Raw genomic sequence first — 288,358 nt, forward strand, 5'->3', positions numbered from 1 at the left:
GCGGCCCGGAGGAAAGAAGCGCGGGCAGCGGCATTCGTCGCCTCGTTGCCGGGAAGACCTGTGTGGCCTGGGGTCCACACTATTCTGATGGAGTGAGGGTTGAAGCGCCAGGAGGCGGCCCGAAGGAGACTAGCCACCAGCGGGGCGATGGAACCCTGGATGTATCGAGAACAGGATGAGCGCGAATCTTTCAAGATAGTGCGAGGACATGGTGGGGTGGGAAGCGTCCAAAGCGATGGCAACCTTCTCTGCGTGAGGCACAGTGTCGGTCGGCGCCCAACAAAAACACCACGCGGGAGCCCTCATGGACATTTCTGTAAGTCCTCTCGAAACGAAGGAAGTTTTTTACTGACAAAATAGTAATCTTGCGCACACAGAAAGCACATAATGGTTTACAGACTATCTCTTTACGAATACGTACAGCGAACGCCCACTTCGCGCGGTCGCCGCGAGGAAGTCCCCCGAACGGCCTTCTTGCGTGAAAGGTCGGCATTCACTGAGAGCGAACTATGTGAAATATGTCGTTATAGTAAGCTGTCTGTGTAAACAAATGGAGCATAACGGAATGAAGCGATCGCACGGGTTCGCGGGGACCGGCTGCGCGTCTGCACGCATGGCCGCGCAATGTTTCGCTTTCGCTGCAAGCACGTTTTCGCACTGTGCCGCTAGCTTTAGGCCGCAGCATATGAGCACCTTACAGTACACCAGCAACCATTGCAAAATAACATTATTATAGAATTTTCAAATACAAGAAAGTCTTTAGCTCTCAATACATGAAGCGTGAGAAGAACCTGCTTTTCTTATTAAAAAAGAAGTGCAAATATTTATACATATTTTCTGATGTTCCTGATATTTTTCATTGTTGAGAGCACAGTAAAAGGAGAAAAAGAATGCAAGAACACTGACAGCATATTTTTTCAGCAGCTGTCCCATTTCTCCTCCACAACTTTGAAACGTAAATCTTCACTCATTTTCATGTGCTAGAACACAGAAAAGCAAACACTAATTTTGTTTGGCTGCCTTGTTATGAACACAGAATTAATATTACCATTGTACAGCATATCTGTCTTCTCCTTTCATAATTCAAATTCAATATTCTTTGCTGTATATTTAGAACAACAGAGAGAAATGAAAAAAAGGAGTTTCTTGAGGTAGGTATGAATTTATTCGTAACAAATAAATTATGCGGTAGCCTATAAATAGTAACACACATTCCATAATTTATTTTCAACAAGAAACTGAGGAAACATAACTTGTACAACAGTTGCCTGGTTGCCAGGAAGAGAACTGCTTCACATTTCATGTAATTGTGTCAAACACCTCTTGAGTCACAGGCACATTCTTCAAGGCAATAAAACTCTGTCATCCATCACCTCGAACTGCATTTTATGCTACACTTTCTTTTAGCTTGCAAAGAATGGACAAAAGGCTTCTACTGGCTTGCAACCAAAGAGATGCTTCTAAAAGCTCTAGAAATAATGTGCAATGACTAGGAAAGAGCAACTTAACAAATGTGTACACTCAACAAGCTACAAAGGAACTTTCGTCAGAGATATCATGTACTACATACAGTTTCCACACTTAAATACACTTTACATATATATAACATAGCAAAATATTGCTAGAAATGAATGTGCAATAAATAATTCAAGGAGAACAGCTTAAAGAAGTGTGTGCACTCTAAAAGCTACAAAGGAACTTTTGTTGGATATATCATGTACTACATAAAGCGTCAACGCTTAAGTAAGTTACATACTCGTAAGACTGTAAAATATTGCTAGAAATGAATGTGCAATTAAGAACTAAAGAACGACAGCTTCAGAAGTGCGCACACTCAACAAGCTGCATATATGAACATTTGTCAAAGGAACCATAAATACATATTCAACACTAAATCATGTAATGATAAGCTATACCTGGCTATATTAGTTGTGACCTTTCACTTACCTGCTTACACAACATGTATTCCAACAAATGCTTCAATAAAAAATAAGTTGTCCCATTGGGATAATGACAACAAACTTGCCACAAGGAAACACGTACATGCCATCAAACCCTTTACAAGTCACCACATCGCAGGTTTGCATCTTGCATTTGAGTGTGTTAGAGGCATAAAGAAAGTAGAAAAAAGTCTGTGATCCTCTAAAAAGGATGCTGGTATATAAGGAAGAGTACAGCAAACCCACAATGCATCTGTACAATACGTGAAATCACGTCAGTATAGAATAAATAACACATATCACTCAATAAACACGCTGAATCATGTGTGAATCAGTGGACATTGCATATTTGTGTAGTATGCAACCAGCTTTGCTGCATGAAACATCTATGTCCACAATATCTAAAGATAAGAAAAGTTAAAATATAACAAGTGGTATAACAATTTAAAAATGAAATATTCTTCATAAAAGCTCTGCATCCAAACATTAAAAGATAAGGAAAGTACCATAAGCTGTACAATAATGTAAAGATACAAACACAACCTGCATTAAGTAATGAGCTAGAACTATGCTTTACACTGACCTGCTCCGTTTTTTTTTAATTCTAAAATCCTTAAAAGCCAATTTTACAAGTGTAGACACATTTTTTTCACTCAGATTTTGTGACACAATTGCGTTTGTTGGTCCGCATCATTCAGTAAAGCACTTGGTACTGTTGATTGGTTTTCCTTTAAAAAATACAAAACAACCAGCCTATCTGCACATTGTCATCACAGAAGCAAAGCTGCTGCAAAAATGTAGATCAGTGTCCCTGCCTGTTGAAAATGAAAAGCTGAGACAATTCAGGCAATAAATGATGCCAAGTGTGCTAATGAAAGATGCAGACCAAGAAATAAATGCAATGTCTCCTTACAAAATCTGATTAAGAACGAAGCAGCGGTGTGCTCTAGATCTTCTTTTAAAACTGTTAGAAGAGAAACACAGCTCACTGGTAAACATAGCATGAACAGAAACACTGATATGCAAAAATTATCACAATGACCACGAAGGAAATATTCAAAACAATCAAAATGTCCATTAGTAACTAAGGCAATCAAACAACAAAAGTGAAATCAGGATGCCTCCTAAGGAGCAGGCAGCCAAGCTTCCCTGGGCGTTTGGTCAAATGCATTGACGTTTAGGCTGTCACGGCAATTTTCCTACAGACGTCACGTCGCCAGTGGCCGAGATGACAAAATATTCAGGCGCTTCCTTCAGGGGCGTTGGAATTGCGCTGTTGTAAATGATGTCCACGAAGGTCTTATTTGGCACTGCCGGAACTGCTTGGTCAGGTGACACTGGAGTGCTCTGCTGTGACGATCCCGCAGCCATCCAGTCCTCCTTTGATATGCCCTGAAGGAAAGTCAGCAAATTAAAGTCTGGTTTATCTGCATAGGTAATATGCCAAAGCTACGTCTGCACGCTGTGCAGAATACGACAGGATTGAAGCCCTTTTCACTTTATATACTACACATATCGCAAATTGTCTCAACAAGCTTCCTGTCTGTCTTTCTGTCCACGTGTTACATTTAGACACACGTGCACAACACAAACACAGCAGAACAGGAGGACAAGAACCTAGGCAGGATTTCAGATGCTGGCTAAGATAATGTTATTTATGTCATGTAAACATAGTGTTGCACAAACGAGTTTCTCGCTATCTGTGACAAACTGAGGCCAGGGGGCCAAGGGGGTGACCGAAGGCAAGGTGGGTGAGGCAAACTGTGCACCATCTCCACCCTTTCCATTCTTGCACAATGCGAACTGCACATGACTGAAATGAATTTTACCACCTTCAAGTACTGCAATTCATGCACACCTTCATGTGAACAGTCAAGACAAAACTCTGCTCAAAATGTGCCTCTATTTCCACTTGTGCATTGTTAAATTTCAATAGATTAAAAAGCTATTGTGACATTATTTCGAGCTGTACAAGATGCTTCGACGTCTCTATGCACTGGGATACGAAGTAATGCCGAATGGTGTCACGTAGTCGTTGTGGTGCCACACAAGACCTTAAGTGATCCACACCGAGCACCTTAAGTCTTACTACACACATTAACGAACTGTGGAACTTGTATTCTTATTTCTGACTCGCTTGATTACATTATATTTGTGTTTACACTTTTCCCTTTCTTGTTCTGTTTTCAGCACCAGGACAATGCTTCTTAAAAGGGGGCATTGCGACGCATGATACATTGTTTTACATTTAGCCAGTGACCAATCTCACCGAATTGTCACTGCTATGTATCACAATGTAGCTCAGTGCAAGACATGCCTATTGTACTCTTGAACACTCTTGACAGGTATTAACTTGTTTGCAGAAGTTGAATACATTGCGTTGTAAATTCTCGAATGTCTGCAAGCATCAGCGATTACCCTTGAATGTATGACAAGAAATGTATAAATACCACATGGACTTTTGTGAGGTGAGATTCTATGACAGTGCTTGCCACTATCATTTCGAGTGCATGCTCCGAGTGCATGTCACGACCACATGACATGTCATAAACATACCAAAGTTCCTGCAAACTCATCAGTAAAAGGCATTCCGAGTACGCTGAGCAGATGAAGGCAAAGCAAGGAACAAGACAGGATGGAGAGCTTGTTCATTGCTCTGTCTCCGCATTTGCTCGCACAGTACATACCTGCGATGTCACAATAACTAGCCTGAAGAAACGTGTTATCAATGAAAGGTATTTCACCAGTCAATTTTTAAACTGGCAAGGTGTATTCAGAGATAAGTTCAGAAAGAAGAAAGGTCTTGACCCACATTAAAAAGGCTGATCAGCTGGAGTACATTAGCGGCAACAGTAGCTGCAGTGGTCGCCGAGCTAAAGAATTCACTGTCTTCTTTTGATGTCATGCAACCTTCTCTTGGCTGCACGTCAACTGTTAGGCTGGCTCTCACCCACCATTGCGACACCGGCCATATCATGTAGCTCCAACAGAGTGCAGTGTTATCAAAGAGCAAGATATGCTTCGCTGCAAAGTGATTCGGCCTTCCTACAGTCCATGGCCATCTCCTGTTGCCCTTGTTATGAAAAAAGATGGCTCTGTTCACTTTCATATGAACTATTGTCACCTTAACAGGGATTCCTCGTAAGGATGTTTATCTTATACTGCGAACAGACGACGCCATTGACTGTCTAGCCAAACTTCAGGCTGTCGCGGTATCCCCTAAACTAATGCCCATCAAAGAACTGCGCAGTTGCCTTGGCCTGGGCTATTACTCCGGACACTTCATTCGGAATTTCACTGCCATCATATCGCCCTTGACGAAGTTGCTTGCAAGCAACGGAGCCCTCGTTCCATGATGACATGTTTATGAATCTCCGTTGTCTTTTTGTGTCACCCCCTATTTTGTGCCATAACTTTCTGAACGTACCTAAGTGATTCATTTACTGAGCATTCGCAATGGTTAACGTGGCGGTCAGGAACACTACACTGAGAACGAACATCAACCTCATGCCGGGCGCTGGTGATGATTTCTCGTCAGTGCTCGTCGACTTCCCTACAACTGCTACAGAGCATCAGTAGCACGAGCCTGCCATACTCAGTTCACCAAAGTGTCACATTGCCAAGCATGATGTCATAATGTAACCTTTTGTCCTCTTAAAATGATTGTGGTTCATTTCCATCATCCTTGATATCAGCCTTGATATTGCACCATCATTTGGGAATAGCCTACAACTGAGTTGATCTGGTTGGTTACTTTCTCATGTGATAATGCAAGTTCACAGTAAAACCTCATAATAAAGTCGCATTTGACATGGAAATGCCTTCGTCTATGCAACATTTTTGATAAGGATATTATCACGTTTTGGTGACGGGGACGAACCAGAGAGTACGAAAACTGTGAGTCACAAATATAACTCTTTATTGGGCAAACTTGTGCCTAGGAAAACAAGTGACACTCGAAGCACTACGATAGCAGCAAAAATAGTCGCTGGTTGCCGAAAATGTGATTTATGGGTCAAGTGTGTCGGCTTTTTATACATGACTTATCGTACAATGCTACAAAATTGCTGATGTTTGCATATGTTCCAGAATGTACACCGCTATTCGCATCGCACATGCAACATGATTAGACAAGATTCCTTGGCAATAGAATCAACGACGTTTTGGAAAGTTGCGATCCGTGAAGGTGTGTCTTATGCCAAGCGACAACTTTGTAATGACGGCTAGCCAGTGAAAGGCGGTCATGGAAAAAAGATAAACAATTTATGCACGTCAATATATTCATTACATGCTCATTTGTGGCGATACAGATTTTATATTTACTTCATCACATTTAATGATTTGTTTTATCCATGCTTGTTATATCGTGGTTTGATAAAAACAGAATAAACAAATTTTTTTGCAAAAGCTCGTGCGCAGAGCACGGTGCCGAAGTGCGCACACTAAGAAGGGGAGCACAACAAACTCACGTAAAGTTCCCACTTGTCTGTCTCTTGCTCGAAGCTGACGTCAATGTCTGGCGGGAACTCCAGGTCTGGGACAAGTGCTTCGCCGTGACTGGGCTTAATTTGGGTGCGGGGCCGTTCCTGGGCGAAGCACAAGAAAGGCTTCACACCCTGAACCTGTGACTCTCAAAATGCAAACATTTCAGGAGACTTTGCTGTTGGGCTAGTTGGTACACGGTGTTAATAATGACAACAGTGCGAGAAATAAGACAAAAGAGAGATATAGACACAACACTGCCTTTCATGTCCTGCTTTTTGCACTTTTCTATTCTTAACAGCAAATGCTTCGTCAGCCATAGCAGTACATTCAAATCTGGTTATAGCCAAGTCGCATCCAACATAAAAGTAGGTTCAATATACCATTAAGCCCTCATACATAATGATCTCACCTAGAATAAAGTTTTGGCTGCTACGAAAAATTTCTCAACAACCAAAACATTTAGCAAGGAGTCTATGAGAGAACCGCCTGCTTAGAGTGGCCCAGTGCCTTGCAGAGCAGGGTGTGCAGTGGACTTGGTAACATCGATTGCGGACGAATGCTTAACCTTTTCGTTTTTGTTGAATTAACTGCTGATGGTATCCAGCAACGAATCGTGGCAATAGAAAATGAATTGGGGTGTGTGCAATGAAGCTCACAGAATGCAACCAAGCCTGTAAGGACATAAACTTCTTCATAGTCTAGAAGCAAAAATTGATGATTTAGAATATAGGAGCTGATGAAATAACTTTGTAATATATGGTGTAAGTGAAGACCACAATGAACACAGTCAGCCTCTAGAAAACAAAGTCAAGAAATTTATATTTAAAGAACTGTTCGCTGCGGAAGTGAGTACACTGGGAAGGATTCACAGAATTGGTGCTAAACATGGCTGCAGCGCTTGCCCGGTGATGCTCAGACTATTCGGCTTCACCGAAAAATAAAAAAATTATGTCTTGGTGCTACAACCTGAAAGAAATGTGCAACTCTATATCGGAAAATTTCTTGCAGAGAATCAGAGACCTGCAGTCTAAACTGTGGCACTCTGCAGTAAATGATAAGGTAACCGGTTCTAAAGTGTAGCGTACACAAAGTGTAGTGTACACTAAGGCAAAAAATCGATGGCGAAACAATTACTTGAGACCCATTACAGGATTGTAGAGTAAAATTATATCGGTCTGCAACAAACCTGCACAGTAACAGTGGCACCCGTAACCAAGACAGACGAAAGAATTTTAAATCACGGAGAGTCGTATTCCTGAATGCTCGCAACATCCTGAATAAACTTCAACCTCTTGAAGCAATATTTTTGTCCTATCGCCCACACATTGTAGTTATAACAGAAACCTGGCTACATGAGGGTCTTCAGGTTTCTGAAATAATTCCTCCAGCACATAAACTAATAAATAAATATGGGGATCTGGTGGCAGTGGAGTAGCTATAGCCATAAAATGCAATATACTTTCCAGAGTCCTCGACAATATTTCTGATCCTGAAAGTACATTTCACAAACTAACATTTCATGCTAAACGCATCACCCTAGGTGAAATTTATTGGCTTTCAAACTCTCCACCAGGATATCTCAAGATGATTAGTGACTATCCTCCTAAGCATACTAATTCCTGATCTGTTATAACTTTAAGTGGCAATTTTAATTTACCAGGTATAAATTGGACTGACATGTCTCACGATGGCAGGGAATCCACAAGTTCTGAATCCTTGTGGTCCATTGCTTTCAGCTTTTCATTAAACCAGCTAGTCACTAGTGATACACAATTTAGCAGTTCGTCATTGTCATCGTTTGACCTTATGTTAGTTAGTACTCAACTTGACAACAGCACACTGAGCACTGACAATGGAATTTCCTATCAAAAATTTTAATAGCCATAATATGCCCAGTTTCAAGTATGTACAAAATATGTGAAACCAGCTCAAATTTTTGAAGACTATGCACATGTAAATAATTCAGATCTTGCTATTCATAGTTTGCCAAATATGATAATGTGGAGAACCACTGCGCAAAATTTAAGGAGACATAATAGGTTTCGATAAAAATTTGTCCCTCTGAAAAAAAAAGAAGAAACGCAAACTAGACCAGACCTGTGAAACGAGAACCAAGCTGCAATGAAAGCTTGCAATAAAAACGATTTTTCCAGTTTGACGAATGCCATGCAAGAACTACTTACGGAAGCAAGAACACATTTCTCCTTTATAACACTGGCATCTTTCATGAATAACAATCAACATAAATTCTAGTGCTATCTATCTAGGGTACAACCCCTAGACCCAATAGCATTGCGGATTAAAGTATCAAATCAAACCATCAGTGAGTTTACATCAATAGCGAAAGAATTCAATGTTTCTTTTTTAGGTGGCATTTGCGACAATAGCATTTTTTGCTTCCTTTCCAACGCATGATTTTAAAGACTGAATGCGGAAAATCACTGTAAGCGAAGATGGCAGTTTATGCCCACTGTGCAAACTAAATTTTAAATATTGCATTGGTCCTGACCACTACTACAAGTACTTTTTTTGCACAGCTATGTGTGTTAGGTATCAAAATGCTTGCAAAAATTTTTCACGGTGTCTTTAAGGATGCTGTCTACCCCCTGACGATTGGCGCTGTGCAATCAAACGTGGTGCCAATCCGTAAATCCAGTTCCAAGTCAGACCAAAACAATTACAGGCCAGTGCAGCTTACAAGCACTTGCCATAAGATTTTGGAGCATGTCAATTACAAAGCCATTGTTGATAGTGGAAGGGTCCGGATTAATCTTGACTTCCTGGAGTTCTTTAGTGTGCACACAAATCCAGATACATGAGCGTTATTACATTCTGACCCAATGAGAATGTGGATGCTGTGGTCAGGAATCAAGTCCACGACCTCGTGCTCATCAGCAGGATTACATGGCCACTAGGCCACTGGTGCGGGCTCATTATCAGTAGATTAATGCGTGCATAATGCATGAAATAGCACTGCAGGTTCCTTTTCTGTGTGTGCAGACGACAATTAACCAATGCTGCACAATTGTATGAATTCATAACAATGCACCTATGCCCTAAACAAATGAATGAATGAATGAATGAATGAATGAATGACATGACTCAGTGCTGCTCTCGCTTTAGCCAAGATGATGGTGCACAAATGTAGCTTCATTCTTTCTTCATGTAAAAGGAAATATAGAATCCTAAATACAAGCAAATCTGAAAAAGAAATCCAAGAGCAGAGAAATAGTTCTATTACTTTAGAAGCAAACGCCTTTTGTGCACGGGTTGTGGGATGCTCGCTGCCTTCTACCGACAGGCAACTTCGATTTGCCAAGAACATCTGGTAGTCTCGTGGCAAGGGAATGTCTTGCTCTTTGCAGATGGCTTGGATAGTGTCTTCCAGGTAGTGGAAGTACTCAACCGTCCTCTTGAGTTGGGATGCCTGCAGGGAGATCCATCAGATTTAAGGCCTGAATTTATACAGCAGAAGAAAGATGTGCAGCGCAATGTTTATTGGAGAGCAGCGTGACATTTTTGAGACATGCAATCATGAATTTAAATACTAACATACTAGATACTAACAGATACTAACATTATATGCATTGTCTCCAATATACATGCCATTTATATGTGAATGAACTAAGTGAGGGTCCTTTAGTTGTGCTTTTTAGTTTGATTCATTAAAGAAAACTAATAAGGTAAAACATGAAAAGCTTATCAGTTAACTTTTTGTTTTGCACCTTTCTTTTTGCACGAAAGCTTACACACTACATCCCTGAATGAGACACTGATGCGGCACGCCAGGCCACAAATAACTAAGTGAACCCAATCATTGTGCAATTCAGGTGCTTTTATTTTCAAATTTTTAATGCCTCTAATTAGTTAGAAATATAAGTAGCACGTTAATTTAGCTTGATTTTAACAAGACTTAGTGGGCAATGAAAAATTTGCTGCGCTAGCTTAATTGCGGAGGTTCATAACTGTAGCACTTTATGGGAGAGAGTGATTGTAAAGATTAAAATGTGCTATTTTATGTAGCCCTTCAGAAATACCACAAGCTACTGCTAGCCTACTTAAAAGTGGCGCTACCTGGCAAAGATAGACAAAGTCAGAATCAACATTTCTGCGTTAAGTGCGCTAAATCCTCGATAGGTGGCGGGATGTGCTTTGAAAGCTCGTATAGTTGCGCACTTTCGACTTCGCACAATAACATACATGTGAAAGTACCGAAGCTTGGCCACTTTTATCTATGTAGGCGCCGGTGCAAATGATGAAGAGACTACAGAAGTCAAAGAAAGAAAGAAAGAAAGAAAGAAAGAAAGAAAGAAAGAAAGAAAGAAAGAAAGAAAGAAAGAAAGAAAGAAAGAAAGCGCGTTTACTTATGATGACATGTCAGATATGAAAGTACATGTTACCCTGGTTTTGAAGATCTCTGTGTCAAGTGGAACACGGGAGACAAGCTCATCAAGGCGCCGCATCACAGTTCTGTGACGTAATCTGGAAGGATAACGATGTGCATAAATAAATGTATTTGCGCAATTAAGAAGCAGTGATTGAGCGAGTCGTCGAGAGTTCGAACGTGATATGCTTATACGCTTACACACAGCCAGAAGCTTAAGAGCGTCAAGCGATTAGTAACGGGGCAGCAAGGCCATCAGAGTGCACGTACTATGTCTTGCAGAAAATTTAGAATTAGTCTTTTTTTTTTTTTTTTCACCTTTCTCGCGTGTTCCTGGTTTTTCGGGTGTCTTCTGCGGTCATGGAAGCACTTACGCTGTTCTTCCGCTGTAAGTAGATAAATATGGCAACGGAATAATTAGACAATCGCAAAAGTAAAGCAGACAGCTGGTCCGCGATAAAGCGCGCCTGAAGTGAATTCCAGTTCTGCGAGGTTTCAGCTAGACTGCTCAATATAGACCGCTTTGCATCTGTTACGCGATGACTAGAGCACATTGTGAGTTTATATGAACTCTCTGAGCAATGATAACGATTACCTTGCGCCGAGTATTCATCATGGCTGGCCTTGTCGCACTGCTGTCGTCTGCTTTGCAGAGGTTCCCGCTTCTTTTCCGCGCAAGTGCGATCGAAGCACCGCCATCGGCTGACATTGAATTTACTGGCATAAAATATTTACAGCATAATCTCATTCAGTATCTTTCGCGTTGGACCAGCAACGAATTGACGTCTGAGCTGTCGAAAAACATTCCACGCTTTTTTTCAAAGTGGTATTACGGCTCTGACAATGTCACGTGTAACAACCAACTTCGGCCTGCCTGCAACTACCGCAACGCCAGCGAACCGAAAGCCGAAAGGGCAGCAGCTACCCGTGGCCACTCGTGATGTGTGAAAAATATTTCTGAGAGCGCGTCATGCTAATCAACCGGATTACGAGCCCTGCTCCGCTCACGAAGCAGTGATCTCAGTCTACTTCGGTGTTAGCGGCGGCGCAAGTAGCACACAAGTTGAACGCAAGCAAACCACGGGAACAGACGCGGAGTGCGGAGACTCGACGCTCGCTACGGTCCGGAAAGCCGCATCGGCGGCGAGATCATGGAAAACATGGATCCTCTCGGTGAGTCGATCGTCGAAGACGACGGTGTGTTTCACCTTCTATTTTACAGATCTTACTGAACGGAATTGTCGCATTGTTTTTTCTCTGGCAAGTCTCGGTGCGGGTACGGGCGTTGCTCGTGACATCGACCCGCAGTGGGGCCGAAGCGTGCGACGACCACGCACGGACGTGCGAAAAAGAAAGCCGAAAGCTGCTGCCGCCTGGCTTTGGTTGAAGAGCGCCGAGCGCGTTTACGCTGGTTGTTCCGTTTATTTTATTTCCACGCTCGCGACTACGTGCCGGTCGCTTCTACCGTTGTTATCGCGGCAGTGGCGAGATAACGGTGCTCGTAACTGCCACCGACGCCGCCGGACTGCCTGTGTTTATTGATTATAATTTTTTTCCCGCTTTTAGCGAACGCGGGCAGCCCTTCCGCGTCAGTAGGCGAAGACGCCGCCTCACGATCGAGGGTTTCGATGGTCACGCGGCTGATACCTTGTGCGTCGATCCGGGTTTCCGCATCACTATTTTGTTATGTTTTGCGTACCGAAATCGCCGTTGCGGAGCGAGCTCTAGAAAGTCGGGGCGATCGAGTTGTGAACGAAAGCGTGGAGGGTGGTCGCAGCCGCTCTGTTGCGGCTGTGTTGCAAGAGTGGTTTTTCCGTGGTGCATTCTTTCGAGTGTAAGTCACCCAGTGGCCACAGAGAAGTCGAGAAAGAGAAAAAGACGCGAGACCGGCACGGAGCCGCGTGTCCGGCGGTTCTAAAGCATCGATTCCGGCCGAGGGATACCCGGTGTCGAACATATGTGACCACTGATCAGCCTTGGGCATAACGCCAACTTTCACGCCCCCCTGCTTTTCCATTACGTTACCGAACATGCTAAAATGTCATTCGGTGAAGTGATTTCGGCCTCAGTAAAGGCCGCGTTTGCCCATGTGTTGCGAGTAGCGCTAAAGTTAGAACGTGGTTCTCAATTGCTATTTAACTTCTCCGTTTATTCCCAGATCGAAGTGCGGTTACGCTGGTTTCGCTTTCGGCCGCTTTAAATTTCGTTCAGCGCAACGCGCATGTCTTGCGTGTATGCTGGAAGTGAATTGTGTTGCTGACTTGCTTAACACCTGCGTTGTGTCCGTCCTGTACGGCTTTGTTGTTTTGATTTGCGTCATAAATTTACAGAAGTGACATTTTTACGGGATTTTTTCCTCCACTCTTAGCGTTCACTCTTTCTACAGGAACAGACGCCTTACTTCGTCCAAAGACACGGCACGAAGTAGTGTTTTCATATTTTGTGTGTGTGTGTGTGTGTGTGTGTGTGTGTGTGTGTGTGTGTGTGTGTGTGTGTGTGTGTGTGTGTGTGTGTGTGTGTGTGTGTGTGTGTGTGTGTGTGTGTCGCGGTCGGTGCGAAGGCTGTTGACAGCTCACTTTGTCACACCCGTACTTTCGGTTTCTTACTGCGTCGCACTATTTCGGGTGCGATCGATACCGAAGTCTGGCGTGCTTGAAAATGACGTCCTAGAAGCGTTCGGGCTGTATTGAGTTCGAAAGTGCTCGTGTGACAGGGGTATTACGCCGTCCTTCAAACCAGCGCCCTACTCACACCGGCGCTGTATGCTGCATTTGGTGTTTACGCATCTTTTTCCAAGACGCTTCGCCTCCGAACTCAGAAACGTGTGTCATATACCCTGACGTTTCCATTGTGACAGCTTTGCGGTGGCTCCAAGATGCATTTTTTGTTTGACCTTTCTTTTTCATTTGCGAAACTCTCGTCAGAACATATTCAACGTTTCAGGAACTAACAAAAACAGCATTTTAATTTCTTTTTGACTCGTTTTGTCGCTTCCCCGCCATATACATGTAGGCGTCTTGCCTTTGGTGTATTGGACACGATCGGAAATGTCACGCGCAAGTTGTTAACTGTGTCAACGTGTGATAGAATAATGTCACTCGTAGATACGTCAATGGTGTCTAAATGTTCTTAATTATTCGCGTTCACTAAATTGCATCGTATCGGGTCATCTGCGGAAGTCCGATGACATTGGACTTCTCTGGTGACTGTAAGTGTATGGCGTCGGTTATTTCTCTCGCACGGAGGGCAGTTTCCTGATTATTATTATTATTATTATTATTATTATTATTTGTAACGATAAGGGCATTAAAGTTATTTTAAGAAATGCAAAGAAGTCGGCCTGAGGTATTGCGGCAATGATCAGTCGGGGGCAAAAGTTTAGAGACCACGATATCGGCAATAAATAAATAAATAAATAAATAAATAAATAAATAAATAAATAAATAAATAATTTTTCTAGCACTTCCTTGCATCGTGGAATTGTCGCAGTGCATTACATTTGCTCAAACGGGTGCACGTGTAGTATTGATTTAAGCCTGGAAAAAAAGATATTTTCTTCTGGCCGCATCTGTATTCTTGTATGGCTGTGGGAATAGTAATTTTTGACACCGCATCGAATACAAATAGAATTGCGCCAGAAATAAAGGGAATCGAACAGTCTTCGAATAATAAAAAAACAATTGTCGTGTTTTGCATTATCCGAGTACTACTCAGAATGTTAGAACGTTTCTGTCTTGACATTCTAAATGGGGCATTGGGAACAAAACCACATTTTGTTCGCATACACAGGATCCTTCGGAAAGTGCTAACGATCGGTGTTTGGTTAGTGTTATCTGGCTGCCAGAGCGGTGCATAGCGTGTTCTACTACGTACCTTATCGCTTTTTATCTCTACTATATGGCCGCCGGAACTAAACGTTCTCAATTTTTGCTCTTATTTTATGTTTAATTGCGTGCACTAGACGATTTGGTTGAACTATTCTAAGTACATTCATATTTGCGAATACTGAATGTTCGACTCGGATATCGAGTCTAATAGGGCTTTTTTGATTCGCTACTCCGATTTTTCGAACATTCGCTTCACCTCTAGATTTTAGACTTTGGCTGACAGGACTGTCACTGGGCGACGCGCGTTTTTTTTTACGAGCGGCTGTCATCTAAGCGAACGAACGAGTTCCGGTGACCTAGCTGAGGCACCGTCGTGCGAGCGTCCGTTCACACCGTCGGCGTCTGCCACGGGCTGGCGACCTTGGACCGAACGGATTACCGTCATGACGCCGAGCGCTGGCGTTCGTTACGTCCTCGACGACGTACTGTATACTGAGGAATTTGCAAGTGCTTTTTTTTTTCTTTGCAAGAACGATTTCACGACGGGCGAGTCGATTTCTCCGTCGTTCGGCGCCTTCGTCAGAAACGTTCCTTTCTGTTGCTGCTGCTTTCGTGCGAATCTCGCGTTTCGCGTGCCCGGACGAAAGCGTTGTTTGGAGCGTGACGGTTCCTCTTTAGCGGATATATCTTCTGCGTTCTGCGCTTCTTGAGAGAGAGAGCGAGACAGAAAGAAGGTTTAGGGTTGGGTGCGTATTTTTCAGGGCATGACAGCTAGGAGCGCCAGAAAGGCTGTCGACCGGTGAAAGCTGCAGCACTGTACAACGGGCAGCCGTGTTTGGCTTTTCTTTCTCTTCGCCCCCCCCCTTCCTCCTCCTTCTACTGTTCTTTCTTTTTCCCTCTCATTTATCGTAATGACTCCTTGTTATTCCCGCTTTGACGCGAGAGTTCTTTGTGTCTCTCATTTGCTGTGCGGCGTCACCCGATGTGGAGAAATTAAAGCAGGAGAAATCGGTCTCTCTCTCTCTCTCTCTCTCTCTCTCTGTGTGTCTGTCTGTCTGTCTCTCTGTCTGTCTTATTTAAGGTCACGCTGGCGCATTGTAGCGGTTCGTGTAAACTCATCTCGCGATTCGCCGCATCCCTCTTTGCGAGCCGGCACGGAACTTCGGGTTGTTGTTGTTGTTGTTGTTGTTGCTGTTTCCTTCTTTTGGTTTGTTCGATCTTTCGGGCTGTAGGCTCCTGTGTTGCGCAATTTCCTTTCGTTCCACTTTCGAGACCGTTACTCCTGCGGCGTTCAGTCCATCTGCCAGGCAGTGGATATTCTCTGCCTGTGCGAAACCGCGCTGTTCGTCGCTGGCGCAGGCATGGGCGTTTTAGCGGGACACCTGGTCGGGATGAGGATGGGGTTTTTTTAACGAAGGGAAGCGAAGAAAGGTCTGCCTACAGGGCGTGTCTCGAGCCTGCTACTCCTCGACGGCGTAAGGGAAAACGGGAGACGATGAGGGACGGGACAGTGAACGCTACGCATAGTCCATCAGTACGCGGTATGTGCATTGTACGCGGGCTACGCTTTGCTCATATGCGTCCGCACAGAACGTTCTCGCGCGTAATAATAGCATTCACCCTGCGCAGGTTCCAAACGGAGGCGCCTAAGCCCGTCTCGCATAAGAAAGCCACGCAGTTATGTTTAGACGCTTGTTTGGCGCGCGTTTGACGAAAAAAGAAAGAAAGAAACTATACGCAGGTAGGAAAGGCATTGAACGCCCACTCTGAAACGCCGGCAGCGGATACTATTGACTCCCGTTTTGCTTCTCTGTGAAATCTTTGTTCGAGAATTCAGTTTTCTTTCTTTCTCCCTCTTCCGAGCGAGAACGAGGACGTACTCGCGTTCGTTTGCATTTGGTGCACGGAGGCGGGGTTTCAGGGTCCACAGTGGGCGATGCGGTGCTTTGCCCACTGAAGGCACCGATATTTTCTGTAGCACTGCAGGAACGGTGGTAATGGCGGTGGGCGTCGCGGTATGTGGCACGAAAGACCTCTAACTGTACTACCGCCCAACGCGGGAGGGTCGAGTCGTTTTGCTAAGAAATGAACGAAAGACTTCGTAAAAAAAAAAGAGAAATATCTTGCAGGGGTGCTAAGTGTTACCCGTGTGCCTAAATATTTTTCCTTGTTGAAAACTTCAGTCGGGCTAAAGCGATAATTTTGTTCCGCACGACCTTATTATTTTTTTCTTTTATTAACAAAATGTTTTGAGGTGACGTGTTACTTCGAAGAACGGCACATTGGACGAGTTGGTGGTTTTCCATAATGTTTAAAAACAGCGCTTAAAACGTACACCGGACAACAGAACGTGTCCGGTGTAAGTTTTTAGCGCTGTTTTATTGCGATAGCAATTATATGGACACTCCAGCTGCAGTTATGCCGTCGGCGTCGCCGTGATGCTCCGTATGAGTGAAAGCGTGCGAGCTTGAGCCGCGTTCCTCGCTCGAGCGAGGAACGCGGCCAGGATGAGTGCCCTCTCCTGTGGCGCGCGAGGTAGGGGAGTGAGGCGGAGGAGGAGGAGGAGCGTTCTACTCCGGCGGCTGCTACGGTGCCTCGATGACTTCGCTCGCCGCTCCGCACAGAGCGAAGGCGACCGCGGCGTCTACTACGGGGTTGGCCACGCGAATCGCGGACGCCGTAGTAGACAACGTTCATAGTAGACGCCTTGGGCGGACGCCGTAGGGGCGCGTTGCCGGCGCTCGTGTGTCTTGAAAGCGGTCTGTGACGTGGCCAAAGTGCGCGCCCGCGATGTTTGCAAAGTGCGCGTAGTGCCGGTATAGCTTCGTATGCGCTGTGCCTTTGGCGTTTCGTTCGCGCTGAAGCGACAGATGCACGGAGGTCAATTGGCTCGCGGCTGCTGCCGCGATTCCTAACTGCAACGTTTTCGCAGACAGTTTCCGCTGTCATTGAGCGAGATGTGCTCATGCTTACCTGTGCGTGCGTGACACCGTGCTGATTAATTCAGTTAAAAGACGTTGGTGTGCTGGTTGGTCTGAATCCATGACAGAATGCGTAAGCGCGACTGAACGAGGACGTAGAAAGAAGCAGACACACAGAGGCAGCGCTGTCTCCGTGTGGCGCGAGACTTCGTCGCAATGGCGGAACCGTAGAAGCAGCCTCGGCTGTGACGTCTCTGTGACAACAAGTATCCATTCGAAACCACCGACTGGGCGGCGACTGGCATTCTTCGACACCAGCGGGCGGCACCGTCACGCTTATGGTCAATGGCGCCGCAAAAAAAAGTGAGGCAGAGAGACGAAACAACTTTGTATCGCGCGTATGTCCGGATGTGGCCGTGGGGTGCGCGCGAGCGTAGTTAAAGGAGCGGAAACAGAAGCAGGACGAAGCCCTTGTTCGTGTTGCCGCGGCCTATAGTCGATTCACTGCGACAGGACACGTAGAATTGCGCAAGCTTTACGACAAGACAAGAAAAATTATGCAGGAGAGGCGCATTGCTCTGCTATACCGACTTATTTATTTAATAATAATAATAATATTTGGGGTTTTACGTGCCAAAACCACTTTCTGATTATGAGGCACGCCGTAGTGGAGGACTCCGGAAATTTTGACCACCTGGGGTTCTTTAACGTGCACCTAAATCTAAGCACACGGGTGTTTTCGCATTTCGCCCCTATCGAAATGCGGCCGCCGTGGCCGGGATTCGATCCCGCGACCTCGTGCTCAGCAGACTTATTTATTTGTTTGAGATACATAAACATGCCGAAGCAGCATCTCGGTTAGGAGATGTGCGCCGTCTAGTGCTAGTGGTAGCTCCGCAGTAAATTTTTGGCCAGCAGTGCGGTTCTTCGTAGCGGAAGCGCATACGTAAAGCTGTGAGTGCACTGGTACTTTGGCGCTTCGCTTCGGTTGGCATACGCGGCCGAGGAAGTCGAACCCGCCACCACGTGATCGTCAGCAGAACAACCCAGCCACAGAGCTGCATGCCGCGGCGAGTCACTGCAGATCCTGCCTACATATACCACCTGCAGCGGCGCTCTTCCCCTGCCTTTCCTCTGCTTGGTATACTGGTGTGTAATATGTTTTGGTTTCTTTTCTCTTTCCCCGTAAACTGACTATGGGAGGAGCTGTTTAGGGCAGTTTCGTGCTATTTTCTCCCCTCTCTCCTGTACCGGTTCGTATACAGGGTACTATCACGTGACAATGACGAGCGCAGTTGTATGCTGGTGACGGTGGACTTAATAAGGTGTATATTTGGGTGGTCGAGCGTCCAAAAGTATGCGCAACTCCTGAGAACGAGCTGCACGTCTACTATGTGCACAGCCCTTTCGCTACGTTGGGGCTTCGAAATCCAATCAATCAATCAATCAATCAATCAATCAATCAATCAATCAATCAATCAATCAATCAATCAATCAATCAATCAATCAATCAATGGGAAGTTAGAGCTCGGCGGCAGCGACATGGCAAGCGTAGCTGAGTTAGCGGTCTTCAGATCGAATCACGCTGCTGCCAGTCGGTCCCTTTCTGGGGGCGTCACATATATACAGGCGCCGTATATCAAGCGGCGCTCATCGCGGCAATTCCAGAATGCCCTCTCGCGTACGACCTCTGTTAATGACGGCTCCGTCACGCCAGGGGCCTCGTGTATGGCTATCTGAGGCCGCGTTCTGCGAGGATTGCTTTCCTGCGATTCTTTTTCATCTCTTATCATCCCGACCGCCTATCTCGGCGATAGCGGAAGCGCGGCTTCTTGGCACGCAATGCGTCGGATGGTTGAGCACGACACAGTTCACCCGATTTCTTTATAAAAAACGATTCTTCACTCTGTATATAGATTCACCCACATTCTATGCGAGCACGCGCTCTCTCGGACTCTCGTCCACACAAACACTCGCGCACGTTCGCGGTTGTGGAATGGGTGCGAGCGAGTGCTTCAGCGCAAACTGACATCCTTGAGGCGACACACACCAGCTGCGAGAGAAAAAAAGGGATGGGGTGCGAGAGAAGGATCGACGCAATAAGCTTCAACCTAACCAAACTCTTGAGAGCTGGTCGGTCTGGTTTTCTTTCTAGACTTGTGCGATCGTATATACACGGCCGCGCGCGTGTGTATATTATGTGCCTATAATTGCAACCGCGCCGTCTGTGTATTTACGACTGTTGTAAATGTATGCATTCACGACATGAGACCTGTGTGCAACGCAGCCGGTTGGTTGTCTGTGGGGCCGAAAATCTATGCTCTCTCTCTCTCTCTCTCTCTCTCTCTCTCTCTCTCTCTCTCTCTCTCTCTCTCTCTCTCTCTCTCCTTTTGTTTGCAGGACTTGACATTACGTTGCTTTGGAGATCAGTGTCATTCACTGCATTTATCTCACACGCACGGACGTTAGTTTCCGTGGAGAGAGTGAATATTATGACAAAAAATAAAAGAGGGCGTTGAGTGGGGCGAGGGAGCTAAGTTACCCCTAGTTGTTGAGTGAAAAGAATAAGACTGACAGGCATTATTCGGTGTAGATAGCGCACGAAATGAGAGCAGAGCCAGAGAGAGGAACACCCGTAGTGATTACGCAAATGTTTTTAGTATGTACGTATGCAGGAACTAAGATTTGAGCCAGTAAAAAGCTGTGTAGTTACTATGCGGGAATTATTCTGGGAAACTCTCCGCACGTAGTTGTGTAAAACTTTCTTTTCCTGCGTGTTTCCTGCGCGAGAGTTCTACATTATAACTTTTTTGAGCTTACGTTGCTATTATTACTTAAAGCGCAAACTTCAAACACGCGGCCAAAGAGGAGAGACGATACACAAGCGCTGACTCACGGCTAAAAGTCTATTGCTTACAAACAGTCATACAAGTAGAAAAACTCACACCTGCCCACATCTGCGCACTATATACATTCGCTCAACCAAAAGCGAAACAAAAAGTGTTTCAAGCGTGCGCTGTAAGTAACAATGCAGATGTACCTGCTCGCCCAGCCAGCTACCGTACTGCATCGCCATTGACGATCATGTTTATGAGCACCCTATCCACACCAACGTTGACGTTGGGGTGCTCAAAGAAAAGGGCGTCCGTCCCATTCCACAGCTGCTCTTCAGTCCAGAGCTATATCGAACGCTGTGGCGTACTGAGAGTATCAGTGTTCAAAAAAAAAAAAAGTGCGGTCTGGATTGGCTCCAACGAAGGATGACGTAGCGATAACGAAGGGATGAGCGAGGGAGAAAAGGAGTTCTGGAATGGTGGTTACTTGGGTAAAAAACTGTACCGTGATGAGCCGCTGTCTCTCATGAAGCATATGTATATATGCTCACGGCAGCTCCATGGTAAACCGGGGAACGCGATTTTTGCTCGCGGTAACGGCGTTGCGTCCGGGTACACGCAAGAAGGAAAATTTGAACTCTCGGCGACGGCGGCTCTACGATAAATGACAGAAGCCACGCCGCTACCGTGTAGACCGTTACTCTGTATGCTTTCGAGCGTGCTCTCGTCTGATCTTGACCCGATGCAGAAAAAAGGACCGCACACTCATAAGTGTCGCGGTTATGCCTGTATATGCTTGTCTGCATCGTGGTATCAGTGACCCGAGGACATATATGGTCCAGGGAAAATGTAATGCCTGCTAATGCACGAAACCGATAACAACAAAAAAAAAAAAAAAGAAAATCGCAACGGCGAAGGACGTTGCGCGGAGGAAACGGGAGACTGCATGCGTGTGCGCAGCACAAATCGAATGCTTACCGCTTTACCGCGAAATTGGCTGTCGTTAATTGCAGCCGCTGATATTTGTTCGAAGCCGCGTAATGGCGGCTAATCTCTCCCGTGTAACGATGGCGGCGGCCACTATGGTTGCGCCAATTTAATCATCCCCGTTTGTCGCGCAGGCACAGCGGGTATGTTATGCACTCGAAGATAATTGTGCGTTGAGCTGTGTGATCGAGCGTACCGAATAAACCTGCATTTATTAATGCGCGGTCAATTCTCGATTCCCCGATGTTTCAGGGCGTACGCGCCAACAACGCGGAAGTTGTACGAAACCGAACCCGCCTGGTTTTGCTCGACCAAGTTTTCGTAATGAGCACGCCTGTGTTTCGAGCTCTGTGTGTGTGTATACACTGTTATAGCTGGTGCACACTGTGACCTAATTGTGTGCAGTGGAGGCCGTGTCGAACACGCCTTCGGGCTTCTCGGTTACGCGGCGCACGATTCGGCCGCACGTTTATTATTTTTTTATATATATACGACTATATATCTTTTAAGTCCTTGTTCTTGTAGAATTAAGCGGCACACTTCTATATGCGGACAGACACCGAAACAAACGCGAATGCTCGTCTGTTTGCCTACAGAAGTGCGCTGCTACTTCAAAAAACAATGGCCAACCGACTAACCCACTAAATATATCCTTATGCAGCTTTTAAACTGGGACGCTCTAATATTGAAATTTCCCACTCGAGTCGAATGGGGGGCGAATGTTCGGGAAAAAAAAAGGACCTTCGAATATGGAATATTATTTCTAAACCAAGTAAAGTGCAAAGATTACAGCCGTTTGATGAGGAAAAATTAATGCCTGTCTGGAATATCTTATACGTGCAAATGCTGTTCGCAACTGGACACGCAGTCAACATAGGAGCTGGTAAGTGATAAATAACTGAGAGGGGATCGCATCTGGTGCGCCGTGACAACGACAGTAATGCAAATGAAGGAACAGCGCGTCACCGGATGCACGCTGAGTGTTGAATGATGCAGGGCTGAGTTCGACGCCAGCCGTATAAGATCGTAATTTTTTAAATACCCGACGTTCCAAAACTGAACCGGCTTCTCATACAGGATTCGTGAACCCCGCAATGCCCCACGTATTAAATACGCTACGCTGAGCCCTTGATACTTCAAAATTCTGAGTCAACCACTGAGAACTTGACGCATAGCCCATATAGTAATATTTCATATATGTGCATTCAGAGATAACGTTGATTCACTTGGGAAACCTTGCGATCGAAAACCCATCTGATATTGCGAATGCTTTCAATGACTTATTCGGCATTGATCCACCCCAGTCGACAGCACCCCTCAGCTACACATGCTCGCGATTATCGTGTTCTTTTTTTCTTTATCCGGCTTCACTTGAAGAAGTCTACACCGTTATCATTAGTATTAAGAATACAGGTGCTGGTCTTGATAATTTTTCTGCTTCCAACATAAAAATGATGGCGCATTTAATCTGTGATGTTTTCTGTTACATTGCCAATCTTGTATTTCTAACTGGGTTCTTCCCAACAGCGCTGAAGAAAGCAAAAATTATTCCCGTCTTTAAGGAAGGGGACAAGCGATTAATCTCTAATTACTGCCCCATAGTAATTCTTTCATTTTTCAGTAAATTCGTAGAAAAACTTTTGCAGGACGTTTAAGAACTTCGACAAGTTTGGTATTCTTTCCAATAACCAGTAAGGTTTCAGACCAGAATACTCAACTGAATTGGGTCTAATATGGCTAACAGATAATATGGCTAACAGATAAAATTAAATCTGCCATTGACACCGGTAATGCCGTTGGGGCTGTATTTATTGACCTTTCAAAAGCATTTGATTCGATTATGCACGACATTTCATTGCAGAAACTGGAGTCAATCCAGTTTTGCCCCCATTAGAACTAATTCGTAGTTATTTGCTTGATCGTGAACACAGAGTGCATGTGTCTGGTACTTATTCCAATCCCCGACCCATCAACACAGGCGTATACAGGGGTCACTCCTGGGTGCGCTTTTATTTCTGATTTACATCAATGATCTTCCGCTAAGTTTTGTACATTCTTCCTGTATACTTTAGCGGATGATACCTCTGTAATAACCGCCGATAAGGATGTCGACTGGATGTTGTTTAACTAAATACAGATTTGATAAATGTTGTTGAATGGTTCAAAAAGAATAAGTTAAATGCCAAAAAATCGAACTTCGTCATATTTTCGTCAACTAACCGAATTATTCCTAATAATTCATTTGTCTATGTGGGTGATACTCCAATTCATGCTACCTCTAGCACAATGTTTCTTGGGATCGAACTAGATGAACATTTAAAATTTAACTTGCAGATCTCACTGCTCACGCGAAAAGCAGCATATGCGATTCAAATTTTACTAAAAGTTCGTACTTTCTTTCGTTTCGAAATATTGTTGTCGCTTTATTACGCTTTCTTTCACAGCAACATTGTCTATTGCATCTCATCCTGGGGAAACACGTACGTTACTCATTTATCAACCATTCAGCATCTCCAGAGTCAAGCAATAAGAATAATAACCTTCGGCAGCTTCATGTCCATTGCGTCCTCATTACTCCACTCACATGGTATTTTATCGTTTCAAAAAACTAAACAGATACTTTCTCGGCATTCTTACGTATAAATATGTGAATGGACCGCTTCCAATTTATTTACTACGCACTAATCAGTTTCCTCGTGTATCATCAGCTCTCGTTGCAAAATTAAATAACTTTCTCTTACCTAAACCCAGGACTAACTATGGCAGGTCTACAGCTAACTCCTCATCAGTATCATTTTGGAATTTCTTGCCTGTAGGTATAAAGAAGAAATCCTTTGCAATGTTCAAAAAGGCTTTGCGCTCCATACTTGTTAAAATCATAAACACTTCTTAATGCTCCCAATAAGTGCTCTTATATTTATGTATATATGTTTTTGTGTGCTTAACTGAGCATCTTTACAGCTAAATTTTCTGTGTTTATCACTGTTCACCGAAATGTTATCTGATGTATGGTTTTATAGGAGGTCTCACTCTCAGTCTTGCGACTTTGAGACCTCCTTCTGTATTTATATGCGATATGCAATGTATTACATGTTCTTCGATAATTATATCTTGAATATTGAATATATGTAATTATTTGAATTATAATCGATTATAACCAATTACTAGTTAAGTAGCGTACTAATTAAATTATAATTCAAATAACATTTTATTGTCCTTTTTTGTACGAATGTCCTCTCGGCGACTAGAAATGAATTTAAGTGAATAGTAAGTTGTTCTAATCTTCCTCAATATGGAACCGCGTCTGTGCGCATTATACTTTTAAGTTAAGTGACTCGCGCGAGAACTGTTCGTGTTGCTCACGAGCAAGCGACAGTTTTTTTTTCGTATCGGTACTCCATTGGCCTATGATCGTTACGCAGTGCTGTGTAGCTTTGTATTGTCCAGTTGATTTTTTTATTCTTTACGAGAGCAGCGAAGGAGTCTTGCTAAACCACCAACTGTAAAGATAATCTATAATGCGGTCGACCTAAAAGCCATGTATGGGCGCTGGGCGAACTTCGCTGGTTTTGTACGCTTTTTACCGCTCTGTGCCGCGATATAATCTTTTTTCAGTCGTGCGTTTTACATTAACTAGCTCGGCAAGAAGATTTAATATATGGGTTCTGAAACCATATTCCCTTTTTTGTTTCTCTGCTTGTCCGCAGTATACCGGTTCCGAGAAGCTGCTGCGGTGCTACCCGTGGCGGTTTTCATGTTTTAGAAAGCGCTGCTTGGTTTTGCGTTCGTGCTTTTTGACGTGCGGTTTCTTAATGGCCTGCTTTGCTGACCAAAGCTATTGGGGTTTCCAGTGCGTATTAAATGGTTATTGTTGTTCCATGGTTCACGGCGGTGTTCTTGTTTATGTGCGCGCATTAGATTGTGCTTCATTGTGAAGTTATTATCAATTACTATATATATATATATATATATATATATATATATATATATATATATATATATATATATATATATATATATATATATATATATATACACACACACACTTGTGGTACATCGCAGGCCTCGGGAAAGGCATTGAGAACTGCATGCGTCAGTGCATGAAAGTTTGGTCTGACATTCGCACAAAACAAAACAAAGAAAAAGAAACAAAAATGAAAAACAGACATGTTGTGTTTATACAAATCTGTGCCAAAGTTAGTATACGTAGCAGAATATGACTTATAATAATCGCAGAAAATACGTTCTATCAAGCACGCGTATTAATAAAAACACACGCACGCACACATCAGGATCACATACGTAAACACTGACTTGCGCAGCAGTCAGTATGTGTTTCATGCATGGGATGAAAAAACTACGATCCAGAAAAAGAACACATAACGGTTACCTGAAATACAGGTATGAAGTATAGTGTATCTTCATTTCCTTTCTTAACTATAACGTCTTCTCCCGTTCAGGAGTTGTCGGAGGAGGACTATATCTGTCTCACTTATGCGTGCCGGGACACTGTAGCCCACGAAACGGCGGAGAAGGAGAGAGAGAGAAAGAGCGAAATGGTAGCGACGGTAGCTCTATACAGGCTGGTTTGCACTACGTGATCCGTCTCCGTCACCGTGTAGCTATAACCGCTGGCACTCTGTCACGGAAAATTTCGGAGCGGCGCAAGAGATTAACTTCTTTTTGCTTCGTGGCATACAGTTAGATTGCGTTAGCTCTCGGCCACCAGACCTCTGGTCGATTTTCTTTTTCTTCCTCGTTCAGCAGTCCTCCCCGTTGTTTTGTTCGTTTTTTATCGAGGTGCGCCGAGATTGATCGTCTGGTCGACGGTGTTCAACGTCCCAAAGCAACGACTGGGCTACGCAGCTAGGGCTGAGGGCTCCGGATTTACTTGGAACCGCGCGACGTCCCTTAACGTGCGCCGAAAACTCGGTACGCGCGATCGTTCTTGTGCCGCTAGACGCGCGCGCCATGCCCCTATACCTTCGATGCCGCTCCCACAGCCCATCTGGAAGCAGACGACTTGTGTCCCAGTAAACTCGGAGTCTGGATAGGCGACGAAAATTGCTTTAAAAAAAAGGCACTCGTTGACTTCTGTTCGGTGCTATTTACTGGGCGCGGGTATGTTGGTTGTAAAAGGGGGGCGGAAGATGGTGGTGATAGGCGCGGTCGACACGGTTGTTCTCGATGCGGGACGAGACGCCCAAAGGGGGCGCCGACTTCGCTCTGCTTTTCATCGGTCGGTGCCGATTCGTTTAAATTTGGCGCTCGTTTTCTAGCGGAACTTCTTTACAGCGCAGTAGAGACTCTTCCATCAGGGCCGGCGTATGTGCGTATAGCTTGTTGTAGAAACGCGAGAGTACGTGTATGTGCTCGCGCTTGTCGGTATTGCATCGTTAAAACCGAGAAGGCGAAAACTACGAAGACACGAACATCACGGCGTGGTGTTCTTGACTGTCCCTGTGTCTTGCGTTGCTTCTGCGCTCTTGGTTCTAACTGTTGTAGAGAAAACGAACGGGACGAAGAAGTGCAAACGACATGCCGCGCTGACAACCGCAACCCATATGCCTTGCTTGGAGAGGGTCCTCCTTGTCGCCTCGGAGGAAGAAGCGTCCGCCGCGTAGAACTGAAAACAAAAACCAAAAAAATCGTGTAGTGAAAACATGATGTAGGTCGACCTACACCTCTCAATGCAACTCGTTTATTTGTTCTATATAAGTTTGATCGCGCGAATTCTTTCGCGTGGAGGCGTGTTATCTCTAGTTATCTCTAGTACGCGCAAAAGGTGTTCAAGCCTCAAAGTCTACTACAGCTGTCGGGACGGCGCCTCGCTCGCGTGTAACGTCGTCCGTCTAGATCCTCTCGTTTCGCGCGTCGCCATTTCTCGATCACTCTAACGACGTCGCCACCAGTTTACTTTTTCTTCTTTCTATTTTTTTATCGATATAGTTTGGGAGTCTCGTCCTATACAACTCGCCAGTTCCCTGTGTATAGCGCTTATTTTACGATGTGCCGGGCTGTGTAGTCTTCATTCTTCTTTTTTTCCCTCGTCCGCGCTTTCAACGCAGCTGTTTTTCCTTCGCGTGCGTGCACGAGCAAGTTTGCGCGCGCCCCGTCAACGTTGTCGTGGTCGTCATCGCAAATTGCGCGTGAGACGCTTGCTCGGCCAAAACAGGTGTTAAACGCCGCCAGCCGCTCGTCTGGACTCGCTTTTAACCCGGACCACCAAAAATAACAATAATAATAAGCTGCGGCTGCGTGTGCTCGGGCTCCCTGCACGTCGTCGTGCGGTGGGGGTTGACTGTCGGCTCTCTGCACACACGTGCGCGTAGTTGCTGAAGACAGCGAAGTTCGCGAGGGATTTTTCATGTTGAAGGCTGGTGTAAACGGGCTCTCGGCGTGATATCACGTGAGCGACGATTTCTTGCGTTACATGGACAGGTGATAGATAAATGTGCAGATACAACCAACCCTTATATATAGCTTTCATTGATTACCAGAAAGCCATTGATTCAGTCGAAACCAATGCGGTCATGCAGGCATTACGAAATCAGGGTGTAGACGAGCCGCATGTAAAAACATACTGAATGATATCTGTAGCGGCTCCACAGCCACCGTATTCCTCCATAAAAAAAGCAACAAAATCGCAATCAAGAAGGGCGTCAGGCAGAGAGACGATCTCTCCAATGCTGTTCACAGCGTGTTTACAGGAGGTACTCAGAGACCTGGATTGGGAAGAATTGGGTATAAGAATTAATGGAGAATACCTTAGTAACTTGCCATTCGCTGATGATATTGCCTTGCTTAGTAACTCAGGGGACCAATTGCAATGCATGCTCACTGACCTGGAGAGCCAAAACACAAGGGTGGGTCTAAAAGTTAATCTGCAGAAAACTAAAGTAACGTTTAACAGTCTCGGAAGAGAACAGCAGTTTACGATAGGTAGCGAGGCACTGGAAGTGCCAAAAGGACTTCTTCTTGGGCAAGTTGGTGCTTAGATTTCCTAGGTATACTTTGTGGCGCCACAAAGTATACCTAGGAAAGCACTGGAAGTGGTAAGGCAATGCATCTACTTAGGGCAGGTAGTGACCGCGGATCCGGATCATGACACTGAAATAATCAGAAGAATAAGAATAGGCGGGGGTGCGTTTGGCAGGTTGCCACTATCCCTCAAGAGAAAAGTATATAACCGCTGTGTCTTACCAGTACTCACGTATGGCGCAGAAACCTGGACGGTTACTAAAAGGGTTCTGCTTAAATTGAGGACGACGCAACGAGCTATGGAAAGAAGAATGATGGGTGTAACGTTAAGGGATAAGAAAAGAGCAGATTGGGGTGAGGGAACAAACGCGAGTTAATGACATCTTAGTTGAAATCAAGAAAAAGAAACGGCCATGGGTAGGGCATGTAATGAAGAGTGAAGATAACCGATGGTCATCAAGGATTACGGAGTAGATTTCAAGAGAAAAGAAGCGTAGCACGGGGCGGCAGAAAGTTAGGTGGGCGGATGACATTAAGAAGCTTGCAGGGACAACGCGGCCACAATTAGTACATGACCGGGGTAGTTGGAGAAGTATGGGAGAGGCCTTTGCCCTGCAGTGGGCGTAGCCAGGCTGCTGCTGCTGATGATGATAGACAGGTCACGTGGCTGTGCGTGGCTGCGCAGTTCGAGGCCAAACGCCTCGAACTGCGCGAAAGCATTCGGGAAAGAATAGCGCTTTGCAGTCGAATTTCCATCGCCCTTGTGTGTGTGCGCGCGCGCGCGCTGTATTTCGATTGTTAATCGCGGTGCGTTTTATGTTTCATTTTATTGATATACATAAAATCATGGACCGGGAGCACAGAGCTCGTCAAGCCTTTTGGTGTTGGTTCTTTGCCTCCCTTGGGGGGGGGGGGGGGATATCCTTTGGAGTCGAACTATGGTCGAGTAGCCGGCCTTGATATTCTGCGCAGGTCCATCGCATCGTATCCTTAGAACGTCGCGTTGCAAGGCTCGAGGAGTATGGCGTTCCAAAGCGACGCGTACGTTAAATACACCGAAGCCGAAGGTGAGGGAGGGGAGAGGTCGTTGCGAATTAACTGTGGCGCGGTTCCTTAACGCGCACGGAACTATTATTGCACGAGCGTTTTGGCACGTCGCCCTCGCAGGAACGCGGTCGCGTCGCGATCGGCACTCGGGAACTATACTGAACTCGTACTGGGCGCCAGATGCGCGCCACGTGACCTCCGAATCACCGCGGCGGGTTCGCATCGCAAAGCTGCGTACGACTGCGGCAGGCCGAGTGAGCTTGCGGGCGAATCGAGGCGCGTTTAACTAGCGCCAATAACGAGCCATTATAGTGTCGAGAACGGGAAGCATGCGCGCTTCCGTGCGCGTCTCTTTCTCATCCATGTCCTTTTAGCGCTCGTTAATTAAATGTGCCTCAACTTTTGGAACACGCGCCTCGCTAGCCCAACTCCCTTCTCTGATTGAGCTTATATAGAGTCCCACCGCAGCTGCGTGAGGGGCGAAGTCGCTCGCGGACGAATGGGCGAAGCCGCATGCACTCTGCAGTTCCGCGTCGGCTAAACGTCTGTATCAAAGCTTGCGCGATGGCGGCTTTGAGGTGGCCTCTCGCGTGCTCGCATGGGCGCGTCGGCGGCCGCTTAATGATGCCCCGTTTGCGGTTCCCCCCATCCCAACCTGGGACGTGCCGTACCCGTGCGCCTGTCCCGGAGCGCCGTCGCCCGTGTAGAGGCGTGGAAAGCCGCTCGCGCCAGAGGCTTTACTTTTTTCTCGTCTTTCTGTTGTCGCTTTTTTTTTCTCAGTTTTCTTTGTCATTTCTTTTTAAACGCTTGCCAAGTGCGAGAAGTCGTTCATCCCCTGCACATGGCGCGAGTGGAGCCCGTCGATTGATATCGGGTGGCCTTAATTAGACCCACCGTGCCGCCTATATTCGTCTGTTGTGTGGCGCTGAGCTCAACACTGCTGAGTGTGTGTGTGTGTGTGTGTGTGTGTATATATATATATATATATATATATATATATATATATATATATATATATATATATATATATATACGTGTGTGTGTGTGTGTGTGTGTACGCTGCATGGAAGAATCTGAGGTTTGGGTCTCAACACTTCCTCTTCCAGACGTCTCTCTACGCGTGTGCTTCTCTGGGCGAAGATGGCAAACATATGAAAATGCCCGCAAATAAACGTTATTTTTCTTGCTTTAATTGCGGCGATTAATTAACGTCCCTAACCTACGCAGTGGGCTATGAGGGTCACCGTAGTGGGAAATCCTGGATTAATTTCGACCACCTGCAGTTCCTTAACGTGCACCAAAATATAAGTACGCTTTTCTTCCGTTCTCGTTTGAAGTAATTAACCCCTATAACGATGAAATTAGGCGGGCTATTTATTCCGTTAACGTCGTGTTGGCCGCTTTCCCTTATAGTTTATATTCTATATTATAGACTGCCTGCACACAATGGTCGTTTACAAAGTGTTCTTGTTTTTCTTTTTTTCCTTTTCCTTTTTATCTCTTCCGGTTTAATAACGTCACACTCCGGAGTCACAACAATGCGGCTCTTGGAGTGCAAGCTGCGAAGCGTACTGATGGCACTCGGGCAGACGTTGCAGCCAACGCTGTGATGCGGAGAAACACGTGTAGCAAAAAAAAAAAAATTAAATTATGGGGTTTTACGTGCCAAAACCACTTTCTGATTATGAGGCACGCCGTATAGTGGGGGACTCCGGAAATTTCGACCACCTGGGGCTCTTTAACGTGCACCTAAATCTAAGTACACGGGTGTTTTCGCATTTCGCCCCCATCGCACGTGTAGCAGGGACATCGTTACGAGTAGCTGACGCACAAGGCCCTTTACAAATATATTCACACGTAGGCCAGCGGTGGCCAAGATGGCGACCCTGTATCAATCGGGAATACGTCGTCTTCCTCCTCTTCAGTGCAGCTGCGCTGTGGCGGCTGTTCCGTGTCATCCGTTTGGGACGAGTGCTGAGCTCCCTATCGGATTTCTGTTTTTTTTAATCCAGGAAAGAATTCGACTTTCCACTTGGTAGCTGGTGATAGCTGAACGATGTTCACTTGCGGTGTGCGAATGTTGGAATACCTATCGAATGTATTAGACAGCAACTATTCGTATTCGCCTTCGAAAGTGAACTGTATTCAAATATCGAAACTGCAGTGTAAAGTTGATACGACAGAATTTTTCCAAGCAGTGCAGAAACAAAGTGGGTAATTGTAAGCTTTGTTTTCGGTTTCGCTGCGGAAGTGCGCTGCGGAATCTGTATTTTAGTGTTTCTTTCGGTAGTGACGGAGTCGGAGTGAACGGGGGGGGGGGGGGGGGGGGTAGGAAGTAGCAGTTTTATCTTTCTACAACTAGTGACGTTTTCTTTGGAACGGGCCATTTTACTTGCGTGTACGTACAGAATTCGTGCGGCAGCTTTTTGTTTTCTTTTTTTCCACAACTCCTTCATTTTCTTTTCTATAACGATTTGTTTAACGTTTCTGGAAAGCGAGCCGTGCTGCAGCCTTTCAGTCAACCTGGTTTGTAGCCGAGCACTAAAAATGTTGCGACGCTGTCTCATATGCACGCGATTAGTGATCTTGTGTTTCAAATTGATCCTGTTCGTGATGGTTGGCTCTTTCTTTCGCTGTAGTCTGTACAATGGTGGTACTCATTTATACCGTATAATATGTTCCGGCTATAAATATACGCGTGCGCGTTCGACCATTCGATATTCTACTCGTATTCGAAAGATGATTGATATCTTTCCCACCTCTGTTTTACACTATTTGCGTACACTTTCATTCACGTGATTGGTTTGGTTCGTCTATGTTTTTTTTTTCCTGTGTTTTCTTTGTTCCTGTGTGCACGAATTATATAGGCGTCTGGCATTAAGCAAGACGAGTTAAATGTTAGCGCCTTAACCGTATATTCTAACCTAATGATAATAGAATAAATAATAAAAGCCCTAGTGCCTGTCGTTGTGCGCTTTGTCATCCATCTTATTTTGCGCTACATGAGAAGTGTTATGGATTACCAGCCAGTACACGAAGAAACCCCCATGCGCGCGAACGAACCTCGCGTGTGCTCGTGTTCGGTTATCGCGCCTCGCGTTCGCCTGTGACAATCCCGGCGAAGCGTGGAGTCGTGGTATACGCGTGCGCTCTGCAGGGCTTGGACAAGTTTCCGTGCGAGCCGCGACCGCGCTCTCTTATTAGTGGGGTGTAAAAGCAGCGACCGCGCGCTCCGGGACCCTGCGGGTAGGGCCGCGTCGTCGTCGATGGCGGGAACGCGCATCCGCTGTCGACGTGCGCGTTAATTGGAGCAGGCGTCGGCATTGCGTCGTGCCCGTGATGGCGGTTGTGTACCTCTTCTTGCCGCGCGCGAAAGTTGGCCGTTCAAACAACCGCTGTGACGTGGGATAAATTGACGAATTATCTCGAAGCACGCGTAAAGCGCGCAAGCTCACTCTCCCGTGCGGTTCGCGGTTGTGGAACTGTGCCCGCATGCCATGGCCTGCAGCCTCTTCCGAGAGAAGCGTATGCGTGGCGCACGAGTTTGCTCCGCTGCTGCAGGTTCGCCGTGGTGACGCCGCCGTTGTACGCACGGTACTGCTCGATTTGATTCTTTTTTTTTTTCACGGGTTGGGCACCCTGCAGTGGTCACGTGCCAAGAGGCACCCTGGAGTTACCCTGCAGAGTTTACCGCGCAAGAAGTGGCAAACCGGGCGAGTTGGCAGTATAGTTATCCACGAATAGCTACGCCTGTTTAACACAGGGATTGTACAAGCGCTTGTCCAGTTCTTCCGTTTACTGTGCGCCGACGTCTTTGATTCCCTGTATTCTAATTTTTTTTTTTATTCGGCGGTGGAGGAAAACCAAAAACTGTTGTAGTAAAATTCTTGACCACCTTCAAGGACTCCTAGAATTGCTGCCAAAATTAATGAGCGTGCGCAAGCCCATCCGAAGAGTGAACGAGTGCGCGACAGCCCGCGACAGACTTGCGACTGTTCGTGCATGACAAATATTGCTTTATCTGCTTAAGGAGTTTGTACTCCTAGCCATGCAGCCGGATGTCAAGCCGTTGCTCGGAAACGAACAGAATCGAGTTTTTTCGAGACCAGGGACGCCTTTTATTGAGATTCCGACGCTGGCCACCAGCCCCCTGCAGCGCCCAATTTGGGACGGACGCCGACACCACCGGCTGGCAAGGTGGCCCCAAACCGCGTTCTCTCGCACCACGGTGCGGGCTGCCCTGCCCCACGATGGTGGGCGACGCCACAGCTCGACGATCGATCTCTCTCGGGCGGTGTCTTTGCCGAACAGTTTACCGAGGCCTCGTGCCGATTTAGGTCCAGTAGTGAAGGAGAGTCAGCCTGAGCAAGAGAAGTTGCGAGGACTCAGTGCCGTGACCCGCATATGTAAGGCTGGCAAAAAGTGTACACGTCGCGAGACTTTGCGTTCGCAGCCGACGCGGCTACCCTGTGTATACGTACTGCTTTACTGGGCCGGTGGAGACGCCGCAGGTGTTCTCCTGTTCACCGCCCTGCAAGTGCGTAGATGCGACACCGACCGTTGGTAACACGTCGTCACAGAACCACCGTTTGCGTCGAAGGTTTACGTGCACAGCCGGGTGTGAGAAAAAGATCTTCGCTTATACTAGTATATGCAGGCTGAAGATGCCAGAATGAACTGGAAAGAGCCGAAACAGAAGTCTACATGGCAGCCTTTTGTTCGCAGTCTATAACTTAACGACGGGCTGAGCGTGGGAGGATCGCGGGTAGTAACAGTTGTTCCACAACCAGTGATGTTTTTCTTGGAACTAACTTTTATTTGATCCTGAGGAGCTACTGTCAATATCCCCTAACGGGAGGCAATTGTAGCCGCTAGCCACGCCCACGTAGAGGAGCAGAAAGAACGCATTTTTTTACGCCCGATCACTTGCAAAGTGAGATGCGTCGTCAGGGCGTAGAGCCAGCCGCCAAGTGCTCTCTGGATTCTAAAACAATAAAACTTGAGCTTCCCAATGAATCGCCGCTTTCTCAATACACAGCGGCGAAATGTGGAAAAGGGCAATTAGTTTCCTATAGTTTGCCTTCTCATTTCGTTCCGGCACAACGTGCATGCACGTACATAACTACTACGTGAATGGCGGCGTCTCGCGGAAGAAGGTGCGTAGCAGTAGTGGGCTCCACGTACTCACTGGCCAGAGGGCGCCTTTTGGGTGGTGCAGGTGACCTTCTCGATGTTCTCCTGCTGCTTCTCGGACTTCTCGACGTTCTCCTCGGCGTTGCCCACTTCCTCGACGTTGCGCTTGAGCGTGCAGCCGACGTTGTCCAGCTTGGCAGCCTCGTTCTCGCGCCGCGTGGTGACGCGCTTGGCGGACGCGGTCTCGACCAGCGTGCGCTTCTTGGTGACCTGCGAAGAGGCGCGTCGTCATCACGCGAGCGGCCCCCGAGGAGGAGGCGCCGCCGCCGCTCCTGACCTGTCCCTTGGCCAGGGTCTTCTGCATGAGCAGGTTGTCGAAGGTGTTGGCCTCCTGGAAGGCCTCCTTGAGCGCCTGGTTCTCCTGCAGCTTGCGCACCTCGCTGCCCTCGAGCTTGTGCTGGTAGAGCTTGTCGTTGTCGAGGTTCTCCTCGTCCAGCGTCTTCCGCACGTCCACCTTCACCGAGCCGGACTCGTCGCGGTCGAACACGCGCTCGGTCGGCGGGCCCGGCAGCAGCTGCTGGTTGCGGCACGTCTCCGGCGTCAACTGCGCGGGGCACGTGGTCGTGAACGAGGCGCCGCCACGGCACCGTACGGGGCGAAGGATATGAAAAAGGGGGCATGTGTAGAGCGTGATCCGCGTAGTGAACGAGCCTGCGTGACCGTGCTCCATTGTGAGGCGTGGTCCACAATGAGTCATGCGTCTGACTGATCGTGAATTGGGTTCGATCCAGGCATTCAGAATCAAGAAAGTTTGAACCGGACCCTAATGGAGGCGATAGGACAACGCACTGCATGGGGGTTCGGCGTTAAAGTACTGTATAACTCGAAGAGAGAGAAAAAAAAAGAAAAACGCGGTTGGATTCATATGAAATGCGGAAGGCCCGAGTGAAAACTCGCCCGAGGTATGACGCTATAGATTTGCGAAGAGCGGCAGTGGTTGCGACTGCGAGTTGCCCGCTACGTGATGTGACGTACTATCCGGACGCGAAGAGACGTTCCAGGACTTCGAATGATATTGCAGAATTCTACGTCTACTGCAATAGCTCGGGAAGAAAGGTAATCGAAGGATCGTTGAGGGGCGCGCGCATATTAAGCTCCCAATTCAATAATTATCCTTCCTCCAATGTGCGTGCGACTGCTTAGATTATGCACCTATTGCGTCATAGAGATTGGGCCAGCGCACGACAGGCCGAGCCGAAACGGGCAGCCACTTGGATTTTCTGGGTTTCAGACGCCTTTGAATTTTCTAAGCACGGCTAATAATAATAATGAAGGGAAAAATAATAAACCTGTCGCGCAGTAAAGGGGTATCGGATAGGAAACAGCCACGTTTCGAACTGTATACGGTGACGTGCAAAATCAGTGATGACGACGAGCCACAATAAACGGGAGCATATATTTTTACTGAGCAGAAGGGCCTATATAGCTGTCGGTATCTCCCGGCCCTCGCGCCGGCCGCGCGTGATCCGAGCCACGCGCCCGCTTCGCTTCCTAGGCCTAGCCAGCCACCTTCTTCCTCGACGTCGATGCAGCTACAATGCCAAAACTGTTGAGAAACCGTGCAACCACAGAGGTCCCAGTTCGGGTAGCTAGGCCTACTAGGCCTACTGTAGGCCTAGCCGAAGTCTACCTGGGCCTCCCGCTTCGCGAGCAGAAAAGCAAAAAAAAAAAAAAAGATAGAAAAGCGCGTCCGCCCACCTTGTTGAGCATGGGCTCGTAATTTGAGAGCAGCGGCTGCGGCAGCGGCTGCGGGTCGACGGGCTTGGTGCCGTCGGCGCAGATGTGCTGCACGCATTCCGCTGCCAGGTCCGGGTTCTCGTCCACCAGCTCGGCCTTAGACGTGGCCCGCGTGATGGTCGTGGTGGTCACGTTTACCTCGGTCGTCGAGGCACTCATGGTTGCGGTGGCTCTCGGCGGGGCCTCAAAGGGGGAGGGGGGAGGGGGGACAGTGTCCGCGACCGGCGGCGGCGGCGTTCCACGGACCTGCGCGGCGACAGCTGCAGGGGGACACGTCCGGCTGTCTCGCTGGTCCCTGGTCTTCTGTGCCACCGGCCGTTCCACGGAACGCGCTGGCGCGGGAGCGTGGCGCGAGCGGCGTTCGTCTCCGCCGTCGTCTTCGTCTATGTCCTTCCGACGCGCGCCGAACCCTGTTCGGTCGCTTTCTGCAGCGAGTGGGCTGGAATGACATTTTGCCACTTGTCGTTTCGTTGCGTCGAATGAATTAAGGTGCAAACGCTCAAAACCTTAGGGGAAGGAATGGCGGATCCCGAGCACATGGGAAAAAAATCTACTGTAAGCGAGGCTTTCTTTGATGCTTGGTGGAATGTCGTCACTTCCATATACTGTCTGGCTCGACGCTTCTCGATCAGTGCACGCTGTGGTCGCATTCTTGACAGTTTCACTTTTTTTTTCTCCACACTCGGCCGCCTCTGTTATACCGTCTCCCTCAGTTATTGCCTCTTGTTGTTGTTGTTGTTGTTGTTGTTGTTGACTCAAAACTTATGGCTACAACTTGTACCACGGACTCGGTGGCCCATACTTCTTCGTTCTCAGTTTCATCCGGGCCCTGAGTGCCACCCGTCCATCGGTGTCATTGATTCCGTGGTGAATCTTATGAAGCTATTGTACGAAGGTGATGAAGATTTAATACCGTAACGTTACATCGGCGAGACACAGAGGCTGAACAGTCGCCACGCATGCAGGCGAGCACATCAACGAACGTTCCCATAAACTTGATCAATAATCAACCCGTGCGACCGCTCTGTCGACCGAGGCACGCTGCGATGACAACAGAGAAAACACGCGTCTACACAGGGTGCGTCGACGAGTGCATGGTTAGCGCCAGAGCCCCATATACCACGTATTAATACGCACGTCGCTGTGAGACATAAATTGCCGCTAGATGGACGCACACGCGCTGCAGACGCGAAGCAATCACCACAACACGGGTGGCACCTGCTGGTTATCCCTCGAATGTAGTCCGCTAGGTAATGCGAGTTGCTCGTCTGAAAAGGATCTGTCTTTAGGGTGTGTTGTGCTATAGAGGCCGACTATACTCGCGGACAACTTCCTGCGGCTATGAGGGGAAAAGACACGGAGACAAAGCGCGCACGAGTGATCGAAAGCGCTTCAGAAAAATAGTCCCGCGTTTTCATCCACGTTATTTTAGGCCTGGGAAGACAGAACGTAGACGCCTTATTAGCAACAGTTCAATAAGACAGTACACACCACTGAGCGCGGTTTCCTTATTTTTTTTGGCGGCGTTTCCCGTCCGCCTGTGGGGAAACGCGAAACCGTCGCACGTGGAAGCTGCGTCGATTCGGCGTCTTCTCCGAGCAGCCAAAAGCACGGTCAAACGCTGCCGGATATATACTACTTGGCGCTGTAGCACATGTGCAGCAGCCATGCGCCCGTAGCATTCCCTTCATAGCAACAGAAAGTTGTCCGCGAGTATGGTACTGTTAACGAGATTATTGTTGGCCAAGTAAGCCATCAACAAGATTATGGTGGTGATGATTATGATACTATTAACTATGGCACATACCCACTGTGGTGGATAGGCCACGAACCGACCGGTATTATAAGCTAGAGAGAGAGAGAGAGAGAGAGAGAGAGAGAATAAGAGAATGAAACCTTTATTTGAAGTATAGCGACTTGTCAGTGAGAGAAATAAACTTTTATTTTCTGAAACGGTGGTCCGAGTCGGGACCCGCGGTTCACCCTATGTGGGAGGAGTCCTTATTCCAGGAACCATCTGGCTTCGGCTGCACCTCCTTGGCCCGACGGACGAATCTGCGTTGGTTGTCCAGGTCGTCGGAGGAAGGCTTGGCCTCCCACGTTTCCGTGGTGGTAAAGATGTGCGTTGAGTTGGGGTGCTCTTCTTGTACTTCTGTGGGGCGTCCTTCTACGTACTAGTCTTGCGCAGCTTGTGAGGTGGGGCCTTGCATGTGTCGCGCAGTGGGCAATCCTGGACCGTTTGTTGCAGGGTGCCTGGGTCGGCGCATGGGTGCACGCATATGTGTACACGAGTAGTGCGCAGTACAGGCTCTGTGCATGATTACTCCGTGTACATATATGTGTTTGCCTGTAGGCGGCGGAGGATGACTCCTTCCTCTTTGCTAAGGTTCTTGTGTGGTGAAGGGTACCCTCCTCCACTTAGTCGGTGGTGTTGCAGAAGCTCCGAGCCACGAACCGACCGGCATTATAATAAGAAAATAAAATTTAAAGAAATGAATGTGTTAACAAGTTCTTCTGTAGAGTACATCGTTTCCTATTGTAGCACACATCGTTTTCGTATACCCTTTCATCATCCGACGTTCTCGCGGTGTTTCGACCCCTGCCTTTCAGTCTTGAAAATTTGCGACTCCCGTACACGAGAAGCAAAAAAAAAAAAAAAAATGCGCAGCAGTCGTGAGTTTAACCAAGCCATCCGAAGTGAAGTTTCGTGGCGACACGGCTTGGACTTTGGCTCACTTCACCAGTTAACGTTTCTCTCGGAATCCCGGCTCCTGCAGCTTCAGCCACAGGGGTGTTTTGCCTTGCCGTGCTTTATTTCCTTTGCAAAGCAAAAAGATTGGCTCCACTGGGGGCGGGGGGAGGGGGAGAGGGGGATAAAGCTCGCCGTGGGTGGAGCCCGCCGATCGGCGGCTGTGCTGTGGTCGCAACTCGAGCCTTTGCTTGCACCGCGGCTCGTTTACCGCATTGCCTCAGGAGCAATGAAGAGAATGGACGGGCTGAGTTCATCGGGCTGATGAACGGGCTGAAGCTTGGTCATTTATGAAAAGTAACTGTTTCTGGATGTAAGGAATGGTAACTATATCTTGCTATAGGCATTGTTTGTATCATGCAAGGCATTGTTTATGTCATGTTAGTGTGCCAGATTTTAGCTGCAAACTGCGGACCCACAATTTGCCGTGTCTAGCGGCACAATTTCTAAAACGCTCACAAAATGTGACGGTCAGACTGCCACCAAATTGTCCTTTCTTTTTCTTTTTTTTTCTTCTCAGAAATGAACGCCATATTACCGGCTGAATGGGAGCGTTGCGCTGTTAAATTATTTCGCATTCAGTGTAATAAATGTGCGTTAAGAAATAGGCGGGAGTGGCGCCAGAAACAAGAGGGAGAGGGTGATACACCGACGAGCAGCCGCACCGGGTGCCGCGAAGCAAAGTGACGCCACTACACATTTGCGAACTCGCGCATTTTCCATCGCAAGTGTACGTGAACTCTTCCGTGGGCTCCACATCTGCATCTATCCGTGAGGGAACTTGCAATCCAATGCGTGCCTCCCCGTATATACCTTGCCCTCCTCCCTCCTCCTCTTCCCTCTTACGCACAATAATGACACACGTAACACACACACGCGCGCGCGCGCGGCACGTACCCCCCCCCCCCCCCCCTTTTCCGCTAATTTCTACTGTCCGCCCTCCGGTGTCGGCGCCATACAGACTCTATACTGTACACCACTCACTCACTATGTGATCGTGATGATAATAATGGTGATAGACGAGACGGACACGCACGTATACACGGGCCTGTTGTTTCCACTTCTCGGGCACGACTGCGGATCCGCACGCCGCGCATCGATGGCGAGAAACGCGCGTATTACGGGACTCGTGACGTTCGCGGCACTTACGTGTACAGCGCGTATATATACGCAACACGGAGCGCGAAAAAAAAAAAAAGAAAAAAAGGAATAACCCAATCCGTTCAAATCACGTCGTTAATACGTGCGCGCACGTGGTCGTTTGGCGAGTATTTACTTCGCTTATATGTATATATACACTTCTCAGCGAACGTTCGGCGGAAAGGCGGTGTGCGGCGTTACGTACGTGACGGGAAGATCGACGCGCGGCCTGCAGCTACCGGTCGGTGTAACTGGTGCCCGCGCTAGGGACACGTCGAGAGCACGCAGCGAACAGGCAAACGCCCGTTTACGAGTCAGGGAGAAAAAAAAATGTTCTTCATTCAGGTCAACAAGGTATTCCTTTAAATTGTCCAGCCTCCGCGTTGGATCTGGTGTGCGCGAACATTCGAACTGTGCACCTAAAGATGACAAGCCGCAAGTGTTACCTCTGGGCCACTCCTGTTCTTCTTTCTTTTCTTTGTTGCCTGTAAGGGCACAACAGTGTTTTATCATGCAAGCGCCTGCACTTTACCTGCATGCAAAGGGCGACGTGCACGTCAAAATTGCTCGAAGTTTACCAAGTCATCCGGCAACTCCACACTGTCGGCTGGTTAAGCCTGTTCCTCGAACACTTCTCTCGTCCGCCAAAACCCCGAGGAACACTGAATACGGAATCTTAAAGAGTGTAGTAGCGACTCTAGCTGCTCTGGTAGGCATAACGCCACGCTCTTGACCCCTTCTGATTATCTGTAAATCAGCAACCAAGGCGACACAACTTAATTGAATCAAGCGGTAAGAAGGTAAAGGCAGGAAGGAGGAAAGAGGGCAAAGTAGTTGTGTCTTTCCACTTTACGTCCGGGCCGTGCCAATTCCACGATAAATGCTTCTGTCCTTATCGGTAGTGAATTTCTCGGTCCATGTATACCTGCGAATGTTTATCCCAACCGATACTGCAGGAAACAGCCCCATACTTAACTGCCGCATTATATAGTACCTGCCCAGATGCTACACTAAAGAGTACACGCGCCTGTGAAGAACTATGATTGGCTGACGCACTACGTATGATTCGCTGACGATTGGCAGCTCATCTCTCAGACGACAGCGAGCTGAAACAACTTAAACGAAGGCAATGGTAAAAAGCGAAAGGCAGGGTATATAGGAAACAAATGAAAGAAAAAGAAACTGTGCGTTTCCACTTCCCCACCAGGGACGCCATGTACGTGAAGCAGCAGAGTGACACTCATAGCCTACTGTGAGCATATGACGTGCTCGGACAATAACTTGGCGTAAACCGCTTGGAAATAGACACTTAATTGTGTCTTATTTGCTTGCTTGAAATGTTTAAGTGCCTGAGCACCCTTAAATTCTACAATGTTTGTGTTTCGCACAAAGCACTCTTTTAGCACCCTGAAAATAACGAAAGGAGGGTGCACTAAGGGTGCTCGGCTAAGAAATGCACCTATTTTCGAAATCCAGAGAAACCTACGAGGTTGCAAAACAAATTTGTTTCGAAATCCAATCCACCCTCGAGGGTCTAATTTTCCAGAGTGTACACTGCATAGTTTCGGGACGTTAATAATTAAACCTCACGATTTAATTTAATGTTAAATTATCCAGTTATTCCTTTCTTTCGAGGCCTCTGCTTCGTCGCGGCATTATCCGTCAGACAAGATGATTAACGTGTTAACTTGCTCGAGCTATAGTTGGGTCCAGATTATAATTGGGACAAGACCATGAAGCAAGGCGGCACTGCGTTTGTTTTCGTGCTTTCTCGTACCGTTTTTAGTGCTTGCTTTTCTCGTTAAAGAATGGCGCACTGGCTGGTGCCTCGCCGAGGTCCACAAAAAAAAAAAAAAAGAAAGAAAGAGAGAGAGAGAGAGAGAGAATGCGAGCGTTGTCTCTTTGCAGCTTCAGTCCCAGTTCCACAGTGTCGCCCACCCTGCAGCGGTTGCTGTACGAGGCCACTTGTGGCCCGTACGCACCATGGGGGACTTATACTGGCCAGAACCTGGTGAATGCATACTAGTGAAAAAAATGCATGAAAATCGTCCATTGCCTTAAAAAGAAAATGAAAGAAAAAAAAGCTAAGTATGGCTAATGGAAAATGCGCGTGCCGCTTTTTGTCTTTGTTCGTGTTATGCGCGCGTTAATAAACGCAGCCGACTAATCGATTCTGGGTCGGCGCTTTAATCGGGTTACACGTCTTAATCGACGATAAGGCCAACTATTAAACCGAGCGCAAGCGCAGCGCGCCATTTTCGAGACTGCGTCGATTAATTTGGATGCCGCACAAACGGGAGCATCGAAGGACAGCTCGGTCAAAGCTCGGAGTGCACCCGCTGAACGTATAGTAGCCCCCTGTACCCGCACCCCCCTGTATGGGACTTGGTGGAGCCTTTCGCGGCAGATGGGGCAGGAACGTTCTCGTTACCCTTTACTGGTATAGCCCAGAGTATGCGCGCATATATGAAGCACAGAACGCCTCGTCGCCTTTGCAGTGTATGCTCACTCTGTGGGTCACGGCCAATGTTTCTTATCGGACCTGTGTGTGTGTGTGTGTGTGTGTGTGTGTGTGTGTGTGTGTGTGTGTGTGTGTGTGTGTGTGTGTGTGTGTGTGTGTGTGTGTGTGTGTGTGTGTGTGTGTGTGTGTGTGTGTGTGTGTGTGTGTGTGTGTGTGTGTGTGTGTGTGTGTGTGTGTGTGTGTGTGTGTGCGTGTAAGCGGGAATGTTTCTCGCTGATTTTGCTTCTATTGCCATCTTTCAGCACCAATCACACATAGCTTCAAATATAAAAATAGAAGCTCTTTCATTTCTAAAGCGTCTGTCCGTCTGTCCTTCTGTCTGTCTGTCTGTCTGTCTGTCTGTCTGTCTGTCTGTCTGTCTGTCTGTCTGTCTGTCTGTCTGTCTGTCTCTTTCTTTCTTTCTTTCTTTCTTTCTTTCTATGGCGGCATAAGGCGCCTTGATTGCGTTCTCTAACGTCAGTAGTCGGAGAGAGAATGCTGCGCGAATGTTTGTTCGTTCAATTCGTTGACTGACCAACGCACAGATCGCGCGCACGCTGCTGCGCGGCCAATTCTGACGACAATCCTGCGCTTAAGACACGCTGTATCCACGTGGAGACCCAGCTTACTTCTGAATGTTCCGAGAACTGGCGACAAGATAAAAATACTGAATGTAGCTCTGCGTGTAAACTTAACCCTCCACTGACCATTATTAACGGTACATGTCACTCTAGTACGCGTAATCATGCAAGGCACTAGCATTTTAAGAGGCACGCAGTCTGGTTTTAGAATACCTTTGACGTGATGCTCTGTATCCCGGCTGTTAATTAGTGATCTTTTTCGTGAATCAAACGGCCCTGAAATAAGTTAACCAACGTATCTACTTGTGAGAGTTATTTCAGTTCGTTTCGTTATAAAACGTATCAGTTATAAGAGGTCAACGTGGCTTGTTGCTGTGGTATTGTTGCATGGTTCAATTGTATCAAGTGAAAGCAAAAGAGCTTAAAAGATCGTTGTGGTGTTCGGTCTTGTCCCTTCCATTTTTCGCCCTCTTCTAATTTTGCTGAAGAGGTCAGTATGCGTGATAATTTTTTTCTTAATTATGATGACTGGCGTAATATTCGTGCTACCGGCGAAATATCTTTTTATTTTTCATGCGATGTTTTCGCCTTGTCTGCAGAAAATTACATAAATTTGTACGTATATACATATTGAGAACACTCGCTCATAATTCGTGACTTAATAAACTGAGAACTAAAAAAGAATGGAAGCAGAAGAAACGTGCGCCTCTGTTGGACGAAGCGTGGAAAACCTTGCTTTTGCAGCCTGCGGTCTGGTTTTCCTTTCTTCGTGTTTCCAAATACGGTTTGCTGGCACAAAAGGTTCCGGAACAAATCTGAGAGGTTTTCCCGTTCCGCAGGCGCGAGGTTCCGCGCAGCGCGTGAGCTTGTCGTTATCATCCCGGGTTGAAGGATGACGTCGAAGGAAGTTTGTAGCTTTCTCCAGATCCGTCTCTATGTGTGCGGGCCGATATCTATATATATACAGTGCGTCGACTCTTTGTTGGCAACATAACATTCGTCGAAACTGAGAGGCCAAGTCTGTTTGTCTTTTTTTTTTTTTCAAATCTCAGAATAGGGGAAGTGGCGTCAGGTGTGTGTCGAAATATCTGGATTCCGGAGTGTTTTATTTATCTTCTCCTGCATTGGGAGCGGTGATGGGCGAGCACACGCGCTGTTTATAGGTGCGAAGGCAAAAATGACAGCGCGTATTTGTTGTGCTGGAAACCTTCGAGGCGTCGCGTTTGATGGTCGCGTATTTGAACACACGCCGTGGTTGCTGCAGTGCGTAAGGAAGAAAGGTGCCGGCCGGACATATCCGGCGGCCAGAAGGGTAGCTCGCTGACAGAGAGGAAGTTTAACGACGAGAGGTTTTTGTCCTATGCATATGTGATAACCGAGCGACGTGACTGAGTTGGCTATCTTGTGCGCATGGTCTTCCGTGTTTAAACCCATCGCACGTGTGCCGATAAGCGATGCACCGTGCCTATACATAAACCCTTGTTTTTCGTGCAATAAAGGAATCTTGCAAAAGCTGCTGCTGCGTCCGCATCGGTTATTACAACATAGGAACGGGCTGGTGCGTTACTCCTTGTGCAAGCTTCGATGGACAAGTGAAAAAAGGGTCTGAGAAGACAAAGCGAAAAAATAAACGCGCAAGTTCAACGTAATGTCTAGGTGGCGCGAAGCTTGTTTGAGGTGGTGAGTTATGGCTGCAGCGTTGGGAATGACAGGAAGCACAGCCTCGCCGCCTGCGGCTGTTAGCTGTCCGAGTCACGAGGTCGAATTCGATGTATGTCGCGCGTCGACGGTAGGATGTTGAGTAGAGGTGCGTGTGCATCACAGAAGAGTGACGACACAGGTCTTAATGCATTTAAGGATTCATACCCCTTGTGTTACAGTGGCACGTCCTTTCTGGGTGACAGGCTGAGCGAGAGCGGGCACACACTCAGTGCACAATTATACTCTGTTCCGGCATGTATACCCAGCGGCAAATATACACAGCGACGCAAGTTGTGCACAGTAGGCCCGGGCAGGAGCCAGCAGCAAGTTGTCTATATATATCCACAAGTATAGCCGGCGAGGAGAGGTTGACGAATGCCGAACCTAGCGGGGTAGACGCCGAAAAATAAAGAAAGCTTTGCTTTAAAAGCTCGAAGATAAGTGACAGTGCCCTATGAGTAGCGCATGACTTGCTTCTCCGTTTTCGTCGTACTAAAAAGATTTGGAGCTGTGGTTCCGTTGGCATTACCGGTGATGTAGACTGCATGACTGCGTGCTATGTAATGGTACAAGCGACCGGTGGCCGTTAGACCTGTTTGAATTTTGCCTAGCACTCGCGCTCACTGAAGTTATTGTTATATCGCGCGAATTGTGTCTGGTGCAGCGTCGTATGTGTGCGAATAGTAAAAACATACCTTAAGCCATATAGGCCAGCGAACACATTAATAGTTTCTACCTTCAGGCGTCGCTTTACTGGCGCAAATATTCGACACAGGATGAGGCATATGGGCTTGCTGCAGCAAACATCTGGATGCGACTGATCGTAATGGAAATACCATTAAGAACCATAGGGAACGACCACTTTCCAGATGCGCTGGAGTTCAAAGAGGATGGAAGTATTAACTGGTCAGCAGTCGAGATAAGCAATACGTTTAGACTATTGGTGGAAACAAAAACTCTCAGTTTCGCCCGCAAGCGTTCGAGTGTGCAAGTGTTCGACAACTACACTAAAGGAGGATCGCACTATTGCCGGCCGTGTAAACCGCAGTAAACATTCCATTGGTAATTAACACACATGACGTCACGCGTCTGCACTGGCAGACGTGAACATACCGCGCTCGGTGACCACGAACACTCGCCGTCACAACGCTGGCGTGACGAAGAACGTCGGAAGCGGCGAGCAAACGCTTCGTGTTGCCTCTGTTTGCTTCACCGCGCCTCTCGGAAACGAGATTACGTCGCCTCCAACACTATAGGTGCGCGAGCACACTGCGCGCATGAAGCCACCAGCCATCTCGGCTCGCCCTTAGCGTTTGCGCTTGCCGCAGGTTACCTGCAAGATACGGCACGCGGGCCCGTGTGTGATCACAGCGGACAGCTCACGCGCAGCCCCGGCCGGGCTATACAGGAGGAGACGCGAGTTCAACTGTTCTGGAGGACTGTTGCCGATAACACAAATACAAATGGGCTCCACAAATATAGCAATGCACAGGGCGTTGATACGAGGGTTGTTCAATAAATACTGAGGCTGATGCTTTCAAATCCTGATTTGTGAAAATTATTCGTGGGCACTTTTATGCCTTTCTATATGCTCCCCAGTAAGTGAAATGCGCGCGTCCAACCCTTTCTGCCAAGCTTATGGATAACATGAGTGGAGCCACGTTTTCGGCCCAAATTCAAAATCGTCTCCAATGTCTTAACTACACCTTGTTCCATGTCAAGGCGATGTCCCTTTTTACCGCAAGGTACATAAAGAAGTCGGAGGGTGCCGCATCTGGACTGTGTGATGAGTAAGGGCATTGCCGCGATGCTCCGGGCAATTGTGAATAAAAAAAGGACATAGCTTTGACATGGAACAAAGTGCGGTTAAGACATTTGAGGCGATATTGAAGTAGGCGTCAAGAAATGGCTTGACTCGTGTGATCTATAAGCGTGGTAGAAAAGGTGGGACGCGTGCATCACTTACTGAGAGCAAAAATAAATGGATATAAAAGTGCCAAATAAGAATTGTCAGAAATAAAGATGTTGGAGCACCAGTCTGTCTTTATTCAGCATCCCATATATATATAACATTGATAGATGGACGTAACGAACGGTCGGGCCGATGGAGAAGTCGAGAGAGCGGCCTGATCGGTGCATTGTGAGAAGATGCGCTTTGAAATAAGCCGATAAGAAACCCCCGAAAGTTGAGATAATGGTGGCGATCGTGACATTTGTGATGGAGGAGTTTGAGCTTGACTAACGGAAGCAATTTCCTAGAGTCGCGGGTGGCGTTTCGCTCTTTCACTTAAGGAAGAACAAAGAAACTGTTTTTTTGCGAACGCTCTCTCTATGGACCGACAAGCACAGCGTTAGGGTGACGCGAGCCCAGAATGACTGAGAAAATCGCCGTTTGTCGATGCGCTTCGAAGTCTTATTGATCGTCGCCCTCTAGAGGGGAGGGGGGGGGGGCGCCCACGAAGTGCACCTCAATCGTTACCGACACGGTGTACAGCTGACAGTTTTCCTGCACGACATGTGGCACCGCCGTCCTGCTTTGTAGGTTTGCGTAAATAGAGAGTTCCAGTTGAGGGCACGCAAGCGGCTTGCGTACGCAAGAACTAGGGGCGATGGTACTGCGCATGCGCAGACGCTGACGTAGGGGTCCGCGCACACGCAGCACCGTCGCCCCTAGTTTTTGCGTACGCAAGCCGCTTGCGTCCCCTAAACTAAAGCTCTCTAATATCCGCATACCCGCCGCGGTGGCTCAGCGGCTATATGGTGTTGCACTGCTATAAGCACGAGGTTGCGGGATCGAATCCCGGCCGCGGCGGCCGCGTTTCGACGGAGGGACGAAATGCACAAGCGCCCATGTCCCTTGCATTGAGGGCACGTTGAAGATCCCCCCCTGGTGGTCAAAATTAATCCGGAGTCTCCGACTACGGTGCGCCTCGTAATCAAATCGTGGTTTTGGCACGTGAAACCCACAGAGTTCATTCATTCAAATGTCCGTACATTGTCTTTTTCCAGAGAGAGGATCAGAATCGCAAGGAGCTTTGTTCACGCAACATAATTGTTTACAATGGAGAAATCAACAGGCTAGTGGACGGTCTGATACGAAAAAATGAAGGAAAAGAAAATTATATTGCTTGATTCAGGCTATAAGCATAAAAAGCACACAATAAAATGAATTTGAATTTGAACATTGCAAATTTTATCAGTGAAACATGTGTTTTCACTAACATGCAAACAGTTCGCCGAATTCTGAACAGTAGGTCAACTAAAAGAATGCGTCAACACTTATCTAGATAAAATTGAACACACACGGCAAGTGGGCGGATAACTTTGAGAAATTGTGGGTTTATTCAGCATAAATACTTGTGTACGTTTATCGCAAAATTAGTTGCCTTCTATTTTTTATTTCTCTCTCTCTCTCTATTCGTAGGTAGTTCCACAATTCAGAACAGTACTCTTCTCCACCATGATCAGTCGCCATTCGCTCCAAACTCTACCGCGGTTCGAAGGCACTGTGAAACGAAGAATATATAATGAACGTGGTTGAACACCCCGGACCTGAGCTGGGCATTTTCTTCCCGCTCTCGCAACACGTGACTCAGGTGTGCGCGATGAATTACGACGTTCAGCGGGCTCCCGTGGGGGGCTCGCGGGGTGCCGTCTCGTTATTTCCTTCTCTGCGCACTTCGCTGCCGGCGGCAGCAGTCAAGCGCGCTTGCAGCCGGAGTTCTTGACGCAGCCGGCGCAGTCGCGCCCAAAAGCAGTAACATATTTTTTTTAACGATACTAGAAAAATTCAGGTCTCCCCTATCGGGAAAACCCGTTTCCCCACATTCGACAATTCCATATGTGTCCCATAAAAAAACCCGCATGTTTGCATACATACTATGGGGCGTCTCCCATATGGATTATATAGTCGTATGGGGATCCCATATAAAAAAAGAAAACTCGTGCGTTACCAAATATCATACGCAGTCCTTTTTTTTTTTTACAATACCCTATTATTTACAGAAAAGCTATTACCGCGGGACACCTGAAATCCTCGCGTACGAGGTTTACGGCGAGGCGGAAATACTTTACCGCTGCTTAAGTTACTCTGAAAATACTAATTAACAAATATTTTGTAATTACCTTTTTATTATTAACTTGAGCGCAGTTGTATTATATGGAAAGCTCGTAGGGCGTCACAATTTATGGCATACCTATATTTTTAGAAATCCGGGGAAAGGTCACGCTGCCACTCCAGTGGAGTTGTCTAAGTATGCGTAAGCATTGTGCCACGTGCCCAACTACATGCAGCCCGCTGTCATTGTCAATCTTATCAAAATTCATCCGAGAAGTTATCAACCTTATCGCAATCGATCCGATCCTTATCAACTTTATAGACGGTGCAACCCTTACCAACTCTAATCGCTACGACCATTATGAGCCCTTATCGCTCTTCCGCACCTGATCCATTCACGTCGAACCGTTATCAACCGCGAGGAGACCTGTATAACTTCTCATCGCTCCTTATCGTCAATATCAACCTATTAGCAACGACACGAAGCGCAGGAGCCCACAGTAATCGGTAACATTTCGGTCAGTGAAGGAACGCCCCCCCGGCTGAAGGCACATCACGCGACCACCGAAACTCATCGGCGATGTGGCATGCTAGGCATTAAACTTTCGCGAAATCGCAATTTTCCTGATGTCTACAATGCTCCAAGTCGGGTCTATAAAGGATCCCAGAAATTGATTACCAACACCAAATCTTTCGAGAAAGCCTTCATAAAAAACTGTTCTCCTTTGACATTTGTTTTGTACATTTGTATGGTTCAGATCTATTCACTTTCTACAAGCGTGGGTGTTCAGCCCAGTCGGTAAGACACTCGGCTTCTTAGCGTGGGGTCCTGGGTTAGAAACTCACCACCGCTAAAGTGTTTCCTTTTGAACTTATTCTCTTGTTTTATACGTTATTTACTTTATATAGCTATTCGTATCACGTGAGAGACAGGTTTCCTCGTTGGGTGGGCGTATCAATGCTTACGCATATGAAATCGCACGTAATTTGAGGTATTCACAATCGAAATTGAAAGCCAAATCCGGGCAATATCTAGACTGAGCGTGTACTGCTGCGCGTCAGGCGGCAACGCCTTAATAAAAAAATTAATAAATTGTTAGTTTGTCTTTTCAGAGTAACTGAAGCATTCGAAAAATGTTTCCGCCTCGCCTAGCTTAGAGCTCGTATGCGAAACGACAGGTGTCGCGCGGTCATAGCTGTTTAAATAAGATATCTGCATTGCCTAAAAAAAAAAATCCCCGACGATTACAATACTCCCTAATGCGAAATTTGAGCGCAACTCTATACGTGTTTTCACTTCGTTGTATATTGGCTGGCGCGGACAATCTGTCTCGTGCCGCACGTTGCAAACGGAGCAAAGTGTGGCGCGAGTGCCTCGCTAATCGAGAGACCGCGAGAGGCGCCGCGTGGGCGCGATTCACAGCTGCCGCCGTAGACAGAGCTCCCAGACGACCCGCGCTGCTCTGGCGCCATCTCGTAGCCATCGTCGCCGCAGAGCATGTGTCTTGCGCGGCAGTACGCTTTCCTTGTCACGCTTTAGCCGTACCCTCCTCCTCCGCCTCCCGCCTCGTATATTTCCACTGCACCCTTCTCCTCCGCTTTCCTCCACGCGCTCTCTTCGCTGTCGCCGTCTTTCATGCGTTGCTGAGCTCCGCGTTCGCTCTTCCATCCTCCGTTGGGCTCGTTCGCCCGGTTACGCCGACGCAAGAACGGGCGCCTAAGAGGTAAACTTTAAAATAAAATTATTGTACGTGGTGCATGCCCCTGTATGATATATGGGAGCTTACGGGTTTTTATATCGGACATCCTTATGGTCATATCCGGTTATTGGAGAACTTATGTGTATTTCTTTTTGGTGTAGTTTGTGTAGATTCTACAGATTTTACTGTGGTTACGTCACGTGCGTGACCCTGTTGGCGGCACGACGTGTGAAGACAGGAAAAGTTTGAGAAGGATCATGCGAGTGTTTTTCCCGAGTCATCAAAGGTACTTTAGGGGGCTTCTGAAATTAAGAGGGCTCATGGAATGTATCTGCTAAGTGTGTATTCTTTCGAATTAATGATTCATCCTTACTTGGTGGCTCAATCGTCGATGCGTTATTTACGCGGGCTGCCGGATCGCAGTTTAGCTTAAAACCACATAGTTACGATATCGCGGACCACAGCAGTCTAGCGTCGTTCTGCCGTGACGGTGTACAATCCTCTACGACGACCGCCCTTGAGGCCACGTCTTGGTACGATGGTAGGCATTTAATGTATATATATATATATATATATATATATATATAGAGAGAGAGAGAGAGAGAGAGAGAGACAGAGCCCTTAATTGAAGAACAGAGAGCTTTGCCGTCGTGAAAGTGTTCGCCTGTATGGCTCTGAAACGAAGGGAGAGAGAGCTCATAAAAGAAGGAGGGAAGAGAGAGAGAGAGAGAAAATAATGCAGAGAAAGGCAGGGAGGTTAACCAGAGGTAGTTCCGGTTGGCTACCCTGCGCCGGGGGAAGGGTTAAGAGGGATAAAAAGAGAAACAGAGTAGAAGGGGGAGATAGAAAGAAAGGGAGACAAGCACGAACAAAGCGCGTACACTACAGAGCGGTAGGGGGCGGCATTCTTAGAGTCTGTCGTGAAGCCCCGTAGACCGCAAGAACCTTACTAGCGCGAGTAAGGCCTTCAACGCGGATGTTCTTTCGGAGCATTGGCCTAAAGCTTTAAGTTCTGAAAGTCGACGATTGTCCAACTGGTCCAGTACTCTGCACATCACTTGTCTCTCAGCACTGTATCGCGGGCAGACACAGATAATGTGTGCGAGCGTCTCGTCGGAGTTACATGTGTCGCACGTGGGGCTGTTGGCCAATCAACAATTCACTGTCGATTGCTTTGAGTCCGACCTGTCGTTCTGGAGTCGCTGTGCCTACTGTCGTGGACAATTGAGACGCGAATAAGTTGGCTCAGAGTATGTGTAGAAAACACTTTTTCGTTTCCTCCCTCGCCAGTCACCGTAACGTCTCCACGATTTCGGCTTTTACGCGTGTTCTGTGCCCTACGCTATTTTCGGCGTCAAAGTAAGTGGCGGTGCGAGATCGCCCGCTATCGAATTCTACAATGTAATTTCTTATTCGCGCTTCGTTCTTTCCACGTTACACGGTCCGAATGGCAGCTGCAGTTTTGACAGGCAGCCATTATGTCCAGTGTGAACGAACAGGAAATCGAGGGCTTGAACGTTGTCAGGCCGGGACCGCGGAATATATATATATATCTATAGAGCCAGGAAAACAAGAAGGCAACAATCAGCGATTATAAGTATATACGAAAAGTGCGAGTTCGGAGCAGTTGTCGCCGGAGAAACGCGTGGAACCACGGAGCGGAGCCGACCGTGTAATACGACTTACTTCGTTGGTCCGCGTCGTTGCTTTCAGGCGTGAAGCCCTGCCATCTATTTGCTCGCGAAGCTCTTGTCGCACGAGGGCCGCGAAATCGCCGTTCCCAGTGTATACGTGTCGACAGGCGCAATAACGGTTTTTGTCGATCGGGCGCCTTCCGACGCGCACAACAGCTCGCCGTCACGTGGACGGCTTGCGCGATCGCTGCACGTGACCGCTCGGGCGTGCAGTGACGCGTGCGTAGTGCGCGCGACACTACGGCGAGCCGTCCCCTCTCGCTTCACTGCAGTTCGCATCGGCTCGCCCCGTGATTGCTTTGTGCAGCGGAGTATGTATGTCGGGCAGCGGACGCGAAACGCGAAAGAACGGTGGCATCGCGGGCCGGAGTTCTGGGGTTTTACGTGCCAAAACCGCGATTTGGTTCTGAGCCACGCCGTAGTGGTGGGGTCTCCGGATTAATTTTTACCACCGGGGGATCTTTAAAGGGACACTAAAGGTTACCAGAAACTCAAGTTAAAGTGGTAGAGCAATGTTCTAGAACGTCTAAGGCGTCAATATAATCGCGAACAGAGCTTTAGTAACCGAGAAATTGAGGTAAATGCATGACACGATTTGAGACCCCCCAGCGACATTCCGGTACTAGCCCGATGACGAAAGGTCTCCTCATAATTTGTGTTACTAATACTCAACTACTCGTATTAAAAATATCATTTCATTCGATTATAAGCCGGAAAAAATGCTATTTGTCTACGTCTATTCGATTCTAAGAAAAAATAACATTTTGACGTTGCCGTTCAGTAATATGGGTGTTCGAAAGGTTTCGTTTTCGCACGAGTCTGCGCGCTCGACTCTGCGCCGCGCACGCTTTGGAGTTTCAGTAGTTTCGTTATCGCGTCGTGCTGTGAGGGTTCTGCTGGCTCGCGAAACTTTCATTTGGAACAAGCAGCGAGAATGCCACGTCCATGAGATGTCGTGGGAAGCCCTCGTTGCTTTCCCGCTCCGGAGAGCCGGTGTCGAGGCCGCCGTCGTAGTACGCAACGACGCCGGCAGTGCGAGCCCTCAGCAGCAGGTCGCGCTCGTCGGTGCTCAAATCGCTGAAGTTGATCCCACCATCGCGAGCCAATCTGTCGGTGTCAGGGTCCATTGCGACGAGCGTCGTAGTTAGCGTCATAGAATGAAGTACCAGCTTATGGGCGTTTTGCGCTGGAGTTTGAGGTATAGTAGCGGCGCCTGGTGGCGGTGCGGGAAACGACATCTGGGTCGTGCCAGCTTGGGTCGTATTGAGCCCTGGCTGTGGCGAAGCGCGTTTCTAGGCCGAGTTTTGCGTCGATTCGCACATTTTTATACCCTGTTGCGAGTGCGAAAAGGCTCGTCGCTTCTCATAGACCACGCCGACCACGCTGCGAGCTCGCCGCAGCCTATAGTTTAACGAAAACGGACTCTCCGTGTGCCGTGGGACGTAATGTGGGACGTAATTCGTTTCTCCTTCCGCTAGCCACCATACTCCCGCTTTCGCTCTACTGTCGGCTCTGTCTTGGCTCTGTTTCCGGCCGCGCGTTCGCGTTTTGCGCAGAAAAGCCGTAGCGCCGTCTGCGGACGCCGTTCTACTCACCGATGGCGCAACGTCACTATGAGACCATGATGTCAGTACTCCTCGATCGGAGGGCGGGCGACTTGAACTGCGCTAGAGGTACGCGGACGCTTCAGAACGCATTTTCTCTTAAAATAAGTCTCTCCTTGGCACGAAACAAGCGTTTCGACGTTTCTGTGATGGTATTTCAACAGGCCACGTTGACTTAATAGTAACCTTTAGTGTCCCTTTAACGTGCCCCATCGGTGCACGGAACACGTGCGTTCTTTGCGTTTCGTCGAAATGGGGCCGCCGTGGCCGCGGGATTTGATCCCGCGAACTCATGCTTACACACACACACACACACACACACACACACACACACACACACACACACACACACATATATATATATATATATCAGCGCAACACCACATAGGCGCTAAGCCACCGCGGCGGGTTGGCATCGTGGGGCTGGTTTATAGCCCTGTTAACTTGTTCAATGTGTCAGCTTGTTTAACGCCATTCGTTCAGTTAGAACTGGGAGTTGTTGATTGGGGGAGCCGCATTTCTTATACGTTGTGATAAGCAGCGCCACAGATGACACACGTAAAGGACATGGCGCATGCAGGTCATTCCGTGCGGCCTTCTGCCCTCCCCTACAACAACTGTTATAGAAAATCGCAGTCTTTTTGTTGGCTTCAGTAGACGTTAGAGAACATAGTGCATGATGTCTGCAAGGACTACTCCTATCGCACAATTCTTGATCTTTTGCTTTTTTTTTGTCATTTTTGGGGATTAGCCGCAAGGGATGTGTAGTACAAATGAACAAAGGGGACTTCAGATAAACGCATGGCAGCCCTGCCTGATGCGGATACCGCAGCAATGAGTTAGCGCATTTGTTGTCCGTCACCCAGCAGGTATAGTCTTCTGAAACGTCGAGGCCTTATAGTTTTCTCGTCGAGCATGTACGAGACAGGTCCCGGTATATTCGGCACCTGTCCCACGTGCACTCGGCCTTTGCCCTTGCCAACGACCTTCGGTGTGGGAACGGTGTACAGCAGCGGATTCAGTCATGCGGACAGCGGTGGCTGACTCCATTGCGCTCACCGCGCGCGTCCTGCTTGGGCGTATACAATGGGCCACGGCGACGTGGAGTGAAAAAGCGAGCGAAAGCGGCAAAACGACGAAGGAGAGGGTGAGGGCAGAGCTTCACGCCTTTCCCCCAAGTGGGTCGAGACTGTAGCGCGGGGCTCATTACGGCACCGTTTATGGGCGCCAACACGCGATGATGCGCTCACAGCTGTTATGTGGCCTTTGCGCGCGCTGCAGCTTCGCGGTACACACATTGTAAAACACTGTATATAACCTGGCCTACCCTGCGCGCGCCCGTGCGTATCTTGGGTTAGTAGTTTCTGTCGGTCGTTGTCCCGCGCAAGGCAGGCACGAGGCACGCCCCGTTGTTCTACTGAGCCCCCTTTTGGGAAAGGCGGCAAGACTGGGTGATCTTGGCCCTCTAGATCCTGCATATCATATTGACCGCAAATAAAAACGGGCATAGGCGGAAGAGAACACATAAACAAAGGCGGTCGCCCGTGTTGTTTATGTGTTCTCTTGCGCCTGTCCCTGTCTTTATTTGCGGTCAATATGATATGCAGTAGATACCAACTAGGCCAAACTGAAGTTCTTCTGAAGCATATACCTCTAGATCCGTTTATAACGAGCAGAGGGCGGTTGCGTCGAGTTGTTGTGCGGACCTCGTCGGGCGATCACATACCTTGTGTGACTGGCGAATGAATAAGCATTTCGGAGTGGCTCTATCGCTCAAACGTGATCAACTCTTTGCGATATGGGTATTATTCCGGTCGCATTTTGCTGAATGCTTACGCTATACAAGAGCAGATTCCTGGCATGAATGACTTTCGTATACACGCCATTGATTTGCCGTGCTTTCACATGATGGGGCATTGTGCTACCTCCACCGGAATGCATGTCACAGAACGCTCACAAGGACAACGCTTACCGTAAATAAAACAAAAGAACGAAAGTATATATATATATATATATATAGTATGGTCTTCCAAGTGCACTTTTCGTCATCTTCGGCGTCCTCATACGGAAGGATTAATCCCTCCGTTTTATTTTTGATTTCTTCGTAAACGTCCGTGTTTACCTACAAACGTACAATCGCGGCATCAGTGTCATCCGCTGCTAAGCATGAGGTCGCGGGATCATGATCCCGGCCTGGGAGCGAAATGCAAAAAAAGAAAAACAGGCAAAAAGGAACCGTGTACTTAGATTTAGGTGCACTTTCAGGAAAATAGGCGGTCAGACTTAATGGGGAGTAGTGTCTGTCATAGCCCGACGTGTGGCTGCGGGACGTTGAACCCCACGTTCTTATACACGTGCATGCTGGCCTGTATAGTCTTGACGGGCAGTAGACGCGGGCCGCATCATCGCGCAGGCGCAAGTCGGCGTATTGGTCCGAGGAAGTCGGCGCCACGCGACGTCGAGTTCAGCGAAAGGTGTGGGTGATACGTGCCTCGTTACCTCGTTCCGTAATCTGCCGCTGACTGAGGTAGTAACCCGCCGGCAGCCCGCGACTCGGTGCGCTTGAGCTGTCGTAGCGTGATAAGCTCTATCTCTATATCTCTAAACAATGGCCTACTTATCGATGACTCAAGTACCCGCGGATGACTTTCTTTCCCCCCTGATATTGCTTGACACATCGTACGCTTCTATCGCGGGAAATGTCGACCCAGCGAGTATGAAGGTTGTGAAACGGTTAAGAGATATTTTAATTTAATACTAATTAATTAGCTCTCGAAACGCCGGACCTGAGGTCGTGGACGTTGCCGTGAAGTCATGGCAGAGTAAAATTTGCTGACGTGTAGCACTAAGCCTAGCTATGGCGACGTTGTATATAATAATAATAATAATAATAATAATAATAATAATAATAATAATAATAATAATAATATAACTATGATAATGATGATAACTGCAGCCGCAATGTTTGCAGGACCGAAGCAAAATGTTGTCGCGTGACGTCATGACGCGTCGAACTCCTGAGCACTGAAGCCGAAATTGGTTCGTATAGGAACGGTACAACAGCTATACAGTAAATTATTTACGAAGAGTGGGAGTAGTAAATTATTTAGAGAGCAGGGAACAGTACCTCGCGACCCATTACGATTTCCATATTCGAATACTGTGAAATGTCGAAATGCTTTTACGAGACAACCGGTGGACCGATTTCAACGAAATTTGTTGTAGTTGAGAGAGAAAGGTAAATCTTAGCTGCTCTGGGGAGCAAAATTTTGATTTAGAGCCGGACATTTTTGCAAGAATTCTCAAAAACAGGTAAGCGTTAAAAAAAATTGTAGCAGCAAGGTTACAAATCCGTAACGCTACGCTGAAAAGACAGATACGGCAGTTCTTTAAGTTGCATTATGTTGAGCATCTCAAGCGGACAATTTTGCTATATAAATTCCGAGCTTCCAGTAAACTGTTACAATGGTTACGGAAGTTTTACAAAAGTCCCACTAACGAATTAGTGGTATATTTCAGAGTGATGTATAATAAATCGAGCGATGTATGATATCGAGTTCGTCCATTTTAGATGCTTTATTAAATGTAGTCTACAGAATTGTGAAATCAAGTTTTATTGCTGAGCTACAGAGTTGTAAACTTGATACACGAGCCTTTCTTTCTTTCAATTTATAACATTTATTGTTTTAAACTATGACGGCCATAACAAAATATACAGTCACTAGATTGTAGCTTCTTTTCATCTTCATTTCAACTTCATCAAATTCGTTGCAGTGGTTGAGAGAAAAAATCCCATATACTTAGGAGCCACCGAGCTAATTAACTTCCTCGATCCTTACGAAAAAAAAAAAAAAAACACGAGGCTGTCATGTTACCGCTCCTCCAAACATGTTGAGTGCACTCTTGTCGTGAGAGAAGGCTTAACATACCAGAAAAGACATTAGCAGGAAACATCGGTGGCGACACCGCCTTGAAATTCCCCGCCGTAACGTCAAAGATTTTGGAAGCGTCTACTGAGGCCCATATCTAATTGCTTACTGCTTACCGATGAAGGAGGACTACATTGTATTCTAAAAAAACCTAAGATTCACATTAGCAACCTTCGACAACTGTTCCTGCTCCGAAGCGACCCAAATAGAAGAGAATGCATTGTAATGCGTGATGTCACACCGACATACTTACGCTGAGGCAAAAACGCGAAATGTCAGAAAAGGATATCTGGCCTTCATAAATAAAGAGTTTCAGACAAGAGGTTTCGCCGGCCTAAACTGATTTGCTGTTCTTTACTGTCCATTCAAGTGCAGCTTTTGTTGTACGATGTACGATACATAAGTAAGACAGCGACTCGGGGAGTTTCCACGCCACCTCGCGTTTTCGTGAGCTGGAATTTTACTTCTGCACCCACTGTTTCATTTCCTGTCGTACATGGTTCTGCCACAGGTGTCTGGCCACACCATATATACGACGCGGCTAATGTATTTCCTCAGACAAAGACGGTGATGTATCATTGTTACCACGTGTAATATCCGATCGGCCGTTTTGTTGGCCTTCGATTCGGTGAAGGCGATCACTTTACTGAGTGAGCCACATAAATGTTCCAGAGCCCTTGACACTGGATACAATGGACTTCGTGCAGCCAGTTTTCGTGGGGAGCATTGTGCCGCCGGGTACTTGCGCGCGTCCTGCAATGCTCTTATGTACTACTACACCCGGTGTATTGAGAACGACGTCTGCGACGCGCTTTGCTTGCAGACGACACAGACACAACACAGATGACGTTTTCGCAGACGACGCGCGCTCGTCTTGCGTTTCGTCTGCTACGGCTCTCGCGCGGGCTGCATGACCAACCACAGATCGTGACAGCCGCGGTACTGAGCCGAAAGCTTGTTGCCACGCGCGCCCATTTTGTGTCGAGTAAAACAAGAACAAGAGAGCGAAAATATGGGCGAGGTATAATGAATCCGTTGTCTCTTGACGTGCTCGCAGCCGGGGCGCATGCGCTGGCCTCGTTATGAAACGTATGCGTGTGTCGTCCGTCAATGTCGCGGAGCCGACTGGCTTCCTTCGTGGCGCTTGTGTGTTCCGGTGTGTTTCCTTCGGTTTTTCTCTGGTGTTGTCGTTTCTTTTTTTTTTTTCTTTGCGTGCGTGTTTTAATTTTTTTTTTTTCGTTTTCTACGGGTCGACGATGGGGGTGAGGGTGTCTTGTCACTGTGGGTGGCGTTCGCTCGGCGAGTCTCCCGAAACGGAAGAGCCCGTTCGTTAACCCTTTCGCCCGAGCGCGGTGTGGCGGTTTATAAATTACCTCGCCCCCTCCCCCTTTTTCTCCTAGGGAGTGGTTGGTATACACACTGGTGCCACCCGGCTTTATGTGTCAAGAGCCTTGCCTTGTGCGCCTGCGTTCGGATGGCCGTCTTTCTTCTCTTGCTCTGTACAGCGGCCACTCTGCTGCGACTTCTATAATATGTAAACACGGCGAATTCGGTCACTGGCTGAGAGCTTGCAGGCCGGCGCTAACTGTCGCTGTATACACGAGATGTCTCGGCGATTTGACGGGGCTGCCGCCCTTGGGGAGGTTGTGCACGCAGTTCTCTGATTGCCGCGCGCTATCGTTTTGGAATGATGATCGAGTGTTGTGCATATAGCTCGCGCAGCTGCATCCCGTGATGGAATTCTCAAGGGAGACGCGCTGAGGCCGAATAAGAACGCGCCATGTGGGGTTTGTCTTCGCTCAGCTTGAGCGCGGCTGTACCGCTATAGCCTCTGCATGGCCGGTTGTCTTGCGTCCTGGCAGTTCTGTTTTGTGTAATTGCTTTTGTTTTTCTGTTGCTATGGCTTGCATGTCGGAAGTGTGCAGTCGTCTGTGTGGCGCCAGTTCAAGTACGTTGAACTGTTCGGCCGCTCCGGTTGGCTAGCTGCGTCGACTCGACGATACTTCGTCGCGTTGTGTGCGTTTCGGTCCAGCGGTATTACCAACCAACTCTCGGCACGATCATCTTTATAAAAGGTCACAGTGATAAGGTTTTGTCAGGCGCAAAAGCAGCAGTTACTTCGCCTCCTTCATGATATACTTTGCGAGAAGTCGCCGTGATGTGGGAGACGTATAATTGCGCCGCTAAAAGGACGCACACGAAATGTCTTCTTTCGTGTATGTGTTTTTGGGTTCGACCTTTAAGCGGCAATTACGTGTCGCAGAAAGTATCAGCTGTAGCCGAGAACGAATCGTCGTGATGCATTCCACTTTAATTGGCAATCTTGGGGGTGATTCCCGTGCGCGTTGTCTATTCGAAACGTCGCACACGCCCGTACATGCGTGTGTATGCATGAAACGGGGGCAGAATTCACAAAGTCTGCGTTTGTTAAATGCTCGTCACCATTGACCAACTGACTTCGCTAATGATATGTCCGGCATCAGGACTGGCTGAAAGTTTTCTACTTTATGAAGGATTGTATAGTGTAAGACGGTTTAGGGAATATGGGCCCTGGACAAGGTATCTTACCGGCGGAAATATGGCAGGATGTACGAACGTGGGAATGCACGCTGTGTGTTGCATTGACAGGAGTTCCTAGAATTTCTACGTGTTACCAACTTTCAGGATTTGATGCGTGTAAAAATGTGTTTGCGTGTCACATTGACGCATTCTCTTATCTATGCGAATGCGGTCAGTATTGACATGCTCCGTATAACTATGCAGCGTCAATACGGCATTCCATACTCAGCCATTAGAAGCTTGAAGTCCTTTCTACGAATGCTAACATCGCGAAGCAGATTGAGCACGTCTGGAAGGGTCGTCTGTTCCTTTTCTTTTTACTTAAATGCTAGGCTTCTGCTCTTTCTTCCTTTCTTTCTTTCTTTCTTTCTTTCTTTCTTCTTTCTTTCTTTCTTTCCATTTCCTCTGTAGACGGTTATTTTCAGAAAACAGGAGACGGTGCCGTTTAAGAACTATGTAGGTTATTAATAGCAGCATTTCGTCACATTGCCCCCGTGGGGTGGAGCTATAAGTTAACGCAGTTGTGAAACTTCAACGCCGTCTGCGTTTCCTGTTTCTTTTTTTTTTTTTTCGCTGTCTCGTTCCCTCTTAAGCGTATTGAAATCACGCTGTTTCCATATGAACAGCTCAAGATCATGGCTACGATTGATTGTTGGAATGATTCTATTACATCACACAAGGCTGCAGCTATGTGGTGGAGACCGCGTAGGTCGCCGCAACTCTGGCTTGGTTTTTACCACCTGGAGTCGTGCACCGAATTCTCCTTGCATTTGGCATTCAGCCTCTATCGCAATGCGGCCGCCACGGCGAGATTGTATAAGCCGCTACTTCGTGTTCAAACAGCAGAAACGTCATGGCTGCTCGGCCACCCAAATGCATGGTTGGCATTGCGACTTTCTGTGAGTCTATTCTTGCACATTAGTCTGCAGCGCATGCCCAATGCGTGCTTATGTGACCGCTTGTCTCCGTCGTGCCTTTCCGTCCTTTGTCTGCTGTCGCACTGTGCAGCTCATGGATTACCAACTAAAGCCCGCGGTCCCACACCGTGATTACGATGCCTGGTTAGCTATATTAACCACTGCGTATAAGCACGCCACTCATAAGTGAATAACGTAAGCTATGGCGAATTGTATTCGAAGACATCTTTAAAGGTGCTGTCGCGATGGGGGGCGCTCTCGAGACCAGGCCGCGTGACTGTTCGCGCTAGTTTGAGCAGACGATATATAGGAGCACCGAGTCGCCGACACTGTGGGCCGTGCTGATATATGTATATGCAGCAGACGATCGACACCCCGCAGCCCTGGTTGCATGTGGGTTAGGAAACAGCACGAGCACACTATACACCCTGCGTAGATGAATGACATTTCTTTCTTTCTTATCCTTTTATCCCCCTTCGCGGAACTTGGGTATCGTATACAGCGCTCGCAGCGCAGTCACGTACATACGCGTGCTCACTAGAGGCTCGCCGAGTGATCTTTCCGCAAGAACCTTATGGATATTTTTGTTTTCTTCTTTTCCTTTTTACCTACTTTCGAGACGTAAGTGAGCAAGCTGTAAGTAGCCCATAGGCCAAAGCGCGGGAATGAATATATCACGTCCTCACGTAACCGCCTTTGCAGACGATTAGTACTGTCGGCTGCCGTGACTGCGGCATTAAGCACACGATGAACGCGCGCTCTGTGCAGACGAAACCTGGCGAAGCAGACGATCTTGACGATCTTTTATATGCGGCCTTTTCTTCTGTGTGTTTTCTTCTTTTAGCGCGCACAGAATGCGGCTTCGTAAGGAAACGCGAGGTCTTACGGGAACGTTGCTCAGCCGAAGCGAGCACAACTGGCCCGTCTTCGTTCTAATTCAGCGTTGTTTTCGGCTTCGTTTTCCTCCTTTCTTCGTAACTGCGAGGGGCAGTTTGGGAGGATCGTTTTCTCCTTCAGATGTTTTGATTTGTTTTCTCTGGTGCGTTGTCTGTTTAAAGGAGCGTTTCCTCGCCGTTTCTCGCGATGCTTGACCTGGTTTTTTGTCGGGCTCGCTTTCTTCTGCTACGCTGGGTAGACTCAGTCTTTCTTCTTTCTTTTCATGACTTCTTTCTCTCAATTTTCGCGCCTTTGAAGCGCAGCCGCCCTGGCTCTAGCGCGCTTTCGTTTTTGTATCTTTTCACCCGAGGCGGCTATAGCGCGACTCGGTCGCTCTAATTTCTAGCGCTCAGCGCGTTCGAAATCGGCTCCCGAAACAATACGTTCTGCGTCTATAGTAAATCATATCGTCATTGCTGCTGTTACGCGTGCTTCTGACAACATTCACACGACCACACGAGCTTCGCTTACGTAAAACCGTTCCGGTTAAAATTAAGCGCGCGTATAGATAAGAATAGCAACTCTGATTCGAACCATTTGGCATTGGGAGCGACGTTGCGATCATTTCCTGTCCGGCGAGTATTTGGTTGGGCTTTTTGAATTGTTCGTATAGGAAGCAGTCAGCTCTGTATAGCTTTGGGCACTTCGCAGAAAGATGAAAGAGCGCTGACTTTGCGCCACCAAAGAGTAACGTTATTTTCTTGGTTACGTTAGCTTTATTGTGCTTTTTCCGATACCGGCAGAGCCCTTTTGCTCAAAGAGACGATATGGCTCGGTCTAGTTAGTTAATACGAAACCACGGTGAAGCCAGTGCGATTATGGGAGCAACGCTGCGCTTTGTATATAGCGATGTCGTCTGCTTCTATATAGCTTTCGTCTGCTATATGGTCGGAGGGTAATGAGGCACTTTGTGGTGCAGTAATGGGTCTCGATGAGTGGATATGAGGTTTGGGATAGCGCGGTATACTGAATCTAGCATTGCAAGAAACTGATCCCTCGTGAGGACGCCAAGATTGGTTGGGCTGTCCGCTAAAGTGCACTCTGGGAGTGCCTCGCGGGCGACTATTATAGCCGACTGGAGAACTTCATACCTGACTACAGATTTCAGTTGTAACGTAAAGCGTAGTATGTGGAGAACCTCGGCGCACGAGTGTGCGTGATTAAGGATGGTTAGGAGCGATTGCTTCCCGCTGGAGGAGGAATAATTTTGTTCGTTTTGCGGTGGAACACAGGGAGTGCTCGTATTCATGGCGCCGCGTTAGCTGAAAATTGTTGCTCGTATTCATAGTTGAGAAAAGAATGACTTCATTGTTCGTGCAACTGCTATAGGTTATTACTCAAGTGCATGCAGCCTTCGTTTTCCTTCTTTTTTTTTTCTTTCAGCATTTCTCAAAAAGGTTACTCGCATTGCTTCGCGCCGAGAATGGTTTTGTAATAACACTTGTAGCCGCAGTCGATTGATTTATTCTGTTTGCTTCCAGGTATGCGAAGTCCTGCTTTGTTTGAGTTAGTAGTTTGGCGAGGTTTTCCAACGAGTCTTGCTTGCTGGTGCCTCCGTCAGGCTGTGTTGTAATTTGTTATGCTTTCAGGCCATGCGAATAACGTGAATAAAATTAAGACTTGCTCAGCGCCCCTGAAAAAAAAGAAAGAAAGAAAGAAATAAAAACAATGTGCGTTCGGACCCCGTCTTCTATTGTATCATTATGGCACTCTGGTTCGGCTGTCGGTCATGTTATGCTGAATGAATGCCAGTTGTCAGATCATTCTAAGCAGCATGAGTCTTGTTGCGGTATAGGCTTGGAAGAAATACCACGGGTTAACGCTGAGTGCCGGGTAACGCACTCAGCGTTACCCGGCAACGCTGAGTAACCACGGGTACCACGGGTAACGGGTAACGCTGAGTTAACGCTGAGTGCCAATTAATGGTTTTTCGATCTGCCTCGGAAATGTACAGTTACCACCCTGTGCCGTTTATCGTGCTCATGTTCTATGTGGTGCCCATGGCAGCTCATTATTGTCTAGCTCTGTGTCCTGTTGAAGTTGGTGTCGAAAGCGCATACGGACCACGGGATAATGACAAAACGTTGAATTTACAGGCATTTCGTGACCGTATAGCCAGTAAAACCTTATACGCTATGTTGCTCGCATAGTGCAGTGTGAAAATACGAATACCGGACAGCGTGCCCCGGTTCCCTAAATATTCAGCGTTTCTCTCTCTCTCTCTCTCTCTCTCTCTCTCTCTCTCTCTCTCTGAGGTAGTCCGTATACGCTCATTTGCGTGGAGTACGCACAGGCGGTATGTTGAAAGCCGCAGATTGAGCACTGTTCCGCTTCTAACCGCAGCACAGCATGCGTCCCTGTCTTATTTAGCGCCTAAAGTGAGTGAACGAGGCGTTGACAAAATGGCACTGCGTTCCTTTTTTAGGCTTCTTTACTTTCACTTGGCAATGTGCCAGCTTGTCTTGAACGCGATGCGCGAGGAGAGCAAAAGGAGTACCTCGGGAGACGGTTTTGCCAAGACCTATTTGTTTCCTGCCAACGCGTAGTTATTAAGTATTGCGCGCCATCTTGCGTTTTATTTTCCCTCCCACGCAAGGATATATTTTCATCCGCTTAGTGGCGCGACTTCTGCTAGCGCCTTTGCACTGTCGTCTGCAGCTTACACAGCTGTTTTCTCAGGAATTCGTGCCCTCTTCATTTTCTTGTTTCTATGGCTAACTTTTCTTCTCTTTCTCTCGTCTGGTGCAGCGGTGTGTTTACGTCTGGTGGTCGCGCCGTAGTATCCGCTTTCTTTTTGTGGTAGTTAAACCGACGTTTTGCTTCGTCTGCTAGCTGTCGTGGGTTACACACCCAGCGCTTTCCTCGTCTGCCAAGGTATAGCGTGGTCGTCTGCTGCTAAGCGGTCGTCTGCTTCCATCTTAGTCAGAAGTCTGCTGCTACTTGTACGCACGTCTGTTAACAACAGAACGCGTGCGCCTCGTAGCTCGCCCAAGAGTTTTTCGAGGTCGCGTTTGTCTATACAGATAGCAGAGGACGGGCTTCCAGAGAATTAGAGAGAGCGGCATATAGAAAACGGGTTCCGTTATCAAGATTTTGGCCGTCTTCGCGCGCGTTCCTCTGCTAGGATCGATTTCGAGAGGGGATGGTGGGCAGGAATCGCTGGACCGTATCGATTGAATACGTGACTCCAATCATGATGGAATCCAGCTGCTGACAGAACAAGGGCATGCTGGGAGGTGCAGGATAAAACAACGCCGAGGATTCAAGTATAAATGCGGCTAAGAAACAGAAGCAGCGACTGCCAGTCGAAAAGAATACGCGATAGGCGGCGTTGTGGAGAGATTTAACAAACGGCTCGGCTCAGCAAACAACCAATAATCTATAGCACGATGAAGGCCCTAGATGGCTGCTTCGACGCAGAATACGTAGCTCTTTAGGACCTAGAGAGCACAACAATGGGTCTATTTAAAATGCCGCTTCGCGAAGAGCTCGCCCGCCTTTGCCAATGTTTGGGAGGAAGCGCCTTCGGCGTGCCAAAAAGGTCTTATCGCCCATGTATCGTGTAATGAAAGAGTGCGTATTGATCGGCTCCCGCAAGCGCCGCGGACAATGAGGCCACGAGTTTCTTGTTTGAACTGCTGTGGAGTTCGTTTAATTCTGTTTGGATAGTTATAAAGCGCTGTGGGCGCCCCTTTCTGGCTTTCTTTTTTTTTTTTTCTTCTCTTTAGCAGAATAATTCTGGGGGTGCTCGTTTCGTGACGTCTGCATCTGGCGCCGTGATAGCCAGGGTGCTCGAACGTGACGCCTTGGAAAAAATAGTTACCTATCGGCATTGTGCTTGCCAGTTCCTTGCCTGCTGCATAGGTGTGCGTTTCTTTTTCAAGACTCGGGCATCGTTAGTTCGCATTATTTTCTTTCTGCTTCTTCCTTCATTTCTTTCATTCTTTTTGAGCGCGCGTGTCATTTGGTTCGCATATTTTTTTTTTGCATATATGTTTGCAAGGCTGCATATTTGTTTGCAAGTGCCAACCTGAATTGGTCTGCTTTACCTTTACTGCGTCCAGGTTGGCCTGTTTCTTCTTGACCAATTTTACCCTTTTTTTTCTTATAATTGAGGTGAATCCTAGCCCTCACGAGCCTATGATCACTGCACTTTACCCTACCTATCACTTCTACATCCTGCACTATGCTGGGATCGGCAGAAAATATGAAATCGATTTCATTTCTTGTTTCACCATTAGGGCTTTTCCAGGACCACTATTTGTTCCAATGCTTCCTGAATAAGGTGTTCATTATTCACAGCTTATTCCTTTCCGCGAATTCTACTGACATCTCTCCTCGAGTGTTCCTAGAACCGACGCCGTAGTTGCCCATTGCTTGTTCACCAACCTGCCCCCCCCCCCCCTTCACTTTTGCATTGAAGTCGCCCATGACTGCAGTATACTGAGTTTGCTCTTTTCGCATCGCTAATTCAACATCTTCATAAAACCGTTCTGTTTCTTCATCATCGTGACTGGAGGTTGGAGCGCAGGTTTGTACTACTGTTATTATATACCTCCAATTCAGTTTTATTACGATTACTGCCGCCCTTTCATTAATGCTATAGAATTCTTCAATGTTGCCCGCTATGTCCTTATGGATTAGGAATCCTACTCCGAACTGCTTCTTATCTGGTAGTCCTCTATAGCAGAGGACGTGGCCATTCGTCAGCACTGTATAAGCTTCACCAGTTCTTCTAACCTCACTAATGCCAATGATATCCCAAGCAATGCCTGATAGTTCTTGAAAGAGTCCTAGCAGGATACGTAGTCAGTACTGCGCAAACTCTTTTTCTCTGCTTCATTGACCAGCGTATTTCTTTTAAGGTTACGGTGCACTTTCGTCTTTTAACGCGGAAGATCGGTTCTGTGTAGAAGTCTTCATGCGAGGATGAGCGCGTGGCTGTGAAATTTTACAGCATCCGCGTAAGAAGAGCTTCGATCTGCCCTCGCGATGTGGCGCCACCAGTCGGCCATTCTCCGCTCTCGCGCTCTCAACTGGCGCAGCGCTCCTGCCTCTCTTCCGGTTCGTCTGCTACCGCGGCGTCGTCTGCTACGACCGAGAGAGAGCCGGCCCAAAGCCGGCTCATTCTAGAAAAGCGGGCCGGCGAGCAGTCTCCCTTTGGCGGCCGGTGGTGCGGAGGAGCGTTGGTTGTTGGTGTTCGGGTCGGGCATCTCTCGCCTTCTCGTTGTGTATGTGTGAGTGTGTGTGCAGAGCGAGAAACGCGTAGTAGTACGAGGGGGGGCGTGCGGCCCTGTTTTCCTGGCGTCTGCGAAGCAGACGCGAATGTCGCGTCGTAGCGCACGGTCGTCGTCTCTCTGGTTGCTGTGCGACAAGGTCTTCGTGCACCAGATCGTCAGCTGCTTGCCTGACGTCTTAAAGGGCGCCAGTGGTGCTGTGTAACGAACCAGTCTTATTAGTGGTTGTGACTTGGAACTCACCTGCGTGTTCGGAAGTTGTAGCCTGCCTCGTCTTCTCGCGGTGTACGTAATCGTCGAGCGTTTCTGCAAGGCTCAACATCTGCGGTGTTGCGAGGCTTTGTTCTTCTGTCTCCGTGGCATTTCGAACGTCGCTTTGTGCCGAGAAGAAGCGGCTATTTCGTCTGCATTGTCGTCTGTTCGGTCGTACGTCGCCCGGGCAGCTCGGTTTCGTGGTTCAGCCATGAGGATTAACGGTCACAAGGAGGTTCGCTTCCAAGACACCTGCGACGAAGGTGGTGGCAGCCAAGAGCAGACGACCCATGAGGAAGGTGAGCCCTTCTACCTTGGTTTATATCTCTATTTATATCATTGTCTGTGTTGCGCGGTTTGATATCGGGCAGGTATATTCTCGTGGTAACCGAGAAAGAGCAGAACGCGGTAATAGGCGCCGCCCCAAAGGCACCCTCGTAAAGCACGATGTTTGTTGTAAAGCCCTTTTATACCGGCTGCTGTCGTACTCGTAAGAAGCCTTGAAATTTGAACAAGCGATGCCTCATACGCTATAGCGAACGAAGCGGGCTTGTTTTCGTCAAGGCCCGGCCACGACACGTCTTCTTGTCGAAACATTGGCTCCAGCACATGCCTTGCCTTGCCTGACCACTGTTGAAAGTCGCCACCTTCTTGTGAACGGCTGTCGTGTTTGGATTTCATTCGGAGCTGCAGGGATCGCTGTGGTGTTCTGCGCCTGCTGGCATACATCGGGGGTATAGTTACGAGGAACGAAATTGGTCACTTGGCGGAGCTCTTATCGTTCTTTTTCTTACTTCGCTTCTGAGGTCGTCATCTGTGAATAGTTTGGCATTGGACTATCCTTCTGACCCGCATTGGCAGTTTAGCGATTGGGACGTTCTGTTTCTTTGCACGTGTATACCCTTGCATCTTTCTTTCTTTTTTAATTATTAGCGAGCGAGCGTCGACCGCACGGCGTGTCAGCGGCCTTGCAGCGACCAAATGCGCTAGGATGGGCGTCAGTATGCGCGGGCACGCTGGGCTATTTCCAGTTCGAATGCCGTCTGCTGCGCTTTTCGCTTCACGGATGCCCATATCACCGACTAAAGGGCCGCTGGCACGCCGCGCGGTCGACGCTCGCGCGATATTATTCGAAAAATGTTGCAAGGAGAGTACACCTCGTCGGGAGATTTCGGTCCGCATTCCGATTGCAAAACGCCCGTGTACTAGATGTTGCGCAATTTGAAATAGCCCCGCGTGGTCGGAATTAATGCGTTGCCATCGGTCACGCCGCCTCTCGCAATCGCAGCGTTGCTCTGGAGCATACCATCAATCAGTAATCAATCAATCGGGCTGATGTTTTTCGGGGGCCGCCGGACGACTAGTATACAATCGCCCTTTGAGTCCACGCGTCCGACCAGGCTGCCACTCGGTAATTCTTATCGATAACTTGATGGTTGTCCGTATTTCTCCTGGCTTGGAAAAGCATTTTTCCAGAGGTTGAGAAGGGAGCGAGTGACGTTTATTCCTCGCTGACCGACTTGAGTGCACCGAAAATATCGTGCGTTCGGGAAAATGTCCGGGCTCGTTATTTGATTATACTGAGCAGCAAAGGAGCGCCTGCCTTATTCTCCAAGTTGATGCGCAACGCCTGACGCTGCGACGTACTTTTGTCATCCACCGCGGCGATCGTTACGGCGCATTTTGCGTATTATGTTATGCGTAGAAGGCGGTCCCCGTGCAATCTGTTTAAACTATGCATATACTTCTTGGGTAGGTACTAGCGCTGGACTCGTGTAATTGTGCGCCGCATTTGCCGCGCCACGACCAACATGCTCCGACAAGACTATAGCCAATCACAGGTCAGTTGCGCGAGGCGACCGCGTTTTATGACAGCCCTCGAGCAAGCGTCCACGCCGCGATAGTGCCGCCGGCGGCGGCGTCGACGATGACGGGCGCCGAATAGCCCGTGTGCCCGTGGCTGCACACCGCTCATTACCCAAAGGGTTCGGTGATATAGGTGGGAGTTAAGTGGCGTACGAGCACCTGATTTTTTTTGGAAATGCTGGCTCTTAACTGGACCGAATATATGTGCTTGCGTTGTGAGGAACAGCTTCGAGTTCTTTGCAGGAATAAAGCAAGGCACTGATGGGAGTTTTGAGCGTCGTGTGCCACCTCCGTTTCGATCGTACAACTCACTGTTATTAATTTTTGCCCCCATTTCGTTTACTGCCGCGTACACCCCCTTATTTCTATTCTCTCTTCCACCGTTCTTATTTCTATTTCCCCGCTTGTACGCGGTAAAGACTGCAGTTACACCACTTGGTAGCCCATAGGACGGAATTTAGTCGGCACACATTGACTTCCCGTAGACTGCTTTTGCTGTGCGCGCTATCGATGGACGAGGGTGTCGTTGATTGCCCGCGGATCCCGCACGCAGTCGACGGACAGTCAATCGAGCCTTGCGAGACTTTCCAGCTAAACGGCTCCGCCCGTGCGCCACTTTCCGGCGGCATAGTTTGAGGAGTGTGAAAAGTTTTGTAAGTGCACCGTTCAGTAGTACGCCGTCGTCATTTCGAAGCGCGACGCAGGCGAACGAGACTACGACGCGCGCTGCGACCCTCGGAGCAGGAGGGGGAAGAAAATGCGCGCCTCGCGTAATGTGGCGCTGGTGGGCGGGGCGATCGACGCGGCATCTCGTGCCTTGGATCGTCGTCTCCATCCTTTGCATGTAGACACAAAGTCCTTGGCAAGTGAATTCGTGTTGTGATCAGTATTAACTTAGCGTTGGCGTTAGTTGCAGAAAGTCTGTGGACGTAAGTCGATACTAAAAAAAGAAGCTTGAGGGAGAACGCAAGTCTTCGAGGTGAGCACGCAAATCTATACACTGTTTATAGACTAGTAAGCATTTTTTTATTTCCTGTGGGGTCACTTTTCGAAGCACCTGTGCGTCAACTTGTCTCGGAATCTTTCTCACTGTGTCTCGTTGAGTGCGTTACGAGATCGGCAATAAGTGCCGAGCCAGTTGCGCCTACACGCATTTGGCAGCTATCCGAAGCCGCGGGTCTTTCCGCTTAACCCGTCACCCCCCCCTATATGAGAACTGTGCGCACGCGAAAGTGCGCAGCTGGTCGCACCCTCGTCGTCCCATTCTCGAGCTCTGTCCCGCGAATCCGATAGAAAAAAAAAAGAAAGAAAGAACCGCAACGCAGTTTGCCATTCTTGACGAGACGGCATCAACCGGCGCCCTTCTCATAGCCACGCTCCTTCCATGGAAGGACTCTGGTGTAGAGCCCTGCTTCCTTGGCAAACATGCACACGTCTCGTCTGGCGGATGGGAAGTCGGCGTAGAGCCTTACTTCACGGAAGGCGCCTTCTTATGGTGACACTGCATAGAGGTGCGGTGACATACTTCGTACTTGTACGTGATGTGAGACTAATGAACCAGTTGTAAGTTTGCGCACCGTGCGGTTGTCCCCGTTTTCTGTCGCCGTCTTCGTACGTATAACGCGCGAAGTAAGTACAGAAGTGATCCGGCCATTGAGCTTCGTACTGCGAACACTGGAGGAAAAGTGCAGCCGTTAATCCAGCGTGGGTACGTGGGAGGAGCAACGTATACGTGGGCTTGCCTAAACTTGGGACCTTGCGGATTCCTGTATTGACATTTCTGAAGCCCCCCCCCCCCCCAAACCCCTTCTATTATATAAAATCAATTAACGTATTTACAGGCCATCATATGCGTACCATTTTAGGGGCCCTATGTAAGAACATTATAAAAAATAACAATAAACGTGCCTTCGAACATTAATAATACGCATGGCGAGTGAATACTTAAAAGCGTCATAGATATTTAGCGGACACGCGTGCAAGAAAGGCGTCGCAATTTATTTACACTATGGGAAGTGTTCAACGGAATTAAAGTGCGAGTACAGAAACACTTAACTGCGTCAAATAAACGTTGCGAGACAATAGCGCGCCACACGAATAAACTTGAAAGGACAACCAAAGAATCTGTAGTGTCCTTCCTTAACAAAATCTTTGTGGCCAAATCGTAGAAAGGATGCGCGCTCTACCCACACGATTCCCAGGGCCCGTACATATAGCTGCACACTTTCAGCGCCACTTTTCGCTTCCGTAATCTATGACGGCACATCATTCGAAATGTTCTTATATATAGCGCTCTGGCTGTGCCACGAGATTCGTTTAAAAAAACGGCTTCGACGCTCTCTTGCCAGAATTACCGGCGGTGCTGTCGCGGACACTGCCATATTCCACTTTCGTCTCGTCATACCTGCGATTCTTATTGGAGCGCAAGCGTATTATATGCTACCAACGAACCTTCGTCGTTGTGTTCCGCGGCGCCTTTGCGAGCGCATGCCTGAGCGCTCTATAGAACGTCCGGTCGGACGTGCGAGATTCGAGCTCGGGTAGAATAAGCTCGGCCCCGCGGCGGACTCTCTCCTAAAGAAATTCCGGCAGCGCCGTGCGATCGAGCGATCGCGATTCTTTCGCAGTGTTTGCGTTCGCCAGCCGGGGCTGCCGCACAACGCTCGAGAAGCGCACATCCTGCCCCCCCCGCCCCCAAAGTCCCTCTTTCTTTCTTCCTTTCTTTCTTTCGCTTCCTTCACTTTTGGGCGGTATCAAGTCGGTGATCGAGCGCTGGGGAAGGCGTAATGCTTCCGGTGTGTTGAGCAGCTCCTTTTCTCTCTCTCTCTCTCTCTCTCTCTCGTTTCCATCGCCGATGCGTCGCAGCGATAAGTCCCTGTAGAGCGCCCCCCCCCCCCCTCCCAGCCATGGTTACGCAATCCCACGTGAACCATAGGCACCGGCTGTCACTTGGCGGTCCTTATTTCTCGACTTTCAAAGTCGCAACGGTCGTTGGAGGGTGTTGTGCCTAAATTTTTGGCAGTTATTTGCAGCGCGCGAGCAGGAGGAAGTAAAGAAAGAAGGCATGGATGTTAACCAGAAATGCGTCTGCTTGGATACCCAACTCTGGGAGACGATAAAGAGGGAATATGAAGATGAGAGAGAGAGGAGGAAAACCGCGGTGAGCTTGCGCACGCACGCACAGGGCTTACTTGCAGCAGAAATGACGCAAAGAAGGGTCGGTTCGCTATTTACGTATGCAGAGCAATATTTCTTCTTTCATTATTTTGTCCTTTATTTCTTTCGTATATTTTCGCCCTTGTCATCCGTTCGGAAATTCCCCAGGAGTTCACTTTAAGGTTGGGTCAAAAGCAAGCTGTTCGATTTAACGGCTTACAGGTCAGGCTCTCGCAGCTGTTTGATCCTCCGTAGTATAACGTTCCACTTTTTCGCGTTCCTTCTTTATTTGCTTCGGAGTAAAGGTGCAAAAATAAATTGGAAAAAAAAAAACACGAACGATGTCTCTTTTTTACGCGTTTCGAAGAACGCGCGCATAGTGATTGAAGGCGGTAAATCAATATGGCATTAAAGCTTGGTCCTCGATGCCGCATCATCGGAATTGGGACGTCGAAGCGAGGAATCATTATTTTTTTTTAACCTTTAAAAGAACTGTGGAATGAATTCGCGCAGGCTACAAAGAAGGGGGGTCTGATGCCTGTCATGACACTCCCTTGGAGATTAGTTTTGTACAGCTGCTGTGCGCTTGCAAAAAACGCTCGTGTACCGTGAATTGAGGGGGCGCGTTCAAGATATCCACCTGGTCGTCAAAATTAATCCAGAGTCCCCCACTGTGGCGTGCCTCATAATCAAATGATCGTTTTGGCACGTAATTAACCCCAGAATTCATTCATTCTGCTGTCCGCTGCGTCGTTGCCATGAACTACAAAGCATTCATTCAAACGCGAACAAGTCGCAGACAACTGGATTGCCTCGCCGCGTTTCCATGTATAGATTTACCCGCATTTACAACGGTGACTTGCGTCAGCCTCCCAAACGTACATTTTGACCCACTGCATGCGTGTAGAAACCGACCACAGGGTGACGATTGCCCGTCGCAGTTCCGTGCAATTACGCGCTACAGCTCAGTCATTCCTTTATCCTGTATTTATCTCTATAGCGCGCTGGTTAACTGTCTATGTATACACCGCAGGCTGCGTGGTACTGGTCAGAGGCACAACTTGTCGACTACAGCGCGTACCCGAGTAAGCAGTGTTTTCGACAAGGTACGCGTGCACAACTTCGTTCGCATCAGCGAAATTTCACCGTTATATTTCATATATACTTTGACTTGGAGGGCACCGTTAAAAAAGAATAATGGAAAGAAATCTACAATATATGCATGGTTGCACCCGGAGAGGTATACTGCTTGCTGCTGGACGAGCGCTGCCGATGAGATGAAGAGCGCCCTGCCGCTTGCTGGTCGCCGGTCACGATGCAGCCGACCTTGCTAGGTATCATACTTGGGGTCCTCAGCCAATAATTAGAAAGTTGGGTAATTAAACTTAACTAATTAGAGAGTTATGGGCAAACAAAACAAAAAAAGATTGTCTGAGTTACTATAGGCTATAGCGAATAGTATGCGTTCGCTTCAATTCGCTTCCGTAGCGCCTTTCATCTTTAAATTCTTGGATCGAGTTATGTGGGGCACCCTGTATGGACGAGAAACAAAACGAGGAACCGAGGCGCTCACTGCGGCCCGAGAGGGCTGTACACAATAGGTGCGTTATGCATCCCTGTGACACACTATATACCCATGGCAGCCACCCAAGGGGCGATTTCCCATTGTGCCGGCGGCGCCGCTATGTATCTCCCGCTGCATGGCTGCTTTTGTTTGTTGCGCGTATGCGCGACGTCCACTGCACGGGGCCTGGCCCCGTTTTTCTCGTGGGTGTGGGCAAAGAGGGCGAGCACGGGTTCCATTCTTCCTGAGCGCAGTTGCGTGCAGTGTACGGGAAGCGAAGGGCGTGTTTCGTTCCCGCGCGGACACATCTGTCATCGCGGGACAGCAAACAAGCGACGCTATGGAAGGAAGCTCGGCTGTGATAGATACGCACACGCTCCTGTGCGACCCTCTTGCTACAAGGTTGAAGAAAACGATGCATACTGACGCTTGCGCACCGTGCACCTTCTCGTCCACCCCCCTTACCGTGTACCCTCCATCATTTATAGTTTTTTTTATTTATTTAATTTTTCGTTTCGCATCGCTGCGTTCAAAGCGGAAGACCCCTTGCAAAGCGGAAAACCCCTTGAGTAATAAGAAGGCGTCGTTTTCTCTCTCTCTCTCTCTCAAAATATGTTTTTACATTGTTTAGAGAGGTCATTGCGCGTGAAGGTGGGCCCGTTTGTGAAACCTGTTTGAACCTTGCACGTGGTGCACCGTGGATTCTGCGGGAGGGGACCGTGTGTAATGGGCCTTTTCCCTCGCCTGTACGCACATGTTGCACGCATGGACTTTTTTATGTTGCGAATTGTTCTCTGTCCTCGGCAGTTTTATGGAGCCGAGACTTTTTAAACTGTCGGCCCCGCGTTCTCCATCACAGGTGACCTGTCGTTTCTCGTCCGTTCGTTTCGTTGCTCGGCCATGTATCATGCGGTAAATACGAGCGACGCTTTTGCGCGAGCGCCTATTCGTAGGTAGTTCGTGAACGGAACTACGACCACCGCGCGTTCTAGGACAGTGCCTGAAATTTCTTGTTGACACTGCGCAACCACGGCCGTTATAGACGCTTCGGAAACGCACCTTCAAGAGCCGGCAAATTTAGGCGGCCACGTGGCCACCACTGTACTGGGAGTCCTAAGGCGTTGTTTTGGATTAGCTGCACGCTTTTATACTTTGAACGGCACGTCTCTTCCGCTGTTCACGGTTATACGCGAGCTATCCCGAGCATTTGTTAGACCGCCTTTACGTGTCAGAGTGTTGCGGCACGCAGTGTCGTGATGGCGCTCACGTAAGTCCGCGCGCTACACCACAGGAAGGAAATTGCGACGCACTCGTACAGAGCTCATTGCTCTGCTTTGCCCTTCGCCCGTTATCGCTCGGAGCTGGGGCGCAGAGTATGATTGCTTGTGCTTCGAAAACTATGACACTCGTTTTGAAATTTGTAACGACGAAGCGCGTGATACATAATATACCTCATCCGAACGTTTGAAGCCACAGACACGAATATATAGATAAAACCATGTACTAACCGTTATTTCCACGGTAGCTGAGCGATCTCAGCGCCGGAGTTTCCTCTAGTACGTCCTTGTAGGAAACTGTGCGGGGGAGGAGGGGTGGGGGAGGCTGCAGGCTCCGACAGTGCTGCACGCAACTAGCACGCACACGCGCATGCGGCGCGCTTCTGTGGGAATGAAGCGTCTGCTCTGCTTTTCGCACGAGGCGCGCTGCATACGCGAACGAGTCCCGTGCATCTGTAGTGTATACCTCCGTGCGTACAGTACGTGTGCGAACGCCAGTGACTTACCGGGAACGTTCGTCTGTAGGCTTGTTATGTTTGCGCGTGTTGCGCATATTTGCGATACTATATGCAGGCTTTCGCGCGCGCGCCGGAAGGCGTCCGTGCGCGTACAGCGTGCAGGTGTCCGCATAATATCGCGGTCGGGGCGGCACTCTTTGGCGAGAAAGTGAGAGGTAAAAAGTAACGGAAAAGAAGGAAAGGCGAGGGCGGCGCCTCGGCTTACTCACTGCGGCATGCAGTAGAAGGGAGGAAGGAAGTACACGTGTGAGCGGTATAGATGCGCCGACGTTTTGTTTTCCTGATTGTTTGTTTTTCCCTCGTTCCCACGCGCGCCGCTTGCCTCGGGCCGTTTATAGATCTAGGTGTGCGCGTAGATACAGCGGTGCGCGAGGGGGTGTGTGTGTGTCCCACGTAACGCGCGACGACGTGTGTGGACGGCCCCTCGCTCTATAGGGAACGGGAACGCTGTGGAATTCTCGTTTCCCGCGCACACGCGCGTATATAGTATGTAGAGAGTGCGATTTGACCCGTTTGTTTGTTCCGTTCTCGGCGCTGGCGCGCCGAGCGTCGGCGGCGTTTCGCCGATGTGCCACTGATAAGGCTTTCTCGAACCAGTGGGAAGAGAAAACTGCTCTTCGGTGAGATGCGAATTCCTGCCGGGGTACTTCTTTATTTTTTTTAGGTTGCCCTATATTTGCCACAACTCATGCGGACGAAATTTTGTAAAGAAGGAGAGGAGATGGTGGAACCACCCACAAAATTATACAGCTAATGCGGTTAAGCACGAAACAGTTTTGTATACATCGCAGCGCGGTTAGCGGGTGCATGCAGTTCGTGGCCGAGCGATGGGAGACCTTGTTGTCCAGCCCCGACCTACCGACCCAGCTCGCGCTGGAGGCTAGGGGCCAGGAACTGCTGGACGCATATGGGACCTGAGAAGAAGGTTCCACCCCATCTGGTGCCAGCGCGCACCAACCGTCACTAAGGACTCAGCACAAAAGTTGATTCTCTCTCTCTCTCTCTCTCGTGGAACGCGGACTCGCCACACTTGTGCGCTGAATGCACTCTTGTGAAGTGGAAGCTGCAGGCTCGGGCGATGAACTAACAAAAAACAATTTTTTCGCCGTCCACCTTTCGAAAAAAATATCTTTGTGGGCAAGCGCTCTTCTTTCGTAGACTGCATTAAGCTGCTCGCAGCGCGTTAGTCAATATCATAACCGCGGATCCAACTTTCTGTTGAATATAGCGGTTAACATTAAGCCAGCACCTTCCACATAAAAATGCGTTTGTTTGTGTGAAAAGGAAATAAAAGAAAAAGTACATTCGTTTAAAGTACCTGTAAACTTGAAACGCTCCTTCTTGCGTCGTGTGCGTATACCTGCTTTACTTCCCATACCCGTATAAGTGATGCCTATGCGGGTAGCCGAAAGACACGTCGGCGTGAAATGTCGATGCGAAAGCTTCGAACACACCTGTGGCGTACATTGCGTTATCCGCTGCGTATATGTACGCATACTTACCGCCGCTGCACGTACGCACACCGTAGTTGTAATCAAGGCATCAATGCGTTTCACGTGGTTGCCACGTTCAGCGAAGTAGGCCGCGGTCGCTCGTTCCCAAAGTGCGCTCCCATGGAGTGACCGGCCCGGCGTGTGACCAGACTGTGCCGGCGCGTGGTGAAGTGACCAACGGCGGGGCGGTCGCTATATTTACGCGTATACCGTAATACCTGGCTGATGATTGCACCCTGCATGTGCGGTAACTCTGGCATATGCCTCGCCTGTCTCCGGAAAGTTAATGGCCTCTCGAAGTGGCCGATCTCTATACAGGCGAGCTCCGCTCGCGCGCGATCGCGAAGTCGCGGGTTCGACCCGTTCGACTGCCTGCGGAAATTGCGTCGTCTCGCTTCCTCGCGCGACGTAATCGCACGATGACGAACGCGCGGTCGACGATATAGGCTAGCTGGCTCAGAGCTGTTCGACGCGAAAGCTTTCCCAGCCGTCTGTACGCCGTGGCTCTCGGCCAGCTAGCCTACATCGTCGACGGCTACCTGGCCGACAGCCGTTCGACGCTGCCACGTTTCGTGTTCACAAGGTCGGCGTAATTTGGCGCCGACGTATAGTTTCGGTTTCTGCAGCTTCACGTGCAAGCCTCGCGGCGTTGTCCCTTGCCTACGACCCACCGTCAGTGGAGGCACAAATTCAACGACACATCCCTTCCTGACTCGTCGGTGAATGCGTGCTCGAGAAAGCGTTCTGCGCCCGCGCAGCCCGTATATACAGAGAGAGTCATTGAGGAAAACTTTCCCAGCCCTCTGTACGCCATCGCTTCCTAAACCGTCAATTAATCGACGCCCTCTATAGACTGGCGGGTCCGCGTCCTGTAACCCGCGGCCGTGTCCGAACTTTCGCCGCTGCTTCGGCGATAGCAGGAAGAAGGGCGAAAGTACCGGCGGTCGTTCCCGTTTCGCCGCTGGCATCCTCGCGCGTGCATACAATGGCGGCGCGCCTGCAAGAAGGGGTGAAATGAAGCAGGATGTGATTTTCGATGCCACCGCGCGCGCACTCGTTTGACCCCGCGCGAGAGAGGGAGAGCCGCGCACTGGGGAGCGACGCGAGTTCTTCGGGTGCGCGCGAATAATGGCGCCCTACGGGTGCTTGCTCCCACTCCTGCATGCCGCGTTATGCTCGGGGGTCTACGGGGCACCGAGTATCACCCCCCCCCCCCACCCCCCTCCGCCCCGATTCAATTGACTCCCATTGTGTTGCGACGGTTTCGATGTAGGGCACATGGGCGCTGGTGCCATCATCATCAGTCTATCTTAAGTCAGTTGTAGGACGATGGCCTCTTGTCCGAGCTGGTGCGTGTTTAATCTGTCTCCTTCCTGCTTTAGCGGAGGTGCGGCTGTCTTTCGATCTGATCAAGTAACTTTCTGTCGCCTTCGACACAGTTTATTCCTTACGTCGCACCCTTTATCTTTAAACGAAACCGGTGGTACGTATACATGGTTGGCTATCTGTCCTGCGCATTCCGTGGTGCACCCTAGCATGTACGTTAACGCCGCTTCTGCGTGGGGTCTATGAAGCGGCGGTCCTGCTTTTTTCTTTAAGCATTCTCGACGCAGGCCCTTTCACGCCTTATCGTAGTTGGCCGTCCGGTCAAACAATCGACCTTGCATTCGCAAGAGTGTGGGAGTATTGCGAACTCGGCTGCGAAATGCTTGGATGACCGCATTAGCTTCGCCGTGGTATGCGAGACGCGACGCGCCCGTATTCGCCTGCGAAGGGAGGGTTAGCTTTCCGGAAACCTGTTCTGCGCATGCGTGTTGACCTCCGAAGTCTCACTTTGGAAGAGGACATTGAGCTTACGAGCCACGTCCCTTGTGATACTTAGCAGTTTGCCATCTATTCTATTCCCCTTTCCCCCACCCCCAGTGCAGGGTAGCAAACCGGATGCTCTTCTGGTTGACCTCCCTGCCTTTCCTATCCTTGTTCTCTCTCTCTCTCTCTCTCGCCTATGCAATGCGCATCGGACGCGGAGGCAATGCAGTATACCGGGTGTGCTTTCTTTTTTCTTTCTTTGGGTCCAAAATATTTAAAGATTGCCTGAGGCAGATGGCACAGTTCTAATGCTTGATCAAAATGCCTAATAAAATAATTAGCATAATTAGCTCTACTAACTTCTTATCCAGTTACTTTACGGCGCATACTATATATATATATATATATATATATATATATATATATATATATATATATATATATATATATATATATAGTGAACGCGCAGAAAGGAAAGCGAGGGGCCCGATTTTTATTAGTCGTGTCATAAGAAGTCAATAAACACACCAAGGACCGCATAGGGGGAGTTATTGGTACTTACTAATTGAGTTAAAGAAATGATAAATTAATGGAAATGAAAGGGGGCGAAAAAAAAAAAAAACTGGCCGCAGGTAGGATACGAACCCACGTCTTCGCATTACGCGCGCGACGCTCTTACCAATTGAGCACCGCGGCGCCGTTCTCGCAACCACTTTCTGGGGTGTCCATGTCTATATGTGCTGGAGATGCACGTGTATGTGTTTATCAAATATTTTTATTCTACCGGTGCCTTTTCGTGGCTCGTCCTTGTTTTGACCGGAGAACGCAGCTTGCGACACTCTTTCTTCACTTGCAAGCCCCGGCATCTCGTAAGAAGGTCCAACGAAGTAGTCTGTTCCTTGCGGAGTTTCTGTGCAGCTCCCGTCAACACAGAGTACGCAAGAAAGTGGGTCGACATGAAAGACAAATAGGTAGCAGTAGACGAGGCAGAAAACGTAGCAGCATTTTTTGTGTAGACGGGAAGAGTCTTTGCAAAAAGAAAGAAGAAAAGAAAGAAAGAGAAAAAACGAGAGAAATAGCAAGATGGTTCCATCCCGTCGTGGCACTGGCGATAACACACTCTGGCCCGGCCTCGTCACCGCCAATTGTGGCCCGTCGGAGTCTCGGCTTTCTCGGCGAAGCGTCGCGCGTCGTCGGTGTAGTGTACGCGTTTACCGCTCTACGCACGCAAGCGTCGAGCGTGAGGAAATAGGCCAAGGCCCTCCCGGCCATAAAGGCGTCGCTTGTCTCGGTTTAAGTGTTCGCGTATGTGTGTGTATGCGTGTAGTACGCGCTACATACGCGCGTCCCTTCCCCGTTCCTCGATCTCGTTACTACCGATGCGTGCGTATACACACACGCACTCGCCTTTCCCCGAATGCCACTGCAGCCGTTGTCGTTTTGCCAGCAGCAGCTAGCTGCTGCTGCTGCTGCCGTCTCGTTCCCCGCGTTGCCAGAGCCCGTTGTCGCGCCCATTGAACCTCTGGGCCTCGCCGCCGCTGGGTATAACGAGGAAGCGTGGCCCCGTTTCTGGGGATGTTGTTGATACGCTGACGCACGCATGTTTGTCGACGCGGAGACGGCGCGGCTTTCTGTTTCTTGCCGGCGTCTCTCCTCCTTGCCCGTCCGCTGCTTTATCGCCCTTGACCTTCCTCGTCCACCGCTCGACTGGATCGACGGCTTAGGTGGGAGCCGTGTTTTTCTTTTATAAGGAAGGAGAGAAACAGAAAGGAAGATCCGGGCTGCAGCAACTTGGAACAACTGCCGCGGTGCGATTGGGCGCTATACGGTTACGACTCCAGATATATGTTTAAAGCAATAAAGGCTAAGGGGAAAAAAAAATTCGCGAGAGAAAACCAAGAAAGAAAACACCGGATCGGCACAATGCACTACTAGTATACTTCACAATATGTAGCCATATTATCAAAAAGCGCACGCATGTACGCACGTGCGTGCGAGAATAAGAAAGAGATTATGTCATTTGGTTTGCACATTGTGTTGCTGCACAATGCAACAATAAGTTTACTCCGATTGCGCCCAGAACAGAGCATGGCATTTACACCATTCACTAACCGTGAATCTTGAATAATAAGGACGAGCAGTTGTCCCTGCGAACAAAATTACCCGGTCTTCATTCGTTCTTGCATTGTGCCAATTAAACGCGTTCGTTTGCTACAGTTTTCGATGTGGCCCTCCCTCGCAGAAAGCGAGCACGCGAAACCGGGCGGAGAATTAAAGGCGGTCGTTCGTCAGCCGCGTGTAGCTGGCCTACTGATGACGCTGTCTGATTGACGAAGGCTTGCACTTTTACGAAGTTCTTCTTGCCCTCTGTACTCGGCGACACCGTGAAAAAAAAATCAGTCCAAGAGTGGTGGTGTATATATCTTAGAGGCTATTCAGTGGAGCGCCTCTACAACGTACACGACCGCTTTACGACGAAATGAGCTGTATAACGGAGGAATAATTCTGTTCCGGTTCTATTGTGAGCTATGAGGTGCGCGACATTTACAGCCAAGTGACCTGTACAACGAATAATTTGTTAGGCCCCGAGCACTTTGTTATAAAGGCTTTAGACTGTATGTGCTGTTGCCCTGTTGACCTCGAAGTCCCAGGGGATCGATAGGGGCCGCGGCGGCCGCATCTCGATGGGGCCGAAATGCAGAAACACTCGTGTGTACTTATATAGGGGTGCACGTTAAAGAAGCTCAGGTGGTCAAAATTAATCGTGAGTCCCCCCACTAAGGCGTACCTCATAATGAAATCGTCGTTTTGGCACGTAAAAACCCCGTAATTCATTCATTCATTCATTCATTCATTCATTCATTCATTCATTCACTGCACGCAACGTGGCATCTATGAATCCGCGCTAGGAATCATAGCCTCTCGAGGAACACGCCCGTATTGAAAGAGGTTGGCCTCGGCCGTGACGTCACGGAAGTGAGCTGGGACATGTGTATTATAGTTCCCTACGGGTAGGACAGCGATGCATTTGCCACTGCATGCCTACGTTGTCACCAACTATACAGAATATATTCGGGTGTTACCTAGACGCGTCCAAACGCTTCATTTTACTACACGCGCATCGGTGCAGGAAACGATTTCTCGCCATCGCATACGTTGTAGACAGCTACTAACTAGCCGAAGCCTTAGCAGTATATTGCAAATCGCCTAACGACGCACAGTGTCGAATACGTGGAACGCATGAACAGTTCCGACCCTCGTTGCTCTCGTTTGCATCGCCGCCAGTACCGCAGCAGAGGCCGGGCACTCGTTGTTCTGCAACGGCTTCGTCCGCAGTCGCGGTGGCCTCGTAAATTTTTTCGCTGGATACTTCACGCGGCGGACCGTTGGCGGTCGCGCGCACTGAAGCGCGTCGCCGAAATTGCGGCTGGGGCAGCGGCGATCCTCCAGCTGCCGTGTTGTGGACGCGCGCAGTGTTATTTGTTGTGTAATGCTCGCCGGGGGAGAGTTGACCGGCGCATTTCTCGTTTGGACAACGTCACCCAAGAAAGGATGTCGCTTACGTATAGCCGAAAAAAAAGAATGCTGCTGCGCTGGGTATAGACGGTTGTAGAAATTAAAAAAAAAAAAGTACTGCGAAACGAAACGCCGTTGCGCTTCGCGCGACCGTCTCCCGTGGCGGGCGGGTAGGTCCGCGGCACAACTCCGGGGAGCGGTCGTCGCCCTCTCCATGCACGAGGCGTCGTTCGTGAGGCCTTCTGTTCCCGCTAATGAACGAGAGAGACAGAAGTCGATTTGCTTGTTGTGCACATTGTTCACTGAATTACGAACCCATGCTGCAATGCAGTGAGCGCGCGTTTCATTAGGATGAATTAATAAAATTTTCCGCTTAGCCCATGCTTCGTCACCGCTCAAATTTCGCTTGTGTTTTATTACGTCGGTATGAAGCTCTTGGCATCACTGTCTGCCTAGCTCGTGCGGCGTTATCGCTGTCTCAGAGTTCTCGTCGTGGTAGCTTAGTGGCTATGGCGTTGTGGTGTTGGGCACTATAGGTCCCGGGTTCGATTACCTGGTCGCATTTCATGGGGAGGGGAAATGCAGAAACGCTCCTGCACCTTTAGCTTTAGGTGCACGTTAGGGAAACACCAGCTTGGTGGAGATTAGTCCGGGGCACTCCGCTGCGGCGTCTATAAAATATAGCTCCAGATTTACTTTGGAACGTTGAACCTCATGAACCAGTCAATCGCTTTCGACAAGCAGCGGGGCCAGTACAGGTACGCGTCGTTTTGCCTTTCGTTTTTCTTTCTTGCGATCCGAGCGAGGATTCCAACTATATTGCGTTGAGCGACGCGGACCGGAAGAACACGATTTTGTCACTAAATCTGAGTGAAAACAAAGCAGCGGTTAAGTGTAAGTTCCTCCCTCTAACGTTGTACGAAAAAAAAAAAAAAAACGCGGGCACCTATATATATCTTCCGACTGTGCGTGGGCTGCGTCGCGTCTTTTTCCACTTCTGTTGTGCTATTCCGTCTGCCATTCAAACGCGCCAACCTCCCTGGTTGCTTCGTACTTTTGCGCTCCTTCGATGTGTCTTGCTCGCTTATTGTTTAGTTGCAGTCCTCCCCTACATTTGTTTCCCGGACGTGTATTCTGTTCTCCTTACGTTTCGTCAATGCGCATGCGTTTGAAATTTACCACCGGCTCGACCGAGTACCCTGACCGTAGCTACAAAGCCTACGGGTGCCTCGCGTAACAATCGACGACGCTAGCGCATATTATAAGGACCTGCGGTCAATGACAAAGTCAGCCGCGTTTTCACGCTTTTCCGATTGTGCGAAACGAAGCTCGCGAGCCCTCTGTGTCTCGCCCCCCCCCCCTTATCTCTCTCTCTCTCTCTCTCTCTCTGTTCATATTCTTTCAAAACCATTTTACAGATACGGTGTGCGCCCCGATGTCATTGGCGGCGTCGTCTCTTCTTTCCTCAGTGGCATCCATTGTCTTTCGGCGCGGGACGACCCGCGCAACCCTCTCTCTCTCTCTCTCTCTCTGTTATATATACGACCGCGGGGTCGTCGTTTGTCACGCGGTCTCTCCCTAATCGACACTCTCTCGTGTCGTGTGCGTTAGTCCCCCTGTGTCGCGCGCGCGCGCTCTGGCCACTCCATTCTCGGCGCAGCGGCATCCTCTCCCTTCCTCTTCTTCATCATCTATATATCCTTTCGCGCGGTTCTCCTCTGTGATGTGGCGCCGCTCCTTGTGAGCTCCACTCCTAGCGCTCTGGGTTCCGCCCTTTAAGCGGTTTCCGTTTCGGGATGCCTGTCAAGTTGACGACGGCGCGATGCCTTGAGAGATGAGAGCAGGGTAGAGAGGAGGGTTATACGAAGAATGCCTCTGGCTTCTCTCTCCTTCCCTCGCTCTACTCCTTTCTCTCCGCCCTCTCTCTGATGTACGGGTAGGCTTCGCGCGTGCGTTACCCCCTCCTCGAGCCGTCGTCGTCGTGCAGTGCTCTTATTTAGCACTGCCCGCCATGTTTCACTCCCCGCAGTTCCTGGTGTCGTCTGCCGGTGTGTTTATACGTGCGCTTGTTCATGTGCGTTTGTGTTTGGCACCGTCGGTTCGTATAGGCCACTCCGTCTTTCGCCGACGGGCAACAAATGCGTTTTTCGCAGCCCTTCAGTTACCCCCCGCCATTTTCTTCTTTATTAAGAAGCACACCCCCATTCCCTTCTCGTCTTCTGCAAGACGTCGCCAGCCCCGCGGTTCTCGCGGTCGCAGGCGCGATTGTCGCGCGGCTGCCGCGAGCTCGCAGAAGTGATTGTGTCCTTTTTGGAAACGCCGCGTACCTCTAGAAGAAATAACACGAGTAGGGGAGTCTTCTGCGGTGAGAAGGGGTTCCGAGTGTGACGGTCAGTTTGCAGGGTGCAACGGTGAAAGTGACGTCACGGGAATGGCGCGCCGCACTGAAATTCGATGTAACCAGTCGTTGTATGGTACATTATCGAACTCTATAAGAAGCGAAAGAGAGTGTAATCTGATTTGACAAGTCCGTAACTCAGCCGTGTAGCGTATCTTGTTAGTTGCGTATGACGGCGTACAGCTTTGCCGAGCGAGACAGACGATAATAACAAGATGGGGAATCGGAGGTGGCCAACACTGGTCGAACATGGGACGCCTCAGGCTTGTGCCAATGCTTCGACAGGGGCACTTCGTCAGGTTTTGCAAGTCCAGATAACAACAAAGTGTAGTCTTGAAATACAAATAGAGGCTTCTACCTCCCACAAAAACAGAACACAAATGTTGATAACAAACGCACTCGTAGCCCCCCCCCTCGTTTTTTTTTTTTACGTGGCCTCTAGTCTTGCCCTGTGGAACTTCCATATTTGCTAGAAAAGAGCATTCGCACGCGCTGCTGCAGAAGTTTCACGTCATTTTGGAATCCGTGACAACTATCCCCCCTCCCATTAGCACTTTTCTACGGATAGTGTAATGGTGTAGACAGAGAGAGAGAGATAAATGAGATGCGAAAGACGAGGAGGTTAACTGGAAAATATATATCCGGTTTGCTGCTCTGCATTGAGAAAGGGGGAGACAGAAAGATGAATGTCCAAAAAAAAAAATACGCAGAGAAAGAGGGGGAGATGAAAGAAAAAAGAGATGGAGTAATGCATAGCGTGACGATACTTCTTAAAAGCACGGTGCTACAACTTCCGGTTCCGGTGTTTGTGCGTTAGTTGCGAGGAGATTGTCGCTTACGGGAGGCCAGGGTCATCAGCGAAGACCTGGGAAACCCGGAACTGTAAGAGGAGCTGTCGCAAGTTTGAAATCTGTGGAAGAGACAAGAAAATTTGCCGGCCAGCAGAGGTAGTCAGTGACTCGATCCGGTTACCTGCCGCGGCAGAATTGTTAGGCCTATTCGTTTCGGAAGTACCATTTAGTACAGCTTGCGAGTCGCCTGGGATTGAATATTGCAAGGAGTGTACAGCATCGGCGTTCTGCCTACCTGAGGAACATCGAGGAATTTGTGCTGATATTCGTAGCAAAATCCTTTCGAACAAACACTCAAAATTTTACAATATGGTGGTTTTGCTTGATATATATATATATATATATATATACACCCCGTTTCTATGCTTCCCGTGTTTCGTAAACTTTTGGTATACGCCACGTTGTCATTGCGTTGCGCCTCCTTTCAGGATGTGTGCACACTTTGAGCTTGGGCTACGCGTTAATTCTTGCTCTACGTCTGTCAACGCGTACGTCTGAGGGTTTAAAAAAGCGCGACCGCCTGTCGCATGTGCGTTGTCGCTTGGCCATGTAAGAACTGGCGCCGCATACTTCTCCTGTTCATTACCCCTATTCGTTCTCACTTTCCTGACGTTGCCCTGTTGTTACCTTTCTTTCTTTGTGTACTTTCTTTTTTTGTTACGACACGCTCGTCTGCTTTCTCGTGTGGACCGCTGCTGCCACCATCGCAGCTCGAGGGTTGTGGTGGTCGTGACCTCGAGGAAGGAATGCTTCGAAGAGACGCGACGGCAAAAGAAGAATAAAGGAAAACTCTCTTTGAGGTCATGGGGTGTTGTCGCTGCTGCTGCCTTTTCGCTTGAGAGCCGCCTCGCGACCTTGTGGCCGTAAGCAGTCCTGCACGTCCCGGCTTTCTTCTTCCCCTCTCTCCCTTTCCGCCTTCTTCATCATCACATTTACGTGATGATGATACGTGATACAGTGTGTTTTACGGAGTGCAGCGGATGAACCCGAAGGAACACTGATTTAGTGACATACGCTAGAATATCGCACGCGCGGGCCTGCATGTCGGTAGTCTCGTATTTTTCGTTGTCCGCTGTTTCCTTTTTTTTCCTGTTTCTTTTTCTTCTTTTCTTTCTTGGCGGTGGCACACCACCGCGTCCACCCCCCGTTCCTTCCGATTTCATCTTCTCTTCCGGCTTGCGAGCACTGCAGCTGCATCCAGCCGTCCGCTTCGTGATCGCCGAGCCGAGGCATGACGTCAGCCCTTGCGCGCGGATGCGTGAGCGTGTGGGTGAGAGGCGAGCGGGTGGAGGTGGGGAAGAGTGGTGGTCATCTAGTTTCCGAGAGCGGTCGGTCACGAGCGAAGGACTGAATGGGCCCCTTTCCCACAAGCGGTGCCGTCGGGCTCCTTCTGCTTGAGCCCGCGATCGCAGTTTCTTGCTTCCCCCGCGTCTGTTGTTGTTGTTGCTTGTTTGTCTGTCTGTCTGCATTTCAGGGCGACGCACATTTCTTCCTTCCATTCCTTTACTCTTTCGTGGTTTCTGCGCCTTTCTTCGAAATTTGTGGTGGCAGCTGGAAGGTTCAGCTCTCCGCTCCTTACGAGCCCACCGCGTCTGTTGTGCGCGCTTGCTTGCACGGAGCAGCGACGCCCCCGGAGTCGGTGTCTGCTGTTGGCGGTCAGCAGCTGCTTCCGGTCTGCGCTCCTGCTGTTCCGGGCGGATGCTTGCGCGGCGAGGTACTGGCGTCGTCGATTCAAAAGCACCACAAGAGAATAATGCTCACGTGTTCCCACCCGCCAACTTTTACAGCTTCGCTGTGTATGACTCGGATGCCGAGATTTCTTCGTCACCGTCGACACAACAGTCGACAGAAAACCCTTCCGCGAAATAAGCGAAAAGTGCCTATCTCCATTGGAATTACACCTGCAATACATGTCCGATCCACATGATAGATAAAGGTGCGTTCGAGCAATGCGAAGCACGTATAGCGTTCGCCCCATGCGCTTCCCGGCTAAAATTACGGTTGAATAAGCTGCAGTTGCGGGGAAGCGGTAACTGTAGCATGCGAAGCAGGTGGTGACGTCACTGCACTTTCGTATGTAAACGAAGAACCCGCCTAGCAACTGATTAGCGTTGCGACAGCGCTATGGCAAGGTCACACATAGCTAGGACTCCCGGAAAGAAGCCTGGACGCGATGAGCGGCGACGGGGACGGCAACGTCAATATGCACAACGGCTCAGACTCGGCAGGACCGAGTGGTTCCAGCCCAAAAAGCTCAGCGCAAAGGCAAAACGTGGCAAGACGGTGCGGAACTTTGTGAAGCGGTAAACGCAGCCAAAAGACGCCAATATACAACGATAACAAACTTGGAACACGTTGTTCTATCGGATCAGATGATACCACAGCTTGGCTGACCGACCGCCTTCACAGCGTGGATTGGAGCCCAGTTTTTTTTTTTTTTTCTCGAGATCTGTAACCCAGCCCCTGCCTGTTGCGCGGTCCAGTCGTTGAAGCAGCTTCCTTCTTTAGCTGGGTCTGTAATTACCACGGCCCGTCCCGAGAACGTTGATCGTGCGTGTAGGTTGTGTGGAATATTTAACATAACAATCTAAGGCTACAAAAAAAAAAAAGAAAAGAAACAAGGGTTCATATGGACGTTACCTCATCGACGCTGACGAAAGCAAGTCCAGCCTATTCCCCTTATTTGGCACGTTCCGTCATGGCAAGGTTGGGTTGAATTATCCGAATAGTCGAATTACCAGACAGAGGCAAAACGACCGAATTCGTTTTTTTTTTCTTGAAACAGTCTGTAAAGTCTTCTTGCTCTCGAGTCGCGACTGTATATCTCGATGGACGGCGCTGTGTAATTGCCACGTGACGCCATGCTGAACGGACGAAACAGCCTATATATTCAGTGGGGGCGTGGCACGGCAGAAAACTAGCGGGAACGCGGATGGCGTCGTGGTTGGAAGGAGCGTCGGTGATTAAAAGATTAACAAAAAATAGAACAGCTTCGAGTCTAGGAAAGCAGCAGCGCCGTGTGCTCATTTTTTCTTTTTTTTTAACTCGGGCTTTTAGTAACCGTTGCGCGCGTAGCGCCGGTGCCGTTCGAGTTAAGCGAACCGGCAGGATTTCGCGTTCGAACTAAACGAGTTTTCATTCCATGGCAATGTAGTTTGTGGCCGGGACTTTCCAGTTCGTTCGAACTAAGGGGAAAAGGCGAATTAACCAATGTCGAACGGTAAATTGCGCTATAACGTTGAAAGCGTACGATGAGGAACGTAAACGACCAGGAACGTATCCAGCTTTTCTGGACACAAGGGTTTAGTTCGTGTGAGTGCCACCACGTGGCGTACTAACCTTAAGCTTTTCAAACTTCCCGCGGTGACGCGTGATGACAGCCACCGCCGCGTGACGTGTTGCATCTAATTATGTTTTCAGTCGTCGCGAGGATGTGATGTTCTTTTGCCGTGGTGTAGTTAGCACGCGCACAGACACGCGCTCACGACGCACACACACACACACACACACACACACACACACACACACACACACACACACACACACACACACACACACACACACACACACAAAAGCAATGCAAGATGTTTGAAAGCAATTGCTTCGCATCGACATCCGAGCACTTTCAACGCAGGGCATTCACCTTTGACCGAATCTTGAGGTACGTAACCGCGTAAGGGCAACTTTTACGCTGAATAGTAAAGAAGCGCGGCTTCATGTATGCAGCGGAATTTCGGGCGCGTCCGGCAAAAAGAAAGAAGAAAAAAAAGGATAGCAGATATTGCCGTTGAGAATACATAACCGTGCCATACTGAGTATAGCACTCGTTCCGTCCGGTCCGCCCTCGAGAAGGTCACGAATAATGCTCTGCCTGATACTGTGCGCCCCTTATGGCGCTAATGCGACGTGCTCCGCGCGGAAGGCACGGGGAAATGGAGTGGTGTGGGGGGGGGGGGGGGAAGCGGCTGTGGCATAACGCGACGCGCTCCGGGGGGACGGGGGGGTTGGCGGCGCCTTTTGTGGCCGATGCGTGGACGCACCGCCGGCGCCTTTTTTATGTGCTCTGCTGGCGCGGGGCGGAAATGGCGCACCGCCACGAATGTGTCCCTCCGAGCGTCTTCCTGGAGCGACGGCTCTTCTTCTTCTTCCCTCTGCACTGGTTTTCTTATTTCTTTTTATTTTTTTTTTCGCAGGTTTTACGGTGTTTGCGCATAGCGCGGTCGCGGGGCGCCTTTCATATATATGTCTGCGGCCGTGGGCGCCGCACGACCTTCCTGAAGTCATAGTTTTCTTCGTATTTACATTTTTTTTCTCTCTCTCTCTCTCTCTGTCCGCTACACAGCCTTTGTCGCCTTCTGTTGTTTGTCGGCGTGCTATGCTCCGTGACGCGCCTGGACAGTGCAACTTCCAGGTCGTCTGTTGCTTTGTGTACAGAAGATAAAAAATGGCGGCTACAGCTAGGGTCTTTCTTCTATTTTTTTCCCCTCCCCGACTCTTTTTCGTTTCCATGTCTGTGGCTGCGCGAGTATTCATTTTGCGTCACGTCCTGTCTTTCCACCACGCAGAGTCATCTGCGTCGGGAAAGGCCAAACTGGCCATGCACAGAGCTCCTTTATTTCTTTTTTTTTTCCGCCTTTTCTCCAACCACTGATGTAGCCCTGTGAGCGCTATATATGGGCATTTCGCTGGGTCCCCTCACATTATTTATTTATTTTCTTGTTTATTTACTTACTTACGCAGGTGTGCGAGGCGGCGAGCGAGCCTCTCGTGCGCTGCAAACGAGCTGCGGTGACGGGCGCCGCGTAATTGGCGTAATATACGCTGTTCCGTGTGGCGCGCGTAATTGCGGCCTGCCGCCTTCTGGCCACGAATCGCCATTCGGGGGCCGCGAACGCGAGCTTTCTTGCTTCTCGTCTCCTTTCCGTAATTGCGCGCATATGTACTCGCGATCGGGAAGTTTCTGGGGCTCGTTGTTCTGTCTCCTTTTTTTTCTGCTTCTTTCAGTCTCCCCCCCCCCCCTTCCCTCACGTCTCGTCCCTTAAGTTTTCTGACCAAGCTTGCAGACGGAACGTAGGCGTGAAATGGTTCGCGCAGAGGGGCTGTGGTTATCGCGATATTGCACCTTCAACGGACTAATGTATAGTATACATGTATACGTGTATATAATGACGCGATCACGGCGCGGGCTCACGAAATTTGGCGAAATGACGGATGCCGCGATGGGTCGTCGTGATAGGACGGGTTTGTACACAGTTAGCCGGTGGTCGTGCAGTTCTTTCCGCCCGGGCGATTACGTGGTCCCCCTTGTTTACCGCGGCTGACGCGCGCTTTAGTAGCGGCAGTTTTATCGGGTCGGTGCGATTGAGATAACGGTGTATACCGCGTGACGCTGTAACGCTTCCAGATATACACGCGCGCTGTAAGAGAAATAGCTGACAGAACAAAGAAGCAAGTCTGCATAGCCTGCGGCAATCACGTCGTGGCTTCGTGTGAGTGGGTCTGTATACTAACCTGTAACGGTTTATGATTAGAACGGTGATTACAGCCGCTTCGCTGGAGCGTGACGAAGTTCGCGCGAGCCGTATACTTGCAGGCATACCACTCGCGCGGAAGTGCGTCTTTATAATTGATTTCCGAAGGCTGGTTAGGCGGCATTGTAGTAATATAGTCAGGCGGCAGCAGCACGCGTGCTTAGATTTAGCGATTGAACGCCTTTCGCGCAAAAAAAGTTCTCGCTCCGTGCCCATGCGATATATGTCTCCTCGAAGCGTCGCCTCGGCGACACGCGGTATGTTCGCTCGTGACACTGAAATTCTCGGCTTTTAAAGGAGTGTCACTAGTGATTAATTTACCCGCTGCGGTAGTCCATGCAGTGCGGTTTGCCGTTGCGCTGTCGAGCACGAGGTCACGTGTTCGAATGCGGTCGCATTCTGATGGGCGTGGAATGCGAAAAAAAACGCTCGCGTACACGTATACTGCGCATTGGGTGCACGTTAAACAAACCCGGGTGGTCAGAATTAATCCGCAACCACCACGAAACGGCGTGCCTCATCAGATCGTGGTTCTGCAGCGTGTGAAACCCCAGAAATTTTCTTTCTTTTTTTGTTTCTTTTTGACAACCAGCAGTTTAATTCAATTTGTTTTTTTACCCTCGGAACATAGTCGTAGCAAAAGAAAGGAATTCTTGTTGCCGGGCAAGGTAACTTAACTTTCATAATAGTTAGTACACTGCTTTCAGTTATAACTGCTGTGTCGCCGATCCTGTTCCGCCGCGCTGGCAAATGGGTCATGCGCCAAGGGCAGGCACATCGAATGTCTTCACGTCGTCTTTCTTGATTATTCGGACTGATGCGCCTTCTTGAAATGCCGGTATATACGGAGGTTGGGCTGATCATGCAGCTTATACACGTCGCATTCGCAAATCTTTCCGTTCGTGTAGATGCGGTTTGCCATTGGCCCGTGCTGCCGCCTTCATTAATGGTGTGTCCATCATTACGTTTAGTAATTGGCATCCGTTCTTGCGAACAGATCTAACGTACGAACTTCTCTTTTGAATACGAACCTTGATTTGTACCTAAAGCGCGTTTCCGCCCTCAAAACTGTACCTGCAGGCGCAACTATGGCATTCAGCTATAAACGTAATATGTCCTACTTCTGCATACGAATAACTGTAGAGTTCTGCAACTAATTGGACAGCGCTGTCGGCATCCAATTTGCGAAGCTATTCGAAGATTGTCCTCACAAAGAAGCTGCATTATATACTGAATCGGCGTAAGCACGATGAGAAGTAAGGAGGAACATCGTAATAATGTTGCCTATAGGGCTCTTTTATCTGATAGCTTTTGTAGTCACAGGATTCGAAACCGTCTATGCGAATTCCTCATTGCCATTACGCTTTCTGAATAAGGCTAAAAGCTCTCCCTGCTCCATTCGGACGTTGTTTTCGAAATGAACATTCGAGCTGGGAGGAGATTATAGACTCTCCGGTTACTTTCTGCACGTGCACAACCAGCTATAGAGCTTTGACCGAGAAGCGTCACAGTGTAAGGGGGGTCCTTTTGTTCGCCGCTCGACAATAATGAGAAACCGTTCGCTAACGCGGGGGGCTTCCTTATCGTCCGCTCGCGTGAATGCACAGCCGAGCAAGTGAATTCGGGAACGCGCGGCGCTGTAACGAAGGCGGAGCACTGTCCGTGTGCGTTTGTGCGTTAACAATCGACTTCCTGTTCCGGTCTGCGCGTTCATCCGCGAATGCTGTCTTTGCTTCGCACGAGCGGGCAGCTAGACCGGGCAGAGACGACAGGGGAAAGTGGTCGGCGTCGCGCTGTCGTTTCTTTTTTTTTTTTTTTTTTTTTTGTCGTGCGTTTGAAATCGTCGCATTTGCGAGAGCAGTCATCGCCTCTCACGGAGTTTGCGCGAGCGGCTTACGGGACTTACTCAATTTATTTCCTCCCCCCCTCTCTCTCTCCTTTTTTTTTTTCTTCGCCACCAGAAGGACGTCGAAAAAGAGGCCGAATTTGCCAAGTCGTCGGGAGTTAAGTTGGGCGTCCCATCTCAGACCGGCTCTGGGCCTCTCTTTGCAGCATACAGCTATAGGCCTTCGTATATACCTTTCTTAATTAATCGAGGTTTCCGCGGCTTGGGGACATTTTCTTTTTTTCTTACTGCTTTCCCATGCACTGTTTTACTGGATCGGTCGAGGGCCCCGAACGTATACACCAGAATATTGAGGAGGAAGACGAGGAGGATGTTCGCTGCAGGCGGATATAGCCTTATCAGATTACTTAAAAGTACACTAGGTAGAAGAGTTGCAGAGCCGGCCTGAATTATACGGTGGCTTACATATGGTTCCGATTAGCGCTGCCGCCGGTTCGCGGCCGTCGTTGTTTCGATCGTGGCGACACCACTTTACTGGCGGCTGACGGTTCTGCATTGGAAGTTGGTACGTACGGGGACCCTCGCGGACGTCGGCGCCGCTCCTCCGGCCCCCGTAGGTAGCGGCTTGCTGAACCACCCTACTATATCTTAGAAAAAAGCTAAACAAAAGGGCCATTCTTTGTTGTCAGACAGAGATTTATTGATGCATTGGCAGTATGAGTGTCGGGGAAAAAAAGAATTTGTGAGAAGTGTGGAAAGCCGTTTCACTCGGTACAGGTAGAGGGGGGGGATGGGAGAGCTAGAATAGTATATGTTATGGACATTTATTGCCCATAATGTATAGTAATCATCTGTCATCTGTACGTGGTTCACATGGGGTTCTTATTCATTATGGCTTGTGGGGCTTTCTCTTGAGTGTGATCTGTGCTTTGGGCGTGTCGGTTCGCCGCATCTCCGACCGCGTAATAAACGTCGCGATAACTGCTGCGTCACAATATATATATATGGGGGGATACGAGAAGAAAGAAATCCAGGGGCCCGATCTTAATAAATGTACGTTCACTGACATAGCGAGGGTCTCGAATCCGGCAGCCTTGATGCCTTCAGCTAGCATGTGTGGGTTCGTTAAGCAGTTGCCTTTCCTCCCCCCCCCCCTTCCTATCTTCGATTTCCGTGTTTCTGTCACCTCCTTTATGAATAGTAGGCAGGCGTTGTGCCCCTCCCGGTGGCAGTTGCCAGCCTGCTCCTCGCTGTCCCTTTCCTGTCAAGTGTATATATATTTTCAAAACAAATAATAATAATAATAATAATAATAATAATAATAATAATAATAATAATAATCCAGCCATAAGTTCACGTAATACGCGTCTCCTGCGGTAGACAGGGTGTTATACATCCACTACCATGGCCGGGAGTGGTGGCGCTGGCTAACACTCCTAGTGTTAATTCTAGTAGACCTTCATAAGTATCTCGTAAGGTGTATATATGCATATATACAGGGGGATAATTTTTAAGTTTTACGGTATTTTTAAAAATAGCGTATTGTAGATTACACAATTGTAGATTTTGAGCTGGATTATTTAGAGAGGCGGGCATTATTTGCACGAGAACTCGAAAAACCTATTCAACCAATTAACAGAAATTCACGAATTATCTTCTGGATTAATTTAGGGCACATATCGCAATTTACGAATTCTAGCCGGTGAGTTTTCAAGGCGCATCCACTTGCTATGAATTTCCAGAACGACGCCAGTTTGGGGATATGCGCCACCAAAGTCGCCGTAACAACGCACGGTTGTCCCTCTTAACTTTTTTTAAATAACCCGCTCTTTTATGCATTGAAGCACACAAGTAACTGGAACGCCCGCGTATTTCGTCCCACACTTTGGCATAAAATATCTGGGGACTGGTGTCATGCTGGAAATTCCTTTCAGGTGGATACGCCCTGCAAGCTCCACGGCTGCAATTCACAATTTGCAATATGGGCCTGAAAGCAATGAAAGAGTTAATTAGGGAATCGTCGTTAATTTGTTGACTATGCGATTGCATTCGTCGTGCTAGCAGTGAGCGCTCCTTCGAATAATGCAGCTCAAGAACAAGAATTATGCTATCTGCTACAGAGGATATTTTAAAACTTAAAGAATGGTCACTCCGTGTACGTTATATATGTATATAATGACAGAGAGGAAAGGGAACGGATTTAACCATATAATTTCCGGTCTTCTGTCCTGCGTTGCGGTGGGGGAGATGGGACAGGAAAGGAGACAATGAGAGACGTGCATGCGTACGCACGCAACATACATACATACATACATACATACATACGTACGTACGTACATACATACATACATACATACATACATACATACATACATACATACATACATACATACATACATACATACATACATACATACATACATACATACATACATACATACATACATACATACATACATACATACATACATACATACATACATACATACATACATACATACATACATACATACATACATACATACATACATACATACATACATACATACATACATACATACATACATACATACATACATACATACATACATACATACATACATACATACATACATGGCGTCCACACAGGGAAGTGGATTGCTTGCACGCCCTCCTGACGTGTTGGTGAGTCCCTTCGGTGCTCTAAAATCGTTTATACTGAAGGCCGTCCAACTGGTTGAGCTCGACGGAGAGAAATTGCTTGTACTGCGGGCACTGGGGCAGAATGTGGCATATTGTCTCCTAGGCACCGTGTAGTGGTCACGGGATGCGGTGACGGCCATACCGATGCGTAATATGCTTGTGCATTTGGTGAACTACGACTTAGAACCCCCCCCCCCCAAAAAAAAAACGTTTATATATATATATATATATATATATATATATATATATATATATATATATATATATATATAGTGCCTCGTGAGTTCCTTCATTGCATTTCGAGGCCTCGGTTCAAGCCGATAAAGCGCACGAAACGAAAATGTGAACGCGCGAGCAAGCGTCTGCGTGTGGTCCACATTGTGCAAGACTATACGGGGGCTGTAGACGCGCCTGCTGTGCCTGTAGACTCTATTGCGTGCGCGCGGGCTCAGGGTCTGTCGTCTGTCTGCACAATGCTAACGTGGGTGCATGCGCAGGAGAGACCGCGCGTCGTCTGGTGCCGACAACGGACTTCCGTTTCCTGTCCTTCAAGCTCGCGTGGCATGTGCGTGAAGCGTCGTCGTCTGCTACTCGCATGAGTGCGCGCGCCTGCCCTGCGCACTGCTTTAGACAAAAGAGTGTGGCACTGGAGGCTTTCAAAAAAGAAAAAAAAATGCGAAAGCGGTGTCTGCGGAACCGACTTCGTGCGTGCGTGGCCTGCGCGCATGCGCCACCGCGTGCAGGTACACAGCTCGGAAGCAGCGGCGTCGCTTTGTTGTCCCTTCTGCAGAGCGGTTCGCCGTCGTCTGCCATGAAAGCGGGGCCGACCGTCTGTTCTCCGCGCACGCGGTTTCGGTTTTTGCTTTGGTGCCAAGGTCGGACAGGTAGGGGTGTGTGTTTTTGGTCGTCCGGCGGAGCACTATGCGTTCCACGCACTCCGTTAGCGGACGGCCAGGGGCCACGCACTTCGCGCTACTCAAAATGGGGATGCGCGTAGGTTGGGGGTCACCACGCGCTGCGGCACTCGGGTATACGAACGTATACCTGCGTCCCCGACGCGCTGTGTGTGTCGGCGCATCTGCTACCTTGGCCGCGCGCGTGGAGTTTGAAAAAGAAGGCGGCAGGAGTACGACTTTTAATGGCTTGTGCCTACTTCTTTTTTAATTTGTAACCTGGCTTACGTACGTTTGTATTGTAATATGACCGCTTATTGCGGGCGGTATCGATTTTCTCCTGATCGGGATCTCATTGTTTCAGGAGGACTATTTTGCAAGTTACGATGAAAATTCCTCAACGACAAGGAGGAGGAGGAGGTGATAAATATAGAAGGCAGAGATGTTAACCAGAAATGCGTCTGGTTGGCTACCCTACTCTGGGGGACGGGAAGGAGTGATTAAAGGGAACCGGCGTGCTCGATTATTTATAATAATTATGAGCGCGGGTTAAATTTGCGGTACCTTCATATGCCATGTAAAAGTCAGTGCCGTGTTCGTCCTTTCTCCGTCTTGTGTTCTGCCAATTTTGCGCTGACCCCCCCGCCCTCCCCCCCTACTTTCGCACCAAACACACCCAACCAAACACACCCAGTTCCAGATATCTCTGGGCTGGCCTTGTTTTCTTTGTTTTTGTCGTTATTTACGTTTTTTTTAAAACTTGTTTTGGTATCTGAACGTTGCATTAATATTTTATCACCTGTAGTACCGTAACGTGCAGGCGATCTTTTTTCATTGCCATAATTCACCTGTCCCTGGGGCTGCGGGGCGTTTTGCTACTAAACACGAGGTCATACAGGCACGATTCCGTAACGCTATGGCCGTGGGTTCCGATTGTGGTTGACTACTAAAACGCTCTTCTACTCGTTACGCATAGCCGCGACGAAGCACATGTGGTCCAGTCGAGGTCAATCCAGAATCGCCTTTCATCGCGCCTCAATTGTGGCGTGGCTCCATATAGCCCATATGTTATACTAACTACTATTATTACTGCAATGTCTATGTCTAACGTGTACTAAGCCTCCTAAACTGTAGACAGTTTGTGTGTGTGCTGCCATGTAAATAATTGGCGAGTGCTATTTCATTCTTCAAGAACTCGGCGTATTGTCACATAAGTTCAGTTTCGCGCGAGTCTCAATTCACTCCCTCCTGTAATAGGTTACCAGAAAACATGGCAAATTCTCAGTAGCTTTGATCAGACGTAGCAGAAAAGTTCTGACTGGCTTTGAACTGACCTCGCTTGCAAAGAGCTCGGTACATAGTCACGATTCGAACACGCTCGGTGAATATTTCCGACGGCTATTGTTTGTCGAAGGCCTTATAGCCGCTTTGTGCTCTGTATACACGCATCGAACAATTTCCCATTGACGACGCATACCTTCGTGACTGGATTGCCCGGTAATTGAGGTCGCTGCTGCGCCCGTACGAAACACGCCGAGTATGCGAGAGGCAGGAAACAATGACAGCCGAAGGATCGAACGCGCTACAAACCGCGGCACGGGAAAGTGGGATTCAAATGAGCGCCGAAGGACGCGCAACCTCATCCGCGATCGCCTTGTTCGAGCCGCGCTGCGCGTGCGTGTGTATGCAAACAAGCCGGCACCTTTCAACCGCGACCGAGGTCGCGCGCACCTGTGTGCGCGCGGTCGAGAATGCCTAATTGGTTGCGGCTAATGGACAGCGTCGGCGCGCGCTTGAGTGAGTGAAAGTCTCGGTCAATGTTTTTGTTTATCACGCGCTCGCTTTTGCATACATGGCTGCCCGGCCCGAGGTCGAAAGGCACGAGAAGGTCTGTGGCCTCATAAATACGGGTATATAGATACATACTGTATAGATGTTGTCTGTATGCACAGATCTCTTACGGAGTAATTTGTCTCCATATGAAACGTATACCTTTGGTGCGTCAGTATACGTATTACTACTGAACGCCTTTCGGGTCAGTAGTAGTATTACTACTACTGACCCGAAAGGCGAAGCAGCGCTTGCGATAACAAATTAGTAGACAGCTATACGAAGTAAGATAGTAGTTTTATCGGCCGTTTAAACTTGGAAACATTCGCTTGCTAACTGAATTAACCACCATGGTGTCAGCGTGCACAAGCAAACATGAGTACATCACACTCGATGAGCGCGGGCACTCGCTGTGAAAACGCTGGTGTGAGCAAGCGCGGCAGCAGCAGCGAGCGAAGCAACCGTTACGCTGTCTGTCGCTTCAGCGCAAGAGCGGCGAGAAGACAGCGCGCGCAAAATATGAGCCGTCGGCAGATCCCTTTCAAGATACGGCGCGCGCTATCGCGTGCGGCCGTGCAAAGTACGCACTTGTAGGCGGAGTCGAAGCCTGGAAGTCGTTGCTGCGCGTCGCGCATACAACGTACGACGCGCAGCAACGGTGTTATCGCCCTTGGACATTATACGGAACATTACGGCGACGGCAGAAATGCGCCTGGAGTGTCCGTATAATTGCTGTCGCAATACACAACTGATGGGTACGGGGATTCGTGACAGGCCTAATGTGCCACGAATATCAGTCGTGACACATGGATGTTGTTCAGGACGCTTTGGTCGAAAAGGAAGAAAACGGTAAAAGAAAGAACACGCTCCGCTATTATTTTACCCTGCGCTGATGGGATATGCGTAGATCTATAGAATGTTATATGGTGGGTTATACAATGTCAGTCGGTTCACTTGGATAGCACTGAAGGAGAGAAGAGAAAGGAAATGGAGAAGGTGGGATGTTAATCAGAAAAGCGTATGGGCACAGAGACTAGGATGTAGTATGATAGAGAGCATAGTAAACTGTTTATACTCACTATATAATATAGTCAGTTGACATATGTCTCTCTCTCTCTCTCTCTCTCTCTCTCTCTCTCTAAATTCCTTCTTTGTGTTGTGCTGTTATCGGGCGCATCTCGTCACAATGGGACCCGACTGATAAGCCTATACCGAAGGCGATCTTCATTCTGTCTCGCTATCGTTTTGCTGTGTTTTCTTGTCTTTATGGCTCAATATCATTTCTGCATAATCAAAGTGCCAAGAGTTTACCGGGAGCCCGTTGATGTGGGTCAGTAACCATTTCATCAGTACCCCGCCTTGCAGCAAACACAGTCCCACTATCCAGCGCCGCGCTACTCTAGTACGGCACGGGACACTTCGGACCGCGAGCAGTGCCATCTGGTTTTCCCTGTGTGGTTCTTAGGAAGAAGTCCTTTAGAGCGCGCATATAGTAGCGCACTGCCCTAACAATGATAGAAGTATACCTTTCCCGTGACCGAGGCATTCGAGGCCACAACTGTATGGTGCCTTACTAACGCTTGCATTGTTATGCCGATATATAGGCTATACACGACCGGCTACGGCACCAGCAGCGAGACAAACCAGGAAGAAAGAAAAAAAAAAAAACAATGCCGCAGCTATAGTATATACAATGCGGTGGTATTCTTTCTTTTCCCCCGCATCTGTAGCTGGGAACGTCGGAGGGTCCACCCGCCCCCTCAGCCGCGGGATCTGTCTTGTGTCTGCATAGGAGGCCGCCTTCACGCGGTGCCCCCGTCCTGCGGTTCTCTGCGCACCGAGGGGCGCTAACGGGCTGCGCGTGCAACTGCACGGAAGCAAAAGCACAGTGGGCAGCAGAAGCTGGAGCAGCCGCTGTAGCTCCGTCTCGCCATTTAGGTGCAGTGCATCCGAAGCCACGGCTCACTGTCAGCCGATCGGGAACGGGAGCCGTGGCTGTATGTGTTTAGGAGAAGTGAGATGCAAGCTCCCCCCTCCCCCCCCCCCCTCTGCGAACCGCTAGTGCTTCCGTAATCCTTCTTTCATTTTCATCGGGCGTCGCACAGAGACGGGATTAGGGGCGGACAGCGGAAGCTATAGGAGCCCGTCGCCCGGGGCCGGATTTCGTGAGGATTATTTTCCTTCGGTTTTGTTCATTTATTACCACACGGCCCAGCAAGTGGCTGCGCCGTGTGGTAAGACCCGACGTCATGTCAGCCAGTGGCGAAGCTCGGATTGAATGGAAAAAGAAAATAATGCTACGTAATAGGGCCCCATAGGACCTGCTTCTCGTTTTTGTTTGGTTGGATGCGCGACGCGAGCCACAGCTCTCCACCGCACTGCACGGACTTGGTGCGAGTGGCGTTGGAGTCTTCCACGCGTTTCGCGCGAGTATGTATGCACACAAGCAGCCGCCTCCGCCTGCCTTACGTGGCCGCGCGCACAAAACGGTGGGGCGGTCGGCGGCGGGGGGCGCCTGGCGTTTCGCACCAACCCGTGTGCGTCTGCGTGGACGTTGTCAAGGATCTCGCCGGCTCTCCGCGGTGCTTGCACACATTTGTACTCCGCGCGAGTCGTCCGCGTATAATATACACGTCAGGCACAGGGGCGGAACATCGCGCGGTGTCTGTAATCAGCGTGGCCGCCTATAGTCGGCAGGAACCCGCGGTGAGCCGAGTATGTACACGCACGGCTGCGCGTAGCATTTGTGCGGACGAGTGGTATTGCCGAGATAAGTGCCACCGGCGGCGTGCGTACGTAATAACGGATCTGGCGTGCTGGGGATAGAGCTGCGTTTCTGCCGCGCGTTCGCGGACGCGCCTGGCCTCCTTAGCGTTGCGAGGCAGCGCACGGTCTATGGAAGAGCACGAACGAAAACTGTGGCCGTGTTCGCAGGCGATCGTCTACCGTACGGGACACTTTCGTGGCTTACGCAGATTTCTTTTTTTTTTTTTTGCATCTCGGGATAAACGGTTAGGCTGTTAAAGGTGCTGGTTATATTGATCAATAGACCAACCGATCAATCAGTGAATTAATCAAAACTTTATTTCAGTTTCTTTACAGAGAAGTTGAGGTTGGTGAGAAAAAAAAGTATTGGCGACTGCTTGACACACTGGAAAAACAGCATCGACGACGAGTCGCCGCTCAAAACGAACCAATGTCAGCGTCGACAGAGAAGACACCAGGTTTCTGGCACGGTCTAGAGATAGACTAGAACGGGAGATATTGGAAGCTTTTTACATTGCAAAGGCCGAGGGCACGTGCATTAGTTGCCCTTCAGTGACGCTTACCGAAAAGGAGATAGCTTTTCTGAAGAGATAGGGAGGTCGTGATGTCACGATGGGCCGTCCTTGGTTGCATCTATTTAAAGTTCTGTTTCTTCAAAAGACATTTAGTTGGAAGTAGCGCCTTGTCTGTCGTACATGTTGTTCTTTCGTCCTTGTCTTCGTAGCGCTCTCTTTTTTCATTAAGTATGCTCAACCAACTCGCCCACATCAAGCTTCTGCTGCTACAGAGAAGAGCATTCTATATAAGGCATATTCTGTACATGGTACCGTCTACTATAGAGCACGTGACCTCCGCCATCCACCGCACACATCACTACCGAAGCGCAGGAAGTTCTTCATTTACGTGGAGAAGAGCGCGGCCGACGGAAAGTTTGTCGCGTCCGGTTCGTGCAACGCGATAAGTGGCGGTTCTTCCTGCGCAGTGTGTCTCGAGAGAATCTGGTGACCGACTTCGGCACCATTTCCGCGCTCCTACGCATCCGCTTTTTGCTGCTCGCTCGTTGCACGTTTGCGATGTGCTCCTCTGCAGAGCAAACATCGGTGGCAAGCCGATGCCGAAAGACGCCGACTTTACTTCGTGTTGTCAGGATTGGGGGCTCAATACCATCGCTCGTAACCCGTTGTCAAGATTGGAGTCCGGTTGAATTAGAAGGTAGCTGGCCCATGCCGTCATCCAACTTATCCACGCTGAGGACGTTGATGGAGGGAAGGACTGCTTCTAATCGGGAACGAGGAATATGGGTTTATTTACAGTATTTGCATGCAGTTCATCAGTCTAGCATGACTGAGAGAGAAAATACGTCAGTCTAACACGACTGCTTGAGAGAGTGTCTCAGTCCAACATGACTGCTTAAGAAAGTGTCGAGCATCCGCACAACAGCGGTTTATAAACACTCTGTCCCCCCTTGATTACAAGGGGACGGAAACGTTCGGCCAGTCATTGTAAACACGCCGCCTCTCTGCGGGATGGCTTACACACACACACAGGTGTGTGTGTGTGTGTAAGTTGTGTAAGATGTGTGTGTGGTCCGTGTAACGTCGTGTCGGCCCGTGTAAAGTCTGCGTAACGTCGGTCCGGTCCGGAACCGACGTCACACGGACTTCGTAGAACTCGGAGCTGACCCTCGCAGCGCAGCCGGGTAGCCATTGTCCTGCGTCTTGGTCGGCGCGTGGGAAGGGATCCCCGACGACGTTCCCGCGGCAACTCCCCCGGTCGCGGCCGACCCGGTTGGCGGTGTCGTGTTGCGGCACAAGGCCTGCTTCGTCGAACTCATTCAGTCACAACGGCGACGAGGCTAGAGCGTAACGGTGGCGTTCCTTGAAAGTTGACGCCGCCGTCTTCGCAACTGGCTGGCAACACTTGCACCTCAGCTGGGCCGTTCTTAACAGCGTGCACCTCCTGTGTGTCCTTGCCCAGTGTCTTTCCGGAGGGCGCCCACACGCATCGCACATATGTGTCATTGTCCGTACACGCCTTTGATTGATTGATTTTGACGTCATCTGTGTGAGCCTGGTCATTGGAAGTCTCAAGATTGACTTTGGCCGCCCACCGAGACTGCAAATTACACTGCTGTGACAGTTGCCGTGAAGCTGCTCAGGCGTCTTTGCGTTCTGTTCCCACCGACACATAGTCGCGGCGGCGGAGAATCGAACCCGTCTTAGCGAGCACGCGACCAGAAAGCTGTGGCCGCTGGGCCACTATATACATGCACACGCGTGTATAATTACGCATATACACATATATAGTATATACGTCTACGCGTTCTCATATATGCAGTGTGCTCATTGACATGTATTTGTTTGTGGCTGTAGAAAGCAGTTACCTAAACTGTGAATCCTGCTGTAGGCCCCGTGATGGGTACACTATACCACTGCCAGCTGTGTATTCCATTCGCTCGAGCTTTGTGGTGTGTATAAGGTTGAAAGGGAGCGAGAGAGCGTGGAGCGGGAGAGGCGCTATATTTTGCTGCGCTTAATAGGGAGCATGCATGCGCGGCTCGGCGCCTTGGGGGAAGGGAGGCCAACATAAGGAGGAAACAAGGGGGGAAGAGGCAAGGTGGTCGCGGTCGCAGGACCCGTGGCCGACTGTGTTAGGTAAGGTGCCAATCCCGCGTCTTCCAACCACCAACTTAAAGGTTCAGGAGGTTCTGCAGCTTGCTGTCGCTTCACCACATGGCGGTATTTGGGCGTCGCCGTATATGCGTTTCGAACTGAGAGCTGGAGTAAGTTGGCAGTGGGGGGAAGTCACGTTACAGAAAGGTGGGCGTGCTAACGCCGGCGGAAGTGTATAACTAACAGGACAGCACAGACGCCGGCGTTTGTGTCATACGTATACGTGCGTAACATGTCATACGTTTCGCACACGTGCAGTTTTTGCGCAGGACGAGCTCGCAGCGTTCCCCGCTTTTGTGGGAAAAAGTGACGCAGGTATTTGCGCACGAGGTAGCAGGCTCATTTAGCGCGAGCGCGGAACGGGCGTGAACAAGTTCACAAAGTGCAAGATCAACCTATTCTTTCTTTTTTTCTTTTTCGGTTAGGTAGGTTCACGCATGCGTGAACAAGACCTCCACCACTACCTCAGTTTTTAACGCCGTATTTCACATAGTCGCGTACGCACGCTCACCCGCTACGAGCGCCGAAACGAATTGCTCTGTGAACATTCGCCCGGGGAACGAGAAATATTCGGCAGCTCCGGGAATTTCGCTCTTTCGGGCTGCGCGTCTCGGCACTTCCGCTGTGCCTTATTTTTCTTTTATTTTTTATTATTTTTTTTTTTTTTTTGGCCGCACGCCGTCGGTGGACCAGGCATAACGATGTCGGCCACATTTTATGGAGCGTGCACAAGGGTCGGTTACTGAGATTCCTCCCTTCATTTTAGTATTCTTACACTATGTTCCCAACATAGAGCCGGCAAGAAATCCGAGCAGGCTGTGTCGGCGGCGTCCCTTTGAAAAACCCCTTCTTTTTTAGTTTTCTTCTCGCCGAAGGCTGCCCGTTACGGGCGCTTCTTTTCTTCTTGCTCGCCACGTATACTGCGTCCACGGATCTCTCTCTCTCTCTCTCCTTTCTTTTGCGGTCGCCGCTGGGCCACAGCGATGGCGAGGGATAAGTCACGTCCGAACGTGCTTCTCCTGCGGCCACGTTGTGTTGTCTCGGCCCGGAGCGCTTGCGAGCGAGCGAGCGAGCCGGATTTCGGACGCCAGACCCCTTTTCGACACGCCGCTTTCTTTCTGCTCCCTTTAGCGTCCGGTCGTCGCGGGTTCTCTCGCGAAAAATGACCGGGCTAGCGCGTGCGTGTGTTTCGACCGCCACCTCTCCCACACTGCGGTCTTAATTTCTTACTTCAGTGCGCTAACACGCACGCGCGCGCACCAGCGCGTACACACGCTGTAGGTACGTATACTCGCGTTATCGTTATCGGGGTTCGCGAAAACAAAGGTTCCCCCGATGCCTTGGCAATGTAACATGAAACTGAAGACTACAGTTCAGTGTTTTCGTATATTGCAAAGATTGCCCTGCATTCGACCGTTTCCGGTTCTCGAATCTATCCGAAAGAGAGATAGAGAGAGAGAGTAGCTCGTTTTTTTCCAGAGCATCTTGTCCACCTACTTTTGATTGTACGTAAGTCCGTACGAACGCGCATACGTACGTTCGGTCGGGCGTGCGTCTTAAACTACAGCTACCGGTTCCTATCCGTTGCGCGCATATACGCGTAATGCGGAACGAGGACACGGCAGATATGGAAAATACAGATATGCTATATCGAAACAGATGTAGAAAGAGACAGCACGCGGACGGTGTACGCTGCTGCTTCCTAAAGTGTACGGTACACATATGCTTGCTTACCTCGGCAATCTGTGACTGGGGCCGCTAGGCCGAGTTCGATCGTCCCGTTACGCGCATTTGCCGCCCCGTTTGTTCTTGTACTTCGTCGTCGTCCTCTCATTCGTCGTCGGCGCTGGGCGCCATTCTGCGACGGGCGTACTCTCGAGAGATTGCACGGGTCCTTACGAGACGTCGCCCCCTCTTCATCCACGCGGCGAAAATCGAAAGAAGTAGACCGCGAGGGAGATTGATGAAGTGTAATAAATAAGTGGTCGTAAATTACGTCGCGCGCCGAATTAAGGTTCCCGTCGAGCGTGCGCGGAAAATTTGCGCTGCCCGGTTTCTAGTGCAGTCGACTGATTGAATTCTCTCTCTCTCTTCTTTCTTACCGTGGCGCCTCCTCACACTTTGAAAAAAAAAAAAAAAGAAAAAGAGAAGAAAACGCCGAAGTTCGTTAGTCGCGACACAGACGGTGCAAAGCGAGGAAAATCAGCTCGATGGCAGCACTCATATTCGAGCGAACGGAGGGATTGCGTAGGTCTGTGCGTCTGGCTTGCGACAGCGTTTGAACATGCGTGACCGCCTGAGGCGCTATTCGCGAAAATGAAATGCTTTACTTTTTTTTATTTATCTTTAAAAACAAATTATTGTTGAGTCGCGTGGATTCATTTGCGAGGGCGCGCTCCTTGTGTCGGCGTTTTAAGCGTGTCACGCCGCTTCCGAAATTTTGAAATGAAGGTTGTGTTTTTTTTCTGTTCCCTATTCCTTGAGTCCCGTTTGCACAAATCTGCTTTCGTTTCATTCTTGGCATATTGTAATGCACTCTATATATAGAAAGGCTACGTGTATTTCCTTTTTCTTTTACGACGTCTGCGGATTAACTTTTCACGTCGTCTGGACTTGTGGCCTCGTACTTGTTGTCGACTGTTACCTACCGCGAGACCTCGGTTTAACGAAACCTCATTTCGCGATTTCTTCTTTGCTTAATGAAGTTCTAGACTGAACCAAACCATTCTCGGCTCCCATCGGCTTCGGTAAATATACGTTTATAGCTGTATAGAGTTTCTACAAATACTCCGTTGGAATACTATACAACGATAAACCGGCGAATAAACTTGTTTTCTTTTTTTCTCTCCATGTAAAGTCTGCGCTGATTCTATAGCCATGTCTGTTAGAAAGCAATGCAGTCCACTAAGCGTACAACGTGTAGATCCCGAGTTCCTCTTTGTAAGGGACACACTGCTTCGCTTCACATAGATTTCAACATGCACGTTGCGTCTGCAAATAATAATAATAATAATAATAATAATAATAATAATAATAATAATAATAATAATAATAATAATAAAGCTCTTCATTTATTTATTTATTTTTGTCTCGTGCCAGATTTCAACGGAAATCGTGGTATGCTCGTCATGTTTCTGTCTATATCCCGTCGGGGAGGCTCAACAAAATTTTCATTCCGAGAAGCCCACAACGTGATCTGCACTTTTTCAGTGAAAAAGTCAGTATATCAAAAGACGCAGTCGCTCTCACCAAACGATGCTGTGGATAGGCTGACGCTGCATTGGTCAAAGTAGACCCATATCCGACAGGCCGCCATTATAAGCGCTGTCTGGACGAACGCGCTAATTGTGATGTGCACTTTCAGTATATGGGTTCAGCAGTCATGTAGTGTGTACTATAGGCGTGTGGGCCACGCCTTCAGCATCCATTAATGAATGCCAGTCGCTGGATTTGGAGCAGCTCTGAGCAGGCCAAAAGTTGGAGGCCACTTAAGCTTCGCCTTTAAGAGTGGAACGCCGATAGCATCCAAAGATCCCTGACTGCCTCTCACGCTTCCCGACAAATGCAGAGTGTGACCGTAATGCTTAGTGTGTAACGATCGCAGCGAAAGTAGAACTCTCTGGTAGAAACGCTAACTCTTGCGTGTGCCGCTGATGCGCGGAGGCGAGCACCATCTGGATGGTGTTGCAAGAAATTGGGCGCGCGGCTTTATGGCCTTTGAGATTTCCGCGCGCCGGCGCGCGCAGATCTCGGAGGCCGTGGGCGCTCTATGAATGGTACAAACGCCGGAAAAGGGGTTTGTGTTTTGAGTTTCCACGTAACAGAATTGTGCTTTCTCGAATAATAATATTACAATCTGACCCTATAATGTCTGTAAGTTGTGTGTAAGTCGTACTCTAGGATTTTTCTGGCGCATTTTACCTTGCGAAATTCAATTAGTTCAGTAACTTCCTCGCGCTACACGGAGGGCCTGCGTGGTTCGAAGGGATCTTTTGCCGAAACTACGGTCGATGCTGGACGTAGGGCGCCGACGCCGGATTTTCTGCGACACGCGTTGATAGCTGGCGGGCATTCGCAAGGTCAGGGGTTCGCCTACTGCTAGCAACCACCTCTCGAGACGCTCCAATCGATGACGTGCGTCGTGGAAGCGTTGGTGCACTTGATGCGTATCAAGGTTCGCCGGTTCGATCCTGGCCGCGGCGGCCGCACTCTGATGGAGGCGGAATGCGAGAACGTTACCGTGCATTGGATGCGCGTTAAAGAGCCCCGGGTGGCCGAAATTAATCCGGAGCCCTCCACTGCGTCGTGCCTCATAAGCCGAGCGCAGCTTTAGCTTGTAAGAAACACAGAGTTCAAACTAATTTCGATATCGATTATGCGGAAGACGGAGAAGCAAACAAGACGAATCGTTCGTGAATTTAGTGGCAGCGCGCTGAGAGAGAGAGAGAGAATAGGCAATGCTCGCATCTATCTGCCTCGAGTCACCCCCCGCCCCTCCCGTGTCTGGCGGTCGATAAAGCAATTCTTGCCGGCACATGTACGTATAAATGCTTTCGGCATCCTGCAGTGACGTTCCTGCGGTGACGATCGTTCTTGGAAAGGGCCGCGTCGCGACGACGTTGCGATGGAAAATTCGGCCGCGCCTCGTCTGCGTGCAATGTGCAGGGCGGACATTGCCTGCGGCGCGTGACACTGCGTGGCTACAGAGCGTCGGCGCTGTGGACCCGTGTGTGCCGGCCCCGCTTAATCGAGTCGTCGTCTTTTTTTATGCGTCGTCGCAACTCACGCCTCGGCTACCTGTGGACTTGGGGAAACGGGAAGGCTCTTTGCGAGCTTTCTTTCTTTCTTTGTATATATATATATATATATATATATATATATATATATATATATATATATTGTTAGGTATGACAAGGGACCACGTTTCCTGTATAGACTGTCGTGCAAGCTGTATTAGATATTTTTTTTTTAAATCCAAGACCCAGCACAGGATTGGTCGTTGTGATCTTCATACTTGTGGACAGGCTCGTGTGACACTTTAGCGTCCGTTGCCGTAAAGAGCGTTTTCCCGTCTGTTTAAGGGCGTGTGAGTGCCGTCTTGTTCTCGCACATTAGATTTATTTATTTATTTATTTATTTATTTATTTATTTATTTATTCTTCGTTTCGTATGAAACACTGTTTTACGCAGTCTTGACTATAAGCAAAATCGGGCCAAAGCGAATGGACCGCATCCTGTAGCCTACTTAACAAAAATAAATATTACAGTCACATGACCAAGTCTAAAGTATTAGACCGCATTTCTTGTTTTTGAACCTGATCAAACAAGGTTTCATGCAATTTTTGACTATCCCACAGCCGTGTGCGCCCTTGTGTACACGACGGGCGTGAGCGACACCTTCAGGAGGCCGACCTGGAGTGGGCTCAGAGGATGGAGGAGGCCTACTCGAAGTAGTTCCTCCCACCACCCTCTATCCCCTTGCCCCCTTCCCTTTAATGAGGGATAAATAAAGTTTTTCACCATCATCGACATCCGGATAAGCGCGCGCCGTGCCACGTCGGACACAGCTGCTGCACTACGGTAACGCCCCTTTATTTAGGCGAAAGGCTCGATGCCCCGTGAAGCGAAAAAATCCGGCGTCCGTCCGTCGTTAACATCCTGTGGTGCCAAAACCGACGTGACCAAGTGATGACGTTACGTTCGCGGCGCTGGACCTACTGCGGCTCGCACTTCGAAAGTCCACGGTGAAGTGAGCGAAGTTCAATTAAATTGCACGAAGGTGGATTGTATTAAGTTGTTTTAAGGTGGATTAAGCTTGGTACAAATTCGAGCAAGCTGGATTAAATTGGATTACGGCAGATTAAGCCGGATTAAGGTGGATTAAAAATTGCATTATGGGGTTCTACGTGCCGAAACCACTTTCTGATTATGAGGCACGCCGTAGTGGAGGACTCCGGAAATTTCGACCACCTGGAGTTCACTTAAATCTAAGCACCACGGGTGTTTTCGCCCTTATCGGAATGCGGCCGCCGTGGCCGGGATTGGATCCCGCGACCTCGTGCTCAACAGCCCAAAATCAAAGCCACTGAGCAATCAAGGCGGGTGTGGTGGATTAAGGTTGGTAAAAATTAGAGCAAGGTTAATTAAAGTAGATGTTTTTTTTTAATTTAAGGTTATCACTAAGAGAAGCCGTAGTGCTTTCGCATTCGAATCACGTAAGGACACTTAAGCGATTGTCAACGTTTCCTTTACCTAGAAGTTGCTCAAGAAACACACGTTAACTCCGGCGTGCGTTCTAGTTAGGCGCCGAAACGCCTGACCAGTAGGGTGAGCGGACGTACGTGCTTCTCAAGGGACGGAGGTGTAGCTATACCCGCGTCGACGCGGTACATCCGCCTTTATGTGCGGTGCTAAACGAACCGCGAAGCCTCTGCCCGCGGAAAGCACTCGGCCTTTCTTTCCTCTTCGCCGCATGTCCCCGCGGCAGCCGTGGTGGTGGTGCAACCTTGAACCCCTCCGCGACCTCCGACGGGGGGGATGCGTCTTCTCGGACGGAACCCTTCTGTTTTGAACGCCTCGCCTTTCGAGGCTTTCTCTCTCGGCTCCCAACAGACCCGCGGAGAACGCGCTCTTTTCGGGTCTCGCTTCCTCGGAGCGGGGCTTTTAATTCTTGCGGCGCTCGTGTGCGTGTGCGATGTTGTTGGGGGCGGGCGTGGCGCTCTGCTCACGCAATCGTTTTACCAGCTGTCGCTCAAATGTGGCCTTCGTCGAAGACTTCCTTCTTTTTTTTTTTCGTTTCTCCCGGCGTTTTAATTATCTCCTTGACATATGGCTTTTGTATGTCCTGTGCCGTGTCTTTGCTTCGTCGACACTTTACCACGTTGCCGTAAATAGCACCAAGTGGATATTCCCCCACCCCCTCCTCTAATAGCTTTGCTTCCAAGGCTTTATTATAGCCGTTTACTGCGATGGCGTGCTAAAGGCTGGAAACTTGGTGCCGCGAGTACGCGTGCTTTCCTTGAAGCTGTTTTGTTCGCCATCTGGCGAATGAAAACAAAACTTTGCCCTCCCAGCGACAATGGGGGTCGAACTGGCGCCCCCCTGGTGGCAAGCGGCTTTGGAGCTTCGCTAATGTGCGGCATTTTGTGCTCCACGAAGACTCTGAGAGTGGCGGAACGATGAACTGCTACATAAAACGAATTGAAGTTTTATTGAGTTAAAATAAACATATATTCATATGACGAACGATGCGTGCCGTCTGCGCACGAAGAAAAGTCTGCAGATGTTAACGTCCTACCTCGTCTGTAGGGGACGCTGGAGCGCTGGCTGGGCATCCTCTAATGAGTTGACCATACTGCTGGTCACGACGATCCGATATATATATATTAAAAAAATTGATATCGAAACTTACTATAGGAATTTATTCGGCGCGAGAGCTTTATTCGAGATCTCCTGCCTTAGCGATCGCGTTAAGTGACGGATTTTTGTACATCGCTAAAGCGGAAGCACAGCACCCCCCTCCCAGCGACACCCACGTATATGCGGCTGCGATCAGAATCCCGTGCGACAGCCCGGCCTTTTCAATTGCTCCCCGCTGCGAACCATCAGGGCAGACTGTTTGTACAAGGGGTGACGCAATCCGGCCGTAACTTCTGCTGTGCTAAAGCTGCCTGGCTTGGGAACGGAGCGGGGTAATGGAGGCGAGAAAGGGATCAACAAACATATACGAAAAAAAAAAGAGTCTTATAGTGAGGCGGAAAAAGAAGCGAAATAACTCATCGGCGGACCCGAGCCGCTGCATGGAGACGCGACTGTCGCCACCACGTGCCCGCTTCAATGGCACACTCACGCGCGCAGCAGCTGGCTTTCCTCGGGCCTTGTTTGCAGAAGAACGGTTCACGACGGTGCGCGTACGTATGTATGCCTTGGCTTTTATATATCCTTGGCGCAACGTTTACGTGCCCGGATGCATTATCGTTTGCACCATACCGCTCTATGTCGTCTGCGTGGGTGTCTTCCACATCGTCTGCTTCGTGCATGCCGTATATATATATATATATATATATATATATATATATATATATATATATATATATATATATATATATATATATCCGAACCTGTTTGAGCGTTTCGAAAGATCGTCATTACGGCAGCGCAGGCAAGTTAATGCGCCACATAGATTTTCCTACGGCAGTACTAGAGGAAACTATGCCGCTAGTGTCTATGGGATCTGCAAACAGACATCGCGGTAGAAGACACCATTGTAATGATGTGTATAGGACGCGGATTTGCCTGTAAACATCGCCCATCTGGCTTCGAACGGCTTTGTGACGTGACTATTTCCGAATTGATAATTTACGACAAAGTAGCTTTATAAGTGCAACGATTCGCACTGACATTGAATGTGTGCAGAAACTTCTACTGCATACACGCGTCCAGAGAAATGTTAGTTCTCGGAAATTTAGAAAGATAAATCGCGGTAAATGACCCCGCAAGCACGTCCGAAGCCACTAGCACGAAGATGGACAAATGCGTGTACTATGCCCATAGTTCCTATTGTAGCTCAACGATCAGAGCTCACTCTGGTACATGTTGTAGAAAACTATCTGCGTGACTGTCTTCTACGTCGTCTGCCTGCCCTGTGCGCGAACCGTACACATGCGAACCTGTCCGAGCTGTTTTAACGACCGTCCTCCCGGTATAGCAAGCAGCTTGCGCCACCTCGCTCGTCTGTATAGGTCGATGCCGAGCGGTGACGTCACTGAGTTGGTGTAATCGTCTGCCGCGTTTCTGTATTATAACGAGGCCTCGGTGCGCTTGTACAGGTAGGTTGTGCAACTCTGCAGCCTTGCACTGACGCTTGATGAGGCCTCGAAGAGACGATGCATATGCGATCACGTGGGTGGGTCTGAAGGAAATAAGACTGCGGCATGCGGCGGTCATTTGATTGACTTCGATCGCGTTGTGACGACAGAAAGCAGTTTTTAAAGCGATGCATGCACGCATTCGCCCTTACACCGTCTCAGTGTGCTGTACGTGCGCATTGCAATATTGCGAAAATAGGTTTGGTTGTACAGAGCAGGCTTGTCTGTGTAAAGATATTAGCGGCATCGATTGGTTTGTCTTTTTTCGTTTCTCTCTTCTTTTACCGCGGTCAGAATTTCTTTCGGCTTCTACCATTGTATGAGAAAAGCCTTGCAAAAGCACTGGCGTATTACGGTCTGGGGTTGAAAAATTCCTGTGAGTCCCTATATGCATGTGATAAAGGTTCAGTGATGCCGGCTGGGCGCGAGGTGTCATGTGTGATATAAATGTAGTGCTGCGTTGGGAATATGCAAGAATGGATATGTGAAGCCGTCGCGGCGCATGTAAAACTAATCGACACCGCGAAATCACTCGTGCTGCCTGCGAAAAACGTCACCCGTTCTTAAGTGTAGGCACAAAACGGATGTATGATCATATTAGTTACCATGTGCTGTCACCTAGAAAACGAGTGGCTGCTGATACGAAAACCTGCTAGTATTCAAAACCACTGGAGGTAAGCTAGCATTGTCGCTGTGAAGTTGAACGTATCTGCAAAGACGTCCTCTCCTGTGTGTTTGAGAGAAAGATAATTGTGCGAAAATGTAGCTGGCCACACGCAAGGCACGGAAGATATCCTTGGAACGTCTATGTCTTAACCCTTTTTGCCGCCAGAATGACGCACACCTTCTGCATTGCTTAGTCGTTGTTGTTGATGCTTCCAGTTAGTTATGCAAGTATAGGTCACTTCCTTCTAGATCCGTCAGAGCGACCGTTCTGAGATGCTTGCGTACCAGCTCATCCGAGTCTTACGGCAGCGTCTGGAGTTTCTCAATTCACGATACAAACAATCGAATACAAACGAACAAAACAAAAAGACACGAAGTCATCCTTGTAAATGCTTGTAAATGTAAATGCTCTCAACACCACCAGAACAACGTGCCGTGAAAACAGCTGTTTTTGGGTGCCGCATTTGAGGCGCTGGTAGACGGTTATACGTGGACGTCTGAACGTGTGGTTTGCTCTTTTCGCGTTGGTCGTGCGTGGTGACCAGCATTGATTGCGCCAATGAAGGGTTTTACATCAGCGCGGTGTATAATTAAAACCATCTGTGCAGCATTTGCATAAGTGGTGCTCCCGCGCCCACCACTCCTTGCGTCAAGACTGCGCAGCTATAGTACCATTTCAAGGTTATCTATACGCTTGTCTGCTGCAACAACACCTCGCATGTCAGAGCCACACCGTGCTTTGCTTGCACGTTAAGGAACCGCAGGTGGTTAACACTAATCCGGAGTCCTGCTCTACGGCGTCCCTCATTACAACCCTGCCGTTTCAGGGCGTTAAACAACAAGATTACCGAACAGGGCAGAACTGTTTGCTACGAGAAAGCGGCGTTCCTCAACTTCGCGCCCAAACTGTAGATTACACGGGGGCGTTCTGATGATCGCATTCGGTTGCGTTGGCCACACATGGAGAAATAGGTCTGATCTGTCGTGACGTTTTCTTAATTTTCTAAAGAAAACTTCACTGTGGGAGGGAGAAAGTAAAGGGGGAACTAAATCGACGCACGTTTTACACACTCATTGCAAGAATACGTGCTACGCCACTTTAATCTGGACTAGCTAAGCCTGATCACTTTCGCGTCTGCAACAGCACGTCTGTTCCATCGCATCCTTCACGCCTGCTGCTCGTCTGCAAGAGGCACACCCGAGACCAGCAGCGCATCTGCTTTCCTCGTCAAAGCCACCAATGCGTGGGCGCACCGAACGTCGGCATCGAGTGTCCACGAGGCACGGCGGGCGCGGCGTCGTCGGCCATTTTTGTGCCCCCCTCGAATCCGGCTCCAGGCGTACTCGCGTGCGTGCGTTTGATGGGCAGCTCATGTGGCGGCGAGCCATGATCGTTGCCGCCACGCCTGGTTAGCTCCGCTTGGCCCGTTCGTGATGCTCGTCTGTCCGTCACTGCTTTTGATCAAGGGGGGGGCAGCTGCGTTCTCGAGAGCAAAAAAGAGAATAAAAGAAAACGGCAGGTGGTGTGCGGTATGTGCGATTATGCGTGGTCGCCGTCGTGGTCTCGTCATCTTAGATGTCTAATGGGGTGCGGGCTTTCTTGCGTCCACGCGAGGAAAGGAGGAGGGACCTGATTTTAGAAGGCGAACCTGTCTTCCCTCGGAGCCAGTCGTGTCTGGGTTCATGGTAGTGTGCGGAAGCTTCGTGTATTGTACGTGCTATACACGCATACCTGACCCCGATGCGTCCGTCCAAGAAGCTGCGTGTCTGGTTTCGGAAAGACGCTCTGCGTGATGCTGCCGGAAGTAAGTCGCACTTCGTCGCGTGATTTGCCCCGATGCATGTAGTTGACCGCCGACAGGGCACGTGGGCCGGCTGACGCGAGACTATAGGGTAATTGGAGATTGCTGAAAAAGGGCCTTGGTCTTGCAGTCGGCATCAATTGAGTTGATGATGATGTGTCGTGGAAAATGTACGGGCCAGTTTGTGCTTGTCGGTGATCTGTCGCGAGCACTACTCGTAGTGCATCGTTGACGAGAGCGAAAGAAAAGCAACACGGTACACTTGGCGCTAACTCGCCCCAGTTTATATGCTAGTGTGAATTTATAAGCTGTTGCGAGTTTGGCGCCAAATGTGTCCTGTCACTGTCGATCGCCGTCGTTCGCAATGTGATACGTCCACTGCTCGATGATGATGATGATGATGATATAGGTGACCGAGGAAGCCACTTGTTACCTTTGCCTTCAGTGATTGTGTTTCACTCAACAATGTCTCTAAACGCTGGACTGTTTAGCTGCACCAGTAAGTAGCAACATTTGTCCAGCTATGTATCGCAAGGCTGTGAAGTCCAGTGACTCTGGACTTTCGATCGTTTTCGGTGAGTCATAGAACGAGGTAGTCGACGCTGGCCACACGTTGTGAGCGCACGCAGCCACGCCCATTGAGAGTGCGCGCAAACGTGAGTCTACCACAGCGATCGAAATAGGCACCGTGCAAAACGAGCGCTTTCTGCAGCAGTGTTGCCAAATGAACGCTCGGGACTGTTTAGATTGTCTTGCAGTTTTTTCCTTGCCATTTTATCTTGTCATCCATATTTTCCTGTCACGCCTTATATATTACATTGTAATTGTGATTTGCCTTCTCGAAGTTAACCAGGAAGCGATTACGTGACATATTCACTCCGGTTATGATGTCAGATGCACACGGAACGGTATATGCCACCTTTGAAGAAAGTCGACATTAATTTGACGTGTACAGGGGGTTGTGTCGCCACATACAACGAAAGGCAACCATGAAATGCGTTTCGAATATGGCAACCGAACATACGATGTTCCGTCTTCGCCTCTGTGTTTATACAATGAAAAGCCGTTTATACCGTATCGACGAAGAGGTGGCTACTGCGTCCATGTACGCCGAGGTGCTGCTTAATGCATCTAACGGTGGGACTTGAACAAAAGAAAAACAAAAACATTTTTCTTTTCTTTTCGCGTTCGTGACGTGCCAGTAAACAATAACAGCTGACTTGAAAATCCTTTATGTCCCTGACCTCTCTTCAGTTCTCGGGAGAATGCATGCACTGCGATTGTCTCTGTATTTAGTCTATATTACCATTAGTTAAGGGTATCGCACGCTGCCTTTGAAAACGGAGCGGTCTGTTCCATTCCTCCCTCTTCGGCATCTGTTTTCGCTCAGTTTGTTTTAATTGTATCGGCGGTCGCGAGGAGATCGCGGAATATGCAGGCCGCCTGTCACTCTGCAGGAGGTCCAGCTTATAGGGGGCGGCCTTTGTTTCGTGATTGGCGCGCTCGAGGTCGCATTGGCGCCTTCAACGACGCGCCGTGTTTGTTATTCGTGCGCCACAGTCTCCCTCCACTCGCCTCTGACGCCGTGCACTCGGGTGTCGGGCTGTGGCTTCGTCGAAGGTGTCTCTCGATCGGTTCCTTGCCTTCGTCCTCTTGGCAGTTACGCAAGGCTCGAGTGGAAGGGAGAGAGTCGCGCGTCCTCTTGCCTGGAATTCGCGACCTTTGCGGCGTATAGCTGTAGTCATATCGGCACAAAGCGATAGCGTACGCTAATGACACTTAAGTGTTGCGAGTTCCGCGGGGCTGCGGGAGATTTCCGTAGAATTGGGACGGATCGCTGCACGTAGACGCACCTTGCCAGCGTGTCCTGGGGAGGTACTCTGCAGGAGTCCACCTAGTGGACTGTCCATTTTGGCCGCTGCTGATTGGATGCAGCTGTACGAGGGAGGAGGAGATGAGCGGGCCCAGCCAATCAGCAGCGGCCGAAATAGACAGTCCACTAGGTGGATTCCTGCAGAATACCTCCCCTGTAGTAGCAAGTTCCAACCCGAAATCGGAACTTCCACGCTGACTCGGAGCGTGGCTACGATACTGCGGTGCCGGATGTGAGACCGCGGGTTCTGTATTCACGACCGGCCTGGTTGTGACCGCATTCCGGTGCATGGGTGCGTAATGCAAAAGCGCTCCCGTATCGCGCTTTTTTTTTTTTTTGTGCACGTCAAGAAACAATTAAGGCCGGTCAGAATTAAGGCGGAGCGCTCCACTTCGGCGTGTATACCGTGTTTCGCGTGTTGCAGTTAAAGCAATCGGTCGCCGGGTACGTGACAGCGGATACTATATACAGCGCTGCTTGAATGCATGCGCTGCGCAGGCCTTAATTTACGGCACATGTATGACGCGTACCAAACAGTATATGCCTTAACGAAAGTCTCTATCGCAATTAACAGACGCAGTCGATCGATTATATAGTCGATATCAATCAAACACCGGATAATCGCCCAAGTTCTGGCTTGTATACGGGCTGCCTCTCGCGCTTTGAGACCACAGCTGTAGTGGGCGTTCGTTCGATCAGTCAGTCAAGGAGGCCGTTACAGCGGTGTTATACAAGACGGCTCGCACTTCCCGATGTCGACCGCTTCGCGCGAAGCGGGCGTGTCGTGTGCTGCACGTTCGAGACTCGTCCATTTATAGTTCGTGACGCCACTTCCTTTGTGCGTTACACGCAGAAGCAGTTCCCCTACAAGGCCCCGGTGCGTGGGAGCCCCCCTTCGGCGGCAGTCGCCGTGCATTTTTTTTCCTCGTTGCATACACACACGCACACGGGGACGTTAATTGATCGGTGCCCCGCGGTGAGACCACCGGCCGGTGCAGGCCGCCGGGGCAAAGGGAATCGAGGACGATCTCTCTACGCGCAACAACAGGTGTGTGTGATTTGGGTGAACGCGCGTCCAAAGATGGAAGCCATGGTGTCCCTGCGAGCTTAAAGTATATAAGGTTTAGCGTCCCGAAAACTGGCACAGCTGGTACGTTGTGGGGACACGCCGTGTGTGTCGAATGGCTACGGGTTAACTTTGACAACATCCGTGGAGTTCTTTAAGGTGCACTTGCAAACACGCGCTTTCTCGCATTCCGCACAACCATGGCCGGGAGTCGAACCCGCGACCACGCGTCCTCGGCAGCGCAACGCCGTAGCCATTATGAGCCACCGCGGCGGGGAATATCCTTGTGAGCTGTATAGTCCCGGGGACATTCGAGTGGTCGTGGGCTGCCTGGGCCGACGAGGCAGCATGCTGAATGCATAGCGCGCCGAAAGCCCCATGAAGGCAAAGTAACGGCGATACATGTGGATGGCTAAAGAACTTAGCGCAGAAGACACGCGGATAGTAATGGCAGTACTGGCGCCTTTGTGGGGATATTCGTCAACGTGCGCAGACTTTAGCGACGGGGCGGATGCCGCATCACCAGTTTTTTGGTACTTGTATACGTTCAGCAGCTTGTAGTCAGTAGACAGAGCATCCAGAGAGCTGCCCCCATCTCTCTCTCTCTCTTCGACAAAGATTGCTGGCGCTGTCTGTATACGGACCACTTGGATAGTGTGTAGGCTCGGCGGTAGTTCCTCTACGCAGTCGTTCCTCTCTTGGTTCGGCTCCAACTGTCGCCTATAGAAGCTGGCTGTACTCTAACTAAAGCGCTTCCATCCACGCGCCACCGCCGTGGTCGGCGAAACGTGTATGGAGGAGCTTTAACTACAACATTGACTATAACCCGGTCGTATCTTTTCAGTTCGGTGGAAGCGTGTAAAGCTGTTCGATTTTCCTTTTTCGCACTCATCATATCACCGGTGTCTGTGTACCAGACGTGGTATGCTTGCCGTGGTTGGAGGACGAGCGGGTTCTGTGTAACAAGTTGAATGAGTCGGTAGCCTTGCCGTTGCCACGACACGGTTTATCGCAAAAATAAGGCGCGAGAATCGCATGAAGACTTAAAGCATGCTGTGACGCACGCATTTGCAACCGCCTGCAGTCGGGTAATAAAGGCCATAAAAAAAAAGGCCATAAAGCAGGCGATACTTAAGAGCGCGGCGTGTGTCGTCTGCTCTTACGTCGCACTCTAAAGAAGCGTTCCTTTTACTGCTCAAGGATGCGTCGAGCGTCCCAAATTAGCGCTCTATTATCCTGCACAGCACTGTGTGCTGTTTTGCTTGTGCCCCGACTTCGAGTCCCGGTGTTTTCTTTGACGCTGTTTTCCTTAAAGCGAAAGGAAGCCCAGCTCCACGCTTTCAAGGCGTTCGTCGAAATACGTCCGGGGCTCGGTGCGGGAACTTTCGCGTCGTTGCGAACAGCGCGCCCTATATATGCAGGGGTCGTGCGCCGAGCGATCCGCTCGTACGTCTCGGAGACGGGTCGCGTTAATTGCCTGTCTACGACAGTTCGGCTGCACCGTGTCGCGCAGGTGTTTCGCGCCGCCCTTGAAAAGCGAGTGCCATTTGTTGCTATAGCGTATGCCTCGTGCTTCGGCATCCACTATTAGATGTACGCGGAAGTGAGCCACGCGTCGCGGCAGCTGTTGCTTGTAATTTTCCCTTCCCCCGCCCCCTTTTCTTTTTAAGTGAGAAATGAGACGTTTTCTTAGTTCCTAGACCATTAAGGGCCGTTTGTCGAGTCACTGTACACGGATTAGACGCGAAGCGGCGTGGTTCGTTTCTATAGGAGTTGGGTAGTGCAAGGTTTTCTCAGGTTGTTTTGCAGTCGTCTCAGGTACGTCGGAAAGTATCGGTGCAGGATTTCTCCATCTCCGTGTATTTAGGACAAACGCAACGCTTCTGCGGCAGGGGAAGAACGGAACGCAGTCGGGGCCAACCATAGCTCTCGCGCGTCTAAAATAAAGGGGGAAAGGGGAGGGTCGTGTGGAGGCGATCGTGCCAGTAACCAGCTGAACAGATGTCGAGAGATGCATGGAGCAGGGAAGAGGGCGAAAGACAGGGGAGAGATGCTCGAGGCGGCGAGAAACCTCGTCGAAGGACAAGGACGACGCGGCCGTGTCACGTGGCGACGCGGGTGGTCTGGCCCACCACCATCACCACCACCGGCGGCTGCGGCGGCGAGAGCGTTTCCTGCGCCGTGTCCGTCGGTGCGTCTCTCACGTTCGTGTGTGCACACGACGCGGCGGCAGTCCGCTGTCGCTGCTTTATCTGCCTCGATGTCCCGACAAGGTCTGCTGTATGCATGCAATCTCTGCTATTGCCGCTGTTGCAAGTAGTGGGTCGGTCCGTTGGCGCCGCCATCGTGGAGACGGCGAGGCACCGTAGTCCTCTTCTCACCGAATGCAGCCCCCACTCATAAAGAACGTTGTTTATTTATTGATTTATTTTTGCTGTGAGCCATCTCTTCTTGAATTAGGCGAAATAGATAAAATCACGAGCCATTCCACTCTGTGAAGGAGCGTGACCAGCGGAGCTGTTTAGCACAAAACACGGCGGTGACCCTCTGCATTTCGAGAGAGATGAACCGTTGCATTCTTTTGCTTGCTCACGGGAGTACGAGTCATTGCTGATGACTGTAGTTTTTGCTCGCACACATGAAAATTTCTCGGAACACTAGCCATAAACGCCTTCGCTGTGAAAAAAAAAAGATGAAATCCCCTTGTGTTTGTTGCCCGATTTGACCCGGAATTCTCGAAACGCCAGACGAATGCGCATGTTTTGGTGGAAGGCAGGTTAAGTTAGCGTTGGCAGGCAACCACTGTCGGAGGAAGCTATCCTCGGCCCATGGCCTGACACTGCGATTTCAAAGCGTGCAACTAAAGAGTTGTTGAAGTTCCTGCAGGACACCAAGCTCGACGAGCGGCTCTAACAAGGCAACTGTCTCGTATACATAAGCACTCACCGCTTCTCTTATCGTCATCATCCATCCCATTACTTTCACTCCCCTTCCCTCTGCCCCAGTGCAAAGTAGCAGACTAGAGCGAACTAGCTCAGGTCGACCTCTCTGTCTTTCCTATCAATAAATTTTATTCTTGCTTCTATATGCTGCCGCTATACAGCCTCCTGACATCCTTACCAAGTGTCTTGTGCACTCTGTAAAGGAAAATAATGAAGGCACACTTGTATTTGTGACGTTGGAAACAACAAACAGATCGTTATTTAGCGAGGCTGCAGGTGCACGTCTCAAGACGATGCCCAAGGGATAAAACCTCTCCGGCCTCGCGCATACAGGCTATAGTCAGTTGTCCTATAAACTGCGGCGCAATACTATTACTACTACTACTATTACTACTACTACTACTACTGCTGCTGCCGCTGCTAATAATAATAATAATAATAATATTAATAATAATAATAATAATAATGACTATTATTCGTACTTAACCGAATGCAAGATTGTTATTCGTGAGCGTATACGGATCCTGCCCTGCGCGCACAATCTCGGGTGTTTCGGTTGCGCAGCCGCGGGGTCACGTGATGTGGGCGCCCCGATAGCCATCGCTCCACACCCGTGCACCTTATCGTATACAGGCGGAAGCGGTAACGCCGCGTAGCCGCCGTACGAGTTGTCCCGGATGTTATACGCGCGTATCGCTAATGGGGCAGGGCGGAGGCGGTCGCCATCTTTAACGGCAAGGCACGAAGCACACTTCTACGGATGGTGGCCTGAAGCGTTTACGCCAAGCGCGGCAGTATACAAGCGACAGTAATAGTGGGCCGCACCACTAATAATAGTGGTGCGTCCCAGTCGTTGCTATAGGATACGGTGTGACCATTAGAACGAGGCCGGACAGAAAAGGAGTGGACAAGTAGTGTCTCGCAACTTGAAATGTTTATCGAAAAGACGGCAACGCAGACATGTAACGCCGGTCGCGGGGTCACATGTGTACCCTATACGAGTGGGGCTGTCACAAACCTGGGCAGACCTATAGTGGCAGACTTACGTATTATCCGCGTTATCCAGTGTTGTCCACGTTAACGTTGCACCAGTTTGCTGACTATAGCCGAGCGGCTAGCTGGCGCTGCGTGGGCCTGAACGACACACGGTGCGAACTTTAAGGTAAAATAAAGAGGAATATTAGTAAATTAGTATTTGGCATCCGTAAAGGTATGCTTCTGCGGTAGCTGAATGGCCGCTCTCCACTCGTTGTATACCGGGTGCATACCGGGTGTTTCAGTGAACGACGACGACGAAGCAGCGGATGAAGAACTCCGGGGAAGACGCAAGGAGGAAGACTACCGCGAAGAATCCGCCCCAGCCGCAGAAAAACAATTACTAGAGCTTAGTAATGTTTTCACTCACTCAGCGAACACATTCAAAAGCTTTTAAGAATTGCCCGTGGCACATAGCGCAATTAATTCCAGTCCATGAGCTGGTCTACTCGAACAGGCAGGCATTACTTGCACAAGAAGGTTGAAATGCATGTATTTGAGTAATTAATAAATATTCACTTAAGTGTCTAACTAATTACGTTACGACACATACTGCAATCTACAAGTTCTAGCCGGGCAGTTCACATGGCGCGTCCACTTGAAACGAACTATCAGGATGACACCAGTTTCGAGATTTTAATTCCCAAACTTTGCGGACAAATGCGTCCCAGTTACTCTTGTGCTTCAATGCATAAAACGACGTTTTGCTAAGAAAGTTAGTGGAACGACAGTGCATTTTTACCGCAAGTTTGACGGCGCATATCTCGTACATGGTGTCATCGACACAATTCGTTTCAAGTCGATATGCCTTCCGGCCTCACCGGCTAAAATTATGTTACGTCGCAGTATGTGCCATAAGTTAATTAGTGTGAAAGTTAATTCGTTTTTTTGTTAATTGCCCGATTGGGCACTTCAATTATTGGTGCAAGCAATATTCGCCTCTTCGAGTAGACCAGCTCATGGAATAAAATTGTGCTGTCTGCCACAGACAACTTTTACAAAGGAAATTTCGGAAATGTTCGCTGAAACGCCCCGTATAGCAAGGTCGGTAACTCGGAAAAGATGTCGAAACTAATTACGGGTGGCGACGACACTGAAATTCCGCGGCACCAGCTCGGCCGCCTCGCCATGGATGTCGGCAGCGTCAACTTGGGTCTGTAGTTCCATTTAGTGGTAAAGAAAGCAGTGCGTTCTGAAGGCCCCGACAAATTTCGTGGAATTTTTCTGCGTCGGAACGAGCCGAACACGAGAAAAAATACTTGGTAATTGGCGACGCGTCTATAACTGACGTACACCGATAGCTGTTTTCTGTGCGCAATTGGCAAATAGTTGGGCTTCGTAATTCTCTCGACCAGTGATCAACGTTTTCTCCACTGGACGAATAAAAAGTGCGGTTTTGAAAGAATGCCACGCTGAACACGGTTTAGTCTTATTCTTAGTCGGTCCTCCAGGGGCGCCGTGTCGTCGCTAATTTTCTTTTTTTTTTTTCTCGCGTGTTCACGTTAGCGTCGTCCGAGCCATTTTGCATGGCAGCTTTCCCGCTGGCCAGCACAGCCTTGCCGCCTTCGCGCAGCAACTGTTCCAGGAGGCACCGTTTCACTCGCTCGTCGCTTGGGTGCAGCAGTAAGAGGATCCTGCGTGCATTGGCATCACGGTGACGAGGACGTTGACGGCGAGAAAGAAAATAAAGAGAGGCGGATGAACAAGAAGGGAGGAGGTAGAGAAGTTGACTTTCTCGCGTCGTGTACCGTCCACGAACTGCATGCCGTCACGAGAAAGAAAAAGAAAGTCGCCGTAGAAAGTTCGCGATGCGCACTGTGCAGGCTTCTGGCACTTGTATGCGCGCTAGCGTCTACGCGCATCTGGCGATCTGCACAATAACCTTCCTCGAGGGCAATCTAAGGGTCACCAGATATGGGCGGGGGTAGGAGACGTTGTTTCTGGCATCTGGAGAGTCGTGCGGTTCGTTCGTCTGCCGAGAAGTGGAGCAGAAGGCGACGCGATGGTATGCGCACAAAAATACCGCGCTACACGTGCAAGCTGGAAAACGTGCAGCGATGTGTTCCTCTTATCTTTCATTACATTATTTGTCTAATCTCTTGCGTTCCAATTTTAGCTCTGGATCGTCGTCTCCTTGCCATGAATTCCCCTCTTACGATGCAGTAAAGTGTGTCTCGTCTCAGGTACGTGATGAGAACTGGGTGCTCATACTGTGCATACGCGGCACTAAGGAATGTCTGCGCCGACACAGACACTACACGCGCGGTGAATACCGAGGGCTATGATCGGTGGCCTTCTGTTCTGGGGGGGGGGGTCTGTAAGAGTCCACCTAGTGCACTGTCCGTTTCGGCCGCTGCTGATTGGATGCAGCTGTACGAGCGAGGAGGATGCGAGCAGCCCCCAGCCAATCAGCAAGGGCCGCAATGGACAGCCGCACTATAGGTGGACACTTACAGAATACACGCCCCCCCCCCCCCCCCCCCCCGAGCTCGTTCGGTAGAAGTGAACGCGTCGAAGTGGTCATCTGTCGAGTGCGCCGTCCTGACACTGCAGAAGAGGAGCGTCCTTGTCCACAGTAAATTGATTTTGCATATTTAAATACTCCCTGCAGTTGGCAGAAAAACGAAAAGCGTCCCTATTCGTGCGGTAGGGCCATCAACACTCATTTGTTTTTCTGTTTTGTATCACGCCTTCCTTATTTCGCATCGCCTCCTTCAGGTTCATTAGATAGCGTTACATCAAAAACAACCGGGAGTGCAGGAGAATATCACGATGAATGACGACGTCAGGAACTGTGGCACGTGCGGACTGTGGGGATACCGTCAATGACTGAGCGGCGCCCAAGGAAAGAAAACCTCGGGGGCCTTAAGTTTCAATTAAATATGCGAAACTTGGAATAGTGAGAGAAAAAAAAAATCACTGGAAATGGAGAGCAGTCAGTGTGGCAGGAGCAGGATTGCTTGTCCTTTGTCCGTTCTTGTCGGGGTTTGCTGCGCGGCTAAAGTATACTCATGTTGTCGCAACGCTCACAGAATGCACTGAACGTGCGTACCAGGGCCACCTACAACCGCGACGTTCACAACAGATACCACGAAACACTGCTTCAATTCGTACTCAACGCGGGTTTCTCAGCACACGTGCGATATGTCGCAGAGAAAAAGCACGCGGCAGTGTATGGCCGGCTGCAACGAGACAGAAAAGGGGGCACGGGCGCTGGTTTATTCGCCTCCCTCCCGAGACGCGCGGGCTGCGTGTCCCAGAAGGTGGAGGACCCTGACAGAAGCGGGCAGGAGGCAGACACGGCTCCTCATTTTCGGCCGTCAGAAAAACTCGAGCACGGCGGAGGAGAGGAGGGAGAAGAAGGTCGCGTCACAAAACTTGACAAGGCCGTTCGCTGCTCCCGTCCAACGAAACGGGGACTTGTGTCTGGCAACGCGCGCTCGGCCCCGAAGCACTCTCAAGAAACTCCACAGCTCGGCAGACCGGAGACAACAATCGCGCCAAAAAACGAGCAGAAAAATATTTTTCGATGCTCCCAGTGCATATGGAGTGTGGAGACGCGTGTTCTTCCAAGACCTGTCTTCTCGGAGATCTGGAGGAAACTATCCGGATTTTTTTTTTTTTCCCGTATAAGTGGTGATCAGCAGGGAAGCGAGCTCCGAAGTTTGGCGGCTATTCCGCAAGCCGTGCTCTTGTGTGTGTGTGTGTGTGTGTGTTTTTCAGGGTCGCGGGGCGTTCGTTCGCGCGGTCTTATCTGGGACCGCGCACGCCGCTGACCGGTACACTCCGCGTGTCGGTGGCCCTCGTAGTGTGCGCGTATGGAGGTGATTTACAAGTGCGTTCGCCCCGATGCCTCGATATACCGGGGCGGGAAACTCCGGTTTCACAACGTTCCCGGATAGCGACGCCGCCCTTCCGCAACGCCTCCTGGTGTGGGCCGCACTGTCCTACCAAACTCCATGTAGTGCAGCGCAAGTTGTGCGTTGAAGCCAGCCTCGAACGAGAACCGACGGTGGGGCGTTCCGGGGAGACGGAAGACGGGCTTTCGCCCGATGCCCTTTCGCTAATTCCTCGGCTTATCCTCCCATCTGCCGGCGCACGTGGGTATTATCGGCGGACAGCATGTGTACCCTGAAGGGCCCTTCTCGCTGTCGTTCCTGGTTCGCTGACGCGCCCCGTATGTGCAAGTTTTTTTCGGAGTCGGTGAGACCGACCCATTTTCTCGAGCGGGCTCGCGAGGATGTTTGTTTCTTCCAGATAGTGCGTATGCCTCTTCTTGCTACACCTCTTCGCAGCGCAAATGGGCTGTGCGGAAATTCGTAAAGCGGAGGTTGGACTTCACAGTGGAAAGACCTGTCGGCTAGTTTCGTACTGACGATTAAATCTGCCCTCGCGTTACCGTCCGTCGTAGCCTCGGCTCTAGTGGTTATAATCTCGATTGCTAGACCGAAGGCCTCGGTCGCGGGATCATCCTCGGTAAATATCATCCGGGCCAGGAGAGATTATTTTTTCCCAGCTATGCGAATTCTTTACCGAGGCACCCGTATGCGTCTTGTAGCGTTGAGCGGTATTCATCGGAGGTGCTGTACATAAGCTCTGTCTCTCGAACGCGTGCTCGACACAGTTCCGCGGCAGTATACTTGACGCTATAGTGCACTTCTGCCCGAGAAGCGAGCAGTAGGTAGGGTAGCTGTGTGATATCTCAGTATGCAGTCCTCCGTGGAGGTCTCGACGACTGAAGATGGTCGAGCGCTATACTTTGCGTACGTAACGCAGTGCTATGTCCTCTACGTCCTTCGTGCGCTTTTTTTGTTGTTGTTGTTGGCGTTCGGTCACTCGTGAACGTGTACAGTCCTCGGACTCTGGCCTCCAGGTTTCTCTCTCTGCCAACGTTAATCGCGTTGGCTTGCGTGAAAGAGGTGAAGGCTGAGCTTCCGTCGCCGTGCAAGAACGCTGCTGATAGGCTTTTGTGCGTGACGCAGCTCCTCCTTCTTGTTTTTATTTAGCATTGTAGATTGATTGATTGACGTAATAGTTCAGTGGAAACCCGAATGTGGAGAGAAGTAATTAATAAAGTGGAAATCAGACATCCACCCGTTCGTAGCAATTGCTACAAAGGAAACCCATACGTGTTCCTCGAAAGAAAAGCCTCGCAGTTGAAGAATAATTCATGCTGGTCCGGGACTCGAACTTGGGACCACCGCCTTTCCGGGGCAGCCGCTCTACCATCTGAGCTAACCAGGCGGCTAGCAGATGGCAGGGCGAAGTCGAATTTGTCAACAGCAATTTGTAGCAATTGCTACGAACGGGTGGATGTCTGATTTTCCATTTATTAATTACTTCTCCCCACCTTGCGGGTTTCCGCAGAACTATTACGTCAAACTCTTGCCTTTGCTTCCAGTTGTTGACAAATTCGACTGGAAGGAACCCGTATCGATTTCCTTTGTAGCAATTGCTACGAACGGGTGGATGTCCGATTTCCACTTTATTAATTGATCGATCGACCGATCCGTTTCTGTGAGCGACCCCATATAGCGGAAGGCTCCGGATTCTTTGGACCAGCTAGAGATTCATAACGTAGATCATTACACGAGCGTTTTTGCATTCCCGCTGCCATATGGAGCGTATGGTAGCGTCGCAAACAAACAAAAGAAAGAGTACGAAGGGAAAGATGAACCATATATATACGGCGTGGCTGCATGCCTCAGTGAACGTGTAATAGCTCCCTATATAAGCGTGAGAGATTTCTGCCAGTGCGCATGCGTATTACCTTTCGCACCGAAAGCGTGGGAATGGGTATCACGGGCAGGACTTTGGCCCTGCTGACTGCACGGTATATAAACTGCGGCGCCGACGCGTCGCGCCCGTGCTTTGAATATAGGCAGATGCCGGCCGGCTATATATATATATATATATATATATATATATATATATATATATATATATATATATATATATATATATATACGGCTAACTGATGCCGTTTCTCGTTCGATTGTGCTGCAGCATGTCTTTGGAACGCGAGTTGCTTTTGTGCGTCATCGTTGGAACTTGTACATTTCCCGAGTTCGGTCGCAGCGAGAGAGACGCGATTTGGAGGTTCGCGTAGCTACGCATAGTCTCGGATGGATGGACGTAGTATGAGATTTTCCTTTTCGTGAACGTCGCCCCACCTTGCGAATTTTCGCGGGGGTGATTTGGTAGCGAACATATAAGAAATTAAGCGGCTATGCCTCGCTATATACCTAAGAGCCAGCCGTGGATAATCCTGAAGGGGATAACTCAGGATCGGGGCACCTAGAATATTACCTAAATTTTCCGACACTTCATGATCGGATTATTATTATTATTATTATTATTATTATTATTATTTTATAAATGTTGCTGTTTGTGTTGAAACGGATTCCACGCTGTAAAATTTGATATGGGTGGATGCGACTGCCTACCTACGGTATATGTAATTTCGCTAAAGCGCTCCGTGGAAGGCAGTGGCGGGAAATTCTAGCCATTGCACGCAAGTTGTACTGAACACACACACACACACACACACACACACACACACACACACACACACACACACACACACACACACACACACACACACACACACACACACACACACATATATATATATATATCATAGGAAGCCAACAAACACTGACGCCAAAGACAACATAGGGGAAATTACTTGTGCTTAATAAACGAAATAAAGAAATTATGAATTAATGAAAAATAAAGTGGATGAAAAAACAGCTTGCCGCAGGTGGGAACCCAATCCACAACCTTCGCATTTCGCGTGCGATGCTCTACCAATTGAGCTACCGCGGGACCCTCGGTTAAACCCCTCCCTTCTCGTTTATATATATATATATATATATACGTGGAGAACGAGAAGAACGTTGCTTAGTCTACGGCTCGGTATAAGCGAACAATTTCATCTTTTATTGGCACGTGGCCTTTAGGACAGAAGAGAAAGATGCAACACTTATAACTAGAGGTGCAGGAGGTGTAACTCGCGCTAAGATTGCGTGTCAGCACACCCGCTGAAGTGCAACGACAGAGCTCTCTCTTGTCGTTCGCGTGTTCAGCGAAGGAGCTTTAAGAGAGAGACAGCGGCCGACGGCAACTGTCTGCCTTGGCGTGCAAATATAATGTATGCAAACTGGGAGGACGGAAGAACGTACTTTCTCAAGTCCCTTTAAAGCCTATATACAGGCGCCGCAGAAGGGACAGCTGAGTGTGTCGGAACGGCTATACGGGGCGCAGTTGTGCACTGCCGGCAGAATCTGCTTGGGGCATCGGAGAATTCGCCTGCTCGGCATTCTCCGTGTTGGCGCCGCCGCGGCCACAATTATAGCGCATGCAGCACGCGCGGGCGTCCCGAATGTGCTCCCAAGGAAATCGCGCTTACACAGCGGCAAAAACTGCTGCACTGCGCACGCTACATAGCGGACATTGGAGCCGCGCAGCAGGCGCGGCGCTGATCCGCCAATAAAGTGCCGATTTCGACCGGTTGGTTGCATACGTGTTGCATAAAAGAGACGAGCAACGACGCAAGACACGTGATACGAAAAGGAGAGGCAGCGCTTCGTCCGTCTCTCTCGTGGGTCCCGTGTCTTGCGCTGTTACTCGTTTTCTTCTTGCGCAACGCGTATCCTTGACAGTCTCGTATTAGCGAAAGCATAGACTATAAATGGAATGCGCGCGTACGCCGATGAGAGGACGCTCTGTCGGCGTATATGTGTACTTCGGGATTTGCGTTTCCCCAATAAGTATTCGTCTGGGCATAATTCGGCAGAGTGTGCTTATGGAGCAACAAGTATAGGCCGCTGTTTGGATCGCACCGATGGCGCGAGTTGTTGTGGTCGCACCGCTGGTGCGATCGGTTGTGAACTCGGCGCTGACGCCCGTGGTTGTACCTGGGTCGCAAGCCCCAAGGGTAGCGTTGGCCTGGCGGCCTGGGGTACAACTGGAAGCATCCGAAGGTCCCGGCAAAGCATGAGTCGACTGGTAACAACAAAACAACTTGTTTATTTTAACATCGCAAAGAGTTGGCGGTCAGGTTGACCGACGTAGAGAGACGGGAGAGCACTTTACTCAACAGAAGAAATCGGAGCCCTTCTTTTTGGCGTCCGGGGGCAGCTGTTTTTATACTCTCGCAGTTGAGGGCAAGAAGGAACCCCTCAATAGACGAGCACGTGATTGTACAATGGGCTAAGGTGACGCACACTGTCGTAGCGCCGCCGGTCGGGCACAAAGACTGGGAGGAGAAGGTAACTTCGGCTCTCGTAGCGCCTCTGGTCGGGCACAATGACTGGAAGGAGAAGGTAACCCCCTGCTGTCGCATCGCCGCCGGTCGGGCACAATGGCACATACACTCACACACGCACATGAAGACACGTGGCGTCGGAACATGCCTGGAAACGCCTGGAAACGCCTGGAAACGCTTGGCGGGGAGCGTAGCGGCGACGCCGAACGGGCCAAAATGTCTGCCGCTTTGTTGTAATCGCGCCGGCTAAACCGCGCGTCGTAGGCGAAACGTAACACCGCGCGGAAGAGATGCATGCAGGAAGTCGTCGACAGCGAGCCTGTCAGGCGCTTTATTCTCCCAGCCCCTTCACGGATATCGTAAGTATACGCGCGTCTTGCGTCACGCCCGCCGCCATTTTGTGCCGCTGTCCAGCGCGCATTTAAAGGAATACAGCTTTCGACGAGAGGTGTACCTCTGGCGCTAAATCTATAGCGTCTACGGAAGCTTCGAACATGGTGGTTCAGCCAGCGTATGAATAATGGCGGGCAGTCCGTGGATGTGCCTAAACTCCCACCTGCTGGCTTCAGACGGCCTCGTGACCTTGAAAATTCATCTTTTTTTTTTTTTTTCAACGAGGTATTGCTTTATGAATGCTAGAATTCGAAAATGATTACGCACGTCCGTATATACAGTAATTGCCTCGCTCTGTTTGGGAAACTATGAGTGCTTGAAGATTTAGAATGATAAAGCTTAATAAACAGGTTTACAAGCTCGTGCGAAGCCACCAGCACTATAAGATGAGACAAGTCCACCTAATAATCGCAGACCTCGTATAAGAAGGACTACTTACGCCATGGGCGCCTGTGAAATGGTTTACAGGCACGACTAATTGGTGCGAAAAACGCGTCTTCGAAGTAGACGCAAGAAGTAGATTAGAGAAGAGACAGGCAACGACGATTGGCGCTTGCATCTTCTGCTTGCGTCTCATTTTTTTCTTTTTTTCCCTCGCTGCTTTTGAAATTCGCTCTGTATCGCGCATCAGATCAGCCCGAGTCTCGCACGCATTGCATGCATATAACCGGTACGCCGAACCGACCGATATCTCCGAGAGAGGTAGCGTTGTCAGCACGGCGCCTGCGGCAGTGCTCGCAGCAGTCGACTTGCGCATGTATTTGTAACAAATAAAATCTAACCAGTCCGTCCCTGGACCGTGTAGCAGAAAGTGGCATTGAACGGCGCCGAGATGTGCGTATATATGGGCGGAGGTGCGGCTTGCAGAAGGCGGCGCCAAATGGGCGGCGAAATCGAAACACGGCGAGAGGCAGAGATATCTCGTCTGCACTGTTTTGGATCGCGACGCTGGTACGATCTGTTGGGAACTCGGCGCTGACGCCCGTGGTTGTACCTGGGTCGCAAGCCCCAAGGGTAGCGTTGGCCTGGCGGCCTGGGGTACAACTGGAAGCATCCGAAGGTCCCGGCAAAGCATGAGTCGACTGGTAACAACAAAACAACTTGTTTATTTTAACATCGCAAAGAGTTGGCGGTCAGGTTGACCGAAGTAGAGAGACGGGAGAGCACTTCACTCAACAGAAGAAATCGGAGCCCTCCCCTTTTGGCGTCCGGGGGCAGCTGTTTTTATACTCTCGCAGTTGAGGGCAAGAAGGAACCCCTCAAAAGACGAGCACGTGAATGTACAATGGGCTAATGGTGACGCACACTGTCGTAGCGATGCCGTAGCACCATGTCGAGCACGATCTCGTAGCACCCTGTCGTGGCGCTGCCGGTCGGACACAATGACTGTAATGAGAGGATGGTCCCTGCTTTGGCATCGCCTGTTTCGGGCACAATGACTGGAACGAGATCCCTGCTTTGGCATCGCCTGTTTCGGGCACAATGACTGGAATGAGATCCCTGCTTTGGCATCGCCTGTTTCGGGCACAATGACTGGAATGCGAGGATGATCCCTAGGCGGTCGCATCGCCGCAGTCGCGCCTGGAAACACCTGGCGATGAGTGTTGCGGCGACGACGATCGGGCCAAAATGTCTGCCGCCCCGCCGCAGTCGCGCCGGCAAAACCACGTGTCGCAGGCGAAACGCAACAGACCGCCCCGCCGGGGGAAGGAGATCCCGATGGACAGGGGACTGCATCCGCTGTCCGGAGGGATGTCGCTCGATGATGCTCATAACCGAAGTCGGGCGTCCCTCGACGTTTCTTGAGCGCAGCGCACAGAGAAGGCCTCGTTCTCTTGTTCAGGTTCGCACGGGACACTGCAAAGTGACTTCGGGAGAGTTCACATTTTTTTGTTCTCGTTCCCGGCAAGCGTTAGAACTACGCTGAAACTCAACCGCTCAGTCAGCAAGCACGGCACAACCCTCACTAAGCCCTGCCAGGCTCTTTCCCCTTTTTATACCACTGCCTAGTTCCTTACAGTAGTCTAGCATCACTCAGAACGCGTCCACAAATTGAAAAAATGCACTAGAAAGCATATCATCACTTTGAAACACTAAACAAAAGCAATATGTTAAAAAAAATCCTGCCTCAGGAAGAAAAACATCAGTAACAAACAATTTTGAGGCTGATTCCTACGTTAGGGGCTTCGACTTAAGCCATCGGCGTTACCGTTGAGACTCCCCTTTTTGTAACGCACCTCAAAGGAATATTGTTGTAAAGCGAGGCTCCAGCGCAGGAGGCGGCCATTTTTGGGAGAGATGGTCTGCAGCCATTGGAGAGGGCAGTGATCCGTCTCAATGATAAACCTCGAGCCGGCTAGATAGCAGGACAATTTCTGAACGGCCCACACGAGACATGCACACTCTTTCTCGGTGGCGCTATACGCCTGCTCACGACTGGTCAGCTTACGACTAGCATACAGGACGGGGTGTTCTACTTCTCCATTTTCCCGTTGGCACAGTACAACGCCCATGCCTCGCTCACTAGCATCGCACTGAACAACGAACCCTTTTGTATAGTCTGGCGATCGTAGCACAGGCTGGTTTGTTAGGGCACTCTTTAGGGCGCTAAAAGCTCTTTCCTTTGTCTCGTCCCAGACGACTGTTTGAGGCTCTGTCTTTCTTAGAGCATCCGTCAGGGGAGCCGCGATATCAGAGTACCTAGGGATGTACCTCTGATAGTAGCCGGCGACACCCAAGAACGACCGAATATCGGTCTTGGTGCGCGGTTGCGGAAAGTCTCGCACAGCGGCCACTTTTATTTCAGAGGGGCGGCGACGACCCTGACCAATCACGTGACCGAGGTAGACAACCTCGGCCTGTGCTATCTGGCACTTAGGAGCCTTGACTGTCAAGCCCGCTTCGCGCAGGCGGGTTAGCACTGCCCGCAAGTGTGCCATATGCTCAGACCAGGATGCGGAGAATATCGCTACGTCGTCTAGATACGGTAAAGCGAATTCTTGCTGTCCCCGCAACACTTTATCCATGAGGCTTGAAAAACAGTATGGCGCGTTCTTCAAACCAAAACTCAACACTTTAGGACGGAATGTTCCCATTGGTGAAATGAACGCCGCATACCTACTAGCCTCTTCTGTAAGTGGAACCTGCCAATAACCCCTGACAAGATCTAGGGTGGAAATAAACTGAGCGCTACTAACTTTCTCAAGGCGCTCCTCGATGTTAGGGATCGGATAAATTTGATCCTTAGTGATGGAATTAAGCCTGCGGTAGTCGACGCAAGGACGAGGTTCCTTGCCCGGTACCTCAACTAAAATCAAAGGGGAGGTATAATCACTCTCACCTGCCTCAATAACACCGAGCTGTAGCATTTTCTTTACCTCAGCCTCCATAATATCGCTCTGGCGGGGTGACACCCGATACGCCTTGGATCGTACTGGCTCTGGGGAGGTAAGTTCTATATCATGAGTAAGTACCGAAGTCCTACCAGGCCTCTCAGAGAACAGACCTTGAAACTCTTGTAATAGCTGGTGTAGTTCGGTTTTCTGCTCGGGCGACAGCGGTGCTTTACTGATAAGGTCACTAATGACTTGACCGGTGTCTTCCCTGTTCGTCACTGAGCCTAGTCCCGGAAGCTCGACCGGAAGCTCTTCAGGAACGTTTACCATCATGCACACCACTGCTTCCCTTTGTCTATAAGGTTTGAGCAGATTACAGTGGTAAACTTGCTGTGCTTTCCGCTTTCCTGGCAGACTTACCACGTAGTTAACGTCCGACAGTTTCTGAACAATTCGTGCTGGGCCCTCCCACTGCACGTCTAGTTTGTTGTTTAGCGATGTACGCAATATCATGACCTCATCGCCCACCTCAAAACGACGGGCCCTGGCTGTCCGATCATAATAAACCTTGGCCCTCTGCTGGGCCTTTGTCATTGCTTCACCTGACAACTCCTGTGCCCTTCTTAAGCGTTCGAGGAGCTTAAGCACGTACTCCACCACGACTGGGTCGTCGCCCCTACCTTCCCATGATTCTCGAAGCATGCGAAGCGGAGATCGAAGCGAGCGACCGTACACCAGTTCAGCTGGCGAAAACCCCGTAGCCGCATGCGGCGCGGTCCTTAATGCAAACATCACCCCAGGCAGACACAGCTCCCAGTCAGTTCGATGTTCAAAACACAACGCTCTCAACACGCGCTTCATGACGGAGTGGAGCTTCTCAACGGAATTCGACTGTGGGTGGTACACTGAGCTGTGTAACAGCTTTACCCCACACCTTTCGAGAAAAGTTGTCGTCAAAGCGCTAGTAAACACTGTGCCCTGATCTGATTGGATTTCCGCAGGGAAACCAACTCGCGCAAATATGGACAGTAGTGCATTGACTATCTCAACTGAGCTGAGTTCTTTAAGCGGCACTGCTTCAGGGAACTTTGTCGCTGGGCAGATCACAGTCGAAATGTGTCTGTACCCCGTGGCTGTTACCGGCAGAGGTCCCACAGTATCAATAACGAGCCGTCTAAAAGGCTCCGTAATGATAGGTACCAATTTCAACGGCGCCCTCGATTTGTCCCCTGGTTTGCCCACCCGCTGACAAGTGTCACATGTCCTCACGAAATGGTCTGCGTCCCGAAAACACCCTGGCCAATAGTACTCTTGCAAGAGACGGTCCTTAGTTTTCTTAACTCCTAGGTGTCCGGACCACGAACCCCCGTGTGACAAGCGCAACAGATCCTGACGATAGCATTGAGGCACGACCAGCTGATCGAACTCCACTCCTCGGCGGTCTAGATACTTCCGGTACAGGACTCCACCCCTTTCCACAAAACGCGCAGTTTTCCTGGCGATACCTTCTTTGACATTGCAGCGCACGTTTTCCAGGCTGCCATCCTTTTTTTGCTCGGCTATCAAAGCCGTCCGGCTGACTTTTAGCAACCTATCAAGTCCGTCTGACGTAGGCGCGATGAGCAAATCAGTAGATAGCTCTTCTAACTTTCCCGCGTCGGGCGTTTCCTCTCCAGTATCTGGCGCCTTTAACGTTACAGACTCAAGTTTATTCAGTTCGGGCGTGCTCGGAATATCAGCTTGCTGCGCCTCTGACCCTTTTTCGTTGTTTGATAACGTCGGCCCCGCAACTACCGCCTTTGCAGCGAGCTCCCGAACCTTCGATCTGGTTAAGGCCTGAACACTAGCTTCACCAAACAAAAGCCCCTTCTCGCGCAGGAGGTGATCGGACCTGTTTGAAAATAGGTACGGGTACTGGGGTGGCAGCATAGATGACACTGCCGCCTCTGTCTCAAGCGCTCCGAAAGGTCCTTCAATAAGCACTTTTGCTACCGGCAGACACACGCTATGAGCTTCCACGGCTTGCTTGATCCATGCGCACTCGCCCGTGAACATATGGGGTTCTACGTAAGACGGGTGAACTACATCCATCGTAGCTGCGGAATCGCGAAGCACTCGGCACTCTTTCCCGTTTACGAGGAGGTCTCGCATGTAAGGCTCGAGAAGCTTCATGTTCTCGTCAGTGCTGCCTATTGAAAAAAACACAACTTTTGGTGTTGTTTCCGGACACTGCGCCGAAAAGTGACCCGGCTTCTGGCACGTATAACACAAGCGCGCTCGCCTCATCTCGAACCGCTTTCTGCGTTTGGCTGCCGCCGTCTCTTTACGTTTGGTCGGACTGCTTTCACTCGCATCCTCACTACGCGTGTCCCCCTTTAATCTCATGGGCGTGAACCTCGGCCTCTCAAACTTCGAGCCAAATTCACCTTTTTGACCGTCCTTAGCTCCGCGAGCCCGACGCGTCACAAACTCCTCGGCTAGCTCAGCGGCTTTAGCCACCGTACAAACGTCTGGCCTATCCAAGACCCAGTATCGCACGTTCTCCGGTAACCGACTATAAAACTGTTCTAGCCCGAAACACTGCAGAACTTTATCGTGGTCACCAAACGCTTTCTCTTCTTTGAGCCACTCCTGCATGTTCGACATAAGCCTATACGCAAACTCTGTATATGACTCACTTCTGCCTTTCTCATTTTCCCGAAACTTCCGACGGAACGCCTCCGCAGACAGCCGGTACTTTTTTAGCAGACTCGATTTTACTTTGTCGAAATCCTCTGCTTCCTCTCTATCCAAGCGAGCGACTACGTCGGCCGCCTCGCCGGGTAACAAAGTGAGCAAGCGCTGTGGCCACGTTTCTCGAGAGAACCCCTGCTTCTCGCACGTTCGCTCAAAGTTAACCAGGAACAAACCAATGTCCTCTCCAAGCTTAAACGGCCGCATCAGGTCAGTCATTTTGAACAATACTCGTTCTCCTGCACCGTGTGCCTGACTTCCATTACGAGCGCGTTCCATTTCTACCTCAAGACGCTTCATTTCCAAAGCGTGTTGACGGTCACGCTCTTGTTGCTCTCGCTCTTTCTGTTCTTTACGTTCACGCTCTTCTTTTTCTTTCTGTTCTTTAAGTTCGCGCTCCTGTCTTTTTGCAGTCTCCCTCTCTTCAATAGTCTCAAGGCATTCCGACAGCTCGTCATCCTCAGCCTCCAACTCAAGAATAGCCTTTATCAGTTCCGGTTTTCTTAGTTTGTCTGAGACATCCAGACCCAACTCTCTTGCAAGCTCCAACAATTTCGGTTTGCGCAACGACTTCAAATCCATGGCTGCTCGGAATGCTGCTTTCTCTACTGCTTACTATTGTCTTGCCGCAAACTAACCCGGCAGCAACGACAACCACAATTACCAGCTCTGTTTCTGACACTAACAAAAAGCCTGGCAAAGCTCAGAAGAAGAAAGTCCCGCACTCACCAAACCTCGCAGGCAGGAATTCCGCGCAGTCGTTCCGCTGCAGGCAACCAGTCGTCACACAGGGCTCGTTGCACTGCTCCCGGATCGTTGTTGAGCTGCTCAGCATACAGTCAACTGCATCTCTTCGCTGCTGGCCTCCGTTGTCGCGATCTCACCGCAGGCAGACAGTTGTTTGAAGTCGGAGGCGATCTCACCGCTGGCAACCAGATGTTTGGGATCGCGACGCTGGTACGATCTGTTGGGAACTCGGCGCTGACGCCCGTGGTTGTACCTGGGTCGCAAGCCCCAAGGGTAGCGTTGGCCTGGCGGCCTGGGGTACAACTGGAAGCATCCGAAGGTCCCGGCAAAGCATGAGTCGACTGGTAACAACAAAACAACTTGTTTATTTTAACATCGCAAAGAGTTGGCGGTCAGGTTGACCGAAGTAGAGAGACGGGAGAGCACTTCACTCAACAGAAGAAATCGGAGCCCTCCCCTTTTGGCGTCCGGGGGCAGCTGTTTTTATACTCTCGCAGTTGAGGGCAAGAAGGAACCCCTCAAAAGACGAGCACGTGAATGTACAATGGGCTAATGGTGACGCACACTGTCGTAGCGATGCCGTAGCACCATGTCGAGCACGATCTCGTAGCACCCTGTCGTGGCGCTGCCGGTCGGACACAATGACTGTAATGAGAGGATGGTCCCTGCTTTGGCATCGCCTGTTTCGGGCACAATGACTGGAACGAGATCCCTGCTTTGGCATCGCCTGTTTCGGGCACAATGACTGGAATGAGATCCCTGCTTTGGCATCGCCTGTTTCGGGCACAATGACTGGAATGCGAGGATGATCCCTAGGCGGTCGCATCGCCGCAGTCGCGCCTGGAAACACCTGGCGATGAGTGTTGCGGCGACGACGATCGGGCCAAAATGTCTGCCGCCCCGCCGCAGTCGCGCCGGCAAAACCACGTGTCGCAGGCGAAACGCAACAGCACGCAAGTAACCGGATTCGTCTGCTCGTCAAGTGATGCAGTGTTGCGCGACGCGCTGCGGAAGCGACGTTTGTGTGTCACTTCTGTTATTGTTATTACTATATCTTGTTTACCTCTGCAAATAAAATAAAGGAAATAACAAATAAAAGGCGATTATTATGGCGGAGGAGAAAAGAGAAAACAATGGATGGGCGGAAAAAGATTGCTGTATATATATATATATATATATATATATATATATATATATATATATATAAACGGCTAAGTTCTTATTTTACAGGGATCCTTTGGTTGTACTCATTGCAGCAGACACCTGGTTTGTCTTTTACTACATTTCTTAGGCTCGCGAAGCAATGGTTATCGGATCACGCAGTATGCAGGAGCCTCATCATACTTGATTGTTACATTCGGTCAGCTTTTCTGTGCAGACAAGATGGTCTAGCGTGCGTTCAACTGCCGCTGCATGGAGCCTCCACGTGCTTTTTTTCAGTTCCTGTACAGTGCTGTGCGGTATTGTGGAATGTTGTAGAATATTGAACAGTAACGAATAAGGGCACTCGCACAGGTGGGGTTCAAAATGTGCAAGGTTACATTTCAAGTCAAGCTTCGGATGAAGGTCGATCTGAAATCGACTGCGTGCTCTTGTGTGGGTGAAAACACCTCACGGCTAGAAGGATTGCTCGTAATACTCGTAATTTGTACATACGCCGTCGAAACGCGCTGATGGTTAAAAGCAACTCACGGTAGCAGAAATAAAGTTACACTTGATATCAGGCGAACACGATTATCAAAATAACCAGCACTCACGAGCATCTACCGTTGTTTGAGTCACGGTTAAAACAGATTACGGATCGTCAAGTCAGACAACCCGACCGAAGCTTCTCTTTCTTGACTGCAGCTGTCATTTAAAAATTACGTTGCCAAGTCGACCAAAGCGCAAATTTGGCGTCGTTTTGTTGAGGAAGTGCTAGGAACAGCGGAGGATGTAGCTTCGCGATGATAACATGCAGTCGAAGTGTTATTTTTCCAGACTCCAAATATGGTCAAATCTGACAAATAGTTTGAGTTCAGCCGTAATTTCAGACGGCGTACGACGTTGCTAGTAGAAGAACTCCAGCGGAAACGTTTAACACCGCATTAAAAAAACTTTCGATCAAATTGATCGATATATATAGGCGCGGCAACGAAACAGTTAAAGCTACGGCGTACATGTGACGTGGAAAAAATAAATAAAATAACAAATACAAAAAATCTGGGAGCGGATAGAAAGAGAGAGAACCGTCATATTAAGTACACGATTTCACGGTACATACTAGAATCTGGCCGCGCAGCGCTGCTTTCCTGCAACGCTATAGTTGCGCAGAAGCTATGAACTAAGGGAAAACAACAAAAGAAGGAAAGAAAGAAGGAAAGAAAGAAAGAAAGGAAGGTATGCGCAATGAAATTGAGAGTTTTGCTGAATGCAGAAAAAGAACGCGTCTTCCGTCGATCCGCCTGGCTGGCTCGCTCCACAAGAACACGACGATTGCGGTGGCAACGGCCAATTTTCGTCCTTGCACGCAATGTACTCGCGTCCGTGCTGCCTTTTTTATAAGGCCTGTGCGCGTGTACGTACACGCGTGCCGATGATGCGTTCCGGAACGGTAGCCACTCTCCGCTTCATCGTTCGCCCGTGCCCGCCTGTAGTGCATTCGCACAAGCGTAGCATATCCTCCGGCTCGCCGCCGACAAGAAGGCGTCCGCGGAATTCTTTCCGGTTCATCGGACGCGCCGCGCCGAGAAGCTGACTGCGCGCGTTTTCACTCGGCAGTGCTTGAACGCTCTCCCAGCCGAGGCGCAAGACGGGTTGACTAAAAGCTCGGTGTATTTCGCTGCCAGAATGTCTAATAAGTCAGTGTTACCGTAAGGCTACGTTCACACTTGGGAAACCGCAAGCGGACGGAAAAGCCAAGGCGGCCGGATAATCTTTTTCGCGCATGTACAAAACGTTCACATTTGCTTCGCCGCTGCAGCGGAAACCACTTCCGCTTTCGCCCATATCTGTCTAGTTTGCGTACGTTTGTCCGCGTGGTGGCACTGTTCGTCACACCATTTCAAGACATACGTTCATTCATTGACCCACCAGTTACTAAAAGCTGCCATTTCGCGCAACTGCGCGTGTCGTTTTCAACTTTCGTCTACCATGGAAGATAAACAAGACACAGTTTCGATAGCTTTAGCTAGTTGCTTTTCCTAAACATAGACAATGAGCAACGGAAAATGTTAAATTTTACGACCGTATGTTTGCATGCGATTGCAGCTCCCGGTAAAGCGGAACGTCTTTCCGCTTCGCCTGGGCGAAGAAATCAGTCCGAGACCGATTTTTTCGCCGCCTGGTTTTCCGCCCGTTTCTCCGCCTAGGCTGGCGGATTTTGTCAAGTTTCTTCCGCTTCCGCCTGCTCCGAGACCAAGTGTGAACGCAGCCTAGAAGGAGGGCCGTGGCTCCGCCACCTTCGCAGTTTCGCACCAGGTCCTCGTGACGTCATCGGTTTCCACAGCTTTCCTTTTTTTTTTTTTTTCGGGGCGGAATGCGAAAACGATCGAGCTTCGGGCGCACCTTAGAAAGAACCCCAGGAGACCAAAGGTACTTCGGAGTTCTCTGTTGTTTCGGTACGTTATTATATACCTTACGAACCGTAAATTTCATCTCTGGGCACGTTTCCAGCTTTGCCGCAAGACCCTGAGCCTGTATTCGCAAACATTTTACCTAAGAGCGTGTCGCTATTGGTCAGTGTTCGGGCGTCTTCTAATTATGGTAACCACGTGTCTGATAACGAGACGATAGTCGCAGCGATGGCCAATATGGGGCGCCACTTCTGAAAATGTTTCTCTATTCGGGTCGTTCATTTTTCCGAGGGGCGATTGTCAGCGCAAAAGCATTGTTAAAATCCCCGAGTACTCTCTACTATTTGACATCTCAACTGTGCCCGAATTTTTTATTTTTTTTCTCAAGGTGACGACCCGAGTGCACATTCGGGTCGGTCCGATCTGAGTAAAAACCATTGGAGCAGCAGGGAATTAACCAGGCTGTAGTATCCACCGCACTCGTTTGATGACTCAATTGGTCGGGGACCCGTGTCGGCCGTTGTTAATGGTCGATCTAGGGGCGCTCCCAACAACTCTTTACCTCGTGGTGTTGACGTTGCCCGTTCATCAGACGCCCAACGATCGGCTGTACCGGCCATCCCGGCGGTGCATTTATTTCGGCGATCGGTCGGAGCGCCGTCGATCGGTATCGGCCGCAAAGCACCATTGCGGTGGTATCGGCGCACGTTTGCTCCGTCTCTCGTTCTACAGTCGGCGATCGCGCCCCGTCTGTGCACCCAGGCGGCGAGGGCGGGAATTTGGTCTCGAGAGACGCCGACGCTCGGTGAAGCGCGCTTGGCCCCGGCAGTGCCGTATACAGTGATGCGGACGCTTACGGCTGCGCGTTGCAAATTACAACCTCTGCCGTCGTCGTTCGGTTCGCCGGCCGGGCAGATGCTTCGCGGGTGAAAGCTTGGAGAATAATAATAAAGAAAAAGAAGGAACGAAAGAAAGAACGAAAGCAGCGTACACGTTTTCGCGTTCCACTCGAGCAACTGTAACGCGATATCATTATCGGGTGCCATCGTCGGGTGTTTACCTGTCGACACCCACACAACTTCTGCCCCATGCTCACGTGTGAGTTATGACCTTGTGATCTACTGCTGCTGTCTATACTCGAGTCAGTGCATGTGCGGTGGAAGCGTACACGCTGCTGCCCGTATGCCTTATATGCATGGTCACCGATATGATCGATCGAAACAACGGCGCAGCGACGGCACTGGACTCCCAACGCGCGCTTGCTGGGGCGCAATGGGGTTTAGCGCGGTGTGGCGGAGAGCATTGCGCGATGCAATCTATCCGCCCCAAGAACAGCCGACGCACCTCGTGTCATGTGACTCTCCACGTGACACCACTCTCCTGCTCCCTTTTCGCCGCTCCGTCGATTTGAACACGACGGCTGCTCCGCAGAGCACATACCTCCGTGCATAGATAGCCAAAGACCAGAGTTCCGATCTACGTATCTATTGCTTTCAAAACAGGAGAGGGACAAGAAACGTATGCAATGTTGCTACATTGCTCGCAGAGTGCTTAGCACAAGACGCCTTCCGCGACCGAAGCCACAGGATGCCAGCGATAGCGCAGCAGTGACGTCAAGACCGACGCGTATACTCCGTGGATAATGCGAGCGAAATACCATTTAAACGCTCTCGGTGGCTCCCTGCATAGCCTCCTGTTATTGTTGCCCAAGTACTCTCTGCGTAATTCTGTCCAGATTAGCATATCTGCGGGAAATGCCAGCACGACGTATGGCCACATTTCGGGCCGACTTATCGGCGCATATGTATTCTACATTTAGTCTACACTTTCTGTAATACAAGAAGGCAAAGGACACGTGACAGCTCGCGCCTGCCTCGGTCGGATCAGTCAGTCTTATGGTATTTTCTAACTGTATACACAATGCAGATATACAGCGAAAAAAAAGAAAAAGAAGGGAAGCTATCTGTATACCGACCGCTTGACAGGTTCGAAACGATTTAGCGGCCAACAGCTCGTTGTGCATTCATCATAAGCATACTTGAAGCCTTACTTATATACCATAGACGAGGAAACTTACAAAGAAGCCATATGTCATGCTGCAACTTTTACGATGTTGTGGAGAAAGCCACGTTGTGCGAGATATGCCAACGTGTGCGTCGCGTTTAAAAGCGTGTCACGCTGAGAATGAACGACAGGGCTGGTGCCTACCCGAGCAGGCCATCGGTATAGCGACGTTTTTTCATTCATTCATTCATTCATTTAAGGAGTCTGCGTCACAGCACCAGCCGGTGTTGCGTTCTACCGCTGAGCGCTATAGTTTAGGAGTTCGACTTCCTATCGCGGCGGCCGCATTTTGATGCGGGGTTGCCATAGAAAGAATGCGCGCCGGCCAAACTTGGCACGCGTAACGTTTCACTTCTCGGCGTCTTTCCTGTAGCCCATCATGTGTTACTGATAGGGTTAAAATCAATCAATCAATCAGTGCGTTTATTCTGACCCTGTGCTTGATCAGCCACAGCTCGTTGACGCCTTCTCCGATGTCCATATCTCAGTCGGCGCTGCGCCGAACTGAGCGAGTTCGCGTTCACGCGCGCCGTGCTGTCAACGTATGGGAGGCCTTTGCGGAAGCGGCACCCTCGCCGACGCCGGTGGCCCCAGTCTTTTCGGCGCCCAGCGCGTTCGGCCTGTATGGAGTGAAAATAAGCAGATGGGGAGGCGAGCCGAGGCTCGCTCTTAATACCATGCGGGTCTTTCAGCCACGGCGCCTGTTTATTGTACGTGCGTGCCTGCCTCTCGGCGACCGGAAAGTGGTCGATCGATACGTGCCGCGGCCAGTATAGGAAAAAAAAAAAACATACGAACGTCGCATACGGCGGGTGTGGTATACACACGCGTGTGGCGAGTACGTACACTACACAGCGCGCGCATAGATAAGCCTGGTGCGCACGCCTTGTGGCGTTGATTACATCACGGCGACCTTTTCGCGGTTCACTGGCTGGCCTTATCGTAGGCGGTCCCGTCGCGACGAGGCGTCCCTATATGTAGAGCGGGGGTGGTGATGGGGGAGGGGGGGGGGTGCGACGTTCGAATTCGCTGGCGGTCGGATATCTGTCGGACCTAATTTCGGTGCCGACTGACATCGTTTCGGCGTAACGCCCCGCCGATTCCTGTGGCACAGCGGTGGGGGTGTCCCCGTTCCTAGCGACGTCATGGCGAAACGAGGGTTTGTGTCCGTTTATCCTCTCTTCTGTCCCGTTGGGGGCGATTTGTCGTCGAGACGCAATGAGGCGCTGGACGCGCTAGTTGTGGGAGCCTGGCAACTTAGTTCCGTGCAACTCCGCAATGTGAAATTTTCGTGAAATGGTAAAACAAAAACAAAGAAAGGCATTGTCGTCCACCCGACTGTATATAACACGGAGGTACAAAAGAAACCCATAGGAAATATTCATACAGGTTTATCAGAGAGAAAGCTATGCAGTTGAGACGTTCGTCTTGGTTCGGGGAACGAACCCGACACCAACACCTTTCCGGGGCGATGGCCATGGAGCCTAGCGGGGCGAAGTCAAATTTGTCGACAACTCGAAGAACAGGCACACTGAATATGACAGGCGGCTCCTGTTTTAATGCCCGGACCACGACGATTTTTTTTTTCTGCAACTGCGTCTTTTTCTTTTCTGAGAAACCCGTATGGTGTTTCCTGTAACTCCTTGCTACTCTCGGATGGATGACAGTTATTTTTTCCCTTTCATTTAGTGAACCTTAATTCATGCAGCGTGGTGCGATCAGCTACAGAAGCATCTATACACGGCGCTGATATAGGGGGCCATATCAGCCGGCTACGTCAACTTAATTTGTGAGCAACCCGCGGGTGTTTGCAGACCATTGCAAGCCAAAAGCAGCAGCGACGGGCATTAATTGGAGCCTCGGAGCACCCATGTTTAGTGGCCTGTCATCCTTATGTCCACAGCATCTGAATTAAGTGTGGATAGTCTATACTGCATATATCTTGCTGCACCGTCCGTCGTTGTTTCTGGAACTTGCCCAGCTATATGCGTGCTTTCATTCCGCGATATATTGGCTGGCGCGGACAATCTGCCTCGTGCAGCACGTTGCAAACGGAGCGATGCCTCGCTAATCGGGAGATTGCGAGAGGCGGCGCGTACGTGGATGACGCTTGGCCGCGATTCACAGCAGCCGGCGCAGACAGTCCTCCGCTCATACAGCGCTTTGCTTCCATACAGACGAGGCGCGCTACTCTGGCGCCATCTCGTAGCGTGCAGCCATCGCTGTAGTCATCTTGTTGTGGCCATCGTCGCCACAAAGCGCGGCAATGCGCTTTTCTTTTTATCTCACGCTTACGCCATAGCCTCTTCCTCCGCTTTCCTCCTCGCGCTCTGTTCGCTATCGCCGCCTTTCACGTCGCGTTGCGCTCCCCGTTCGCTTTCACCCTTCGCTGTGTTATTACGAGGGACGTTGGCGACGCTCGCCCCAGTAACGGGCGTAAGGTGTGCTCTAGAACGTGTCCGATTGAGTTGATGAATTGATTGAAAGCGCGCAACAATCTAATTGCCAGACATTCTTTAAGAGGCAGGAAGGCGACTGTGTGGATAACAGAGTAGACGTGGCCGCAACTGATAAGCGCGGGTTAAATTGATATTATAAGACTCGTAAGCGTAGAACCTATAAGCGCTATATTCTCCACGACCACAGGAACAAGCGTACTACACGGACGCGACAAGGCAATCTGGGGCGGCAAGAGATTTAACGGGGTGATGATGAGATCGGGAACATCGCGGCCACGTTGTGCACGGAGTCGGCTGGCGCTAAACGGTGCTGACTGGAAGCCGGCTTGAATAGGCCTTCGTCCTGCAGTAAACATAAAATAAGCTGCTGCTGATGGCATAACAAATGTCGACGTTCGAAAAAGAAGGTCAAAGCTACTTTACATTTCCTGCCGCTGAGCTCTTGTCTCCCGCTCATTCTCCCATCTTCGTCTCGCAATCGGGTGTGCTTCAAGATCATCCGTATATGCTGTACCTTCCGCCTTACATTTTTGACAGCGTGTGCCCTCACATTACTGCGACAAAACGCGACGACCCGGTTTGCTTCGGGCCGCTCATTTCCCTAGCTCGCAATACGCCTCGCTGCACGGCGAACGGGCGCGCTTTGCGGTCCGAGCCGCCGCGCGACCGACGACGATTGCGTCATATTGCGTCACAACGAGCGCGTCCGCCGGTAGCGCGCTCTGGCTGCGCCGCGGTCGCGCCTGACGCGATCACCCGCGGGCGCCTCACTTTGTGCGGCATTAATAATTAATGGCGCGCATCGCTTTCACTGTGCCGCAGCTCGGGAAGCTGCGCCTGTCCGCGCGCTTATGTAACGGTCGCGCCGCGGCGTTGTTGTTAAGCGCGCGTTGGGCGCGGCGAGCGCAACCGTGCATGCGTGACGACGATCACGTGACGGGAGTGTGTCGTTAGCGGCATCAGCTGCTGCTGCTGTGGGAAAAAAATCTCGCGGTGTCCCGTCGACGGTGGTATACGTGGTCAATAACGGTCACACCGCGCGTTGCGTGGAACACGCACCTTATATATGTGACCACCGTGTGGGCGTCTCGGAGATGGGTGGTACATATGTGCGGATCCTGCCACGTACTTAAAGACACGTCTGGTGATGGGCCGAGTACAGCTGAGTATATAATTTGCTTTTAAGAACGCGCTTATCTAAAAGCACTGCACGAGGAAAAATGACGCGGTAGCACGAGTTGACGGGACAAACTCTTGTTTCTTCGCGTAGTGCTTTGATGTCAGCGCGTTCCTAAAAGAAAAAAAAAAAAACGAACGAACTATAGGCCCACTTAGTACGTTGTTGCCTATATAACTATAATAACGAACACCAACTAGCCCAATTTCTCGCTATACTTAAACTAAGGAGAACATTGTATGGGTTGTATTACGATTATGCGACGCCAAAGAGAAAAAAAAAAAGAGAAAAAGAGTTACTCTTACGGTGAGAAGCCACGAACGACGCAGAAACTGTGAACTTCTATTTCGTTGTTGATCTCGCCAGGTTACAGTTCAAGTATTGCACAACGCCAAACACGTACACGTGCAGCTGTTACGCATTTCACAGTAAGGTTGGCAGTAAACGGCGTGCACTGTTTGCTTGGGCAGCTAAAAATTGTTTCTGTAATATCCGTCGGCTACGGCGTTTTGCGGTTTCGCAGTACAGTCGGACCGTTTCCGTCTCAGCACTAATGCAACCGAATTTAATCCTAACCCTTCAGCCCCGTCGCAAATTTTTTCGTTTGAAATTTTTATACTTGTTAATTAACTAGAAACTTGCATTAAATTCCTGACTGTGCGTAGCATTATCGACAATTAGACAAACCCGACATTCCCGCCACCTTTGTCCTGCCCCGTACTTTGCTGAGTAATTTATTTCAGCATTCTTTCGCCACCTTTGTCCTGCCCCGTACTTTCCTGTTTATTTCAGCATTGTTTCTTTCCTCAGACAATCACTAATTAGAACTCTGGATTCTGTTGACCTTATAAGTGACCATGTTGTTTAGATCATATTAGTATTGTTACGAGTTATTTCCTACTGCTCGTCTTGCTTGAATTTGGATGTTGCAGTTCAACATTGTTATATTTTTGTATTCCACTCCTGCTTGGGCCTCACGGCTTGCTGTATGTCATAATAAATAAATAAATAAATAAAAAGCCGAAGGTTTCAGGCTCGACTGCCTACCGCATTGCGGCGGAGGCGAAACGCAAAAAAACCTTTCACCTACTTCGATTTACATGTAGGTCTAAAGACGCCACCCTCCCCCTTCCCGACTTGCAAACTTACTTCGAACCTTTCCTCATTAAAGCGCTGGAATCAGTCAATTTATGAGTCAGTCAGTCTACCTAACACTGATTGAATGGATCGGTTGGTCGATCAGTCCTTCAGTTTGTCAATAAACATCCAAGCAAGAAGATCACGGTGTCAGAGTTGTCGGACGATCCCACCGCTGTTACCAGTTGTAGGAGTTGTCGGACGATCTCGCCGCTGTCACCAGTTGGAGGAGTTGTAGGTCGTAGAGAGGAACTTGGGACGAACTAGGTGAACAAGGTTTACTTACAGTATTTACATTTTAAACAAGAGATACATCGACAGTCTAGCGTGGCTCCCAAATGGAGCACGCAAGACGAACATACAGCACGCAGCTTACGAGTACTATGATGAGCACGATCACGAGCACCCCCAAGCAGCCGACAAATAGCCGCTTATAAACACTCCGTTCTCCCTAGATCCCTAGGTGAGAGAACCGTTCGACGTCATCGTCAACGCAGTCGACCCGCCGGTTGTCCATTATCTTGAGTCTTGAAAGGCGCGTCGGTTCCCCGAGCTGACCCCCGCAGCGCGGCTGCCCGTTGCCTATTGTCTTGCGCCTCTAAATTCCAGAGCTGCCTTTCTCGTGTAGTCGCCACGAGTGTCAGCAGACTGACCAATCCTGGGGTCCCCGTACCGCCAAGCACCCTTTTGTTAGGGAAGCTCTTCTTGCTACCGAGACAGACCATGAAGACCCGGCAAATCAACCAACAATACGTTGGGCGCCAAACGTGTTCCGCCCTGCTGCCGTCGCCGATTCTCCGAACGAGGCGCATAGTGGGTTAGCGCTGTCGTCCTCGCTGGTTCTCTGAAGGGCGCCACCACCTCGGGTCGATCGAAGCACGTGCGGCGGGCTGAAATAGCTTTGCAGAGCAGCACCCCTGCAGGACGATCCTAACAACGGGAAGATGGAGGCTGGAAATGATTGCTTTAGTCGAACGAGGAATCTCGCTGGAGCCAGTGTTTCGACGTGGGAACTAGTCTTCGTCAGGGCCGCGGCAGCAACGACGTTCCTTATTTTAGCGCTGTCCGTCGGTTTATCAGTCACTCAATCAAATGCTCATATCTATACGGAAACGTGAAAAAAAAATCGGCTGTATAGCACAAACGGGAAACGACGCGTCGTTACAACAGGTCGGGCAGCAGCTACAGGCAGACCGCATTGCTCGGTACGTGGTGGGAAGAAGAAGAAGGCGCACACATTATCTTTTTCTTTTTCCTTCAAGGAGTAGCAAATTGTCTCCTACTTCCCTGTCTATCGCCACCACTTTCTTCTGTAACAGCGAGAGTGGTGCGCTCTCCCCCTCGCCGACCTTGCAGTCGCGTCGCGGCTGACAGCACTCGCTCGCGCTATTAGGGGCGCTCATTTGCATGCGATTTGCATGCCGCGCTCTCGCCGAAGACTCTCCCTTCCCGCGTCTATGCGGCCCAAAGCGGCGCCGAACGCGGTGCATTATTAGCAAGGCGCTTGCGTATGCTCACCTCCCCCCCCCCCTCCTCTGGCACGTCTCTCTTCAACCTACGTACCCGCACCGACACTGCGAAGGCGGCAGCCCACGGCTCCCGCGCTGCAGGACGCAACTGGATCGTTAATGAATCGGCTCCTGGACGTCTCTCTCTCTCTCTCTCTCGCTCTAGCTTTTTCTGTCACTTACCTGCGGGGCGTCTTGGAGGCGCGCCTCCGCGGTTATCTTATTAATTATCTCCACCTGGTCTTTTGTCTTTTGTCGTCGAGGTGCACTGCTAGGAGCCACGCGTGTACGGTGTGGTGTGGTCGGTTGCCCTCGTTTGCATGCGACCTGTCTCGCTCGCTCGCAGGAGGGTAGGATAGCTGCTGGTCTCGCGGTTCTCACCCAATCCCGGTCCGCGCTAGCGCGCAAGCATATACAGAAAGGATTAAAACACACACAAACACACACACACACACACACACACACACACACACACACACACACACACACACACACACACACACACACACACACACACACACACACACACACACACACACACACACACACACACTTATTCGGTTCTATAGATTCCTCTAACAAATTGAGCCGTCTGAGGGGACAGTCGCACGGTTACATCGACGTGTCACTGACTCCTAGTGGAGGTCGGTGGTCCGTGTAGGCACCTTTCCCTGGAAATTAGTTCGTGTATAGGCGTTCGCAGCTTGTTCGGTCTTATACGTAACATCGCTGTAGCTGCCCCGTTTTCATTGCACTGGACGAACTGTCTGGGGGTTTTCACGTCACTGCGCCTTCTGTGGGAGACGCTGTAAATTATTTTTAACTCCGTAATAATTAAGGGCAGCGGGAAAAATGTGGATAATTAAGGGAGGAAGCGAGGCGCCAACAGCGGCCTCGGTACTCGGGATGGTTGTGACGGCGCCAAAAGTATACACGCCCCATAAGGTGTGGAATTCTTAAACGCTTTTAGCGGTGCCACGGCCGGGGACGTAAAACATTGGCACTGGCTTAGCTCGGCTATGCCAGGATATACATAGCGAGAGCTAAGGCATAGAATGGTTAGCCTTGGTTAACCTTTATTGCAAGTCCAGGTTAGTCTGGTCGTCTAGATATGTTGCGGCGTTTAGCCAGTCGTTCGGCGCGCTGTTCGTCTGTTTCCTGGGCGATTCGTTTCCTCTTCATCGCGTTCCGATTCCAGACCTCCTCCTGCTTATCAGAATTGTCGCCGCCCATACTGCCGCCTCAACTGTGATTGCGGCGCACGCGAGCTCTCCTTTTCGATCCTCCGACGTGTTATCAGGCATGCGACGCAGACGACGAAGCGAGCGGAGGCAAGCGCAACGACGAGGAACGCGGTCTGACGTCATGTGTCTCCTCGGAGCACCACTGGGAGCACGGCCACTTCGAAATCGGAAGTTCACGGCCAGTAAAGCTTTCGCTTTAAAATGGGTGTCACGTGGGACTAAGCCGAACCAATAGGGCGAAAGTTGTCGTTATACTCCGCCGGTACGCACGCATTGAACGCGTGTCCCATAGGACGCCTCCTGGCGGTTCGTCCGGTCGCCCGCGAATACGGGAACCTCTATTCACGTTTCTGCGTGGTCTACTAGCTGTAACCGTGTTTAGTTAGACTTGACATATGGAACGTACATTCCACGCCGCACGTGGCCTTCCCGCCTGGGAGTACGTTGTCGATTGGTCGCGTCGCGATGAGGGCTGTCCTCTACGTCACAGTATTGAACGTGGGCCGTTTAATTTGTTCGCCATGGCTTACTGTGAAGCCGGTGACAATGCAAACAAAAGAAAAAAAAATTGATAACTGCTTGTTATTCTGGTATAAGTGGATCGCTTGCACGTGCAGTGTTTCGCTCCCTCTCTCTTATTTCCTACTTTCTTCCTCCCCCGTTGTAAGGTAACATGTTCCACTTTTCTTCTTGTCTCTTGTCTCGTCCTTCGAGCTCAGTGTTTAAAGAACTTCGTCGTCGACGTCCGTGCGGTATACGGGAAAGCGAGCGCTAACGCCAGCTGTGCACGCTTCATCTTTTTTTTTTTTTTCGTTCGCATTATTTTGGCCATCCGTCAAGTTTTCAATTTCGTACGAAGCGGGTCGCTTCTGCATCGCGATGTCAACGATGGCAACGCGCTTTTTTGTTTACACATTTTTTGCCCCGCGTTGTACGGCGAAGCGGTCGGAGAGGTCACCCCTCCCCCCCCCCCCCCCCTCCCTTCCAGTTGTGGCCGCGGCGGCAGGCGTTCGGAACGCGCCGAGGCTGGCGAGGTTCTGGCGTCGGCGCGAACGCGCGTTCGAACGAGACATGCGTGCGGGCAGGACGGAGGAGCGGAGGCGCTAACCATTGCGGCCATGTCACTTCGAGTGCGGTTGTTGACGTGCCCGTTTTCGTGACAACGTGCCCTATAGTGTTGTAGTCAGCGAAGGTGAGCCTAGAAAGGATGCGACGATGTAGCCGAGACGGGATTAGCCGTTGCTAGCTTGGCCAATATAATTAGTTTATTGCCGGTTTCATGTGAGTTCAGTTTGTTAGGTGTCCCGATCGTCCATACTGGTGGCAGGGTTCGGTTATCTGAACTCTGCCTTGCTAAAGTGCTTATAGCAGTGAGACTGTGTAAATAACTTTGGTGATAGTGTATTTTGTGCACGTGTTAGTGTGTGTTTGTGCTTTCTGTTTTTGTCTCGCTCCCTTTTGTCCCTCATCGTTTCACCTGGAGTAGCCTGCCACAAGGCTAACCTCTCCAGATATCATTAAACGTTCACCCATTTGTGCACAATGGTAATGAAAGTAACAGCTTGACTTGACGAAGCAAGCCTATTCATGGTTTTTTGCTTTATTTGCGTTCTCACCATAGTAACACATGGATAACATGCACAGCTGCTGTCAAACGTACTTAACCCATACAGTGCATATGAAGTGAGAACAGATCTGCAGTGGTTTAAGTTTAGCAATCCAGGGCTGTAACGAGCAAGCATCGAGTGCTATAAAAGGAAGACACATTGAGCAAGTGCATTCAAGGCACCCTGACCAGAAATCTTTAGCACCCCCTGCAGAGGAAGCAAGAAAGAGCCTAAGGCTCGTTTAGTTTAAGTATTGACGATGAATGTATGTGTATATACTACACGTAATGCATTGGTATCTGCAGGTAAAAAAGTTTCTACTGCCCCCCCCCCCCCCCCCACTTCACCCCGCCCCCTGTGCCCACCTCCTGCACACCCAACGAAAATAATCAAGCTATGGACACTGCCCCTGAATATCCGGCATATGTAGCTTCGACTGTTGAAGTCAGTATGTGGCATACCTTGTCATCTGCTTGCTTGCTGAACTTTGGATGCAGTGAGGCACCATCCTAAAATGTGGGGGATGTGTAGAGGTATTCCCGGTATTGGGGATTCACGCGAGCGCTGTGTTTGTTGTCAGGTTGGCTTGAAAGATGGACGCTGTAGCAGCTGGTTTCCACACATGTGCACAAAGAGCGAAGTGTCAGCGAGCATTCTCGCCAGGTCGTTCACTTCCACAGATGCTTGCACAGTCACTAACATAAGCTTATGAGTGCAGATCCAGCAGCCATTGTTTCTCCAAGGTGATATTTTTTAAAATCAGAATCTCTTTATCGAATGTGTGAAGGGGCAGTGACTCTAGAATTTATAGTAGCTTCTTACTCTCTTGTTTGTCTTCTCATTTAGAGAAAGAGGCCTTCAGATACTTGTCAAACAGTCAGTGTGCCTTTGATCTGGAAAAAAATCTATATATTTCTCGGAGCATATGTGCTGAACTTGTGACCACAGCAGCTTGCAGTAGATACGTATGCTGCATTGAATGTTATGTTCAGGTCTGGCAGTACTTCTGTCGAAGCCTTTACTGTTGCTGCATGGTGTATAACTGTGGATGTCCAATCTTTGCCATATCAAGAATAACAACTGCTGTATAAAAGTCAGTGCGTTGGAAATGGGAATCTGAACTTGTGTTGCAATGGTGGGAGCTGGATGTATTGGTCCCTAAGCCTCGTACAGTTCGTTTGGAGCTATAGTATGTTCCAGGCTACACTGTCTTTTTTTGTCTTGTCACTTTTGTGTGTGCATTCGCACTCGCCAATAAAAGGAAGCTGACAACACAGTTTATGCTGTAATGTCCACTATCGCTACATTTCTACTCCTTTGCTAGCTGCAGCGAGTATCTCGAACATGTAGTTATTTCATTTACGAGCATGAGCAAAGGTGCCTTGCTAAAGTCCCCCTATTTGTTCTTCCTGTGCAGAGGACATGCTGAACCATGATGAGCTGTCCCTCCAGGAGCGGGTCAGTGACCTTGAGAAGAAAAGCCTCGAGCAGGCAGACGAGATCACCTGCCTGCGGAGCACCATTGCCGACCTGCTCAGGCGCATCAACCAGCTCGAGGGGAGGGGTGAGCATGCATTTTGTTCAACAAACCTGAAAATTGGTCGTGTTGGCATATTGTATTCACCTTGTGAAATGGTGCTGAGGGAGACAAGGCTGAAAAAAAGAAAAAAAAAGTGATTGTGCTGAATGCGTGACTTGGGAACCTTATTAGTTCCTCCAAACTTCCTGACTTGCATGTTCAACACTACTCTTGTCGCTTTTGTCTTTTTGTCCTTATCTTCCTTTGTGCTTTTCTGCAAGATAAGTACATTTGGTTCAGCAGAGACGTGTGCTTGTTGTCACAGTCTTTCAAGCCACACCTAAGCTGTAGTTAAGCTGTCAGAAATGTTAAGAAGGGACTTCATTTTCTGGCGAGAACACGTCACTGATGTTCTTTGTATAGAAGGCAGTCTCATGTTTGCGTCATTCCGTGCATTAAAAGGACTCGTGTAAATGTAGCCATTTGCCATTAAAGCACATTGCTACAAATTTGAATTCCAGGGAAACAGAAGCCTCTTTTTCATCTTTCTTTTTCCTGAGTATAGTTCTTTATGTAAAGTTACTTGATCTCCTCTTGCATATTTCGCGCTTCTATGGCTGTAACGAATAGGGAAGCAGGCAATATTAATAAAAAAAGTGGACTTTACAGAACTGTCAAAGAGGCTAGTTAGCAAATGTGCAGCCAGCTCAAAAGGAGGGTTGCCAGCCAAGCTTTGCACACTTGTGATATTTCAATTTTTAAAACTGTGTCTAAACTGTGGTAAATTGGTTCATTGTTAACGTAAATGTGCAGACTGGCAAGTTGTAAGCTCACTCTATAGTTTCAAGTTAAGAACTTTATCCTTGGATTCTAAGCATTTTATGAGAACAAGATCAAATTTTGGAGGGCGAGCAGGTGCTTAAATGTGCACTTGTACTCACTGACATCATATTGCCAAAGCCAGGTCTGAGCCGCAGGGGACCGTGCAGTAGTAAAAAGCAGATTCACAGACCAGGAAGTATAGTGTAAATGTAAATGTCGATGTTATAGGACGTGTGCGCTACAACCTCAGGTAAAGTGAGCAAAAAGCATTTGTGTATTTTAAGCTTGCTTTTTGCTTTTTACTGTTATTGCTACTTAAGTAATCATGAAGTGGTTTGTAGTTTGTCACACATTTGACATGGCGCGCTGAAGATGAAATTATGCTTTACATTTCACTGTGTTTAAAACAGTCACAGCAGGCGACAATCTTTTCTAAGGTTGGCAATTTACTTGCATGGACTAGTTCAACTCCAGTTTTTCCCTAGTTGTTCTTTAGGCTGGTTGTTGGCACGCAGCTTGTTGCTCTACACTGGCATGGGCTACATAGATGACATACTGAAAAGGACCACAGCACAGACTGGTACTATAATGAGCCAGACTACGAAGCTAAGAATTTGCATTTGCTTGTGTCATCGTCCTTTCCTTCGTGTCCTTCATGTAGTCCCGGCCATTCTATCTTGCAAGCCAAGTTTTGGACCATATGCAATGACTGCTTCCAGCTTTCGTCAGCTGGCTGGTTGTTAATTGAAGTCACTGGACTTTGATGAGGCAGTCATGCTCATTTAATACTGCGCACATGAAGCCAGTATCCTCTATCAAAACTTGCATCTGTGTCTGAGGGGTTGCCATATTGAACTTACCTGCCTTCTATAAAAGCATTATAGTACTGTTTAGTTCAATTGGCATGTTCTTAGATTGGGAGGACTGTCAGAAAAATGTGACAATAAATTTTGTAAGTCCAGTGTATGTTTACAAACGGAAATGTGGCTGTTCTATGAAAAGAACCTTCTCCATGGTTGCCTAACGCAAAATATGTTATTGGTTTCTGCTTTTGGATGTTGTGCGTGTAGGTAATTTGGTTTACCTGACAATTTGCATTGACCGGTTATAGTTGACTTAAGGCTGCTGAATAACAAGGTTATACACCTTTGGTTGATGCTTAGCCCTAGTGACATTGAAGAAAAATGTTTTATATAGAATAGGCATCTGCAAGTCAGGTGTCATATTTTGTGAAGCTTTGTAAGTTTTCTTCGCCATTCACAACTGTTGATGAAAATGAAAATTCTAATTTTGTCTGTTCTTGCAATTGGAATCCCATCCTGGAATTTAAAGAGGGTAAGTAAACTTGCGGCCAGCTTGGCAGACGCTTGCATGCCGTCACACACTGATCAGAGTGGTCAATAACATGCTTTGGTCACATGCGTTGTCAGTTGCTTTTGTCATCCATGGATGCTTTTTGTTTTTTTGGTGTGCCATGACCTCCATTGTGTTCTGCATATTGTAAGCATTTTCTCACTGCTTGTATTTTGCTTGTGTTCTACCTCTGTGAGGAAATTTGACTTTTTTTGCAGTTAAGAACAATAGAGAACTAAATTTCTTCACTTGCTTATTTGATTGCATATTGGATGTTTTAAGAATGAGCAGCGTTTGTAATTTATATTTCTGTGTGGCATGCTTAGAAAACGTGTCTTTCTGTGTGACGCTTTTTTTCCTCTTATTGCTCGTGATCATGCTATGGTTTTAGCCACAGGTAGTTGCAAGCATACCTTCTGCTGTAAAGGTTTCCATGTTGAGGTAGTCACAACCAGGCTGGACATATGACTAGGCTATCTGTAGTGTTTAACCCTGGGCTGCTCCAACAGTGTACGGAATGCTGCTTAAGAGGAAGCTTTAGATCGGGTGCGCCTATCTAAATACATGTAAAAGGCAAATTTGTTTTTCTCTGCAACCACTGCACCAAACTTGGCGAGGTTTGTCGCATTTAAAGGAAACTTAAAATCTAGTGACCGTTGGTTTCGAATTCTTTATTTAGGTCGTCAACTTTTTATTAAAAATTGGCAAAAATCGAAAAAGTTTCAGAAAGCGAAACTATCAAGTTTACAACTCTGTAACTCAGCAAGGAAAAATGATATCACAATTCTGTATATTACATGTAATAGTACGTTTGAAGTGGACAAAATTTATGTGTTGAACATAAATCTAAAAAAATTTAGTAATATGAAAATACAGCTTTTGCAGAACCCTTGTATACAATGTAACAAAGTCACGTCAGATAGAAAATGACCTATTGAATTTGTCCGCTTTCAATGATCTAATAAGTGCCGTTTACAGAACTGCTATATCTTTTCTTGATGCAGAGCTATTAATTTGTAAATTTCGTGTTGATATTTTTTTCAAACTTGCGAATTTTTGAAAATATTTTTACCAAAATTCAGGCCCTAAATCGAAATTCCACTTCCAGTAGTCACTAGAATTTAACTTTCACTCTCAAGTGCAACAAATTTCATTAAAATCAGTCAGGGGGTTATCTCAGAAAAATGTTTTTGTGTTTTACATGTATTTGAATAGGCCGCGTCGGAGTTGGGCCTGAGCTAAAGCTTCCTCTTAAGCAAGGGAGCCATGTATATATACATTGCTCTTTATGTAAAACCTTGATTCATTTAATCGCACTAGAAAAATGAACACGGAGTTGCCATTTTACAGTGCATTTCATTTTCTGATGTGTTCAGACACAGTACTAGCCTTCTTTATCTTAAGTACGAATGACGTGCCATCTGTGGCAATGTGGGATTGAAAAAAGTTGCCATTTAGCCTGAAAGGCGCAGCATCGATTGTGATAACAATTTAGTGGACAGCTGTAGGAAGTAAGGACAGTAGCTTTATCAGCCGTATAAACTTCTAAACACATAGGCATAATAACTAAATTAACAAGCATGGTGTCACGCATGCACAAGCAAATTCATGAACACATCTCACTCAATAACCGCGGAAACTTGCTGTCAAAACACTGGATTGAGGAAGCCTGGCAGCAGCAGCGAGCGAATTAACCTTGGATTGGATAACCTTGGTTATGTGTCTCGCATCAACGCGAACTAAGCTGCGAAAACACTGCACCGCAGTGCATGGCGGACCATAGGCTATGGGCGGACTCTGTCCCTGTCACAGATGGCTTTCAAGATGCAGTGGCCCAGGTGGGCGCACGCAGCCGCCCTGACCGGCCGGAGTGGAACGCATGCCCTTCCCTACCCTTTCCCCGGAGCCTTGCATGTGACAGAAGACGGTGCACTTCTCTCCCTTTCCTGCGCGATGTGGAGTTGCGATCGTCGGCTCACCTTGGCCCACTTTCACTCACACATGCAGCATACGGCGCGTGCGGCGGCGATTTTATCGCCCTTGGACTTTATACAAAACCTCACGGCGACGCCGAGTTAGAAATGCGCTTAGTGTCCGTTTAATTGCTATCGCAATAAAAGTAATTTCCCTCAGTGAAAGGAACAGTGGTGCTCACTGTCACTGTTACAATCAAACTTGGTGCGCACTGCATTTTGCAGTAACAGTCATAGATGGCACCTGCATTCTGAAGATATGGTACGGGATTCCAGTCTTTTATGGAGACGCAGTTTACATAGGGGTCAGGGAGCATATATAGCACCACCATGTAGCTTTATATCCAGTCTGGTAGCTAGCACTTTAGTCATTGAACTTTTGCTACAGGTAGTGCCTCTGTTTGAACCTGTTGAATGACAGAGAATCCCATCGTAGTGTATTGCACCATTTGCTGATGTAGTGTGCTAGGTACAAGCCATTTAGGTTGTGGTGCACACCTGCTCCTGTGCCAGTGCATATGCATGCGACCTGTAATAACTGCATCGTGGTAGCAGGTGGCACATTGCACCGTATGCCTAAACGCTCTCCTATGGGGGGTTGAGTTAAGAGCAGCACCAAAACCGTCACGGCATGGCTTTTTCCCCCTCAACCTATTCTTGCCACATGCATTTGTTCGACTTATAAAATGGCCGTATACTATATTGCTGCCTGTGTGGGAAATGTGAGGCTCTTATGTAACAAGTGCTATGATTGGCTGAACTTCTTTCTCTCACACAGGTTAGTGTAAGAAGCACACAAACATTATAAGATCAAAATATTTCGTACAAACTGTTGGAGCTAGGTGGGAGTGCACAGGTCTGGTGCTGCAGTAGATTGGGTTGAATGTCGCCAGGGTTTGCCAGCATTGATGGGGCACGGCTGCATTTGTTTCCTCCCCCCCCCCCCTGCAGCTCCGGTGATCACAAATTCCAACAGCCATGCCACAACGCCAACCAAGGTGTCGCCGTCCTTGCCTCAACATCCGGCTGCCGTCCAGAACCGACATACATATCATAGACAGGTAGGGTGTCCACAGTCATTTAAAATTAACGTGCCTGCTTTTATATGGCTTTCAGTGAACGTCATTATACGATGGTTTCTTTCTCTCATCTTTTCAACCCCTTTTTCCTTCCCCCTGTGCAGGGTAGAAAACTGCAAACTTTCGTCTAGTTAACCTTCGTGCCTTTCTCTCTCAGCCGCATTTTCCACAGCAGTTAGCAAATGAGAGTGTCAGGGAAGAAAATAATGAACCAACTGTGAATTCACTCATGCATGTTGTTGATAACTAGCCTATTACCTACCATACATAATCTCAGTTTATTTGCATTGCTGGTTTTCATAGGTGCCACTGAAGAAGAAGATGAGACAGGCCTGGCTATGTTGAACGAGAAAGGCCCCATTTTTTTTATATGCTAAGAATATGCTAGGTCCATTGTTACCGCTTTTCTTGCTATGATTTCCCTAGAACAGTACCCAATATCCAGCTGGAATCTACTACATATTTTTAATTTTTTTTAATGAATTCACCAAAGCTCTACTGAAGAGGAATTCAATTAAAAACATCCTGCTGAGCTGCTTAACTAGACAAACTGCTAAGCGCACATTCTTACTTTTCTCCATGTGTATGGCTTACGATCTATCATTTACTGAATGGGTGTAATACTTTGCCTGCAGATTGTATTAGGTCTTGATGTTAAGTATTGCTGTAGTAAAGAAACTTCATTTCGTAAGGAAGTAGCAGAATCAAAGGTAGTAGTGGTATAAAAAGCCATAAGTACACTCTTACGTTAAGTCATTTAAGTAGTTTGCAATAGACATTGAGAAACCTAAGAGGTCTTTGTAAATTAAATGTCTTACCAGAAGAAGCTCAGCTGTACAGAAGTGCTGTGAATGTACAGAAAACTTAACAGTAGCACCTGAACTCTTGTGGTTATGACGGAGTTCATCTTAACAAAATTCATCATAAAGGGAGCGTACTGCACTTATTCTTAAAGGTAGTTGGACAGTTTCACTGCAAAACTGCCCTCTAGTAGCAAGATAGTGGAAAAAGATGGGTGTGACTACAGCAAAAGAGTAAAGCTTTCTTATATGTTTCCTCAGAGTCGCATGCCAAGTTAAGATTGTTTTGCTGTACCGTGATGTTTTCCAGCATGCGTGCCTTTGGCACCTGCTCTGTTGTCAACAGCTTTGTGTGGTGTAGCGGTCCATGGTGTTGCTGGTGATTACGAGTGTATATATGCTATGTGCCTTCTCCATTGTATTTTGTTGCAACTCTGCTACGTCTGTCTTCTCCTGTACATCTCATGTTCCCGCACTGTGCATCTACCTATATGTAGTACTAGTTCTACAAGACTGAGTGCTTTCTGATGCACTGAACAACTGCCGCCTTCTCGCTGCAGGCCAGCAACAGTTCCACATCGTCCTACACAGACGGGGTGACGCCGCACAATGGCAACCACCACGCGACACACAATTCGCCAGGTGTGGCGCCCCAGCGTCGGCTCAGTTACTTTCCTACTGCGTCCACCAGCTCACTGCACAGGTGTGTGGGTGCATGAATCAGCATCTCCAGTTTGTGCCAGATGCCTGTTGTACGCAGCACATTTCTTGTACATGCTCTTGCAGAGAAACAGTTTTGATGCTGAGGGAAAGCAAAAAGCAGTTGGGTTCATTAGGGAATCGGATGGAGTGGCGGTGTTGGGAAAGTGGGCGTAGTGTATACAAAATGGAAAACAGTTTGTCCAGTGGCAACTAATTTAAGAGCAACCGGACGGGAAGTTGTCGAGATAATTTTTCTATTTCCTGAGGCAGTAATACAACAAAGGTGACCAACCAGTGTCTACAAGTGAAGCTATGCTGTATTGTACTGCTTGGAAAGGAAATGGCAGCTGGCTTGCATTCTGCGACCTGCTCAGCACTGAAGTGATTGGGATTAGAGAGCAGCAAAACTTGTACCAACCAGAGCTGTGATATTTCTCTTGGGATCCAGTGCCTGGCTCGAAGTGGTGTAGGTTGGCAACATAGGCTTAAATTAGGGTAGAGGTGGTTCTGTAGTGAACGTAGTTGTTACACCACTTTTGGCAGTTAACTCGAAGAAGAAATTCTGAACACATTCTTGGCAGTTTATGATTATAGGCACACATTACCAGTGGTGCCATGATGCTCTCATAACCTTCTGGCCCTGACTGCAGTGTTTTGTGTGCTTTCTTCTGTAGTGGGGTCAAGGCAAAGCTGCATGAAATGTTTTGTTTTTTATACAGTGTCCTGAATATTTCGCTGTGTGTATTTGGAAAAGTTTTCCACCCACCAGTGCACTGTTCTTGCTCAAATTTTGCAGAACGATCGCATTTTGGCATCGACTTCGTTTAGTATAACACTTGGCACAGTTAAGTGCCTGGTTTTTAATAAAAAAATGCAGATTTCTCTGCGCTTATGGGAATGCAAGCCGCTGCCGCAACAACGCGAGCATAAACTTGTGTCGCCGCCTGTCGTCAGGTGCAGAAAGCAGTGTTTCAGGGAGGGCAGTCCCCTGTTCCAGGACCGGGCAACACGTGGCGGTCCTCCCTGAAGCGCTGCTTTCTGTAGCTGACGGCAGTCGGCGACACAAGTTTGTGCTTGCGTTGTTGTGGCAGGGGCTTGCATTCCCATAAGCGCAGGGAAATGTGCATTTGTTTCTTAAAAAGCAGGCACTTAACTGTGCTAAGTGTTATACTAAACGAAGTTGACGCCAAAATGCGATCGTTCTGCAAAGTTTGAGCAAGAACAGTGCAGCGGGTAGCGGAAAATCTTTTTCCGAATGTGCGCAGCGAAATATTCAGGGCCCTGTACTCAGTTTCTTAATAATTTCTCTCTGCCGCAGAACACTAACATACAGCTGTGCTGTTGATAGCAGTTTACTCACATTTAAGCTTGGGTAGTTAAATATGCCAATTAACATGAACAAAGCTCAAAATATTGGATGGTCCGATATTTGAATGCATATTGTAGGCAGTTAATTTCAAGCAAGGTGCTTGATTAAATTACAATTTTTGGCCTCCCTGAACAAAGGAAGCGCAACCTGAAGTGGTTTTCTGGAGAACATTCATACAACATAAGTACAGTAGCACTGAGGGTCATCAGTTTGCTAGAGTTGCTGAACAGTTTCGAACAATGGCTGAAGTGGTGGGATAAGTCCATTTTGTCTAAGCTTCAAATGTTGTATATGTTTTGAAATGTTGGGGGGGGAGGGGGAGAAGTATGTTTTAAAGAAGTCTCAACACCCTTAAAACTATGTAGTACATTTTCATTGTTTTTTTTTTCGTCTTTCTTTTTTTCCAGTTTATGCTAAGGACACTGAACCCTAATCATAAGTCATAACTTTGTTAGTTTCAGTGAACGCTTGTCAGTACTCCGTATTTGACACATTTTCACCCTGTCCGCCATTTTTCAATTCAAACTTGATGTGCTACAATACTATGTGCATGTAATCTCTGTTGCTGAAGCCTCGGTGTTGTCTGTTTCTTTGCACTGGTATGCAGGGGAATGCAAATGCGGTAAGCAGGGAGATGTGTGTTCTACCACACACAATTTGTACGATGGTCTTTGTAGGCATCCTGCAATAATGTTTCAAGTATTGTGCCAAGATAATGTGACCCCTACATTATAACGCATTCAAAATACTAGGGCCAGCCGGTTTTATTTCCTGTAGCTACTGTGATAATGACTGTAGCGTTACCATAATCGAACTATGCATCTTACAACAGTTTCTTGAATATCACTGAAATTGTTTGATACGGACATCCATAAAAAGCCCATGCCCTCTTTCCCTTTGCATCATCACAGAACCTGTATTGCTGTATGCTAACTTGTAGCATGATTTAGAGGTGAAGTGCTAAAACAGGATTGGGGGCCTGACCCAGACAGGCATTGACAAACGTGCAATATTATGGTTGTGTTACGACTCTCATAACCAAGTTGTTTTCAGATGCTATAAAGAGCCTTGTAGCAGGAGACTTTCCTGTCGTAGTTGGACTTTTCCAGCCATGCAGAGAAGCCCAGAAGAAACTGGTTTTTAAACACAGTACATTTCATTCTTTATCACCTGCCCTTCTAAGCACATAATTAAGACTAGGTTCCACGTAAAGTTTTAAACCAGAACCTAAACTATCCATCTTATCTGCTACCGTCCAAGCAAAGCTAGGTTTAGTTGTTCATGTAAGTGCTTGTGATGTTGTTTTCTTGCTTCCGTCCTTGTCTGTCTGACTAACACAACTTCTGCATCTTGCTGATTATCATTATGCCTTGCTTTTTCTCGCTTGCTCCCTCCCTGCCCCTCTAGTGAGGGTGGCCAGAGCTCGACGTCAGCGTCGCCCGTCCCGTCTCCGGCGCCCTCGTCCTACCGCAGCTCTCCCTCGCCGCGGCAGACGCCCTCCCCAAACCGCCACATCTCGGCCTCTACGTCCAACCTGTCCGCCATGAGGCGGTGGAGCAGTAGCTGCAGCAGCCAGGACTTTGCCACTGGCAACAGGTACAAGCGGCGGCCAAGCGAACCCAGCCACTCCAACTGTGCATTTCGCGAGCCGTGCAGAAAGCACGTCTGGTGGCCCTTGGTCATTTTTCCGTCTCCCATAGTTTGACATTTTTTTTTTTTTTACCTTTGCTTAGCTGAACTTTATGGTCTTTTTTTCTCTAGCGTGCATAACCCATTGACTTCCGAAACGCGCAAATCGCAAGATGTGGCAACAGAAATGTACAAACATTCAGACTAGTTAATTGCCTGCTTGAGCATTGTCATTTTATTTTCAACTAAACTACTGTCGAATCTGTTTGAACGAATTGGACGCGATTGCACAATCCAAATCGTGAACACACTTAAAAAACAGGGCCCGATGTAGGTTGAACAGTGGTGAGGTTGATCTGAACTTGCTTGTTATTAGCAAAAACCAACAATGTCATTATTAAACCTCTTCAAGCTAAAATATTCAATCTCTTTAGCTTTCATTTGAGTTGTACAGTTTGTGTTTCACTTGGCTGCAATGGTTAATTCTGGTTAATGGATGAGAAAGTCTTTTTATCTTCCAAATAATATTCACTTTGACAGCATGTTACTCAAGGGCACCTTTTTTGGCTGTTGGAGTAGTATTTGAACAGCCTTCACAGTAGTTGGATGTCGTGCCTGTTGTCCTTGCATATGTTTCATCGTGCATGTTCTTTGTGGGGTGTAGTTTATGTTGTATGATGTAGCATACATGTTGTGTGATGTAGATTCTCTCGCAGTGCACTTATGTTTGCACAGTCCGAATTGGTTGGAGAACCGCTGCATTTTTTGTGGTGCACCATTTTCTAAAGCGATTTTACACTCTGGTCACATTGCGTTATGGTAATCTATCTTATACTGCTACAAAATGTTCTGTCAGTTAGCAGCTGATTAGTGTACAGATTAGTGTCCTATCACAGTATAAATTCATGCACATATAGGGCTGTCATTAATCTTGCCAGTTTGCCAATTGCAATAATTGTTTATGGATTACTTGACATGACAGCTTTGTTGAGATTGAAAAAATATGACACCATAGGCATTGGAAATGACCAAAGTGAAACAGTTTTGTAGGTATGAGGAGCTTGTGAGAATTCTGTCATACTGAGCATTTCTAAAGACTGTGTTGAATGCAGCTATTGCTTAGTGGCATTAGATAAGCATGGTTTGGCTTCTTCAAAAACCTTTTTTGATTGTGCACATTTTTTTGCAAGGTTCTCGACAATGACTGGCTTTCACATATGCTGCTGCGCTTGGCTTGGAAAGCTTGAAAATGAGAAAGAAAAAAAAAATGGCTTTTTGCTTTTCATGCAGCGCTTGCTCAGATGTTGGCCGTAACACTGCATGTTTTTTGCAGAACTTCTGGCGTTTCTTTCACTGCATTTTGCACCAATGTACTATCATCACTAAGAGTTTGTGAACTGTGGTAGCTGTGAGGAAAATGCATATACCTATATTTTGGGTGCACAGCCAAAACTGGGTGGTGTCCAAAAATATATCAGGCTTTTCTTCCACTGCTCGTTTTTGGCGCCCGCTCTACCATTGCCCTTCTGGGCTGGCACCACTGGGTGGGTGCGTCGGAATTCGCTCCAAAAGAGGCGCGCCTGTAACTTCATAAATTTAATGCTGTGCAAGAAAAATCGCCGGTCGCTGTGCATTTCAACTGGTAAGCGCCAGAATCCAGCTTTTGTGAGACAAGCGGGGACGACTGCAGTACGCTAGATTCATGTCCTTGGAAAATGTGGCACACAGTGCTGTAGCAACAGTAGAACACCACTATCTCGGAGGACCTAACAAAACTGCTGCTCGTGAACAGGTTTACTGTGGCGTACCGAAGTTGTGAAGTCTGTAATCAAAACACTGTTCTGTTCGCGCATCAATTTCTTGCACTGTTTTACTACCATGAGCGAGCGACATTGCAAGCAGGAGTCGTACCTACGCTTTTGTCCCCTTCTTTCAATGCTACATGCCGTTAACTTACGTTGTGCTGAAGGAGCTACAGCTCATGGAGTGCAGTTTGAACACCATCTGTTGAAAAGTATGCAGTAGCCATTAAATTACAGTACTCATGACTTGCCAGGAAATCCAAGGAAACCTTTTCCTACAGCTACACTGGTTGGCAAACCTTAATGTGATGATAGTACATACATGCCATGCCTGCATGCACACACACGCATTGGATATTATCTCACATCATAGTATAATGCAAGGCATCCACAGGACAATTCTAGCAGTTTTTAACCGCTGACACATTTAAAGTCCTTATGCTATATATTGGTAATCTGGTAGCTGTAAGACTTTTATTTTTATTTATTTTTCAGCATCAGATAGCACATTCGTTCTTGGTTGGGACCTTACCTGTTTTGACCCTTGTTTCTAACTGTTGCTGAAAATTTTATCCCTAGATTCGAATAGTGTGCTGATCCTCGTCGTCTTTCTGAATAAACAGCTGTACCGTATCTCAATGTTAAATGTGTGTCTCAATGGTCGCTCGGTGACCACTGAATGCTGTTTTCGACCAACAGGCTTGCTAATTCAATCCTGAGCCATTGTGGATGCGTTCTCTTGAATGTGGAGTGCGAAACGGGCGTGTACTTGGATTTGGGCAAAAGTTGAGGAGCCTTAGATCATCAGAGTTCATCCGGAGCCCTCTACTATAGTGTTCCTCATAGCCCACAGTTCACATGTGGGACTTTAAACCTCAGTTATCTATGTTGATCATAGCCGTGCAGTACTTCATTTCTTGTACAAGGGGATGTATGTGTGTGTGCTGAGGCATGGCATGGATTCATACTTGCACTGAAGCTTCCACAGCATTTACATTGGGCACAGAACCATGACGCCTTTGATGATCGTAACCTTGCTGCTTAAAATAGGTCCGTGCAGCCAAAATTTGGCTTAGCTAATCGGCAAGGTTTAAAAAAAAAAAAGTTTTTCTTTACTTAGCGCCAGAGAAAATGTGGTGAAATACACATGTATCACAAAAAACTTCATTGGTTGCTCTGAAAAAAAAAAAAAAGGAAAAGCACAGGAAAAGAAGATAGTGGAGAGCAATCACTTTTGTCGCATGCACAAGATGGCATAGCAAACTGGCTGACTAATGTGGATTTCACTTTGCTGCAAATCAAATTTTGCAGAAATGCCTGCTTAGCAAAATGTGTTGTCTTTTTACATAATATCTTTGTGAAAACGTTGCTTGTAATACTAAATAAATTTATACTTAGCTTTAAGGCATCATGATGTCTGGGGAGTGCCAAGTTGAAACATTTTTTTGCCTACAGATGCCAGCCCCTTCCTTGCACCATTTCTTTTTTTGCTTTTGGAACAGCATTGGAGAAACTACTCTTGTAACATCGAGTTGTCTTGCACAAATTTTATTCAGGAGCCGATACACATTATTTCAAAATTGGTTCAGTTACCAATTGATTCTACCAATGTTCAGTGTGGCTTAAAAAAGCGATTAGTCATTGCCTGTGCACTTACTTCTGCATAACTTGTTTGTTTTATTAATGACATTGAATACGGTGCAAGGAAGAGGGTGGCATGTTTCTTACTTTGCTAGTTTCATTTACAAATTTGTGCACTAGGACCACCTGCAAGCACTCACGCCACTAGGCTCCTTGTACCATGAACTTTGGTTTTATATTTTTGAAATGCGCCAGGGTGGTTGTCTGATTCGTGCCAAATTATGCATTTTATATCTTTTATTAAAGCTGGCACATATTTTCTGCCAGTGGTATCTTCCTTCTTACTAATCTTTAATTTGCCTTGTAAATGCCATCCACTTCCCACTTCTGGATGTATATGCAGTTGCCCTTTGGCTAAATTTACGTATTCTAGACCCCTTACTAAAATGTTTTCGATGCAACTGCAGAAATGGCACACAATAGCTTGGCAGACATTTTATGCTGAGCTTGTTAGCAGTACACAACTGCTGAGCTTCAGCAACATTATATAGTCCGAAAAACCTATTTGTTAGGGAGGTGTTAGTGGAGGTTCAACTATATAATAGTTTTGCTAGTTTCATCGGCACTACATTCATCGGATTAATAACCGCATCTATGATAACTGCACGTACAACAATCCTAAGTGTTTTTTTTTTTTTTATGTGCCTGGAAAAGGCTGTTGACAGAATGAGCTGCATGTGCTAACAGTTAACAACCCTGGTGCGGCATTAAGCTGAATAAATTAAGGTGCACAATGCTCGTCCAGCACTGTGCGACCAACACCCAATGCAGAAAATCGGTTTAGATGGATACATCTCGTGTGCGTTCTCTGTGGGGCATTTTGTCTAAATTGCGGGCATCCCCAGCCTGCTTCGATGTTTGTTGGGCATCTGTGAAACATGCTGGCTTAGGTCCTAGTGCACAAGCAAAACCAGCTGTCATTTTTTGGTGCTTTGCATTTTTCTCTCGCTTAACATCATCTGCATGGCTTACGGTAGTTCTGGCTTCTCCTGGCACGAGCGCCACTTGTGCACACATATGTTTTTTCTCTTTTGTATGCGTTTGTATGCGCGTTTACGTGTGTTTATTTCCCTTGCTGCTGACCTTCTTTTTCTCCCCCACCTTCTCCTCCTGCTCCCCTGTAGACGCATTGTAAGTGGTTCCATGTACAATCTGCCCATGCGGTCTTCCTCGGGGACTCTCTATAGACATGGGTAAAGACTGCCAAACTGCATGACTGCATCCAGTGGGGTGACTGCGGGACTGGTCTGAAGGCTCCCCGAAGGGCTCACGGAGAGGGGAGTGCCAGTAGCCGAGTGTTCTTGCATTTTCGGTGTGGACGGGTTAACTGTGGGTGGTCTAGCATTATGCCGTGTCAATCAGTATTTAGGATCAAAGGGTATGGTGTAGGATGGATGTAGCTGTGCGTTTGAGTAACAAATTTACTGCGGCATTAACTCAAACAAAAATGCTAGACCTGAAAAAAAAAAAAGGAAAACGAAATCTGCAGACTTAAGGGGCTCCTCCAGCTCAGAACTGATTAACTGCAACAGCTGCAGGCTCTTGTCGCAGACAATGCCATCTTCGCGAGATCAAGTTTTTCACAATGCATGCAATGTTTTCCTTATATGTTGCAGTGTTGCTTGTTGGGGCCTCTGAAATACGTACACGGGCACTAGCATTCTGAGAGTCTGTGCCGTGTGCAAAAACCTACAGAATTCGCAGTGGTTACTGTGGCCATGTCCCAACAGCACACTGCTGCAGAGACGGGAGTCGATATTTCCGTATTATTGGTAGTCAAAATTTTGTTTTTTCTTCATCTTATTATGAGAGTGAAGATGAGGTCGGGGCCTAACGATGGCACTATAATTACAACTTGGTAATAATCACCATAATGGAATGGAATTTGATGGATGGATAGACGATTGAACATAATGAAGCCAGTTTAGAGCTTTTAACTGCTGCCACATTTAAAAAAGAAAAGACACGAGAAAAGACAGGCTATGTCGTGAGCCAATCCTGTTAGTTCATTGATACAAATTAAGTTACCGTAATGAGATAGCTTGACGAAGAGGATGACCTCTCATGGCTCCCTTCCATGTATTTAGAGGATGGCACTGTAAGACGCTTGCAGTTCATTTAGTACAAGCTTCTGAATGCATTGTTGTGTCGTTGTAGTGGTACTGACAAGTAATTAGTATGCTTAAAGTTGTCTAGCACGGTAGTGGTATGTTTCAGGCCACTTTTCATTTGTTAGCATTCAGCAGAGGCTAACAATGGGCTGCACATTTTGTAAACTGATGCTGTCAGGAATGTGCATTTGCATGAACGCATCTGCACTTGGAGGCTCTTGAGACATGTGCCACGCATGGCAGGAAAGTGAACTGCACAGGCATCTCTCCTTTCTTTTTTCTTGCGAGTCGTGTGCACATTCCTGGGAAGCGAGAGACATCTTTTACGGCTGTTTTAGGGACGCCAACTGTATTTTGAAAGCTGCTCGCTCTTTAATTTGATGAAACACTCGCACTGGCCTTGACGTGGTAGGCTTTTGTCGAGGAGTCTTGCATGAGAAGACCGTCCCGCATGGTGGTGGCAGTAGTTGGTGGTGGTTGTAGGGGTGGTAGTCTGTAGACTTGTACTATACCAGTTTACTTTGGCCCCAACTGGTTTGCAGCTGATGTAGTTGTGCGAATACACGAACGTAGCTGTGTGCTCTTGTTACTGTAAGGCTCTGAAGGAAAGCAGACACTCCAGGAGAGCTTGGAGGAAGCAACATTGATTTCTGTGATTTATAAACCATTTTGGACCTGTTTCCGTGGCCATATCCTGAATATCCTTACTTTCTTGTGAACAACAAAAGTGTCATTTGCTACATGTAATTGTAAAGGAGCATGTTACACATCATTTATAGCTTGGGAATCAAGCATGAAAAGAAAATGAGGGCAAGAGAGAAGGCTGGACAAATGCTTCCATGCTTAAGCCCCTCACCAGGCCCCATTGGAAAATGTTTCGTTATGTACTAGCAGTTGTGAAGCGCCATCTGATAAGCATTTCACTCCAACAGTTTTTCAAATTAGTTCATTATTACTGCAGATAGGAGAAATTGAATTGCCACATTGCAGTGCTGCCAAGGCAGACTTCACTGTCAATATGAATACTGTCCCCCTTTTCCTTGACTAGCACCTGCTGGTGGCATTCCTTCTCAGCCTTCTGCCATTCTAGAGCCAAGGGACCGTGGCACGTTCACGTCGTGAGCTCCACCTACGTTTTTTTGTTTTTTTTTCTTCTTTCTGCTATGTGGCATACTCATGATTGCAATATTGTGCATCCTGCATTGGTTGGTTTACCGAGCTCATGTGAAACAATTGCTGATGTTGCAGGCATTTGTGCGTGTGACCACAACTCTGTTGCTGGAAGCGCAACTCCCCCAAGAGGAAAGGGTGTGCAGGCTTCTGTTTGAAATTTCATCGGTTTTCACGCTGTGCAACAGTTTGATACTTTGCAGACACAATCATCAACGTATAGTCTGTGCACTGTGCTCGTCTATTTGCAATGCCTGAGGGGGCCCTTAGAAGTGCTCCAGGAGAGCACTCATCCGGTATTCTCTCTTATCCTCGTTTTAATGTCATGCTTAATTTCTTAGCCATGAACAAGAACCAACTCACCCGCCGCGGTTGCTCAGTGGCTATGGTGGTGGGCTGCTGAGCACAAGGTCGCGGGCTCGAATCCCGGCCATGGCGGCCGCATTTCGATGGGGGCGAAATGCGAAAACACCCGTGTACTTAGATTTAGGTGCATGTTAAAGAACCCCAGGTGGTCAAAATTTCTGGAGTCCTCCACTACGGCGTGCCTCATAATCAGAAAGTGGTTTTGGCATGTAAAGCTCCATAATTTTTTTTTTTAGGAACCAACTCGTCCAACAGTCCATTTTACTAAGGTACACTTCCCTTACTAGCGAAACTTTTATTTTGTAGTTTTCTCCCTCTCAACTCTTCTTTTCTCGAGCATCTAACTGTTTATGATGTTTTTCTCATGTTTACTCCCCTAGTTCGGAGTATTAGCTGTCTGTGATGTTGTGGTTTACGTGGAACACACTGCTCTTTTAGCCTTGTAGGGCGTAGGTAGACCAGCAAAAGATTGCTCGATTTTTCAGGTAATGCTTGCGCGTTTACAACACAGTTGCACATGTGAGATGATCCAACTCTCCTGTGAGCTCTCTGCGCACATATATTAGGCAAAACATACAACACAACTTCACATTGGCAAATTTAAAAGTGCTTCAGTTGCAACATGTTGGGGCCAAGGTTTGGTTTGGTGTTGAGAGTTTTGTTGTTTTTGTGTTGTGGGTTAACACAGGCCTACCTTTACGGTTATTGGGCCTTTTCAGTCTAACACTGGACGTTTCATCTCTGTTTTCTTGGGACAGTTTCTTTTGCAAGCTAATTTTGTTCTCGTAACCATTTTTCTTTCTGACTTCGTGTCTGCCTATACAGCAGTGGTATGCAAGAAATTTCTAGCGAACGGAGTTCATCTATGTAATCATTTATGCAGTGTTTAAAGACTCACCTCAAGCACTCAAGTTAAGTGCGTGTTACTGTCCTTAGCACATAATGGTTAATGATTATATTCATGCATAATTTCTTGAAGTTTACATGCATATCTTATTCCTTGATTTTGCCGAGTGTTTGTAACGAACATTGTTTTTTTTTCTTCTTTGCAACTTTGTTTTTCAGCACGAGAGAGGCCCAGCTCAATACAGGTAATTCACGGTTTACTGGATTTACATTCTTAAGCTTTATTTCTATGGATGGTCCGCAACATATTTTGCAACCTTGTTGTCTTGCGGGGGCTCTCATGTTCTGTGCTGTTATTAGAATAAGAGCGTGCAACATGTTCTCCCTACCATTATCTCAACCTCATAGTGAGGAAGGCCACTGAAAACTTTGGCATTGCGAGAGAGATACGAGAGAAAAAATAAAAATGGATTTTAGCACACGTGGCAAATCTCCCGAAGTGATGGACAGCGACTTGCTGACATCCCGGGAGGGAAAAGGATGTAGTACTATACTCATTGCATTGTGCCCGCTTAAACATGGAGATCAAGTGCCAGTAAAGAGGGCATATGTAACAATGGGAGTAACGTTAAGCGGTAGAAGGGGAACGGACTTGTCTTCACAATTGCCCCTGCTGAAGAAGAACGATTGATTCGTTACAATATACGATGCATGTGGCAGTGATGCAGTCTTGCTTCTATAGATAAGCCGTGTATGTGGGAACGAAGAGAGCCCTGCAATGTGGGATATTGCTGTGCGTAGGCATGCAGAAGTGGCTGTGTGCTATTTTTCCGTACACTGACTGGAACGGTAATCTTTGACGGAAAAGCTTTTAAATTTAACATAAGCTGTTATATTTCTGTGATTGCCATAATTCTGCATGTGGGCTTGTGCTCCTAAGTTGCTCGCTGAGGATGACAGCCTGCGTTGCTTACACTGAACCCGATTGCAGTGCTGCCACCTCTTCGTGTGATATTGCACTGTTCAGGTCGCCCTTTTGGAATAATAGCATAAATAACAAGGGTAGGAAAATGCATTCGAGGGGCAGTGGTGAATTGGAGGTAATGAGAAAGCTAATGAGAAACATTGAGAATTCACATGTATCAGGTGAATATGAGAGAGACAGGACAGCGTTAACTCTTTCCCTACCATGCCCATTGGGAATGGTTAGCCTGCCAACGATGATTTGAAACGCCATTTTCGATACCTTTTGCACTGCTCACGGACCATCTGGTGTACAGCAGCAGAATTAAACTTTCATTTATTACACAGTTCCTTTATTTCCCGCTCAGTGGTAAATTTTTAATGGGCTCCAGTGATGGACGTGCACTCATCCGAGTGGAAAGCAAAATTGGCCGGCTCCGGAAGGGGCATGCACGCTCTGAAACATGGCAGATCTTGCTATCCCGCTGCGTCAGTGGCTACTTTTAACGAAGGATCAAGCAACAGCAAGTCAGATGATGCTGCCTTTTCGTCTGATTCTGAGAGTGATGAGGATGCAAATCAGCCCGGAACATGAGGGTGCACCTTTAGTTTGTGCTCCTCCTCCAACCGAAGCCATTCAGCACTAGTCCGCTAGCAAGGAGACATAGTGAAACTGCAGGAAATGTTACGACAGCAAAATGTGGCAGAAAAGAAACGTTTACTGCAAGACTTGCAATGTTCCCTTATGTTTCACATCGAGAAACTGCTTTGCTGCATGGCACGGCTGAGGGCTTCCAGGTAAATTTTTGTAGCGCAAGTAGTTTTCAAGGAAAAATTTTAATATCTTTGTAGATATGGCTATTAGATAGCAAAACATTTTGTACATTTCAAAAAAGATTTTGCATATTTTTCTGGATTCAAGCTCATCTTTACAATTTTTATTAAATTTTAATCCACAATCTTGTGTTTGGCAATTTAAATTTTACACCAAAGCTGTGTATGGCTAGGATCCCGGGTGGCTTTTACATGTAAAACCCCACAATTATATTTTTTTGGAATTCCGGAATTCTTTCACATCTATCGCAAGAAAATGGCTTATACCCTATAAGCACTAAGAACTCGTACCCCTGTAACCAAGAAAAAATCCAATGGCTCACAGCCTCATAAGGCAAAGGCTACAAGCGCTCAGCATAGTGAAGCCGACAGTGTTTACATTCTTTGGAATCACGCATACAACATACAGAACAGCATACGTTTCGATAAAGAACAAGCTGAAAACAAGCATCTGAACTACATAATTGATGATAAGGCACTCGTGATAGCAATACGAAGCACGTAGCGTTCCTCGCATACATTTCCCGGTGAAAATTGCTGTTGCAGAAGCTACCACGGCGATGCCAGCTTGCGACAAGGGGGGCGACGTCTCTAGCATTTCGTATATAAAATTACCAGCCTAGCAACTGATTTCAGTGTTGTTACAGCACCACTATGGGTGGCAGCATGCTGTTACATTTACCATTACTCCCATTCTTACCATTACTCTAAAATCAAACTGCTACCATTACTCTAAAGCCATAAAGCATACCCCTCTCATCAGTTGTAGTGGTGGTTTTCAACAGCTTTGCTGGACATCCGCTTTCGCAGAGCTGTGATGGCGAGTTTTTTTATGACATAAATATTAATAAAAGATGCATGCCTGAAAAGTGGATTTATTCTGCTTTGGTTTCATGTATTGTATAAAATTTTGAATGCAATAGTTTCTTCAGAAAAAAAAAAAAACCTAGTGCAACCTACAAAAAAACTGCCATTTTCCCCACGATAGAGAAAGAGTTAAAGAGCTGTGGGAGAGATCTTTATCTTTCTATGAACTTATTTCAGCCCACGCTGATGTTCAGCTGCTTATGAAATTATAGCACTTACGGCAGCTTGTGAACAAAGTTCATGTGCCTGTGTGCCATGTCTCAAAGATTTCGTGCAGCTCTAAAGAAGCTGATCATTCTGAAACGTGTGTGTTCCTAAGACAGCCTTTAATCACAAAACTTTTACTTTAGCAAGCTATTGTGCCTGTGCTACCATGCCCAAGTGATGCTTAAGGAACCTTGTTGTTGAACATTTCTTGGGATTAGGATGAGGCAGAACGCTTAGGAAAAACCCACCTGATTTGGCAGAAATGTGTGATGGTTCAAGACATCTTTGCGTGTGACTGTGAATCGACCAAGTTGGCAGTTTCTGGACCACTGCACAAGGCATTTGAGGCATTGTGTGCACCTGTGACTACAGTCTTGTAAGAAACTACGTGTGCACTATGACAGCTTTGCAAAATCTGTCAACGCAGAGGATGGCACTGTGCGAATGTACCTGCGTGGCCGCCCCATTGTGATGCACATTCCAAGCGAGCAGCTTCACGACTACAGTCTCATGAAGGTCAACAGTGCGCCATCGCAGAGGCTCAAACTGGAGTGGGTGTATCCTTCACCGCGATTTGTGTGAGCAAGGCGTGCCAGTTGGTTTGCTGGCACTGTAGGTTTTGGTATGGTCTCTTGCGACGTCACGTCACCTCCCATCTCCGCATTGTGTCTTGATGTGCCCGCGGATGTGTCAAGGTTGTGGCCCGTCACGGCGAAGAAGTGGCCGTAATATTAAGACCACATAAACTCTTTCCGCAGATGCTCGCTGAAAGAATGAGCAGGAGATATTCAGTTTCTGCTTCTCGCTTATTGTCCTGCAAGTTTGAGTTCTCCGTCGGGGTCATTTACAGCTTGGCAAACTCAAGTCTTGCAATGTGCAGCTGCCAGCAATCTTAATTGCACGGTTTATGCATCTCGGGCACATTGGATGCAGAACTGTGGATAGCAGAATTGTGTTGCATTACCTACATTAACCAAAAACTCTCAAGAGCTGCGATGGTTTGCTACCAGTGTTGGCAAAGTGTAATTGCTACAGGATGCTGGTTTCGTATTTAATCCTCAGTATTCTTGAATATTGAATCACAGTAGGCTTAACTATGCAGTGGCATAGCTGTTTTATTCTAGGGGACAGTCTCACACAATAAAGTCTTTGCTTTGGCTGCGGAAAAAAAAAATATCCTAGGCTAGATCTTTACGTCAATACCTACATTTTGGAAAATAGTGATGCAGTTCTTTTTTTGTTTAAGTTGAAGTCCATCTCAATTTAAGTGTTACCCAGTGTCTTGCAAAACAAGCATTTGTTTAGGGAAGGAAAGGGGGAAGAATGGTAGCTTGAGAATTAGGCGTGGTACCGCCTGCCGAATGTTGGCTTCCCTGCCATTGCCTGCACTCCTTGGGTTCTTGACTCGAGGCCAGCTACGGGTACCGGGGCCGCGACTGTCGGGCCAACCTGTTCCTCTTGCCCACGGGCGAGATGGTCTACTTCATAGCGGCCGTGGTGGTCCTCTACAATGTGGAGGAGCAGATTCAGCGGCACTACCTGGGACACACGGACGACATCAAGTGGTGAGCACATATTGGAAGGCTTACGTGGGGTGCTGGGTCTGATTGGTTACTTGGCACGCAAGACTTCCTGCCAGTGCCGAGAAGAAGAAGAATCAGGGGGAACTGAGGGGCTCGATATTTAGTCGCGTAACCGAGCCAAGTCATGCATGAAAGCCAGCAAAAGCTGGCTTTGCTAGTGCGAGGATGAAGCACAGCTTAGTGGAGGGCTCTGGAGTAATTTTTGCCATGTTGGGTTGTTCAGTGAGCATCAGAATTTAAGCCTATGAGCACTTTAGTGTTGTGCTTGCATCAGAATGCAGCCGTACTGGCCGGGAATTGCACCCCTGACCTCATGCTCGGCAACACAACACCATAGCCACTGGAACATTGCAGCATTGTTTTTTTTCTCTTTCTTTCTTTTTCTTTTTTCTTTTCTCGTAGTCAGCAAGACGCACACAGTTGTGCCCTTGCCAGACACTCAGGGAAACACTCCCAAAATTACATTCTGCAGAGGCAAGTGCAAAAATTGGCAAGTGCATATCTGCAGATCAGACAATGTATAAATCTCGCCTCTAGCAGCTTGGCTTTTTTTTTTTAAGTGTGCAGTGATTCATTTAGTTCAGTTCCTTTGTAATCATGTACATGTGGGCCATCTGCATATTCAGCATGCAACTAATAGACAAGTGGCACGTGCGCTTAAATTTCTTTTTCTCTTCTATATTCCAGCCTTGCAGTCCATCCAAACAAGCTCCTGATCGCAACAGGTCAGGTAGCAAGTATAGACAGACGAGAGAGAAAGGTATGTCTTCTTTTTTGTTTCTTTGAGTCCTAGTAATTTAAATCATTTTTTTCTGCATTCATCAGTACATTCTGGCTTGTTTTATTGAGCACGTTCACATTACACAAGTTTACAGTCAAATTTTTCTGTACCAATACCACACATTTGGGGTGCACTCGAACTTAAAAGGAAGCATCAAATCAAATTGATCATTGTTTTCTGCCTGACAGAAATGCGGACACGAGTCTGCAAGAAAAATACTTTTTTATCCACTGTCCTGAAGTATTTAAAGCACTGTGAATTCATTGAGCTGCCTAGGCAGCTCAATGAATTCACAATGCTTTAGATATTTCGGAACAGCGGGTAAAAAAGTATTTGCAACTAAATCACTGTACAACATGTCGTGCTGCTATCTCAAACCGATTGAATACATAATCACAGTAAACAATCATCAATCACGGCAAGCTGGCATTGCAACAACTAGTATTTGAGCACTGTCTACAGACCAAATTGAGTGGTTTTGGCACGTAAAACTGCAGAAATTAATCAAATGGCCAAGAGGAGCTGCTGGCTTGTTCTTTTTATTCTCCAAGGTTGCATGTCCCAGTAAACAGCTGAATCGTAAAATTCCACATTAACACCGATTACATGTTAACGAATTAAAAAAGTGGTGTAAGGAAACTTTACATGTTAAGGTCCTTTAAAATGACATTCTGTCAACACCTCAGACAGTTAGGGGATTTGACTGTGTACTGTTGAAGGATCAGAAGAGAACATGTGACATTTTACTCATCGTCTTGCAGCTTATTACACTGTCTGCACACCAACCTCATTGTGATTATATACAGAAGAAACAAAAATCGACAATAAACATGGTGCAATGAGATGAGAACAATAGTTTTTAACAATTGAATGAGAATAAAATGTGTGATCTTGTTGGGAGCTTTGTGAGAGCAGGTTTAACGCACTCGGAAAAATCAAGGGCAGTTCCAAGTGCTCCCCCATTGTAGGCACATCGAAAAATAGTTTTCTTTTGTCGGAGTCGTTGCCTCCCATGTTAAGAGGCTGCTTCACTGTTTTCCCTCGAATTCGGAGGGGATTGCATTGTAAGTGATCACATGGCACTTTCACCCTTCTTGCACCCGCTGTCGGGACTGCTGGATTGTTCCAGGGGCAGACCGCCGAAATAAATTCTTGTCATGCGCACACATTAACCCTCACACATCATCCAGGCTTCTGCTTGCACCTAGGAAATGTGGCACAAAGTTTGCATAGAGCTGCCAGTAGTTGCACCTTGTTATGCAGTCATAATGGATGCCAGCAGGCGGACAAGAAATGATGAATTGAAGAAATTTGCTTATTCAGGTGCTGATAGGCTAGTTGGTAATTCATGACTTAGTTATAACCAGCGCACTTGAAAAATAAATAAATATAGAAACATAAAAAATCAGGATACACAACAAAGCGCTGTATTTGTCCCCATTTTCTCTGTCTCCGTGTTTTTTTATGTGTGCCACTTATAGCTAAGCAAAAAACTTTGAGCTCTTTATTTGGTAATCTTCATGACTGCTGAAGAAACACAACTCAGTGGTGGCTATATTGGCAGTTTGGTTGATGGTTTGGGAAATTTTGGGAAGTTTCGTGCATGCAGATGTGCAGTTATCAAAGCCTGCTGGCTTGGATGAGTGAAAGCCAAGTAGGATATTGTGACTACAAAATGAGATGTGCACTTGAAGCTTACCTTTGAGACGTGGGCCAGAATAGTGTAAAAATATTCCAATCTGTTTTTATTCTGAATCGGCCATTAGCCCTCCACGATCGGCCAAAATGGCTTGGGCTCTGCCCATGGGCTGGACCTGAACCATTATGACCTATCACGGAGGGCTAATGACCTATTTGTAATGAAAACAGATTGGAATAGTTTTACGTTATACCTGCCCAGGTTGTCTGTAGCTTTTGAATTAAGCCCGAGATAGGAGAGTTCCATTATTGTTGCTACTGAACAGTTATGTGAGCTACTTCCAGTTTTGAGGCATTGGAAACATTAAGCTTCTAAGAATTTCAAATGTTATCTAAGATAGCAGACTCTCAGCTTTGCTACCCTTGAACGCTTATGGGAGCTGTTTACAACTGTTAGAACAGATTGGACAGTTTTTCAGATAAGCTTTAAATGTGGTAAAAAAAAAAAAAGTTCCCCACCTGGGTGTTACTTTTGAAAGAACAACTTCGAACGCCTCTACAACCAAATTACCTGTATAAAGTTTCTTCTGTATGAGGGTTCTGTCGTGAGGTGTGGGGTGCATGACCTTTTGCAATGAAGTGACCTGTATAACAAACGATATTGGAGGCTCCAAGTACTATTTCATTATAAAGGCATTCGACTGCATGTAAAAACTGTATGCAGCTTAAGCTAAATTAAAGCAATCTCAGTCCTTCTTCGTTAAAGTGCTTTTAGTGCTAAGCTACCGTCGAAATAGTGCCATTGTATGCTTCTTAGTAACTAATACATTGCTTTTATATAATTGCTATCACATGCTGCGCACTGCTGCTACTGCCAAGCACATAGTATGGTGTGGTGTGCTCTTAAGCGATGAAAATACAGCAAACTGTCATTATATAGTTTGTTTACAATTGAAGTGAAATTGCTTTAGAAACGTGTAGTTACAGCTATTTAGGCACATTCTTTTTATTTCACAGCTGCTGTTTGAACTCTGATTAAACTGTCATGACACTTTGCATTGGTTCAGCGATAGTCTCTCCGTTTTGGTTTATTTACTCGTTTTTTCACATTCACTTTGTCAGTAGCTTGCAACATGACAAAACTTTATTGTGACCACGTGGTCATGAGCATCCACGGAGTCTGCAAATGAACTTCGTACATTGCCTGATAGTTTTAGAATGGCGTACTGCAAAGTGACAAAGCTTGTCCCCCAATTTCGAGCACAGAACCGGCGCACAGAGATAAGGCCAGAGGAAGAGGGTTTTATGGTGAGTTATCAGGGGCACTGGCTTTTTGCAAAACGCAATTTCCTTTTCACGCATTTTTTTCCCCCTTTGTTCGTGGCTCGTCATGTGTGCAGCCTCTGTGCACCGTCATTGTCACGTCACGTCACGTCACTTCACTGCCGCTGCCGTCACTGTCACATGCATTCTTGTTGGGATTTTATTTTTTTCTCTTGCGAGCCGGTCACATTACCTTATTGTACGCACCACGCTTCTGTCGTAAACTGCACCCCGGGCGTCTGAGTGCTGCTGCATGACTTGCTCTCGTACGCCGACACGCAGCCGAGGCCACCGTTTGCAGTGGCACTCCCGTGCAACTGCGTTAGAGCCTTTCACAGGCCACAACAAAACTACTGACAGCATGTATATTGACCCATGCACATGTCATTATGGGCACAACAGCAACAAACGCTCTTTTTCCTCAGCCAGTCTCAAAGGATAACCTTCTAAACATTTGGCCTGGTGACACTAGCTGTAGATGTACTTGATTTTTCATGATTTAAAAATAACAGTTGCCTCTTTTCCTTTTCTTTTTTTTTCGTAGTCACCTAGATGTGCTTCTTGAAAGTTTCTTAAATTCAGCACCACATATTTACTAATTAAAAGTTCGGATCAATTTCTGTTAGTTATTTTTTTTTGTGAACATTTTCTGCACACAGTGATAATTTTTTATTTGAAAGCATGAAATAACAAGAAAGATAGTGTTGCAGAATAATGTGCACTTGCTTGTATTTACAAGGGGAAAATAAAGGGCACAGACATTACAATAGCCAAGATGGTGCAGAAGGACTTCAACCTTCTCTTCTTCAACATTGACTGACACAATGTTTTGATCTTCATTCTTGCAGCATTACCTTCAATATTGAAATAGCCTTCAGATATTGTGCTGCAGTGACATTGTTCACACTTCATGTCTCCATACTACTAACATTGCAAAACCTCCTGCACATCACTGCACAGAACATGCGCACTGCTTCAGCACTTTAGCTTTTAATGTCATCACATTTCGTTCATTCTCCTCCACATCTGTGGTGAGTTGCTAGCAGTGTTTACCTCAATTTCACAATTGCGTAGTGTTTGTCTCCTTATCATTGAAGGACCAGAAAAAAGAATTAGGTCTGTTTTATAGCTTCATCGAACGCAAGCAGAAAGGATTAACGCCTTGTCAGACTTGTAGCTTGAAAAACTGGGGCACAAGCAACTGAACGGGTGTGCCGCTGTGCAGATCATTCATGGTTACCTATCTGAGTGGCAGTCTTGAATTTGTCTTGTAAACAAATCGTTATGTACATTGGAGCTCAACTACCTATGTGTTGAGCAGGAGGCATTTCTAAAGTAACTTGTTAGGCACAAATTTCACGCCCAACCATGCAAGCACATGCTCAACAGCTTTCATCGAGCACAACCTAAAGCCAGTGTGCAACCGAGACCTCACCTCTCGGGGAAAAAAGAAAAAAAGGAAAGTTACCAGCAGACAAATCCTAATCAAGCACTTCTGGATGTAGTGTTGCAATGATAAAATACAGTGTAGCATCAATGTGTACTGCTCCAATTTCAGTTTGTTTTGAATGCAAACCAACTTGTCTTTAGTGTGCCATACAATTATGCCAGACATGCTCTTAGAAGATTTTTAGGGAAGGAGATACGGATTGTCGTAGTGTAGTAAGAGAGGTACGCAGTGAACACACCATTGGGTGCAGGCATTTTGTGGACACCAGAGCACACACAACATGCATCACAAAATCCAACAGCATTGCTATTTCACTAATGTCGGTTGCACTCTCAAGAACCTGACTTTTTGTTTGGAAAGCAAGTGCTTGCTTCTTAGTACAATCACTTTCAGGTCTCTACAGAGTGACTGTGCTGAACATGGAAAAAGTCCGCTGTGTCATACTGTGTTACAATCAATTGCACAGAAAAAAGCTTTGTGTTAATACGTGAAGCTTCACAGCAACTAGTCTAAGCAACTGAAAAGCATTTTCAACAGCTGTTTTTCAAGTGTAACAGCGTTCTTGGCTTTCAACAAAACATAGGCACATTACCGTAGCTTCCATTTACACTGCACCAAATTGTTATTTGATGCGCTCCCGATATTCTAATGAGATCTGAAGTTTAAAAACAGAAGCACGTGTGACTGTGAAGATAGAAATAAAGGAATGCATTTCATATGTTTTTTTTAGATGATTGCAGCTATGATTTCGTGTTGCATGCTAAATGGTTGCAGCCACTTTCAAACATATCTGAAGTAACACTAGTGGATTCACTGATGACTGCTGCTACACAGGGGCACATTTTGCTGAACGTAGCTGCCAATCTGTAAGCCAGTTCAAATTGTGGTGCAGCCCCCAAATGTGAAGTACAAATAAACTTCGGACAGACTTTTGTGCAATGCGGCTAAGATGTCTCTTTTTTTTTCTCTCTCTTTTTCTCTGCCTCGAAAACCACCCCTTCTATAGCCACGTGTCATCAGCCGGGTAATTAAAAGACATTTTCTCTGGTGCACACTTCTTTGTCCCCTGCATCACCCTTTTCTTTACGGCCGTAGCCTGCACACTTATATCCTGCAAGGCGTAGTTGAGTGCATGAGGTGAAGCATGTCTGGTTGTTGAGTTCTTCCATATGATCTGGCACCTTATCAGCCTGCCTGCATAGTGCTGTCTGAATTATGAATTTATGTTCCTTGGGCTATCTTTTTTGTTGTTAACGTTTCTTAAGGATGTTACACTCACACATGCTATGCAGATGGGGGAGGGCATTATGGAACTGTTAAACCATCAATATTCATTGCTACGCCTCGGTGTGCATCCCTGAATTTGAAGAGGTAGTGCTGCCATGAAGTAATAGAGTTGAACCACAACTACACACCTGTTCTTGTGCACACCTGGTCTTTGCCTGAACATACGTAGATGTGTGTGCGTGTGTGTGCGTGATGTAATGGCGTGCTTTCTGTTTTGCGGCTGTGCTGTTTGCCTGTAGTAGACTTCTGTCTGCTTTAGGGCTGACTGCATTGTGCTGCATAGCATCAGACTTTGAAACAGTTGATACTGACTCGTGTTGACTGTATTATGTATTGTTCATCCATTGAACAATAGGTGGGTACGATAGTGTGATGCTTATTGTACAGTTCACTTGAGTGTAAACTAAAAGGGCTTTGGGCCTGTTAGAAGAGTGCAGTTCTTTAAGTCAGTAACCAGATGGTAACTGTGAGAATGGCTAGTTGAGCTGCTTGCAGTGACTGTGATGCAAGTTTTGGATGGCCTTACAAGGTCTGTCACCCTGAATGAGTGGAGCCAGGACTGCTTTGCCTGAGCTTAATTCGTAAACTCATTGTAGCTGATGATTGCTCCAAATTTTTTTTTAGGTAGAATTGATTTAATTCCAAGAATAATTTTTAATTTTTTTTAAATACTAGGCTAGAGTCTCGCATTTGTAATGTTGTGGCAGTTAGAGTTGATCTATGCTCTTGTAGGATGAAATATAAATTTTATTTTGAAATATTCAGTCTAGTCTGTCATTCACAGCTGCCAACTTTTAAAACAAATTTTTCTCATCAGTATCTTCTTTTTCTTGAGTGAATGGTTGAAATGAAGAGGTGGTTAACAAATGATAATAAATTTATTTATAATTGGGATGATAATAAGTCATCTGGAACTTTTTCTTTATCCCTACACATTGTTCAGGCTGAACAATGTGTAGAACAGGTAGCTTTATTTTTCACTGGCCTTACTCATTCTTGCAATGGTGTCTGTATATGCAGCATTGATGACAGTTGGTCCTTTTCTATGGCTGGCTTCCCTGCCTGAGGCATAGTTGTAGAGCCATCCTGTGTCACCAAGCATGTGGCAGCTTGTAGGCTGGCCACCAGGGCAGTAGTCTCAAACATGTTACTTGTGCAGTATTTTCTACCATCTTCACCATCTCTCAACAACTACGCTGGAGCACTCAACCTTCCTCCATGCTTAGCAATGTTCTATATTAGTGAATTTTGTTGCTCACAATTGTCAGCTTTCAGTTTGTTGCATATGCAGTTATGATTCATTGAACTGCCATAAGAGTTTAACATAGTTGAGAAGCTCTTTCTTATTATTATTAATTGTTATTTTTTTGCCTTAATAATGCTGGGTCCTAGATAGTCACATTCTGCTGAGTGCAAAAATGCCGATTGCTGAGTCATTTGCAGAATTCTTGAGGCATTGTTGAGCATTAAAGTGCATGTGGAACAAGGGTGAAGTAAGGGAACTTAAGTGGTCGTCGTTACTTTTACATAATTTAAGAAGAGTGGCGATGAGAAACATGCCTGCGTCATCTGCCTTAATTTGTGCTGTTGTGCTGTCTGCACCGTTATTAGGTTGTCAGCCTTGAATCGGCTAGAGCAACTTCACATGCTTGTGCACGCTCATGTTCACGTTTTGTGAGTGCTCTCTTAAGCCCTAGCAATAGTGAACTCTGGGGAAGTAAAACTACCTTACTGTGAGATAGAGGGCCTCTTTTTCTCAGATACCTTCTTTTCAGCCACTGCTCCAATGCTGCAGCTTCAGCAGCTTTTTGTCTTTCTCACTTGTAGCTTGCATCCTGACACGAGTTTGAGACTGCTGCCCTGGGGTAGCGCGCCTTGTGTGTGAGCACATTTGTGTCCTGCCTGCTGCTTTTTGCTGCAGTGGCTTTTTTGCACCCGTTGCTGCACTGCAAATTATGTTTCCCATTCTGCTTGGAGAGGATGCTCAAGCACTGCGGTTTCAGTTGTGTAACCATCGGTGTCAAAGGGGTACGAGACACAGAACCTGTGAAAAAGGCTAAATATTTCTGCGGTATTGGTATGGCACCCGGGATCAGATTTGCAGTGTGCACTTGTATGTGCAACCAGCATTGTTTTGTACTGTTGTACTTACTGGCTGCAAGTACAGACTTCTGAGAACGTCACTATTTGTTTAGAACTTGTGCCACGTAATCTCCTTACACCAATATTTGGCATGAAGGCTTAAAAAATTTTAAAAAAGGAAAATTTTGTTTGTCATGGAAAGGACTTCTTGTGGAATTAGACACATAGCTTTTCAAAGAAAGGTCATTCTGCTGCTGTAGAGTGTGGGGCCTCATGTGAGATGCTTTATTTGATGCCATGGTGTGTAGTAGTGACTGGGAAAACCGTTATATTTGTGAAAAGGTGTTAACAGGTACTCTTAATGTTAATGAAGGGCTTCATTCACAGAATGCGCTTTCCTCTGCTGTAATCATTGACATATAAATAAGAGCAGCTTTTTTACACACAACTGGCATCTAAAAGTTACTTCAAGGTCATTTTATAAACTTACATGTGTGTCTGAAAAAGTGGGCCATCCCAAAAAGTAAATTTTGTGTCGTTAGTGTTTCACAACTGATTACTGTGTTCTTGGGTGCTCATCTCAATAATAAGATCGCTCATCATTCAGAACTTATACTTTGTAGTATAAGTCTGAAGTTGAACAAAATGTCACATTGACAAGTGCATTATCGTTTCGTACTTTCACATGTTGCGCTTATAGGGACTGACAACCAATTTTCATGGTAGCCATTTTTTTTTAGCGCAACGGAAAGCTTACCAGTCGGAGTGTTTAATCATGAAGTGCTAACATGGAAAACGCTGTGGAACACTTTTTATCAGACTGGAAGCATGCTGAAAGTGGTGATAGGTGAGCGTGATAGCGATTCTACGCCGGCATTAGTGGGAGGCAGACGACAAGTGTGGCCTGTAACGGAGTATGATTTTGTTTATCAAGTCGATGTTCCTGCGATTCATCTTTTCCAAATTGTTAAATGATTTCTGTGGTAATAGCTACGTGTTTTCCTGGTTTCCTGTCCAAGTTCTTTGGTATTTAACCAGTCAACACAAGACCAGTCGGACCGAAAACAAAATGACGCCTTTACACCTGATACGGAGTTAGCGTGTTGCCGTAGCCATGCGCGCCTTTTTGATTTAAGAAGCATAGAATAATGTGCGAGTGTCTAATAGTATACCAGGTGCAATTTTATGCAATAATTATGATGTACTTAACAACAGTCAACTTATGTACAGTAATCTCATAGAATACATCCGAAGTACCAAGATTCCACTGCCAGGTGTCACCACTTACTGGTTTTTAAGACTTTCCTTGCCAGTTTAAAATTACAATTTATACTGAAATCGCAAACAGAATGCTGGATTCTCTTACTATTAATCATGGTCCTTTCATTTCCATCGACGTCTCACAACACATTCTGGCCAGTTGTCAGTCCCTTTAAGGAGAGTCAGTTTTGCATTTCAGCTAGTGCCCTGTCAAAAAAGACAGAAGGGAAACGCTAGTGCAGCTTTGCTTAAACCCAGGCTTGAGCATCCTCTCGTGGCTGTTGGCGTTCTCCTCTTCTGCGATGACTTTCCGAGATTCCACGCTATACCATTTCTAATGACAGCACATTGGTGCGCACTCTACGTGCGGTCCCTGTGCGTGCTCCTCGTTCCAGCCCCATGTCAGGATATGGGACTCCGTCAGCCTCAACACGTTGCACGTCATCGGAGTTGGCGACTTTGAACGAGCGGTCAGCTGCATTGCGTTCTCAAAGATGGTGAGCACTTTGTTTCACAGCCCATGTGTTGTAAACAACTCTCCAGTGGTGGGCTCAGTCGTCATGCATTCATTTTATGTGCCTTCATTCTCTCTACATCTTTGCCTTGATTGTCATGCCATCCTTCTTTCACCTGTTGTACTTGAAGTGAAAAACAGAACAAGTATGTCAAGAATGAAGAGGGGCATCAGCTTTGTGCGTTATAAAAAGGAGCATTGCAAACAGATCGACGTGAGGACGCTTATCTTCTCCATCTGTCTGCAGTGCTTTTTCTATTGTGAATGTCAACAAGCTGACCCAGATTTGCATTTGGACCTCTTACCTTTGCTTCTTTGCGTTGCATTTGTATTACTTATGGTGCCGGTACTCAATGTTTGGACAAAGGGTAAGCATAACCTTTGTGTACTATAGCATTGTTGTGATGTTCTCATAAGAGGTACAGTTTTTGTCAAAAGTACTGAAACCACTATGCTGATAACCAGACCTGTTGTCTTGTCACGTGCTAGGACCCCTCTGGTGCTTGAAATCTCTGAAGGTTGAAAGCACTACAGAGTTTCTGCCACAAGCTCATTGGGTGCCCTCAAAACTTTTGGCAAAGACTGTACACCAATACCTCCTTCCTGCTAAAACATGCTGTTTGCAGCTTATTTAAAACCCTACTATGGTTCCATTGTGTTGCCAAGCTGGCTGGCAAGAAATCCAGCTTGAATATGAGGAATAAAGCCACTTGAAATCCAGTTTGAAGTGAGCATTGTGTAGTCTAGAAGGCATGCGTAAGCATTTTTCTTGCATGTTGGCTTAGCTTATTGCAGCTGCAATTATTGATATTGAGTGGATTGATATTGTAAAAAAATCACCTTCTGTAACCAGTGTAGAAGCAGTGCTTTTAGGAAAGGAATGTGCAACTGCACCATGTTGTTAGTTCACATTCACTCAAGCTGGGTAGGCTTGACATCATTATTTTTCTGGTGAATACTGGTATCATTCCTGACAAAGAAATTTTTGTTTTCTCGATGCCCATTGATTGGTCAGGACACTACTGAATAGTGGGCATTGTACTTGTAAACGGTTACAGTGAGAGTTTGTATATATCAAATTCCTGATGTTAACCTTGGGATCCTTCCGTTTTTCCTAAGGCCCATTGGCTCTTGCAGAGCATGGTATGCTCACATTCACATCAGCTTGATTATGCTGGGAAAGCTCTTCAAGGAAGCTGCTATTTACTGCAAGAACCTTAAGATGAGGGCATAAAATGAACAAAAACATACAGCCATCTTCAGTCTGTGTCCTCGTCTCAAGGTTGGCTTGTTCTTTTCGGCGGGGCCGCGGGGGCGGGGGGAGCGTGTGTGCTACGCACTAATTTCCATGTTGTACCAATAGGCCCATAGCTCAGAGCCTGCTAAAGCTCCCTGAGATGTCACATTCTCTCACCCATCCATCAGTGCATCCGTGGATGTCTATTACCATCTCTCGATGACCTAAAATGTGCAGCATGGCTTTGTTGGCTCTCTACTCTCTGCAGGACGGTGGCTCCATCCTGTGTGCAGTGGACGACTCGAGCGAACACACCATCTCTCTCTGGGACTGGCAACGAGGGGAGAAGGGGGTGAAGATTACGGAGACAAAGGTACAGGCAGCTTCCTGATTGCACTCCTCATGCTTTGGCTGTGTAATCGCTGTGGGCACTTTTGCCGGCCTCAGTTCTTAAAGACCCTCTCCCCAATAAAGTTTCCGGAATGGTCTGTAACATACATTTAATTTGATGGCATTGGCACTTAAGCTTGAAGTGTGAACACTTAATTTGTGTCTACGGTTGATTTGCTTGTGCACCTGTAGCTTTGAGTGTATTGATTGGCTAACTGTTCAGTATATAGAGCTTTAGCATCATATTACGTTTTACACACTAAGCCCTGAAGTAAATATTCTGCAAAGTTTTGAATTATGGAAAAGTATGATAGTTACCAATGTGCTATGCCTTCGTGCATAAACAGTTTTTCTTGTCGGCTATCTTATGCATGGAGAAAGCATATGACACCAATTGGCGTTTCAGAATCCTTCTTAGTCCGGCCGGAATGGGTGTCCAAGGCAACTTGATCGAAGTTATCTCTTGAATAGCACATTCCGTGTTCGAGTTGCTAACGTCTTATCTCATCCATTTATCCAAAAGACGTGTGTGCCACAATGAGGTGTGCTGAGTTGCACTCCATTCGTCGTGAAAATGAACTCTCTCCATAGTGGTGTACCATGCACAATGTTTTAGTCTGTGTACGTGGAACTTAGAATGACAAAAAGCCGAGCTAGTTGGTAAGGATTCATTATGCAAAAAAGGTGAGACGTGCAGACAAGGACACAAGAGAAGTGGACAACACAAACGCCAACTATCAACTAAAGGGAGCACCGAGGCGAAAAAATAAAGAAGACAGAAAACTCATCTGTGCAAGCTCAGAACTGATATCACCACGTATCAATCGGGTACATGTGTCGGTCTACGTGAGAGATAACTGTTAAGGCACTTAATCTCTTCCTTATGTAAGGTAATCGAAGGCTGACTCACGCACGCGCTTCCGCCGTTATAGATATGCCATGCCTCTACCATAAGACGCGTATCTTCATTCTTGTGCCTGTACAGTATGACGCATTCATCTAACTCTGGCCTGCAGTTACAATCTTGGCAATGTAGGGAAAGATTAGAAGGCGATCCACCGGTTAACGCCCTTTTATGTTCCATTAGCCTCTGATTGATATACTGCTCCATTTGCCCTACATAGAACTGGCCACAGCTAAAGGGAACTTTATAGACCACACCCATACAATAGTCAGTAAAACTGTTGTTCTTATTGTGCTTCACTGGACAAATGTCTGTTCTTTTATCGCACAGGCTTAAAAAGTTACAAGTAGATATGATGTTAATGTTGCTTTCACTGCTCCCAATAAGCTAGGTAAGGTATGTGCTTCCGTGCAGAGGAAAAAGGAGCAGGTAAAAGGCAGAAAAAGAACAGATATTTATCCAGTGAAGCGCAATAAGAACAACAGTTTTACTGTCATATGGGATCACTGCTTTACTGGCAGTGATCCTTCAACATGCGATAGGTGTGGCGACAATCTTGCAGTCCTCCATGCTCTTATCCAGTGTCCTGGAATAGAGGCCCGACGTAAAAGGTACTTTTATCCCGCACATCGTGAGCACATCCCTCTTCGCCCAGCATTCTTTCTGAACCATGGGCCACATTTTGATGTTAAAGCAGCCTTAAAAGCTTTTAGCAGACGTAAATGCCATACAAATCATTTGGCCAGGTTATCTGTAGCCCAGCCTTGCCTTGCAGGCTGCAACTGCAGTGCAATATGTTTTCACAGGACCTGCCTCTCAGCCCTTGAACTCAAGGACCTCTTGAGGCACTAGTGCTGTTACATACATTTTACTCTGTCATTGCTTTGTAATGGGACTTTTATGCTCGTAGCTCACATCATTAGTCATTGTCATTATTTTGATACTCGTCACACAATTGACAGTGACTTGTTTTAGGCCTTTTTGCAGCCACATTGCATGTAATATTTTCAGCTCATAATACATTGAGGACTCACCACCATATGTCGTGGCACTCTTTGTCCATATCTGGCCCTTAGGCCAATAAAAACCACATATTATAATTATTACCGATGTGCTATGTACTTACATCACTCTGAAAGAATGTAATCTGCCATATTATCACTGGCATTGTAATTTGGGATTTGTTTTTGCCATAAATGTTTAATGACTGGGCTCTTATTCCTGAGTTACTATTTCCTTTCCTGATAGCAAGTTGTTTAAATCTGTTTTTACTGTTCAACCTAGTGGCTGAACATAATCACGCTTTTCAGACCTGTGTTGTCCTGCTCTGAACGTTGTTTCATTTTTTTTATCTCATTATATTTTTGTGAAAAAGGTTTGACATGTTCCATTTTTTAATCTGTTGCTAATTTGTTGCTTGTGATTATACACATTTACGATTTTGCTTGGTAATGGTTGCTGTGAGCCTTGGAGAACGAATGAATGTTCCCCATCTCTCGTACTTTCATATTAACAAGCAAAAATGAATCAGCGTCATGGCTTACCGGTCACCTTACTTTTCAGGATAGATGGTCGAACTTTGATCAATAGACAAACAAATGAAAATTAGTTTCCTCAAATGTTCCATGTTAATGCGGATAAAATCAGGGTATCCAGCACTATGCAGCTTGACTCGCCCCAATACCTTGTCATAAATACAAGAATGACAGGGTAGGAAGTGGGCAGTGAACTTTGAAAATCCTTTTGCCTCTTGACAGAGTGCTTCGGATACGGTTCTGTCCGTGGAGTTCCACCCAATGGACCGGCACACCCTGGTGACACTTGGAAAGGGTCACATCCACTTCTGGGACATGGAGGGGGGAACACTCGCTAAGAAGCTTGGCCTCTTTGAGGTAATTGTGACTGGCATCACCGTTCCAGTGGTGCTACCACAGTCTGGCAGTGTCTTTTCACGGATCTGGAGGCTCTTGTGTGTGTGCTTGCATGTTGTCACTTGCATGTATGCTGTTTGTGAATTACTTTTAATTTGGGAACAAACAGAGCCTCTAATTTATGTGGCATGTTCTTGTTGCTATTGCATTCATCAGCTAAAAGCGTCGGGCTCGACCAGAATAGTTTTGGGAAGTGTACGCCTTTATAACAAGAAGCCTCAGTGACTAAAATAAAGCTACTTGGAGCAAAAAAAAATGTTAATGTGGCCGTGTAAGTAGACTGCGTGGCCCTTATTATGTATAATAGGGAGGTTCGACATAAATACTGGTGAAGTATATTGTTCATACCTTATTTAAGCACAGTTGTTGCTCACTACTTCAGTAGGTACACTGGTAGAGTGAACGGTGAAGTCTGTGTATCACTTACACAAAGTAATGGAAGCATGCAAATGCACTTATGCATGCATCTGTTTTTCTCATCCTGTCCTTGTGCCGCTTGCCTCCTCCAAAGCCACCAACTGAAAAGCAAACATTAGAAGTTTATCACTTTTGCGTGAATGTTATTGGTGACTGCATAGTTACCATGCAACAGCAGTAGTATGGCCATAAAACCTGTCCTTTTTCAGTCCGACACTTCCAAACTTAATGAAATTTTTACAGTGCATCATTTTGGTGAAGTGACTGCCCATTTGAATCGATGAGTTTATAGAACCATTTAGGAGTTACTGCTCCAAGTTAGTGGTGCCCACAACTTTGCGCAAAGATTATGTGCATTTGGCAGAGATACTGATCTGGTTTGTCAGCTTCAAGTCTGGAAATATGATGCTCAGAAGAGCAGGTTTAGTCAGCAAAATGCATTGATGTAACCATCTTAGAGAGAAAGCAAAAAAGAAAAACAATTGATGAAATGGTTAGTTGAATGTGCTTCGAGTTTTCACTTGCTGTCATATGTTTATTTCAGCCCTCCGCTCCTGAAAACAGGTTCTATTGGCTTATAGCTTCCTATGCCACAGTGGCATTAACAAAAAAACAGTATGGAGGACAAGAAAAACTATATCGTGAAAAGATCAAAAGCAATAAATGAAGGAGACACTCAGTTCCACTACTTCATACAGTTGAGATGTCGCCAAAGCTCGCAGACCTATATTTCAAAGCATTGATATCAGCCTAATAATTCTGTCAGCCAGTTTTTCCTGTTGACGAAGTGCTGAAGTTATGATGGCTTTGTTTCCAGGTAAATGTTAGCTTCAAGAGTGGGCCACACTTTACAGTTGCATAAAAATGCCGCATGGCAACTCGGTCCTCCAGGACCAGGTTTACGGATGACAGTGAAACTAGCATTCCCACCAAACAAATGAGGAAAGCATAAGTTGCAAACGCTTGCTGCCATTGAAATAAACAGAAAACTAGGCAGACAAGATGGAACTAAAAGGAATTTTTCAGGTTGTTGAACCCTAATGTGCAAGTCCATGCAGTTACGCCCCTCCACTTTGCCACTTCAATGTCTGTACCCTTGACGTTGTCCTGAGCACTTCTGCATGCGCACTTCCCTGGTGGTCGTGTGTGTTGTCCTTGCATGTCACGTCACATCCTGTGCCCTGCACACCTTCCTCTCCTGCTGTGTCCTTCCCCTGTCCTTCCTATGTCCCACGCTGCTGTCAAATCACGGCAGAGGGACAATCCCGGCAGCGGCGACTCTGCTGTCACAAGCAAATACCTGGTGGTAAGTTTAGTGTGTGAAATTGTTTGCAATATGGTCAACTCGTGCCGGATGCAGTCGTTATGCTTGCTGCTCGTAAAGTGGCTGTCATGTAAAAAAGTATTAATAAAAACAATGAGGAAACCTGGGGGGTATTCTGCAGGCATCCACCTAGTGGACATGTCCATTTCGTCGGCTGCTGGAGTTCCGATTGGCTGGGGTTCACGTCGGAAGGAGGCAGGCGCCCCGAGCCAATTAGTGCTTCAGCAGCAGACAAAATGGACATGTCCACTAGGTGGACACCTGCAGAGAAGCCCCCCTGCACAATTTTCAGCAGCACCACATTATAGACAAGCAGCAGCTGTGGGGTAGAGGGGGGTAGAGGGGAGGGGGGTGCGTGGTAAGGAATGTTTACTGTTACAGATGGACAAGGTTAACAAACAATGCAGCATCAAAAGGTGTTCGTTGTAAAATCTATGTTAAAGAAAAGCGCACTACTAAAGAATTGCATCATTTCCGCGTGATAAGAATTACACTGTCAACACTGCACCTTTGCTTGACGTAGTACAAATACATTTAAAACCAGCTGCAAGGCCTCTGGCACGATTCCTATTCAGGCCGTGAGGGTTGCCCAGAATGTGGTGCCCCACATTTTAGGCTCTTGCTCCTGGTTTATATGTATGTGCATATATATATATATGCATGCTTCTGTCTGGCCGTTTGTGCGAACCGTGTGTGTGTGTGTATGCGCGGGCATGCGTGCATCCATGCGTGCGCCCATGCATGCACGTGTGTGTCATGCATATATACTCACACTTATATTTACAGCAGAAATATTACACCTTTACTAACTAGTACAAAAATGACAGCTAACTATCAGGGGCAAAGGAATCAGTTTTAAACGTAAGATCACAAATTGTCATTAAAAAAAGACTGCATGAATAGCCTCTCACCATCTTTAGAATTTTGTTACAAACACGGTTTTAAAGAAAGAATAACTGTGATATGACTAGCATTCCCAAAATTCAAAATAAATGGCTGGCGAAAAAAGTTCTGAAAAAAAAAAATAAGGCTGAGTTGATGAGTGCGGCTTGTCTCTGGCAAGCACAACCGAAGAAGCTATGGTCCGGGCGAGCATAGCACACCTTTGGAGATGTTGGTACAAGCTTGGTAGCTAAAGGGTTAATTTTGACCGACCAGGGTTCTTTGACGTGCACCATAATCTCGGTACATCAGCATCTGTGCTTTTTGATTCCATCAAAATGTGGCTGTTGCTGCCACAAATCGAGCTGACAACCTCGGGCTCGGCACCTGAACACCGTAGTCACTGGGCCGGTGAATCGAGTTGGACAGTGAAGAAGCAAGAGCTTCTTCGTTTGTGAAGAAGCAAGAGCTTCTTCGTTTGCTTCTCTCAAGGAATTCGGCCTTGGCTATTTTTTCACAAGCATTGCAGTATGCTGGTGAGATTACAGCTGGTCAGTACATCACCACTCTCTGCCTTTAGTTCAGCAGCTCACGGCAAGCATACAAAGAGGAAATTACTGCTTGGCAAGTTTGGTCACCAACTAGTCTTGAGACGCATGTTCTCTGTGTACATTCATGTGTGTCTGCTTCTATTTGTGTGTTTTTTTTCTGGCTGGATGCAATTATATTTTGCCTAGGCAGAGTCTGATTTAATTTTTCATTGTGCAGGAAATTCTTACTTTATTGGTGATGAAGCTGGTCGAAAATTATCATGTCCGAGTAAAGGCAAGCAATACAAGAGGGATGTTTAACATTCTTGAATGCCCGTAATTATCAGATTGTGTTATGTCTGTGACCAGTGACAAGATTTTATCATTGACCTAGTTGATGCTGTCTCGATACTTGTCCCAAACATAGTGCTACTTGATTAGTGAATGTCAGGTTTACTGTGATTTACTTTTGTTTATCTGTTATGTCTGACTGGTTTCACGGAATATGGAGTGACAGTGGTTACAAATTTTGAATAAATGCAAACAGTGTGCAGTCGAAAATGATTGTCGGTTCTCATACAGTGAGGAAGCTTGTGACTTACTTTTTCTTTGAAATGCTTGCCTGGCACCGATTGTGAAAGAATGAGCTACGAGGCTTGCGTGCCCACTGAGTGACCGTCGTGTGTGGTCATCTTGCAGAAGAGCAACAAGCCCAAGTACGTGCTCTGCATGACCTTCACAGAGCTCGGGGAACTCCTCACCGGTGACTCCAACGGAAACATCATGGTCTGGCAGAGGGGTGAGCTCTCAGCTGCTTGTGCTCGGAGGAATGTGTCCAAAAGTTTTTCCAGTTAACTTAGGCGACAGTGCGGTGTGATGTCGTGATGCTTCACTTATGTGCCGGCGTCATTGAACAAGGAATGACTCAGTAACACCATTTTACGTGACATTGAACGAAAAAATACCAGCTCAGAACAAGAGTGCTCAACTTCCTTCACGAGAGAAAGTTCATCAAGAGAATTTCAGGTTAGTTAAACTACAAGATGTGGAAGTTCTGGAAAAAATTTTTGGAAGCGCACTGCATATATGAAGCCAGAAGGTATTGCTGCTCGTGACACACGTCATAAACAGTAACCGTACGAGAAGAAGGCGTGAAACTCAAGTGCCAATTGAAGGAGGTTGAATATAGAGTGAAGATTGTGGGTGACATCAACGAATACTGCATTACCCTGTAGCTGCATCTGAAAACAACACTAATAACAGTGTCACATAGTGCACTTTTGATTTGACTCAGATTCAGCCCAATCAGGATTGAATTTCTCCATCATGATTGGCCCCCTTCCACAGCTTGCACAACAGAGCCAATCGTGATCAAGAAATTCGATCCCGATAGGGCTAGATCCCGATCAAGAATGCACCACATGACACTCGTGTAACACTCACATATGACCTGCACTCTGCAGTGATCACTACCAAGCATATTCCAGCTTCGTGCCTAAATGTTAAAATTGTGTGTGCATGTACTTGAAACTGGAACACCTTACATACTCTAGAGTCTTCCTCCTCGTTTAATTGACTCCAGGATGGTTTAGTGAGTGCTGTTAAATGTGTGAGTGCAGATATGTTGCTGTTTTTTTTTTAATCTTTGCTGCTTTTCTCACTTTTACATTCTCCAAACTGCTGTTTCTATGGTTAAACTTCTTTTCTTGCCTGTGTAGCCGAACTGCATTTCCCTTGTATGTACATGTGCCGTGAAAGCCTCCTACCAGGGGAAGTATCTTAATGTAAATAAGCAAAAATAAATAAACAAATAAACAAATCGATAAACTATTACGATGGCTACTGGAAGTATGTGTATAACAGTGTGAGTGAATGCTGGAAGAGATCGCCGCATGGCAAGCATCCACATGATCTGGTGCAGGCTCCAACAAGGTGTGCCGGACGGTTGTAGGTGCCCATGACGGGCCACTGTTCTCTATCTGTGCCATGAAGGATGGCACGATAGTCACGGGTGGTGCAAAAGATCGCAAGGTGGTCCAGTGGGATTCCAGCCTCACGAGGACAGGACAAGAGGCCAAGGTGAGGGGGCTTGTTGGCTGTGTGGGCATCTTATGTGTAAAGTTGCGATGTGATGGAGCAGCATCACGTCACGTCACGAGAATGTGGTGCAACAGCGTGAAAGAAAGGGTAGAAACGTGAGGGAATGTCTTTCATGTGAAAACTTTGACATTGAAAACTACAGTTGGCTACTGTGCACTTCTGCAGTTTATTTTTCTGCACAGGAAACACAAGGACAACGCATCTGCCTTTAAAAGGTGTGAAGGCAGCGATTGGAAGATAGCCATGATAGGATGCAAGAGAGCTTCCACTATGTCATTATGCATGTAGCAGCTCCTACAACTTTTTTTTCTTTTTACATTTCTGTCAGAACCAGTTAAAGTAACAGAATGTAATCTTTCTAGGTGAAAACAGCCTATCTCTCTTTCCACACCGGCATTTACTAGTGGGTTCTTGCCAACGTAACCTTTTGCAGCAGATTAAGGCCATTTAATATGCCGGTCAGGTAACCGTTGGACCATTAGGGTTACAGAATGGATACCAAGAGAAGGGAAATGCACTCGAGAACGGCAGAAGACTAGGTGGAGCAATGAAATTAGGAAATTCATGCGCGCTAGTTGGAATCAGTTGGTGCAGGACAGGGGTAATTGGAGATTGCAGGGAGAGAGGCCTTTGTACTGCAGTGGACATAGAACAGGCTGATGATGATGATGAACAAACTGACTAATAGGCAGATAGTTAGTTCAAATAGATAGTTCCTAAATTGGACATTAACTTAGATTGCCAAGAAATTCAAAAATAATAAGGGAAATGCCAGTAATGAATGGCCATTAGTAACGTGTCATTGAATTGGGATGCAACTAGTGAACTTCCCAGTGGATTCCTGGAATCCTTCACAGAACACCAGGGCATACCTGCTTGAACCCATTGCTTTTGCATTTTTTTGTCTGCCCAACATCATCTATAATGTTCTCTGTTGTCCCTATGGCAAACTGCACTATGCTTGATATGAGCCAGCAGCAGTAACAGTAGAAACAAGGAAAGAATGAAGCAATAACTGCAAATATAAATCTGAATTCAGCCAGCAGGAATGCCCAATTCTGGGCCTTCTGTACTGCAGGACTTGCTTGCATGCTCAGACTCCCACCATGGAGGGGTATTGTCACTTAAGCTTGCTTTTAATTTTAGCCTGTCATCAAAAGTGTTCTACCTTACTCAACAAGACCTCTAAGTTGGCTATGATATAATGTTATACAATGTATAAAGTTTTCTATGGCTTTTTCCTGCCACTACCAGCATTGTGTTGCCGAGTGACACAGCGCATAACCCTGTGCTGTGAATCGCTGTTGCACATGTTGTATTTGTTCTGTCTTTTTTAAGATATTTATAGTCATGTATTTAAAGGTATGTCCCCGTTTTCACCCTTTTTTCTATTTTCTCTATGCATATTTTATTGCAACTTTCCTTCCCCTATCTTTACTCGTAGCCTCCACCTTTCTCACAGCTGCGGGACAGGACAGGTGTCCACTGAGAAGTGGATAGTTAAGATTCCCATGGCCCTTCATTCCTACCTCCTTTTGTAGTTATTGTTTTTATTACAATACACTACTACATTACTACTTGTAGTGTCGAAATTGTGTAGTGGGCAATTAGGTTCTCACTGCATTTCTTGTGATCTACCTTTTGCTTACAGTGGTGTGCTATTGTATTGCTGTGTTTAAGTGCTATTTTGTATTACCAAGGCTGACTTGACATGTGCTCTGTGAACCAAGAACTAGCCAACTACTCTATAAGTCCAGCTATCCTTGTATTACTTTCAGTATATGTGGCAATAGAGCTGTCTCGAACTTGAAATAGGATTAGCAGTGCAAAAGACAGTACTGGACGGGGTAAACAACTATGTGTGTATGTGGTCAGGTACACCAACAGCCTGGCTTACAGACGCATCACTGTTGCTTTGCACAAGATCTCACTAGCGCAGAAGATTTCTGTAGTGTCAAGGAGCTGGAAGATCACACTTGTGCCTGCTGGTCCGGATTGCTTCACCTTGAAATTTTGCAGCTTTGGCAGCTGATGAGTCATACCCTACGAGCTGTACCTTAGCTTCCCTATGCCTTTCATCGTGCCTTGCTCTCTCCCGCAGCTTCCGGACATGGCTGGTGGGATTCGAACCCTTGCCCAGGGCAAAGGCAGCATGCTGCTCATCGGGACCACCCGGAACTCGATCCTGCAGGGAACATTCAGCCTCAACTTCTCCACTGTCGTGCAGGTGGGTGGGCTCTGGAGGGACGACACGGCCTCTACATGGCCTGCAGCACAAAATGAAACAGGCATAAAGACAATAATGACCGCACGAGTATTGTTACTGTTTTGTTGTTTCATTGCAATTGCTGTTGTTTATTATTTTTGTTCTTACTGTTGTTACGGCATACCCCCGTATACCTTAACGATAGTAAGAACAATAACGTATATTTACGTACATGGTAAGCCTCAAGCACTGCACAACAGTACAGCCAGGGCAGGATCAGTGTATAAACTTCCTGTCTAAGTCTTTCTTCCCAAGTCTGGCAATAAAATGGTTAACGACAATCTTGCTTTCTGTGCAAAGTGGACACAGAAACCTGAATTTATCAGTTGTGGTGGAACAAAAAAAAAGCCTCAGCCCAGAACCAATGTTTTGACATTGGTACTTGTATTTGTCAGGGAAGACAAGCTCCCATATCAAAGTGTTGACTCTGGGCAGAGGCTTTTCTTGTTTGGCCACTACTGATCAACTATGTCTTCAGTGGTTCAACTATTCCATTTCGTGAATTCGATAATTTGTTTATGAGGAGCACTTATTGGGGTAAACAGCGCTGGCTGCTGCTGTTGTAGACATCGAGGTGCGTGTTCCCGGTGTAGTGTCCAATAATATGCAGTCCGCTGCTAGCAAGGTCCTAAAAAACAATGTAATGCTCTAGTAGAAATAACGACTGATGCTCTGTTGGACATGTGCGTGGCCGATTTCTTGTTTTCTGGTTGTCCTTGGGTATTTTCTGAGCACTAGCATTTTTTTCAATCTTACAACTGTTCTGGCTGCTGATCAAAATACACACGCGTTTTTACTTCTTTAGTTAAATTTACTGACAGCATCATTGTGTGCTCTAATTAAACATGGTATATCGTGCTCAGTCTCCGTGTTGCGTTGCAGCAGGGTCTTGTGGTAGGGTAGAACTTAACCAGAGTCCTCGATCACTCTCATCCAGATGGTGTTTCACAAATTTTTTTGCCATCACGACGACAAGTCTTCAATTTCTTACTTAGCTGGAGCAGTGCCATGAACTGTGTAGTATACAGCAGAACCTCGTTGATATGATCCTGTTACATAAAATTTCCCAGCACCAACGTGTGGTATCAAGAACACAAAATATTACTAATACAGTTACGCTTACATTTTACTTGTTCATATGTTCCCGGAAAACACTACCTTTCGGCACTGACGTTCAGTACATTGGCAAACTGCGATTGTATGATATGTTTTCTGGCTGCTAGATGCCATGTAAACAAAGAAAGGCTCAAGGCGTGCGCGATCTAGCACAGTAGCCGCTCACCTCAGCAGCTTCCCCGCAATACGTGACCACCCGTCTTGTGAGAAAACGATGTGTGCCAAGTTTCTTATTCTGGTTCCAGAAAATCACCTCCTGGGTCATTGCTCACTGTATTCACAGCTATCGCCGCCAACCCTATTGCGATAAGCATCTTTGCTTACCTGTTTCGCAGCGAGGGCTAGGGTGCACTGCATGCTTTTAATAGACGATAACCCAAATGCGCCGCCATTCCGTGCTGTGGACAGCGCAGAGGGAGTGTAGCGTATCGCCCTGGCAACGTCCTAGGGATCGTATTCCCGTGCTGTCCACCAGCTCAATGTTGTTAATTTTTTTTCCTGTGGCAGTCTTGACCCTTTCGATTGCCGAAAAATTCTGTTCAGTGAAAACTTTGTTTCGCGATGCTTTTTGCATCTTCGGAATCAGGCAAAAATGAATATCTGCAGAACTGATTAATAATTTTAGATCTTTCATTCAGTTCTCAATGCAAGAATTCTATGTAGGAATGCAAGATATGAGAACGTTAACTATATTATGTCTAGAATACTTGGAAAGCACCTGTCCAGCTGCTTGAAATGTATGCTGGATGTAAGAAATTGTGAAAAGCAGTAAAAGAAGGGAACCCTCTGCATTTGACGACTGATTGACACCGAGCACGAAATACCCAGCCCTCTACCTTCCCACTTGTTTTACTAATACACTACACACATATTGTTAAATTTTGCAGCGCATGTCTAGTCAAAAGTGTTTGAAAATCTGCTGTAGTTGCTTCGTGACTGTGGTGTTGGGCTGCTAAGCACAAGGTCGCGAGATCAAATCCCGGCCACGGTGGCTGCATTTCGACAGAGGCGAAATAGAAAAACACCTGTGTACTTCGATTTAGGTGCACGTTAAAGAACCCCAGGTGGTCAAAATTTCCGGAGTCCTCCACTACGGCATGCCTCCTAATCAGATCATGGTTTGGGCACATAAAACCCCATAATTTGATTTTAATTTAAGCGTTCAAGAATGTTTTGCTACATATTTAAAAAATATTTTTCTGAGTGCTTTTGCTTTTGATTCACTATCTTCGGTTTACACAATTGTGTGCATAGTGCCTCAAAAGGTTAAAATTAAAACACTCCGTGATAGGAAATCAAGAATGTGAATGTGAACAAGAACCAGGAACAAGTCGTTTGGGCCCTACCACCTCAACATGGGTCCGTGTCTCGCGCCACAACAATTTGCACCAAGTTAGGCGTGTCAGAACTTCCCGCCAAAATGTCCCACTTGAAGAACCTGCTTATCCAGGCCAAATTCGAGAAGTCCAAATGTAAGCTTGTGTTGGTGTCTCATGCTGCAGCGGTTTGTGCAGCGCTTCGCATTACGTCGATGTCAACTACATTTGAGTTTGTAAATTTTTTTAGTAACTTCCAATCATGCATTTTCTAGGTTAGTAGGTTCTTTATCGAATTTTTTTTTCCAAAACATGTGAACGAGGTTCTACTCTACCGGGCCATGGAGCACACATAGGGCACTCTGTACAGTACTCTAGCATGATGATGTTAACCCTCACTCATGGGCCTTGGGTGTTTTCAGGGCCACACGGAGGAGATCTGGGCGCTGGCGGTCCACCCAACGCAGAACCAATTTGTGACAGGCGGCTACGACTGCCAGGTGCATCTCTGGGACACCCTGTCGCACTCGGTAGTCTGGAGCCGGGATCTGGGCGTGAGTGTCACTCTGTCACCTTCACGGGAAACCTCGAACAGCTTTCTCTCAAAGAGTATTGTGACTGCAAAACGTGGCACATTTAAAGTGTGCGTAATCGTCATCATTTAGGTGACTGTGTGACGTTTTGAGTTGGAGATTAATTTTAAAGATTATACTTGTCTGAGGGTCAGTGTTGCCATGTGTACAAGTGGATGACCCTCTGAAAACATGCGCAAGTAGGTTGTGGGGCATGTTTGAATATAGCTCCCAGCCAAGTGAAATATTTCATGAAAAAAAAAAAAAAAGCCTGTTTGAGAATCCTGCTTGTCTGAAGTTATCATGAGTGCTGCAGCTCTCTCCATTTAGTCACAAAAGATGTGACGTGTGTCATTACACAAAAAAGCCTCTTTGTCCAAATGATGGCAACGTAACACAGTCTAATTTTCAATCATAACTTTAGATACGAATTAGTTTTGCCTAGGTCGTCAACTACGTGGATTCAAGTGACATTTGGGCACTTCATGTTGTGTTGTCAGTGTTTGATGCCCTGTTTGTTGCATGCTTATGTTTTTGTCTGCATGCCGGCCTTTCAGAAGCAGGAATCCCTAACTTGTTGAAGTTTCGGTCTTGCTAAGCTTACAAATGCAAAAATTTTGCCCGGGTGCCTTTTCTCGAGAGTGGACTGTCGGGCTAGCTGGTTTATTAACGAACTTGCGGTGCATGTGGAAGTTGGATAAACGAAAATTGTATGGCAGGTTTTATTTCTGAGGTGGATGGTTCGAGAAAGCTTGCCTGTTGATGTTGCTCATGTCTCGTGTTTCCTGATCATGGCAGAGTGGTGCGAAAAGCCTTCACATTTTTTAATGATACGAAATTTCAAGAACTGCTTATGAACTAAGACTTATAGGACTTCAGTGTTGACTATGAGATGTTTTCAAGTGACAATGATAGCAACAAGGAGGCCATGTTGCCTGTGTAACACTAGTTATCCTAATTAATTTGCTTTAGTCGTAATACAGTAGAACCTCATTCGTACGTCTTGGCAAAAAACGCGAGAAAAAACATACTAACTGGGAAAACGTACAATCCGAACTAACTAAGAATTCGACAGACTCAACTATTGTTGACATCTATGTAATGCGAAGCGTCGCACATTTTTTTGCGGCACAAGATGGCCCCCCAACGAGCATCCAGCTGTTGGTGCTCGGGCGGCACGAGATGCATATTGTTGTTTTCCCATAGCAGGGTGTTTTAAGAGGGCGACGGAACACCAAAATGAAATTGAGCTGGTGGACAACGCCAGATGCCGCCGAAGTAAACTGCTACGCCCACATCGTGCTGCATGCAGCAGGGAACGGCGGCGTGTTTGGATTGTCGCCAACTTAAAGTGGGCAGGACGTCACCAATGGCACTATGCACCACGCGCTGTGAAACAGATAGGTGAAGGTGATTATTGCAATAGGATTGGTGGTGATAGCTCTTAATGCCGTGAGCGATGACCCCAGGGAAGAGAGAACGACGAAAGAAGATTTGCTGGTACCGCAATGAAAAATTGAGTGCGTGCCGGCGTTTTCACACGAGACGGGCAGATGAGTATTGCACTGAAGCTGCCGCGGTGGGCAGCTATATACTGTTCCCGATCACGCGTGTCTTGTGCATTTTATTGTCTACATGAAATCTAGGGGCTGGAAAATGTATGATACGATCACAGTTTGGTGACGTACTGAAAGTTGATGCTGAAAAATTGTGTCTTCTGGGAACGAATGAACCGGTAAAAAAATGAGCGTTACTCTATTAGGTCACTTTTTTGTGTTCTCGATAGCGAACGTTGGTGCTAGGAAAACGTACATAACTGGAACGTATCAACAAGATTCTACTGTATTTGTTTGAATTTTCAGATTAAAAAAAACTTTGTAAAATGGTGAGCAACATATTCTAAATAAACAGCATGCCGGCTAATGTGTTACTTAAACATAAATTGAATTTGTTGTATCTTGGAAAGACCTCCAGCAAACAGCAAGTGAAATTGCTCAACATGCCTGGCACTCAAAGGGCTAAGACTGAATACAATTGAACCTCGTCAATACAATCGCGTTTCGTTCGACTTCCTGGTGCCGACGTTCATGATTGCGAACACAGAAATTCGCCGAATACAGTTATGGTATTTGTTTACCAATTAATACTTTCTCGGAAAACGCAATCTTTTGGCACCAACATTCAGCACATTGCCAAACTGCGGCCGTATGATACATATTTTGGTTGCTAGATCCTATGTGAACAAGAAAAGGCATGAGGCACGCGTGATCGAGAGCAGCAGACACCTGCTGTGCCAGCTTTCCAGCAGTACTCACCTGCCCATATCATGTGGAAATGCCAACACGCACTCACTTTCCCCTCCTGGTACCAGCTAATCTCCTAGCGGGCCATTGCATTCACAGCTATCACCGCCAACTGAATTGCGATAAACATCTTCATTTGTCTGTTTTACAGAATGTGTGGCGTAGTGCCATTGGAAGCATATGCTGAATGCTTTTAATAGCTGATGGTTCTACTGTGTATCTTAGTCTCAAAATGAATGCCTTGGCAGTAAATGTTTACTACTATAGGTCAGTCTAATGCCTCGCATCAAGCACTTCCCTCCTGTGGTGTTTGTTTCCTGTAGAGCTGATCACTGAAGTTACATTCTCTTCAAGTGATTTCTTTTTATTTAATAGTCTTCTTTACCTTACTTTTTTTTTTCAAGTAAGCGTATTGTGCCCAGGCTTATTAATTATTTAAATACTTGCCCAAAGGCAGGTGCATCGATCTGTATATTCCTGGCCGTTTCTGTCAAATCAAGGACCAGCTGTCCCATCGAGCTGCTCGGCGTAGTGGCTTTTATGTGTCTGACACTTTTCTTTCTGTAAAAGGAAAATAAAGATTGATTTATTGAATGATCGATTGATTGATGTTCACTTGAGCATTAATTAGGCGTTCACTTTTTGATAACCCTATAGTGTATGTATGTTTCTCTTTGTCCTGTATTCGTGCACTACGAGTGTATGGCTTGTGCCCTTTGTCGCGCATCACATCAAAGCGAGTTATGTTTCAGTCGACAGCTGGAGATGTGGCGTCTTTGCCAAGGTCGCGTTTATTTCTTATCGCGTAATTGACCTCTGTGTCATTTGGCCTTCCTGGTGTTCCTCACCTGTGCTGCCCTGCTGAACGTGCAGGAACAGGCACAGGCTGCCTGCTTCTCTCCCGATGGCAGCGTCCTGGTGCTCACCACGCGGACGGGTCGGTGGAGCGTCATAGACTCGTCCACGCGGCAGCTCTACTCGATGCATAGCGACGGCACCGAGCCCATCGACGCCGTGGCATTCTCGCCAAGTGAGCATTTTGAGTGGCTGGCTTTTCTCCGAGACTTGCTTGTCTGGCAGTTGAGCGTGCCCTGCGTAAAAGTGAAAAAAATTGCAGGGAAAACATTATTGCATTGCATTAGGACCATGGTTTCTAATACAATAGAAAACACTCTCGCGTATGTTTAAAAAAAAAGTAAAAAAGAAAAGGGGCATTGTCACACAGATGCAGTAATTTTTTTTTTTTTTGCTTGTGCAAATGTAGTTTTCACTGGTAAAATTCTTGCTTATGCTTTACACTGACATTGTCTTCTCGTTTTCTTTTTTTCTTACACATTCTATTTGAATGCACTACAGTTGGCTCCCATTAATGAGACTTTGGTTAATTAGACATTTCCGTTAATTCAAATGCACCTGAAATACCCGGCAAAAAATAATCCATTGCTGAAAAGAAAGTTTGCTTAGTTTGAATCTGAAAGCATGTGACTTCGCTTAATTCTACTGTCACTGACCCCCCCTCCCCCCCTCCCCCCCCCCACTAGCACCCCCTGATGCATGTAGTGGTTATTAATAGTGTGAAAACAGAAGGAGTCCGGCACAAGCTGCTACTGCTTCCCTGGTGTGAAGCTGTTTTCTATTATTTCTTAGTGGCCAGCGCTCCTTTCACTTCATGAAGCCAACACAAGTTCACTCTTGTATTTTGTCGTGTCACACCCCCTTGTTCAGCTGTCTTTGTCCGTACAGCATGGCGTCACGTGGCAATTGCACAGCGCCGCATGCCACTACGCTGGTCATCTCCAGATGCTTGTTGAGTGTGTGTTGGATGCATGTTTGAATGCTTCAAGAGCAAAACGAAAAAAAATAGCAAAACATTACAATACCTAAAACATTAAAGCAGAAAGATCAGAATTTGTTCGTTTTGTCACCGCCTGTTGATTCAGCGAAATGTTGCAGTCCCACAAGAGTCAAATTAACAGGAGTTGACTGTACTGGATTAGCCAGTGCTAGTACCCAGTGATCCACACAAATAACTTAATTTTGCTTGTGTAAATTCTCAAAGAGATACGGGAAGTGTAGAAAAGGACGTTGACACGAGAAGCGTGACATGATCGCTGCTTGAACGCGCGCTGCAGATGGCCAGCTCCTCGCCCTCGGCTCACGAGACAGCTTCATCTATGTGTACCAAGTCAGTGAAGAAGGCCGCAAGTACAATCGTATCAGCCGGTGTTCGGTGAGTCCCAGATCTCGACTGCCTCGATTTCTGTCGTGTGCTCGCAAGCCTTGCCTGGGTGGGCTTCCTGTCTGCTCGTGCCTTTCGGCCTGCGTGCTGCTGCTTACTCTTTGGCTGCCGTTCGCTGCTTTGCAGACTACTCTTTTTTTTTTTTTTTTTTATTGAGGGAATTTCTTGGGAGTCAACGGTGCAGCCTAGACTATATAATGACTTGGGTCGTCTCGTGAACACTGTGCAAAGCGGGGGATGGAATGCATTGCGTTTAAGTGGACGGAAAAATAATGCATGCAGCACGGTTACTCTCTGTCTCACGTATTGCCTCAAACGTCTCTCAGCCTGCAATACTTTCGGTAAGCGTTGACTCAGGCAATAAATATAGCAGGAGTGAAGCTATGAAAGTGCATTATGTCGTCCACTACTGCAGTTTGGCTAAATAATAATACTGTAGAGCGTAACAGCTATCTTTTTCATTTGTCTAATTTACGAACCACATCCTGCGGGCCGTGAACGGCGCATTTGAAGAGAGCAGAAATAAAATACATTCGTCACTAACGATTGACACTTAGTGCAGCACTGTTGCTTGGAAGTACTTTAAGTTACTTCTTGGCCAGCTGTGTTATCAAGATGCATATTTAATCAAAGCTTAAATACCATATTCAGAAAGTGCCATTTGTTTTAATTTTGTTTCCAGTGTATCCCAGCTTTCTTGAAATCAGAACGTGACTGGTGCCGATGAAGTTTAGCATTGAAATTAATGAGTAGATGAATAAATGATGCAGTCAAACAGTGCAGTGCCAAATCTCTCCTGCCTAGGGGGTTGGGGAGAGAAAAAATAAAGATAAAAGCAGGAGTACCTGGGCAAACATTTTTGTGGGTTTGTATCATTTCAGCACACAGCAACAAAGTCTGTACATTGCTGCTAAGTTGCTGCTGCTACAAGAGCAGCTTCTTTTGAAGCTTCTAACTCTGCCCAGAAAGCAACAGTTCATTAAAGTAAATTCATTTTCTCTCTTAACTTTGGTATAGAAATGAATAAGTAAGTGAGTAAATTCATAAGCTTAACATGGAAATAAATAAGTATAGCTGATGTTGCATCTAAGCAGCACACTGCAATACTTTGCTTGCATCATGACAAAAAAACAACAACAACAATAATGTGAGCCTATGTTCATGCCAACTTGTTTCTTTCTTGTATGGTCATAAGCATCAGTCAATGAGATTTTCAGTTTCGGCTATATTATAAGACAACCATTCCTTGAAGCTCATAATTAAGCCTGCCAAGCACTGCTTTGATCAAATACGTACATTCTCTTTGTCTCTCTCTCTCTTTCGTAACCTCTGCCTGTTTTGCACTCTCGTAAGTTTGAGCCCGTTTGTTGTTGCGGTGGCATGGTTAAGTCTCTCTGCTCACCACCTGCTGTTTCTCTTCTCTTCCTGCCTTCTCTCTCTCTCTCTCCCCCACTACAACGCGAATCGCAAAAAAAATCTTTTGCGTAACTCTCCCCCATCGGGTGTCACGTGACGCCCCTCGGTCGGGTCTAGAAGCCTCCTCCTCCACGGGACCAGGAGGCACCGCGACGACCCCCTACCTCTCTATGGGTATGACTCACCACGTAACAACAAAAATTAAAACAAAAATGACTGCCACTGCACCATTTCATTCTCTTTCTGTCTTTCTTCTTTTGCTGCTTTCTTTTGCATTTCTTGTCATTTTTACCTCATCTCACATTTTATCGTTGTTTTTTTCTCATGCATAGTGGCTCACTGTGGGGAAACATGACCTAGACTCTCAAAATATTTCCTATTCTTTGCCCCAGAATAATTTTTACATTAGAGCACATTCTATTACTTTTCTATTTCTTTTTTTTTTTCAATAATGACCAGTGTAGCTTGCTTGCCTGTCACCAGTGCTGCGTATTCTGTATCTTGCTGCATAGTCTGTGTGTTACTGTGTATTCTGCATATTGCATATGTGAGCACTGCTGTGCAAGGATTGAAAGGAAAATGAAGCCGACACAAAAATGATAGTGGATATCAATCTGCTAGAGATGTGTATCGCAGAACACGTAACATTTCTAAAAGAGTGTGTGTTCTGCCTTGCGGAAACGAGGTCGTTGACCTATGGAATTTATTCGGAAGCACGAGCCACCTAGATTTCCGATGCTTGGAAATATGTTTCAACTCAAAGAATGCTGCATGGGACAGCACCAGAATTAGTACCGGTAGTTCAAAGCTACAGTTACCAGCTTGACTAGGCTTAGATTAGGCTGTACGGTTGGTGCAGTTATGTGAGAATGAAACACAGATGGGATGAAGAAAGTAGAACACCTAATTACTTGAAACAGTGATGTGCGATTGTAGCCTAACTGGCGCTGAATGCCCTCTAGAACTCAAACCGCTTGCTTTGAGTAAAATGCATTAGTTGCCCATTACACACTCGTGAAGTTTGAAAGGAAAATGGGTATGTTAGATTGCTTTCTCACATTTTATTCCGGTGTTGTAATGCAGCTGCCCAAGGAAGTTTCTGGAACACACAAGATGCAAGAAGACTGAATTTCCTGGCATACTTGGCACACAGCCTGTGTACATATACTTTGCACACAGCCTGTGTACAATTCAGATACAGTGAAACCTCGTTAAACCGTAGTTGGCCGGAGCTCGGAAAGTGAATGTACTAAACGGTAGTACTGCTTAACAGAATTACCATGAGATCACCCACTTACCTGTCAAAAATGGAACTCGGAAAGAGTGCGATGAGAGGGGAAAAACATGCAGTATTTATTTACTTCGCGCGACAAAAAGTGTTACTTTCGTTTAATGCCGTGGCGGCCTAGCAGCGGTGACAGCGGCCTCAAACTTACTGAAGCTGCGAGCCAGCTTTTCAGCCAGTCCCCTCTTCTCGGCAAACACTCGCATGGCAGATTCCTCGTTGGCGTTGCATATTCTCCGTACACAGGTGCGGTAGCATTGCAGAAGTCGCTGGGCACTTTTTCATTGCGGGGTGCTGTTCTCCTCGCAACGATTGCATTCATGAGCCTGACGTAATGCGCAACTTCTGCCACTGTTGGGCCTGAATTGCCTGTGCTGTCGCTTTCCGTGCCATCCTTATCACTGTCGCTAGTCGACACTTCGGCAACAACAGAGGCAACGATGTTGAAAAGTTGAACCTCGTAGCCAACATCTCTTCGCGGTCGGAGCAGCGCTGCCGAGCAACTTCTTCGCATTCCAAATGCCACACACCGTAATCAACAGTAGACCCATGTCGCGTGCCAGCGCCGACTTCTTCGTGTCACATTCGACAGCACGAACGATTCTAATGTTTCTTGCATGCTGAGCACTCCGCGTCTTTTTTTTTATCCAAGATTCGGCATGACGCGAGTCCTCGCTTGCACGACACCACAATGCTCTCTTGCTCTCTGTCGTGGCGCCGAAATGATGTTGATGTCGATGTGGCTTCACGCGCAAACGCACAGGGTGCTTGGAGGCCGTTGTTCAGATCTCTGAGGCTTGTTGTTCTACCTGGCCGCCCAAAGGAGACGACGCACCGCCGTGTTTGCACAATGAAAAGTGGAAACACTACGGTATGTGTTAACCGATACGTATGCAATAAGCTGGTACAGTTTATGCGGATACAAAACCAATGGACGCTGAGTCGGGGATTTGACTTTACTACTTTTAAAACGAAACTGCTGTTTAAGCAGGTACGGTTTAACGAGGTTTTACTGTACACACTGTGTAAATTGCATTCACTGATGACTGCACACACGAGCTCGTTGAAGCAAAATGGCAAGGCAGTAAAGTTCATCGAATGCTTAAAAGGCTGTGCGGTAGAACACAAGAACAGGAAGCACAGCGGGTGTTACAAAAGCAAGAATAGGAGCAGCATGTACTATAAATGTGCCATAGCAGAGTAGTTATGTTGCCTATTTTGTGCTTTGTCATTGTGCTGTATGACGCCGATTTTATCAGTGTTAGCTGTGTGCCGTGATGTGTCTCTGAAAACTCAATATCTAGCGATGTCTGAATATGCGAAAGATTGAACGCAAGTGGAATAGTTGTTGCTATTCTACCTGTATTTGATGCGAGAATTTGTTATTTGATATTGTCAAACATTCATTTATGCTTGTATTTGAGGGATAACGGCATTTATTAGAGCTTTGAGGGAAACAGAATGGTGAAGGTAAACGCTGTTCCGATGGTTTCTGCTGCAGAAGAGAGGGTTGTTGCGCTGAGGCATTGGTTTCTGAGTGAACACACAAGGCAGACAAATAATTGTGCCCAATAATTTCTAGTCATTTAGTAAGAATGCACTGCTTTTAGGCAGCCTATATACAAATATGTTGTCTCAATTTAGACGACAAAACAATTTATAATTTGGCCAGTCTCACCATGTTTTGCATCCCTGCATCCCTTTAAAACATACTATAACACTGTGGTACTACTGCGCCTCTCTCAATGAACACAATGCACTATGTGCATTTTCCCTTGTTTCATTACAGTCATTGTCATGTTGCATGGGAATACACTAATCAGTTTTTCTTTGCAAGTGCCACAGATGATTGGACATCCAATTGTGAACATAATTACCTCCATATGTTGAATAATTCAACTAAGCCTTTTTTTTTACTAGGTGGACTACTCCACAAAGACCTCATATTTCAATTTGTTTAGAAAATATTCAATAGTCAATTTGATATTCCGAAGTATATATTCTACTGCAATCCTATTAAATTTGATTAGAAAATTGAATTATTTGAACACTCATATCACTTTTCAAAAGCAATGCATCTTGTTTGTGGCATATGTCTTAAAAATGTTGTGAGCCTCTGTGCCTCTGCTTCCTGTTCCGCAAGCACAAGACTGTTTTCTTCAAGAGGTGATTGTTGTTTTTCTGTGTCACCCAGATTTCTTTAAAGTATATACAGGCTTCTTTATGGTAGCTCAATTGTGGTAGATAATCTCGTTCCACTACTTAATCGGGGTTACCCGGATACACAAGTGCCATTTGCACACCCAATAACAACAATTTGAGTTAAAATTGCACTAACATATTGTTCACTTGAGAGCTCACTTACATTTGCAGCTTGCTTTTAATGAAGCCACCCACATCCACTTAACATAAACCTCGACACTTCCGCCTGTTTCCTGATACAGTATCCCCAAAATGTGCTGCTGAAGCATATAATATATTCAAAAAGGCTCGCTCATACTCCATGGAACAAATAAGTAGAACAGCGTTATTGTGTCTCACCATTTGACTTGAGGAGCTTTTATTTTATCGCATGACGGTATTCCGTCAATTGACTATGTTTTAAATTCTGCACCATAAATGTATAAACGTACAAGTGAGTTGAACTGGAGACATACCAAGGTTCTGCAGTACTATTAGTAGCAGTAGAAGCATTTGCTCGTGATTCATAATCTTCATATTTTTTTTTTATTTCATCTGAATGCTGAGTTAGCATCATACTTTTTTGTGTATGTTTTCTAATATTGTATTATAGTTGCTTCTGTTAATTCAGCCTCTGCGTGACCCAGAAGATAAGCTGGACTTATTCAATGTTTGAAGCATGGCCATCTGAAAGGATTTTTGGTCGTGGTTGAATCAAAACGTAGGTGAAATTGAGCAGGGTTAAAGTTTGACATGGTTGAATTAAAGTGAAGTTTGAACTTCCCGTGTCAAACTTACCGAAGCTGTTCAACTGTGTGTGTCAGCTGATCATCGATCCTGTGGATTTTACCCTAATGTGTTTTTGATGTTTTTCGACGACAGGGCCACTCGAGCTTTGTCATCCACCTGGACTGGGCAGTTGACAGCACGTACCTGCGTTCATGTTCTGGCGATTACGAGATCCTCTACTGTGAGTGTGTCTCAAGAGAAAAGTACTCCTTGCACAGTGTACCATGTTTACTTTATTTTAACTTGCCTCTAACCTAACGTGCACTCATTTTTTTTCGGGTTTAAAGCAACGAACTAAAGGTGCACCTGAATGTAACATGCCACTGAATTATAAAAGAAAATACAGTAGAATCTCGTTAATACATTCTCGTTACGTATGTTTTCCCGGCACCAATGTTCTCTATCAAGAAAAAAAAAATGACACAGTAGAGTTACGCTCATATTTTGCCGGTTCATACGTTTCCGGAAACAAAAATTTTTTGGCACCAACGTTCAGTACGTTGTCAAACTGTGATCGTGATAAAATGCGCGACACACATGCGATCGAAGACAGTATATGGCTGCCCGCCACGGCAGCTTTACCGCAATACTGGCCCGCCCGTCTCGCATGAAAATGCCGGCGCACACTCACTTTCTCATTTCGGTACCAGCTACATAATCTTTTCCGGGGTCATCGCAAGCCGCATTCACAGCTATCATTGCCAAGCCTATTGCGATAAGCATCTTCGCCTATCTGTTTCACAGGATGTGGTGCTGTTGGAAGCGTAGCGCACGCGTTTAATAGGTGATAACTGAAACGCGCTGCCATTGCCTGCTGCCGGCGGCGCGATGTTGACAGCATGTTTCGCTTCGGCGGCATCCAGTGTCGCCCACCAGCTTGATTTCACTTTGGTTTCCCGTCGCCCTCTTAAAACACCACACAATTGGAAAACAACAAAACATGTCTTGGGGTGCCGGAGCACCACCAGCTCGACGTGCGTCGTCGTCTCGTGCCACAACGATCTGCGTGACGCCACGCATTAAGTAGATGTCAAGAACAGTTGAGTCTGTTAAGTTTTGTAAGTTAGTTCAGATCGTACATTTTTCTGGTTAGTGCATTCTTCTCACAGTTTTTTTTCCATAACATATGAACGAGGTTTCGCTGTATAGCATGTCCCCTATGTTCGCAGTTAGAAAAAAGAACAAGATGTGCACAATTTACCTTCACAGAAGAGACATTTTTTAAAATGAGCTTGTATTATGAAAGCAGCACATTGTCATCGCTTCATTGGCCTTAGATATTGGTGCAGGCATACGGGGACGGTATTCTCAAGCAGTCACTTTTAGCGATACTGCTGTCACTTCTGCAAGGCTCTGCATGTGACTTGTGGAAGTATGTGGCTGACAGCACTCCTGGTAGGAGTGCTACTTTGCAGTACTTCTTTGCAGTACTACTTTGCGAGTTGTTGTGAGTGCAGCGAGTGTCGTGTATTCTTGTGTGTCTCCGCCTTGACCTGGTCAGATGCTCTGCTTCAGCAACACGGTATGAGAATTAATCACGAACTCACCCAACTTTGCGCATTACTGAGCTGACGGTCGTATACGCCCATGAATCCGGCGCCGAGTCGTACAAAATCTTGCGAAGGTGATAGTATCTCTAAAAGTTATTGGCAGAGACTACTGCCCTAGATTGTAGTCAAGCACAAAACACAGCAACTTTTTCACGAAAACATGCTCTGTCGCTATTTTGTGATGGTGATGATGCTGTGTTGGATGGCTCTGACGGTAGGCTGTTGCCAATGTCGTAAATGCGGTTCTGATTTTGTATCCAGTTGTGATTTTTTCACCCATTTCTTTATGGAAAAAAAGTGCGCATTAGATTGGGGTAAATATGGTATACTAAACATACGAGAATACATCGGGAATTAATACAGGGCTCGACGTAGAAAAGGGTCTTCACACTATGAAATGTGTCAAGTAAATTTATTGTTTACTGCCGCAGCAGCATTAATGACCATAATGTGGCAGTGGTGGCTTTATTTGCAGTCTGGTAGCAGTAAGCTCGGGGAGTGCTTCAGCAGACAGTTTCTTACAAAAGTTACCAGAGTGAAATGTGGTGCCATTGGGAGCTGCAAGCATAATAGTACAGCCAACATTGCAATGGTGCATAGTGCGAATATTTGTCTAAACTTCATCCTTCTGGGTTTTCGGGGTCTTTGCAAGTTGATCATATTTCACAAAATATTGCCTCATGAATGCACTGGTACGCAATGTTAGTGCATAGGGGCATGATCTTATTGCCTTCGTGCAATCAGCAGCCGTGCAGTCCTGCAATCATGCATTGAAGTTTAGGCCAGTAAAGGCGCATAATGTGTAATAAACAAAGCCACAGGGACACCTAAACCCATAAGCATAAAGATGGACATGGCGCCAGAGTTACCCCTAGTAATTTTAGTAGGAAACACCATGCTTCAGGGAAAGCATACAAAGGCGTCTCCACACTGCGACTGTCAGCGCGCACAGAAACAAACAAGTTTTGTCCATGGTTGCCAGCATAGATTTTATGGAACTGTGTTATGGACATAGGAAAATCATCAGCAAGTTGCTGCTGTCAGTCGCTGTCAGCAGTACCGTGGTGCGGAAATATATTAATACTAACATGTGGTCACAGGACAGCTATTGGTACCGGGCAGTTGGAGGCATTTATAAACTGACTTTTGGCTGGAGGAAACAGTGTCGGAGTTGCATGTGATAAAGGATGCAGAATGTCAGAACAAAACTGCGGAGGGGCCGTCAGTATCACTGAACAAACAACAACGAAAACAAAAGCATTGGCAATTGTTATTAGGTGGTTAAGGCAAGGAAAGGTCCCAAATGTCCTGAAAAATTATTTATATTGGATGAAAACAGCGTTGGGACAACAAAACCAGGGAAAGAGTAGTTGAACATGTGGGCAGCTCAGGGTGGTGATATTTGGAAATTTGTGCTGGAAACCTTAGCGCTGCAGTAGACATAATAAAACAACTTCTTCTGGGAATGCTAATCTGTTCACTTGTAGCTCATCCCGACTTCTGTTCCTGTGTGCAGGGAATGCCCTGGTCTGTCGGCAAGTCACCAACATGTCAATCACTCGAGACCTCAAGTGGCACACGCAGACATGCACCATTGGCTTTAGCGTGTACGGTGAGTGCGACAAGCTTGTCTTTCTTGACATCATTGTTGGCTGCATCAGTCATGTCATTCGTAATATGCACAGCCAGTTATACAGAAGCCTCATTTTCTCAATTTATTTTTTGTTGAAACATGTCAACCTATGAAGGCTCGCTTGCACTCCTATACTCTGTTTCAGTAGTTCCATGCAGTATTGTGGAAGCTACATGGTTCTTTGACCAATCAGGGGGGGGGTGCGAACACATCTTAAAGCTGCCCTTCCACGCTCTGTCGTCTGCTACCGGCGAGTGCTGCAGCGGTGCTTCCGCGCTTGCTAACACGAGCGTTTTTACGACTGGCCTCACCCATCGAGTGTGATACGTTCATGTTTGCTTGCGGGCGCTGGCACCATGCTTGTTAATTCAGTTAGTAATCGAATGTTTCCAAGTGTATACGGTCGATAAAACTACTATCCTTACTTCGTATAGCTGTCCACGAATTTGATCAGCGTTCGCCGCTAGCAGACGACAACGACGTCTACTAAGACTTAGCAGCATGAAGGCTTGCTTGCACTCCTATGCTCTGTTTCTGCAGTTCCATGCAGTATGGTGGAAGCTACATGGTTATTCGACCAATCAGAGGGGGCGAACACATATTAAAGCTGCCCTTCCACGCCCTGTCGTCTGCTAGCGGTGAGCGCAGCAGGACAGCCTGCAGCAGCATGTACGAAGACTGTACTTGTGGAGCGAGATCAACTGTTGTGATAGCAGCTGTAGAAAATTTGTACCATATTTGCTTCGACACCAAAAAGGCATGCATCTTCATGATATTTCGAGGTACAGAGGAGAAGCGTTGCCAAGACTGGAAGTGGGGTTCACGAGGAGCACTTGGCCAGCGTGTCGCACAGGATGGTGGCCATCTTTTGATGCCTCTCGTAACATGCACTTGTACACGGTGCGCTCGCTGACATTGTTAAGTCCAGCCATTTTCTTTGTTATAATTGGTGCATGTTTACCGCACTCCTTCCACACTGTTCCAAGCATGTTCAATGCCAACTTATTCATTTCTTTGACGTAAAAGAGCAGCTCGGAACGATACTGCACAAGCAAGTCTGCGGACTCCATTTTGGCAAAGCACGAAGCGCTACCCAGGAGGGAGTCCTCCGCAGCGTTGTTGCTGTGCCTACTACCAATATGACTTTAGCCTCTGTCAAATCAATTAATTGTTTGTACTTGTTAATGCAAATTCATTTCTGTACAGCGGCGTTGCATTATTTCTTTTTTCTTTGTACGTTTTCATTCGGAGAAGTGACAAACTCGGTTTTTAGTATCATAATGCCTCAATAAATATTTTATTGAAGAACGAAGCAAAATCGTGCAATAAACTGCCCTGTGACCGCTACAGGAACTTCCGAGTAAATACTTGCAGGCAAGACCGCTTTTCAAGGTCATGCAGTCGTCTGACGGGTTCCGAGCTGCGGCGCTGCATTTCACTGTGCAAGAATCTGCGCTTGCAGGTCGCGTACCCTTCGCTCCGCTGCATGGAACTACTGAAACAGAGCATGTGTTTGGCAAGTTTGCCATCTGCTTTTGGAGTGTGAGAATGGTTGTGTAATTCTTGGCAACATCTGACTGCTCACCATGTCAACATCCGATAGTAAATGTCAGGCCGGTGGTGATTCGTTGCACCCAGCTGCTTGGTGCAGTTGAGGTAAAGGGTGTTTTACATAAAACTCGTTTCTCTCCATGGCTGTTGCAGGCATCTGGCCCGAGAATGCCGATGGCACGGACATAAACACATGCTCCCGTTCCCACTCGGGCCGACTACTTGCCACCGGTGATGACTTCGGCAAAGTCAGGGTCTTCTCCTACCCTGCCTCCCAGCCCAAGGTTAGTGTGTTTGCCCAGTTTATTTATTTATTTATCTATCTATTTAATACCTGAAGGGCCCCATCTATGTGGTGTTATTTTGTCCTATTCTTGGCTGTTGTTGTCGTGAGAAGGCTTCGAACAGCCAATCTTGCAAATTCTTACAGCGAATATGGCTGTCAAGGGTTCTTCACGCAGTTTTCTGGTTTTCAGTGTGTGTATTCACTGTTGCCGAATTGCTACTGCCTCTAGGATCAGTTTTGCGCAAGATGGGAAGATGCTGCGTTACATTTGTGTAGCTGCCAGTGAAAAACCTATGCAAACTGTTTCATGCTTCAAATAGATGTATTAAACACTGTTCTTATGGAGGCACACAGGCAAGCGCTGGGGAAACAAGGGTTTCATACTGTAGCATGCACCTTATAAGGTCCCTGCAAGTGGGGGACATGGGTGGCTTTGCAACACTGGCATGTGCACACACATGTTCTTCTCGTGGTAGCAGCGTCTTGCTTTCTGGGGTTTGTCTCGGTTGCTGCTTTTGAAGAAAACAGCACTGTTTTATATTTCCTGTGAGCACTGTCAGTTCCCTGTCATCACACCTGCAGGTTGCTTTCACTTTGCTGGTGCATTTCAACCACATTGTGCTTAAAAGCATCCCCCTAAACAGCTGGGTGACTAAACAACACAGGCTATACAAGTGTTAATGGAAGTACCCGCCGTGGTTGCTCAGTGGCTATGGTGTTGGGCTGCTGAGCACGAGGTCGCGGGATCGAATTCCGGCCATGACGCCTGCATTCCGATGGGGGCGAAATGCAAAAACGCCTGTGTGCTTAGATTTTGGGGCACGTTAAAGAACCCCAGGTGGTCGAAATTTCTGGAGTCCTCCACTACGGCATGCCTCATAATCGGAAAGTGGTTTTGGCACGTAAAACCCCATAATTTAATGATTTTTTTTTAAATGGAAGTGCTGTGAAACGGAATACCCCTCCACGCTGTGGTTCTTTTTTCTTTCCTTTCTTTTTGTGATTGATAGATTTGTTCTTGCCTAGCATTTGAGAAGAAAATGTTCTTTAAAGAAAAATAGCAGAATTGCTTCAGGGCAAAACTGATTGCAAATTTTGGCACATCATAAAATTTGCTTTGAAGACAGCAAGAAAACAGTGGAGCAGTTCTTTATTGCTCACTTGTTGTGTAGGTGCTCGCCCTCAGAGAAGACTTGCGAAGTTCGTTCTCACCAAAGGTTCGGCCTAACAGAAGTACAGTACACTGAAACTATGGAGCACCAAATGATGGAACGCCCTCAGCTGCAAAGGCCTGAACTTGGCACCAGTTAACCTCAAAAATAAAATAAAAGAAAAGAAGGGAAAAGAAATCTACTTTACTTACTGTTTGCTCTCCACATGAGGAGCATTAAAAATGCTATGCCTGGTTATCCATATATAGTGAGGTCCACTGTTAAAGGGAGCACCTGAGCTCAACTTGCCCAGATCAGTACTTAAATTTATATTTTAGAACCTGCTGACCATTCAGAATTCTGCAGTTCCTTCTGCCACACTGTGAAGGCTTTTCTGCCATGTATATTTGTTTTGATATTTAATTATAATGTCGAGTATCATCACATAGTTGTACAGGATACCACCAGTAGGCTAAACACTAACTATGGCGCACCTTTGGTTTCAAATGGCATTTGAAACCAAAGGCCATTGAAGCCTGCAGGCCCCGTTGTCTCCGTAAAGGAAGGGTGAAAAAAAAAATCTAGGAAGGAGCATGATGTCAGTGCAGCTAGCCTCAGCAAGGCAGCCTCCTTTGACACGCCCCCCCCCCCTCCCCAGCCCTTTCTCCCTTTCTCCCTTCCTTTGGCGCCCATTGGCGCAAATCAACTCTTGAGAAGTGAGCTGCACCTGGTTGCCAGACCATTCAAGGCACTGGTTGGTTAATGGTAGCTTTTAGTGACACCTGCGTCACAGTTAATTGACTGGCATTGCACTTTCCACTCTACTTTCTGCGATGCGAGAGCTTGGCTAAAAATTGCCACCTTCCTATCACGTGGTGCGAGCCAATTTCTCAAGAGCCTTACTTTATCATTTTTTTTATTTGGCTTCAAAATTATCTAGTGAAACTTCCTCCTTTTTTTTTTTTTTTCGTGATTGTTTTCCTTCTGCAGTATAGTGTGAAGGAACCATGCCATGAGGTTCACAAAATTTCATTGGTCTTTGAAAGTGTGCATGTATTTTACAAATAAGCACTCGTAATGACTGGTTTAGTTAGTGAGGAAATGGACTTGAAGTTTGATGTCAATGTAGTTGCAACTATCCTGAACACAGCCTTAATTATATAGGGGCGTATGCGAATAGCAATTTTTGAGACTGAACTGAATAGTGCCAGTAGTGAGTTGAATCAAATATTGAATACCTTTCAGATATAGTTTTCAAATAATGAACTGCTGTTTTCGCCATTAATATAAGATAATGTTCACATGCTAGCCTTCACAGCTTTAGCAAGTTTCCATCATTATTACATTGGACATTGAGAAGCATTGCTCATTGAAAGTACTAATGGAGCATGAGAAACAAATAAGCAGTTTGTTTGCCTACTGAAGACCCTCCGGAGGTTGTGAAGGATTGCTATTTAGCCAGTAAGGTCTGGGTCCCTGAGTGACTAGCCCGCTCCACTATGTAGCTTCTTGTATTTTCTGGCTGCTTTGGCTGCAGGGATAGAATTTATCGTACTTTTGCTGCAATTTTATGTTTAGTCTGCTTTCCGCCAGCTTTGTTGTAACAAATGCTGCATCCATCCATTCGTGTTTGATCACACACATTTGAAGAATTGAAATGGTATTCAAAAACTGTTCAAGTACTTACGAATAGTGGGTATTCAATTCCAAGACTGAATCGAACGGGACGATATTCGATTTCTTATTCGAGAGTTTTGAATAATCGCATGCATTAGAAAGTTAATGGCTCGCTTCCCCTGTTTCTGCCTTGATGCAGTGCCTGAGCCACATGTATGGTGGTCACAGCAGTCACGTAACAGCGGTGGACTTCTTGCCCGACGACAACCGCCTCATCTCCCTGGGCGGACGGGACTGCGCGGTGCTTCAGTGGGCCGTCATCTGAAATTGCAAGGGGCACCAAGAGGAACAGTTGGGCCGCACGCTTCGAAGTCACGTGACAAGGCGTTGCACCTCTGCGCCCAGGACGATACGGGACAACATGTCAAGAGTGACACAAAGCCGTCCCGGTTGTTTCAACACACCGGAAAATTCCTCCCCTGTTGAGGGTCTCGATTGGCTCCGAGGAGCCAGGGCGTTGGAATTTCCCAGTAGTGAAACGGTCCTGAATGTGGCTCAAGGAATCGAACATGCAGAGGGTGACTTGCAAAAGGCAATTCGGTTGTCATCTGTGTTCACAGCCTGTGATTGTCTATTGTTTGTGAAGTCGTGACCGTCATTTGCATTGCGTGTCATAGTGTGTTGTCGTGTGGGCAGTCGATGGAGGCAAATGTGGGAGGATGCTGTAGTCCGCTTGCTGAGTGAGGCTCATGCAAACGTGCTGAGAGAATGGCATCTGAAAAAAAAAAAATGCTCCCGCTGTCTCTTCTATTCTGATTGCAACCGGTGATTGTCGGTCCTAATCAAATTAGCTATTTGCGTTGCTTGCTGCCAGTGAAAGCAGTTGTATCTGCAGTTGTTGGATGTAGATGTACGATTCAGTGCTGTAATCGGCTTGCGCTGCAAAGTCAGTGCAACTGTATCTAGCAAGATCGTATGAGCATGCTTGCACGGCTAGTGGTGGTTATTGTGGGCTAAGTAATTTGTAGCTACTTCGAGGATCGCAACAATTCTTTTTTTTCTTCTTTCTTTCTTGATAATCGTTGAACCAACTCATGTTGTGCAGACATAAGCATTGACTGTTACTGTCATCTGTTTTGGAAAATGGAGGTAGCGGCTATCGTTTTACTGGTTGTTGAGGCATATACGTGTCTAATAAAATGTTAACGTATCACGGTCAGGATGTAATTGTACACTGTCTACTGCACCATTGAAAGGATTGTCTGGTTTCCCATCGAAATTTAAGTTGCACGTTGTGTTGCGAGATCTGACAAAGTCCGTTTTCAGCATCACCGTTCACCCCATGCGCATGCGATTCTTGTTTTCTTTTCACTCTGTCGTTGGATGACATCACTGCCTCATAATTATCACACTGTGGGCTGTTATTTCATGAGCACTGTTTGTTAAGATCCCCACAAATGGTGTCTTCAGTATGGTTCCCCCCTCCCCCTTCGTTTTTAAAAAAAAATATTTGACTCTAGGTGCTTGGTGCACAGCTTTCGCCAGAAATAATGGAACTACTCAGTTTATGATCACAGCTCTGAGGTACTCCGCATGGGCACAGTCCAGCGACTGTACTCACTGACGCAGTCGCCCCTGGCAGCATTGTCTTTTGACAAAGGCTCGTACATAGCATTTTCATAGGAAGGACAGATGTGCTATTCTTTTCTGTGTCCTTAGTGAACAAGTTAGGTGGGAAGACATTGATCATTGACGTGCCTCAACCACAAACTCTGTAGAGCTCTCACACGATTTGCCTTGTGCAGGTCAGCTTAGGCCCACATTATGTAGTGGCAGGTTTAGCTTAGATTGTCCCGAATGACTGCTGTGTGTTGCACAATTGAAGGTCTCTCTTCACTTTTGTCACCATCTGAAGCCACTATTCTTTTCTCTCTTTTTTTTTTAAGCAGCAACTGTTTTCAACCGTGAATTTAAGTATGGCAGTATCACAATTAAGTTAGTTCCAACTATGTTTTACATTGTCTCCTCCACTGTGTGAACGTTTGCTACCAGGAATCGCACCTTCTTTGTGCAACTATCGTTTAATCAGCCTCTCTCCTGTCGTGCTCTGTTATGATGGTTCTGCACGGAGATGTTGCGAGTACTAGTTGTAGCATCATCGAGTTGCCATTGTGCAAAGCTTTCAAATTTTTTTGCACTTAATGGCACCAGGTTTAATGCAGACAATTTTGTATACTCTTGCAGTATTTCTTGCATTGTTTGTTTAATGCCATGGCTCATGAGGCCAATATACTGTCCTAATGGACCTTGAAAAAAAAAACAAAGAAACTGCCTACAAAGGGATCTTTTGTTGGCTTTGACTATGGCTTTTGTGGTTATTGTTGCATGTAGACTTAAATGGAAGAGAGAAAAGTCTGTGATTCTGCATTTTGAAGTTCCACATCGTAGTAGCTCGTACGAAACAACATAGGTGCTATGGTAAAGCCATCCACATCGGCAATTTGTACTGCAGTCCATTTTGACTTCGAGTGTGCCTGTTGGTTTGAACGTGGGTGTTCGCAAGGGCTCAGTGTGTGATAAATGTAAAAAAAAAAAGGTAAGCTTAACAGCAATACACGAGGCATGCGAAAATGTCTACGAAGGGTTGAGGTTGTGACCGTGCTCTTAGCGTTTGCTACATCTGTGTTGTGTGTACATTTCTAATTTCTAGCCTCACCGAAAAATTTTGGGATTGAGTATTCAAAGTGTTTGTTGCACGAGCAGTTGTGGTGCGGCCAGGTGTGACACAACTGTGACACTAGCGCAGTCATTGTGACGCACCTCTGTACATGATGCTGATATGTAAAACTGATGCTGATATGTTGGTGACTTGACTATAGCTGTGTGTTGTACATTTGCATGCGGCATTTTTCGCACCAGCATGCCATTTCTGTGACTTGCGGCACGGTTTGCCATGGAGTCGAGGGATGGACTGTATTTACAAGGCCCATTCACTCCCAATGTGAGTAAAGTTTGCTGAGAATGCCAGAACTTTGTTTTCCAGGGGCAGTTTTATGCAGTAGACAAATAAATTGTTGCATGAAAGCCACGAAGCATAGCTAAAGCATTCGCAGCAGTTGAATATTTGAGAAAGTTTTCACTTCGCACATCTCTTCATCTTGAGCAGCAGATGCTGTCACTGCAAGATATGATAATTGTGGTTACGCTCTAGTATGTGTGCTTGCTATGTATCACACTGCAATCCTTTATTGCAATAATGCTTCTTATAGTGATAGTTGTGGATCATTATATTATAACTGCCTCTTTTGGCTGGAAGTTAACTTTACATTGCTCTAGTGTCTTGAAGAGACAGTTGCAAAGTAGCATTTGTGACGAAGTGGGAGCTTGAATTTTCTTGCGTGCTTGCTTCCGGGAGTGCAAACAAACTATGGAGCTATCCTTCCGGTGTTTTATGATTACGTTAAGGCCCTAAATGCGTGGCGTTTTTGAACGCTCATCTTGATATGTTCACTTGCAGTGACAAAGCATGCTGGCAATTTGCCATATTACATTGCTTGTCTTTAGCTTTTTTTTTTTTTTGCGCTAAATTTTTTTACCAGCACTGGTTGCGTGCTTAGCACTGGGCAAGTCATTAATTTCATCAGAGGTTTTCATATCGACATGACCTGCATACGGAGTGGGTGTTTTTTGTGAAGAGTGACTCTTGTTTTTACTGCACTGAGATTGTGTATTTGGGAACTGACAGCTATGTTTGGTGAGATCGAAGTTTCCTCGAAAGACAACGCATGAGCTAGACATTCTTTTTTATATGTTTTGTGCTTTCTTTTTTTTGGTACGTTCGTTCCTGTTTGTCTTGGCAAATGTCGGGTAGCATGTATACTGCCAGCTAGTGGAGGAACAATTGTGCATTAATGGTTTAGCCTCCTTAGTATGGAAATGAGGAATGTCACTGTTACGCTTTTGTTGTGATTCGTTCGACAGGGTTACGAGCCTGCTGCATTAATATTGCGCGTTCTGGGGGCGCAGCTTTTGTCTGCAGCTATTTGTACATTCAATCAAAAGCGCATGGTTAAAGGTGAATGAAAAATGAATCAAGCAATATTCTGCGAGCTTTTATACCGCAAAGTGCACGTTGCGTTGAGCTTATATATCCCGGTGCGTGTTAACTTTGCCAAATGTGCACATACTTTTCAACAGTTTGGTGCAGACTATCCCATTCACTGGCAGTAAATGATGAAACTGCTTGTAGCAGTAGGTCTGTTCATTGCTTGTCTGCTAGCAGGCTATGAAATAGGCATTTGTAACAACAGGTCATCATCACATAAATGGATATTGTTGTTTTGCTTGTCTGGTCAGAGGTTGTAGATGTTGAGTGCAAGACGGTGTCTTTTGTGGAGTTACTGACATGCGCTTATTAGTTCACATTTGTCGTGCATCTGCTGTTATTTTTATCGTGTCAACAATGAATGAGAAGTTTGCAGCTGTTTTATGTTACCATGCTTACCGTTCAAAGTGAGACTGCTTTTTTTATTTTAGCACTGTTTACATTCGTTGCAATGTTTTACCAACTGCTTGCGCGTTTTGTGGCGCATGGTAGGTTGCGATTGTTCAATGTAAACATGGTGCATTATTTTTTTTTTTCACATTTAACATTTCACTCAGTTACTTCATGGCATCTGGAATGCACGTTGAAGCATACGCAATTGCATGTTTGTAAAAGTGCGTTTGAAGTGTTGGTTTCTGCAAATTTTGAAATGAGAACACATCCACTCTGCACTTGTGCATAAAGCACTTTGAATGTATCTCAAGAGACGTTACAGCTGCCCGCAGATATGAAAGAAGCTGTTAAATCAAGAGGGCTTGCTTCGTATTTTTAGTGGCAACTTAAGCTATACACATTGAAATACTGGCCTTCATGCCAAGGCCTGGTAGGAAGCTTTTCGTCTTCATAAATTTTTTGGAACAGCTATTCATTTTTTTGCTTTTAAATCAGACAAAGATTTTTGTTACCTTATTGATGTTTCGATGCAGCTAGATCAGTTGACAGCTGCATGGTTCTGTGTGCTGTGTGTGTGCATGAAATTATTTGAACACATACTGTGGAGCATGTCTTGGCTCATACCGTGCGCTTTGTATATTTAGGACGTTTGCGGAGCACTGCCTGCTGTATTCAGAAATATGCTTGACTGTAATGTCACTCTCAAATCTGCTGAGTAAAAAGAAGCATTGACCCCCCCCCCCCCTTCTCATCCGGCACCAATCCATATGGTTACTACGATTCAGTAATTGTCCCTTACGATATGCATGCAATTTTGCTTTTGGACACTTTCAATATGTGCTCAAAGGTGTTGGAGGTAAGGGGGCATTCCATTTAATTCATTAATCCTTAAGAGCCTGGAGGGCATTGCATAAGGGAGGCACACAAGTGTGTATTATGCAATCAACATGCAAATGCTTAGTGCAGGAGCAGTTTAGAAGCATTGCTGAATTGCCATCACTACTTCAGTCAAGGCTGACCTCAGCACAGCTGATACAAGTAGGAGTGAACTTCAAGTGGAGGTAGCATTCATGAATCTGGAAATGCTGTTTGTTTTTTAAGCTGCAAAGTTTAAAGAGAGCATTACCATTGCCACTGCGTGTTGCAGCAGTTCTTGCTCAACGTTAAGCTCGAAACGTCCTGGGTGCACAGTTGCGTGAATCGGGCCAAGTCGACAGGAGCATTTCATATGCAGGCTTTAAGATAACGAGTAACTCGAGTGTGAGCCGTATTCATAGCTGGCGTTGCCACATGAATGCCACGTCATGTGGTTCACATGTATAATGTAACATGCAGCACAAGTTATGTACAGCACATGAGAAAAGTGAGTTCATGTAATGGCTGCTTGCGGCCTCATCATTTCATCTATCGTAGCATCATTGTAGCTTCCAGTCTTTTTTTCACACCTCTTGGGTACGAGCAAAGGTGTGGAGTGTACCGTGTACATTTTGGTTTCTTGCCAAGATTTTTGGGGGTGTGATGTATGGTCAGGTTTGGAAATGTGTAGGCCCAAGTGCATTTTTTTCACCGCAGTGTCTTGTTTTCTTTCTTCTGTGGTTATAGTCTGTGTACAAAGTATTGATGAGACAAGAATGTTCTTTTTTTTCCATTTTCCTGAGGATTAGAAACTTGGAACAAGAGAGATGGAAACAAGGAAGGAAAGTCTGATGTTTATGATGAGATATAGCTTTTTCACTACACAGTCCTTCAAATTGCTTAAAGTGTACATAACAGGGTTAATATGACATAGTATGACTTGGAGTAAAAATAATGCTTTCTGACATCGTTCAGAACAAGTTCTGTGTCTTGCGTCGAGTAGTTCATGCAGTATGTTATTGCTTGTTAAATGCATCACTGCAAGTCAGTGATGAACATAATCATTATCAGAGTTAGTAGGCTTTTGTAGAACCATTACAGAAGAGCTGGGCAAATTATGTCAACAAAAATCTTGTGCAAGGTTGCCTTATTTTTTTTGTGGTTTCCTGAAGCATTGTGTATCAGCATACACTTTGAAAGTATCTGCCAATGCATCCCTACTGAACACACCTGTATGCATTCTCATGATTCTGCATGATTTCTGTATCTGGAATGAAAAAAAAGCAGAACTGGTATCATTTCCATACCTGTAACATGGAAAAGTTTTGAAATTGTGAAAATCCATGTGCATCAGTGTGTTTTGTTGAGACATGTTAACTCATTGCAAAATATAAACACCATTCACAGCTCGCATGCCGTACATTAGCATAGTTCACAAGGCAGTTCTCCTTTTCTACGCACATGCCAGAGTGTAAGGCACGTCACCATCATGTTGTTACATTTCACATTTATTTGCAGATTGAATATATAGTGCATACAAATAATCGGTAATAATATATACGACAGCAGGAGCATCCTTATGCACCCTGAAATGTCCTTGAGCTTGGAGTGGCGAATATGATTGTTGCATACGTGGGCTGCCGCAATATGACGAACCTTTTATGGTGTGCAGCTACAGATTCGTTCCGTGTTGTCCATTTACTTTTTTGCCAGCATGGAGGATTTTCCAAGCCCTATGTGGGTTTGGGGCTACAATCGTATATTGACATGTGACTGCTATGGACTGGCAATATTTATTATGTATCTGCTTCGAGTGAAAGCTCTCATTTTGCTTCTCTCTTTGTAAATAACTAATAAAAATGCACATCTTCTATGCCTTTTTTGCCAAGTCCATTTTTCATGGGGTCTTCCTTTGGCACTGTTGTGCCTTACCACGAAATGAATTATATGGCACATTGCAAGGGTTTATATACAAGTGTGCTTTTTGTGTTTATTGCATTCAAAACACTCTTTTGCATTCAAAAGACAGGATAGGTAATCCCCCAAAATAAGGGCTGCTGAAATTGGTTGCAGACGTTCACTTAATTCTTGTAGCTAAATAACACAGAGTGAAGCCTCGTAAAGAAAAACGATTTGGAGGGAGCGCGCTTAGTCTTCACAAGCTAGATAGATAGATAGAATGAACTTTATTCTACAACGGTTAAGGTGATCTACCCATTTTCCAGCACGCAGGTGAGGGGGCGTGTGCCGCCAGCTAACCTCTACTAGGGTGGCTAGAATGGGGAGGTGTGAAGACCGGCCTCCGGTAGCTGGCCCCAAAACGCGTTCCTGCCGCGTGACGGCGCTGCCGGCCGGGGCGCCGTTTAGGGCGCCCTAGTTTGTCGCGGCGTCTGGATACCTCCGGGCGGGAAAATGATTTGGTAGCGCGTAGCCTTAGCGTTTGAATGCGTTAGAATCTGACCAGACTTCTTTCTCTACATTGTAGATGCAGAGAGAATTTAACGTTTCGCTGCTCTCATTCCACATGGAAACAGCGAGCACCGACTACGCAGCCGACACAGCAACGGTTTTTGCGACCACCTCTTGCCGAGATTAGCGCGCTTATTCCTTGCCGAAAGTATAGTTCACAGGAATCGCCGCGCAAGGCCAGCGCATTGGAATAACCTTGAATGTGTCGCCCGCACATAAGTCACATACCTGGGATTGTAACATTACTTTAAATGGAGGAAGTTCATGCAATATATCAGCATTGTGGTGAAGAAATTCTAGAAAGTACAAAGCGCTTGTGATTTAATACATGTTTATTGGAAATAACAGTTATTGCATAACATCACATTTTTACAAAACACAGGGCTTAACCTTCTTGGCTTTGTTGTGGATGACACACTGATTTAAGCCTTTGAGGAGAAAGTGAATACGTGTTATACAATAAAACCTAGACACCGATCCTGTTAGATCAGCGGAATGCTTCCTGCAGCCAATCTGTGGCACATTGGCTGCTAGAAGCAAGAAATTCTTGACAACTTTTGCGTGCACTCGCGTATTGCTAAATGCACGAGTGAACCTGTCGATCCTCGAGTGTCTGAATGAGGTTGTATAGACAGACTGATTGATACAGAAGCCCCCCCCCCCCCCATGTCCCCATGCACCCCCAGACTGAAATGCATAAGCTTGCATACTTCATTATAATGATGAACTGCGCAGGATTGGGGTGATCATTGGCTCCATTGGACTGTCTCACAGTACCAAATGAACGCTCCAAGCATTCCTGACTGAGGCGGGAAGTCATCAAGAACCTGAACCCAACCTTCTCAGTTACATACGTCAAGAAGTCTTTAGTGGAACGTATGGTCACACGCAGACCTTCTGATGTGCCCTTGCTTAAGAAGCCGAGCCCTTTTGCATGGGCCTCCCACTGATCCAGAAATGCTAGCATGCTGTTAAGTGCAGTTTCTTGAGCACTGCTACGTCTGAAAGACGAAAAGCATTTACCACCGGCACACGAAAATGAGCACAGTGGCTGTGGGCATACCTCAAAGCTTCAGGTGGAAACCGTGATGTCATGGCTTCAATTGCTTGAGCCATCACGTCAATGAACACCGTTGTTGGCTCCAGATTTGAGTACTGTTCCTCAATTTTTTGTTCGTGTAAGTCCATGGGGTGCACAACTGCACTGTTGAAAATATTGAAGGCCAGATTTACCAGCATCTTTTCAAATCCACTAGAATATATATGTGAATATGTCAACTTGGGTGCAAGTTTCAATGTCAAGGCACTGCTGTCGACCTTCCATGTCGTTGTAACAGGTTCACAGGGTGTCAAAGGATAGCGACAGCAGCTCACACCACCTACCTTGAAGAAAAACTTAGGAAACGCGAGAAAAACACAGCTGCACTACACCGACCACGAGAGTTACTTTGCACTGCACCGTGGCCTACGAGACTGACAAGCTCACGGCGACCCCGTGCTAGCCACCCTACCCGCGCCCCCGACGGAAGCGCCAAATTTTCCCCCAGTGGGAGGAACGCGCAGCGGGGCCTCCCTAGGCAATGGCGGCGGCGCCGCGGTCTTCACACCTTCCAATTCTAGCCACCCTACCTCTACTGAAGCCGCTCCTTCCTTTGCCGCAAGCTGTTCAGCGCGTTGCATGCTGGGGATTTTATCTAGCCGGATAGTAATAAAAGAAAAAGGTAAACCAAGTGTCAAACCAAAGAAGACAAGCTTGTGGTTATACATGGTGGTTCAAATGATCTCACGTATCATGATTCAAATTATTTATCGCATTTCACGCGCAGTTACGTCGACCTTGTCTTGTTTAGCGTCAACATGTAATTGGTTGAACCTTTCTTTTTTTTTCAGCGTTCGATGCACCGGAATGCGCCCCTCGCCTCGGTTTTCGGGTTGCTCTCCCGCGCTACCGCGAGGCCCGTAGAGCCTAGCATTCCCTGTGTGTTCGCGGCTTCTCCAAAACACACCCAAGGCTCGGGCGACGCACTCGCGTGGCTGGCGGCTCCACTTTCCCTGCTTCTCCGCCCCTATGTCAAACGGAGCGGCGACAGATAGGCACCTAGCCTGGTATTTTTTTTTTTTACTCATACTCATGCTTTTCATTTTTTTACCCGCCGTGGTTGCTCAGTGGCTATGCTGTTGGGCTGCTGAGCACGAGGTCGCGGGATCGAATCCCGGCCACGACGGCCGCATTTCGATGGGGGTGAAATGCGAAAACACCCGTGGGTACTTCAATTTAGGTGCACGTTAACCAACCCCAGGTGGTCAAAATTTACGGAGCCCTCCACTACGGCGTGCCTCATAATCAGAAAGTGGTTTTGGCACGTAAAACCACATTAAAAGAAATGCTTTCATTCTAGAATTTTTGTACACATCTCCTTAATCTTTTCTTTTTTTTTTTCTCTATCTTTCTACCAACAGTTCTCTATCTGCATTGTACACTACCTATGCCGGTAACAAATCCGGCCATATCAATCTCTTCCCCGCCTTTTCCCCACCAATACTCTAAACCTCTCGTGCTTATCCCGATTGGTGACCAGTTGATGCTTCCGTAAACTTTAAATCCCAGCTCTTCTGGAAAGTGTACGTTGCCTACAGGCCTCACTGTGTGCATCCTTTCGCATTCCATTAGGATATGCAGAGTGGTCTCCGGATTTCTGCTGCAGCGTACACATACATAATCTTGTTGCGAGTATTTGCTCCGGTGCGTTTTTGTCCTTAGGCAACCAGCTTGAGCCTCGCATAGGAACGCTCTGCACTTTGTGTTATCGTACAGATTTTTCATTCTAATCTCTTCAAATTATTCTAAATCTCCATGGTCCTTTTTTTGTTTCCATCCAATTCGCTGTCTCTCTCTTTCTGATGACTATGCCTGGTTGTCTACTTACACTTTAAATTACCCTGCACTCGGTTGCCAGCTCTCTTGACCTCTTCCTCCATTTAGTGTCCACGCTAGGGTGGCTAGGAGGGGAGGTGTGAATACCGGTGGCGCTTTCCTTCGGGTGCGCGTGACCCCCTTGCGCACCGATGCCACCAGGGGGAATGTGGCGCTGCCGCTCGCGGCGGGGGACTCGTAACCGTGCTGGCCTGAGCCTCCGCTGTCAGTTGGTCTCGGCGCCCCTTTTGGAGTGTTCCTCGCGACAATCCGTAATTCGAGGGCGAGATGCAGTCGGCAGCGAAAAAGAAGACTGAGCTTTGTGCCCGGATGGGATACTGGGTGCAAGAAAACCTCACAAAAGGTATCTCTTCCGTGCCCCTGCCTGCAAACAAGCATTTGCCAAACGGGATCGAGTGGTCCCAATGGTCAGGCCAGGCTCATTGAAGCTATGACGTCGAGGTTCCCTGCAGAAGTCATGAGGTTATTTTAACATAGCTTTTCTCTCAAAATGGTGCATGATTGTTCTATTTGGTATTTCAGACGGGGCAGCAAGAAAGAGGCCACCCTTGATGAAACACTTCCGTTTCTTGATGAATGGGAGGCTCACTCCAATGGGCTCGGCTTTCTTGGTAACAGTACTTCTAAGGGGCTGACGATGACCATCCATTCAACAAAACACCTTCTAAAGTACCTTACCGACAATGCTGACATCATGTACATGATGACTTCGAAACGGAGCCAAGACCGCCTGGAGCAATGTTTTGGCGTTGTGAGACAAGCGAGTGGGGCAAACAATCATCCTACCCCACCTCAATTCATTCTAGTCATAAGGTATGTATACGTGCAAGCTTGGTAAATAGTACCAATGTTTTGCAGAAGTTCGGCATGCTTAAGTAACTAATGTTGCTTGTGCACATCCAGGTGTCTTAGCTTCTAGAGCCTCACAAGGAGCCCCAAGGACGGCGATGTGTCTTCGGATGTCCTGGAGTTATCTGTTGAAGAGGTGCTGGCTGAACAAGAAAGCCACAGTGAAGACAGCGTGAAGGCTGTGCCAACAGATGCCGTGCAAGTGGCTGTGGACCACCAAAGTTATGTAGAGCACCGCAGCGACGCACGGCTTAAAGTTTATTACATTGCAGGTTATGGGGCGAGAAGGCGTGTTTTGCCCACACATTGTGAAGACTGCAAAGCAGCATGTCTTAGTGATAAAGGCAATATCCCCAGAGAACTTCCATCAGAGGCATCCAAAGAGCGGGACCTTGGGGGCATTTTATATCCCCCAGAATCGTCCTATAAGCTGGTAAATGCCCCTGAAAAGAAACTCACTCGTTCATTCAGTGTAACACGCTTGCATAGCCAAAGCTGTGGCCGAAATATTGCAGTCAATTCGTGATATGCCAAAAATTGGTTGCCTGGACCATTCTGCTACCCTGACAGCCTCAGTTACACGTTTTTATTGCCTCACAAGGATTCACTTTTTGCTTAAAGGTGTCAATCAGCAGGGCAGTGAGAAGAAATGGAAAACACTGAAACCTTGTGTGTTGTAAAGATTTCACTATTTTTTTCCTCACTTGTAAATAAACGATTTCATGACCAGATCTGTTGCTTCACTGTCTGCAGTCATGGGAAATTGCTTATATGAGCGTCAAAATAACATGCTACAGGTGTGCAAGTGCAGACAGAAAGTGGCTTGTAAATACGTCGAGACGAATTATCAGGTAATGTCTCTTAATCTGGAGACATTACCTGATACGCATAGGGTGATTGACTACTGTGCGTGACTACGTCATAGGGTGATTGCATAGGGTGAATGACTACTATGCGTGCGTTACGCATAAGATGATCGAGTGCGCTGATCTAGAGGACGACGGTCGCATTTTCAGGGAGGCGAAATGCAAGGCGCCCGTGTGCCGTATGATGCGAGTGCGCGTTAAAGAACCCGAAGTGGTCGAAATTATTTCGAAGCCCCCCACTAGCCCTTAACACCATGAGCCGCTTCACGAAATGTGCACAGACAAAACGCGTTTGAATCTCGATACAGTGCGAACTGGGCCCGTAAAATTTCACAGGAGTAATGATGTGGTCTGACGTAAGATCGTTTTCATGATAAATATTTATTCTTTGACGCTCGCAGAAAGCCCGGGATATCTGAACGGGCTCACTTTCACTTCTGTTCTAGAGATGCAGCCGACGCGAGGCTGGCGAGGCGCTCATTTCGTCTGGCTGCTTCCCCGGATGGATGGATGGATGGATGTTATGAGCGTCCCCTTTGGAACGGGGCGGTGGCTTGCGCCACCAAGCTCTTGCTACTATGCTGCCTAATATCCTACCTAGGTTAACCAATGAGAAACAAAAAAAAAGACACTATGAACTACCACGTCCAAATTTTCTGATACCCTATTGCGAACTGTGCTTTTGTACGTCTCCGTCTTTTGTCGTTTCCCTACTTTTCTTCCACCAATCCTCCAATCGCCTCTTACTGATGTCTATTGCGGACCTGTTTGCTTTACCATTGCTCCCGCTGAACCCAAGGGCTTCAAGGAGGCCAGTGGTGCCTAAATCGACCGCTGGATAGACGTCTTCACATTCTAATAAAATATGCTCCGTCGTTTCCCTAGCTTTACCGCAGCAAGCACATGCTTCTTCTTCCTTCTTATATCTCGCTTTATAGGTGCGTGTTCTAAGGCATCCCGATCTCGCTTCGAAAAGTAATGAGCTTCCCTTTGAGTTATCATAAATGGTTTCTTTCCTAATTTCGTTTTTTCCCCTTAAGTAGTTACTCATGGCAGGTTTCTTTTCCATTGCCGCCACCCATGAGATTAATTCAGCCTCTCTGACTTTCCGCTTGACCTTCTTTGTTGCTGTGTTGCCCACCCCACAGGCCGCATACTTGCTGGTAAGCTTCCTAGTTCTTTTCCTCCACTGTGAATCAATGTTTTGCCTGTACAGATACCTGAACACTCTCCCAGCCCATTTACTTTCCTCCATATTCCTCAGCCGTTCTTCATACTCAATTTTACTGCGAGCTTCCCTCACTTCAAAACTAGTCCAGCCCATATCCCCTTGCACAGCTTCATTTGTAGTCTTCCCGTGAGCGCCCAATGCGAGGCGACCCACTGACCTTTGGTTCCCGTCGAGTCCTGATTGTACCCCTGATTTAAAGCAAACAACCGCATTTCCAAAAGTAAGTCCTGGAACCATTACCCCTTTCCACATACCTCGGAGGACCTCGTACCTATTGTACCCCCGCCTCGGTCAACAGCGCCGCCCCGCGGCATCGGTGCGCTGTGGGGTCACGTTTTCGCCGCCGGTATTCACACCTCCCCTTCTAGCCACCCTATCCACGCTTTCAGGTACATACACTTGCGTGGGCACTTTACCCGTCCATTTATTTTCGTCCATGTTCCGGAGTCTTTCTTCAAAACTAATTTTGCTCTTCGTTTCTCTGACGTGTACTTCAAACGAGGCCAAACCACTACCTCGTTTGTGCTTTTATTGTGGGATCCCACAATCAACCGGCCTACCGATCTTTCGTAGACTTCCAACCCCGACAAGATATCCGGTTTGAAGCACAGGATGGGCATTTGCGAACGTTAGTGCTGGTGCCATTACTGTGCTTTTTAGAGTTACTGTACATGCTCTACTGCTTTCTATTCGCGTCATCTGGCGGGGGCCGCGGCAGTTAGGCGACAGTTGGCGGTGGCACCGCAGAGGGTAATAGCGCCACAGGTATTCACATCCCACACTATTTGCGGTTAATCATTGCCTGTTAAATATGCTCATTTTTGACGATATCCTTAGTTGCTGACTTGCTATAGTCGGATACAACTGAAGTCTACAATGAAGCCCCGACCACGCCCTCATGGCCGCCAGCCACTGTTCCTCCACGAAGCTGCAAATAGTTCGTACTTCAAGCTTTCCCTGTTACCTAAATTTGGCTGTCACCACAAAAATAAACTTATAGTGGCGTAAGTTTATACGTTTTCGCCCGTCTATTATAGTGGAACTGTGAAAGCCTAATTGTTTATTTAACTGACATGAAGCTCTTGCTTCGCTGTAACTAATTGTCAAGTTTCACTTCAGTTAACAGTGAAGTTTCATGGGTAAAACGGGCTCAGCAGTGAAATGAACTGTACCGCGGACTTTTGAAGAGCGAAATTCCCAGACTCCATACATTTCGTCCATATCTGTTGCACACATCATCGCTTCCGCCGATGAAGACTCAAGAACAGCAGACGCTCCTGAGGTATCAAGTACGACGCGATTTCGAAAAAGGTCGCATGACGACGATTTTGTTTGCTTCTACGATTGGCTGGCGGAGCACCACAACTCCACGCGGTCCGTGTACCTTGGTTGCCAACTGCTGTTCTTTTAAGTTGTTTCCTACTCTCAGCATAGAGATGAATCATTTAATATTACTGTCATGTTCATACGACATCTACAAGTCACCTAGCCCACCGTTTCTTTCTAGAAGTGGTTACAAGATCATGAGATCGCAGATACGCGAAATCCGTATGAAGTAGCTAAGACCCTAACTCCCCCCCCCCAAAAAAAAAGAGAACAGAAAAGTGCAGCCCGCGTGAGTGCAGGCGACAAGCGTGCGGCGCACCAATTGCGTGTCATGTTACACGGCCACATGCTTGTGGTAGAATTCCCGGCATCTCCTTAGGTTTTTTTTTTTGCTGAGAGCAGCGATGGGTGGGCGAAACAGCGATTATACGCCGGCATCGGTGGGAAGCAGACAAGTGCGGCTGTAATTGTGAGAAAGCATTATTTTATTTACCAAGCCGATGTTCCTGCGATTCATGTTTTCCAAAGTGTTAACTTATTTCTACAGTAATGGCTACGTATTTTCGTGGTTTTCGTTCAACTGTCTTGGTCATTAACCATACAAGAGTGTTTTTCAGCCAAGTTCTGGAAAGCGAGACGGCGCATTCGCACGGCTACGCTTCACCGTGCTGCCGTAGCCACGCGTGTGCTATTATTGTAGTGCTGGCATCTATTTATGGCACAGCTAGTTTATGGCACTTTGTACACCACAGGGAGACTACAAAACTCTGGGCACTTACTCGCGAATTCGCGCGTGCAACATACAACAGTATGTGCGCCGCCATGCATTGTGGGGTGCATGTTCCGCTCGTTAGCGTAGACTTTCTTTACCTTGTAATGGCGCTTAGAATAAAACTGCAAGCGTCTAATAACATTTGAACTGCAATTTTTAAGCAATAAGCATGCGGTACTTAATAGCAGCCGACTTACGTGCAGTAATCTCGTATGCTACATCCGAAGTCCCGCAAGGCTTCACCGGCAGTTTGCGCCACTTACTGGTTTTTGAGACTGTATTTGCCAATTTAAAGTTATAATTCCCAATTAAATCACGAACAGCGCGCTGGTTTCTATCACAATAACCCATAGTCATTTAATTTCCGTCAACATCTCGCAACACATTCCGGCCAGTTGTCAGTCCCTTTACATTCACCGGCATACGTCCATCGACGAGATATCTGAGATATCGTCACTGTACGACAGTACCGCGTCGCGGACGTGTCCTATCAGCACGGCGCTGTTTACGCAGTTCAATATGCTTCGCTCTCACAATTCGCTTAACTGCCATTAGAACATTTTTACGTGCCACTGTTTTGATGTCACCTTCTCTAAAGCGCTGTCAAGAGACGAATTTTATATCCCAATTCGAATTTCCGCAGCAAAACACGCATTTACAGAAAGGAAAGCGAAGTGCTGCTCACAAGAGCGCGTGACACGTTTCGGTCTTTGTCATGGAATAAACCGCTAATGAAGACCCGCTGCTCCGAACTCAGTTTCTGCGCATTGACATACACTTTCTTCTATTCCATTTCTTCTCATTTAGAGGTAGCTATAGTGCGGCGTTATATTTTGTACGTAAATGTGTTATGTCGCGATTTGTTACAGTATTGCAGGTCAGTTGTACCATGGTAGTCGGTCCATCGTACGAAGGAAGTCGCAGGTCGGTCCCAATAGACGAGAAAACCATGGCCAGGCGGCGCTACTGCGCCTCCTGACAGCGCCCCCAATGTGGAAGCGTCAAGCCGCGCGGTCGCGCCGTGGCGCAGTCTCCGCTTTGTTTACGTTGTGTTGTCCGCGCTTTTCTTCGCTGCTCGTTCTCACGGCGCTCCGTTTTCGACGGCGGCAGATCGCCTGCTTGCGCAACAGCGATGCAAAGATTGCCGTGCGGTTTCAAGAAGGCTGCCGACGCCGACAGCTTTTTTTCGTGGCGGCAACCTCACGATAGGGGAGCGTCTGCTTCCGAACGTGTACGGCGTTGAACACATTGTGGACGGTGATGTGATAGTGCAAGCCAAGTGCGTGTCACAGGTGTCCGACAAGATCGCAGACGACGTCGAGTTAGAGGTACAGTCGTAAAATTTATGAGCGTGAACACGGGAAAGCGTGCCGAACTGTACAATCAGCGCAGTCTAGCGCTCGCTGGCAGTAATTTCGCGAACGAGATATTCGCGGCTAAGGCTGTTAGATTAGCGGATGCACTCCCTGCCACCAATGCGGTCTGTTGTCCCTTCTAGACCCGCAATCTGCTGCGTTAGCTATCTGCAACACGTGGTGATAACAGGTCAAGAAAGGCGCACTGATATGAACCCTACATGCCGAGCGCGTAACGATAAGAATACTGACGTGCTGTCCAACTCTGGAGTTTTTGTGCTTTTGTTTACAGCGCAGCTCTTATGCGCCCGTCCTTTGGTTTAACCGCGCCGCCGTCGGCGTTCCCGGTGTAACCGAGCGAAAGGGCCCGTGCAGCTAAAAACGGCCGAAAGAAGAGCTCTGCGTCGCTCGCTGGTTGAGACGTTTGTGATTGGTTGAATTTCTTGATCATAAAATAAAACACACATGCTTTGATAACGCTGATACAGTTTTGCGTATAAAAACATTCCTTGAGCGGTTTTCTTTCACTTCTTCGGGGGCCACACCATGGCGCGTGTACCCGACGAAGAGCGACGGCACATCATTGACCTAGCGTTGAAAGAATACAGCCAACGGTCTATTGCGGCCATGACCGGCCGACCGCTCAAGACTGTCAACAGAATATGTCAAGCCTATAAGACAGAAGGAAGAATCGGCGATGCTCCACACCGGCGCCGACCAAGAGCAACGACGGAAGAGGAGGATCAATTGATCATTGCGGCTGTGGCAGACGATCCTTTTCAGACAGCGAATGAAATCATGGAAAATACCGGAGTCAATGCCCACCTAGCCACTGTGCGGAACCGGCTGAAAGAAGCGGGCTTGCACAGTCGCGTCGCCGCACAGAAGCCCTTCCTCAACAGTACGCACAAGACCAAGCGACTCCAGTTTGCAGAACAACACGCGTCCTGGACGTCTGAGGAGTGGAAAAGAGTAATATTTACAGATGAATCCACCTTTTGCACCAAACAAGCCCAAAGGAAGAGAGTCTGGCGGCTAGAAAACGAGAGGTGATGCTTGCATTTGTATTTTATTTCCCGTTGAGTAGTCTCAATAGAATTATCCTAAATGTAGGAGGAGGAAGAGGAGAAAAGCTTCACGCAATCAATGGCTTCTTAATTAACGATGTCGACTGCAGCTCGAAATTGAAATCTTCGGCTGCAAATGCTAGAATGAGTTTAGTGTTCGCCAGTCTCATTCAAGAAGCTTTATATCCTCTTTGCACATTTGTGCTTATTGTCCGTGCGCGCACTCTTTATTTGCAGGCACCATCCGACCCATATTCAAAGCGTAGCCGCAAGCGGCCGCACAACAGTAAATACCTGGGGAGCCCTCTCGCATCTCGGACTGGGACCGCTGCTCCGTATCGAGGGCCACTTGACATCCGCCCGTTACAGCGAACTTCTAAAGGACGTTATGCTGCCTTACGCTCGCCAAGGACCCTTTCCCAACGGCAGTTTCATCTTTCAACAGGACCTTTCCCCTATACACACGTCTCGCCGTGTCAAGGAGCTGCTGGAAGACGAAAGTGTAGAGGTCCTGCAGTGGGCTCCAAAAAGTCCTGACCTGAATATTATAGAGAATGTTTGGGGGCGGATGAAGCAACGCTTGGTGCGACGTCCGCTTCAAAGTACGAATGCTGACGGCCTTTGGCAAGCGGTGCAAGAAGAATGGGAGCGGCTCCGTGAAGATGGCGCATTTGTTGCCTCCCTCTACTCTTCTTTACCGAAGAGGATGGCTGATGTCATTCGCCTAAAAGGCTGTGCTACTCGCTACTAGAAGCAGGCGAAAAGGTTCACAGTTACCTTAAGTGCAGGATGCTTTCCACAGTTCTCACTGTAGTGCGAGTAGCAGTTGATGGTATGGTATGGTATGGTATTCCTTATGCGATGGCGCACACCCACTGTGGGGGATTGGCCAAGATTTGGATGAAATTAGGCTATCTTTATTAAAAAAAATTGAAAATGGTAAAGCTAACTGGAGGAAATGAACAAAAATAAAATGTTTAAGAATTCAAGACAATCTCTTTGTAGCAATTATAAAATCCTCCACGGTTGAGCAAATATCCCTGTGGCACTGTCCAAGAGAGGAGGCTCCTAGAGAAAGGATATTTATAATTGAAAAGCTCAAACCAAGCTGTGTAAATCTTGATTCTAGATTTTTTCTTAAAGAAGTGAAACGGCGGCAGAATATCTGTATATATAAAATATATTCACACATAAGAGAACGAAAAACGTGAGCGTCTTTGCAGACTTAGCTTATGGTCAATTTTTCACACAACTGAGGCCACTACAATGCGAAATATTGAGAGAAGCAGCAATGGCATTCCTCGAGATGTCAAAGCGTATCTTTAGTTGTAGTAGTGCATGACTATTGAAGGCGCCACCTCGATGAAACCACTGGTAAAGGTTATTTTAAAACGTAATTTTATTATTTTCTTTTCGCACCTGGAAAGTCGATCTGCAATTATAAGGTATACCGTACTCCACTGTTGAGAATATCTGAGCGGCGATGAAATGGTAATAACATCAAAATGACCATATGCATAGGTTTCCTTGCCATTGGTTACAAATTCGCACGCCCAAGATCCAGGCACTCCTTTTGGAAAGGAACACATGTTGCTTTAGCGGCTGGGAACCCGCATCAGATTATCGCTTTGCGCATGCATGGGAAAGTGACAGCCGCTTAGTGCCCGCGCCTTTGTTATCAGTTATCCGTTATCGCTGTGCGAAGTAGACAGTGAGCGGGAGCTGGCTGGGAGTGCATCCGCTGATCTAAAAATAAATAAAATAAATAAATAAAATAAATAAAATAAATCTAAAATAAAATAAAAATAAAGCCTTAGCCGCGAATATCTCGTTCGCGAAGTTACTGCCAGCGTGCGCTAGACTGCGCTGATTGTACAGTTCGGCACGCTTTCCCGTGTTCACGCTCATAAATTTTACGACTGTACGCACCATGTTCAGAAATTTAGCCACTTTTATTTCAATTACAACATAAGTCACACTGGCAGCAGGAACTTCTGTTGTCATACTACTCGATGACTGCAGATCTATTGGGCTGCTTCTTGACGGTTCCGTCACTTCACAAAGGCTTTTTCTGGAGTCTGTTTCACACGTGTCTTGCCGCTGCTCAAGAGCTGCGTCGCTGCAGTACGAAAGCAGATGTCCCGGTGGTGCTGACTGCTGAGAAGACTGTTGTGATTGCCATTGGTCTGTTTGGCACCGCTTCCACCTGCATCGCATATGAATGAAACAGTATGGGTGCCTATTTGTTGTGGTGATTAAATTACTCCCAATAATACGTTTGCAAAGGTAACGTTCCTGTGATTGTGTGCATATATTATTCTACAAGAGTGGTACCACTACAAGTTATGATACTTGCACACTTAGATACTTGGAAAGCATGGGCAAACAACAAACATAACGCGCACGTCTCGAGCGGCTGCTTTCCGACCTGCCGCTTCCCGACGCACGCGACGACCGCGGCTTGCATTAAATACGCTCTGCTACCACACAAAAGTAGCGCGCGGCCCCTTTCGTTACCTGCACAACTAGTAATTTAAGTTGCAGCGTTTGGAAAAGGGAAATAATTCTCTTGAGCTCGTCCATGCCGATCGCGAGGGAAGGCACAGTGCAATCAAATAAATTCGGGGGTTCTAAGTGCCAAAACCATGCCAAAACCACGAAGTCATTATGAGGCCCGCTGTAATGGGGAGTCTCAGGAATAATTTTAACCTCTGGGGGTTCTTTACCGTGCACAAAAATCAAAGCACACGGTAACAAGGGTGTTCTTGCATTTTGTCCCTATCGAAATGCGACCGCCGTGGCTGGGAATCGAGCACGCGTCGTAGAGCTTAGCGGCGCAACACGCCTGCATTTACCGCTAACAAACGGCGGATGCCACCACAATTCAACAACGCGACACGACTAAACAAACGGCCGTGCACTAACAACAGGCATATGACTATTCCGCTTTCAAGATATTACACGCGAATGCGAAAGTATGAGACTTACTTGACTCGGCGCACTGCAGTTATCCATGCTTGTCGTCTGTCCTTCTCGTACCACTTCGCAGGAAATCTGTAGAACTTCACGGGCGGCGTACAACCTTTCGTGTTTTCGTGGCTGCTGTGGCAATCAACAACACATCACTATTGCGTGCCACCTTTCCTGGCTGATGAGGTCGCACTCGGCATCGCAAAAACCACGCGCACGAGCGCTCCCGCCGTACAGAACACAGGCGCGCGCTAGCGCAGCGACGACCCTCGAAACTTCCATCGGTCCGCTAGGGGAGCATTCGGCGCTGGTGCCGCGCGGGCAAACTTTAGGTTGCCTCGTCTATAGTGCTTCGCGTTAAAACTTGCTCAGTGTTAGATGGGGCACACAGTGTACAAAGTGTCCCACGTAGATCTAGCTTCTCCGCCACAAGGGTTTGCATGTGGAGAAGGCAGCTTCGCTTTGCTGCGTAGCAGATATGCGAAATTCTGCGACTGCGCTTCGCCACACGTCTAGTTTGACCCACGCTAGATGGCCGACGTCAACACAGAAGAGGAAATAACGGAGGAACGCACGAGCTGGCGCCGCTATCGTTGCCACCACCGTTTTCTTACGTCACCCTCGCTCTTAGCAAGCCTGTCATGGCGGCCATCTTGTGTAGGGCAACCTAATGGCGTGGAAAAGCCCACTTCAGGCACGTACCCAGGGGGGGGGGGGCTGGAATTAACCGGCATACCCCTCCCCGTACACGCCACCACTCCTCACACACATTCCTAAATTGCCGCCAAATCATTGTTTAGACTTGACAGCTATTCGGTGGTCAACATTTTGCTGCCTTTTTCACTCCTTTTCTATGGCGGTAGTTATTGGCCTTTGCTGGGGTGTGAAGGCCAATTTTCTCACCGGTTTGGTGCCCGCGCGATAAACTCGAGATGCGTTAAGTTGTCACCATCTGTTCAACGGTCACGCACATCGTTGTTTCTTCGTTATTTCAACCTTCTTTGTTTGGACTCATCCAGGGACCAGGAAAGTAATTCGGTTTGCGGTCAGTTTGTCTATGCGCTCGTGGAACAAGCTGCGGCCGGAGACCTACAACGAAATTGGGAAGTGCTACAGACTACAGCGAAGGGCTATGCCGCCACATCATCCGGGCTTGACCCGTAAGGAAGGGGTTCTATATCGACAACTTCAAACGGGGTCGTTATTCACCCCGGTGCTGATGAGGCACGTGTGTCCAAGTGTTTATATAAGTGACCTCTGTTGTGTGTGCCGAAAGGAAAGAGCCACTGCAGCTCACATCCTTTGGGACTGTGCTAAGAATCCGCACGAAGCTGCAACGATAACAACGATCCTGCCGCGGCTCGAGGCCGCAACGAGGTGCTATGATCAAGATGTCCAAGCCCAGGCCGTCCAGCAGAACTCAGCGGCCCTCGAAAGGCAACGACCGAGCGAAACCGGAGGGAGGCTGCCACTCCAAAAGAGGGGCAGGCGCGGTCGACCAAAGGGAGTAGTGCGGCCGCGGCCGAAGTAGAGGCGCCACACGCCGCGGTGACGTCATGGCGCTGACGCCTCCCTAACAGGGGAAGGCTAATCGTTCTGCAGGCATTCATCACTCACTCACTCACTCACTCACTCACTCACTCACTCACTCACTCACTCACTCACTCACTCACTCACTCACTCACTCACTCACTCACTCACTCACTCACTCACTCACTTTTCCTTTCGCTTCATTAGTTCCTCGAGTGACGGCTCGCCGCGACGCTGGCGGATCCTAGGAGCCATATACCCGCGATATGGGTTAGATAAGGTGGAAAATAACATAATGCGAAACAACGCCCATCATCAGACCCTGCAATAACCGTTAAACCCATAAGCAATATGACTGTCGCCCGTTACCTCATCTGGTTTTTCCCTAATTGTACAGCACCTTTAGCGCGAAATTGGCAACTGGAAACAAGAGTCTCAAGGAGTTGAGATATTAAATGATCTACTGAGGGAGAGAGCCAAGGCTCAGCCAAACAGTAAAGAAAAGTGAAAATTAACAAATTTAACTGTTCTTTATGAAAATATTTATGGATCAGCATCACTTTATCTAAAAAGGAAGTAGAGAAAACGCCGCCGGAAGTGGAAAACAATTCCGTTTGTTTTGAATGACGCTTCAGTCGAGCCGCCTGACGTAGCCACTTCTCTGCTGTGCTTATTTCGGTGGTTTTCTAGCCTTCCGCGGTGGGCCCAGTACATCTAGAACCGCAGCGTCCTGCGCTCTACGCTGTTGTACGGGACTGGCGACCACGCGTCGTTACGCAACTTCCCAAATAATAATACGAGTCGGTTTGGGGCACTTGGTAAGCAGTAAACGAGGGATCGAAAAGATATGTGGTAGTTCCGCAAATATATATTTTTCTAGAATTCTTCCAGACATAACTGAAAAAAACGCTATTATAGTCGGATGCGACTTAAGTCTGCAGTGAAGCCCCACCCACGCCCTCATGACCACCAGACACTGTTCCTCTGCGAGGCTGCAAATAATTCGTACTTCAAACTTTTCCTGTTACCCAAATAAGGCGGTAACCACAAAAATAAAATTATTAGCGCGTAATTTTATACGTTTTCCCTCGCCTATTATAGTGCAATGTGAAAGCCTAATTCTTTATTGAACTGAAATAAACTGCTTGCTTCGCTACAGCTATTTATTTTCAAGTTTCAGTTCAGTTGGCAGTGAAGTTTCATGAGTAAAACGGGGTCAGCAGTGAAGGGTCAGCAGTGAAAAAACCGCAGACTTTTAAAAAGTGAAATGCTCAGAATCCGTACACGTTGTCCATGTCTGTTGCACACATCATTGCTTCCGCCGATCAAGAGACTCTTCAAGAACAGCAGACGCTGTTAGGGTTGGCGTCTGACACCACGTGGCGCCAGGTCATTCACCCTACCCTCTGAGCCGGAGCCCACGGGCGACCTCATCCCCTTCACCTTCTCTTGGTCGTGGCATCGTGTGTGGTACCTCATCCCCTCCACCTTCTCGTGCTCGTGGCATCGTGTGTGCTACCTCATCCCCTCCACCTTCTCTTGGCCGGACCCCACGGCGCCGGAGAGGTCATTCACCCGACCTTCTCCCCGGATTTGTCGAAAAGAGGATCGACTTCTCCTTCCCGTGCTCGGTATTGCAGGAGGAGGGGCCCTCTCTCCGTGCCTGTCACGTGTCTTCGACGGAAGCAAGATCCCGCCCACACTTGTAGAGTGCTATTTAAGGGGCTCCGAAATGTACTTTGAGAGACTTCATACTTGATACTTCATACTTCATGCTTTTCTTATTTTCTTTCAACTACCTTTGAATAAACAGTGCAAGTTTCGCACTAGCAAATTGTCTCGCCCCTGCTTGGTCGCCATGATCTACCGGATGCCTGCAGCCCGCCGACAACGCCACGCTACCCAATAAGTAATGTCGGTCGAGCTTCGATAGACAGGCGTCGCTACTTCACGGCAGCAGTACGGTACGCTACCCTGGAGTACGCAACAACGCTCCGGGGGCATCAAGTAGGTCGCTATTTTGAAAATGCCGCATCACGATGATTTTGTTTGCTTCTGCCAGTTCTAGCGACCATACCTGCGCGGTCCATGTGCCTTGGTTGCCAAATGCTGTTCTTTAAAGCTGTATTCTACTATAGTAATCTTTATTTTACGATTCTGTCCTGCGTAAATCCATTTGACGGGGTTCGCTGTTCGCCAAGTAAAGGAAAGGAGTACCTCACAGGCGTACCTGTGAGATACACCTTATTTCATTTCTCTTTTGCGGATTTACGCGTGTTTATGGCGAATGGTGGGTGTTATTCACGTTTGCACTAGTAAAGGTACACGCCCTACTCAATTGCATAGAAATGTTACCTTGGGTTGCCCTCCCCCCCCCCCCCCCTTGAAAAAAAAATCCTTCGTACGTGCCTTACGAGACAAGCCCACTTGTCGAAACGTTGGCTACTGCTTTCACCTTGTTCACGTGTTGCTCATCGTCTTGAATTTCCATCTCCCGCATTCCCCGTGTTTTCCCTGGCCCACTTCCAGTACTTCAGCGGGTATAGCGCATTTGTGACACGGTACCGTGGCAACACTGACCGTCGTTCGAAGGATCCGAATGAAGAAACCTGCATCTGTAGGATCACCAGACAACTACCGCCCTCTACGAAGGCGCCACTTACGAAGGTTCTAATGAAGGCCGCTTCCCATTGGTTCGCCAATAATTCGGCAGGTGCGTAACGCGATAACTGGCTGGTTTTATTATGCGAAGGGCAATTGAAATACTTATAAGACATTGGAATATACCGCAAAAGGAAAACGAGCGAAAACGTTCGCGAAGGCGGCATCGGAAAGCGATGCGATACGCGTCGTGTCGATATTACACTACTCCGTTTCTCGGGTTTAGAATCACACGTCGGCAGTGGTGACGGACCCGAGGAAGAGCACCAGGTCGGGTTTCCTGTTGAGCACGAGGAACATGAAGGGCCGGTCCACGGCCACCCTCTTGGCCACGGCGCACGCCGGCCGGAGCGAGCTGCCACGGCTTCGCTCAGCCGCCGGTCGAGCCCCGGTCTGGCTCACGTGAACGGTGGCCACGTGACGGACGCACGACACGTGAACGCCCTTGCCGGTCGCCGAAGTCAGCCGGTCCAGCCGCGCCTCCCCGGTGAACGCCTCGCGGATGCCCAGCAAGGGAAGAACCTGCGTCAGGTCGGTCACCTGCCTGCAGAGGAGCGGCGGTGAACAACTACATCATCATTAGCCTGGTTACGCCCACTGCAGGGCAAAGACCTCTCCCACACTTCTCCAACTACCCCGGTCAGGTACTAATTGTGGCCATGTCGTCCCTGCGAACTTCATAATCTCATCCGCCGGAAGCTACGCTTCCCTTCCCTTGGAATCCAGTCCGTAACCTTTAATGACCATCGGTTATCTTCCCTCCTCATTACACGTCCTGCTCATGCCCATTTCTTTTACTTGATTTCAGCTAAGATGTCATTAACTCCCCCTTGTTCCCTCACCCAATCTGCTCTTTTCTGATCCCTTAACGTTACACCCGTCATTCTTCTTTCCATAGCTCGTTGCGTCGTCCTCAATTTAAGCAGAACTTTTTTCGCAAGCGTCCATGTTTCTGCCCCATACGTGAGTACTGGTAAGACACAGCTGTTATACACATTTCTCTTGGGGGATAGTGGCAACCTGCTGTTCATGATCTGAGAATGCCCGCCAAACGCACCACAGCCCTGAACAACTTATCGCGCTTCAAAGACGCGAGGACGACGCACCTTCATCGTGACGTTACAGCTGCATTCTGCTGTTTGAGACTATAGTCGGCTCGTGCAGTGGCAGGAACTCGATGCCGTCTCGTCGAGTAAAATGTGGAGATTTAACGCAAATGTCGGAATCTATTTCGGCTACTCGCTTTTGTGAAGCGGCCACTTAAATGCTATGGAAACTCAATGGGATGCGCACAATTGTCCTTTTTGCCATGCATCGTTCCAAGCTCCCTTGGTGGCCGATTTCGAGGATTGGGTCCCGCTAAAACAGGCGCCATCCGCCTCCTTTTCTTTTTTTTGAGGAGCTCCGGGTGACATTCTCGGGATTGGCCGCTAACTCCCACGGTGTGCCTCTTCTCCTCCTCTGCTCCTTTATCCACCTCTTCCCACTTAGGCCTAAGAGTCATGTTAATAAACGCTGAATTCCTTCATTCACTTTCCTCCCATGCAACGCATAATCGAACGCAGTGTTTACGCTATCGTCCGCACTGGTTCACAACTTGAATATTATGCAATATTTATCCGTATGCGCTACACGCACACATAGGCGCCGACTACGGGGGCGCTCCAAGGGCCCGTAGTCGGCGGGCCCTTGGAGCGGGCCCCTGGACCTCGGCCGTCGGCGGGCCCATATATATATATATATATATATATATATAGCTCGTGTGTAATCAATCAATCAATCAATCAATCTTAATTTTCCACAGGTTTGTTGGTTCCCACAAGGGGAGGGCCCGAAAGCTTACAATTAAGAGTATTACCGTAATTCTCGCACGATGCAAGTTCTGTACATTTGTGAATATTTTTTATACTTTTAACGTTAATGGCCCCGTGTTACTAAAAATGTGGTGTCAGCGTCTTGTGTCGGAAGTCGTTTGGCGAAAGTAATTGCGAACCACATCCACGCAGGGCCTCCGTGTGGCGCAGAGCCGTTACTGAACAAATTGAATTCCTCAAAGTAAGACGCGTCAGAAAAATCGTAAAGTACGACCCGACCACAACCTACAGATATAATACCATCTGAGTGTAATTTGAATATACCAGAAAATATTTTGTCAACTACGCGGAATATAAACCCCCTTTTCAGCGTTTCTACCATACATTGAGCGGGGCGCTACGCTCGGTTCCTTGCAAGAACACCATCCAGGTGGCGCTCGCCTCCGCGCATCCGCGGCGCGTTTCTCCCAGACAGCTCGCCCGCTCGCACTCGCGCGTAGCGTTCGCCGCCTGCGTTTCCCGGTAAACATTACAGGTTACGTAAGCTGCAGTTGCCGGGATGCGTGAGAAGCAGTCAGGTGTCTTTGAATGTTGTCGTGTTCCACTCTTAAAGGCGAAGCTTAAGCGTCCTCCAACTTTTCTCGCTTGTCGTCTGAGATCCAAGTCCACTTTCGATTACAAACCCACGTGCCTGATGCGGAACTTGGGCAGCGACAGCTCGACCTCGCCAGCGTCCCTGAGTCGGTCGATGCAGCGCAGCACGAGCGGCGCGCTGAGCCTCTCCTCGAGGACGGCGAGGCCGCCAGGACCGGTGGGCAGCAGGATGACCATGCTGTTGCGCGGGTTCTCGTACGGCACCTCGACCAGCGTCGCCTCCAGCTCGGCGCAGTCGACCGTGCGGAACGGGGCCGTGCAACGCATCGTGAGAACCCTGCGTGGCAACGCTTGTAATGAAAGGCGCGTGGAATGCACGCGGTAAGAACCCTCGCGTCTTACCAGAATCGCTTTATTCGAAATATCGCGTTGTTCGAAAGCTTTCGTGTTCCCACGTTACTATGACCATCTCATCCGCTTTTAACGAAATGCTGCATATGACGAAATCATCATTACGTCCCGGTGACTTGGTTACAACGGAGGTTTGTTGTACTTGTTATTAAAGGGCATCTCTTCGCGAATCTCTTTCTTTTTATATATGGCAGGCCCACTGCGAGACCACGAACACTCCGTTCTTGCCACTTTTCCAGCAAATGCATACACATAAAGTTGTCGTAGATACCATTGAAAAGCTTATAGATTGTAGATCTCAAATATGTATATATTTATACGACAGGATACGAGTATACGTAGGCTATGGAAAAGAAATGCCCTAGAATGAGCGCGAGATATGCGGTTTTTGCCAACAGTGTCTCAGTTGTGACCATACATGATTAAAAAAAAAAAACGTACCGCAGTTACAGAAATGTGACTTGTGCTGCAACTTCAAAGACATATAGCTTATCTACTTCCTAGACAGCTGCGTTATAGGAATATTGTATCTTCACTTTCATGTTATTTTACTTTTGAAGATAGCTTTATATAACAACAATATAAAACGAGCATGTAGCTACGCCCTGGCGGTCTTGCCCTCGCTTCCGACGTCGCTAATATATAGCTGCACTCAAAGCTGTGCGCTGTGCTCACGTGGAGCAGTGGTCGCAATCATGCACACATCATGACGCCATGGTGCAGGCTTACGTATCGGTATAATCTCGAGAGATGTTGTGTCGCTGCCCACGATTGCGCCGCCGATCTCAGAAGCCGTTTGTATCGGCACAGCAGTGGCATTGTCTCCTTAATTTCGCTAATGGTATGAAATCGGCCACGAGCACGCACGTTTCCAAGCCACATTAATTTTATGTCAAGTGCTGGGGTGTATTGCGTGCCGAAACCACGATTTGATTGTGAGGTACGCCGTTGCGAGGAATTTTATATTAATTATGACCACCCGAGGTTCTGTAATGTGCACTCAATGCATGGTACACAGGCGTTTTTTGCATTTCACAACCATCGAAATGCGGCTACCGCGGCCGGTATTAGATCCGGCGCCCTCTGGCTTTAAGTAGCGCAACGCATATAGCCACTACGCCACCGCGCGGTGGGCTAAGCCACATTCATCATCATCATTATTGTGGCGAAAAAAACAAAGGATTGAGATGGGAACGTGGTCGTAACAGCTAGCGACAAAGACAACTTTTCTTTTTCGAAAGAAGGGGGGGGGGGATGCTGGGCATGGGGCATACAAACACAGACTATCTTTTTTATTTAGGGGGGGAGGGCAAGGGGAAGGCACGGGCCCGGTGCGCCCCCTTCTCCCCTCCTCCCTACGCAACTTGTAACAGCATATGCAACTTTAGACGATAATATAGGCATAGGGTATAACCAGTTCAAGTGTGGCTAGGAGACGTTCTGGCATTTCACCCCCCGTCGACATGCGGCCGTCGCGGCCGGGATCGAAACCACGATCGGCAGCCCAGTAGCGCAACGCCATAGAGTGCCTCGATGTCCTCGTTACCCTCCCCTCCGCACGGAGCGGCGGGCGAGGAGGACATCGAGGCACCCTACAACGCCATAGCCACTGGGCTGCGCGCGCGGCGGGCGGGAAGACATAAACACGGCGGGCAGGACGAGTGCGCCGTCACCTGGTGCCGTCTGCGTCTTCTGCCGGGAAGAGGCCCCTGGACACGGCGAAGCTCCTCTTCCAGCGTCCTTCCAGACGCAGCGACGACAGCAGCACCAGGAGCGTGTCGGGTCCCACGGAACCGGACGGAAACACCTGCTCCCGCGGCACCGAGAACGAGCTGTTGGCCCTCGCCAGGGCGTCCATGGTGAGCCGGCACTGGAGGCTCTCGTTGCGGAAGTCGCGCCGGTCCATGAAGTAGCACAGCGTGTCCTGCAGCCTGTGAGTAGGGGTTCCTTTCACAGACGCCAACTCGTTCCCGATTGGAACGGCGGACAGTCCCAATTGTAGCACGTGTGGTGTCGAAGAAACGACCCAAACTTCTCCTGTGGGACTGCCCCACACACGAAGACGAGATGAGTGCCCTTCCGACAGCTTTTGGGCACTTAGACGACCGTCCCTTCACAGAGGAGAAGGTTTTAGGCCCGTGGCCTCGTGCGTCTGCTATGTGCGAGGCCACAAAGGTGCTGGTGCGTTTCTTGAAATGAACGAGCCTGTACGACCGCCCGTGAGTGACTCAGCGACGAAGGCTTGTGTGTGTAACAGTGGACACTGTGAACTCCTTTCTTTCTTCTCGTCTTTAAATCCCCTTTCCCCCTTCCCCAATGCAGGCTAGCCTACCATACTCAGCCTGGTTAACGTCCCTGCCTTTGCTTTATGACTTCTCTCTCTCTCTCTCTCTCTCTCTCTCTCTCTCTTCCTCCCAGGTGGCTGCATGCATGTTGTGTGAACCTAACGGGACGATTCCTGGTGGCAGGTTCAGAACACCTTCCAAAGCTACATTTTATGCTTTCAATTTCTTTTTGTTTTCTAACGAAGCTGCCAGGACCTTTTTCCTGTTGCAACGGTGAAGAAGACAGCGGCGTATGGCGGAGTGCTTGATATCGAATGTCAAAGAACGGTCAGTAACGTAACCTCTGTCGGAGTCCGAAATTTTGGTTTATAAACGTAATTATCAATTATTATAAAATAAAGGTTACCCTGAGTGTATCTTAATCGAACAGACAACTTCTTCATTGCACTGTTTTTTTTTTTTTGCCAGTAATCTGTCAGTTGTGTTATTACGCCACCTTTTAACGGCTCCACGTTGAAGGTCCGTCAGAGGTTTGTACGGCTGCAGCAGTGTATCCTGATGGAGTGGTCCAGCAACGTAGCTTGCGTGGATCAATAATGACCCTTAGTACTTCCGAAGTTATCAGCGCCCTGTTTCTACTGAGTGTTCGAAAATCTTAACGGGAACAATTTCGAAACAACTACAACGATTGTTTCCATTTCCAGGTTCACCTGCATTTGTAACAGCAGCTTAATTCATAATCCAAAAGGTGTACTTGGGACTACTGCATCGTTAGAAACCGTCTGCAGAGCAATGTCACGTCGCACTGTTATGAATTTACGCGTAAAAGATATGCGTTACTCCTTTTAGACGCTCGTGTTTCAGTTTACGCACCGTGCATCTATGCCCCTGCCGTGACAGCATGCTTGGAGATAGCGAAAATGCCTATCGCTTGTTGTGTGCCTGCGTGTCGGTCAAGTTACAAGGGCACGTAACTAACCTTACTGAGTGCACTAACTGAAAGGCTAACCTTTCTAATTAACTAAACAAATTCCATAAGTAATCACGAACTAAGCTAACTAAAGTAGCGATACATCACTAACTAAACTCACTAAACCGAACTTAGCTAACTCAACTAATTACCTAATTATTCAACGAATTAGTAAGATAACCAATTAGATAGCTAATGTAACTAAGCTAATCAACGAATAACTAATTTAGCTAACCTTGTTTGCAACTAGTTACCCACTAAATTTCCTAATAACTAATTTTTATAGCTAGCCCAACCAAATTAGACAACTTATTTAACCAAATGTAACTATAAATAACTAACTAAACTAACTAACCTAACGTACGAACTAATCTAATATATACATTAACCAACTAAACCTATTAAACTAATGTCATAACTAATAACTGACCTAACTGAAACAACTAATAAACTAACCTGAATAATAAGTAATAGACGACAGTAACAAAACTAGTTGGATAAACTAATTACATAATAACTAAGTAATAGGCTAATAAACCAACTAAATAAATATGGTAACTAACAATTCTGACCGAACTAATTATCTAACTATAAGTCTAAAACTACATTTCTGTAAACTAACCCAAGTAACTAATCAAACTAACAAATCTAACCAAGCAATAACGAAGTCATTTAACTGAACTAAGAAAGTTATTCACTAACCAATAACCTACCTAACTGTAATAACTAAGCAAATATATTTAACTTCGTAACTAAACCAACTAATCAACTAATAACTTATTAACTTACTGAACTAGCTAACCAAATATTAGTAACTTATCTAATTAGAGAGAGTGCAAATAGAGACAGCCGACCGAAACCCTTTGTGCGAGGACCCAGGTAGCACACAAAGTCTTGAAAACGTCGCATTAAGGGATTCAACGTCTGAAACGGATTTTTGACCAAAATTGACGCATCAAAGACGTTCTAAACAAGATAGCTTAAAAACGAGGGGTGAACACGTTTTGATAACGTTGGAAGCCAGGCAGCTTAAAAACGAGGGGTGAATACGTTTTGCAAATGACTCAAAACGCCACCGCCACGCCACGGCGCGTCAGCCTCTTTAGCGGCTTCTACAATATTCAACCCATCAACGCGATCCAACCTTGCGCAAGGTGGCGATACCGTCGTCAAATCACGTGACCAAGGTGGCCACGTGATTCGTGATGCCGGGCAGCCGGGCGAGCCGGGCATAGTCGTGTCGTCATGGCGTCGTCGCGTCACCGCACTCGCATTGCGCTGTGGTGTGTTTGCGGCTGTTCTGAACGTGCTGCCGCGGCCCTTTGCTATGTAAGTATTGCAGTGTTTTGCTGTCAAGAAAACGATATTCTGTGATCAGTTTGGGTTGTGCGATATGTTTGTGTGGTTTTAATTTGGAAATCAGTAGTATTTTCAGTTGTTATGTGACCAAGGCGGCCGCGTTATTTGTGAAGCCGGGCATAGTTGCGTTATCGCACTCGCATGGCACTATGGTCTGTTTGCGACTGTTCTGAATTTGCTGCCGCTGCCCTTTGTCATGTAAGTGTTGCAGTGCTTTGCTGTCAAGAAAACGACATTCTGTGATTAGTTTGGGTTGTGCGATCTGTTTGAGCCGGGCATAATAGCGTTATCGCACTTGCATTGCGCTGTGGTATGATAGCGGCTGTTCTGAATGTGCTGCCGCTGCCCTTTGTCATGTAAGTGTTGCAGGGTTTTGCCGTCAAGAAAACGACGTTCTGTGATTAGTTTGGGTTGTGCGATCTGTTTGTGTAGTTTAATTTGGAAATCAGTAGTGTTTTCAATTGGAGGGCGCGGAGTGGAGGGCACTAATCAGCTCTTCAAGTTCATTGTCATGTTATGTGAGGCGCCTTTTCACTGACGCGAGGGACGAAATCGTGCCTGTGTGTCCCTAGCGTCGGGGTCGGCCGCTATGCGTGATTCTAACAAGAAAGCATTTTGCAGAATGCGAAGAAAGGCAGCAAAATTTCTTTCTGTGCGCACTTTGCCGATCTCCGCAATAGAGCCGTCATCGTGGCATTTTAGTCTCCCGTTTAACAAGAGTGTTGCAGACAAGGGAACTGGTTCAAACAGGCTTTTTTTTTAATGATTCAGTACTAGTGCGGTATCCCAAAAGGTGAGGTCAAGTGCTCGCCCTATTTTCTTCCCTCGCGCTACAGCGCACTGACAGAATTTTGCGTGCACCATACCGTGCTTTTATCGTTTGCGCTTCAGGTTCTCGATTGTGTTTTCGCCCCCTTTACCCACTTGATGGGTATTTCATGGTATTACCGGGTACCACATGTGTCCATATATTGTGTCCAATATATGAAACGGCCAAATTCGATTTTATTTGACGCCTCAAATGGTAGTAATGTATTGAGTCCCTTGTAGCTTTGTGCTTGTTATCAATTTTACTATTTGGCGAATGGATACAGCATGTACGCTGCATAACTCGCTTGTGGATACTGCATACGTGAGTCGAGTATGCCCTTGGTATAAAATTAATTGTATGCTTTAGGTAGTACGATTGTTTGCAGTTTGGGACATGTGTCGGAATGTACGCTGTGCGCCCTTCGCGCTTTACGGCGGCCTGCCGAGTTCGTGCGGGTGCCATGTGTGCGCATGGAGTTCGCGAAGCGCTCTAGCAGTTCTTATATATATATATATATATATATATATATATATATATATATATATATATATATATACACATGTGTTCTGTTCGCGCGCTTCGCACAACAGGGCATGTCGCAGTTCTTTGTCCTTGTGCAACACATTTTCCTAGCGTACGTCTGTGCCTTATTTGATACCGGTTTCACACGGGGCTCTTTTAGCTGTTATCCAGTCCGTTACAAATCGAATTTCTCGGTCGTGATTGGCTCCTCTGCGCAAGCTACGAGAGTGAGCCAGTCGCATCGATAATTTCGATCCGGATCGGGCTTGATCGCGATCGAGAGTGGTCGTGTGACACCGGTTTTACACATGGCTCCCACATAGGGAACACTTTAAGTTCAATGCTACCAAGTGAAGAGCAAGTGCATATATATGCCAGTGGTGGTATGTGGGCAAGTCTTTCTGGTGAAGCCAATACGTGTGCATTCAAAACATTTCAATTACCAGCGTAGTGCATCAATGTGTCTACTTCGACAAAATGGAGCACCAGTGCAGATATCTGAGCATACCTGTCCAGGGCAGCAAGTGTGTCTACATTGAAACCACTACCAGCATGTGCGGCAGTTCTATTTCCAGCAGCGGGACTGCACAATAATCAGTAGGGTGCTCTCAAGCTGTTTATCTATGAAGCTCTGCCTGGACTGTGTGCCAAATATTTTTGGGCGTGAAAATGGGGGTGAATTGGTAAACATCAGTGAAACTGTGCCTGGACTTTGTGGCAAATGTTTTTGGATGTGAAAGTGTGAGTGAACTGGCAAAGAATTTGCTCTGGGCTACATGTGTTAAACGTTTTTCTCATTCAGAGTGCTTTTTTTTACTTTAGGAGACTGGAGATGTGCGCAAAGTGTGACATGTCAGTGTGCTAATTAATGTATTTGCTGGTTTGCAAATTATTCGTTGCAACGTTATTTTTGCCAGAGAGGTACAACTTTGCCTCTTGTAAAGGGCTTTTTAGATAAAACACTATTATGACCATTGCTTCCTTTGTTACACAAATGCAGCTTCCAGTGCATTCCAGTTTATTTCCATGTTTATGCAAGTTTCTGATATGAGGCTTGCATATTCATTTCTCACGTTCTGGAGTGGCAAGGTGCAGCATTACTGTCTCATCGTTCGCTGTACTACAGTAGTGTTCACTTGTTACACTGAATCCCCCGTTCAAGTATTCTGTACTAATTTCACTTTATTGCTTTTTTGTTGTATGGTTATTTTTTCTCGCCATTACCTTCTTTGATATATCCTAAAGGCAATATTTCCAATTTTGCATTGTTCCCATTTTTTTTTAATTTCTGTCACAGGATTGTTTTATGATGGTATGCGGTGGTATTTCTTTTTGTGCTCTTTTCAAGCTTCTAGATGATTGGTAACATTGCTTGGAGGCAGTTACCATCCAATTCATACTCTTGCATTTTTCAGTCTACTTCTTCCATTCCCTCCGATGTCACTTCTGCATAACTCTAGTCCATCTAATAGCACGCGCACTTTACTATGATAAATTAGACACTTTAGTACTTTTCAGGTTTTTCTGTTGATTTTTGTATGTGTACTTGGAATTTTGTTTATGTGCTAGTGAATGTTCACTTTCGAGTTCATTACGAATCCTTTCTGCGACTTTTGTCATTGTTGATGTACTTTTACTTCTATTTGCATTTCTCACACAGTTTGTTCGAACGTTGCATAAGCATTACATTTTAATAAAGTGTTCTTGCTTTGTCACAATGTTCTCATTTCATGCACTCTTGGCATGAAGGGCTTGGTCTGGCCACCTGCCAAGACGTGGCCATTTGTTCTTTGCAAGATGTCATTCCCATTGTGGTTGTAAACATCGTAGCTTACTAAAGGCGGTATTAAGGATTTATTATTCCTAACAGGCTCATTTTCGTGCGACTTGGTAGAGGATGCGCCGGCCATGCGGGGAACAGTGCTTGGCACTGCGCCATGGCTCTTACAGTCAACACCGACGCTTCTACTCATCTGGGGCGCGATTGGAGATCGTTGTTCGAAACGCCCGTTCAGTTTCACCTCACGCGATTGGCCTAGGCCATGCCAACGGGTGCGGCTGACGACGTCTGCGCGGCATAGGCCAGTCGCGTGAGGCGAAACTAAACGCGTGTTTTGAACAACGATGTCTGATCGCGCCCATCACCCGCGAAAATTAGCTTCAGATGATCGTAAACCTTTCAAGACCGCTTCTAGACCAGCTTTTTGATAACGTCCTAAAAACGTTTAGAAATTGGTTACGAATAGTTTTGGCAAAGGGATTACTTGTGTCTTTCCCAATCCTATTTCTAGACCAGCTTTTCGAATACATCTTGCAGACCTGTTCTAGATCGTCTCAAGAAAGTAATTAACCCGGACATTAGCAGAGATATACGACGTTTTCCCGCCGAAGTTCTCTCATTCGTGTCTTGTTTAACCCGTTTTTATCGTCTTGGATAAACGCTACGAAAACGTTACGTATCTCTTTTGTGCTACCTGGGGAAAGCTACTAAGGGGGAAGGAGGGCCAAGTCCATACAACGGTGCCGTGTACAATTTAAGAACAAACGCATCGCAAGTTAAATTTGCCAGAAGCTCCCTTTGCATTTTTCACTCTGCAAACATGCTGAAATAAATGTGGCGGAGGCGATTTTCTTCGGGAAATATTTGCATTATCGCGCAGCCCGGCCATCTGGCGAGGCAGGTTGTTCCCCTTTCACTTACGCCAGCGCCTCTGGTGCCACTTTCGGCAAGGTTTCGTGATCAGGTGGAAAGTGTAGCGTTGCTACAGTGTCGCCAGCTGTGCACGTCGTCTGCGCGGCAGAACAATTCTGGGATCCTATGGCTCAAGAAAACATTTCAGTTTGTATTTGTACCGTAACAGTCCGAGTTACGACTTGCACTATAACACCCTGCGCATGCGTTAAGCGAAGCTCCAGCATGTCTTCTAAGAAGCACGCATTCACGCGTATAAAAAAAAAAATTCTTTTTGAAGGTGTTGTGATTTAAGGGTTTCGTGCACGCGCAGCTCGCACCAGCGTTGCCGCGCACCTGTGGTACTCCTTGCGCACGGGCACCGACTGGTCGTAGAAGAGCGCCATGAAACACGTGAGCCTGAGTCCCAGGTGGCGCATCTTGGCACGCTCGAAGTCTCGGAACAGGTCGGACGCCATCTGCTCGAACCGGTCCGCCGTTCCCGAGGGGTCCCACTCCATGTGCAGGGCGCTGGCAACCTGCTCGAAAGCCGAGGTTGGTGCGCAACACCAATGTGTGCCTATGGTGACTCGAAATACGGCACGAAATGTTGCCGAACGGTTGTCAGCCGGACAGCTCGCACGGATTTCAGAACCGCCGGACGGCATGGCAGCAACGCTTTTCCTCGATATATAGTGCCGACAGGCAAGCGATGTGCACAGTGATGGATAGATCTGACAGCCTTCCACGATCGGAACAAAGAATTCAAAGGAACTCCACGCAGAAAGCTTCATTCGTGCCACTAGAATTTCTGAGATCTACGGCCCTTCGCGACAAGAGCGCCGCCTGTTACCGCAGTACAGTTAATTAAGCTGTCACTTCGCCCTATATTCTTTCTTTCTCTCTCCCTTCCCGCTCTCTTTTTCTCTATATACATCTCTCCCTTTCCCCCCGTGCAGAGTAGACAACCGGAACCAATGGATGGATGGCTGGATGGATGGCTGGATGGATCCTATGAGTGTCCCCTTTGGAATGGGGTAGTGGGTTGCGCCACCAAGCTGTTGTTATACTGCCTAATGTCTTACCTATGTTAAAGAAGGAAAACGAACACGCATGGATTCCATACCCAAACTTTCTGAACCCCTATTGCGAACTTTCTTTTTGTACGCCTACGTTGTTTGTCGTTTCCCTGCTTTTCTTCAACAAATCTTCCAATCGCCTCTTACTAATCTCTATTGCGGACATGTTTACTTTACCGTTGCTCTCACTGAACCCAAGGCTTTCAAGGAGGCCAGAGGTGCCTAAATCGACCGCTGGGCAGATAACTTTAAATTCTAATAAAGCGTGCTCCATCGTTTCCCTTGCTTTACTGCAGCAACCACATTCTTCTTCCTTCTTATAGCTCGCTTTATAAGTGCGTATTCTAGGGCATGCTAATCTCGCTTCGAAAAGCAATGAGCTTCCCTTTGAGTGATCATAAATTGTTTCTTTTCTGATTTCGTTTCTTTCCTCTTAAGTAGTTAGTCATGGCAGGTTTCTTTTCCATCGCCGCCACCCATGAGAGATTAATTCAGCCTCTCTGACTTTCCGCTTGACCTTCTTTGTTGCTGTGTTGCCCACCCCACAGGCCGCATACTTGCTGGTAAGCTTCCTAGTTCTTTTCCTCCACAGTGAATCAATCTTTTTCCTGTACAGATACCTGAACACTCTCCCAGCCCATTCTTCAGTCGTTCTTCATACTCAATTTTACTGCGAGCTTCCCTCACTTCAAAACTAGTCCGGCCCATATAGCCCTGCACAGCTTCATTTGTAGTCTTCCCGTGAGCGCCCAATGCGAGGCGACACACTGACCTTTGGTCCCCGTCGAGTCCGGATTGTTCCCCTGATTTAAAGCAAACAATCGCATTTCCAAAAGTAAGACCTGGAACCATTACACATTTCCACATACCTCGGAGCACCTCGTACCTTTTGTATCCTCATAGCGCTCTGTGCTTCTATTATGGCTGCATTTCTCTTCCCCTTCACTGTTATTGTTTTTTTCCCGTGTTTCCATATTTCCATATATCTATTGCCTTCGTTTATCCATATACCAAGGTATTTATATTCTGTTACCCGAGGTATTTCCTGGCCCTGTATCGCCAATGTCTGTTCACTGTTTTCATTGAATACCATAATACCTGATTTTCTAAGTCTAAATTCCAAACCTAAATTGTTGTCTTCCTGTCCACAGGTATTGGCCAGACGTTGCAAATCCCTTTGCTTGTTAGCTAGCAACACTGTAACCACCTGTTTGTATGAGAGATTAAACCCGATATTACTTCTTGCAAGAGCCCTCTCCCTCCACACCATGTAGGCCATAAACAGCAGTGTGGATAAAGGGCACCCCTGCCTCAGTTCATTTTTGATATCAACTTTATCCTCGCTCCTCATCCCTTCCCATTCAACGCAACGGTATTTTATAGGTAAATCTCACTCAAAATCTGTATACAATCGTCGCCTAAGCCTTCGCCTTTCAAAATATCCCACAAAATATTGTGGTCTACGCTGTCGTATTTACGCTCCTGTAATGTCTAAAAAGGCCACATATAAGGGCCTCCTTTCTACTCTGGCTATTTCAATGCAATGAGTAAGGACAAATAAGTTAGCATCCAGACGCCTACCTATTCTGAAGCCATTCTTAAGTTCTCCCAAAATGCCATTATTCTCTGCCCATGCTTGCAGCTTTAATTACCTACATTACTAAAAGGCAGTAGCGCTGAAGAGGAAGACACGGACGGGGACAGGACGACAAGGACGAACGCTGAACTTCCAACATGATTGTGAGTGGTTCACGAAAATATACGCGCTGTCCGAGCCAGGGGTTATCATCTGCGTATGCTTAAATATACCAGCTCTTTGTCTGCAGGCGGGATGGAGGCCATGCCGATACATCCCTCCCCAAGTCTATAGAGCCGTTCGGATTCTGCGATTTCCCGGGTCCCGCGCGTTTTACTCCTCTTGATAACGGAAGTGTTTTCAAGGTTCGGCGAACAGTCCTTCCAAGTCACACAATGACTTGCCAGTAAACCTTCAAGGTTTTTTTCCTTCACGCGCATTTTTTACGTTGTTTGCGTGCTCGGTTTAACACATCTCTCAGTTTGGCCAACGCATGCTTTTCGCTAAGAATAGGGAGCGACTTTTGAACCAATACACATTTCTGAGTTCTGCAGAAACACTCCATGTCTCCAACCAAGCAGCTGTCAATCTTGCTCAGGTAAATATCACAAAGAATAGGGGCAACCTTTGTATTGGTCCAAAGGTTGCCCCTATTCTTAGTGATATTTACCTGAGCAAGATTGACAGCTGCTTGGGTGGATAGATGGCGTATACTTTTCCGCACCTTAAAGGGATAGACACCTCGTGCGCATTCAACAAAAGACCGCCTGTGCTTTGTGCCGCAGTCAAGCTGCTGGGTTGCCGCCGGGTCGATCAACCTGCAAAGCTTTGACAGCCTGGGGAGGGGGGGGGGCAGAGAACACGACCTGCACGTCGTAACGCTGGACTTCCCTTTTCAGGTTGTGCGATATGGTGTGAATGTAACGTATCATAGCTACCTTCTGCCTACGCTGTGTGCGAGCTTCGCACGTTTGCAGCTTTGTGCGCGTCTTTTTGAGAAGGCCCTCTGCGATTGAAGTGAGGAGGTGTTGAGGCTACCCGGCGCTCAGCAATCTTTCGGCTTGATGAATGAAGGCATCTGAGAAACAGTGCGGACAAGATTTGCCAAGAGCTTTCTTTAAGCACAACGTGGCAATAGCTCGTTTAATGAGATTAGTGCTAGGCGAGCTTGAAAGGCAGAAGAGGTTTGTTGGCGTGCGGTTCATAGCTCCAGCTGACACCAACACATTTAAACCGGAACCCGATATCCAAAAATCTGATTTGGCCATTGACTGGGAGTTCGCGCGTTAGTTCAAGTGGGCTACTCGCACCTTTGAACATAGGCAACAACATTTTGCTTTCACGTTCGATAACCTGCGTTTCACAATTTAAAACAACCAAAAGATCATCGACAAAGCGGGACACCTTACGAACATTCTTGTCTGTGAGCAAGGCATGTATGAGACGATCGAAATGAGGAAGTGCTAAGTCACCAAGAACTGGCGCGATGCAGGAGGACCCAGTGCATACACCCTGCTTTTGCAAGTGTGGTGTCCCTTCAAACTGTATGCACCGCATGTGCTCTCCGGGTTATTTCTGTCGTTCCGCCATCGCTTCTCGTATCTCCCTGTTCCGCCAGTTTTTCAGTTTACTTCTTTTCCTATCCAAAGAGCATGTTGCTTCTCTTTTCGCATTTCTGTCGTTATTACACTTACAAGCTCAGTATATTCTCACTCTTTGCTTGACCAGTTCCTCCTCGACTCTTGTGACTGTATCTGTTATATTTTTCATCGTTCACATTTGGACTGACAATTTTGCGCTCCTTGCTCTCTTTCCCAACTACGTATCCCATTTTCAAAATGATGCGTTTATACTGACCGTCCTATGCTGCTACACGCTTCCTCGTCAATGACCATTTCTCTCAACTTATCATGAATTCCTTCTGCTGTCAGACAGTAATCAATGGTTGATTGCCGGTTCCCCACTTCCCACGTGATCTTACCTTCACACTTAGGCCCTGTATTCACGATAACGAGGTTATGTTGCTCACAAATATCTAGAATTGACTCCCCATTGTTGTGCGTATAACCATCTAGATCCCGTATGTGGGAAGTCATGTCGCCTAACAGGATAATTTCGGCATCATTCCCGAAACCCTTAATATCAGCACTTAGGCATTCCATTAACTCTTGATTCCTCTCAATACAATTATTTCTGGTCAACAAATACGTTACACCCAGCCAAGTGTTCTTTCCACTCATTGTACGTGATAACCAAAGATGCCGTTGACATTTTGAATTTACTCTTTTCCATTTGGCTACCTGATGGATGAACATTCCGACTGCCCCTCCCTTTCTTTCCAGTTTAGTTCTGTTGCACCCTTCTCAAATATAATTCTCAATCACTGGCGGCTTTTCCGAGTCTCTAAGGTGCGTTTCTGTAACCGCATACACCCCTATTTGTTCTCTATTTAGCTGCTCCTCAATCTCTACCCACTTTTCCTTTCTTCTGCCACCCTGCATGTTTATCTAAGCTATATGTATGGTGAGATGTTTTTCTTGTTTTCCTCCTTTTTTTTATTGACGGTGATGCTATTCTGAGGTTCCCCTAGGGAACCTTCTTCATTACTACCTACTCTGGCGTCCTGAGCGCCCGTGGGGTCCCCAAAAAGCAACCGCGCGACCAGCCAGTCGCCAGCCCACTTTTTGGCCACGCGTGTGACTGAAGTAGATCCCGTCTCGTTGAAAACCACTACACTTTTCTCACGTCCCTGTTCACTCCTACAACGTCGAAACCTTTCTCTCGGCTTATTGTTCATATAGTCTCATTATCAGCCACTACGACTTCAAACCCTCTTTCTTCAGCACAGCAGCCTAAAGCGCTACCCATTCGTCAGACTACCATACCACTCAGACTCAGGCTACCCAGTGACCCAGGTAGGCTGGAAAACGGTTCGATGCAAACAAACAAACAAACAAACAAAGACAGACAGACAGACACAGACAAACAAAAAGATAGATAGATAGATAGATAGATAGATAGATAGATAGATAGATAGATAGATAGATAGATAGATAGATAGATAGATAGCCTCCAGAAAAAGCGTGAAGTACTTCTGTAACGCTAACGCAATGAAGTTTTTCTCTGCCCCCGTCACCCCTGCTTCACCGTAAAATGAATTTATGCAAGACCATCGAAGATGATTATCTAATTAAGCGAATAGACAGGCCTGCCGTCGACGGGGGTTCCCGACATTCATTTGCCGTAGACTCGGCTGCTTCTCGGAATTCTGTGCAGCGCAGCGAAGGGCCATACTGCGCATCTCGATAAGAGGTGTGCAACGGACTACGGCGACGAACGCCCATCTAAACTGTCAGCCCAAGCCAGCGGAGAAACGCGACACAGCGCCACCACCGACCTCAGCATCTAAGGTATCTAAACTTCAACCTCTAGACCATCTAAATTAACCAAACCTAAACCTCGGGATGCGACAAAACCATAAAGCTCTCGCGCGAGAACACGTGCATCTCGGAGCACGCTGGCGTTCGGCTGCGAACGCGCCTAAAGCCCCTTAAACTTCGTAAAGTACTGCCACGCTTTGAAGAATGCCGCCTCCTCCTCGCGCGCTCTGGCCGAGGCTGACGCCGCGTCGCTATTGGCCTGATAGCATCACGTGGGCCCTCGCGCCGTGCATCAGCGCCATTTTTGCTCGAGAAGCGTCTACGGAGTGGCGAGGAGCGCATGTTGGCGCAGTTGCTACGCTCGAGCAGTGTAGGCGGCGCCACGGTCGAGGAGGGAGCGTGAAAGAGAGGAGAAACGAGGAGCAGTGAAGGCGGAGGAGAAGAGTGTCATTACTTTACGAAGTTTGAGGGGTTTTAAACGCGCCCAGCTGTCCACCTCTTCTCCCTATCTTCTCCCTCCCCTACCACTTCCGCCACTCCCGTCTCCTCAGCCGCCTCTCGGGCCGACAGGAGTGACGTCAGTTGTGACGGAGGCGTCGGCCAATCGGTGGGCGCTCTCTCCCCTTCCGACCTTCAGCGCTCACGCGCTGCCCTGTTCCTCAGGCGAGATACGTTTAGTGATCCATGCAAAACGGCAGGAAGAGAAATAAGCCGAGCGCACTCGGACTGGCAGCTGCGGCACTCACCTGAGCGTACGTGTTCCCGCTGGCTCCCCGCAGCAGCATGACGAGCGAGCTGGCCACGAAGAAAGGGGAGAGGAGGAGGTTCCCCTCGTGTCCCGTCTCGCGCAGCTTGTGCTGGAGGTCGATGGAGAACTGGAGCAGGCAGCCACTCAGGTCCGGAGGAAGTGTGAACAGCAGCCGCTGAAGCCTGCACGAGGCGGTGCGGCCGTTCACGTCATACGCGACCATACAAATACCACAAGTGACCCCAGTTTTTTTTGGTCACGTAAATTGTGCACATAAACTACTGGTCACATAAACTGGGGTTTTACGTGCCGAAACCACGATTTGGTTATGAGGCACGCCGTAGTGGGGGACTACGGATTAGTTTTGACCACCAGGGGATCTTCAGCATGCCGAAACACACACACACACACACACACACACACACACACACACACACACACACACACACACACACACACACACACACACACACACACACACACACACACACACACACACACACACACACACACACGCACACACACACGCACATACACACACACACACACACACACACACACACACACACACACACACACACACACACACACACACACCTGACGTGGTTGTTTGTCGCTTATGCAGCTGGAACGTCTGTAGGTGTTTTCAGGCCATTTCATTACGAGTAGTTGTAGTGCAAAACAAGACGAAACCAAGGAAGTAAATAGGCCGGGCTCTAACTTCCAACAGTGCCCAGCTATACACAACGGAGCTGAACCTCACAACGCGCATGCGACCGCATGGAGATCAGAATAAAAACAAAAGTGGTAGGGGAAAAGTCGATCCAGAGCGACCGAAATCGTGAGTTGTGACATAGTACGTCACACGAAAGCCAAATTTGCGCGCGATTATGCTTGTAATTTTCCCCTTCCTCTTTAAGTTCTTTTTTTTTGTTTTCGTTCCTTTTCTTTTTCATAATTTTTTTCTTTAGCCGCCACGACCGAATTACTTGACCCAGTAGGCGCCGCCATGTGCGATCACACTGTGACGCATCCAGGGTCGGGTCAATGAAGGTTCACTGACGCACAACTGTCCTCCTCTCTCATAATATGGTAGGCTTCAAGTAAGATCCTTTTCTCTTTGTATATTTATGTTTATCTAGCTGTCCAAAATTTCCGCTTATGAATTAAACCAGGATCCGTGTATTCTGCGCTTCATCCTTCATTCGGAAAACACTTTCAAGCAGCGGTTTGTCATGTTTCTGACCCAGTAACGCTTCTCGGTGCATTCACCACCTGATAGTTTATTTTCTCTTCGGCGCATTGATTTAAGTGTGCGCCCATTCACGTAGCCTTGATATGTTGGCGATAGAGTGAGCGTAAGTTTGCATGCGATTTGTTGTGAACGTGCATAGATAACATGTGTGAGAAACTTACTATGCCAGGGAACTGCGCTACTCCCTTCGTCACTATGCAACGAACGGTATACTCATCCTTGCCAAATTCGTTCCGGGCCGAAAGTGACTTCTTTTGAGATAAGCGATACAGCGCTGATAAGGATACAGCGAATTCTTCTCATTCACGGCGTAAGCCGTGCATCGCGAAGTGCCGGCCACACAGGCAGTCCTTACGTGGACGGCGGCCCTGGTCAAACAGATTCATTCCATTCCTCAACATGCCAGTCACTATGTGCACGTGCACGCGCCTTCCATCTGCGGTTGAATGTTTTTTGCAGCGTGAGGGTAGTACAGAGCGTTAGTGAACACCCATTTGCATTTCCGACAGCAGGGCAGAAGCGCTATTGGTCTTGGGTTCGTACGCTTTCGCTGAGGCTTCGAGTACGATTCCTTTCTCTTTGTACTTATGTTTGTCTGGCACATTAGTCTTGCCGCACGTTGGGATACATCCACGCGCTTCACAGTGGACAGCCAAGTGCGAATACTTATATCCTTGCTTTGCGCTTTCCTCTGGTGCTCTTTTTTATAACAGGGCGCAGCTACCCGGCTGCCCGACACATACGTATTGCTACGCGACAGGGGCAACTGCTATACCACATTGACAACGCTTGAAATAAATGTGTTCTTGTGCTTAACCTCGTGCCCTGCAACGTTTTTCCTGACTGCTTTTCTGCATTTTTGTTTACCAGCACATCAAGACGGGACGAAATGCAATCTTTATATATACACTACTTTGAAAAGATATTAATTAGGAATGGTGCAACTCTAGATCCGATACAAAGGTCACACTCTTTCGGATGTCCCTCTCGCAATTCTTTAACCAGAACGCGCGTATGCAGCGTCTCAGACAGCCTTGAGCAATCTTGCACGAGAAATTTAAGAGACCCTCAGTCAGCTGTACCATCTCTCAGGGTCTCTTTCAATTCTGGCCAGCATTGTAGACAGTCTACCTTTATTGCCGAGAAGAGCCTCAAGCCCAAGTAATGGAACGCACGTGGAAGACGTCTCTGCGACTTGAGGCTACCTCGCGTCAAGAAAAAGCCAAGAGCACGTAATATCGCTGCGTTTAACACTTTGCGTGCTCGAATTAACTTACGCAAAACACGGCTTAGCTTACATCGAGCGCGCAAGAAAAAAAAAAAAAGAAAAAACGTGACCACGCTTTCTCGTACGCAGGCGACCTCTCGCTCGAGTCTCCGAGCGCTCTGCTCAGCCGCCGCGTCGCTCGGACAGCGAAGCACATACGCATGCCGCATCGTTCCCCGCACTTCCACACGCTGTCCCCGGTGCCAGCGGCCCCTTCAAACCCCGTCGACGACGCCGTCGTACCTCTCGCTGTTGGTGCACACCTCGGCGGTGTTCTGCTCCGAGGACGACAGCTCGTCCGCGTAGGTTCCCGAGTAGCCGCCGCCCGTGCTGGCCGCCGACGCGAAGGAGCTCGACGGCTTGCGCGACGACTTGCTGCGGTGTCGGCGGCGGCGCGGGTAAGGCCCCACGTGCGCGACGAGCGAGCCGCGCGTCGTGCGAGGCGGTTCGTCCTGGGGCGAGGTGGAGGCGGTGGACGAGGCCGAGCGGACGTCGTCGACGGCGACCGCCGCCGACCGCGCTGGCCCAGCGGTCGGGGCCGCCGTCTCCGGGACGTCGGGTGGCCGCGGCTGGAGCATGGCTGCTCGCACTCCTTCTTCCTCCTCTTTCTTTAGGACGCCCTTGAAGCGAAGCTGCGGCTTAGCATTTCTGCGCCGTGGCACGCGCCCGCAACGGGGGGGGGGGGGGGGGGGGGGGGATCGGCCAAGAAGTGCGGGCGGCGTACTTACATTATAATGAGGTTAAACGAATAAACAAAATGCGGAAAAGAGAAATCATGCGCAACAGTGCTTGAAGGCGAATGAGACAAAACGCGGAATTTGCACTTCCAAGAAAGGAAGAGCTTTCTTGGACTCTTCCCTGGGAAATGATGATGATGATGATGATGAAACCTCAGGCAATGGCACAAACCCACTGAGGGGGATCGGCCACGAATCGGGTGGTAATATGACTCAAGACATAAAATAAAATAAATTGGTTAATAAATAAATAACTCGAAAAAAGAAAGGAATACAAATAATCCAAGATGTAAATTAAACTATGAATACATGAGTTGAAGTATTGATCAATACTATGGTAAGACTTGCGTTGATAGGAATGTTAAAAAAAAAAGGACATACTGAAACTTGAGTAAGTTAAATTATGAATAGGAATAGTAAGATTTGAACTGTGAATTTGTGCTTTTACTTTTTGAATTTTCTAAACTGCAGTAGAAATAAATCAATTCTTCAAACTAAAAACTATTAACAAGGCATTCTTTTTGTGCCACATAGGAGATTATAAATGGCTAGGCAAACGTTCCTCTGGCTATATCCCAAAACTGTTGCTCCAAGGGAGAGTATAACAGTGCTGCTTAAAGGTAATCCTAAATTTTGAAGTGGAATTTCTAGACATAGTTTTCGATGATTAGAAAACCGCCGGCATGATAATAAAAAATGATCTATAGTTTCTGGTTCATTACAGAGGTAGCATAGAGGGGACACCGCCAGACCACATCTGTGCAAGTAAAAAGTGTTGGAATACGCTAACGCAGCCTAGTTAATGAAACTTCAAATTTCCGGTTAGGACACCATTGCCGGTTCCAAGAATAATTTAAGTGTAAAAAATCTGAAGATTTTGCTAATGACAGAGCTTTTTTGTCCTCGCTCAAAGAAAATTTTCGATATCTGGCTGCAGTAATGTGCCCAGTTGCCGGCAGCACAAATAGCACAGGACCTGCTAAAGAAGCTCTTGCTAAGGGATCGGCTTTTTCATTAATATGAATGTCTCGGTGGCCAGGGACCCATACTATATGCACTAAACTTAAGTGAGGTGGAGCTAATGAATAAAACGTGTTTCCGGTTGGCGACTTGGTAGACGCAGTAAGTGCGCTGCATACAGATAGAGAATCTGTGACGATAATAACTCTTGTAATATGAATGGGTAATTTCCGCAAGGCGAGAACAATTGCCAGAAGTTCGGCATGAAAAACTGATGTGTAATCTGGTAGGCGAAGTGAAAAAGACCAATTGAGGGATGGTGAGTAGATACCCACACCTGCCTTCTCCTCACACGAAGAAGCATCGGTCGCAATAACGTTTATTTTGAAACGGGCCAAATAATCTTGTAAACGGTCATTCAAATATGTTGTGGGCAAAAATTTCGCATTGTGTGGAAAAAGGTCTGCAAATTCAATTTTCAGTGACCCCGGAGACCTATGGAGCGGAATTATTTCTCTAAGACGAACATTTAAAGGTGCTAATTGCGCTTGCACAAATACAACTTGCGGGGTATGGAACCGTGACCACGTGGTCTCAAAAAATGGACCTGGTTCACTAATAAATGCATATTGTCCACGTCGTAGCGAAGAATCATAAGCTCTTAAGTAGGTTTGAACCGTAAGCATGCGGAATCGTGTGTGAAGAGTAGGTAGGCGCGCTTCCTGGTATAATACATTATTAGCAACGAATTTAGGAAGACCTACACATAGTCGAAGAGCTTCTCTTTCTAACAGAACAAGGGGCCTTAATTTATATTTTGCACTTCCGGAGAACAAAACACAACCAAATTCTAGAATCGGTCGTACATACATACGATAAATCATAATTAATGTGTCACTTCGCATACCAGAGCGTCGGTTACTGATTCTACGTAGTGAACCTACGGCTCGTGTCGCCTTCGTTCCAATATTTTCTATGTGAGAACGCCAGTTCAGTTTCCCGTCATATGTGATACCCAAGTATTTAAGCGACTCTACCTGAGGAATGGTTCTCTGTTCGTATACTAATGATAACTGTAACGGCCTGGAAAGCGGAAGAACAAGGACTGCGCTTTTGTTTACGTTTAGTGACAGGTGCAGGTTGTGAAGCCACGTCGGTAGAGTACAGAGGTACGTTTGCAAAGACAGGTGAAGGGAATTGATGTCTCTAGCTGTCGCGAAAAATGCAATGTCATCTGCATAGACATACCGATTCACATCCTGGTGCAGTGGTACTGAACTCGTCAACAGGTTAAATAGTATAGGAGACAGAACAGCCCCCTGGGGCACCCCTCTTGTCTGATCGAACATTCTTGAAGAAAATCCGTTTTGAAAACAATGAAATTTTCTGTTTCTTAGAAATTCAAAAATCCATGCCGTTATATATTTAGGAAAATTGTAGGACTGTAATGTGTCCAGCAGTAGAGAGTACTCAACGCTGTCATAAGCTTTTGATATGTCAAGTGTCACTAAAGCGCTAACTTCTTTTCTATGCTGAGCAAGTTGGATGCGGCTTTCCAAATCTACATGCGCACACCAAATGGACAGACCGGGCCGGAAACCTATTTGACTTGGGCTCAGCAACGAATTTTCAGATATGTGATCCATCATACGATCATATAAAACTCTTTCAATTAGTTTTACCATATTTGACATAAGAGAGATAGGCCTAATGTTGTCAAGGTTGTAGCCAGCTCCTTGTTTTTTAAGCAGCGGAATTACTTTGGCTGTCCTCCATTCTGGTGGAATCCAAGCATTCTTTAGAGAAGAATTAACTGCGTTGAGAATGTCATCAGAAGACATTTCAAACAACATGTTTAGCATGGCATTGGAAATGCCGTCAGGAACTGGAGCTGAGGCAGGCAGAGATCTAAGGACATTAGAGAGCTCTGACGCTGTGACTTCCACGAAGTCATCAGCGACGGGAGGTCTTAGTGGCCCAATCGGCAAACGTGATGTTAAGCGTTGCGCTAAGCCCTTTCCTATGAATTCTAAAGAAGCAGATAACTCGCGTGATGAAAGTATTATCGATTCAGAATTCGCTGGTGTTGGCAAGAATTTTCTATATCGAAGGAATCTGAACAGAGCTTTTTTGTTGCTGGGCTTAGAGAGGAATTCATGATGTTTTACGTCATACTCGTGTTTGGCATTCGAAACTGTTCTCTTGAAGGCAGCAGCTGCGAATTTATAATCACTCCAGTTACTCGGGCACTGATTGTAAAGTAATTTCTTCCACGCGGCTTTTCGTCTTCTATATTCCCGCGTGCAATCCGAATTCCACCAAGGAGAGGCAGTATTTTTGTTTATCTTAACAATAAATTGGGAATTTTTAAAGGAAATTTTGACTACTGCGCAAAGCCTCATGACTTTGATGTCATTCGGTAGCGTTTTCTGGGAACTGAGTACCGTTTTCAAGATACTCTGAAATTTCTGGTAATCGACAAAAGTACGCGTCGGAGACTCCAGAGGAATAACAGGGCAGACAATGTCAAACCTAATGGGTAGATGGTCACTATTTGAAGCTGAGTCGACAGTAGACCAGGAAGTTACGGAACTTCCTGAACTGGCAAATGTTAGATCCAATGCCGATTTAGAAAGACCCTGAATAAAGGTAGCTGACTTCGTGTTTAAGCAACAAAAATTTTGATTAATTGCCCAGTCGGATAATCGCTTTCCACATGAGTCCGTTTTGAAACCCCAAGATACATGATGCGAATTAAAGTCTCCGGCTATCACAATTTCTTTCCTACAAGAGTTGACAACGGTATCGAGGAAACGAGTATCACGCACGCCTGTGGGAAAATATGTATTAACTAAGGAAAATGGGGAACAACCAAGAATAGTTACATTTATTGCTAGTATCTCACACTCCGTAGACATATACTGGAAGGAAATTTTTACTTTGTGGCATATTTTAGTTGCTATCAAGAAAACAAGTCCTCCGCCTCTCGATGGACGGTCCAATCGAAATAAACGATAATTTTGTATATGAAAATCTTGCCCATTGGAGAGCCAAGTTTCCTGCAAAAGAATAATGTCGGGAGAAAGTTGTGAGCCAAAATATATTAAATCAGTAGCTGCAGAAATAATGGAACGGCAGTTCCACTGTAATACCTTTAAATAACCTATGATGAGTTAATGCCTGCTTTAGAAACCGTTTGCTCTAAAATACTGTCTTTTAAAAAATCTTTCTTCGAAAAAGTGTCTTTACCGTACTTTGTTGGTTTTGATTGAGGATCATAGCTGGAAGAGTTAGGATTAGAATCTGACTTGGAAAGACCATCTTTCACAAACTTTTTGGTTTTTGAGTGCGGGACAGAGATCGATGAGCTATCGTTAGGTGATCTTGTGCGTTTAAGAGTCGGGAGGTCCATTTCTACATCCTGGTTGTTTTCCGACACTGATCCAGAGAAGCATCCGTTGTCGGTCTGCTGAGTTGAAGTTGATGGCCTCGCATTGTCTGCGTCTTGTACAATAACTGAAGAGAAATCCATTAGTTGTTCAGCATGCGATGTTAGGGTCTGTGTAATAATCTGCGAGCTAGCATTAGAACTCGCTAAAGGAGTGAAAAGCTGAATCATTTGTGATGTCAACACTTGAGCTTGAGTTTCCGACAGGTTTGACGTTAGTCGTTCCATAGCTTTTGACAACGCCTTTTCGACCGCTGTCGCAATAGAATCGGAAAGGGCTGAGTCTGCAACCATTTGCTGACGGGATGTCACTCCTGCATATCCCTTGGACCTCCCCTGGACCTCAACAACAGCATCACGGCGTGAGCAACGTCTCCTTTCAATTAAATCTACAATTTGCATTTCCTGTGATCTTGCAGGACAGTTCGAGTAGTTGGCGGAATGACCACCACCACAGAGACAACATTTCTCTTCTTTGGAGGAACAATCACTAAAACTGTGGCTGTCTCCACACGCACGGCAGCGGCGTGCAGATCTGCAGCCTCTGACGCTGTGGCCAAATCGCCAACACTTGTTACATTGCAGAATGCGTGGAGCTAGAGCGTCTACCTTGTAAATTAGGGGCCAGACCTTAATTTCTGTTGGCCGCATCGTTCCAGCACATGTAACTATGACTGACTCTGTTGGTATCTTCTTATTATCAATCACTCGACTGCACCGGTAAACGGAGATGACGCCAGCTACCGAGAACATTTCTAAAATCTCCTCAGGGGTTAAAGTGACGTCCACCCCTCGTACAATGCCTCTGGAGCATGCGAGATGTGGTGGTACGAAACAGCTCACCGGATGGGAAGCGAAGGTGGTACAACTGAGTAGTTCTTTGACACAGGTGTGGTCTGGCGAGCAGCATAGTATGCCACCTCTGCCGAATTGACGGACCTCTGTGATTTGACGGAAGTGGGATGAGGCCTTCTGCAATTCGCCCTGAATAGTTTTTGGGTTTTTCATATTGATCGTCCCTCCGTCGGTCGGCACCATGGCCACAGGAACAGTGCCGGCTCCACTGCGAAGAAAAAACTCAAGCGGCAGCTCCTGAGGAGCTACCGAGGCTGACCACGGGGAAGCCCCGCAGCCAGGTGATGCTACAGACATCAAGCAAGGCTAACACAAAGACACATCAGAAAAAATATATATATAAAGGTTATGTGAAGTTACAAGCTGACCAAAGAAAATACCACCCGATACTTGACCTAAGCCCCCAAAGCAGGAGAAGCCAGAACCGAGGAACGCGATTCCTAAGCGCAGATCCGTCACGAACGAATCGGCCGATGGCTGGCGACCTCGCCAGCCACCAAATTTTGAAAAAAATTGCCTATGGCAGATAACACAGATCTAATCCTTGACCTAAATAACTTGATCAGGAGGCCATTACTTCAACGAGAAATCAAAATACTTAATAAAACAATTGACATAATTATTTTAATTAACGTTTCTATTTATTAACATTATGGTCACAATTTCAATTTGCAAACCGGTTACTTTTGTGCTTCAATGAATAAAACAGCGTTTTCTTTAAAAAGTAACTGGAACGCCAATGCCTTCCGTCGGACACTTTAAAATTTACATATCGAAACTGGTGCAGTCCTGATCATTCGTTCGAAAGTGAATTCGTCTTGCGAACTCACCGGCTATAATTCGTAGATTGAGATAGTGACCGTAATGTTAACAATGAAAAAGTTAATTAACATAGTTATGTTAATTATTGAATTACTTATTTTGATTTCTCGTAGAAGTAATGGCCGCCTGATCACCTAATTTAGGTCAAGGATTAGAATTGTGCTATCTGCCGCAGGCATTTTTTTTTAAAATTTGGTGCAGCTAAAGATACCACACGCACACACACGCACGCACACACATATAGGGCACGGCACTTGTCAAGCTGGTAGGATGACAAAACCACCGCTCCTACCTTTGCAGGCGTGGCCGTGGGTTATTGCCGTGATTTCTTCGGGAACGTACACGAGCAGTCTACACCCTTGCTGAATCATCTGGGAAACAAGGCATCTGACAGCTCAATGGACGATCTTCGGAGGACGATGGTGACGTCAGCAACCATAAGCCTACTAAAGAACCGCCACGACGATGGGCACAGCAGAGGGCACGGCACTTGTCAAGCTGGCAGGATGGCTAAACACCCGCCGTGGTTGCTCAGTGGCTATGGTGTTGGGCTGCTGAGCACGAGGTCGCGGGATCGAATCCCGGCCACGGCGGCCGCATTTCGATGGGGGCGAAATGCGAAAACACCCGTGTGCTTAGATTTAGGTGCACGTTAAAGAACCCCAGGTGGTCAAAATTTTCGGAGTCCTCCACTACGGCGTTCCTCATAATCAGAAAGTGGTTTTGGCACGTAAAACCCCAAATATTATTATTATTAGGATGGCTAAACCACCGCTCCTACCTTTGCAGGCTGGTGTACAAACTTATGCAGTTTGTTGCAAAAGCGACAACAGATTCTTGACTGTCGGGCCGCGCCCTCTCATGTGTTGGTGCATTGTGGTGGACTGTTGGTCAACATTATTGCTATTGTTAACCTCAGGGGATGTAGAGGAAAACCCGGGCCCGAAGACTGCTGAATTGTCACAACAAATCTTGGATAATCAGAAAGAATCTGATGACAAGGTGAACACGATTAGAAGAAAAGTCGCCGAACTTAATATGAAGGCTGAAAGAATGAACAGGCATCTCATGGCCGCGCAGGAAGTGCAAAATAAAATTAAGAGACTAGAAAACATAGTTCAACAACAAGCTGAACGACTAGTGGATTATGAAAACAGAGGCAGAAGAAATAATCTACTAATTTTCGGTGTTTCCGAAGCCACAACTGAGACGGAAACATATTTGCGGAAAGTTGTCGTAGATAACATTCTCGGAAGCTTCTTGGGGGTAGAAACTAAATCGATAGAAAGAATTCATCGCATTGGTAAACAAAGACAAGGCCGGGTAAGACCAGTAATTATGTGAAGTTCATGGATTATCGCGAAAAAGAGAAAGTGGTGCGCAAATGTAAAAAGCTTAAGGGGACTTCTTTCGGTATCAATAATGACTACTCAAAAGAGACCGTTGATCTGAGAAAGAAATTATGGGAAAGTAGTGCACCGGACCGAGCTAAGAGGGCACGGATATCACTGGTGTATGATGAACTGAAGATAAATGGATGCATGTTTGTTTGAGATCAAGCGCAAAATGAACGGCGTCTGTATAAAAGCCGGAGTGACAAGATCGATAAAGACGAAACAGCTCCAACAGCATTTATGACTTTTTGAAAAGACGTACGCAATATGCATTTATCACTGAACCATCTGAGCTTTTTCAGGTATCGTGGTCAAGATTCCACAGTCCTCAGATATTATTTGTGCAATCACAGTTACAACAATTGGATATGTACATACGCCAAGTTTGTCATTCAAGTGATGCCTTAACAGACCTCAAAATTGAGTTCGAGGACATATTTACGAATCATGCTAAACTGTTACCAAGGCGAGATTTAATTAATATCTTACACGACCACCTATACCAACTAAACACTGAAAATGTAATAGCCACTGACGCTTCCGTGTGCAATGAGAAGGTAGGAGTGGGGATCCTCTCTGAATCTCTACAATGGTCTTACTCCCTTCGCCTTCCCGACTTCGCACCTATATTTCAAGCAGAATTATTAGCGATTATATTAGCGTTACGAAAACTCCCCCAAAACGACCCATTAGCTGTAATTGTGACCGACTCGCTATCTGTATGTACAGCACTAACTGCATCTTTAGATACAAGAATTCAAAGAACATTTCGTTCGATAGTACCTCCGTACTTACGGAAATTATGTTTGTTTGCTTTGGGTACCGGGACACCATGGGTTACACTTGAATGAAATGGCCGATTCACTCGTACGAGCATCCCTCAACGGCCCTATCATCTTTTTTGCCGACATCAGCTTATGTCACCGCGGCTAGGTACAGAAATTTCGCTATATCTCAAAACTCTGCAACATCCATGCTAACACCGTCTTCTGATTTCCACCATCTTGGCTTCCCATGGAATAATAATTAGTGTCCTTCAAGACAATTGAAAGTTTCTTTTACAAAATTGAGATGTCGTATACCTCCTCTAAATTTTTACTTACACAGATCTGGTCTCGCTATGTCCCCTCTATGTTCTTTTTGCAGTGCACCTGAAACTATCGAACATTATTTTCTCTCCTGCCGCCGCTTTCTAAGACAAAGAAAACTATTAGTAAACTCATTCATCAAGCTTGGGCTATCGCTAACCTCGCCAACCATTCTTTCTTTTTGTGCGACCTCACTGGGATCCAGCCACAGGGATGCATTTCTTGCAATTTACAATTTTATTAGAGAGACAAAAAGAGTACCTTGCTGAATTTCTAAAATTATCAATATTTTCTATCATTTCATTTATTTACGTTAGCTTATTTTATCAAAATTCTTAACAATATTTTCATCACACGTCTAAATTACAGTTCTAGTCCCACGCTCCACTATTTAAATCTAGTTTGGCTTTACTTCTAAGCATACGAAAAACCGCCTGCTTCTTGGCCAATCCCCCGTAGTGGGTTTGCGCCACTACCTGGGACACAAGACAAGACCAGTGCGCATGACCGGCATGAATCCTTTGACTCGGATAGTTCTGCCAGCAATTCAAGAAAACCGCCCCACTCATAGCTACGAATTCTTGTGCAAAATGCCCATAGCATCGTTAATAAAGTCGCAGAACTAGAATATATTATACTGGCGCATAGTCCTCATCTAATGTTACTTACCGAAAGATGGTTGCGTGAGGGAATACGCAGCGATTGCATTGTTCCTTCCGGGTACAAATTCTTCAGGTGGGACAGAGATTCACGAGGTGGTGGTGCTGCCATCATAGTTAAAAATTCCGTCCAAGCTTCTACGATTGAATGTAATGTTCCCGAATGTGATGGTGTAAGCCTTCATTCGAAAACAGAATGTACTTCATTGGCGTAGTATACCGACCACCTGCGTCTTCACCAGCGTTTCTGGATCTGCTAAGCGAATTCTTGGTTGACCATGTTAACAGGAACACGAGGCTGATAATGGCTGGAGACTTTAATTTGCCGCGCATTAACTGGCAAAGTTTATTGCCCGGCGAGACAGAAACAGTTAGCTCAGAAAAGATCTTGGAAATAAAATTTTGTCATGGCTTGGAACAAATTGTGCAAGAACCAACTAGGGTTACAGAAAAGTCAAAGCCATTATTGTATCTTGTTTTCCTATCGCACAGCATAATAGATTATGCATTGGATATATTGGAGGGCATATCAGACCATAAAATGTTGTCTTTAAACATACAGACCAGGTTGCGCAGTGTAGGGGGACCGCTTCTTCCGGTAAAAGTAAAAGACTTTAAAAATGCAGACGACGCCGCCATCATCGATTTTTTAGAATTACAGTTTAGTTTCTTCGAGCAGGCATCGAAGTGCGAGTCTGTGGAGCAACTGTGGCAAAGATTTAAAAGTGGCATCATAGCTTGCGTCAAGCGCTTTGTTCCAACTCGTATTAAGAAAACGCGCAAACGAAACCACTGGATAACACGCAGCGTTATCCGTATGAAGCGGGAAATTAAGACTACGAAAACAGAAAGTGAGAGCGATGGAAGTTGCAGCTATAAAAGTTGAGATGAAAGAAGCTCTTGTGAAATCGAAAAAAAAACAGTTTTGATCACACGCTTGCCAATTTTCTTAAAAGTTCACCACACAAATTTTTGCGTTACTTCAGTGAAAGAAAGGAAAACAATTGAAAAGATCGAACATGAAGGAAAAGTCCTGACACGAGTTGAAGACTTAGCTGATACTTTCAATCGCTTCTTTCAGTCTGTTTATACAACAGAAAAATGTGATAAGATAGGCGAATACATGAACGGCGACATGAGGACCGCAATGGAACCAGTTATTATGAGCCGTGGAGGTGTTTTACAATTGCTGCTTGAAGTAGATGCGAAGAAGGGAAGCGGACCGGATGGTCTACCAACTGAATTTTTGGAACGATATGCCGAATGGTTTTCCTTTTACTTAGAGATAATATTTGCGAAGTCTATTGAAACTCATTCACTTCCACATGAATGGCACAATGCAATAGTAATCCCTGTTTTTAAACATGGCAACCGTACGGAAGTAAACAATTACCGACCCATATCCTTGACGTCAGTATGCTGCAAGGCCCAAGAACACGTTATTGCAAAACATATTATTATTTTTCTTGACACTAACGAGTCACTTTCGACAATCCAGCATGTATTTAGGAGCGGTCTTTCTACGGTGACACAGTTAACAGAAACACTCCATGATTTCTACTTTAACATGGATGCACACCTACAAACAGACCTAATAAGCGTTGATTTTAGGAAAGCTTTCGATGAGGTTTCTCCCCGTAAATTGCTTTTTAAGCTCGCCAAATGGGAATAGGTAAAGAAGTATTAGAATGGATAGAGGCCTATTTATCTATGCGTCAACAGTCTGTAAGGATTGAGGATTGCATTTCAAATCCATTGCGTGTGTACTCTGGGGTTCCCCAAGGTTCCGTTTTGGGACCAATACTGTTTTTGTTGTTTGATGATGATATAGGTGCACTTGTTGAACCGCCTGTTAAAATGAAACGTTTTGCCGATGATTGTTTGATTTATTCCCCAATAGGTTGCGAAGGGGACCAAATTAATCTGAATAGAGGTTTACAGGCATTAGACGAGCGGTGTTTAAAATGGGACATGGAAATAAACACTAGAAAAACAACATTTACGCATATTCGCTCAAGTAGGAGCGAACTTTCCTTCATATACCACATCGGAAACCGTCCTCTGAATAATGCAGCTTCTTTCACATACTGAGGAGTCAGTATTATGCGCACATTGCAATGGCATTCACACATTGATAATATATGTTCCAAGGCAAACCAAAACATATTCTTCTTAAGGAAAAAATTGGAATGCGCTACACGGGACGTGAAATTAACAGCCTACAAAACTTTTGTACGACCAGTCTTGGAGTACGCTTAATTGTGTTGTGTGGTCCCCACATCAGAAAGTCCTGAAAGCAAAAATAGAAAGAATACAAAGATTGGCAGTCCGTTTCATATGCGGTAAATACCGACGCATGGAATCTGTTACAGCCTTGTTAAAATCTTGTGAACTAGAGCCTCTGGAGGAACGCAGACGTAAGCATAGGCGAAAGTTTCTTTTTAAAATCATGAGTGGGCGAACAAAAATATACAAGGATCTATATCTACAACCTCCAGGAAGGAGATGCGATCGTCTAAACAATAGCAGAGCTATTCAACCTTATTTAACACGTACTGATGCTTTTCGTTTCTCCTGTTTTCCTGACACGATTGAAATGTGGAACAAATTGCCTAATGCAGTTGTGTGCAACGAGGGCTCTGCCGAATTTGAAAATGCGTTAGATACTTTCTTTTGCGAGAATGTATACTAAATTTTTGCTAGGAGCTAGCATTTCTGTTGACTTTTCTTTGTATAACTACTGTTATTTGCGCCTTTTTTTTCTCGTTGTTGCTGTTGTTAACTGCCAAGAGCGCCAGTGAATTTGTATTTTACATAGAAAGAAAATTATATATCATGCATTCTTGACACATCACCCTCCCCGTAATGACCGCAAGAACGGGGTTGACAGTGTCAAATATATATATATATATATATATTATAACCAGTGTAGTTATTTGTCCTCTGTCTTGCGGTAGCCAATTCCAACTTGCGCCTGCAAATTTCCTAATTTCCTAAATTTCTGCCGTCCTCGACTGCGCTTCCCTTCCCTTGGCACCAATTCTGTAACTCTTATGGTGCCCTGGTTATCTAGCCTAGCCATTAGATGGCCTCGCCAGCTCCATTTTTTTCTCCTAATGTCAATTAGAATATCGGCTATTCCCGTTTGCTTTCTGACCCCTCTTCCTGTCTCTCAACGTTATGCCGAGGAATCTTCGTTCCATCGCTCTTTGCGCGGTCCTTAACTTGTTCTCGTGCGTCTTTGTCAACCTCCAAGTTTCTGCTCAATGTGTTAGCAACGGTAGAACGCACTGGTTGTACACCGTTCTTTTCTAATAGTGGCAAGCTTCCAGTCAGGATCTAGCGATGTCTGCCGTATGCGCACCACTTCATTTTTATTCTCCTGTAAATTTCTTTCTCGTGATCAGGGTTCCGCGTGAGTAATTGACCTGGGTAAACGTACGCCTTCACGGACTCTAAAGCCGGATTGGCGATCCTGAACTCTTATTTCCTTGCAGGCTGTCGAGCATTACTTCTTCTGCATATTAATCTTCAACCCCACTCCTACACTTGCTCTGTTAAGGTCGCCAATCATTTACTGCGGTTTTTCCCCAGTGTTGCTGAACAGGACAATGTCATTTGCAAACCGAAGGTTGCCGAGATATTCGCCATTGAACCTTACTGCTAAGGCTTCACAATTTAATAGCTTGAATACTTGTTCCACGCATGCAGTGAATAGCATTGGAGAGATTGTGTCTCCTTGCCTGACCCATTCCTTGAAAGGTAACTTCCTAATTTTCTTGCAGTGCACCAAGGTAGTTGGGGAATCTTTGTACGTAGTTCTCAAGATATTCACGCATGCTTCCTGTACTCCCTGATTACGCAATGCATCTATGACTCAATTGAATTGTATCTCAATTGAATCAAATGCCTTTTTCATAATCTATGAAAGCCACACAAAGAGGTTGATTGTACTCCGCAAATTTCTCGATTACCTGATTAATGACACGTATGTGATCAACTGTAGGATATTCCTTCATGAAGCCAGCCTGTTCTTTTGTCTGGCTGAATTCAAGTGATGTCCCGATTCTATTGCAGATTATTTTGGTGAATATATTAAGTAATACTGAAACGCAAACCAAATAGAAAAGCTAGGAGTCAATACCAGGAAGGGTTTCGCAATGGAGGACCCGGCTAATAATCCTTGACATTATGTCACTGGCGCATTTCAGGCTGGATGGTTAACAACTGAACACTTAAAAGCGATTTCAGGTCCACACTGTTTTTGCACACAAAAGAAAATTAACTTCGCAACTAACAAATTTCTTCCTGTGATAATTTGCTCAATTCTTGTAACATGTTTGCGGCACCTATTGAACTAAAACAATTAGGTTAGCTTACGAATTTCTTAAAATGAGACGTTTTCATTATTAAATTGTCCTCTAATCGGGATGTAAAAGTTCAGCATTTTGTTTTTAAGAAAATGGAATTGTGAAGTACGTTTCTTTTTCAGGCGAAAGTCCTCATTATGAAAATATATTTGACAGAAAACTCAACGCTCAAGTTGCATTATTTTAATAAATGTTCCTTGACCGAAGTTCAGCGACAGGTACTTATAAAGCCTACAATTTCAATACTTCTGACCATTGTTCAAATTAAACGTGTTGTGGATAACGAAGAACGCCATAGTTAGACACACGCGAATTTTGAGAATTTTACATCCAGAGGAAGTTGAAAAAAATCATGACACCTACGAGGTCCCGTATATGTATTAAATATATTCTTATCCTACGATCATTCGGGGCCTCGACACTGTGATCTAGGCTCAAAATGTTTGTAACGCTGTATTTAATTTTTATCTTAATATAGACGTTATCAAAGGGACAAAAAATTTCACCGTTGATTACCTCAATTTGCTGGTGGAATTTGGACTTGTTAGCGCAATGTATAAGATAGGAATACTTAGGTGCTAATATAACAAAGTCATGCATTGACCATATAATAATTTGTTTGCAAAACCAGCAATACGTTTCCGCAGTTATGAAGCAAAAACTAGCCGATCACTAGTTTAACGGTTGCAGTTATGTCTGGCAGTCATAATACTGATGGATGGCACTATACGATGTCCTGTTTTAGATAACAGAAAAGTAACATTTGGATCATATCAGCTTATGCAAGAAAACAATTGAAATCTTTCGCAACGTCTATGAATAGTAAACTAAATCTGTTAACATCAAAATAAGAAGCCCCGATAGGAAACGGATAACTCATTAGATAGCAGAGTTGTGCTGCGCTAAAGATAAAGGTCGCAGTGTGTTAAACAGGTCGCAGTGTGTTATGCTTGATAATACGTATGGAGACTTGAAGTATATCGCTTCCGGTGTACCTCAAGGAACTACATTCGGTCCACTGCTTTTCAGCGTTTATGTGCCTGATTTGGGTTTATTGAATATGAAGTCTAAAATCTTTCAATACGCTGACGATACAGCGCTCGCACTTGAAGCCACTAAATATTGTAAAGGCGTCCAAATGTTTCAGACAGATATAGCTAAACTAGTTTACTGGTTTCCGCAAATTTTTTTAACACTTTCACAATACAAAACTGACATGTTTTAAAAATCCCCCTTAAAATAGTTGCTTTAACCCAACCGCTATAACCCACTCATCCCGTGGCTACCCACGTGATAACCAAGTGATAGCGGGATAGCCGGAAGTGGACGTGGAGGAGCCCGAATGGCAAGACTAGAAATGAAATAGACTTCATACCCTGCGCTAACCCTGGCATCATAGAAGATGTGGACGTGCTCGGCAAGGTGGGCTGCAGTGACCACAGGATGGTAAGAACTCGAATTAGCCTAAACTTGAGGAGGGAACGGAAGAAACTGGTACATAAGAAATTGAAAGTGAGCGAACAGTTCAATACCTCGGTATCCATTTTGATCAACACTTCATTTCGAATGGCCACATTGTTTATCTCTTCCCCTTCCCTTGACCCCATCCCGGGCACGCAATAAAGTTGTTCTCTCTCTCACTCCCTCTCTAGAAAGATTAGGGCCATTACGAACATGATGTATCACCTTCGGGGGAAATCTCCGCTTCACCTTAGACGAGTAATTGAGGCAGCATTAGTGGAAGCTGCTTTAAGATACGGCATTACTGAATATGGCCACAGCTCAGAATATAAGAACCAAACATTAAATGTAATGCTAGAAAGACTCGTGAACACTATATATCTTACGGCACCAAACTGCACTCGGTTGACATGAAAGAGAAATGCGATGAGTTAGGCATTCTTCAGATTCGTGAACTGTTTTATTTTGTGTGAAGCGGTATTATTATTTGAATAAATATAGAACCCTTGTAAAAAAGATGTCACGTTGAGTAAAACAGAACGTTTTGTTAGAACACGGGTCTATACTTACTATTGTAAAAAGATGCGCAATTACTATGCGCCAGCTATATTTATTGAAATACCTGATGATTTATGTCTTGCAAATAACAACAGAAAGATCATGACTGATATAAGAAATTGTTGCGTAAATTTACTGCCTTGTATATATAGCTGGTAATATGCAGGAATTCTATAGCATTAACGAGAGGGTGGCAGGTCTTGTTGTGAAACTTAATAAGATATACAAATTGAAGGTCGTACAGGTCTACGCCCCTACTTCCAGTCATGATGACCAGGAAGTCGAAAGCTTCTATGGAGACGTGTGATCGGCGATGGGTAAAGTCAAAACAAAATACATCATACTGATGGGCGACTTCAATGCCAAGGTATAGGCAAGAAGCAGGCTTGAGACAAGGCAGTGGGGGAATATGGCATAGGCACTAGGAATAGCAGGGGAGAGTTATTGGTAGAGTTTGAGGAACAGAATAGTATGCGGATAATGAATACGTTCTTCCGCAAGCGGGTTAGCCGAAAGTGGACGTGGAGGAGCCCGAATGGTGAGACTAGAAATGAAATCGACTTCATACTCTGCGCGAACCCTGGCATCATACAAGATGTAGACGTGCTCGGCAAGGTACGCTGCAGTGACCATAGGATGGTAAGCACTCGAATTAGCCTAGACCTGAGGAGGGAACGGAAGAAACTGGTACATAAGAAGCCGATAAATGAGCTAGCGGTAAGAGCGAAAATAGAGGAATTCCAGATCAAGCTACAGGACAGGTATTCAGCTTTAACTCAGGAAGAGGACCTTAGTGTTGAAGCAATGAACGACAATCTTATGGGCATCATTAAGGATTGCGCAATAGAAGTCGGTGGTAACTCCGTTAGACAGGATACCAGTAAGATATCGCAGGAGACGAAAGATCTGACCAAGAAACGCCAATGTATGAAAGCCTCTAACGCTACAGCTAGAATAGAACTGGCAGAACTTTCGAAGTTAATCAACAAGCGTAAAACAGCTGACATAAGGAACTATAATATGGATAGAATTGAACATGCTCTCAGGAACGGAGGAAGCCTAAAAGCAGTGAAGAAGAAACTAGGAATTGGCAAGAATCACATGTGTGCGTTAAGAGACAAAGCCGGCAATATCATTACTAATATGGATGAGATAGTTGAAGTGGCTGAGGAGTTCTGTAGAGATTTATACAGTACCAGTAGCACCCACGACTATAATGTGAGTGAGACTAGTCTAGAGGAATTTGAAATCCCACAAGTAACGCCGGAAGAAGTAAAGAACGCCTTGGGAGATATGCAAAGGCGGAAGGCAGCTGGGGAGGATCAGGTAACAGCAGATTTGTTGAAGGATGGTGGGCACATTGTTCTAGAAAAACTGGCCACCCTGTATACGCAATGCCTCATGACCTCGAGCGTAGCGGAATCTTGGACGAACACTAACATAATACTACTCCATTAAGGGGACGTCAAAGACTTGAAAAAATTATAGACCGATAAGCTTTCTGTCCGTTGCCTACAAAGTATTTACTAAGGTAATCGCAAATAGAATCAGGAACACCTTAGACTTCTGTCAACCAAAGGACCAGGCAGGATTCCGTAAAGGCTACTCAACAATAGATAATATTCACACTATCAATCAGGTGATAGAGAAATGTGCGGAATATAACCAACCCTTATATATAGCTTTCATTGATTACGAGAAAGCGTTTGATTCTGTCGAAACCTCAGCAGTCATGGAGGCATTACGGAATCAGGGTGTAGATGAGCCGTATGTAAAAATACTGAAAGAGATCTATAGCGGCTCCAGAGCCACCGTAGTCCTCCATAAAGATAGCAATAACATCCCAATAAAGAAAGGCGTCTGGCAGGGAGATACGATCTCTCCAATGCTATTCACAGCGTCTTGACAGGAGGTATTCAGAGACCTGGATTTGGTAGAATTGGGGATAAGAGTTAATGGAGAATACCTTAGTTACTTGCGATTCGCTGATTATATTGCGTTGCTTAGTAACTCAGGGGACCAATTGCAGTGCATGCTCACTGACCTGGAGAGGCAAAGCAGAAGGGTGGGTCTAAACATTAATCTGCAGAAAACTAAAGTAATGTTTAACAGTCTCGGAAGAGAACAGCAGTTTACGATAGGTAACGAGGCACTGGAAGTGGTAAGGGAATACATCTACTTAGGACAGGTAGTGGCCACGAATCCGGATCATGAGACTGAAATAATCAGAAGAATAAGAATGGGCTGGGGTGCGTTTGGCAGGCATTCTCAAATCATGAACAGCAGGTTGCCACTATCCCTCAAGAGAAAAGTATGTAACAGCTGTGTCTTACCAGTACTCACGTATGGGGCAGAAACCTGGACGCTTACTAAAAGGGATCTGCTTAAATTGAGGACGACGCAACAAGCTATGGAAGGAAGAGTGACGGATGTAACGTTAAGGGATAAGAAAACAACAGATTGGGTGAGGGAACAGACGCGTGTTAGTGATATCTTACTTGAAATCAAGAAAATGAAATGGGCATGGGCAGGACACGTAATGAGGGGGAAGATAACCGATGGTCATTAAGAGTTACAGAACGGATTCCAAGGGAAGGGAAGCGTAGCAGAGGGCGGCAGAAAGTTAGGTGGGCGGATGAGATTAAGAAGTTTGCAGGGACAACATGGCCACAATTAGTACATGATCGGGGTAGTTGGAGAAGTATCGGAGAGGCCTTTGCCCTGCAGTGGGTGTAACCAGGCTGATGATGATGATGATGTATAGCTTGACTTGTTTTTTATGGGTTATTTTGTGTTGTCAGTTTTATCGGCGATGTCGTGTATATATAGACAAGAAATGCATGTACGTGGAGTTATCTTTTTGAAAAGATTCTCCACCTGCTTCCTGACCAGTTAACAAGCTCAATATGCTTAGGCAGCTTAGAAGTTATGTATATATGTGTTGTACTGCAGTTAAACTCTTATATGAGTTAAACATATACAAAGGTGAAACAAATTTTCGTGCCAATTTTTTTTTCTTGCCTATCTCTTTTTCTTCTTTTCTGTCCACTGTTCATATCACTAAGATTAATTGATTTCCATTTTTTATGCGCGCTTTCATTATGCCGACATTCTTAATCTTAGTTTAGTCAGCGTTGCTGCTCAGTCTCGTGCTATTAACGCGAAAGAGTTAAGGAACCCGTGTCGCAGAAAATCAGGCGTCGGCGTCCCGCGGCCGGCGTCGGGCGTTGTTCTGACAAAAGGATTTTCGAACAACTCAAACGAAGGCCTTCCACGTAACGCAAACAATCAACTGAACTAATTGAATTTCTAAAGCTAAAATACGTAGAAAAATCGTTAACTACGACTCATACACAACCTACAGACACGATGGCTCTCGGATTGCAATTTGACTATACGAGAGACCATAATTCGGTTACGCGAAAACTCAAACAAATAAACCCTTTTTCCAGCGTTTCTACAATTCATAGACCGGAGACGGCGTCCGCCATTTGCGCACGCCGGCGCGTAAATATCTCGGAGTCCACGAAGCGGTGCGCCCGCTTCCTTGAAACACTTCCAGATGGCACTCGCTTCCGCCGCATTGCGGCCCGTGCTACGCATTCCTACCGGAAAGCCCGCCTTCGTGCATTGCGTTCGCCGCGAGCGTTTCCCAGTAAGCAATCTGGTTACATGCGCTGCATTTGCCGGGAAGCGTGAGAAGCAGTCAGGGATCTTTGAATGCTATCGCGTTACACTTTGCAGTTTTGGTGTCACCGTTGAGAATAACTGCTTCTCTTCCGCCGACTTCTGCCGCTCGATTTGTGGCCTAACCTTCGCGACATTGTTGCCTCGACTCATAGCTCACACCCACGAGGGGGATTGGCCACGCTGGAGTTAATGATAAAGCTCAGTGTGGCCAACCCCCCTCGCGGGTATCCTACTGCATCTAAATAAAAATATTCCGCCACATACCCAGTGCCACACACCCAGTTCCAAACACACAGTGCCCCATATCCAGTGCCACAAACCCAGTGCCACACACCCAGAGTGACATACCCATTGCCACATACCCAGTGCCAAACACCCAGTGCCGAACATCCAGTGCCACATACCGAGTACCACATATCCAGTGCCGCATACCTAGTGCCACACATACAGGGCCACATACGCAGTGCCGCATATCCAGTGCTACACACCCAGTGCCACATACCCAGTGCCACACACGCAGTGCCAGACACCCAATGCAACACACCCAGTGCCATAATCCAGTACCACATATCCAGTGCCGCAAACCCACTGCCATATACCCAGTGCCGCACACCCAGTGCCACACACCCAGTACCACACATCATCATCATCATCAGCCTGGTTGCGCCCACTGCAGCGCAAAGGCCTCTCCCATACTTCTCCTACTACCCCGGTAATGTACAAATTGTGCCCATGTCGCCCCTGCAAACTTCTTAGAGCATCCGCCTCGCGTGTAAGAGGACCGTGGTTCGAATGCCGGTGCCGCGCAATTTTCCACCGGATTTAAAAAAACCGCGTGTTGATAAAATTGCACAAACAAGCCTGGAGTACGGCCTGATCCCGGTGACCAGAACCGGCAACGCACTCCCTCACCAGAGCAGGATTGGCCACCGTGGTGCATTACTTGGCGACAACCTCCTATATGAATACAACAATCAGTACCCCACACCCAGTGCCACACGCCCAGGGCCACATACGCAGTGCCGCATATCCAGTGCCACACACCCAGTGCGACATACCCATGTGTCAAACATCCAGTGCCACACACCCAGGGCCACATACGCAGTACCACATATCCAGCGTGACATACCCAGTGCCACATATGTAGTGTCGCATACCCAGTACCACATACCCAGTACCACATACCCAGTGCCACTTACCCAGTGCTACAGACCCAGTGCCACACACCCAGTGCCACATACCCAGTGTCACATACCCAGTACCACACACCCAATACCGCATAGCCAGTGCCATACACCCAGTGAAACATACCCAGTGACTCATGTTGGCATCAAAAAGGTTCGTTGAAGAGGCAATATAAGCACGCAGTGCCACACGTTTAGTGATCCAAGTTCATCCCTCTGTGCTTTTACAACCCTGTTCCCTCTGTACTGCAGCCCGATGCACGGCCCATTCGACCATATACTAGCCGAGAGCCAGGCTTGCGGGAAGACGGCAGAAAGACAGTCATTCCCTGAAAAGTACGTGAAGTACCCGAAAAATGTCAATCACATTAAAAGCACGGCATAGAATTATCGTCTTCTTCTTGGACAACCCCTGCTGATGGTATGTGCCTTGCAAGGTAAGAAGAAGAAGAACCTCCTCGCGGACTCGCGACCACCGCTCGAGGCTGCGTGATTCGTTCCTGCGGTAGATTAAGCGAACGCTTCGCAGCTCTATCCACCGTTGAACTAATACATTAAACCGTCATCTGGCTCCACCTCGCCTGAAGCATGAATAGCTCGGAGAAGCCGCCAGAAAGCGGCGCTCCTGGAAAGCTCTCGGTCATCCGAGCCAAAAAGCGGCCGTCAGCGAAGGGCTCCAAAGAGGACCGCAAGGCGCCAGGTTCAGCTGCTCTCGAAGAACACACCGCTTTCAGTCCTCTGAAGTCGGAGTCCGGCAAGAGTCCAGAAGAAAACCCGCACTTGACTGTCACGCCACGCAAGTCGGTTGCTGCAGGTAAATTCTGCCATTCTAGCGATTATGCTCCTAGCGATTTCTTGGCCTGTTAAGAGGCAAGTTTTTCTAATTAGCGACCCTCGGACTTTGTTTTAGCCATTTCACAGAACAATCGGCGACATTTGAGGGATTTTCTAAAGCTCACTTCTTTATTCAAGAGCTACAAGTGCGCTGCCGACATTGAATGTACGGAGCGT

At 47.2% G+C, this 288,358-nt stretch overlaps 4 protein-coding genes across 12 annotated transcripts; 1 reads left to right on the forward strand and 3 right to left on the reverse strand.

Annotated features, from left to right (window-relative positions):
- Positions 1 to 850: 850 nt before the first annotated feature.
- On the reverse strand, positions 851 to 11,526 carry LOC142587620 (uncharacterized). Of its 2 annotated transcripts, XM_075698776.1 has the most exons (6): positions 11,405 to 11,526; positions 11,128 to 11,195; positions 10,826 to 10,907; positions 9,667 to 9,852; positions 6,410 to 6,526; positions 851 to 3,332 (listed from the first exon to the last, which is right to left on the reverse strand). In XM_075698776.1, exons 1-6 carry the CDS (start codon positions 11,516 to 11,518, stop codon positions 3,126 to 3,128), a joined length of 774 nt encoding a protein of 257 aa, XP_075554891.1. In that variant the 5' UTR covers positions 11,519 to 11,526; the 3' UTR covers positions 851 to 3,125. The 2 variants fall into 2 exon arrangements, with proteins under 2 accessions (XP_075554891.1, XP_075554890.1); XM_075698775.1 differs by lacking the exon at positions 11,405 to 11,526 and having other exon boundaries at positions 11,128 to 11,382.
- A 21,973-nt stretch (positions 11,527 to 33,499) lies between these two features.
- Positions 33,500 to 36,660, reverse strand: LOC142587618 (uncharacterized). Its single transcript, XM_075698765.1, has 5 exons — positions 36,298 to 36,660; positions 34,877 to 35,143; positions 34,595 to 34,809; positions 33,888 to 33,937; positions 33,500 to 33,767 (listed from the first exon to the last, which is right to left on the reverse strand). The coding sequence occupies exons 1-4, from the start codon at positions 36,493 to 36,495 to the stop codon at positions 33,892 to 33,894; spliced, it is 726 nt and encodes a 241-aa protein (XP_075554880.1). The 5' UTR covers positions 36,496 to 36,660; the 3' UTR covers positions 33,500 to 33,767; positions 33,888 to 33,891.
- A 30,802-nt stretch (positions 36,661 to 67,462) lies between these two features.
- On the forward strand, positions 67,463 to 227,224 carry LOC142587619 (echinoderm microtubule-associated protein-like 2). 8 transcript variants are annotated; one of them, XM_075698767.1, is made up of 26 exons: positions 67,463 to 68,191; positions 154,456 to 154,602; positions 159,657 to 159,766; positions 161,145 to 161,287; positions 164,063 to 164,251; positions 168,852 to 168,920; positions 172,440 to 172,465; positions 175,519 to 175,648; positions 176,507 to 176,656; positions 177,362 to 177,434; positions 180,360 to 180,401; positions 182,873 to 182,890; positions 186,891 to 186,992; positions 188,515 to 188,619; positions 191,298 to 191,432; positions 193,144 to 193,194; positions 195,324 to 195,423; positions 196,546 to 196,703; positions 198,826 to 198,951; positions 201,845 to 201,976; positions 205,171 to 205,327; positions 206,430 to 206,527; positions 212,301 to 212,388; positions 215,274 to 215,369; positions 217,095 to 217,225; positions 220,195 to 227,224. In XM_075698767.1, exons 1-26 carry the CDS (start codon positions 68,104 to 68,106, stop codon positions 220,318 to 220,320), a joined length of 2,790 nt encoding a protein of 929 aa, XP_075554882.1. In that variant the 5' UTR covers positions 67,463 to 68,103; the 3' UTR covers positions 220,321 to 227,224. The 8 variants fall into 8 exon arrangements, with proteins under 8 accessions (XP_075554882.1, XP_075554881.1, XP_075554883.1 ...); XM_075698766.1 differs by lacking the exon at positions 180,360 to 180,401 and having other exon boundaries at positions 186,840 to 186,992; XM_075698770.1 differs by lacking the exon at positions 182,873 to 182,890 and having other exon boundaries at positions 67,464 to 68,191.
- Positions 227,225 to 245,436: 18,212 nt separating this feature from the next.
- Positions 245,437 to 266,751, reverse strand: LOC142586918 (ipis-1-like). The gene is made up of 6 exons (XM_075697802.1): positions 266,365 to 266,751; positions 263,598 to 263,781; positions 257,174 to 257,355; positions 249,872 to 250,129; positions 247,881 to 248,124; positions 245,437 to 245,919 (listed from the first exon to the last, which is right to left on the reverse strand). The coding sequence occupies exons 1-6, from the start codon at positions 266,697 to 266,699 to the stop codon at positions 245,608 to 245,610; spliced, it is 1,515 nt and encodes a 504-aa protein (XP_075553917.1). The 5' UTR covers positions 266,700 to 266,751; the 3' UTR covers positions 245,437 to 245,607.
- Positions 266,752 to 288,358: the final 21,607 nt, after the last annotated feature.

This window comes from Dermacentor variabilis, chromosome 7 (genome assembly GCF_050947875.1).
Source record: "Dermacentor variabilis isolate Ectoservices chromosome 7, ASM5094787v1, whole genome shotgun sequence".
NCBI classification, from domain to species: domain Eukaryota; kingdom Metazoa; phylum Arthropoda; class Arachnida; order Ixodida; family Ixodidae; genus Dermacentor; species Dermacentor variabilis.

Coding starts and splice junctions, on each gene's coding strand:
- LOC142587620 (XM_075698775.1), bottom strand. CDS start 11,363: ATGTGCTCTAGTCATCGCGTAACAGATGCAAAGCGGTCTATATTGAGC. Junction 9,853..10,825: donor CAGAGATCTTCAAAACCAGG/GTAACATGTACT, acceptor ATCTCCCTGCAG/GCATCCCAACTCAAGAGGAC. Junction 6,527..9,666: donor AAAAGGCGTTTGCTTCTAAA/GTAATAGAACTA, acceptor TGCTTCGCCCAG/GAACGGCCCCGCACCCAAAT.
- LOC142587618 (XM_075698765.1), bottom strand. CDS start 36,495: ATGAGTGCCTCGACGACCGAGGTAAACGTGACCACCACGACCATCACG. Junction 35,144..36,297: donor ACGAGCCCATGCTCAACAAG/GTGGGCGGACGC, acceptor TGCCCCGCGCAG/TTGACGCCGGAGACGTGCCG. Junction 34,810..34,876: donor AGACCCTGGCCAAGGGACAG/GTCAGGAGCGGC, acceptor GCCTCTTCGCAG/GTCACCAAGAAGCGCACGCT.
- LOC142587619 (XM_075698766.1), top strand. CDS start 68,104: ATGAGGATTAACGGTCACAAGGAGGTTCGCTTCCAAGACACCTGCGAC. Junction 186,993..188,514: donor GCATTGCGTTCTCAAAGATG/GTGAGCACTTTG, acceptor TACTCTCTGCAG/GACGGTGGCTCCATCCTGTG. Junction 205,328..206,429: donor CGCCGTGGCATTCTCGCCAA/GTGAGCATTTTG, acceptor CGCGCGCTGCAG/ATGGCCAGCTCCTCGCCCTC.
- LOC142586918 (XM_075697802.1), bottom strand. CDS start 266,699: ATGCTCCAGCCGCGGCCACCCGACGTCCCGGAGACGGCGGCCCCGACC. Junction 263,782..266,364: donor GTGTGCACCAACAGCGAGAG/GTACGACGGCGT, acceptor CGCCTCGTGCAG/GCTTCAGCGGCTGCTGTTCA. Junction 257,356..263,597: donor GCGGGAACACGTACGCTCAG/GTGAGTGCCGCA, acceptor GCTTTCGAGCAG/GTTGCCAGCGCCCTGCACAT.